The sequence below is a fragment of the Micropterus salmoides genome, unplaced genomic scaffold (genome assembly GCF_014851395.1).
Source record: "Micropterus salmoides isolate LMB-PRFRI ecotype aquatic unplaced genomic scaffold, ASM1485139v1 Ms_hic_scaffold_16, whole genome shotgun sequence".
Lineage (NCBI taxonomy): Eukaryota > Metazoa > Chordata > Actinopteri > Centrarchiformes > Centrarchidae > Micropterus > Micropterus salmoides.
The window spans coordinates 28,322,009-28,589,825 of record NW_024040707.1 but is presented as its reverse complement, the minus strand read 5'-3'; the positions used below and the strand labels follow the sequence as shown (position 1 = coordinate 28,589,825).

Below are 267,817 nucleotides of genomic sequence, written 5' to 3'. Positions count from 1 at the left end.
TACATTCAATAATTATATAATGCCCTGCGATGGACTGGTGACCTTTTCAGGGTGTACCCCGCCTTGCGCCCGATGTCAGCTGGGATTGGCTCCAGCCCCCCCCCCCCCCCCCCCCCGCAACCCTGTACGCAGGATAAGCGGTTGAAGATGGATATTGATATAATTATTGGAAGTAAAATGTCCATTTCTGATGGGATTTTGTTTGGATCATTAACATCATGTCGTCATTTTTATACATGGAATTTAAATTCATCTTAAAGTTTGTGACATCTACTCTAATTAATATTTGCTGTCTTGATAAAACAAATGTTGCAAACATGTATCAGCAGAGTCAACTAAATATTGAAGAGAAAAAGTATCAAATTTTGTCTGCACAATGTCAGTTTGTTCAAGCTGGAAACAGGTACACAAGGGATTGACCCAATTGCAGACACCGGGGTAAATTCAACACTCTTTAATGATGAAATCAAAATGTACACAGGCTTACAGCAAAGCGAGGCAGGCAAGGGTCCAAACCAGGAAAGCAGTTGACACAGGCAAACAAATCCAGAAGGGAGCAAGCAAGAATCAAAAACCAGAAGACATATCTAGAATTAAATAACTAAAAACTAAATAAATAAAATCCAAAACCATGGCACATATATCTAAGTACTACTATGATATTATGTCTGGTTGGGCCCCCTTTTGCCTTCAGAACTGCCTTAATTCTTCATGGCATATTTTCAACAAGGTGAGACTTTGGTCCATATTGACACGATAGCGTCACGCAATTGCTCCAGATATGTTCGGCTGCACATGCATGATGCAAATCTCCCGTTCCACCACATCCCAAAGGTGCTCTATTGAATTGAGATCTGGTAACTGAAGGCCACTGGAGTACAGTGAACTCATTGTCATATTCAAGAAACCAGTTTGAGATGTTGCATTATCTAGCTGGAAGTAGCCATCAGAAGATGGGTACACTGTGGTCATAAAGCGATGGACATGGTCAGCAACAATGCTCAGGTAGGCTTTTGTGTTTAAACAATGCTCAGTTGGTACTAAGGGGCCCAAAGTGTGCCAAGAAAACATCCCCCACACCATTACACCACCACCAGCTGCCTGGACCTTTGATACAAGGCAGGATGGATCCATGCTTTCATGTTGTTTAAGCCAAATTCTGACCCTTCCATCTGAATGTTGCAGCTGAAATCGAGACTCATCAGACCAGGCAACGTTTTTCCAATCTTCTATTGTCCAATTTTGGTGAGCCTGTGTGGATTGTAGCCTCAGTTTCCTGTTCTTAGCTGACAGGAGCGGCACCTGGTGTGGTGTTCTGCTGCTGTAGCCCACCTGCTTCAAGGTTCGATGTGTTGTGCGTTCAGAGATGGTATTCTGCATACTTTGGTTAACGAGTGGTTATTTGAGTTACTGTTGCCTTTCTGCCATCTTGAAACAGTCTGCATATTGTCCTCTGACCTCTGACATGCCGCTCACTGGATATTTTCTCTTTCTGTAAACCCTAGAGATTGTTGTGCGTGAAAATCCCAGTAGATAAGCAGTTTCTGAAATACTCAGACCAGCCGGTCTGGCACCAACAACCATGCCATGTTCAAAGTTATTTACATGCCCTTTCTTCCCCATTCTGAAGCTTGCTTTAAACTTAAGTAAGTTGTCTTGACCACGTCTACATGCCTAGATGCATTGAGTTGCTGCCATGTGATTGGCTGATTAGCTTTTTGTGTTAACAAGCAATTGAACAGGTGTACCTAATAACATAGCCAGTGAGTGTATAATTCTTTATCAGACCAACCACCACTGTAGAAAGCACTTCAAAGAGAGTGGCATCAATATGCTGCAATCATTTGCTTTGGGATCCGTCATTTTTCTTTTCTTACTTGAAGAATCCACTGTTGCAGGAGACTGGGCATCAAAAGTCCTGCAAATCAGTCTGATGTGAGTCTCTGAATCCTGGATGGCTACTTTTCTTCCTGCTGCAAGAGCGACATTATATTCATTAGACTTGTGATTTGCTTTCCCACCTTGTGATATTAACACATGAAACAGAATTGTCTACGAATTGGTAACTGTGTTATATCCTTTCGGTAAGGCAGACTTATTCCTCTGTAATGATACAGCAGAAGTGTGTTCCACTCTGTCAGATACTGTATGCTACCGGGCAGAATATATAATAAATATAAGCACCACCTTCAGTGTACTTATAAATGCATAAATAATTCTAATTCATTACTATACATTATCAGCCAGTGGGCCCATCTGCATAATCAGTACTTTTTTTTGTTTGTTTGTTTTTACTTAGCGTATTTCTACACTGTGGTATTGCTACATATAATTGAGTAAAAGATCTAAGTATTTCTTCTACCACCACCACACAACCTCAAAGTAGACCCAAGTATTTCATGTGTTTGAGTATTAATGTATGACATACAGCATATCTTTAAGCTAAAACTCAGTTTGGTCACCCGTTGACATAACTGGCTATAATGGTCATAACGATATGTTCTATATTTGGTTATTTAAATACCCATTGTCTACTACTATGGTCTGCTGCATTTTGAGCAGCTGTAACCACCATGGCTGAACAAAGACATTTTTTTAAAAGTATCCCATGATTTTAACACACAGACCGACCAGACAGACTTATCTTTAATCCAAAGAACCAGTCTGTTTCTAACAGAGGAATAGGTAAAGCTAGATGTCTTGTTAAGAAAGTTGCTCTTCCAGAACTGCCACGTCAGAGAAGACTGAACTTTACTGGTTACCTAAAGACAGCAGTCAGTTAGAAGGACTCAACTGTCAATACATTCTCGGAAGTGAGGTCAGTGAATAAATATCTTCTGGTGTGTGGTGCTGTTGAAGCGGTGAAGACTTTCAGCCATCTGCAATCAGTGTTACTACATATGGAAGAATGGGTTTGGCTTGTTACCAAGGGTGATTGGTAGCTCTTGCTTTAGTAACATATTAAGATTTTTGTTACAATTTAATATTTTTTCACATATCAAATGACATTGGTGTCAGCAGTAAAAGTTAAAACTGTTCCTTTGTCACAACCATCAAAACTTTGAATTTGTCACATAACAATGGAAGCGAACATTATCTCTGGTTGCAAATGTGCACAAGAAATCAGACCATGGTCCATTTTATTCCATTGGAACTCACCCAAAACATTTACATTGCATCCCTGTCCAATAATAGACACCATGCACAGAACTGTGGTGGCTCAGTGGGACATTATGGTGGGAGAAAACACTGTCCATCAAATGGAGCAAGATGACCTAAATTGTGGCTTTCCTGTGGAAAGACAACCTCTCTAGGGGAGCATTAGCAAAACAATTTCCCCACAAAGAGAAACAGATATTGAATATTTGTTGCTGTGAAAATTCAACTCCGCTAAGAGTTAAACTGATAGCAGTGGTTTTTAGAACCTGCTGATTGATATTTTGTTGATTGTTATACTGGTCTATTCCATTTCCTCTGGAAACTGTCATGGTACTCCATGACTACTACATTTCAATCATCATTTTACACAAAAGATCTGCTTTGAAAGCCATAAAAGAGAGTACATGACAATAAAATAAAAAACATTCATTCATATTTGTATAGCATGCTATCAAAAAACAGACAGCGGACAGTCCGCAGCAGATTTGATTCTTAATGAAATGTCAGCCCAGTGTCAGTCCAAACCTTAACACTAAATGCAGGATAATGTTCACACCTCATATACACAATCCACATCTCTTTCTTGATGATCCCATGTGTTTAAAAACTGATGGCTCTTTCTGACTCTTCCAGCTCTGATAGGCTGTGTTCTAAACAACGCCCATGATTTGACGCCAATCGTCACAGATTGGCTCATACAGCAGTACCATTCCCTTCTTACTGCAGAGCGAGGGCCTACGTTTTCTGGGCTCTCTCTTCCACGTAGAGCTGCATCTGTTTCAGACAGAGACAATCAGTATTAGCAAGTGTTAACCTAAACAACACAGTGAAACCTTGATTTTGGTGCCTATGTTTTTGTCTTTGAACAGATAAAGTTATCTATCAGTGAGGGGGATGTTTCTGCTCACTTTTACTATGTCAGATGTCATGGTCTTCAGTGGGATGAGTCTAGGCTCCTGCATATGGACCTCCTGCTCATCAGCAACTATCCATGGAAAATCCTGAAGAGGGAAATGCAGAAATGTGACAACACATGTATATAATTATTCAGTGTTTACATATTGTTATATAACTATGTGCTCCTGCTTGCTTTTATTGTTTTTGTGCTTTTGCTTGTGTACTCTGTAAAGCATCATGGGTTGCCTTTGGGTATGAAACATTCTATATAAACCCATTTGCCTTGCCTCATTTTGCCCATTACTGCTGATTACAATACTAGCAAGAAATAAACAGGCTGCTCTGTTAGTATTAGCAGCCATACATCATGAATTAATATATAGGTTTGCAGTGTTTTAAAACCTCACCTTGATGACTTGAACCTTCTCCATGTTGCGTGTAGCAGCATCTCTGGTATGTACTAGTACTGTAAATGAACACCCTGTGACAAAAAATAAATAAATATAAAAACAACTAAATGTGTATGCTTTGTACCTCTTCCAGCATATTATTTACATGTCATATCATCTCCTTAAAGTCATTTTCTCTACAAGCGTGATTCTCTTCTAAATCTCTACTCCCTGGACTTTCAACTCAGATAAGTAACTGACCTCCTTGTTTGCTTGTTCAATAACACTTTGTTGTATTTTCAGTACAGAGTTGTCTCAGGGACTTAAATTTTATACCCTGAATTACATCTCATAGGCTTACTGCTCCTCAGGTTGCACACAAATCCTGCCTCCTTTCCTAGGACTGGCAGACATTAATTACAATCACTGCCCTAACCAAAGCCATCTTAAAACCTGGCAGCATTTGATTAATAGGCTTGTTGGGCCACTACAGTCTGATGGCTTTAGTATTTTGGAAAAAAGTGCTTTATCCATTGTTTAGGAGGTGATCAATTCTGTTAATACTGGAATTCCTACGTATTACACATGAGGATTAATTAAGTGAAAGTTCATAAATAAAATGTAACTAATAAGATTATCAATTGCGGCACTGTTTTGCATTTAATGACTGGAACAAAGCCATTGTTCATGTTATTAATTCCAACTTTACTTTTTAGCAACAATGACAAGTCAAAAATGTCTGCTGTGAAAAAGGTCTGTCAATCAAAATGATCTGAGAGTGATAAAGAAACAAGAACTGACAGTAGCAAGTCATTTCAATTTAAAAATGTTTGGGAAAAATGTGTTAAATATCAAAGAGGCATAATAATCGGTGAGGTTACCTGGTGGGTTATTATTTAAAACAGCATCACACACACTGATCTTCAGGATGAATGCCCTCAGCAGCTGCTCCACATGTGATAGTAATGTGTCTGAGCTGTAACAACAAAACCACAGGCAGTTAGTGGCCACAATCAACCTGAAAATATATCAGAAAATAAGCATGTTGTTTATACTCATTACTGAGCTTAAAAAAACAACCTGATGGACAGCAGCGGAGGTTGGGAAATCTCAAACACAAATCTCTCTACTGGATGATGCTCTTTGTCCATGATGACCACTGCCACCTTCTCTGCATCATTCTGGGAGGTAAGTGGAAGACTTAAGCAGCATATGGATGATAGACATTTCCTAAATTGACCTCAGCATCAGGTGGTAATCTTACCTTCTCAATGAGTGGCTTCACACAGTGAAGTGTATCTTGGATATACTGATTCAGCTCTGGGTGACATGACATCTGGAAAAATCCAGTATGAGAGATGCAAATAAGTACGCCTTTCTAAAAACTGTGAGCATATAATTACAGGTATATGCATCTGTACCTGCACAGGCACGTTGTATTTCTTTCTCTTCTGAAATATTCCAGAGGGATACACTTCACGAACATACAGGATGAGATGAATAGCGACCTCCAGGAACTCGCACAGGATGTCAGCAACCACTGTAAGAGAGGAATCTACTGGATAATAAGATCTCTTACGCATTCTATGACAAAAGTACCACCAAACTCAATGCAAATAGCCGGCAATTTAGTGTTGCCGTAAGTTAATAGCCCACAACTAACTAAACGACAAGCAACACAGGGCGACAGCAACTAAGGGGTGAAAACGCTAACTTGTATTAGGTTATGCTGAACAGATCAGCATATATCTATGATTCCGCGTGTATGTTAATGGAATATCTAACGTTACTCCTAAGCGAGGTCAAACTTAATTGCCAAATATATCAACTGGATTTTGGAGGCATTCGTTACAAACTAGGGGCTATGAACCTAGCTCATGCTACTGGTTAGTTTGGTTCTTACCTTGTCCAAAATTTAGGTCTTGCCTTGTTAGAGTTGTCATATTTCTTTCCCAAAATAAATAGCTAAATGTCAAGCTAGCTAACGCTACGTTAGTAAAGCGGCAGTCTGTCAAGCGTCCATTAGCTGGCTGGCTTTGGTTGTTAGATATCCTTCTTTTGTTGCTGCCTGGCTTTAAGATGTCAACCAGTGCGAATGAAAAGTAAAATTTCAGTTTATACAAATATATACGGAAGACTAAATGGAAATGGAGGCAGGTTTTAAAGAAACTGAAAATGTGACCCGAAACGCGGCTTTTCCTCCGTTCCCAAGCTTCGTCGCACATTACATACGACGTCACTCGTTGTTTACAAACTGAGTGTCCACTACTGATGACGTTGCTTGGCCAAAATTTTTTGAGATTCTGTGGGTTAATTGAAATTGCTACGAACACAAAATACCACTGGCTATGGAAAATGTTGCATATAGCTAGAAACCAGGGGCGAGTTCAGCGCCAACTAAACGTAACAAAACCCTTTGAGATTGAACTCGCCCCAGCTGCACGTGACATGATGTCGCAGGGATCGTCTCAAAAGTGCAAAAGAGATCCTACAGAAATGTTAAATAACGGTCACACAGTGTAGCGTCCTCTCCTGTTAGTTACTACAACTCTTAGTTTGAAGGCGCTGTGAGATAACTGTTGTTGTGATTTGGCGCTATATAAATAAAATTGAATTGAATTGAAATTGAATTGAATTGAAGGAGGGGTGAATGCTTTGGCATTGTTTGGGGAGACAAATATTCAGAAGGTTCACTGTTGGTTATACTTACTTAGACAGTATTTTTTACAACTCTTTGAATTAGAAAAATACTGTAAATTGGTGTGCACTGAGCTGCATCCCAGTTTCACATCCTGCTGGTCACAGAGAAACAAAACGACATGTAACTTTACTGTTTTACGACAAAATGCAACTTTCTTGACTTGCAAAATTCTATTTTAAATTGACCAACATCATTTGTGTAATTCAGGGTTCAATTCTAATGGGATAAAAAAAAAGTTGTCTCTTGACTACCGTACATAATGTTTCCAAAATAAGGTCCCATGAGCCGGAAGCGGAAGTGAGTGACTTAGGTTCTCTATAGAGAGCTCACTCACATTATTTAAACAACACTTTCGGACACTACTCCGATGTTATTTCAGCGCCGTTAATTACGTCATTGCCATCGGACAATCAGTTTTTTCTGTCAACGCAATGCATGATGGTATACGGCTTGGTTAGTGACCAGTGGTTGTACACTACTTTTCAAAATGCATTCTGGGATACATTGAGTGGACTATATAGGGTATAATATTTATCACAATGCATTCAGACAGCACTACAAAATGGTAGTGGGTGATTTCGGACACAGCCTATTTGTCAATAAAAAAAATAAGCGACAGGAAATAAGGTGCTGTGTGGGGTGGGCAGACTTTAAGGCCACCCCATTGGCTCCGCTATTGCACTCATCTGGGGCGAGTTCAATCTCAAAACGTTTAGCACTGGTTTGCAACATTTTTGGATTGAACGACATGTTTCCTTGCAACGGCTTCGAGGTATGTTTTTTCCCGTTTGGTGGGCGTGTCTCGGGTGTTACCCAATGAGCTTTGACAAGTGTGTAAACACAGCGATGTTAAGAAGGCAGGGAAATGCAGTGAACTTGCGTACACAACAGGGTGTTCAGGGAACCACCGTTCCGTTGAAAAAAACATTTTGTCTGCGCTGAACTCGCCAATGATTTTCAAGGAACTACACACACATAGCAAAAAAAATGACAAGCAGTGTGTTTAAGACATAAATTTAAAAAAATTTGTGATACAGTAAAATTATATTAAAATTGAAAAATAGATAGGCCTATGGTAAAACACACACTTCTTGAATAGCTACACTACCTCTTGTTGTATTTCTGCTGGTGACATAGTCACCCTATGCATCCTTCATTTGATTTGTTTAAAGGCCATGGGCAGCCATGAGATGCTTAGTGACCAGTGAAAAGCCGCCTTTTCCCAAAGTGTTATAGCATAGTATAACCAAGAGGAGATCTCTGATGTGTTAAGTGATTTTGGTGACGCTGTAGGCTATTGTATAAGAGTGAAGGTATTTAATGTATAGTAGGCCTGTCTCTTACAGGCGTTGCACTTTTTAGACGGTCCCTGCGCGCTCGTCTCACAGCCGGTATAACAGGTGTTCTGTCGATTTATGCAACATATCGAGATGTGCTACTTAGGGGTTCTGCGCATGCGTATAAACCACAAACGTGGTTCCTTTCCACGCCCATACATCTGTGCAACCTTGCTGTTGGGAATGCCGTCGAGAAAGTAGCTGATAACATAAAAATAAAGATGGCATAATATAGTATTTCAACATGCTCCCCATCTCCGTACAGTACACATGGAGTGAGTAGTGGTGCAATATAAAATGATTCTGTGGTGGGAGCATTATTTGATAGGGGATAGATCAGAATACACTACCCCTGAAATGATGTTATAATATAATCAAAAAACAGATTATGTCATAATACTGTGAGAGTTATAACTTTATTTTTGATAGGGCAGAGCGACTCGACAGACTCTGCTGTCGATTTGCGCTACGGTAGCATTTTTCGACAAGGCAGCATAGATCGTCAGAACACCGGCTGCACAGACCAATTGTAAAGCTAGGAGGACGGCTCGTTTGGATGAAAATTACGTTATATATATATTATATATAGGCTATATACTGTGTGTGTGTATATATATATATATATTATTTTTTTTTTACAGTCTATGGTTGTTGCTCGTTGTCTGCCTTACTATGATAGGAAAGAAGCGTCGTTTTTTGTGTTTTAACAAAGTTTTGCTTCAGGAAGTTCGAATGAGTGAAAAGCCTATAGACTTTTCCCCCACCGGAAAAAGGTTCGGTTTACATTGAGCTGAGATGGACGATACAATGAGGTGATTCTCACGAAAGGTAGGCAAGGTGGTCTAACAAACAAAAAAAGCATGATGTAGCCCAACGTTTTCTTTTTTTTTTTACACGGGAATGCTTTGTTTTAAACTGATATTGGACAGGCTAACTTTAAACACGGAGGTAAAGTCAAATGAATAGTTGTGGGAAATGCACGAAAACTGTCCTTATGTATATGATGTTATGCCCTATACAAGAGCCGTGGTACAATTGCAAATTCCATTCAGTTTTACATTGTTATTACAGCTTAACAGGATTTTTCCACCGTGGACATTCATTGATTTGTTCAACAAATGCCTTATCAAAACTTCTCAGCCATAGGCCTATACAGGGTAGAGCACAGACATTTTGGTGGGCAGGGGCTCAAATCTAAAACAAGACAAATATATTAATTCAACAACATTTTTACTTTTCTACAAAATATTCAGTTCACACAGAGACCACGGTCTTTAGTATTCATTAGGTTTATCACAGGAGCAGGCGACAGCAAAGCAAACTATGCCACAATGTGCATGTTTTCTATGCTACTGGTTTCAAGTATATATTTATGACTTAGTTTCATTAATAATTTGTTTATTTTTCACAAGGCAATAAATTGTTTCAATTCTTTTGGTGTTATTGCAATACATAACACTTCACATAAATCTTCACACTAAACTGTGGCATTGGTCTGCAGGCATAATTAAAATAAATGTTATTTAAATACTTTTACTTTTTGTTTCACAAGCAAGATGCCAAATGAGTAAAGATAACCTCCAGCTTCACACAGCCAAGCAACAGAATACTGAATTGCCTTAATACATTAATGTATTGATCAAATACTTTATTATTGTTGCTATTATATTACATTTACCATGCACATGCGCACGCACACACACACACACACACAATTACTGATGGTGACATGGACTTAGTTTCACATTTGAGGGAGGGCTGTCTGTAACAAACTAATAGAATGGAGAGTTATTAGATGAGGAGCCGACCATCAAAACTATGAAGTTACTCTTTAAGGCACTTTTTCATGGAGTGGTCAATTTTGAGACTTTGGTCTATTTTGCTTCCATGTCTTCTTTTACTCTAATGGAAATAAAACTTCAAGAACACACATTTAGATGGTGTCTGTTTTAAGCCTAATAACCTCCGTCTGTTTGCATCTGGGGCGGCTGTGGCTCAGGAGGTAGAGCGGGTTGGCCGTTAATCGGAAGGTCGGCGGTTCAATCCCTGGCTCCCCCTGGTTGCGTGTCGAAGTTTCCTTGATACTGAACCCCGAATTGCCCCTGGCGGCTATTCCGCCAGTGTATGAATGAGTGTGAATGTTAGTTTCCGTTTGAGCACTTAGGCTCAGTGTGTGACTGGTGAAAAGACTAGAAAGGCGCTATACAAGTACAGAGCGTTTACATCTGTAGATTTATTCTATATTAACCAAAACAAGCTAATTTCAGAGGAAAATGCTCTTGATGCAAGTCATTAACTGGGGAAGTTCTTTGGTATGTGGTATGTGTGCAAATAGGCGCATTTTAATTTAATTTGCATATGTATATTTGCAATGTGGCGATTGTGATGACGTTATTAGACACGAATGTTACTGTGTTCACCTGTAGTGTCTCCATCAGTATATTAGGTTATATGGCCATTAGATATTGCCTTAGCTAAACTTCAGCTAACTTATTACATTAGCTCAGCTCATGAGTCATGCGTTAGTTATGTGTTTAATTAGCGGTAAACTCGAGGCACTGGTAGTTTAGTCTTTTGTTTATCACCACTCACCTCCACACAAGCCAAGAAAAACACACTGCTGGGAGAGAAGCTGGAGAGAGAGAGAGAGAGAGAGAGAGAAGGCATCGGAACTCCAAAGTCTCATCCTCTGAGCTGATAGCCTGTTTTTAGATTTTTCCCAATAAATATATTTGTTTGACAGGGAATCTGTTGGAAACAGGAATAAATATACTGTATATTCATTTATAAAAAAATCAGTGATGATGTGTGCACGTGCCTGGGCCTATATGTTAACTATCCTCGCCTGTCAGATCATCAGTTAGGTTGAAAATTCAACTTTACAGCTGCTATAAAGCTGAATTTTCAACCTATCTTTATAACAGGTCAAACACTTTGGTCTACTTTGCAGGTTGTGGAATTGTGCAAGTCATGCCTTTTTTGGAATTCATAGCTGGGAGTATTTCAGGTATAAAAAAAAACAAACAGTGATGAAACAGAGAAGTTGATTAAATACAGTATAGTATTGTATACATTAGGAGAAATAACACTTTCTTGCTGGTTATTTTAGGTGCAGTGGGACTGGCAGTTGGACATCCACTGGACACCATAAAGGTTGCCTGTCACAATGAAACACAAAAACACGATTAACACAAACTTTTTCTAACACCTCGTGTTTCATTTGTAGGTTCGCCTGCAGGCCCAGTCTGTGTATAAAGGGATATTTCACTGTATGGCAAAAACATACTCTCATGAAGGGGTAGGTGTCATCTCCTCTGCAAATAGCTCCTCAGCCTCTACCAGAAAACATATGACAAAGTATTGGTGCATGCTTATCTGTTTATTTTGCCTTTATTATATCAGCTCCATGGATTCTTCAAGGGCATGGCATTTCCAGTGCTGACCACGGGCATGACCAACTCCATAGTCTTTGGCTCTTACAGCTGTGCTTTAGATTACCTCACTCAATCTCAGCGCATTGACCGTAGTCAAGGCAAACCGGCTTCTGCTGCACAAGTCTTCACTGCCGGCTGCTTCTCGGGCCTGGTGCAGGTAAGCCTGCACCACCTGAACTTCACCTGAAGTTCGCTGGTTGGATAATCCAAAGCACGTTGCAGGACCATAGCTGCATGTACTAGTATAATGACTGTTGCGGCTCCAAATAATAGGTCAACGTGCTAAACTGACCATTCTCAGGTTGTGTAAACTGTCAATTCACAGAGGTAACAGCAAATTATTTGAAGTTTCATGTAGCATGTGTGTTCACAAGCTATGAGGAGGAAGAGGAGGAGCTCTAAGGGGAATTCAGATGTTGTATGAAAATAAGACTTGTTCCTTACATGCCGTAAAACAAAAGGGTCTGTTTAGAACAGGGTTAAGAATGTGTTTGGTTTGAACTTTGGTGTGGCCAGCCGCCAGCTATAACCCCTGGCTGCAGCACGTGAAATGGAGTAGAGTCAGATATATGGATCCTAATGATACAAACACCACCATCTGCTGGACAACTGCAAGAAGTACAAATACAAATCTGGACGCACACAAATATAATGATCTTACATTTAAAATGAATGATTAATTAAATGCATAAATATATTTTAAATTTACCTTTTAATACCACCTCTGCATTGTGGCAGTACTATGCACATACATCATCAACTGTACATATGTCACGATCTGGCTCATGGACCGTGACAAAATATGGAGACACACCGCAGGCCTACTAAAAGTTTAACAAAAAGTAATTTATTTTTAACAAAGAGTAAACAATAAATTACTTTACAGAGTGGCGCTGGCAGATGTGACACGACTTAATATATTTGGAAACCTCGCGCTTCAATTTTGGCCAAAAAAAAAAAAAAAAAACACCGCAGGACACGGTCATACGTTTTTCTCACCCCTAGATGTCCTGACTCATCATGAGCAATTTTCAACACCAGATTACGAAAATCCTCAGGCACAACGATCTGAAACACCGGCTCACCGACAACATCTCCGTGGCATGGCACCCATTTCCGCACAAGCAATCCGTCCTGCAAAAAATAACCATGAGCGACATTTTTAATCTCACTCTCAGGGAGGACACCACTCAATAAACTGAGCAAAGACTGATCAGTCTGCTGGCTTTTCACCCAGTCATCCCGAGAAACAGACGGAGGAAGAGTAGGAAAAGTAATCCCACACTCTACGTCAACACTTGGCTCAGGCGCGCCTGGAGCGGCCACCCGGCTCTGTGCACGCGTTACGGCACAGGCTGGAAACACCTCCGGAAAACTCCGACCACTTTCTCCATAATCATCCGATGTCAGCGGTTTAAAAACCACCACAGGAGACGGCGGCCCATCTGCCCACACTGCACCACCAGCCAGATCGTTCCCCAAAATCATCGCTACACCATCGATAGGCAGTGCAGGACGCACGCCAACAGCAACAACACCGGTCCCCAAATCGCACTCTAACATCATCTTATGCCGCGGTACAGGTATCAGGCCCATCTCCATCCCCTGCATCAAAATGAAATCCGTTTCTGTAGCAGATGAAAAAGACAATACAGACTGTACAATAAATGAATGTTTAGCGCCTGTATCACGCAAAATCTTTATTGGCACAAGCTCCTCCTTACCAACCAAAGACACCACTGCATCAGCAATAAACGGTTCAAAGCCATTACCAGAACCCAGGTCAACACATATGGGCTTTAGTTTTGAAACACTGGAGCAGGCCAGAGCAGGAGCAGATGATTGCGCAAAAGATTTACGTCTACTTCTAGACCTTAAAACAGGGCAGTGATCTTTCCAGTGGCCAGAATCTTGACAGTAATGGCACACCTTGCTGCTCTCATCTGTACTGCGCAAAGGTTTGGGCACATGTGAGGGACCAGCCATCAACGGAGCGCTATGACGAGAATTGCCATACTTCTACGTCTTAAGTCACCCCCAAAACTCACATCCCCAAAACATCCCTTATGTGTTAAGAAAAAAAAAAATCATCTGCTAACTCAGCCGCTTTAAGTACCGTAGTTGCCTTCTGCTCACTCACATACGTGGCCACACGCTGAGGAATGGAATTCTTAAACTGCTCCAACACAATTAATTCACACAGACCCTCAAATGTGTGAACTTTAGCAGCGGCGCACCAACGATTAAAGTGAGACAACAGGTCACGAGCATATTCCACATTAGTCTGTCTATCGCCCTTTTCCCAGTTTCTAAATTTCTGACGATAAGCCTCAGGGACCAATTCATACGCTTTTAGGACAGCCGATTTTACAGTTTCATAATTTAAACTACTACTACCACTTAATGCTGAATAGGCTTCCTGGGCCCTTCCAGTCAGGACGCACTGCAGCAGTAAAATCCTGTCCGCATCCGGCCAATTTTTCGCATCAGCCACTCGCTCAAAAAAGGTTAAAGAATGTGTCCGGATCCTTTTCATTAAATTTTGGCACCAGACGCAAACTAGCCCCAACATTCACAGAACACTGGGCAACTTCCGAAGAAAATGACTGTTCATTACCCGACACATCAGATGAAATCCTACCATCTCTAATCAACTTTAATTTATACTCCTGCAGCTCCAATTTCTTTACCTCCGTTTGCTGCCTTACTTTTTCCAACGTAACCTGGCGCTCTGTTTCTTCCTTCAGCTGAAGCATCAGTAACTCCTTTCGCTGCTCAAACGTCAACCCCGACATCAACACGGACTCTGACATTGCCACGTCCGACAAACACTCTTCTTTCCGCAAGACCCCCGTCTTCCATAAAGCGGATAAGACAGCACTTTTTACTTCATCTTTAAGTTTCTTATCAGATACAGCAATACTATAATGCTCAGCTATCTGCAACATATCTGTTCCTTCGTACAGTATTTAATAAACGTGTCTGACGGCGACTCAAAAAAATTCCAAAACGGAAGCCATACTTTACCAACTGGATCCAACAGAATGCACAGTGTAACAACCCGAACGCATGCGTGAGGCCCGACCAGCCTCAGGAATATTCCCCCCTAACTGCCTAGCCAAATCTTACAAAAACTCACCCCTAGTCTTCATGCGGCTTGCGGCGGGTATTTACGCACTGGAAACCAGCGGATTTGTAAAGCGACCTGTTACCAGGCAACTTCACAAAATCACGCGGACGTGCTCCCGAGACAGCTGTCCAAAGAACAGCTGACACTAACCACGTTGCCACAACATTAAACAAACAAAAAAAAAAAACTGACGCAACCCCAAGGGGAAACGCCATTAATCCTACCAGGGGAAACTCCAAAACCCAGCGCATCAGGGAAGCACACTTACCTTCTCTTTGGACCATGACCAAACGACTCCCGTGAAAAACGAGGCAACACACCCACCTCAAGAGTGTGGTGCGTCTCCAAAACCAAACAACCTACCCACACGCGCACCGGTGACTAATCGTCCGGCCAACCACGTGTCAACCAAACTTTCTAATAAATTAATCTAAACAACTAAATAGTCTACAACTTACCCAAATGGACGAGCCCCCATTTGTCACGATCTGGCTCATGGACCGTTACAAAATATGGAGACACACCGCAGGCCTACTAAAAGTTTAACAAAAGTAATTTATTTTTAACAAAGAGTAAACAATAAATTTTACTATAACATAAACCAAAATATGTCATGTGAAAATCAGTCCAGTCAGTAGTGTTAGGTGTAGGTGAAGGTGTTGAAATGTAGAAATAAAACAACAAGAACTCAAAATGACCGACGGCACATCCTTGACGGGGGACGCCTCTGCCGACGAAGAAAAGAGAAGAGTGAGGGGGAAGAGCGCGCACCGAAACTGCACTAGTGCCGGCTTAAATAATCTGCACACCCTGGGGCCCTCAGGTGTTCACGATTACCTAATAAGAAGCACAGAGAGAGTTATACAAGATAGCCCTACAGGGGTCGTCACAATAATGTAGAATTAAAGCTGATATATTGTTTGTCCCCATGTCACATGCATATTTCTTATAGTGTATTCTAGTGTATATAAGTTTGTTATTAAATAATATTCATTTATTTTAATAATTTATTATGATTTATATGTATTATAAATAAATATTATAATAATACGTACTGTATCATTATCATTCATTACTATGCCTATCTAGTTCATATATTTTAAATACACTGCCTTTCATAGAAGGAGGGAAAAGTATGCACAGTATGACAGTTGAAAGGGAACGACCGAACGTGAGCTAAATATATGTATCATGGACTGAATATAATACATACCTTTATCTCACCTTCAGTAGGCTGACAAAAGGACAAAAATGGCGGTCAGAATGTTTTTTCTCCTTCTTTTGGTTTTATTGGAGGTTGGCAAACAGCTTTTGTGTCCTTAACGCCTCCCACTGTGGAGAATGGTTTTAGGGTAGGGAAGAGCAATCCAGTCAGACCGGCTCGGACATCCAATCATCCGCCACTTATCGGCCCCGTTCTGTGTTCCGAGGTGAGGACCCTCCAGTAAAAGCTGTAAGCTTTAAGTAGTTGTCAACATACCTTGTCACTGACTGTAAGGCACGGAGGAATTTTAACCTGAGTGTGAAACTACATAAAAAATTCAAGGGACGCCAAAATCATTCAAATTCATTCTGCGAGAACCACAAATACCATACTTTAGGACAGCTTATGGGGAATCTGGAATCATGTCACGGACTGAAGTGTTCGGGAAGAATGAATTCTGACCTGATGGAGCTGGAGGAAGTATTTGAGTGGAATGTCTTCCAAGAAGTGGAAGTGTTGTTTGAACTAGGCCCTACTGTCTCCCATACAGGGCCACAGAAAGAAGTCAACAACATAAAGAGTTGCCTGAAAGTAATGAATGAGTGGGGAGGATTTGTCTGTCATTACCGGGATGAAGTGTAGCCTACCTACAATTTGACGACAAGTGCGCAGGATTGAGTGGTGCACAGTATGCTTTGAACAGGGATATCTTTGCTCCATCCGTACAAGTCTACAGAAAGTTAAAGTAGCATATAACGATGCAGTGAGAATATCAATCAAGAGACCAAGATGGTGTTGTGGAAGCAAAATGTTTTGGCTGCAGTAGCAAAGACCTTTCATGCTGTCATAAAAAAAACTCATTTATAATTTCATGTGCCGGCTTAATGATTCAGAAAATCAGATAATTCTGGGCTTGACAAACATACGGCTAAATACTACGTTACCAATTCTGTATGTGGAAACATTGTAACAATTGTCTCATGGTAGGGCACTCATTTTTCTTTTAGCTGTTTAAACCATGTATTATGGTGTTTTCTGTATGTATGTACAATATGCACATGTGTATGTGAGTAAGTATTTGTGTATTTCTGTGGGTGAGACCTGGACCATTTGTCTGTAATAAAGTTTTGAATGATTGATTATCTGACCACCAGGAAGCCTCCAAGAAGTTCCTAACCAAGAATGACCTATACTGACCATATTTATCTACATTTTGCAGAAGGTCTGCTCTCTGCTCCGGTTTGTAATGTTGGTTAAAATATTGTAGCGATGGTCTATATTTTTAAGCATTAGAGAGGTGGCTGTTTATTTCTTGGCACCAGCTATATTTTGTTCCAGTTCTGTACACTATTTGGCCTACCCTCTTTTGAAATGAATCCAGTACAATTGGAGAGAGCTCTTGAACAAAGAGAAAGGGAGCACCTGAATCTTCTGTTGTGAATGTTTTTGTGTTCCATGAGCAAGGTTTACTGTGTGCACAGTGATTGTTCGACAGAAGTCTGCTCTATGTTGGTGAATTCCTTCTTAAAATACAAAAGCAGGAGGAACTAATACTGTTGCATAAAATATCGTGTTTGTCTGAAACAACATTTTCTGACATAACATGGATGAATAATTAAATGAGCCACACTCTGCAGGGACAGACAGTATTGTATAATGTATGGAGCTTGATGGCACTGAGGAATGAAATATATCAGGCTACACAGGCAGGACGAGTTAGTTTTAGTATTTTCATGGGATTTGTTGGAATCTAGAATATCAATAGGCATATTCTTTAAAGTGATGTATTTTTATGTATTAACTAAAATAACAGTTTAGCACTAAAACTAAATTCTCATGGCTTGAAATAATTTGGGATAATTTGGGTGGACTCACTGTTTAACTTGATCTGCTTTCAGGTGTTTTTTTCTGCACCTATTGACCTGGTGAAGGTGCGCCTGCAGGGTCAAATAACTGCTGACCGATACCGTGGACCTCTTCACTGTGTTGCCGTCATCCTGAAGGAGGAAGGACCCAGGGGTCTGTTCAGAGGGGGGCTGGCCCTGGCCCTGAGGGACATACCCTGCTATGGGATCTACTTCTTGCCTTACGAAGTCATTCGAAAGGCTCTGACTAAGAGCGGCAAACAGCCAGGTCAATTTCAGAGTCAACAGTTCAGTTGAGGTCATTTCTGTCAGGAAAAAATAATGGATGAAATGTTGGAATTAAAATAAAAAATACTCATGGTAAATCGATGTAATGATTTGGTAAAGTGATGAGAAGCTTAGCCAAAATTGGAACTTTTTAAGTTCAAATCTGAAATTATGAGATACTACCAGAAAAGATACAGATAATAAAGTCTTGATGTTAACTTAGTATCTAAAGTTTCGCACACTTTTTCTCAGAATTTACCATGAATTTTGTTCTTTTTTTCTTGGGCTTCCATATAAAAGCAATAGATGTAGCATCACTGAGTGCAGTTTTTGTTAACTTCTGTCAAGTTTGGTTATAGTTTTCAGCACTTCGAAATGTGCAGGTTTCATTTAATCTACAGCCATTCTTCAATGCAAGCGTGACTTCAAAGATTTACATTATTCACTAAATGTTTCTGTCCTCAGGTACGTTTGCAATATTGATGGCAGGTGGCGTGGCGGGCGTGGTGACCTGGGCCTTTGCCACGCCCATGGACGTAGTGAAAGCCCGGCTCCAGATGTCGGGGGCCGGCGGCCGAGAGTACAGCGGGGTCCTCCACTGCATGAGAGTGAGCGTCAGAGAGGAGGGACTAAGGGTCTTTTTCAAAGGACTACTACTGAACAGCATGAGGGCCTTCCCCGTCAATGCCGTCACCTTCCTCACCTACGAGAGTCTGATGCAGATTTTCTGTCCACCAGCAAGATGACCTCACTCTTGACAGCAAATGGATAAATCAAATCAGTTTTACTTGACAAAATGTGATTTTTTATTTCAAACCATTTCAATTGCATCAACTCGACAAACAATGAAGGAGCCCCTATTAAATAAACAATACAAAAAAAGGAGTGTATTTCAGTATTGGTGACTGGTCTAACCCTCCTAGAAATTGTTTGAAGGCCACACGTTAACAAACTGTATCAGAAAAGGTGGAACATTACCATGTGTGACAGTCACTGGCATTAAAACGAGTAAAGGTCAGGAAGTCCCCAAATGTTAGGACTCAAATCATTGTAAATGAACAGACTTTGTGCCATTTGAATACGCTGCTACTTCTGTCTACTCTATACACATGGCCCTTACTGCATGTCTGTCCATCCTGGAAATTAGACCCCTCATCTGTTGCTCTAAGGTCGAAGCTGTAACCAGTTTTGGTTCTCTGTTCACAGACAGCAGATGTTTATGTTTCCGGGGTTGGTTCAGTCTCTAGTCAATGTCAAACATCACTCCAGTTTTTCTGTCCAAGGTCGAGTCCTGTTCTGTATCAGCAGAGATCTTAAGGTGTTGAATGGTTTGTGGTAACTCCTGCCTGCTCCTCATCGTTTTGATTTTACGACTGTTTAGGATGTCAGTGTAAGAGAAGACAGATATTTAGCTCAAGAGTCAGTAGAGGCTAAAAACAGAGCCAGAAGGAAAGTGAATATTCGTCTGGTCAGAAATGTAACTCCAAATTAATCCTAATCCCGCTCCATGTTTGCTAATACTTTTGCCATATACACATTGTAAAGATGATAATATTTCCGTGTTGTGTTTACAGTTTGTGTTGCCTGCAAGTTTACACAATGTGCTGCAGAGAAAACATTTTTTATTTTCCACCAAATGTCATTACATACTCACTGAGATACATAAGTCAATAATTTGTCCATCTGATTTGCACATTCCCAAACATACAGCTCATAACTGATCTTCTACCTCAACACTCCACTTCTGAACTGCATGTTGGAACTTGCCTCTTGAAGCAGCCTTTCAAAGACTTAATATGGAAGATCAGTGTAAAAAGATATATTCATAGGATCTCAATATTAAATCTAAACCCACGCCTGCTTTTTACTTTACAGAGAAACAAATTCTCAAAACAGAAATTACCACGTAGAATCACAAGTCAGACAAACCTTATGGTCGAATTCAAGAGAGAAAAAAACTGCTTCTTGAGGCACAAAAACTGCAGCAAAAGTAGAGCTTTACTAAAATGCTTACCAAAAAAGCAAACTGAGTGTCAGACTGACGATGACAGGTCCTTGCACTGATTGAAGCAGTCTGGTAAGAATAAGATTCATTTACATGTGAGATTAAGGGCACCATGCAGCTGTTTTTGGCACTAATTTGTTCCTCTAGAGGAAAGACATCTGTGGAAGAAACTTTGCATTCACTATAGACGCTGAAATACAAGGACGGAAATGAAACTTATTGAATTTAAACTGCAATGTGGTCATAGCTCTTATGAACGTATTCATAAACAGCTGATGTAGGTTTAAAAGCAGCAACAAACACAAGATGGCTCACAGGCATAGCTTTTACATTTAATCCTACAAGTATAAATGAACAAGGGTTTGATGCATGTGGTATAAAGCTTTTTTGTTTAAAGGAAAACTTCACCTGAGATCTTGGAACATGGCGACACTGATAAAAAAAATCCAACGGGGCAAGAAACAAAAGCAACAAGCAGACCGCTATGCCACATACATTCCCATAAGAACCATGAGTGAGCTCATGTGTAATGTTGCTAATAATTCCTCATTGTGCAAGAAAACAACATGCGAACAACTATGATAAGAATTGTAGGTGAAAGATGAACCAGGAAGTGTTGTAAACTGTTGGATGTTTACCACAGGTTGTGTATTCATTCTACAGTTTGCCTTCTTATTTTATGTTTACTTTGTTTGGTGTGTTTAAAGCCTGTTTGATCATCTGACAGATGGGTTGAGCTACGAAAATAAAACCTAACTTTCAAAAAGTCATTTTTCTTATTAGATTACAAACGTGTAATATACAAAAGCTCATCGATCCATTCATTCTCTAAGGCCCTTTGCCTGAATGCATTGGGGGGGAATCAATTACCAAAGTAAATCAATAAGAAAATGCACAAACATAAACCCCTACATACACTTGCAGCTCATGATAGAGGATGAGCATTCCTAGAATGCAGTATGTGGCTTCCACACATTGTTTAAAAATGTGCCTCCAAAGGGCTCCCGTCTCAGGCACCGGTGCCCTATTCACATCTTATATTCAGATGCAATCAAGATAAAATTTACATTGTATGATACAGTGAACACTGTCACAAAATAAAACAATCTTACAGCTTTCATGCTTTACAGATATTCACAATAGCGTACATTCAGCAGCTGCTGCACCACAGATGACAGATAAACCAGCACACTCTGGAATGCTACTGCAAAAGCTTACAGAAGTCACTTCCTTCAAAAAGCTGAAGGACGCCCTGAGCTTGCATTTTTATTGACAGATATAAGACAAATAAAAGGATCATGGATGTTTAAAGAATGTAAGGTTAGGGCCATACTTTATATACCGTTCCACAGGACTAGTGACGGCTGAGTCAAACAGACACAGACATTTACCAAGCCAGTCACCAAAGTTTACTTTAAGCTTTAAGACACGACAGTGACACTAAATGGAACATGGAAAAACATGCGTCCTGTTTAACTGGAATGTGGGCAAGGTGAAGAACAAATATCAAGTCATCCAGTCTGTACAGTCAAAGTAAGACAAACTGAATATTGTTAATACCTTAATCCCATTTTCAGGCAGCATGTTAGTCTTAAAGGCTGGGTCCTCACTGAGACTGTGAGGCTTGGAAGTTCTGGTCCTGCAATAGAGGTTTGTGATTCTGCTCAGCAGCCGTGGCTTGTAAAGTTTGCCTCTGGATCTGCCTGGACTTGTTGTACAAGAAGACCCCGATGAACACAAGGACAGTACCAGTGGCACTGAGGACAGTGATCTGGTTACTGAACACAATGATGCTCAGCCAAACAGACAGGGCGTGTTTGACAGTACTGGCAACACTGAGGAAGAGAGAAATGATGAGGGTCGTTACTGTTGGCATTACCATCAAATTAATCAAATTCATGGCCGGGAAGAGACCATTATCTGTTATGGGAAACATGGTTTTTCTATGATATCTAAGCAGATATAAGATTTGACTGAGTTACGGCTCCAAGAAGCAGTACGATTTTTAGCATAAAGCGCAGCTGACGCCTCACCTCTCTCCACTTGGGAAGGCACACGTCACAGTTTGAAAACCTCCGCATTAAAATGAGCAAGGTGTGCACTCCAAGTGACCCCGAACACAGAAAACAATTGGGATTTTCGTGTCAAGAGTTTACAAAGAATGGTGTGATTAAAAAGGGGAATCAGGGCGAGGCGGGTCTGTATGCAAAAACACTGCATGTCAATGTAGAGAGTTGATTGGATAAAAACAGCACAGATTATTGGTAGCAGTGGAATGGTGTTGGCACTGATTTCTCGGCACACATTAGGCTAATTGAGTATTATTTAAATGTCACAACATTGTTGGGCCACAGGCTCTGCATGTTCAGCAGGTAAATGTGACACCATGGACTCATCATTTCAAGATGGTGACAGTTATTTCGGTTTAGTGCGGTGTCCTGAAGCCACAAAAGGCTTTTACAGATTTAGAGCCATGTTATGAATGTTTTTTTTTTTTTGTGCCTGTCTCTTACCTGAAGGTAACTGGGGAAATCCGTCCCATGAGAGCATAGGCAGTGACACTCTGCAGGTGGAACAGGGTGCCGTCGAAAATCAGCAACAAGATAATGTCTTGACTCCAGATGAAGCTCCGCCCACTCTTCCCAATCAATGGGATGTCCTGGAAAGATGGAGACGGAGCGCCGCAACTATTAACATCAACATCACAACTGGTGCCTCAACCGTCAATCCTGACACAGCCTCTATTGTGAATGAATAAACCATCACCAAATCTGTTGTACAGTTTGCCTGTTTTCTTCTTTTTTCTACTTTGTCTTTGACTTTTATCCAATATCTGAAAGCAATTGGCAGCGTAATACGTGAAAATATGTAATTCTAAACATTACTGCAGATTTTAGGTAAATAACATAACATACTGTAATAACACTTGCCCAACTGTAACAACAATTCAATAAAACAATAATTGTAATCATTGTATAATTGTGTGTTGACCTACCAAGAGGAACACCCAGGCAGGTATAAGCATGATGACTGCTGCTGCACTGGTATAGAACTGCAGTTCTGGAGGGCTGGAATATGTTGACAGAGTTTTTATAACAAGTGTTTGACAGCATAAAATTATGTAATTTTACAGTCAAAAATAGGAGGATTCTGAGTCTTTTACCTGAACCTGTATGTGTCTCCACTTAGCAGTTTTTTGGAGAACACGTTCTGCAAACTGAGATCAGAGTCAAAGGGTTAAATATAGCATCATACTGTTGCGGGAAAGCTGTGTCGAGCACTGCAGTACCAGTCCATGATGTTGGTGGAGAGAGCGGCGGAGAAGCCGAGCATGTTGAAGCTGATCTCCGTGGCTGTGCAGAGAGCCAAGCCGGCCATGACAGGGAACAGGGACAGGTTCACCCACAGGCCTGCAAATTAGATAACAAACAGCATCCACCATTAACATCACAAAACCCATAACCCGATTTTCCTGTGGCAGTCCTGACTCACCACATTTCATGCATTACTGCAAGAAAATAGTTAAGTGACTGATTTATATTTGTGAAAAAGAAGCCCAGCAGGTCTGCTTTGAGAGATTTGCTGTTTTACACGCAACAGACCTTGTATAGAGATAGGCGTTAGACAGGTGTCAATTTTATTTTACCAGTAGATGCCTGCAACGAGCCCCAGAAGCAGAGATTTATGTGTTTCAATTAACCCATGACAATTCTTTCAGTGGATCTTGGACCCCTACATGCTGTTCCAGTATCGTCACATTTACATTAAAGAATATGGCTGGTGTTATTCTATAATGTCATATTGTCAACAAATCCTGAGAGAAGACAAAACCCAACAATGCGTTCAACTTTCCATTAGAGGTGACAGACATTCCCCTAAACCCTGCTATCCTGACATAGACTGTACTGTCTCCTTTACCTGTGTACTCCCCAAGGATCAGCCTGGACATGATGACAGTGAAGATGGGTGCTGAGCTCTTCACTGTCTCTGCAAAAGACACCGCCACATTCTTCAGGCTCACCAAGCCCAGAACCACTGTGGTGAACCTGACAAATGGGGACAAAGATGATGTCAACACTGGACTTTTAGAAAAACACGAAATCAAGATTTGCTTCAGTATTTGTAAATGCAGTAATAGGTCTGTACTACTTTCTTAGAAGCTACTAGTTAGTTACGAACTGTTTTTCTAAAGGCTGTCTTGGCTAATCTCAGTACTTGTTATTTATGCATGCAAATATTTAAAAAAAAGGTATGTAAGAAATCGTGCTGTTTATCGAGAGAGGGGACCTACCTCATGAGTCCAACAAACAGCATGATCATGATGAAGTTGGGGGGGTACTCGGTTCTAGACTTGTGCTGGTACAGGCAACAGGGCACAAACATCTTTAGGAAGCCTATGACGGTGGTGGAGAGCATCTGAACAGCACCTGGGGAGCAAATGGTGGACAACAAAATTCATGAGCTGCAACTGTACCCTAACATTTATTATTATTTATTTACACAGCTAGACTAATAAAAAGGTTGAAGCTCTGCTGAACAAATGTATCCCAGCCATTGGTTTCCGTTAATTTCAGTGATTAACAAAAATCAGCTTGCAGTGACATAAAAGTTATACAATAATATTAATATTAGTAGCAGCAGAAGTATATTATTCCTTCTCTTTACCCAGCATGCTGGGCTCCCCCTCCAGCAGTGACAGGATGTACTTGTTGAGGAACAACGTGCAGAAGCTGAAGAAGTACCAGAGGCTCAGGTAGGTCATGGAGCGCCAATTCCACACCCCTGACTCCGCCTCGATCACTGTAGTCTCTGTGACTGTGATCTTTAGCACCTGCTCTCCTGGCAGGCTCTCGCTGCGAGCCAGCACCACTCGCTCCTGGCGGGTGCTGAAAGGTGACACGAAGCGCCATAGTGGGCCGCCTGGCATCGCGCCTGCTGTCTGACAGCCCCCAAAGGCCCAACAGGTGGGGGATAAGGGGTCGGGGGGAGGGGGCAGGGGAGGGGAGGGGGGTCGATGAGAGTGTTGATGGTTAGTCCATCTTGTGATTGGTCCAGCAACTGATTAATCTCTCAGTCTTGCTGTGAATGCTGGGAGTGTCCCCTGTCCTCTGCTGCAGAAGCTGGAAAGAACAAAAATCCTCCTCAGTTCAGGTGAGAGACACATGGCGAAAAGAAGGGGGGAAAATCCATCCCCCTTTTACAATGCACCAGTACCACATGCTGGAAATGCATGTTTTTTGTTTCATACTGTGTCACATACTCATGCAGTAACATGTGCATCCATTTGTTACAGCTTTTTAAATATTGCAATATTCTTACTCTGACATTATATGTACAATAACAACCGCAAAATGCATATTTTTTATCAATCCATATTACTTCACATTCATACTTTGTTCAATCAAATGCAATTATTTATAATAATAATTTAATTCAATTAAACTGTTTGTTGTGTTACTAAGTATTAGTAACACAAGCAGAGCTCCTCCTCGTGTTGCTGAAAGGAGACTGGGGACAACTGGTGAACCAGACGTGAACCTCAAGCACTTTTCACACAAATCTGTTCTATTTGCTTTGCCAACATGACACTGCAGAGTTCAAGAGCGATTGAGTGTTTAGAAAATGCCCCGAGCTTTGTTCTCAAGTGCCAGGCAAACAATGTAAAGTTAAACAGAGACGATTTTAAGTTAGGTGTAGCTAACGTTAGCCTCTTGTTGCAAGAAGTAAAGGTGTCAGAATTAAATGCATAACTCAAAATATAAAGAAGACAAACTCTTACTTCTCATTGAATCGGATGCTTCTATTACTGCAAACCCAGCAGCAAAACGAGTCAGCAACGACTGCTTTGGAAAGAGGAAGTAGCGCTCTAACATTAGCTAGCTGATAGCGGTTTTTCCGGCTGCGATCTGTTTCACCTCAAGCCGCGCCCACCTTAAGCCCCGCCCCTTGTTTTACAGTCTGTTATGATTGGCTGTGGGTCTTGTTTTATGGATCTGTCAGTACCCAATCAGAGCGACTGCCCAATCCTACTGTATAGCTCTGTCCAATCCGTGCCGGCTGGCGAATTTAACCCGCCTTACTAAGCTTCTGATTGGTTTAGTCTGACGATGACGCTTCTCACTTGACATTTACAGACAGAAGGGTCTGCTGTTCTAGTTAGTCTAGTTACAGCAAATTAACTCGAAATTGGGAAACCGTAATAATTTCTTCTAAATGCAGTTAATTTGTAAACAGTATATAGGTAGAAACGTAGCTGCAGGGGATGAGAAGAAACGTTAACGTTACTTTTTTGCAGCCAGCAATCCAATCACAGTGCGGTAATTTAATGCCATGTTTTGAATAGAGTAAACACAGTGTTTGAAATAGCAGCAAGCCACGAAGCCTAACAATAACAACAGATCTATATTCAGAGGGAAGGAAAGGGACGGTTCAAATTGCAGATTAGACACATTTCACTTCTTTTATTCCTGGTGGTTTCAGCAATCCATGTATACTGGGGGCATATATGTAATCTTAATGACTTAATGACTAATTTTCAGATAGGACAGAAGGAAGGGCCGACTATCAATGATTGTCAGCTGACACAACAATGGGTCAAAGGACTAGCAGCGGTAGCAGCATGATGATGTGAAGTGTCTTGTCTGAGGAAACATCTTGCAAATAGGGCCTAGGTGGATTTAAATTAATCTGTTTACAATGCACCCCTGCACTTATTAATATATACATGGACACAATGCACATGTTGTCCACATTGTGCATGCAAAAATCAGAAAGTGCTCTTTTTATTTGTTATTAAAAAGGACATATTAAAACGCAACAGTACTGTGCCAAAGTTTTAGGCAAGTGTTGAAAAAATAAGAAAGCTTAATGTCGTGGAAATTATATTCCCGGTGAGGGGTTGAGCAAAGAATTGAGTTACAACCAACCATTGTCTTTGAAGAATTTATTTAACAAAAGAGAATAAACAGAGAAGTACTAAAACACACAGCTTCGGGCCCGAGCAAAGGGATACATCATCATTTACACAGTCTAGGTTTCTATGTTTTGGGGAACAGAGATCCTGTCCCAGCCTTGAATGAACATTCCAGGCGAGGAGAGGAACAACAAGAGAGGGGAAAACACCAAAACTATCTCACAGCTCTGACCTAAACCCTAGTAAATTTGGTCAGACTAACATAAGAGTATAGGAGAGGAAAGGTTAGGATAAGAACACAGTACATAAATATCTATAAGCCATAACGAGAACAGTAATAATAATAATATTAACATCATACATAAAAGATTAAATGTAAGAGGACAATATTTTCTGCCATAATACTTAACATGTCTATTTTTAAAAGCATTCATACTTGAGATAGCACCACTGATGACTCTGCAGAGTGAGGTAGGCTAAATCAAACTCCTATTGCCTACAGTGATCCAAGGGAGGTTAACAGCTAGACTTGGTTTAAGGTACTTAGATACGTTTCACCAGTTATTTATGAATCATGACATGTTTGTGGAATTCAAATCTATTTGTGGATTGTGTTTTATATTTGTGGCTCATGAAGAGTTCGTGGATTTCAAATCGTGTTTTGTGTTTACAAATTGTAATACATATTTGTGACCATTTACCCCCATATTGATGCAACATCGCCTACACTTCTTGAAAATGATGTGTGTGGTAACATTTTACTTCTGACTGTAACCAGTAACGTTACAAAGAAGGATTTGCTTCTGAAGTTGAAGCTCAGGGATAGATTGATCCGACTTCAAACTAGTACATTTTGCTGTTTTTATTTTGTTTTACTGTTCCTTTTATGTTAAATGGCAAAACAAACACTCAAGTTCAAACTACTTTTATCGTAATGATTGCTCTGGACAGTTTAGATATGTATTTTGGACTTTAAGTGAAACTACATTTTGGTAGAGGAAAAGAAAAGGTTTTACTTTACAGAGACTCATTTCAACTTGATGCAAGTACTATGATGAAACGAAATACATAGTGTGCAAAAGCAGTGCTTTCAACATAACCGTGGGTCAAATCGTTTGTGGTAACATTAATAAAATTTTAAAAAGCTAATTTCGATATGATTTTAAAATCAAATGCAAATCAAAAAACTCATACTCAGAAATAATAATAGCCTAATAATACACTTTATTTCTACAGCACTTTCGAAACCAGAGTTACAAGGTGCAGACCATCTGCAGAGAATGTGTTTGACTGCAGTCTTCCATCCCTCCAGAACCTGCACACCTTCAGGACTCCGAGGCGAGCAGGAAAGATTGTGGCCAACCCCTCCCATCCCGGACACAAACTGTTCCAGTCACTCCCCTCTGGCAGGAGGCTGCTGTCCATCAGGACCAAAAGCTCACGCCACAAGAACAGTTTCTTCCCATCTGTAGTTGGCCTCATCAACAAAGCCCGGGACGTCCACTATTCCTGACTCTCACGCACCCCCAAACCTCCCCCACCCCTTTTTTACTGTACATACTGTCAATGTGTGCACAAACAAATCTGAAATTTATATTTTGTATATCTTGTCAATTTCATATTTTTATATTTATATGTTTTGTTTATTGTTAAACACCAAGTCACCCAAGCGAATTCCTTGTACGTGAAAATCTATATGGCAATAAAGCTGTTTCTTATTTCTGATAGCGTACAATCAAATCATATAAATAAAACAAAACATTTAAAAGAACAACAGCCTGGGCTCTGTATGAAATCTGTGTGTTTTCATTTATACTTTCACCAACAACTGTTGTTAAAGCAGCATTTCAGTAATAATTTAAAAATCTCCAAATCCAATCTCTTATTTGGGGGATAATCATCCCCAAAGGGGTATTTTCTCAGAAAGGATCCCTGCAGAGATAGACCTTTTTGTGAGTAAAACAACTCACTGACTCAGGTTCCTGCAACAACACACATGATTACAAAGTGAGACTTCTCCTTCTCTGTTTCTGGTTAAACAAAAATGATTTTACTCTTTAACAAAAATGTCTATCTCTGTGAGGATCCTTTACATAATGTTGACTTACTTGGTTGACATACTTTTGATGGGCACAATTGCAGCCTGCTTCACCACTGCTGGTTGAGGCAATCTACTGGACCAATTCCAAAACTTTATGTTCCCATTTGTTCCCAAAAATGAGTCCACAATTTAATAAGGTTAGACAGAAGCACTCTTTTGTACACAAGTCAATCCTAAAAGTAAATATGGAGCTTAGTCCCAGATGAAATATACCTTGAAGGGCCTTGATTATTGTCTTCTGTGATTGTAACGTTGTGTTAAATGTGTCTCTTCTGTCTTTTCAGAAGCTGCTGTGATGCAGAAACAATTTCAGACTTGATTTGACAATAAAATATCGTCTTCGTCATCATTAACATCAGTTTGCTAAATAAATACACAAAATCAATGTCAGAGTTGTTATAAAGAATTAAGGCACACTTAAGTGACTAGCTGCATTCATGAAAACCTCTCTGTGGTCCTCCGGGGGCGGCAGCACTTCCGAGAAACCGAAGTAAAGAGGAAGAAGACCTGCAAGCAGCAGAAGAAGAACTTTTGCCACAGCAGGCTCTTGTTCCTGTTTATATCTTCAGATGTGAAACTGAAGTTCTCTCAGCTGGAGGCAGACAGACACAAAAAGGTTGTTGGAATGTAAGCTGCGGGTCTCCAGACGTGTCCGCAAGGAAATGGACGAGATACGGTCAGTAGCGAAGTTTGAGGACTTTTTGTTACAGTTTGGCTTTTATTCTATTCCGTCGTTTGCGCTGACACGAGAAAACGAACGCACATTAGGCTAATAACGTAAGAATAAACTTGAATGAATGGTTCATCTGTTGAATCTCTTCACATGTTGGCACGGACTATTTTTTTCTTTTACAAGGGCGCCCTGATGACAGTAGGCTACATATTAAACAATTAAAGCACATGAAAGTTACAGTATAAGAAACAGGCCAATGACATCAGCACAAGGACCAGCATCCATTCAGAGAAAGAACAATGCAGTCTGACTACTCTGGAATATTTAAGAGCAGTTTGCCAATCTCAGTACTAACAAGATCCAAAAAGTCTTGGTGCAGTGAGAAGATGCTCTAGTTAAAAAGACATGAGATACTATTATAACTGATATGCCTGAATTAAATGGAGAAATAAGCAAAATAAATTAATACAAAATACTAGTGATATACAGATTTATCGATCGGCCGATTAATTGGGCCAATATCTGTCATTTTGAGATTATCGGCATCGTCTGATACCTGCACTCATGAGGCTGATTAAATGTCTGTGGACACATCTGCAGGCAGCTTTGTCAGTGCGGCTGCTGTGGATCGATGTTAGTGCTCCCCCTTTGAGTTTTGGGAAGGTGGTGAAAAAGGAAGTTTCAAGCCCTAAATGTCTTCAGTCACCATCCTCTTTTCTAAATGTTAACACGTTTCTCCCATCCAAATTTAATCTAAAACCATTACTAGCTAGTGTGAACTACATATTGTTGGATAACTGTGGATAATAATGCAGTTGAATAATGTCCCTTCTGACAAATTGTACCCCACTCCTCCTTAAACACCAGTCATGTTCTGACATCTACAGCATAACCACGTGTATTTTTATAGTTAGTAACAGTTCCACCTAAAACAACGCATTACTGGCTAAGATAACCAGGTATATTACACGGTACTCTGCATGGGATAAAGGAATTACACATGACTTTTGTTTGTTTTGATATTGGCATTATATATTGGCCATCTGCCACACAGCTCTGTAAATATTGGCACTGGCATCTGCCATACAAAAATCCACATCAGTTGTCCGCTACTAAATACACAAAACATAAAATGCACAAAGAGGCTGAGAAACACATTTACATTCATTTAGCCTTTTAATTACACCTCAGTATATTTTCTTCATTGTCACAAGCTGATTTATCTTGTAACCCAAGGTTCATGATTAGCCATCTAAAGTTTCTTAATTGCTAATGCTTAAAGGATAGTGTTGCCAGATTTTTCAGTTTTTTTAACTGATTGAGCTGCTTTATATCGTGGAAAAGTCTGAAGAAAAAAAAAAAAACATTGTGCAGGTACCTTAAACAAGTTAGTAAAAATGATTACAATATCAAAGATCCCTATTAAAGAGCCTATATTGACCTTGGATCAGGCATTTCAGGCACGATAAGTAGTGCCTGAATTGATCTTTTGTGTGTTGTGTTGGTTTGTTTAATGTATTTTCTTACTTTATAAGAAAGTCTGTATGATTCTGTTTTGAGTCTTTAAACATCTGGCTGTCAGATGTCAAACATGTTTTAGGACTCAAACGCAAGACACTGGAGAGGGCTGGTACAGTTTTCAGGTTTTATTAAACTGGCATTAAAACTCACACTTTCAAAGTAGGTAACAAATACTCAGGCAAACGAGCGGGGCGGCAGAGCAAACAGGGAGAACACATGAGGCAATCAAGACAGGGAGCACATGTAAGCACAGGCAGGCAGGGAGACGCACAGGTTACACAGATCAGACAAATTAGACAGACAGGACACAGGGCTCAAACTAACGCCAGACAAGTCTAAACTAAACAGAACAGGACACAGGGAGACCAGCATCTAAACAAGAAACAAACAGGAACTGGAATCCAAAATACAGAAGAGGAGACTAAATAAATGACACAGAACAGACCAAATACCCAAGCACCGGAGAACAGACTACTATTACTTACTTTTGTTGTTATTATTATTATCATTATTATTTGCCCACCGCTTTTCCCCGGAAGACATTTTGACTTGTCACAGTAGGAAAAGCAAAGGTGTAAAAGTTGTTGCTTTGTTCCTTCATACATTTTCATTGTGTATTTTAATATCTCAGTTTATAGATCTACAAATTGTTTATTGAACAATGGCCGTTGGCCTCAACAAAAAACCCACAAAAAAAATAAATCAATAAAAAGTTACCCTACAAGTATTTATGTTTGCTGACACTCAACACAACATTAAATCACCCACATTCTCAATCTGGCTTGGCCCAGTAATCTGTCCCAATCTGTTTATCAGGGCTACAGAAGATGAATTACTGACCTAAATGAATATTTTAAACTACTGTATCTCTCGGTCCTGTACACACTGAAACTGCACCTGTATATAAATTTATATATTTATTTTTACATTGCAGTCCTTTGTTGGGCAGCCAGATTTCTGGGCAACCACAGGAGGGCCAAGACCTTCTCTCTCCAAACCTGAGGCCCAGACACCAGCAACTGATCCCAACACCATGTGGACCGGTGAGCTGCTGCAGCAGAAACCAAACTAAGACATTAGTAGTTGTGAAAGTAAAGGGTCAAGTTCTGTTTTTAGTTTTTTTTGCACTGTGTAATAAAATAAGAGGAAGCCTGAAACCTATTTTGTGGGTGTGATGACAGTACTATAATATAACTATTCACCAAACTTATTAATCAGTAAATTAATTAAACACATTGAAAAACAGTCAAGAAAGAAAGTCCAAGAAATCCCAGTCCCTCAGCTCTACTGTTACACACTTGCATTGGTTTCAATGAAAATTTTGTCCTTATCACAATCGTTATCCTTATCTCCACCCCGCTGCAGATAAAGCCCTGGTCGGAGCTATCATGTCTGCTCAGGCTCTACTTCTGCTTCACCATAGTGTCTCTGTTGGCGTGCTCGGCCTCACCCTGTCCAGCATCTACAAGCAGCGCATGGACACGGATGCGTCTGATGAGGACAACTTCACTGTATCTCTCATCCAGTTTGTTGGAATACGTGAGTACCATCACTCCATCAGCAGGAAGAAAGTCATTTATTGTCGGTGTCCTCGGGAAGACGATTTTACGCCACCCTCGTTTAACAGCCAGCCACACTGTTGGCAAAAAGCAGAAGTTTTCCTGATGAAATCATGTGATGGAAACTGTGGAGGTGATGAATGCAGTGGCTTTAACGGTGCAGTTCCCGCAGAGGGCTTTACTGACTCTTTTTCTACATACAGAAAATGACCGTCTGCTTAAGCTTTATCACAGTTGTGTGTCTTGGTTGATTTTCATTGGTGTCTTTCAGTAATGTTAAACTAAAAGTTTCATAGGAACCAAACACTGAGATACAGAAGAACAAAACTCTCTACTTCTCTAGTACAAAGTAGTTTATTCTTCAGATTGCAGAAAGTACAGTACAAACCTGGAATATGAAGGGTCTAGATTCAGTGCAGAACAATAACAATTCTTCTCGCATCAATTTTTAAAGCTCCTCCTTAATGGATGTTTCTGGTTGGTCAATCATTCCATCAATCGGACGTGGCACTTTCTGATTGTTATCATTTAGAGACATGGATCGTGTGTCATACAACTGCTGCTAAGCGAAACACCTGCCTGAACTTTATCTGAAATTTCACGGCCTCTCCCTCGAGATAACAATGCTAGTTAGGCCAAAAAAGACCTCCCCTCCCTCTGTGTTCCTTCCCATTCACATCATATTTTCTTTAAATTAAAATAAACACATCTAGATGATAAACTGATCTAGCAGCTGTCAGACATTTGACCAATACACACTGTTCAACATCTGCATACTACAAATTTAGCTAATTTATTTCACATCTCATCCCCTCATTAATACTATTCTGGTGAGTAGGACAGGTGCAGTTAAAAGTCCCCTGCACCTTTTAGTACGTATCTACACATATGCAGTATCCCGTTTATAATCAGGTTTAAGTGAATACTGGTTATGTACCAACAAAATAAAGGTAATTCCCTCCTGACAGACCAGTTAAGCCTTCTGGAGAAGGGTCTACCTGCAGTCTCGCACGCTGCAGCTGTTTAGAGGGCGTGTCATGTAGTACTTTGGACCTGCAGATACCTACTTGAGCAGTGTCCAACTGCAGTCCCTCCTGAGGCCCTTAGTTTTATGGAGCAATTTGTTTTTGGTTTTTAGCCAGGCCAATTTCTGGAAATGTTTTCTGCTGTGTCGTAACGGATATTGTAAAATGGCAAATACTCCTGAAGAGACGGAAGTGTAAGCTCTGTCACTAGAATGGGTTTCTCAATAATTGTGAATCACTGCAACTGCATGTGACATTAGCTGCGGACAGACACGCACACAAGACCAAATACATGATACAGGCTTCACCTGGTAGAGATAAATATGAATGAACACTGCATTATAAGGGCTTTACAGTCAGACATACAGAGATGATGGAGTGGATAAGATTAGAAAATAAACCACAATATGTATGCTTATGGAGGCATTAAAGAAATAAAAAAAATATATGTAAATGTAAAAGAGCTAATATGAAAGAGTAATTATATAAAGAACACATTGTATGTGAGCATTGTATGGGCTTGTCTCCTGCAGTGTTCTGCATCTACTACATCAGCCGGGGAGTACTGCAGGAGAACAGACAGGAGCTGGTGGTGTTTGTGCTCAGCGTGTTGGGGGTGATGGTTCGATCTGTGGTCAACTTCTCTGTGCTGGGGTCAAAGAGCAAGCAGGAGCTGCTGGTAGGTCGCCCTCTACTGGACATTCTTAGACAACACTGCAGGAAGAGGTCTTTCAAGTGCTGACATTAAAGGTTCAGATTTTTTTATGACATAGTTTCTTATTCCGTTAAATTATTTGTTATTTATAGATTTCCAAAACAAACAAGAATCTAAGAGATAACACGTTAAGGTGAGATCAGTATAGACAAATTTAAAAATTCCAATTAGTGGTCTAATTATTCTGAACTCTTTAAACTCTACTTCTTCTGAAAGATAAATTAAATCAATATAGATCAATTCTAATATATATATGTACTGAATTCTTGAAATTTGAAGCTCTACAAAAATCTAAATTATGTGTAAAACATCATATTAATGACCATTAATGACCAGACCTGTCCCTCTGGATTTGGACAACTTGAAATATAATGGGAGGATGCTAGGGGACAGTATAAATAAGGGTGTTGTTATTTAGTAGCAACGATAACCAGTCAACAACACTATAGGCCTCAATGTAAAGCCTCAGATCCTGAACAGTCCTGATCTTTGACCGACAAAAAGTTTATGCTATTTCTGCTTTTATATACATTTACATCGATCTAGCAAATTGGTCGTTTGAGAGAGACCTGATATGTTATGTTGTTCAGTTTGGTCTTTTACTTATTATTTATAGTATAAAAAATATATGGTCTCTACCTCCTGAGGCACAGCTGTTCTTATTAATATTAACCACAAATAAAAACATAATTTAAATGTGTTTTCCCAAAAAAAACTTGTAAGGAAGGTGGAATAACTTTTTTTCAGCCATGAATAATGTTTGCTGTCTAATGATTAAGGAGGACTCAGATTAACTTATTCACATTTCTCTCGACAGTAAGTTAGATTTTTAGAGAGTAAATCTGACTGAATCTGTAAAAAAGAAAAATTGATGATAAGATTAGATTATAAATTTTAGAACTGCTAAGAATCTCACTTTATTAAAGGCAGGTGTGAGGTTGGGGACCTCGGTTGACACTGATTTGAAAAGGGGAAATAACAGTAGATCCTGTCTTTCATCCTGCTGAGGGGAGCCTTGGCTCCACCACTTGATGTCACTATTGTTGTATGTATCAGTCACGTCTAGTTGTGAATATAGAGGTGACTGTGGAGAGTTGTGCTAAGTAGCAATGCTAACAAACTGAGATGGTGACATAAAATAGTACTGACATGTTAGCATTGTCATTGTGAGAATGTTAGCATTGTTACAGTGTGTTAGACTTTTGTTCAAAGCGCTGCTCTTAGTCTCAGTGCAGGCATGAAACTTTGGCATCAAACTGGCAAACTTCATATTGTCCAAGTGCAGTGTAAAACAAGAGCTTGGACTTAGGAAAACTATGGATGCCTACTTTAGTTACTTAAGCAAGTTAATCTTAAAGCATCACCGTTTTGTCAATTTCAGAGTAACATCATGCATCAGGATTGTATAAAGTATAAAGGATGTCATAACCCGAGGGGCTGTAGAATTAAACACTGAACATTTTATTGTCAGCTGTGATCTGTTTTTGTCACAGGTACGTTTTGTGTGCATCATGTGTCTGGGCATTATCCACGTCTTCTGCACCACACTGCTCATAAAGAGGCCCAACATGATGGCGTTCCGTGTGGGCGGGGCCCTGGAGACCCTCCAGGAGCAATATTTCCTGCTTAACCTCTGCTTCTCCATGGTGACCTTTGACCTTCAGGCTCAGGTAGATGTGCATTGAAACAAAGGTGGAAAGTTTGTGATCAGAGTAGCTGGTCATGACCCTGTGGTGTTCATACGAGCGTTTACTTTGGTATTTTTAGTTCCTTCCTTGTGTTCCATGTGTCCTATAAAGACACTGAACTGCATCCAGAGAACATGTCAGAACACGTGCTGGTATGATCTGATTTGATATGAATGTGGTGCGAGTATGAGAACAGCAAGAGAGCAGGTTTGTCTGGTTGAGTCAGATGTCATGTCCTATATTGAGAACACAACATGCATTATGGTTGCGTTCATTTCACCTGGTCTGTGGGTCTCTTCTGCAACACATTGCTCCTCAAGTGTTTGTTAAAGTGTGTGATTTCAATACATAGTGCATTACGTCGGCTTTTTGGGTTGTGCAGTATCTCATTTGTGCAATGTTGGCTATATGGGGGCTGCGCAACATTAATTGTGTGCAATGCAGGCTGCATGGGTCGTGGCATCAAATGTGGCCATTGTGAGCAGGTGTGAACGTGTATTTTTATTAGGTTCCTGTCTTATGTATGCATGTTTTGTGTTGTTGTGTTGTGAGAGTATGTGTTGAGAGATGTCTATGTAGGAAGCTGCTGGAGCCCTATTGGTCTTCTTCTTCTCCTTCTTCTTTCTTCTTTCTTCTCCTTCTTCTTTCTTCTTTCTTCTTCTTCTCCTTCTCCTTCTTCTTCTTTCTTCCTTCTTCTTCTTTCTTCTTCTTCTCCTTCTTCTTCTTTCTTTCTTCTTCTTCTCCTTCTTCTTCTTTCTTTCTTCTTCTTCTCCTTCTTCTTTCTTCTTTCTTCTTTCTTCTTCTTCTCCTTCTTCTTTCTTCTTTCTTCTTCTTCTCCTTCTCCTTCTTCTTTCTTCTTTCTTCTTCTTCTCCTTCTTCTTCTTTCTTTCTTCTTTCTCCTTCTCCTCCTTCTTCTTCTCCTTCTTTCTTCTTTCTTCTTCTTCTATTATCAAAAGAATTTTGATATGTCATTCTGTTTTTTTTTTTTCATAGATTTTTACTTCTGTGTTTTTACGTGCAATTTTACATAAATGCCTGTTCTTCAAAATTGGTTTAGGCCAAACTTGACACGTCTGTTCAGATGCTCGGCCCGAGCTTCGCTGAACAGTCCTGGGATATTCTTCCACTAGGGGCCGCTACACTTGCAAAAAGTTTATACCTCGTTATTTGCTGGATGGATTCGTACGAAATTCGGTTTTTAAGATCTCGGGTCACTACAAAATTTGGTATTGATTGCGCAAAGTGGAAGGGGCTTATTTCAAGAAATGTATTTTTCTAGACATTTCTCTTCAAAAAATCTAAGAAAATCACCCGTCCCTCCTACAGAGCTGAAATCTTTTCAGCACATCCACTGATTTGTGACTAGCGTTTGCTTCACTGCAACCTATGGTCAATTCAGAAGTCAGTCACTCTATATTTTTCAGAATATACTAATTCCAATAACATCTATATCTCCAAAAGTCACCCAAAACCAGCAGAATGATGTGTGAATGAATGAATTTTCAAAATTTTCTCACCAACTACCTCAACTTGTGAGAAGGTGTATGTGAACACCCTCACACCAGTAGCTCAGTAGCAGGATTCAAGTCTGACGTGCTGACAATGGGGGTGTTCAGATCATAGTGAATCTGTGGTCTTTTACTTTATTTGGATTCCTAGCAGTTTCTTCTTATTTTTCTCTGCTAAAAAGTGTTTGTACGGCTTAAACTTTAAATCTTGGAAACACAAAATGTCGCAGGTGGGGTGAACATTTCACCCAGTAGTCAGGTACATATAATGACGCTGTCTGATCTCAAAATCCAGTATGCGTTTCCCCAATTATCTCAAAGTCCAAATTCTTTCATCACTCTAATCTCTGAAGTCGTCTGCGTCGGTTCTTCTCCTCTTGGATCTCGATCATTGCCGCTCGCGGCTATATTTTATTGTTATTTTTGTGTTGTGTTGCGAAGAAGCAGAACGGACAGAGACATCAAAACAAATTTCCCTTCGGGGACAATAAATTATATCTTATCTTATAATATCTTAAAACAAGAGGACAGAAACTAACTGAAATACAAGCATCTCTTTAAGTGAGCTACTGACTTCATTAATATTGTGTTGTTGATGTGTTTCAGTTGTGTCTGTGTATCCTGATCACAACATCGGACTCGGCCATGTCTGCTGCCCACAGCATCATCCTGGGAATCGGAGTGGTGTGGGCCTGCGTGACGGCTGCTGTCGGGGCTGTTGCGGTGAGTCCTCTTTGTCCATCGTCTCCATGGGGAATTATCATACTGTATACAATCTAAACAGTCGAGTGCACACGTGAAAATTCAAAAGCAATCAGTGTTTGTAACTACTTGTTGTTTTACAGGTTTTAAAGGAAGCCAAGGTCCTAGTTTGGGTCTTTATGGTGCAGAACCTTCCTCAACTAGCCTTCTTTGTTTATCTGATGTACACGGTGAGCTGACAGTGGGTTCAAATATTTCAGTATCTCTGTGTACAGGATGCTTTAGTAACATTTGCTAGAAACTACAGAGCTCAGCAAACAGGAGTAAATAGAGCATTTGTTGGGAACTATTTTCAGCCAAGGATACACATTTGAAATAGCTTCCTAATAAAGTCCATCTTATTTGTGGCTGTACCGTGCAGACATGGGAGTGGGAGAAGTACTGTGAGCTTAGTGTAATCAACAAAATAACTAAAGTAACTAAATATAGTGGAGTAGAAGTATAAAGTGCCATTAGAAATACAACAGTAAAGTACAAGTACCTCAAAATTGTACTTAAGTACAGTACTTGAATTCATGTACTTTGTTCCTTTTCACCAAAACAGGCAACGTGAGCAGCATGTTAGTGTTTTCATAGTTGAAATACTTGCTCTAAACTAAAGCACTACTGATTCAAGCATTGATCTCTGTTATAGAAGTATGACATTGCATGCGTTTACACATTTTGACCAGTGCATTCAGATGATGGATTCCTGCAGGAAAACAGCGGTTTGCTTTAATTGTAGGTGGTAGAGAAATGGCCCCAGGACAGCACGTACACCTTTGAGGCAGCTGCTGTCACTGGAGCTTCAATTTCACTGGTGATCAAAGTGGTTTTAATCTTGGGCCTCATCAGACTTGTGCACAACTTCGGCCAAGGCCTGAGGGAGAGGAGTGAGTATAGTGTCTTATGTCACTGTTTAAGTATGTTTATGTTGGCTAAGTGTCAGAATACCAATTTGTTGCCGTTAACCTTACATTTTTTTCCTGCAGTGTTCGCACCCAGCAAGTGATAAAACATCCGATGGTTGTGGACCAAGGACACAGCTGCGTGCTGAGGGCCAACATGAAGAAGCACAGTGGTGCTGACCATGGAGCTCATATTTCCATTAAACATCAACTCCACCAAAATGATCAGTTAGCTGAGAACGTTTCTTGACTGATGTTGTGTTTACTGTATAGATTTTATTTTACACTTTTTTGTCAGTGTGCCTATCTACATGATGTAAAACTCCACAAATCTACTGCACTCAAACATTTTTGAATGAAATTACTTCAAATGCCTTTTTAAGATTGGCTTTCTCATGTTTTTGCATTTTCATTTTTACTGTCATATTCATTGTAATATCTAAATCCTTTGGTGTTTGTAGGCTCTGTGTGTACGTGCCAAATATATATATTTTTTAAAGCCAACATCTTTTAGGAGCTTTTATCTTAAACGTTTTTTTTGTTTGTTTGTTTCCTGTACATGACATTGACTGAGTTTCGTTTGCTTTTATAAATAATAATTGTCTAACTTACTGTAAATGTTGTGCTCTGTATTGTCTAGACTTGTCTTTGGACAACACTGGAATATTTTTATTTAACTTTCTCCTACACTATAATGCACTTACTTACTCAAGTGTTTTTTCATTCAAGGTTCTTAATAAAATATTTTACACAATACACGATTGATGTTTTGTCCTGCGATGGATTGGTGACCTGTCCGGATTGGCTCCAGCCCACCGCGACCCTGTACGCAGGATAAGCGGTTGACGATGGATGAATGGATGGATGAATGGATGGATGATTGATATTTTGATTTGTTGCTCAATAAGAAGAATGAAAAGGAAGTTATTAGGATGTGACTCAAGTTCTTTGTTTCCCTATGCACACACTAATAGAACAGGAGTTACATCCTGGTAACTTCTATGTTATATATTGTAACTTTTTCCTCAACTTAGCAGATATTGCTAACAAACTGCATGGTTTCCACCACATTCCCCAGATTTAAAGCAAACATCAACCTAAGGACTGGTTTTAGGAGTGAAGCACTTGAAATTCAGCCCGGGACTTTGAGATGGAGAGGCCTTTTATGCGAGCACAAACCTTTAGTAAATCAGACAAGAGCATACTCGCATCCTGGTTAAACTTTCTCACTGTTTATTAAAGTTCTCTGGAAAACAAAATAGCAGGATTGGTATTTGAAACATTAACAAACTTACCGATACAAAAGTCAGAGTTAGAGGCTCTGAGTTACAAAAGAGAAAATCTATTTTAAGACAAGAGTTGACAATTGTTCATAGAAGATAGAAGTCAAAGCCCAGGCTTTTTGTAGAACTGGGGTTTACTGGGAGTGGGACCAACATTTAAAACAAACTATCAGTTGACAGTAACACACGGATTAAATTACTTCACCTGAAATTTAGACTACTCAAGTTGTCCTGGAATGCATTTGAATATGTTTTGGCTCTGTTTGAACGTACAAGTACTTCCACTATACTACAAGTACTTGTGACTAAAACTGTTTAAAACAGACTTTAATTTTAGATTTTATAAATAATTAACAACTGAAAAACTTATTAATGTAAAAAAGTACCAAATAGATTTATTTTCAGCAATGATACATTGTAAACCGGTTAATAGACAAATAGACTTTACAAAATACATCCTATTCAAGCATCACATATATATATATTTACACATACTCTGTTTAAGGAATGATTGCCTTACAGAGCTCAGTTGGCCCATTTGAGAGTTACAACATGTGACACCACTGTTTCTTCCTTTCACCCAGACACAGTTTGTTGAGCAAATTCACAATGTATACATTAACATGTAGACATGACATGTAAGGTAGGCCACCTTAAAGTACTCAGCCAAGACAGCACAGTTACAGACTTGTAGCAAACTGTTAAAGTATGCACCAAAATCATCATCAAATAATTAAATTCTTCAACATACTCACACAGACCATTGAATCACACAGGCCACAGACATTGGTCTTTAAAACCTACACAGAGTTCAGCTATGGCTTAGCTTAGAGGACATTATAAAAAACAGATGTTAAAAAGATGCCGAACTGTCGTCTCTTTGCCTGGAATGAATTTCACCTCCTCATATTCTTGACATATCATCCAACACACCGACTACAGAACAGAGACTTTATAGGACATACTACGTTAAATTAGTCAATCATGTGTCACGCGCTGCAGACAGCAAAGACAACTGTCAACGTGCGGGTACATTGAAAATGCACAAATCACAGATCTGTGCAAGTGTGTGATTAAAAAGATCCATGATGTAAACCTTTAAAAATACTATTTCTTTACATTAATGATACCAGTGTTTAAGGCACAGTCTGTACAGTTGGGCCACTGTTGCCAAATATATGTACTGTAAATCTGCACTTCTCGAGGGTGCACCTAAAAATAGATAGTATAAAGCATGTTTCACTCACTGATGAAAGTTTTTCTTTTTAGAATTTTCCAGAGAAATTTAACTCAGCCTTCACCTAACTTGATGAGAACTTGATGTTTATAAAGTAGCAGATGTGTCTCTGCCATCTGTCTTAGGGATTAAAAAGTGCTAGAACAGACCTGATAACACCCATCAAGAGTATTGCACTGCAACTGCCATCCACAACTGACAGCGTGTTTTAGTCTAAGGTCATCCTAAATTGTGCATTTCCTTTTAAGAACTAGTGAAATCATAATCAACAAACTGTATTTTGACTTCAAAAGGCCAGATTTCACAGCATACAGAAAGAAAGCACAGCCAAAATTCTGGACTAATAGTGGGGCCAAACTCCATTTAAAAATCTACAATTTTAACATGCTTCCACTGTAGAACATGACAAAATATATTTTGGGGAATTGTACAGAGTCGTCATTAATGCTGCATACTTCTAACATACAAACCTAGGTAGGTTATTTGTGTGTTTCTGTTCTCGGAGTAGCATGTGTGAGTTTGATTAGGCTCAACAATCAGATTTGCTTTCTATGGAGCCCCAAAGTTTCATTACAGGCAGATTTATTTAAAAACGCCCTTTTTCCATTTCATATTTGCATTTTTCTTAATGACACTTCACTTTTCAGGAGTGGAGCTGTCACCAGTCTCCGCCTCCTCACCTTTCAGCCAATTCCATGCCTCCAGCCTCTCAGCAGACTCCACAACTGCCTATGTTTACTACAATATAGAGCCCCTAAGGGACATAGGCCAAAAAGTATCTTGTGTGCACCAGATAGAATCTCGTGAAGATCCAAGATACAAGTATCTTGTGCTCACCAGAAGGTATCCCATGGGATACTCTTGTGCACCCCACATACCTTCTGGTGGGCATGAGAAACAAGGTTTTGGGGTTTTGTTTTGCCCATGTCCCCTTAGGGGCTCCCTATTATAAAAACAAGAAAGATTATATTACTAATAATACTAAAAATAATTATTATTTGAGTTTCAATCATTTATGGATTTATTTTATAAAGTATTTGTTTATATATTTTACTAATTGCCTTTATGATTACACTTAACACTTTGGGGTTTCATAATTTGCCTCTTATTCCCTCACATTTATTACATTATTAAACCAGAATAAAACATGGAGGACCAAAGCAAGAGTGTTGTTTGGTCTAAAATTTGTTAATTTACCACAGGATTCTATGGAATAATTTTAATACACATGAAAGACAACATTATGACACACTTTTCTGAATGGAGTTTGGTGGGACCTCCCATTCAAAACTAAACGGCACAGAGCCGTTAAGTTAAACCCAAGACTTAGGAGTCCTAGAGACCTTCGAGAAGACCTTGAAGATCACGGAAATGGCCTCAGAACTCCTCGTCTTCTGAGCTGAGGTAGTTCTGCTTCTTCCTCACGTTCCAGTGTAAACACTGAGCCAGGCTCTCAAACCAGTCGTTGACCGGGTCACGGAAACAGATGGAGGGAACGGGGAAGCAGGAAGTGGTGATGGTGATACTGAAACAAGGGGGGAGAAAAAACAATTTCAGAAAAGGTTTTGTGTCACAAAGGCTGAAAACCGAATGTGGAAAGAAAAGTCCAGGAATTTGCAATCACAAGAGTGCTGTCATCAGATGGAGCAATGTGACTTCCTTCTGAAGCAACACTGGACATTCGTTTTTATGCTTCAGACACTCAAAATGACTGCCAGCTCATGTATCAGGAACCAGGAAGTTGATATGCTCTGTATAAGTTACATTAAGGAAGAAGCTGGATCTGACACATGAGACAAGCCTGTTCCTTAAGGAGGTTGATAAGGTTACATAACAAAGCCCGTAAGTGTTGAGGCAGCTGCTGGGGAGTTAAAGGTATTATCCATAACTGAAGCTGCGGACTGTTTTGCTTCATTTACTGAGCTTCACTCTTACTGTCTCTGTGGCTGAGGTGTAATGACCAGCTCGGTATGTGGACTTACCTGTCTCCGTGGCAGATCTCTTGTCTCTTTCTTCCATCAAATGACACCCAGGCTGTGTTTCTGGCATCACGCGACAGCATTATCTGGAAAACGACAAGCAAACAATGCAGAAAAGTCACAAAAAGAACAGTGTTCTTTTAAGGTTCAACATAAATTTATTTGTCATTCTACACAGTTGTTAATTGAAATGAGGTTTACTTATTCTTAAATCCAATGTCAGGTTCATTTAATTCTCTCACTTGGGGTTTTAGTCTGTAAAACTCTTTGGACAAACATACTCAAAATAATTAAAATAATATTTGACTTAAACCAAACACAACTTAAGAGCTCGTTAATAGCTACAGTTGTTGTAGTAGCTCTTGCATGTGACAAATGAATGAAGGAAGACAGCATGCTTAAGAGAAACATGTTTGTGAACTCATCTGCACCAGATTTAGCGAAGGCCTTGACTTCTGATGTCGGTGCAAACCAAACCACTTTGTTGAAAGACTAACGGTCAGTGTTATTACCTTGAGCTCCACCCCGGCAGGCACCACGATGGGTCTGAAGGAGAGCGAGTGTGGGCAGATGGGGGTGATCATGATGGCTGGGACGTTGGGATGGATCATGGACGCTCCTGCTGCCACTGCATACGCTGTGCTTCCTGTAGGTGTAGATACTATCACGCCTGAGGAGACATGGAGACACAGTGAAGTACAAGGCAGCACAAATACTGTGCCTCGTTAGGTGACAGAGTAACTTTCTCCTACAGCCACTTGAGGAATTCCTGTAAGTCTTCCTTCACAATAAAAGCATCATTTCCACAAATTTCAATTTACTTAAAAACAGGGTGAGAAACCTTTGGAGAATATTTAGACTAGGGCTGCATCTAAAAAATGTTTTCATTATCATTTCAATTAATACTGATTGCTTTGTGTGAGAAAAGCAGCAAATCCTCACATTAGAGAAGCCGGAAACAGAAAATAGCAAAAAAGCAATGCTATGATAGGACTATTATACCCCATTTAAAAAAAATAAATTAATGTAACACTAATTCCCTGGTGTTGAGCTTACACCTTTACTATTTTTATCAGAATCTGGCCTTGGGTGACAGGGGTGTGCAGGACCATTAAATCTTTTGTATATATGTACTTTTAAGTAGGTCAGTAAGTTAACACACCATGAGCCTGATTTACTAAAGGTTTGCCTGAGTAAAAACGTGTGCAAACTTGATATCACCAGCAAATTAGCACGTAAGCTGATCTTATTGAACGGCGTGCATGCAGAATGACGTCTGTCAAAAGTGCAAGACAGCACCTGTTGTTCATTTACTACTTTTGCCTGAATGAATATGCAATTTGGGGCGTTTCAATTTTATTGTGCCAAGTAATGGGAGGGTAACATGCAAATACATTTATTTACTACACGCAACGTGATCTAAACAAGCCTGCAAGCAATTTCATGTGAGTGCAGCAGCATCTGGATTTAATATGTTTGAAAGGAAGGTGCAGAGTGTTGCAGAGATTAGAGTTTAGAAAGTTGTGTGGCGCTGCGGAGAGCCCCCAGCTGCAGTAGTGCATGGATCACGCGTAAAATTCCTCCAGCCAGAGGGAACGATCACCAACTGTTCACAGCGCGCCGTTCGTAATAGCCCGTTGTAGGTATCGGAGAGGGTGTGTGCAGGGCCAGGGACGGAGCGACCGGGCACGGTGTGGACGGTCGGTGATCGTTCCCTCTGGCTGGATGAAGCACAATCTGCTGGCATTTCCTCGCGTCTGGGTCATTCCAGCATGCTGTAGCTGTTTCTGCTGGGGTTTCCCAAAGTAGTTTGTCAGGTGTGCTGTTCCAAGTACTTTGTGCAATCTCAGCCAGGATGGGCAGCGGAAACCATTAAAACACGCAAAACCCTCATTTAAATACTGCCACCTCCGTTGTGTTTGCTCCTGTTGTCATCTACGCAATAATTCTTAGTAAATCACCCATAACAGGTACTAACATTGCAAGTGCAATATTTTCGAATGCACACACAATTTCAGGCCCCATGTGAGTTAATTTGTTACATGCCGTTTTGATTGTTTTGGCAATGTTTGGTGCAACTGTTAAGCTACATGAACCTCATGCATCCTGCAGTTTCTCTGAGCCGGCCAAAGACACTCAAGGGACATGACAGGATATGTTTGACTCATATTTAAAAATGCTGTGATATTTCTGGATATATATATATTGTATTTTGAATGAACGCCCTCTCTAACACAATGGAAATGTTTGCTGAAGGCCAGCCAGCAGGTGCAGCGACTAAACTTTGCCCTATCCACAGGCCGCCTTGTTTGGGCTGTCTGACAGATTTCCCTCAGAGTGGAGGAATACCACTCAGCCCTGCAAGTGAAAGTGCATGCTTGGCTGCCTTATCAACACTGATGTTATCCATGTGTCAGCACTCCGGACTTGTTGAATGGAGGTTGTACCGTGCAAACTAGACTGATCCCATGCAAGCATTTACACTTTCCCAGCCCACTGAACATCAAGGCAGATTATCTGCCCACTCACCATCTCCCTGCACTGTGGTAATGAGGTGTCCATCCAGGAAGAGGTCAACATTGGAGATATAGGACGAGGGTCCTCTGTCCACCACCACCTCGTTCAGTACCTGAAACACACAGAGGCAAAACACATTCACACGTTTTTGCAGGTTGCCACCTGTATCGACACTACTTCACATGATAACACTGGTCGACACTAGACAAGACACATCGCCCATCATGGGAGTTGTGACTGTGGAAATACTTGTCAGAGACCCTTAACCTCATATGTGCAGTCAGAGCTACTGTACATTTCTTCATTTGGAGCAGATGACTGTTTGCTCATGTGGACCGCTGAGTCATTATGATGACACCACGTGGGTGAGTCGATTTGATCTATTTACAGTGTGGCCTGAAGCTGCAGCGGAACTGTGTCCTGCAGCTAATTAATAAAAAATGTTATATTGTTTCCCTAAAAGAATTGGCTGTTTTTATTGCATTTGGTATCCTTTTGGAGAAACAGAGCCAATCATTTAGCTAAACTTCAAGCCTGCCTCAAGGACATGAAAACCTGGATGACCTGCAACTTTCTGATGTCAAACTCAGACAAAACTGAAGATATTGTACTTGGCCCCAAACTCCTGCGAGACACAGTATCTAAAGATATTTACTCTAGATGGCACTGCCCTGACCTCCAGCACCACGTACTTCGGAGTATCTTTGTTAAGGACATGTCCTTTAACTCCTACATAAAACAAACTTCAAGGACTGCCTTTCTTCACCTATGTAACATGGCAAAAATCCGGCACATCCTGTCTCAAAAACTAGTCCATGCATTTGCTACTTCTAGGCTGAATTATTGCAATTCCTTATCATCAGGTTGTCCAAACAAGTCCCTTAAGTCTTAAGTCTTAAGCAGCACGTGTAATCCTAAATTAGCTTCTCTGCACCGGCTCCCTGCAGTGGCTCAGTCCGTAAGGATTAGGCTAGGAACCGGAGGGTCGCAGTTCGAGTCCAGCTCGGAGTTGTGGAGCGTGGACTGGTAGCTGGAGAGGTGCCAGTTCACCTCCTGGGCCGAAGGAGGCCTTGAGCAAGCCCCTGCACCCCCAACTGCTCGGGGCTCCGCACTGAGTGGCAGCCCCCTCACTCTGACATCTCTCCATGTGTTGTTGTGTGTGTAATAATAATAATTTAATAAAATAGGTCTTCTTATAGTTATGGCTGGCTCTGGTGAGCCCCGAACATCCCCTTTGTTATGTAATAAGCCTGTGGTGTCTAAACAACCCAACATGAACTGATCACCAGAACAATCACTCACATTCAGGGAAAGAAACATCGAGTTGTACTATTTACATCTCAGCAAGGAGAGTGTGAACAGTAATGCTGACAAAAGCGCAAATGTTTTTCTCACTACCAAGAGATAGAAAAGTACTAGTTGAAGGTGCAGATAGTACCTGATACTGCGTGGCTTTCCGGCTACTTTCGATGTCCCCATTAGTCAGGATGATGCCCTTTTCGTCCACTCTGGCCTTCTTCTCCCTGTTCTCTTTTAGCACCCGGACTTTCAAGCGACTTCGCAGGACGATGGCAGCATTACCTACATGCAATAGATAAATAGAAATATATGACATTTCTCTCGTCAATAAAAACTGGAGCACAACATAAGCTTTGCAAACAGAACAGGAATTTGTTTTGCTGTAAAAAAGAAAAGAAAAAAAAGACCAAGGCTGACAGACAGGGAACATTCAGTACCTTCAATAATTTGGGTGACCTGAGACTGGTAGGTGTCAAATTTAAAAGGCGTCAAGAAGCCCAGGGAGCCCAGGTGGAAGGCCATAACCGGTGGAACGCTCTCCTACAAATAAGGAGAAGGATTGTCATACCAGAACATCCGAAGGCTGTTTTTGAAGTAACTGTGGGAACAGCTGGCTGAATACCTGGAAGAGCGAAGATGCATACAGCAAAGTCCCGTCTCCACCAAGACAAATGATGAAGTCTACGCGATTGGAGATGTCATCGAGATCTGAGAAATATAATGACAATAAACCTTTTAAATCTCTTATCCAAGATCCTAACTGATGTTTTATATATAGTGTCAATACAATCACAGCAAAAATGAATTGGAAAACCTAAAAGATCAAGTTGGGGTATTTTGGGGTTTTCTGTTGTAAACGGAAAAAACGGAAAAAAATTGATTTTGATATTTAATGTGTCCGATTTGAGTTCCACTTGATAAACCTGCAGCAGAGACACTTGGTCGGTGCCTGATTAAATGTAATTGAGATGAGCTTGAACATCAACATAAGTGGGTTTTTAGTTAATAAAACAGGAGGCTCACCGTTCAGTTTGTAACTCACTAGCAACTGGGACGGGAAGATTTTCTTCAGTATCAGATTAATAGTTGTCAGTACATCCAATGGTACACAGCAAACATCGACTGTTATTAGTTAGTTCAGCGAGCTGTATATTACTGAATCATACACGGTTTAAAATATTCGGGTAATTTTCGTTCAGCCTCTCTACACTGTTTCCACCTGACCTTTATTTTGTTCTGAGATGGAAGAATGTAGAAAGTTGCAGAGAGCCTCCAGCTGCAGTAACACATGGATTAGGTTATGCGTAAAGTCAGGAGCGTCAGACGTCATCCAGCCAGAGGGAACGACCACTGACCGTCCAGTGCGCCGGTTCCACTGGCAACACAACCCATAGTGGGTCAACCGGAGAGGGAGCGGTGATCATTCCCTCTGGCTGGATGTCCGACGCTTCAGATTTACGCATGTTCCATGATGATACAGAAAAATAGAAATGAATGGCAAAAATAGCAGAGGGCAACTGTCAATAGTTTAGAGACCCCCCCCAAAATATCACAAACCATATTTTCAGGGGAGCTTATGTCTTATTTAGAGGAGCTTAAGCTCCCCTGGCTCCCCCGTAGTTCGCACCCTGGCCGTAGCCTCGAGGAAAAACCCTTTATAAACATATTCGGGTATTTAATTAGATCACTCTTCAGGTAACCAGCTGCTTTAGATGCGCACAAAACAAAATTCTTAATCTTAATTCTTAAACTTAATCTAGAAATTGAAGATTTTTGAGTGTTTGAGTGACTCCCAGGCAAAGCGATGCGCGATTTTGCAAAACACCTACATTTTCTTTAATTTCTTTTTTCGTATGTGGCTGTAATATAGTGCTCACTTCTACAATCATATTCGCCACAGTTGACATGAGTTGTGATGCAACTTGAAAAGAAAGCCTTATATAAAATGAAATATAAAAATAAGTAATATTGACTTTTTGTTTCACATGGGACACGAACACGAGTCTTTCCGATTCAAAGTCTGAGTCTTAGCCCTCCTTTCACCCCAACCACGTCCTTTCTGTTAAATATCATATACCTGCCGTCACAAACTGACGCTACAGGGCTTCCCCCACTGCGCTGACCTATGACGCTATATGGATCCCCAGTGCGTTACAAAACGACGCAGATGGGCGTTGACTATGCGTCCATATATGAAGAGTCGTGGAGTGAGAACAGCTTTTAGGGATACATACACAGGTCAAATATAGAACAAAATGTAGTTCCTTTGTTTTTCTGTTTTGGTTTTAAAACACACACACACACACACACAAAAAAAAAACAGATTTGGTTTTGAAACGGAATAATCAAAGAACAAACCATACATGGATTTGGTTAGTTTACCTTCTCTGAAAGTGCAGAATTTCTTGGTAATGGTCCCAAAGTTTTCATCGCCTGATATGGCTGTGTCCTCCAGAACTTTGTTTTCTACATAAACTATCATGTTTTTTACCTACAACAAACAAACAAAACACCAATTAGCAACAGCCACGACATAATATAAAATAAAAGCATATCTATGCTAACAAGAGGGCCGTTATTTTCACAGATTACATTGTCCAGGTAGATATAATAATTAAGAATAATTACATAAGAGTAGGCAAAGTGTACCCTCATGGTGGCAGCAAAGAAAATACTGTTTTACTATGAATGTCTCATTTAATAATTAAAAATTTGGAATTTGTATTATGACACTAATGGAAAGGTCACAAGTTCATCAAAATCAACATGTTTCTTACTGTTCTGTTTTATTTGACAGCGAGGACTTGAAAGACGACAACACATAAAGTGGTTTTGCACCGATCCCTCACCAGCTTCCCGCCCACAAACACTCAATTATGTTCATCGTTAAAAGGCCGGCCCAACACACTTTGTGGCGTCAGCGAACATGTGGTCATACCTCAGTGAGGAATATGCATAGCTCCTTGAAAGGCTCAAGCAGACTGGCATCTCGTATCTTCTTGATGACAAGGACACTTTTTGGTGGCTTGTTCCATGTCAGTCTCTGGCTGGCGGGGTCCTGGATGTGCCTGAACACACAAACGCAACTTTCACCTCAGGAGACTCCTCAGTCACTTGATAAGGATTCTCACTTACATCATCACAGACCTGAGCCCCGAGCTTTAGGTCCTGGCTGATGTAAGATCTCTAACTATCTGTCATAAGCATCCTAATGTTCATCATAACCAGAGCTGCTTACTACCTATCCAATTAACACCAACCCGCATTCTGAGATGGCAGAAGGAGAGCCACAAGATGTGAGGACACAAAAACACCAACTAATGACTAAACTAACAGGAGGCGTGAACCTCTGAACTCCCCGGGGCTGAAACAAATCCAAATCATATGGAAAATGGGTACAAGTTAAAACTGGAAATAGCCAAGGGGTCCACGTCTAGGATTATTTAACAAAACCAAAGTCTGTTGGCGTCTCTCCTCACAGCTCTGTCATCCAGATTAGGCAATTACTGATTGTACAACAGGCTGAGTCTAGTTCTTGAACAAGAATTTCTTTTTGAGATTACAGCTTTGAAGCAACCATTTAATGAATGCTTAATAAGACCTGAGCATGCATGAATACTTCAGCTCTATTTTAGCCCAATAACAGGTAGTACTGCTGCATGTATGTCACATTAACAGTGTTTGATGAATCATTAGCCTAGATTTGAAGAAATAAGTCATCATTACATAAGTAGTGGACTTTCAAATCCTTTGTTGACAGTGGCAGCTATGTTATAAAACCTCCTACTGTACCACATGTCATTATTTCGTCTATTAAATTTCAGGAAATGGCTCATGATTGAACTGAACACATTTAGGATATGTAAAATCTATTCAAAGGTAAACCGCCCAATTGGAGTCATGCGATCAAACACATTTAAAATTGATTGAAATGGTTAGTTCTAGCAGGCTAAACACTTTCAATACTGTACTTCACAACTATCATGGCTGTTTCAAAACGGCTTGTAAATTAGCATCAGTATCACAGGATGACATTTACGGCAATCAAATGTGGAGAATGGCAGTTTCAAGCCTAGTTACAACCAGTCAGTGGACGTGACTGAGACCAAATGAGGACATTTGCATCTGCTCAAAGGAACAAACAATGTCACTTAATTTAATTATATCACTAAAATTGAATAATTGTGTTTCAGTTAAGTTGTGTGAACAGTTCATTAAGAAATGTTGGAAAGCAGGAGGGTTATATTCAATAGATGAGAACTGAGAACATGTACAATTATCTCGTGACAGCAGAATAACACTGGAGACTTCATCAGTCAAATATATTTGGGGCTCTGATATCTTTACTCGGCCTAACAGACTGCAGCAGAAGCAGCGTGTCAACCCCCGCCACACATGTGGTCTACTATCTAACACGGTTTCAGTCAAAAATAAATATCAAACTAAACAGACACGTTCTCAGAATAACAATCAACTCTGTTCACGAACAAGCAGCAATCAGAGTTACCCCCCCCCCCCCCACACACACACACCACACCCACACCCACACCCACAAAACTCTTCAGTCCTAACAAATAACATAATAAAGCGGTATTATTATAACATATCCTGTTCCTGTTTCAGTCCACTCAAAAACACCAAACAATATGATGCGATTAAATACAAAAACACAACAAACTAAAGCTTTAAAATTGCCACAGAATATTTACAGAGGAAGTAATTACTAGTATCAGATAGCGTTGTACTGTACAGGTTCTTGTGTCTATCTAAACCACAGTTAAAGAGACAAACATCTCAAGATCACCTAAATAACATGAACCTGATGAAACCAACCATGGACGAGTACAAATATGAAACTGAACCTGAAGCAGGCCTGGTTTCAAATGAGAGTACTGGGCACAGAGCAAAAAATTCATTAGCATTTCAAGTGGAGAGGAGCTGTGATCTATTCATGAACAGTTTCTGCTCTGATCACCTCAAAGCATCCGCACCCTGGTCTTCCCCTTTCAATTCAGCAACCCCGCTCTGTCCACAACACACTGCTACTTCCAAAGTGTTACAACTTCGACATGACATGGTATGACTAAAAGTACTACAACTATACCAAATATACACCCCCACCCCCTCTCACCATTTCCACACTTTGTTCTCCTTGTCAGGGACGTCCTGCAGTGTGCGCTGTTTGAACTTCATGGCTGTACACATCTAACAAGGATGCTGCTTCAGGCTGACTCAGCTGGAGAACGGGACTCGGTCGTCCCGCTGGCCTGCGCCGGCAAATCAACTCATTACAACCTCTAACAACTTCTTCGAATGCTCCACATTGTACAGCAGGTGGAGCGACTGAGTCAGGTCACTTCTTGCGGGCGAGCTGTGAGTCAGCCACCGGCTCTCTGAGAGGCTGAGCGAGGCTCTCCATGTGCTGTGGTCGGGCTGTAGGATCAGCTAACAACCCCCCGAGCTAGATTCACTGAGGCTATATTTGGCCCACTGAGGACTTAACACTAAACCTTCCTGGTTCATTCTGCAGCTGAACTAAAGCGCTCACTCATCTTAAAAGGTTGACTTCATCTCAGCCCCCACCCACTCTGCTGTGCTGAACACGCCCATTTCAGGGAAGGGCTTTTCCTTGTTGAACAGGTGTGATTTACTGAAACAGAACAATGAGACTATTCCTAAAACTAATATATCTACTGTTCACAATCATCCTTCTTTATTTAAAGAATTCATTTTCAACCACTTGCATTATTTAAAATAAGAATAGATGCTACATGAAAAAAAAAAACACACCTTATGACATTACTTTAAAAAAAAGCTTGATATCCTCCAGTTAATTAAAAGGAAACAAAGTCAAAACCGCACCTTTTATGAATAAGTAAACTGATTACCTAACCAGAAGAGTGACCTTTTGAGTTTATGACCCCTTTTCAAGAAGAGACCGTGTGGCCTGGTGACATGCAGCAAGGGGAAGTCCAGGGTGAAATTCAGTGACAGGGATATGTGGGTAAATTACACAATCATGCATTATGTGAAGACAATGTCCCCCACAGTCTCCATAAGAACTTCAACATAACAAAGCTCTGTTACTGTATATGAGCAAATGTTTCAGACCACAAAAACAAAGAAACCTCTACAAATGCTTCCTGATTTGGGAAAAGTGTACATCAGGGTTGACATCATCTTTTTCATGGTAACATTTTGATAACGGTGACAAAGCAAGAGCTTTATTAACTAAACAGATCATATTTAATGAGGTGGAAGGCTAGACTCAACATTTTACAGGATGATAAACATGCACACATACATCAGTGTTCTGTGTACATTCAGTGGTAAACCACAGCACACTGCTACACGTGTGCCTCTGGCTTGTCAGAAGAGTAATAGAACACAGTGTACTGACAAGGCTGGCTCTAAAACAACCCCTTGGGTCATATTGTTGCATTTCGTTTCAGGGTGTGTTTAGAGCTTCAGGGGAGCATTGTGAGAGCTCTAACAATTAATGCAAAAACAACAAAAAACAACAAGCTGGCTGTGGCTGCCTACCTTGAGTATCACATCCACGCCTTTGCATAGAGATCGCATGAAGTAGTCATTTTCCAATTTCACTGTTTAACTGTGACTACTTTAGTTGGATCACTGGGGCCAAATCACCTTTTGTGCGGCTTCATATTTTCAGGTACATTCCTTAAAGTATAACAGCTTCACCTTTGTTTTGGAATACAGATGGTTGAATTCCTGGTTTTGCTACTTTAAACCTGTCTAACAGCTTTGAGCAAGCTAATTCAATTACTGCTGCCTAAAACAAACAGTGCTGGGAGCCACTTATGTGACTGAGGGAGTCAAGAGGCCAAGACTCTGACCAGGCTTTGAAGGGAAAACATCAAGAGTCTCTCATTTGTCCGCTTACCGACTCATTAAGTAGATCTATTCAACAGTGTTGGCTCTGTGCTACCTTTGTAAACTCAGCTTCTGTTGATATTTCATAATGATGCTGATATGGTTTTGTAGTGAATTTGTCCTGGCACACTGATTTGCATAATATATTGAAACACGATGTGTTGTATTGCTAGGTGTATTGCGTTTTATCTCCAGACTTACAAATGTACTAAATCAACACCTCTCGTACACAGTCTCAGTGAGTCCTTGCTGCAGCGGCCCGGGTACAAATCCAGCCTGTGGCCCTTTGCTGCATGTCGTCCCCTATCTCTCTTCTCTCACTCTGCACTGTCCTGTCAAATAATATCTTTTTTTTCGTTTGTTTTTTTAACTGAGTGTCAGGAGTTTTATGAAGGTAGTGTTGATTGCAGGGCTATTGTACTGGATTACTTTATATTAGGGCTGAAAAGACGAGTCAAATAATTGATTGACAGCAAAGGAATCAGCGTTCTCCTATTTTCTTATTCCAGCATCTCAAATTTCTCTCTTTTATTTGTCTTACACGATAGTACAAATTGGATTTAAAATGACTCTGAGGTTAAAAGTGCCAGCTTTCAACTGTAATGTGAGGCTGTTTACATGCATATCAGATCAACAGTGTAGTAATTGTACACCTTTTTATATATAGTTGTCCAATTTTAGCGGTCAAATAAGTAATTGGACAAGTTATCATCAGCTCAAACAAAGCTATCGTGTTTTATTTCTGGTGCAGATCCTTTGCAGTCTGACAGGCTGAAGTCTCCAACACACAGCAGACGCTTGGCATCTACCCAGATGATGCTCTGTCAGGCTTACTGCAGACAGCTTTACTTCTTGTTTGTTTCTAGCGCTGGGTATCTTTAGAAAAATGTCAAAACAATACCCGAGTTTTCGTATCAATACCAAAACTATCATATTTTTTTTTACCTTACTTTCAGACACAAACAAAACAAGGTTTCTCATTTAAAAAAAGAAGCCCGTGTTGCTTGTGAGTTCATGTACACGCAGCTTTACATGACCTAATAAATATGTAAAATAAAAATAAATAAATAATGAATCAGTCTAAAATTGGCAAAATGATCATCAAGTCAGTTTGAATAAGTAAACAAGATTATGAATCATGCAAAGCAAGTTTTTAGTTCTCTGTGCAAGAGACACATTTCAGTTGGTACCAAAAAAGTATGTTCTGCGGCTCTACTGGTTTCATGCGCTTTTTGCTTTCAGTCCGGTCCAAACATCTTCAGTTAGGTTAAGGTCAGGTGACTGCCTTGACTAGTCAAGGACATTCCCGTTTGCCCTTATAAATTCCTGGGTTGCCTTGTCTGAATGTTCAGCATTATTGTCCTGCTGCACTCCGTACCTCAGTCATTATTGGCTTATAAAATCCAACGCTGGAGTAGAGCCAAAACGATGAAAACATGTCACTGCCTTTTAATTTCACACATCACAGTAAAAAGGTGTGTTTGACAGATGCATGTTTGTAAACAGACATGCTGTTTAAAATGAAGTGTGTGCATGCTTGAACACATCTTCTCTATTAGTATGTCGCCGTTGGCAGGTGCAGAATTACAACCTACCGAGCGCTGTGCAAACCCATAGAACCCAAGGTTGGGAAAGATACCAAATCTATGATGCTGAATTAACGGAGAATGTCAGTACAACAATGAAATGTATGAGCGCAGCCACACACAACCTTGGCTTTAATATTTCACCTCAAGCAATGTGAAACAGTCCTTTTTTTTTTTTTTTCTTTTTTTTTTTTAAAGAGGTTACACCAGAGGATATTAGGAAATTTAAGGGGAAGACTGGACTCATGAGGTTAAAAGCTTCTCATAAACAAACAGTTTAGGAGAAGTATACCAAATAGGTATGCTGTATATTCCAGGTGCAGGTAGAATTTACTCTCACGTGGTGTTGTATCAAAACTGCCAGTTCGCATTTGTTTAACTTACTTGTTGATAGTTGTTTATATGCAGCAACAATCCCATTGGCTTTCAACAGGCAGGAAGCTTCTTGTTATCATTGACTATTACTGACAGGCAGCCATTTGCTTTTCAAGGCCGGACCTTTTTAACATGACATGTTAGAATATTAAACATGTGTACAGCTGAAACATTTTTATATTCTGCCAAATTTCAACATGTCTGGAAGCTCCGTTTTTTTATATAGTATGAGGAAAGTGCTGTTAAGGCTTAAACAATGTCAACAACATCAATGCTGGTCCAAAGAAAGTTTAATACTAACGGTGTTAAAACTGACCCCATTACTGGCCCAACAAGATCTCCAAGCAACAGCAAGTGGCTTTCATGATTTTTGGTGTTGCTCAGACTAAACTGACATTACTGACTCAAACACTCCTTATGATGGAAAACCCATTTGCTCTGTCCGACTTACATTACTGCGTGTGGATTCTGGAGCATGCATGCCTTTGGGCCGAATGTGGTCACAGGACTTGGTCCATGAAGTGACTGAGGCCTCCTGAAAGAGAGGACGAAAAAGACAAAAAACATTCAGGTTACAACAAAGGCCGCTACTAGGCAGGTATGCAAATAAATGCCTATACAGTTTGTTAAGGAAAAACGCAACGGCTTTCAAGTATTTTTAACCAGTAAAAAAAGAGAACGGTAAAGTTTTCTTTGGAGGATTTTGTTACATTTCCATAATTTACAGGATTTACTCTGCAATGCTGTACCTTTGTTGTTGATACATTTCCAAAAAAACACCTTTTTGTAAAATTACAGATCAAATACACTTTCACTTTCATTTCTCTGTTTTACAGAAAAGAGAGAAGAAGAGTCACAATAATTAAAACATTTAGAGATAGAGCCTGAGCCTTAGGATACTCATCAACTGATGTTTAATCATTTCATACACTGTGGGTCATTTTTGTGCTGGCCCAGCTCTGAAAAACCACCAGTCTTCAAGCGGTCTGGTATCAATACTGTGTCAAGACTTTCCACAATTCTCGGCATATGGTAATAATGCATTCTGAAATGTTTAAAAAACAAACACTTATACCTATACTACTGGCAAAATAAATGCCATCTCAGTAAATGATGAAATAAATCCCAAACGTTTTAATAACCATTAACACATCAGATGTCTTTGTTTACTCACGGGCTGCTCTCTGATCAGTAGAAAAATCCTAGCACACCCTGTCCTTCTAGACTATGTTAAAGGTTCCACATTAGGCTACTGACCCTCTGACCGTAGACTGTATATAAAGACGGACAACACAACAAGTAAAGCTATCTGTCCGTTAATCACAATGACTTGAGCCAGTGCAGTTGGGACACATCAGAGCACCTAGACCTGATTTATAATCCCAAAATACATGAACATGTCACTTTCTACAAAATGGGACCTTTAAAAAAATATGATGTTTTTTGGTGTGAAAGGTCAGTGACACTGAGGCTACATCCACACTACTACGTTTTCATTTTAAAACGGAGACCTTTTACCTCGTTTGCACCTCCTGTCCAGATGAAAATGGCAAATCTAAAACAAAGAAGTTTGAAAACGCAGCTGACTCGTTTTAGTGCTAACGGGCAAAAACAGAGGACTTTAAAAACGATGACGCACACACTCACATTTGGCTTCCTGTCTTATCAGTCACGCAAAGCAAAAACACAATGCTACAGACAGTGTTTTTGTTTTGGTATTGTTATTAAAATATTTTGCACTGTGCAAATAATACCTATAAACTTGTTCTGTGCATGTCGCCGTGTTTTCTTTGCGATGACTCCCAGTCTGTTCTCCTCTGCCACATTCTCTTTGTACTCCCGTGTTAGTTTCAATAAGAGTTCCACCTCGTTGTTGGTCCATGCAAAAAAACCTCTGTTGTGGTTCCTCGTCTGTAGTAGTACTTTATTCTTTCACTAAATCTTCTGCAACTGCAGAGACCATCGGCTTGATGTTTACATCGGCACGCGAATGCCCGGTGTGCGTGAATGGTCACTATATGTGCGTTTTCAGTCGTTTTAAAGAGGTCATTTTATGCTTTTTGGCCTTTTCACTCTTCTTTATTGAGTTATATATCTTTCGTGCATGTAACAGGTTTGCAAGTGAAAAACCACCCCAAAGGGAGTTCCCATCTCCCACAGAAAACTCTGAACCGCCTGAAAACAGCTCGAAGTGCAGCCTTTTTTTCCCCGTTACGTCACATGGTAAAATCATAATGCTCAAAAACACTGGTGGAAAAACACTCTGTGCTGCAGCACACAGCAACAAGACATCCGCCTGCCGCCTCTCCTCTCCCTTCCAAACACTAGCTACCCTCCAGGCAGTCAGTGGACATAAAGTTGTTCCTGTGATGTAGAGGCAGAGCTCAGTTAAAACTTTATGGATGAAAGATACTTTTGTTACAGATTAATAACTCACCACTATGAAACTCCCCTACTCTGCTTTTGATTGGCTAGTAGTCCTTAACTAGGAACTGCATGTTCAACTCCCAACAAAGATCATTTAGAGACAAGATGTATCACTCCACAGCTAAAACGAAGCCTTCAACACAGGGTGAAAAGAGGAGCTGCAGCAATGTGCAGTATGACAAAAAATATGGTGTTTTTTTTTTTAAATAAACCATGTAAACCTGTTCTGGTACAATCCCTAAATAGGATTTTGAACCTGAAAATGAGCATAATACCACCTCTTTAATATAGACGGAGATCAACTCTAAACGCTTGTGTGGTTTTAAAACTCAGTTTTTAAACAATACACGTAGTGGTGTGGATGTAGTTTGAGCTGCGATGGAGCAATACTAGATGACTACCTCAAACTACAGAAGCCTTTGTGCTGCATCACATCACCCAGCCAACAAATCCTATTAGCAGTCTGCTTCTGTGAATTCACCATCTGCTGTTAACAGGTCCTTAAAGCTGCATGAATCAATATTTTCATATTAATGTTAAACCATATGAATGTGTGTAATGTGACAGGTGTTACACGTAGTGACCAACACAAAGAATTATCATCAGTTCGGTAGCTTATTGTTTTGGAATTAGTAGGGGGTTTAGAAACACGACTCCACTTGTCAGCTTGTTTTGGAGATCTTGCGCCCACTAGTGGACAAAATGTTTTTTAATGGTGCTTTAAAATTTACACATTCACCAACTCAGCAACAGCGGCACAAAAATGCAACCTTTGAAACTCTTGACACTGCAACACATGAAAGAAGGCGAAGAAAGAACCGCAAGCAGTTTTACAATTTTTCTTTGAAAAAATGATTGAAATGATCAAAATAATAGCACATTATTATTCTGTTGATGGAGTTCACGGTTAATTGTTTCCACTCTAGTGAAGAAAAAAAGTAATCTAACGATATTTTGCTCTGGGCTGGGATAAACAATGCACCAGAATATAAAGAACCTTAAATGCAATTACAAAGGCAGCTATATGGGCCAGTCATATTTCTGAATGTTTCTGAAGTCTACCCCAAATGCTATCCTGAGAAAATCATTCTGGAGGGACTGTTATTTGTCCTTTTGCTTTTTGATGAAAGATATCTGAGAGAAGAGAAAGCCTGCATAATATATCAAGAGGATAACAATATTTCAGTCCAAAATTAGATCTTAATCATTTTTTAAAAATGTTTTGTGTTGTAGCAGTGTCTTACAATCCTATGTGGGATGTTTGGCATGACTAAAATCTACTATCTATAACTCCTTCTCTCTTTTGACATGTTCCATTACATGACAGTCAACAGTCATATTATGTTATGTTGGTAAAAAGCTTGTGGTAGGCTCCTTTTTACAAAAAGAAATTAAATTCCTCCAATCCATCACCAGCACTCAAAGATTACACAGCCATGTTAAACGTTAAACTAACAATGTTAAACTCTAATCAGCTTGTCTTTACCTCTGACTTTACTCCAGGTTTTAACTCACAGTCAGATTCTAAGCACTTTTCAGCCAAAGGAAGCCACTTCACTCATGTCTGTTTTTTATGAGTCACGCCCCTATTGTTTACCAAAATTAAATCACTTTTCTGTCAAATGAGAAGTGCATCCTGTAAACTCTGAGTGACTGTTCATTTCCTCATCAATAATGGCACAGTCCTGATCGGTACCTTAAGGACATACTAAGATTTCACTTCTCCTAGTAAAGGAGATGTATGTTTCATCGCCGTTGCTAAACCATATCAACAATGCCCTTGCAAAAGTAACTTCTGTGGTGTCTGAAGGGACTGTACACACACATGCACATTTCACAAATGTCTGAGGTGGGGCAACGCGGATCATGTCACAAGGCTGTTTCAAAAATGCTTCTCATGCTACCTAGAACAACAGCAGCTGTTCAACACCACATAGCAGTAACTAAGTCAGGTTATTGTGTTGTCGGACCGGGCGCACCTAGACGTGTTCTTTCAGGTTAAACAGTTGAACATATGTTGCTCTCCTTTAGGGGCCTGGTTTCAGGCTTCTGAGTTGCTGCTGTTGCCTTGTCAAGTTAGGTGTAATGAAATAATTTTAATCCTTAAGGCAACACACTATGTAGAACAGACATGACAAACTAGATAAGACCTTAACCAAACATTACTGAAAAATAAATGCAGCAAATCTTGTCATGTTTGCTCAAAGATTAGTTCACACAAGTGTGATACATCTGATAAGTAAATACTGAAAACAAGCTGGTTTAATGCCTGGTCTAGGCAGGGATGGCAATAATAGCATGTACAAATCTAGTAATACGATTTGTGTGACCTATAGCTGCAAACAGAACAGGCGTGTAAAGTGTTGGCCACTGTACAACACCAACCTGTATTCAGAGGAGCTGCTGGCTGAGGAGGTGCTCAGGCTGCGGGCCTTCCTGTTGCGTCGAGCCAGGCTGCGGCCGGCAACCTCCCCTCCATCACAGGTGGAGCAGCAGTATGGGGCAGCTTCCACTCGCACCTCCTCTGCACCGTCCATCTCAGACAGCCAGGCTGCAAGTAAACTGACAGGGCACATTTCAATCAAAAGTAGACAGTTACACAATCTTTAGTCAGTTTAGTTACACAGATGTACAGCTCTGTGCCAATCGGCCTTTGTATCTGCTCCAAACTCCATTTAAAAAAAAAGAGCTTTTTCATTGATGCTCCATAAAAACACAAACACATTACAGAGCATTATTTTAAACACATTATAGGTGAATAAAAGTCATTCATTTATACAATCCAGCAGGCAGAACATATTTCTGCATATTAAGTTTTAATATCGGTTTAATAACGTGCCGAAATTACACAAAATACAATAGTGTTCGGTTGAAACTCTTTCCAAGTTCAGTCTGTATCAATTTGAAAGAAAGTGCAGTCAGTATTCATGTTACATACTGAGAAACTCAAGTTAAGTGTAAGCAACTGTCTCGCCTTGTGACAAACGCTTCTCATGTTTTTGTGATGAAGCAACAGCAAAGTTTAGTCTACTAAAGTACAACATTTGCGAACTTTATGTCAGATGAGTTACATTAACGTTGTTACGAGTTCCATCATGTGAGGTGGCTAGAGAGCAGGGTAAAAGCTACCTGTGCAGTACAGTTTAATAATCATCTTACGGCTAAGGCTAACAGTCTCGTTGTCACTTAAACTAGCTAGCTTTGTAAACGATCAGTTTCCCTAATCTAATGATTGATCAGCGTTGGCTACAACAAAACATCGACATACACATGACTGCTAAGCATAACGGACCCGGACAGTAGAACATCCAGAGTGAGAGAACTCAGACAATGTTTCGCCAGTTAGCGAGCTAAGCTAGCAGTTCAACACAAAGCTTAACGTTAATATCATCCACTTCTGTGGCCAACACTACCTTTTAACCACAACGGTACAAGGGATGACACAAATGTGGAGCGCAGCACACTGCCGTAGGATCAGAGCCTCGGCATTATCCCATCAGACATGTTACACCATCTTACTTTACAAGAGATGTCAACAGTCAGCTCATCGCTTCCTGATACTGAACGACCAATCACGAGCTCTCTCCTGGCCGACGTCATGTTGGACGACCCCACCAACCGCCGAACCGGAGAGTCAGGAGAGACCACCTTCCGGTTGGTGGTTATTTATATTTTATTTATTAAAAGTTCTACATGTGAAGTTATCACAGAGAGGCAATTAGAGCTTTTGCCAGTTTGTTGAATAATGACTGCTCTGCAGGGCCACAATAACTTGCTTGGGGTCAAAGATGAGGTTTTTGTCCCGGGTGTCTGACCTGAGGCCTTGGGCCAGTTGCCCACTTTGTTTGGTTTGTCATGCAACTTTGGCCACATGACAAACTTCGGGTTGTCATCCAAACATGCAGTCCATCCGGCCGTACAGCAATAAGACCTTATTGCCCAAACATTAAACTAGTAGAGTGTGATAGCGCCACCGTCTGGCTCAGTGCAACACAAACGTGTGTCTTCGTGGTTGTTCGTTTTGCTATTCATGCCAAAAGGTTGAATTTAATTAACTACTTGGCGTTTAGTGTGTCGTGCACATGCGCAGTAAACTATGGTTAATAACAATCTATCAGGTAATAAGAATGATAATAATAATAATCTTTATTTATAGAGCACTTTTCAAAACAATGTTACAAAGTGCTTTCACAAGAGAAAAGACAATCAAACACATCAAACAAACAAGATACACAGTAAAAGGAAGAAACTTAAGAAATTAAAATACAGTTAAAAGAAAAATATATTAACTAAATAAATAATTAAAATCGACTAAAATCAGGAAAGGCTCTCCTATAAAAGTATGTTTCAAGAAGGGACTTAAAAGAGTTCACTGACTCAGCCGCACTGATTTCATCGGGCTGTTCCAGAGCCTCGGGGCCCCGACTGCAAACGCTTTGTCTCCTTTTCAGTTTCAGTTTTCAGTCGAGACTCTGGAACAGACAAAAGACCTCTGCCTGAGGATCTCAAGGTACGTGCTGGTGTGTATGGGACTAAAAGGTCAGAGATCAGTATTGAACGTGTAGCAAGGAGTTTTCACCTCCTAAAATAATGTTACATACCAGCCGTCCATCAATGGATGTTACAAATAGACACATCTTGCTGAGGCTGATTAAAATTTGAGCACATCAGAATTGTCCAAAGTGACCAATAGGTTTGTCATGGAGAGACTTTCCATTACAGTGAACAGTGTTGAGTTTTAAAAAGTTACAACAAACTTAATGTATTCCAGTGTTTCAGTGTTTTCCTTCAAATGTAAACCTGCTGGGTTTTAGGCCAAATGATTGCATTAGAATGTTGATTAAACCATTGTTTGTATCCTCTTTGTAATGTAAAGAAAACGGACACCTCTTTGTTTAGTGCCAGGACAGTTTTTTGACTGTTTCATTGACACTTAAGATAGGGTGTCAACCATTTTGGAGACAAGCCCTGTTGTTCTCCATGATTAGTTTAGAGCAAAAGACTGTTTATTCCTGTAGACTGAAAGGGGTTTCACGTCTGGGAATTGGTGCCCTTTTGTTCGACCAAAAGTAACAGAGCAGTAAGGTACACCCTTCCTAATTGGGTGACGAAGAAGTAACCAAACGACCAATGGCTATGGTCCTGAGCCATTTGGAGGAAAAGACCCGCCCACATACCTGGAGGATATTAACAATTCATTTTGTGAGAATCAGGACTGTAAGCTGTAAATCTGAAAAGAGGAACAACTTTACAGTCCACTGCAGTGTTTTTGTTTCATGTTTGTTCTGTAATGCCATCTCTTATTCACCTATTTTTTTATTAAATTTTCTTGTTAATTTTCATCGGATCCAGCCTCTCCTTTCTCAAAATCTGAACCCCCCCCCCCCGCAACAACAGACACTGCTGAGACTGACTATATCATTTAAGAACAGTATTTTAATTTTTCTGTCACAAATTATTAATCTGTAGTTTTCTTTAGTGAGTACCGTATGACGAGATACATTACATTAAATCAATATGAAGCATGCAGTGATTGTATGCATTTTCATATTTTCTACTACTCTCCAGTAGAGGTCAACACAGACCAGGTAGTATTTTTAAGCGTATATGAGTAAAAACACAAATTCAAAAACCTGGAGTTCAACAGAGACAGGGGCCGCTCAGTATCTGAGCGAAATGCCCTTTAAAGGTGTACACAGTAGCTCTGCAGCTGTGAGCATGTAACTTCCATTCAAGTTTGAGTTTACTGATGTGAGTTTGAACAGACACATCAAAGGTTGACAACACTCAGACTACAGTTTTGGTCCTCACAATAACTACAAACAGGACCATAATGTGTCCCTTCATAAATGCTGCTGAACAAACTGCATAGCTACCTTCATATAAAAAGAAAGCTACAGCCATTCCCTGCATGTCTGTCACATAATGCACTACTTCTCCCGGAAAATTATCGCAATTACAAATGCTTTGGTATTCTCATGTGTATTTGTCTTATTTGAAAAAGCCTAATCTCAGACATTTCACACAGAACTCCAAAAATGGACTGGACAAAATTATTGGCACTTTTCAAAATATTCAGAAATGATTGTATTTCAAACATGGGATTCTCCTTTAATTTGTAATTAAATTCAGCTGTAGCAATTCATAGGTGCTGGCAATATAGAAATCAAACTTGGGGCTGACCTGTAGACACAGGGTACAACAGTCAGCTCGCAGTATCCGTCGCTATCTGAATGGAAAGGGAGGAACACAGAGCTGACACAAATACAAATACCCAGACTGGGGTTTGCCTGAACTTACCTGAGGAAGTCAAAATCCTTCTGGGAGAATGTCCTGTGGACAGATGAGACTAAAATAGAGCTTTTTGGTAAATAACATTATTCTCTTCTTTCCAGAAAACAAAATGAGGCCTTCAAAAGGAAAGAACAACGTCCCTACAGTCAAACATGATCGAGGTCTACTGATGTTTTGGGGTTATTTTGCTGCTCAGGCACTTGATGTCTTGACTGTGTGCATGGTAATATGAAATCTGAACACTACCAAAGACATCTGGGGCACAATGTAGGGCCCAGTGTCTGAAGGCTGGGTCCCCATCAGAGGTCACGGGTCTTACAGCAAAAAGCACCCAAAAATGGTTCAAGACAAAGCACTTAAGAGTTCTGTGGCCAGTTGGGAGAAGGAACCCATAAAATCTTAAAGACCTGGAGCAGTTGGCAAAAGACGACTAAATTCCAGTACAGAGGCATGAGAAACCTTTTTAGCCCCCAAAAGGTTTGCCACCAAACATTAAGTGCACCAATCCATTTATGGAGATGTGTGTAGGTCTCAGATTTGGCTGATATTGGGTGCCCATATTTATATATTTTTTTCATGACTGTATGTAGACAATGACTGTACAGAGAAGCCAGGCTGATTCAACAGTGGATAAGAAATTGTTTATTTGACTTTAACATAATTACAAGGAAACCAAACATTCTGCAACATTCTAGCTTCAGTGGTAACCGCTCTAAGTGAATCACACTCAACACAGTAGGTCATCTCAAACTGCTTTTTATTACGTCTTAAATAACAGTACATTTTAATATAGTTTCTATCTTGCATCCAGCTTTCGGTTGTACACTGACTGACTTTAAAATTAAATACAAAAGGTGAAAAGGGGAGAGGTGAACAGTGGGGGTGCAGAGCTCTACAGTTATTCGATGGAGAAAGAGAGAAAAGGAAAGGGAATTTAATTCATTTTTAATATGTTTTATTTCATTTTATCTTTTGCCAACTCCAGGCCTAACGCACAATTACAGCACAGTTTTTGTACAGAATGTCGCAGAGAAAAAACAGAATGGAAAAAATGTCACTACTGCTAAAGAAAGAGCGTCTGTTTACAAGGAGTAGGGAACAACAGAAAATTCTGCCATTCAGATGCTGCAAGATTTTTTTTTAATTTTTTTTTTATTAAAGGACAGAAAAAAACCTGTTATAAAATGTTTTTCATTGTAAGTGGAATTTTGTTTGCTACAGAAGGAATGAAAATTTATTTGTTCCATTTGAGACTGTGTATGTTTAGGTGAATGAATGTACTTATGCATGTGTGTACAATTTAAACATTTAAGTTACTTCTTAATTTGTGGAATCCCTCCCAAGTATGGACCAAGTAACCGTTTATGTTGCAGGGTTTGCTTCTCAAGTGCATAGCTTTGACATTTTAGTTGAATCATGTATGCACGGAGTAGCCAAAAACAAAAAGAGGAAAAAAAGAAAAGAAAAATATAAATACCATTGTACTGATATATTCAACAGGTTATTTTCTTAAAGAAAAACATCAAAGGACTTAATTCCATATGCACCTTTTTAAGCAATTCTACAGCATGCGATTCTAAGAGATAACCCACCCATGGCAGACAACCAAAATCTTTTTTTTTTTCGTTTTTAACTTAAAAAGTTTCAATATCATTATTTTCAAACATTGATTTATACAACATGTCATTCACAGAGTAGTAACTGCATTTCCAAGCACGGAATGGGCACCTCTGTTAAAAGAGAAACGTCCGGGCTATTGCAACCGGGCTAAAGTGGAGGTACTCCCTACCCGACCAAATCACATCACCGGTCCAAACCACGGGCAACAGAAACCAGGGAAAACAAAACTAAATTAAAGGAGAACAAAATGAATAAAAAAGGGGGCAGGGTGGATTATGATCCGATGGGTTAATCCTCATTTAATTATTCTACACTGTCGCCAGACGAAAAGGTGTAAGAATGGTTAAAATGGTTTGTTTTTTTTGTTGTTTTTCGTTTTAAAAACGAGCATTCATTATCATAAACAGCATGTGCTTGGTTAGTTAACCTTTTTTTTCTTTAGACATTATTCTATATATGCAAAGTTTAATTTTTGTGCAAACAAAGATTTGTGTACTACACTGGAAAAAAGGAAACAGTAAAAGTATCATGGGGCTAAATATACAGAAGGGCCAGAAGTGGCTTGAGGACTCCCTGTTGAAGCTCAATTCTCTCACTTTGTTCTCCAGTAGGATAAAGCTGGATTTTAAATGACATGGAGGTTATTTTAGTTGTGAACTTAAAAACATTCTTTAAAATGTGTAAAGACTAGAAAATAAAACAAAGCTTTGATCCTCATTTTAAACATTACCTGACAGTTCACCGATCTACTTCTCTTAAACAAAAAATAATAATGAAAACAATAAAGAAAACAAAAAATAAACATGGCCAAAAAGCTATTAAGAGTTAAATCACTGTCATGTAATAACCTTCACTCAGACCTGTATATAATGAGGACGCAGGACATGTTTGCTTGTGGTGGCGGCAGCTGTGGTGGGGTGTTTGTATTTTCACTTACTACAATACCAGACCATGGTCATGTGAGGAATGCACAATTTTCCCCTCCGTTCCATTTGGAAACCACTTAATTCCTCAAGCTTTTTTTTTTGTTCCTTTTTTTTTTTAGCTGAATGAGTGACAGACAATTGTGCTCTTTTAAATGAGAAGGAGAAAGAGAGAATTTTTGCCCTTGATAGTTTTTTGGGGTGTTTGGAGTCAGTATCATGGTGTTTTTGAAAAGATTGGATATGCAATAAAATTGAACATTGTGATGTTGGAATGGTCTTCCACTCAACTTTGGAGTCCATACGCCATCTGGAAACAAACAAACAAACGAAAATACATTTTTAGATTACAATTGTTCAGCAAAATCACTCATTGGTCAAATGAAAATTTAAAAAAAATTTAATCAAAAGGTTGATAGTGTGAATATCTGTTTCTCTCAGTTTTATTAACAATTACAAATATTCACAAACTGCAGACAAAAACTGCTCACTCATTTATGCACGTATTTGTGCTCCAAACTCAATACTACATCACTTTAAGATTTGACAAGAAATTTCTGAAGCTATAAGAACAAGTAAAGGCAGCTCAGGCAGGACCGTTACAGGATGGTAAAACAACTGGAAAAAAAACATTTTACATCCAGTGGAATTTAACACAGGAGGCCTCAAGTAAGACAATTCCATTGTGTGTGGCTGATATTATGTTTGATGTGTTGCACCTTCATTCCCAACCCCCAGATGGCAGTAACTGCAAACTCTAGATGAGGTTCCATGTAGCTTCCATGGCGACATTACTAAACCAGTACTGTGATGGCCGTGCACTGTTGCACATCAGACCTCTCAATTCATCATTTACCTTCAGACTAGTTCCAGATCTTGAGGAAGCTGTCCCAGGACCCTGTTGCCACTGCCATGCCGTCGTCGGTCACACCCAAGCAGCTCACCCGGTTATCATGACCAGCCAGGACACCTGCAGAGACACCAGAGGCTGAGACACAGCAACACGCTCGCTCTGTCTGATGGATACCGCATTCTAGGTAAGACTTGGATATAAAGACTGAATTATTGGTCATCAGAAAGTACTGAAGGTGACTAAACAGGCAATTGAGAATTTCTATATTAATGACCCTTCTGTGGAAATCTTGTATGATTCCTAAAAAAGGTGAAACATGGGGAATAAGGTGAAAAAAGGAGGAGGTGAAGCTGGTTCCAGATGCCACTATCTGAGCTTTTAGATGATTATTAAAGGCTAATACTGACTCAATACAATAGTAATCAACATTCCACCCACAACTGAGTCAAATAAGTGTGCATTTGAAATAGCCTGCTCACATGTGGGCCTCCTCTGATCCCTATCCAACTATTCAGTCATAGCTGTAAAGTATTCATGCCTCTACAGGGGCTCTTCACTGCTGATGCTTGCTGCTCTCCCAGATGTATATTAATGTCTTTTAGACTGTGGAAATGACAATGGATCTTCTCCTGTTTTGGCTCATACAGACATTTAACATGTCAAAGTACTACTTCACACTAACAAGCAAAAATGCATATATAATACTACAACATGGTGTTTGTATGGTCATGTGTGGCACAATGTGAAGCCCAAGGTCAACTGTATTTTCACATTTCAAGTAGAGGCACTGCATGGACATACTCCTAAAACAGCAACCACCAATGAAGAAGTTACTTCCGTTGCAAATAAATGTTCATCTTAGATTTTTGACCAATTTAAAAGGAGGGTTACCATCTGAAATTTTGTCCAAAACCTGCTCTTTTATACCCAATGGCTTTTCCCTGAATATACACTTTAAACAGAAAAGGCCATTTAATGTGCCGATAAAAAGTATTCACAAACCCAACAAAAGCAAATATCTACAATTTTTTTGTACAAATTCACATGTTAAAAAAGTATTTGGTCCATTCAAGTCAATACCAAGTAGAAAAACAGCTGGCAGCAATAATGGTCTTCATTGTGTTTAGACAGGCCTGTATAGGAATTTTCAAGTCCTACCACATATTGTGGATTGGTTGAGGTCTCCGATTTGGCCGCGCTAGGCCACTCCAGATGCAGCTTTGGCTTCATGTTTAGGGCTGTTGGCTTTTGTTGATGCATTCATGTAACACTCTACCTTCATAAGCCTTGCCAATGTGTTTCTACTGATGTGTTTGACTTGCACCATTTAGCGAGATGGCTAAAAAGCTAACTTTTGTCTAATCATATACAAATAATCCCCCCCCCCCCCCCCCCCCCCCAGAGTTGCCTTCTGGCAAACATTAGTCCAGGTGTCATTTGAGTTTTTTTTAAGAAGCATAAAACTTGTGAAGCAGCCAGGAAAAGAGTTCTATGACAATGTCTCCCATTGCAGCCATGGAGCCATCCTTCAGAGTGTCAACCCATCTCTTGGTGGCCAGCTGAATTTGGTGCCTTAAAATTTTTCTTGTATCCTTTTCCTGATGGCCTGGCCTGGCATGGCCAGGTGCAATATCCAAACACAGGAGCTGCAATTTATTTTATGAAGGTAAAAATGTGTCACATACCATTATAAATGAAGCACTGTGGTGCTATAGAGATGCCCTGGCCTGAAAATTTGGGTTGATGGTGTAATGTGGCTGGTGGTCACCCAATTAGGGCTGCTCAATTATGGCAAAAATCATAATTCCGATTATATTGGTCATAACTGAAATCAAGATTATTAACACGATTACTGATGGACTACTCAACTTTTAAAATTTGAAATGCATTATTTTTTTAAATGATTATGTATCAACCCAAATAGCCCATGAACTTAGAAATTGTAATGGAATATAACTAACTTTAAACAGCATCTTAAAACGGATGACAGCAAATCAGTGTTTCACCAGGGTGACGGGCTTCGGTGTGTGTGTTTACACAGAATGAAGCAGAGCAAGTGCAGGTGAACTACTGAGTTGACGACAACTCGTTACGTTACATAATGCTGAAATTCAACAGTGGTGCCGCTGTTAACAAAAGGGTGCGTTGGTTTTATAACAAAAGACAAAAACAGTGTCAATAATCTTTCTTCGATTAACTTGCTTTTATCGTTGGAAGCCAAAATCTAAATAGTGATTACAATTTGATTAATTGCACAGCCCTACACCCCATGTGTCTAGTTTTCCAAAAACTAATAAAGTGACAGCCACGCCCACTTTCTGTAGTAACTGGCCAGGTGCCCAGATGTGTGAAAAAAAAGCATTTTGTCCTCCACATTTCACGTTTTTCTTCCTCCACTGCCTGCGCTCACTGTTGAATTGCACCACTTGGCTTTACTTTAAAGGCTGTAGTGGAAGGTGACTAAAACCTGGATCAAGTTCTAAACAATGGTCGGGACAGATACACTCCGTTTCTCCCCACACCTCTGCTCCACATTTTTGACTGGGGCTCACACTGAACTGGATATTTACTGCTGGTTATTCAGACAGCTGAATAACCAGCAGTACCACTGTGATGAAGCAGACCTGAAAATATTGACTTCATAACATATTTGGCCAATTCCAAAAAACAACAAAAATAAAAAAACTTGGGAGGTGAAAAACAACATCAATTGCTTGTTTAGAAAAGGATTATTGTTGAAAGATTCTTAGCCGAAGAGCTGCTAACTCACCTAAAATATGGGCCGTGTCTATTGGACATATATTTTGGTACAGAAAAGTACACCAGCACAATACCTTCATCTAGCCCTGCTGTTTTGGGCTGGATGGTTGCTTACCTGCACGGTCAGCCTTCAAAGTGTCCCAGACATTGCAGTTAAAATCGTCGTAACCAGCCAGCAGTAGGCGTCCACTCTTAGAGAATGCCACGGAGGTGATACCGCAGATGATGTTGTCATGCGAGTAAACCATCAGCTCCTGGTCAGCGCGCAGGTCAAACAGCCGGCAGGTAGCGTCGTCTGAGCCCGTGGCAAAGGCGTTGCCATTGGGAAAGAACTGCAACAATGTTCAAGGGGAATTTTTCAGTCTTTTCAGTGCATTCATCCTACTTTAGAGTGATTGTGACAAATTGTAGTATGCAAAACAAAGAAATCATGGTGTTTCTTCTTGTAGCACAGATTTTGCAGGATGAAGTTCCATTCAAATGCATTGCAAGGACTTTGTCTCAGCTATAAAACACAATTAATACAGCTTTGACAGGAAAACATTGAAGTGCTAGGTCATTGTAATGGTCAGCATATGCAGACCTTCATGATTTACATCTTGACTTGCAATTTGCTTATAAAACTGAATGTGACTGTATCTCAATGACCTGAGACTTGCTCAGACAGACGTGACATGCTTTGAATGACTTGAGACTTAACACCCTTACATGATTAATATATCAGATGTAAGAGAATGTGTGTCTGGCCTTACGCAGATAGCATTGATGTCTGACTCGTGGCCAGTGAAGGTCTGTCGGCACATTCCTTCTCTGATGTCCCAGAGCTTGGCCGAGGCATCGCAAGCTCCAGACACAAACAGCCTGGTGTCGGGCGCCAGAGAGAGACTCATGACATCACCGGTGTGACCGGCGAATGTAGTTGTTTGCTGGCCAGTCTCAATGTCCCACAAAGCACTGCAAGAAAGCAGAAACACCAATGTCAAATTACAGGTGCAAAATGCTGCACAACATCTAGAGCACTTTGAAATTTGTGTCATTGCTGTGATGCAGGTGGCTGTATGAAGTGTGTCTAGCCTACGCGGACTCAGCCCTTGGGGCTTAAGGTTGACATGGCTTGCAACAGTAGCTCACTGGGAATGGTAAACAGTGCAGATTAAAAATCTCAATATTGACCTGGGATACTAACATGGCTATATTGTTTCCAGAAATGTCACTGACAAGCAGAAAAACCTACAGAGGGTAGACAAAATGTAGAAACACCTTACAATATAATTTAAATAAATACAAAAGCCTCGCAATTAATACTATAATTGAAGTTTGTATTGCTCAATCTTTGATTAAATTGTGTTGGACAGGTGACAACTGTGATTTTGGAGGCTGTACTTTGTGGTGATGCTGAATTTGACAGTAATGGGGTACAGTATCACAACTCACCAGGTGGTGTCTCCAGAGCTGGTGACAATCTGGTTGTCATCCAGGAAGCGACAGCAGGACAGGTAACCTGACAGGAATCAAACACATTGACTGAATAAACCATTTAGGATGGACTATCTTTTCGATTGTGCTACAGCGTAGATGCTTCCTTTCCTTACTGTCTGCACAGAGGAAAACATTCAATTCCAAATCATCATCACACCCTCAGAGAATACTGTGTGCGCTGGATATGTGGGAGATGAATTGACTAATTCACTACCAGAAACAGAGAACCAGCTTTAGGGTATCTCCTGGTTCATGCCTTACTTCCATAATTCATCCTTCACTAGCTGGCAGAGCGTACGTACCCCTCCCTCTAGCAGGGGAACTAGAACTAAAATGCTGACACACTTCCTGCATCATGTGACACTGATCAGATGAATGCTCCTTGCCTAAGAGCTCAACACTTTCATGAGTTTGAGCTGGGATACGGCTCGACCAGCTACTGTTTTTATAAAGACAGACACACCATGTGACAGGCTTGTCTTGGATGTGAAGATAATTATGCTTACACCGAACATGAGGCTGACAGAGAAAAAACAACAACAACATACTGTATATCAGCAAATAATAGAATGACTTATAGACTATATGATTTAAAAAATATAAGATTTTAAAAAAAAATAGAAAAAAAGAAAATACACTCACTCGAAGTGTCATCCTCACTACCTGATAAAGCTGCGTTTCAACCAGTTTTTCAAATTAATTGGGTGTTGGGTATAATCTCCTCTTCAACCAAAGGAAGAGAGAAATTGAAACTTGAGTGTGTATAATTAGTAAATATCAGCAGGCACAACTGAATGTTAATGACTGACCAATCTAGAGAATTCAGTATTCAGTCGAGGCTGCGTTTTTATTGTTGCTGATTGAGGGCCCCTCCTCTCTAGGCCTGTGATGCCTGAAACCTCACTGGGTTAACTGATGTTTTGTAGTTAGCCACAACCCAAGTTAGATCATCATGCTTGATGCTAAATGCCTTCTTAAAAACTTTCCACCAGTGTCATTATACACTACATGGGTGGTAGAGAGGGACAGCTTTAAGGGAACTAAGCTGTATGTCTATATATGACAGGTCAGCACTGAGGCATTAATTACATAAAGCTATGCGAGTCTGGGTTCCTAAGACAACTTTATTGTCCAATAATGTACAGAATCTTTTCAAACTACGAAACACTTAATAGTATGTTTTGAGTACAAGTACAGATATGAACTATTGGTAGATTGATCTGTGCCCAGCCTACCTGTGTGTCCGGCCAGCTCACGGCTGACACGCACATTTCCCTCACGGGTCTTGAGGTTGTAGATGGAACAGATGTTGTCCAGGCCTCCACAGGCAACATAGTTCCCAGAAGGGGCATAGGCGCACGTCATCACCCAGGAGGAGCGCAATGGGATAGCGTGGACCTGGAAGAGAGGAGGAAGATTTAATATTAGATTGTATGCAGTGACAGATGGGAGCTAGAGGGGAGGGCATGTGACAAAGTCTGTCCGTAATATTAACTTAACCTTTCAAGGGCACAATACCCACTATAAATAGAATTACTTTGTGAACTGCTATATAATGAACTCGGCACTTTGTCAATCTAAATGAAACTAGCTGCCAGAAATGATGGAGTGATGATTATTTGATAGGGACTTTGATGAACAGGTAAATCAAACAATTCTCCTCACAACCATTTTCTAAACGAAGCCTTTGTTAAGATTTGGAAGTCTGATGAAAGTCAACCATACACATGTTGTCATGTTTATACTACCTCATTCTGGAATCAATTAAGTCTTTTGTATATCCAGGTTGTTTAAATGTTTTTATATCTTGGATTTGCACTGGTGCAAAGAGACATTTGACATTCCGACTGGTTAGCAATAAGACTGAAGATTAAAGCATGATGAGGTCTGAGTTTATCCAACATAGTATCACAGGAATTTTAACCTCAGAAGCCAAAGGTTGTTTTTGGCTTGTTTGTTCTACATCGTGCTGCCTTTGGATAACCTGACCAACTGATATTCTATGATGTCATCTTATCAACTAGTTTTACTACTAGGGCGCTATTCAATTTGATGCTGACATTTGTTTTCATTGCTCCGTAGCCATAACACTATAGCTTGGAATTATTTGAGTCAAACTCATATGTTTGTGCACAGAATGATTAAAGCTAAACAAACTGCATGCAACTTTTTCTTCAAAAGTAAGAATGAAAGAAAAAACAAGATTACAGGCCGTTGACATTGTTTCAGTTCTTTGGAATATCGTGTTTTTACCTTGTTTGTGGTATAGCTGTCCCAAATAATGAGTTTACCGTCCTGGGAGGCGCTGACCAACAGCCTGATGAAAAGAAAGAAAAGACAGCTTAAACTACAGAACAATTTAAACTGACCATTCCCTTAAAACATGAGGAAAATTTGAACACGCAGAAATCAGTGTTTCCCATACAGTGATTTATTTGTGGCAACACAATATGAACGCCACATATTGATTTTCCAATTTTTTTATTTTATTTTTTTTACTAGGCCTATTTAAAATTGTATTTGATTGCAGAGTTGCGTGCAGTGCATATATTTGCTTAGCACCCCCTCTCGCTCCCTCTCTCAGCAGTGACTAAAAGAACTTGGATTTGCTAATAAACAAGTGTCATGCCGAATGGAGTTTAAGAAGCCAAATGAACGCTTTAAATTCAGTACCTGTACACCAGAAATGTGCCACAGCATTATTTTAAAGTTGCTGCTCAATATCCCAATTCCACAAATGGTCAGTGCTGATCCTAAAATGCATACTGATTAATTAGGGGTTAGGGTTAACAGCTTAGCAAGGTGCATCCATAATTCACAGTAACTGATGTTAATTGGAATGCTAATTTTGGCTAATGAAAAAAAAGAGGCTTTAAACCAAAATATACTTTCATGTCATTTAGTACAACCAAACAAGACACTGAACAACGCTGAGCAAGATATTTTTAGGCGAAGAAAATGTTACAATAAACTTTCATGATCTAAAAACACAGTGAAAGTTTTAGGACGAAAACACAGACAGCAAAAACAAATTCACGGCTATTTAAAAGTACACCGTGCCATGGATAAGGATTGCTATACCTCTATCCTCTTGACGGGTGGCTGTGGTAGTGACTTCTCAATCATAAAGGTAGCCACGCCGTAAAGCATACCCTGCTCTATAGTCTATTTTACTCGAAATGGGACCACAATTTACAACATTAACGTCATGCTGTATTGAAGACACTTTATTGACTTTAATGCTGACTCCTCACTGTTCTTAACTTGCCGGGAGGAATGTTAGTTACATCAGTTAAGTTACATACTCACACACTGGGCTGGGCAATAAAACAATAATGATAATTATCACAATATAGTTTTCCCTCAACAACATAACAGATGTTCAATATATAGTCAATAAATATTTGATTTCATTAATTAGAATCACGATCGAATTAGCACAACATTTTTCTATTAAGATGTTTATTTTGTTGAGGCAAAGGGACATAAATAATTACTAATCATATTTTTAAATTTTTTTTTTAATCATAATTGTTTTGAATGTTCTACCTCAGATTTGGCATCAAATGTTTGTCACGTTCTGACCATAAAGTATAGTTTAAAAACACACAATTAACCATCTGGCCCTTCAATTTTCATTCAGGGCAAAAATTTGCCTTTACACTTGAAAGAACGTTAAGAACACAAGTTATGTATGTGACTCAATCTGCCTCTGCACAACATAAGTCAGTAGAGAGTAAATGGAGTGAAATGACACAAAAAAGTTTTTGACATTGGCATGTTATTCATTCGCTATTTGGCGATACATGGCCTGGCGGAGATCTTCGCTCTTCTAGTTCTAATAAGAGTCAAACCCTGTTTTTACATTCTAGAGACAGCTCTCAGGTACCTCTGAGGTTATGTTCTCTTAACTGGATGAATTCAACAAGAGTAACCACAGTAAAGGTCCCAATGCACATAGGAACAAGAAAAGGAGTGAGCACACCAAGGCCTGCTGGGACTATGCAAATCTTAACTACCAGGCTGGCGGGAACGCGCTCACATGTGCACACTCCAGCAGATAATGAGCCACGGACAGAATGGCCTGTGTTGGGAATTTTAGACTAAAAGGAATGGAAGTATAAGCTTTCCGGCCTTAACATGAACACATTAATCTCAAATAATCAAAAGCCGTGGATGATGTCAAAAGAAGCAAAATGTACCAACTTCAGATTAGCTTAACTTCCAGTGTATTGTGAGGGAGCAAGCAAGAGAGGGTGTGTGTATGCGTCAGCTGGGAGAGGATGAACCAATGAGGTGAGATGTTCACTTTCTAGTCAGAACACAGCTCTGTCATCCACAGGTTTGGAACAGACAACCGATTTTGATAGATGAACCGATTAAACAACATCCACGTATTTATTGCTGTTATTTCTGAAAAATCATTTTTAAAATTGTACAAAAACCTGATTTGAAATCACAATCAATTTAGGACGCTCATCACTCAACAGGTCTGTTTGAGTTACTGTGATGTTGTCAAACACAAGGAGAAGAGACACACTCTTGAGCTGAACAAAATCATAGCCAAAGTAAATAGCAGCAAATGAACAAAGGAAAGCAAAAGATGTAGCCATACACTCAATTTCTTCTAATTTCTGCCATTCTTGTTATGAACTTCAGCTAATGTAAACAGCTTCCAAACTAAACCAAAGGCATCATGTTGTGTGATGAGTTCAAGCGTACAACTTTGGAGGCTGGAGTCCATGATGAGTCAAAGCTTATGCGAGAAAATAATTAATGACCTAAATCTAAATCTAAAACAAGGAAACTGTAACTTCTATCAGTAGAGCCGCTAAAAACAACAACCACCACCAAACAACTGTTTGGTCAACTATGGTTATGAAGAAATATTTTCATGTGGGATATGAGTCATGACTCACTGATTTCATGAGGATTGGGGTTATCTAGTTCTACATTCAAGCTCCCTCTGTTGACATTACAAAGTAGTATTATACCAAATGTTAAAAATAAAAAATTTCTACCAGAAAACACTGTTTTGTGGATAATACCATGTTAGATTTCTCACATCTATTGAAACAAAACTGGAAAGAACAAAGCAGCTCTTCCCTCGATGGAGCAGGGCAGTGACCTGGCTACAGTTAAGTTGGCCACAGAGTAAAGTTGCGCACTGAATAATTGTATGCAAACTTGTCTCATGTCATTTTTTTGTAACTATAAACATTGGTGTGGTTGTTTGGTCCACAGAGTGTTACACATAGAACATTTAACTAGATATATTATTTGCTAATGAGGGAAGTGGGACTAAATGATGGGTTTCTTTCTGTAACTGTTGGAAATCCACCCCATACTGAATTACAGTAGTGTCTCCATGGGGCTAAAAATAGCAGCCTTAGCCTAGACTCTGGGTCAAAACATATTCATGTGACCCTCTTTCTGGGTGGCTGAATCTCAGCAGGTACTCTAAATACCCCAACTCCTCTAGGAGGTGAAACATTAATGGATGAAACAGAAACAGGAAGAGCGGACGGTGGGTAAATACTGTGGAAGACTTTTTCTAAGGTATATGACTGGAGGATGATGAGGTGACAAAGCAGTTTGCAATGGTCTCTCTGTGGACTGACGCACACCAGCACCAAAGTGATTAACATGTTGGTTGCTGAGGTGAGGTGCTCTAGGGAAAAGGCTTTATGTGAACTGAGGAGTGTTGTTTCATCTGCCTGGGCTATCAACACAGCTCTAACAAAGCCTGACTCCATTTTGAGTATTTTCCCTACCCACATACCCCACCCCCAAAGCACACAAACACAGTAGACACTAAAAGATAGGGTGACTGGTGCATGCTCAATGTGCATTCAACAAAATATGCATCACCTATTGTGAATGAGCACAAATATTGTACTTTTGAATTGTTAAAACACTGAATATATGTTAATCTGATAGATCGCTTCGGACAAATAGAAAAATACCTGTTTTTGGATGCAAGAGTTAACTATTGTGGAACATCATGATTTGACGAGGAGCCTCAGGAGAAGCAACTAGCACAAAGACACTCAAGCTTGCTTTTATATCCTTTTCCTGCATTTAGGCAAGGGGGGCTGGGAATGAAATATTTTTAGTGTTGAATGAGATTACCTCGAGTCAGTGCCCCAGTGCATGGCATAGATTTTAGCCAGATGCCCCCTCAGTGTCCGTCTAGTGCGCATCTGAATTCGACCAACAGGGTCGATGTTAGCTGTGATCTAAATGAGATTGAGATGATCAGAAAATGTCACTTTGAGACTGCTATCCATTTATCTGCTGTTAGCACTCAAACTTCAAATAGTATAGCATATAACGGGTAACATTTCAAACATCAAACTATATTTTATCATAGTTAAATAGTAAATAATGGTGAGAGAAGATTATGGCACAAACATATTTCTTACCTGAGACAGGGTAGCATCCGCACACGCTTTCCTGGCATCCTGAAATACAACAACCCAGTCAAATCTGTTTAGCCAACTAACTCGTCACAATTAGTTTAACATCAATGAATCAATAGGTCTGTGTCGCAAACCTGAATACTGTTTGAGAACCAACCAATAGACTAAATAGTGTTCGTAGCACAAACTGTTCAAAAAATATCTATAGTTTGGATAATACAGTTCATATATTATATTGCTTATATGTTTTCAAAAATACTTGACCAATGTACTTGTACAATGTACAACTGTCTCTGTCATAAACATTCATCATATTGTAGTTCAAAAGGGTTTTGTATTACAGTTTGATGACAGTTTCAAGTGCTGAGTCAAAGTGAAATGAATATTTAATTGTCTGAACTCAGTTTAACTTATTATTAAGTTATTATTTAATAATGAAATATTTAACTATTTAACATTGTGCAGGCTTTAGCATTAACTTAATGTTAGAGCATTCATCTGTGAAATGTAGTACAATGGCTCATAATGGAATATTGTCATCCAACTGCTGTCTTTGGTTGCTGATTTATAGCACTGTAGATGAGGGTATCAGTGAATTTCACCATTTGATCAATGACAATATTTATTAAAATAATGTCACTGGCTATAAAACATGTAAAAGCTTTTTAATCTCCAAACACTAAACCAAGACAGACCTGTGTTTTTAAATACAAAAAACATCTTTATCCACGCCACACGCCAACTCTGAAAGAAATGGCTTCATTTGTGCTATATCTTTATAATGTCAATAATAATGTAGAAGCATCAAAATAGGAAGCTTCTCAGAGACAAGTCTGCTTTCATCAACACCACTTTGAAATATCAGTCTCTAGAGCATAAAACCTCAACCTGGATTTGCAAACTTATGAAAACAAATAATACCAAAACAGGCAGACTTGAGGACATTGAGGGACTTACTCTGATCTGGTTCTTGAGCTGCTCAGCCTCCTGGCGTAGCTGATCCAGTTCACTCATTTTCCTCTGCTAATGGTGTGCTTCGCTCCGCCGCCTAGACTCTTGCTGATCTGGAGGAGACAAGAATTGAGAGGCTCAACATATATAGCACATATTGCTCATTTCATGCTTGTAGTAATACACAAAATGTTTCACATAAAAAATGTTTTTACTCTGAATGCTAGTGCGCTGAATTACATGTAAAACTTTGGCCAAAGTGTAAAAACATTATGTGCTTTGTCTTCTATAATGGATTTATGGACATGGTCAAGGCAGCTGAGGGTCACAGACTATCTCTTAAATTCAATCTGTAAGGCCCAGACAAAGTCGCAGGGAATCACAACAGCCCAACGCCTTCTAGACAGCTCAAGACTTGTCCTTACCAACTTGAAACGGTTACCTAGCAACAGGCACTCTGCAGCTACTTTAAGCTTAAGATAACAAATTTGAGGATGATGTTGAATTTGTTCTCTTTTCCCCCCAAACAATGGCAAACCCTTTTGGCAGACATTTGGCCACACTTTGCAGCTGATAAGCATTCCTTAACAGCCAAGGCAAAAATAAATAACGATCATTCTTTTGGTTTTCTTTGAAATCCACCCAGCCATAAGGGGCCAAAATGTACACCCTATTGACTGTAAAAACGAAGCAAGGATTAAGACTCCAGATATCAAGAAAGTAGAGAGGCAGACCAAGAGACCAGCTTGGGATGCGTTGCACGACTGGAACCCCAAAGTGCTCAGAAGCTGGGCAGGGTTTGACGATACCGTCAATGCTCTGGCCTCTGGACTCTAAACTCTCCTCCAATGTCATCCCTGTAATCCTGGGACACAGTTGATTCAGCTCCTCCAGCCAAATCCGGTTAAGACAAAACCTGCTGATGATCCTAAAAGCAGTGGCTATCCCATTGACCCCAATCCTCTGGTTGACGCTCTTAGCAATGACACTTTCACTCTCCATAGAAAGAAGAAAAAGTCTTCTAAAACAAAGAATATTATTGTAACAATTATGATCTCTGGCTTACAGGCTTGTAGGCACACTGATGGAAGACATAAGTGGTACAACCATTACTGCTAAAGTGCCTGTATAAGTAACAGGAAGTCAGCAGACAAATCGTTCCAAAACAGTTGTCCAATAAAACTGGAAACTGCAGGATGATTTATATTTTCAGTGATCACATCGGCTGAAGTAAATTAACCATCTTCCTTTGATGCTCTCTTCTCTCACCCATTTCAACGACCAGTTAATCTCACAATTTTATAAAACTACATTTCCAAAATACTCCAAGTGACACCACAGCCTATCTGTCAAATACAAGCTAACTGCACCACCATTCGTACTGCAAACACACCTTACCTCCCTGTTTCTGTGGACTTCGATATAGGTCCTTTGTCTTGGGGAGTGTCGAGACCTTCTGAATGAACACCTTATCCTTCAAGAGCCTGACATCTCAGTAGCTACCTGCCACCTGATTGGCCAGCGCTGCTAAATGGGTCTGCATCTAAGCAAGGCGCTTTAAACCCTAATCTTGGTGATAAAAACGCCTCATGGTAATATCACTGGCTAATTCTAAGACATAATGTAACTCCTCGTGGCCTTTACGACAACAGCCATCACCATGTCAACAGATTTTGGAACCTGAAAACATACCAAACTGTAAAACCTGAACATTTGTAAAAGAAGAATTAGACCAAGGATATGTTCCATCAGTTTATTAACTAAGTTAAGGTGATTCATACAATGCAGTGTATGAATAACTCAACGACTACACTTCTACTGCTGACAATTTTGTCCTTCATGTCCAAATTATTACAAACCTTATAGCAAAGTAACCTTTCTGAATCTTTGTCTTCGCCTTATTTTAACCGTTTATTCAAATTTCGCTGAAATGCATAACTGCATGCTTCTGCCGCCATAGCAATGGTGAACTATGGGGGTGAATTGTTTGCCTTTTTGTCTAAACATTCAGGCATTACCTAATACATATCTAATACTTTCAGTCCTAAAGCTTTCTTTGTAAACACTCGCTCTACTCTGCAGACGAAAAATGCAAATGGCCACTGATCCTGCTCCCAAAAACGTACTTCCTCCTGAGATAGTGCTTTCCAGTGGCACAGGAACTATGGTGGTGGAGTCCACAAGGTTCCAAATTAGAACCGAATCCAAAATGACAAGAACCGTGGGGCTGTTAAAAAATTTGAATTTCAGTTCTGCTTATCAGTTTCTAAACACAATAACCTTTTATTATTGCAAACAACAGTTTAGTCAGTCATTTTTGTAAGGTTTTTTTGGACAGTTCAGCATAGGGCTGAACGATTAATCATGTTCAAGCAAAAATTGCGATTTGAAAGAACGCGATTAGCTAATTGTGAAGACGCCGATTAAAATGTACGTGAAATATACAGTGCATCTGACCCGATTTAAAACAGTCATGCAGTTACAGATTCATTCCGTTGTCATTGTGTGACAGATCTGCTTGCCAATCACAAGCTCCATGTGCCTCCTAATATGGTCCTACTCACCAATCAGGCGTGCGTTTCCCAAAAGCATCGTTGCTAACTACGGTAGCAACTTCCTTGGTTGGAACTATGCAGTTGCGACGCAACCGTTTCCCAAAACCCTAGTTTGAACTATCGAAGTAACCAAGTTGGTAACTTACATGGTACGAACCATCGCTAAGCGTAGGTCTGTAACGTGGGTGTTCCTTGAAACCATAGTTCCGAAGAACGTTTGTGACCACTGTCGTTAAGTTGCATAGTTTTGACAGTGCATAGTTTCACAGTCACTACATCACAGATAGCAGAAAATGCAGTGTTAGGAGATGGATTTAATGTGTTTTAAGCAGGGAATGTTAGATAGATTTTTTAAATGTAGTTGTAAAAGTACTTTTAAACATATTTGTCGGATCATGGGTAGGGTTGCATTATTTCAGTACTAAGTAGCCTATCTGTAGACCATCTATGAACAACAGGTGTTTTTCTCAGATTACCCATCTGTTCACAATAACTTAAATTTAATATTAGTCAACCAGTATAAAGGTTAAAGGACAAAACGGAGAATGTAAAGACTTTTAATATTACCTTCATTTATACATTTTATACATCCAGGCCTCTGAGGAAGATGGGCGTTCTCTAGTTTTCATTACAAACATAAATATAAAAAGGGACAGCATAAAATTCATACAAGTACTGTCATGAATAAATCCCTGAGAGCTTTCATTGCCATTATAACAAAGATAAATAGAGAACTGACAGGATTTCAGCCCGTGTCTGTCTCAATAGAGAACATTCTCAAGCTCAGCCACTTATGGCACTGAGCTATTCTCAAGACCTTGATATCATTTGCGAGGGATTGGTAATAGTGTTAAAGTGTTGACACAAAGATATTTGCAGATTAGACCGATTTTACTAAACGTCTTGTAATCGCTAGTAGTTCTTCATTATAAGTTATAGCCTATATTTAGGCTAAATAAAATTATTTGGTTATATATTATTTATTTCATTAATACTATTGTTGATTTTCTTGTTATTGCCGGTACGACTATAATATAAAAAGCCTAAATAATAAGTTAATATCGGTCACAACTGACATATTTAGGAAGAATATGGCAACGCTTTGTGAGTTTCGTACTTGGAAAGTCAGACAAACACACCTGGAAACATAGTTAGTTCGAACTACGTTAGTTCAAACCACGGTAGTACCAACAAGGTACGCCAATTTTGGGAAACGGTCGTACTTCAGAAGTTTGTTAGTTTAATGATGCATCGTACCAAGATAGTTCAACACTGCCTTCCGTGGTTGTACAGGAAACGCACCCAAAAGTGGGCACAGGGCATGTACATTTTACAACAAACAAACAAAACTAGAGGAAAATGTGGGAAATGGCACCAGCCGAACTGACACAGGCAGCGGCTGTGCCGTGGTTTTGTCCGGCGTCAACTCACACAGACGTGTTTAAGCAGCAGCGCATTCAGCCTACAAATTAACGTGTTGTTAATTTGTGTGCTACAACTATGGATAACGGCTCTCTGTGAGCCCGTTTTGTTCCGCTCTCTGCAGGCTATTGTTTCATATCCACATGGAGCATTTCAGAATAAGAGCGTTTTTGTCTGGTTCAGTTGTCCTTGATTGTTGTGCTTCTACTTTTGTTAAGTAGGCTACATAGTTAAATTGTTTATTTATGTCTGTTTTAACTGTGTTTATTGTTGATGTATGATTGGGAGTCTGCAAAGGGTGTTTTATTTTGAAAATCGACCGGACTCTCAATGCCGTTCTGTGTCCGACTTCCTGCCTGGTTCATCTTCTCTGTGCTGCTTGACGCAGCTTCTGTCAAAAATAGACTGTCAGTGAATATTGAACTTCAGCAAAACTTCAATAAAAAAAAATGGAATCATAATCGCAATATCTGGAAGAAAAATCACAATTACATTTTTCCCCCAAATCGTTCAGCTCTAGTTCAGCATAGTGGAAGTGAAAACAAGGGTTTATGGTCAACAGGCTGGTATTCCAATTTTTTTTCTTTTTTTACAAAACCTTTTTAAAATCAAAAACTAAAATCCAGTTACATGAGCACAGGCTTGATCTTTCCTTGTGATGTTCTGCTGTGCCTGTACTGCAGCCATCTCTACCCTCTTTCTTGTTTTAGGGGCTTTTTGTCTTCACTTTAGGTTTAAACAAGTGAAACTTGTCCAACACATGCCCAGTTGGGCTGAGGTCAGGTGATCAATGCAGCCTATCAGCAACATTCCACGGTTTGCTCCTGAATAAATTGTCCTAAAATTGTGTCTATGTCAGACTGCTTTGTATTATTGAATTACATCTTTGTTTTATTCACTGGCCTCTGTGCTCAAAAATAACCTGGTCTTTAAAATGCTAAAATTCAAAGCTGCAGTTAATTTGAAATTGATGAAATGTTAAAGACCTTCTACTTACAAACTCCTAGAACAAGATAGTACTCGACTGGCAATTAGTATTAGAGGTGTGATTTAGAGGTGTGATTTAGATGACTATTTTTCCCTTGTGCTGGTGGTGGGAGTGTTGAAACCACTGGCAGCCCAACAGATAGAGCCTCTTTGCTGCCTTCTCTTTCTGCCAGCTATTTTTAGAGGTGGTGGGGGAGGAGGAGGAGAAAGAGGAGGGAAGCAGACTTCACATTTTCCAGCCACTCCTATCAGCTCCGACATCTCAAGCACAACACAGTGACAAGGAGAGAGGAAGTGTAATTTGACTCCACACACACACAAACACACACATTTCTCCTTCCCATATGGCAATGACCATGCATGCGCCATTCATTTTCACACCATACAGACTTACAGGTGGGCTAGGTGAGCCTCCTAATTACAGAACATTTCTGCTGATGTTTCTTTATGCAGGGCACCGGATGAAAAAAAAAAAAAAAATGTGAAGGGACTTCTTTTCTACAAGAATTCAAATAAAGAAAACATAAATGTCAACTGCCTTTGTGGATTTGAGAAGGCAAATTTTAAGATTGATTTAAAAAAGCAAATCTTTTAAATACTAACTTGTATTGAATTTAAAATATTTAAGAATGTAATTTACAAAACGACAAACAAAACTGTCTCACCACCTTTGAACAAATGTTCTGAAAACAAATGTGTAGTGTTACGGAAAGGGACAAAAAAAACCTTATCAATCGAATATTTGTCCAATTACAGCACCCAAAATAATATACACAGTAACCTTAATTGCACAAATAATGAAAAGTGGACTTCCCTGATATTTCAATAATATTTATTTTTTAAACAATAAAATTTATTAAAAGACTTGCGGACAATTTAATGAAAAACAAAAATAAATAAAGGCTAAATGAACGCAGTAGGGAAGCCGGTGTAAAGGGAAATCAATCATAGGATGGTTTAGTTGGGTTTGGCAGTAGATTCTTAGGGTAGACGAAAGGCTCCACCCCGATGACATAAGGAGTGCGATAGGCAGTGAGATGTTCTGGTGCACAAGAGGATAGAGGCAAGAGAGGCAAGCTGGAGGACAGAGCCAGATTAAACTAATGAGAGTGAACAAGCAGAGGACAATTGGGAGGGGAGCTGGTAATTAACCCCTTGGTGAAGGGGAGCAGGGCTTGGTAAGCTTCCCAGCATTAAAGACTGAGCAGAGGAAGCCTACGCTTACATCGCCCTGAATTTCTTGGCCTTCCCAAAATATAGCTTTTCTCATCTTCTCTACAGCCAAATGTGCTTATGCAGTACAAAGCACTGTACATACTGTAGAGGGGTTCAGAACAGAAAAGGCTACACAACATAATGGAATCCAGTATAAGCTTCCAATAAATGCCTATGTGAAAAGTTTTGTTAATTTTTTGTTGAAATGTAAGTAAGTGAGATTATGTTGTTGTTACATTGTTAGGTGTCCTTGTCATTCTCATTCTGTATGCATGTATAATTGCACCACAATATTTTACTGATCATCAAAATGGTGTCAATGGGATCAGTGGGCACAGCACACACAATCAGATAACACAAGTTACTGTACTGTATTTTTAGATTAGACCATGTCCAGACTAATCACTCTAAATCTGACAATAGTTTTTTCTTTGTTTAGGCCGCTTGCAAAAACAAAACTTGGTCCTCATTGGATTGAAAGTCTGATTTTCAGTGAGATAAGTGTAACCACATCAGATCGCGTGTCCACTAAAAGTAAACGGACAAATTGCCAAAGAGCATGTAGTGTACATAGCAGAATACAAAACAGCACTCCCCCAGAAAACAAACAAATCACAACAGACTATGAACAGATTCACTTTGACTGAGCATTGTTTTAAGAAACAATTGTCTTTGAGTGTGTGTTCTCTGTTTGGTTTGTTGGGTCAGTGTCAAAGACAAAAAATGTGATATGGACTGGGGAAATCTTTGACCAGTGTTTAAGTAGAGTTTCTGCATGTGAAGGGACTGCAACAATTTTCAGTCTTCCAATCATCGTGATTATTATTAGTTTTTACATACTGCCCAGCTGTGAGACAGACACAAGGTGGGGTAGAGATTAATATTTAATATTTTATGCCCCCCTGGTTGGATACCAGCTGCCCCATCTCTTGCCTGCATGAAGGAAGCATCCTGTTGCCCCATCTTATTGTTCCTACTAACTCGCTCTTTTGCAGGATCTTAAATTCTATTACTTTAGACTGCCATTTAGTTTGTGGTTGTAGGTTTATTTGCTACTGCTACAAACATACAGTATGTTGTATAGTAGGTTATGAATGGGACTGGATTTTGTTGCAAGTCAGTCAGCAGCTGGCTGTGGCTACTGATCATCTTAGCATGCTGCCTCCACTTTAATACAAACGCATAGCCTCCCTAAGCAGGCGTTTCCTTTTTAAGGGTGTTTCCCTAGCTGTTCTCGTCTCTCTTCCCTTTGTCAAAACATTCAGCGGATGTGGCGACAGCGCACACACACTTTACAAATATACTTGCTCTGTGGCTTCTACTACTACCATTGCACTTGCCAGTGTCCATCCAAGCTTTGAACCAGGCTATGCAATCAGAGGCATTACAATAACATGAAGGGACAAAATCAGAGAGGAGGATCAGCAGCAGGCGCTGTGTGTGGTGCTGCATCACCAGAAGACAGGCCGGCACTTCATTATAAATTAGGTCAGTCTGACTTAGATTAGGCCTAGCCCATGCTGGTAAACAAATAATCAAGACTGACTGAATGCAAGGAGCTGAGTTTACTGAGTAAGGATGCCATGAGATGAGTCACTTTGTTGAGCTTCTAGGAGTACATTACTGAATGAAAGAGGGAACCAATAGGTATGCAACATAAACCACAACTAACTTGACACGAGAGCCATTATGATTACTATGTTTTGTACAGAACTGTTGATTCTGTTAGGTGAATGAGTGAATACTTTACTTTGAACATACTTATTCATGCTAAATGTAGGGCTGGTCAATATGGCCAAAAATGTTATCACGATAAAATAAATAAATCATATAATGCGATATTGATAATTATCACAATAAATATCAAATTTCTTGCAAGTTTAAAGGCTGATTTTTGCTCCTGAGTGAAAGTTGAAGAAACCAGATGGTTAATTGTGGTTGATGGTAATTCAACACGTCTGACGCAATCAACAAAAATGTTGACTTACACATTCATCACATTTGTGCATTTGGCGTTTTTAAACCAGCCAAGTTCATACTTCGACGGATTCCATATAAACAAGTAGGGCTGCAACTAATAATTAATCTGTTGATTATTTTAATACTTAAATCATTAAGTCTATACAATTTCACAATTTCCCAGAACACAAAGTGACATCTTCTAATCGCTTCTTTTGTCCAACCAACAGCCCAAACCCCAAACACTCTTCATCTACTATCACAAATACACAAAAGGAACAAATCCTCAGTTTAACAGCCTGTGGGCTCTTCAATCTGATGTTATGTTAGCTGGGGATTAAATAGTTAGACCTACGACTTTCACATTAAATCCAGGCCATCACTTTTAAAGAAGTATTTGCCAACAAGTAGTTGGGTATTTGCTGTGGTTTTGCCCCATCTGTGTTCTTGCAGTGAAGGATGTAAGGAAAATAATGTATTTGTTTTACAATAGAATTTTGCCACAATATCAATTCAGCAATGACTTTATGCTACACTATACGCAAACAGACTGAGGTGTGTGCAATGCATGAACACGCACAACTTCACGCATATAACTTATTGACAGTGAGCAACTCTGCATCAGTGTATGTGTGCCTGGTTTCATTTAGAGATAAACATCGCATGTGGTTTGAAGATGCAGGCTGTGTGAACATGCAGGGCCGTAGTTCTGGTAGAAGATGTGTGTGAAACAAATGCAAATCTGAAAGTTAAAGAAATCTCATCTCTGAAACATCCACCATGTGAATATGCACTTGATAAGAAACCTCAAAAGCAAACAAGGTAAATGGATCCCATTCTGACTCAATCATGTGTCATGTTTTATTATGTCAACTTTTATTTAAATGGTCACACATTGTACCTAGGTTGAAGCCAGAATGGTGCAATAGCAGATGACTCTCTAACAACTATTCCTAGCTTACAATGGGACTGCACTTTCAGGTCTTGATGCAACTGGAATGGCTTTTAGAAAAGCACTTTGTCTGGAGAGAAGCCACCTCATTTCTTCTGCTTCTCTCCATCCATCCATCGAGAGGAAGAAAACTCTGCAATATTTAAAAGCCGTCTCCAACCCCTGTGTACTCTTCACTTTGAGTTAGGCAAATCTCCTACTGCACTCCGGAACTCCAGTCTAACCAGGAGTGACAGCTTAACCACTGACTAGCTCCAACTACTAAACAGGCAAGATTATGATCAGTGAAGGTTATGTCAAATAGAACAGCTGGCGGTTAGTAACAGTACACTAGCCTGATCCAAATGCCCAGGAATTTTGATGGATCACGTTGGCTTAATAATGGTTGATCTATTTCCAACTTTTCTTGTGGACCACAACTCTAAATGTTTGGTTTCAAAAATGCATTAGAATTTAATTCTGGCGAGTGAGAGATGATGTGAAAATCTTGTCCAAACCTTACTGCCACATGATATTGCTTTACTAATTTTACTATAGCCCTACTTTAGGCTAAATGTGCACTAGGCTAAAGCTGGGAGATGTAGAAGAGCTGGAAGAGTACATCAATCAGATCATATATGGTTTTGGCAGTTACTCAATATGAAAGGACTTTGATTGCAATCTGAGGTAATAAACATGACCAGAACATTCCTATAAAAATGATTACCTTTTGTCCGGTTAATTCCCATCTAATTTTGACAATGCTGCTTAAACACATGGTAATACGTGGGTCTGACTGAGGCTACTCTCACGTGGACAATGCTCCTCCTTGTTAAAGCTTTTTCATAATATCTGACTCCGCCTGTGTAGCCACAGCGTCTTCAACTAGCTCATGTCTTGGATCTGCTGATGTGGTAGCACTTTTGAGCTCTTGCTAGCGCACCGACTGTAAAGGATATGACGCCATGTGTGTACAAGGTGCTGAGCCCACCCTTGCTGAAACACAGCTAACATTTTGGTAAAATTGCATCCACATTTTGGCAATTTTGACAGATTCCACAATATTCCACATTTTACAGTGGATTACATTTTTAGTTTTTTAGAAGTTCAGCGATTCTGTCTGTGTGTTCTGCATCACGGAAATCATAGGTTCCAAAGTAAGTGCATGTGTTTTTTTTGTTTGGCTGGAGGGTGAGGGTCCATCTAAGTGCTCTGGGGAAGTGATGCATGGTAAATATATACGAAACACAACCAGGTCACAAAAAAGGCAGGAACAAGGGGGGTGCTGATGCAGTACGAGAAGACAGAAGGGGATTGCTCTAGGACATTTCTTAAAAGCCCCATCCAATCTCCCTCACATTGTCATTTTCTCCAATGCACACACTGCGTTTTTCTACCAAACAGAAGGAGACTACAGCACTGTGGAGGAGAAGGTGAATCCCTACTCTCCCCGTCTGGCTAGCTTCAGTATACCAGAGTTTCAATACCAACTCAAAAAAAACATTTGACAGTGTACTTGCAGTGTTTACCCTAGGATGGAGTTGTAGCAGCAAATTTTTTGTCTGAATATAAAATCCCGACACAACAGGTCTCAGCAGCATTGCGATGCACATTAGAATAGCTTAAAATGTCAGTGTTTTCAGATCGTTTAATGTGAGCTTTAGATTAATGCTTTGGTGTAGGGCATGACGGTCGGTGGGGTTTGGGGGGTCCTCCCAAGAAAACGTTAAGTTTTCCAATGAAGAATATGTAATTTGACATCATATTGGGCCATTATTTTCACCATATCTCTGAACAAAAAGTTGGAAAAGTGAGAGTAGATAATAAATAACCAACACCCAAAGATCAGTCTACTGGGGAGGAACTACAACCTTTAGATTTGTGGAAAGTAATTTGGTTGGTTCTGATGCTCTCCTCAGAATCATTATAGAGACAATTGTTAATTTTTGCCTTTTGTGTCTTCATTTTACAGCCTTTGACATTTATCTGTCTAGACATTAATATAAAAAACAGGCAACATGAGAAACCTCCTCCCTTCTGAGGTGCACATTAAAATCCAAAAAGAAACGTCTCCTCATTAGCTTAAAAAGGACAAGCAACCAACCTCAGCTCCTCCAGTTACCTCCGTCCTTTCTTTTGCCAACAACCACTTTTTCAGACTCATCTGAAAACTGCAAAATAATTGAATCAGTCTGTACAGGACAGAGCTGCAGGCTACAACAGTTTACTCTCAGTTTGTACCTGATGTTCTCAACATTGGACAAGTAGGTAGTAATAAATATACAGCTACCAGTTAATTTCTATAAATTGAGCTAATGTTCAGTTACGCAGCAGCCAAAAGACGCAGCCTAGGCTACAGTATAAGCTTCTCTTCTCTGCGCAGTCTGAAGAGGTGATGTTTACTAGCGCTAACAGGCTTCTTGAGAAGCAGACACACTGGCCCTCATTTATCATTCTTGTGTAGAAACGCGCGTATATGTTGGCGTAAGATTATGCTTACACTCCTCTCTCACCACGTGATTTATGAAGCTGTGCGTACCTTTGAAATCCAGGTATACGCAATACCTGCTCTTGATAAATGCCGTGGCTGAAAACGTTATTAGAATAACACGCCCCTATATATTCAAGTTTCCGCTTCCCCCACGCCCTCATTTTACGCAATGGACACACGGAAGACTGCAAAGAAGAGGAACTTCTCCGACGTGGAGATCGAGACTATCACCAGGGAAGTGGAAATAAATAAAATTGTTTTATTTGGGAGTTTAAAGAGTGGGATTAAAGGCACCCACAAAAACAAAATATGGACCCAAATTACAACTTATGTTAATGGTGTGAGGGTTAAGAAGCGCACTCCAGCAGAGGTAAGAATGTTTTATTGCTTAATATAGACCAATATTTATCAAGTTAAGCATGCGTTTTCTTGTTCTTTATTGTAGGTGAAAAAAAGTGGTCCAATACAAAGATCACCACAAAGAGGCGCGTCTCGGCTCTGAAGAGGAGCCAGAGTCAGATGAAATTAGACAATACCGTTTATACCGATATAGTTTGATGTTGAGGTGATTAATTTGTTTCGTAAAGTCCTGCCAGCGTTTGCTCCTCTCTCTCCCTCACTGCGCAGCCCCGCCCCTCCCTCTGCGTCTGCACTCAGCCGTCCACTCACAAACTCTCAACAAGACGGATTGAGACACAGTGCTGGTCGACACTGTTACAGACCTGGCTTGTAAGAAGAAAAGCACGGTTCAGTCAGTGTTTCGCACACATACACTTCCGCGGGCCGCCCAGGTTAGACGACACACTGTTGCATTTATCAGAGAAACACGGTGATTACGTTTCAAGTCGCGACACTGGACACACCAGTCAGATGTTATTTGTTAGCTACCACGTTAGTTTTGTTTTGATAGGCTACGTCGTCAACACACCTCCGCAACATGCAGCTGCGAAGGGAATCACCGGAGGAAAAGTCCAGAAGACAAGTTCTGTTTCTTTTCGGTGACTTTATACAGCCTAGCCTACTACTGATTGAGAAAGTCACCGAAGCGGACAAACGGGGAGAGAGAAACGTAAAGCACCTTTTCCACTGCAAGGTACCACCTCGCCTCTACTTGCCTTCTTTTGGTTTTCCTTTGTGTAAAAGTTGTACTTGTACCTGCTACCAGGTACTTTTTTCGTATCACCTCCGTCTTATCTGTCTTTAGATTCTGAGTAATGTTGAAACATTTTAACTTAAATCAAGAGACAGCTGTGTGTGCGTCCCTGGTTTGTGTGTCGCATTAATATTGCGTTGCGACAGTTGTGTGTGGCGTCTCTATGACGACCAGCTAGATTGAGGGGTGCCATCTCTGGCCTGGGTACTATCTGCAATGGAAAACGGAGGACGGCCAAAACCGTCAGGGATGATGCTTACATTTTGTTTAATGCAAGATATTAGTCAAATGCTGAGCAAGAAAAACAGACAAACCAATCTCGTGTTGTTTTAGAAACATTTTACTATTCTCTTCAAAATGTCGAGAAAAGCAAAACACTGCGAAAAAAAAATTAAAAATAACCTTCGATGGCATTTGGGTGCTGACTTGTGGCTGGTTCTGTGAATCTGCAACGTGCATTTTTCCGTTTTTAGGCAATAATATCTTCAGATTGACCTGCTACTTTTAATTGTGTCACAGCTTATTTTTGTTTGGATATACACTGAAATAAAAGCAACCCCAAATAAACTACAAATGAAGGAATACATATGCCTACAAATCAAATGCTTTGGTAAAGTCACACAAATTAAACATTCAAGTCAATGTTGCACAAAAATAAACACTGAATTACTATGTTTTTTTAACAGTGGGTCATAACATATCTTTCAGTTTGTCAGTGCGTTTGTGTTGTTAGGAATTGTTTTTCTGCGCATTTCCGCACTAACTCAAAACTTGCGTATATGTACACCACCTCCTGAGCTGCCGTAGGATTTTAGTGTGCCGTACGCCAACGTCCATATTGATAAATCTCAAAGTCACTGTGGTTTTGGGTGTACGCTGGAAATTTGGTGTACGCGCTTTTCATAAATGAGGGCCACTGTAACCGACATAGTACATTCAGGCTACTACCAGAATATTTTCCACCGCTCGCGTTCACTTTCTGCCACTCAGACAAACGCTCGCTACGCACCTCCCAATTCCTTACAGGAGTTACGCTGCTCTTATAACACCATCTGTCACGTTATGTTTTGAATAGAACGAGTGAGAGAGAGTGTTGCCGTGCTTGCACAGTGTGTGAGTGAAAACATTTGTAGCTCACAGTTTAATGATCGTGGGAAATTTTAATAGCGGCGGTCATGATTCAGCAGCAGCGCACCGCCGCTCCTCAATGCATATAGGGGAAACACTGGTACTTGGCTTAATATGAAAATGGTTTCTATAAAAATATTGTTCATGTCTTTATTTACTGTAGTATGCCAAACTACTAAAAATGCAACACTGTTCATGGACAGTGATTTCTGAAAATGATCCAGCCATGGTTTACTTGGCTGGGCAAGAATATATTATATGAATAATTATACGAACAGGGTACTATTAGTGTTGGTCTCAATTTATATCAGTTTTAAAATGTTTTTTGCTGAGATCTGATGGAAACAAAGTTGATCTAAAAGTGACTAGTGAAATTGTGGGTCATAGAATACAATTCAGCATTAACACACTAATCTATACTTAAACGTGACACTACTTTTCAGTATTGTGCAGCAATACTGTGTAGCCTTAATAATTTATTATTTTTAAGCTGGTCGTTGTTTCTGGTAAAACATGTTTATGCATTCTCTATAATACAAAATTTACTTTAAAGAAGTTAAACGGCAATATTCACAAAAACAGTCACAACTGTACGTCACAGCATAAATATGGTGGAATGTTTGAGGTTGAACACAAACACTCCCTCTCTAAAACACATTAGCAGAGGCAAGGGGTATGTATCCAACTACTATATAGTTACTGTGTTTTCTAACAAGTTAGGTTGGCACACCCACAGCCTAACTCCGCTGTGTTACCAGCTGAGCCTCTCCTGTAAGGAGGGTGGACTTGTGGGTAACCTGTGTGTGTGACGCAGACCATAAGTTTCAACGTAGGAAGTGAGGTCTATCCCGGTGTGTGACAGAAATACCGGCACGTTGCCAGTCACAGAAAAGTGTAGCTATAAGGGGCAGTAAAGTTACATCAGTCAGCAGTAACGTGGCTATTTAAGCCTAATAGTTACTGAAAGTGTTGTGCTCACTGTCACAGAAGACAAATAAATATTCCATGTTCATATTACCACAGCGTCCTCTTGCAGTCCTCCCATCAGAGTTGTGTCCACTTGATTTCTGGAAGTTGTCAATGGATTTAGAAGATTAGTCTGTTTAACTTCATCACCATAAAGGCAATATGAGATGTCTGAGTTGCTGCCCTGGCAATGCAGCGTGATGATGAGCACTGTACAATGTACTGGCCTCTCCTCCTATTAAGCAGGCAATGAGAAAAGGTTGACAAAGTGGATTGTGCGCCTTTAATCACTGTCTGAGGAGTAGGTGGATTTCAAACCCTTATGGGTCTCTAGAAGAATGGCTGAACTGAAAATGAATAGCCTCAGGCCCTATAACCCATTTTGCTGCGTTGAAAGTAGAGCAAAATCCTGGGGCTACAAATGAGTATGCATAAGCTGACACAGTTCTGATTCATGATGTTCCACTCAGTTTAGGTTCACAATTCATCTGACAGGAAAAGTGAAACGGTTCAGAGCAGAAATTTTACCTTCCATGTACCTGTACCTTCCTTTCTCATGTAAACTCTGAGAGGATTCCTACCAGAAATATGGTTACATTATTCGGTTTTTCAGTTCATATGCTTTCAATTTATGCGATATCTTTTAAGTCCATTGAAGCCTTATAGATCAGAAGGGGTTAAGGGCTGGCTTTTGAAAAAGCATTGAATCTGTATGCGTGTTACAAAAAGCCTTTCCACAACAGCGGACATGGAGCCAGGGGCAGTAAATGTATGTTGAAACCCTTGCATTTCCTGAACAGCCAGACTACACAAAAGCTTAAGAAAAATAATGTACAGTCAATGACAACACACATTTACCTTGCTTCTGTTACTAAAAGTATGCTAATCAATACAATATTAAACTCTGTATGATTTATGGAATTTTTAATTGGCTCAAGGTTAGGTGTATTGGTGACTAACTCACCCACAAAGTGAATGTTATTGTGTGTGTATAAATGGTTTTATATATGCGTTAGCCACGTGACAGACTGATGATGAGTCTTGTGTGTATTGCGTATTGCCCAATGTGAGCTGGGATAGGCTCCAGACCCGGCACAGGTCAAGCGGATACAGAAACTGGATGGATGAAGTGTTTCTATGGCCTGAATTGACTGGATTTTAATCTTGCTGTCTTTTTTGTCTTGCAAAAGTTTTGTCTCGTCTCCAAGTAGAATATTGCCATTATATTTAGCAATTATTCAAAAAAAAATCTCTTTATATGTATTTTTTGTGAATAAACACTTAGGTTAAACAATTTAAAAAGTACAAGCACTCTTCTTAGATCCCACAACCCACAGTTTTTAAAAGGCAGAGGTGCCAAAAGAAAACTGAATTCATAGTGGTACTGCCCACTCCCTTCCTCATATTTTTCTGTTAACTAAATGTGCCAAAGAAGTGACAAAACAAATGTTTTACAGCAGAGCTTTGTACTTTAATTGTTTTTTAAACCCTACCTGATACTAGTGCAGGGTAGTGACCCTCTATTTAGAGGCAAACTAACCACATTTTTTGAAACCCCAATGCAGGTCCTGTTGAATTGCTTGCTGACGCACACTGACACACAGTAATTGAAACAGCTGCCAGAGTGCACTTTGAAGTTCAATTGTACACCACATTGAGTGTCAGCAGACATTCAACTATAGCGATAATAGTCCTTTATAAACAGAAATGGTTAGGGCTTTATAAAGGTAACTTGGATCAGCTCATTTCTGATCGTGCTTATCAGTTCAGGACATCCCTAATCGACTACTTGATTGATAAATTGTTATCATCCTGTATTGATCATATATGTGATTAATCTACAAATTTTTCTGCACTAATTAGCCTTCTTTATTCTTTCTTTAAGATTTTAGATAATTTAATGCCAACTCCAATTAGGGCTGGGCAGTATATTGGTATAATCAGGTATTCCGATATATTTCAAAATAGATATAAAATTAGATGATAGCGTTTATACCGATATAGTTTTATGTTGAGTTAATTAATGTTTCCATAAAGTCCTGCCAGCGTTTGCTCCTCTCTTCCCCTTACCACGCATATACTATGTCGTCAACACGCCTCCTCAACAATACGGCTCAGCTGCTGCTGGAAACACAATCGTGGTAACTTTACACAACATAGCCTATTACTGATAGAGAAAGTCACCGGAGCAGACTAGGGCTGTCGCAGTGAAGTAATTTCCACCGCAGCAATATGTTGGGGCTCAGTATTATCGCATTTTTCATCAATGAAGTAATTTGGTGCCAGTGTGGAGCAGAACAGCTGTCCACAACTAACCACTGCGCTGTAGTAACGTTATAACTAAATTTCCAAAGAAAGCAACATGAAAAACAGCTGAAGGTTTCCGACACACTACGTTCCTTAGTTAGTGAGATTCAAATGAGGCTCACTGTCCACAGTTTCTCTGGACTGTCCCTCAGGATCATAACTTTAGTCCAACATCGCAGAGCCTGCTAGCCACATTAGCCGCGCAATATGCTAACAGCAAGTTAGCTAACCTTTAAAATAAACAGTAAAAAACGGCAACACTTACAGCTTCAGAGTTTGTAGCCGGTCACGTACAGCCCATGGCGACCCATCCTTGAACTAGAGCAGACATACAGTGAGAGAGACGGAAACAAGCGCGGCACACTAAGGTGTTTGCCTCAGAGGTACATTAGGTCTGTGAGTGTGAAGATAACTGAAGGAGGAAGATTCAATAAGTGAGTGACACTTAAGATGGAGAATGAAGAATAATTAAAACAGTGAAATAAGAAACAAGCCAAGTTACTACAAATAGTCAAAACATACTTGCTAAAACAGTTGACAAAACAGCATGTTAGCTGGTCCAGTATGACTTTCAGCAGTGGTTCCCAACATTTTTGGTGTAAGGTACCCCCACAGCCCTGTCAATTAAACTTGCATTCCCCTTCATCAATCACACCTATCATCTACACTATTTATTATATAAAAGAGGATATTGTTTTGTTTTTTTCATACAATTTAAGTGTCAGTGTTAAGGTTGGTTTGGTCGGCTCAACTACTTAACTATTACTTTTGGCTAATCATTTGTAGTGCTGCAATAAATGATTTTTATTGTCGATTATTTTCTTGATTAACAAATTAGTCATTGGTCTGTAAAATGGTGGCAAATGTCGATGCTTGTTTCCTGAAGTCCACAATGACGTCCTCAAATGTCTTGTTTTGTTGACAGCCCAAAGATATTTGGAATTTTACTATCATAGGAGTAAAGAAACCACAAATATACATTGGTGTTCAGGTGTTACAGCTGCCTTAATGTGTGTATATTATTTTCATAAAATAATAAATTGTTTTTTCAAATGAGTGAACTGTCTCTTTAACAAGGCACAATTTACTGTGTGCTCTCCTTCAATGTGGCTGCCTGCTGTGGGTAATGTCTGATGATAGGGGACATAACGTCAATGGGCCTGACAGTGAAGTTTAATTGATTGATTAGTGAAACATTCCATGATGCGGTGTGCTCTTACTTGGCAGGGTGCATTGTTGGTAGAAATGGCAGGCATTGGCTATTGTAGAATAATTCACTACCAACACAAAAAAACTAAATAAAAACAACAAATATCTGACACTATAATTCTTATTATAATAATTATAAGCTGGTCTGCAATACAATCATCGGACCATCACAACACAAAAAAAGAAAAAGCAACTTTGAACACAAGGCTCAAGCCAAACAAATTCCACAGGCTTATGTTGCTTGAACGCCATGGAATGAAAAATATCCATGTTGAATAGAAAAAAAAAAAAGACATACATTAACAAAGGTATGTTTTGTGCTTGGGACAGCTGCACAACCAGCTTTTCATACAAGGAAATGACTGAGTTAGATTTAAAAAAGGAAAGAAGAAAAAAAGGAAAGGAAGGTCAGGCTAGCCCAAAGCCAAAAGCATGACTTTATTTAAAACATAAAATACACTCCTTTGATTGCATTAATAATCATACCCCTCCCCCCGTGCTCTCTCTCCATGCTTCTAAGAGAGGAACAAGTGTGTGTGAAGAGTCACATGACAGCTAGCCCAGTCTTTTGCTCAAGTGACTATGGCCTTTCTTGGTTTAAAGAGGAAGAAAACTCACCAACACTGGCTGGCTTTTCCCGTCATCTTGGGATTCAGGTTTGGTCACATTTTCCCCGTGGCAGTCAAATGTAAGGGCAAGAATGTAAACAGACAGAGAGACGGTCTCTATTCAAAGCAGAGAAAGGTTTGAGGTGCACATGCAAAGCACTGCTGTGGTGATGGGCTTTCGCCAGGGTTATACGGTGTCTGAGTGGTGACAGGCATGTGTGTGCGGGTCACCAAGCGGTCATGGTGCCAGCTACTTTGACTATTCAAAACAGTAGCCAGGACCTTAAAGGGCTCGAAAAGTCCACTAGCTGCTAGGCTAATTCATGTGAAAAATCCTGTGGGCTAATAATGTTGACTAACAAGTTATAGCAGTTACACCCCGGTCATCTTAGCTTGAGCTGAACTAAACATGCCACATGGCTGAGAGGGAGTTTGGGCTTTTAGGGAGGAGTGGAAGCCACCGCTGGCACGGGTGCGCTGGATTTATAACAGAACAAAACATCACTGTGAAACAGAATGCAAAGCTAAACTCGTTTTATCTCAATACACTTGTTTTCATAATCGTTGGCAGCCAAAATCATAATTAAATCAAATAATTGCAAAGCCCTACCACAAACACTTATTTCTGTTTCACTCAATCTGTTATTTAACAGACTTTAGTCAGTATCATTCAGTTAATACCCTTTTGTCATATCTGAAGTGACAATTACGTCCATTATGTTACATCTCTCACATTACAACCAATTAGGTAACTAGACGACAACCTGTAAAGAGGATCACATTAGCACAAAAGTTGACCTGAGTCACACCCTCCTTCAGCCCTAGTTGGAAGGACTATTGTGGAGACTATTTGCGTTGACCCATTCAGATACATCCAAAATATTTAAGTATGCCTGCTGGCTAAGGGTAATGTGTAATAATACTACCCAACGTCCTTAACGCCTTCATTGTGCCCACGGTTCTGGAGTCAAGGTAAAGAAACTTATTGTCTGTGCTTTGCCTTACAACCTTTGACATGGGATCTGAAGGTACACACATGTGGCTGGTCACATGTGGTCTCAGCTAAAAATAATGTGTTGAAGATGCATTTTATTAATCGATGCCCTACTTCAGTTACACAATGGTGTCAGGCCTCCAGTCAGAACTTTCACAGTCATTAAACTAACCCCTATGCACAATTGCAATTGGTTAGCATGTGTGCATGTTTCCGAGTAACCTGCTGATTTTTCTGTTACTTTAAAGTTGGGTAGAGGTGGACCAAGTGTAATAACTGACAAGATGATTCAATGCCAGACGAGTTGGGAAGAAATACTTCCTCAGAATCAGCTCCCTGAATGACAAATATGTTGTTTGTTGTTGCCGTTTCCCACATTGTGCGGCTTCAATTTCATTCACAAGGCCCAGCAGTTTTCAGTATTGATTAAACTCTCTGCAGATCCCATTCAGCAGCACCTGTGTGTCTTTCAGGTAAATAGGAAGTACAATTATCTAGGGCTGAAACGATTCAGCGATTAAATCGATAAAGTCGATTCATAAAATGCTTCGACAAATTCTTTGCATCGATGCTTCGTTTAATCCATGTAACTATACAGCACAGTGTTTCGCAGGGACATTTATTACTGTCGCACATCGCATTTACGCTGTGAACACGACGTGATTATGATGGAGCTGTTTGCAAAGTGGGGGAAGAGAGAGAAAACAGCAAGAGACAAAACAGAAAGTATCCAAAGTATGGGATTATTTCAAGCTAAAGAAAACAACAACTCTGTAATGTTACCGTCTGTCCACCGTAAAACAAAACTTTTGTCGCCTCAGCAATAGCACGACATCGCCTTATCAGAAAGAAGCCGGTGTTCTGCCAGCGGACCACAGACAGACTAACAGTAACTTTAGCATTTAACTGAAATCATGATTGATTGTTGAGTTGAAGGTTAGCCAAAGTAAGCCGCAGACCTCAGCTTTAAATGTGCACACGTGCATTTGTTGTTCTCCTTTTTGGGCCGTGAGTTGTAACCTCACAGTCAAGAGTTAACTGGGTGTTAGCTGCACCTTTTAACTCCCCTGCAGCTCTCTGTAGCTCAGACAATCCCTGCTACCTGTGTGTACTAATCCATCCTTTCAACCATATTCTTTGTCTTTATAATCGCCATCTTTATAATAAACAACAGCTGTTTCGTGTGCAGGATCAATCATTTCCCGTTTCACATTTCATGCGTTTTCTCTTGATAAAAGTGGTTTGGCCGGCAAGCAAAAGTACTCCATAAACGACGCATCGATGAATCGTTGAAATAATCTATAGAAGCTTCAAATACTAAAATCATCTCATTGTTAGCTGCAGCCCTACAACTATCATATGTATAAATCAGATTAATCATGGCCGTACCCCACATGCACAGATTATTTAAAGAATAATAAATAAAAAGCACCCAGTCAGTAGCTGTACTTGATAGTAGTGCAGAACAGTAAAGTAACCAGCAGGTACATAAACCTGCTCATATCCTCTGATTCATGGCGCAGACATAAAGTACAGAATACAACACTAATAATGTCTGAATACCTTCCTTGTGGAATAAAATAAATTATATCTAGTTAATTTTGTAACTGAATAAGTTACGTTTGCTACTTGTTCAGTCTTTTTCTTTATCACAGTCTTTTGTCATTAGTCACTAAGTCATGACTTAGTGACTAACTTTTAATGTTAATTAACACTACAAGAAAGTTCCACTTGTTTTCCTAATATTGATACAACTGTCGACCAGCGCTTGCCTCCTGTGTCAATAAATGCTGTACACAAGTTGTAGTGTTGTTGTGTTTGACCAATCTGTGACACTCAGTAGAGCAAAGTCCAAACATATTAGTCCCTGGGTACTACCTCTGGAGCAGGGGCTTTTTGTGGGGCAGAAACAGTGGCTCCGATACTAAATATGACCTAAAGTCCTCCACTTGAGTCACCAAGCTCAAAAATGTTCCTTCTCCTGTACTAACTAAATGCAGTCAAAGCTAGTGATGTCTTTGTTTTTGATTACAGCGTTGGGATTATTTCTAGAATTATCCCCTTCAACCCTAAGACTCCACCTTGTTCTGGTGTAGAGACAGACCTCTTGTTGTTGTGATTGTACTAGTATTTGCACCCTCAAACATATTCGAAAGCCTTTGAGAATATGCCAAATTAGAATTTTGAAAAATAATATATTGGAGTCCTAAGCCATCCATTGGCACTTAAGGTTCAAAATAACATGCCTAAAACCTAAATTTTTTAAAAGAAGTGACCTAGCAACAGAGAGCTACAATTACACAATTTTTAGCCCTACATTTGCCTATGGATGTGCAAACCAAATCCTGATGAAACCATTTCAGTTGTGCTCTGTAGGAAGCTTAGTGAGTGAAGAGGAAAAACAATTTAGATTGCTAAACCACAATACAACAGAACTAAGAGTAAAGTAATGGAAGACATAATGCAGATGACACCACTAATGGCCCAATTAAACTAAGATGCAAGAAGATAGTTGATAAAGACATCATTGCGGATGAAGAGTAGGGCTGAAACATACTTCTTAAACAATGCATCGATGAAATCTGTAGAAACTTCTTCGAGTGCTAAAATCATTTTTAGCCGCAGCCCCAATGAAGACATCTATGCCTTTAAGAGCACAGAACAATGGATAACCAAGGCCATGTATAAGCAGACATGCTGTCAATTTATAGTGTAACTCCTTGTGAAAGTCCAGGTTTAATACGCACTGAAGTTGTGGGTTCACAGTTCGTTATAGGTCTAGCACAGCAAGAACAACAAAGTAAGCAAGGCATAAGGCAAGAATTGATTTCATTTCTTTGTAGACTACACAGCGGCTTATGGGACGTAATCCTTGTTATTAAAAATGAGAGCATATTTTTAGCTACTATTTAGTCACAAAAAAGCAATATGTTGTTCTTAATAACAAAACTACATGCATGTGAAAAACATTACTGTGCCAGACACTTTCATTACATCATACTTACACCCTATGTTCTCTGAAACTTAATATAGTAGTATATCTGCAGTCATACTTGCACACCAGTGCCTGTGATAATAGACATACAGGGGGCTATTGCAGATGTGTTAGCATGTACGATAAAGCTACAATATTTCCAGACATTATATTACTCAACTTGGGTTGAACAATGCTGACAGTTTTTTTCTGATATATAATTTTTTGTCCAGTGTTGCCAATAGGCTGGGCATTTTTACATTATAACCACTGATCACTGTAGCAACATTTCCTTGATAAGAAAATTACAACATGTGATATACTGTTGATAAGAGACATTGGTGGACAATCTACTTACAACTGATCACATCACACAGAAGTTATTTCTAATCAATCATATGGGGGTCTTTCAAGGACGGACAGCCCACTTCCCTAAAAAAGGCACAGCGAGGTTGATTGAGTTAGCTAAACACTCCAAGTTTTAGTAATAAAAGTTGGATAGAAAGACGGGAGTGCTTCCTATGAGGAAACATCAAGTGGCAGTACCTAAAATGACAACCTTAATTGTAAAGAGCTTTTGTGGATCAACTAGACAACAAGATTTCAGTGATGTGGCGATATGTGGCTACTTACAGCCACACAGTCAATAAGACCACCCTAAACAGGATTTGGGCACATGAAGTGCAACACAAAACAGGCAGGTGAAAAAAACAAAAAAACAAATCAAAACGGTCAGTTAAGACAGGAAGGTTTATCAACTGAAACAGCACCTTCCAATAAAGGCACACAGAGTTACAACATTTAAAGTCTTAAACACCAACACTTAGACGCATCGGTTGGAACAAGTAGCGAGGCACTCAGAGAAATCTATCTGCTTTTCTAACGATAATAGACAGATCACACATGCTGTTGCTTTTTTTTTTTTTTAATGGCAAAGCCAAGGCGCTGATACGCACAGTTGACAGTATGTGATTTTAACTAATGAATGTGACCGACTACAGACATGAGAGCCCTGGATGTAGATAGCTGGATATATGGATTCATATTGACAAGATTGAACATTTTTCTTTATTTTTGAATAATAGTTATATTATAGTTTATCTAAAGCTAAATTAATAAATTGCATGGACTGGCTATCTCTGGAAAACCTACAGTTTGGTACCAACATTCTACAGTCAGATCGTTGAAGAACCAAAGAGGTGGCTGTCAGTTGCCTGGGCTAATGTGAACACTGTTCACCACTGTTTGAGTACTGTTATGAAACACCAATGCCACCATGCTGTAAAAATGACCAGGCATAGACGTAGATAAAAATATGTGCCGGTTGTGGATTCTGGATAACAAGAACGTCTTTATGAACTTTTACCACTGATAAATGGAAAGAGAGATATTAGGGCAGCTAAAAATACCTTACTACGCCTATAGAGTATCGAACACTGTACAAGATAAACTGTAGTTTCAAAAGTTGGGTATACATGTACTTTAAACACCTGTATTCTTTATGTGAATGTTTTTTCGGGCTATACATTTCTCTGCAGTAGCATAGAGTTGGCTACTCAACCTGAAACACTGGATACTTAGTGCCTGTAGATGCTTTTTCCAGGTGCCGGTTCGTAAAATTTCTGCATTTTAAAGAAGCCTACTGTAAATACAGTTAAAAGCAGGATCGTATCAGAGGTGAAGAAAAATCAGCACTATCACTGACCAAAGCCACATAATCCCACAGAGTGAAATCCACAGACTAAGATTTTAATCCCATTCATATCCTGTACTTGCAGATTAAAAAAGGAAAAAATAAACATCAGTGGGATGAACATTTTAAAACACATGGTCATTATCTTGTGGTGAGACTCATCCTGCGGAGAAGCTCTTTTGTGTACAAACTCAGGTACAAATGTCCTTCAGACACACATTTGCTGTGAAAGCTTTCAGACAAGTTTGTCATACACCACTTGTATCCTCCCAACACATTTTTCAGTAAAGCACGCAGAACATGCCATAACTGTCCCCCAGGGCCACTGGACAGAATGTTAAAATCTGGGTCTCATAGGGTGGGTCACATCCAGGTCAGAAAATCTGATAGATATTCAACGGAATTATGCTTAGTTTGATAGCCGAGTGCTCTTGGATGTGCAAACAGGTCTCAAATCAAAACTTATTGATAAAAAAAGTTAACAAATGCTCCATCTTTTATCTGAAGTGGATTACAAGGTGAGAGCAGTTAGGCTAAAAGCCTTAAGCGCTCCATCAGTTCATTCACAAATAAATAATCTAATAAATCACAGGAAAATCTTAAAATCCAGAGAAGATGAGAGATAGCAGTGAGACAGCAATGGTGGTACCATCCTCTGATTGATTACAAGGACATTGCAAACCCAACCAAAGTGATGAGATACATAGCCAAAATACAAAGTAAAAATGACATAATTATATATTTTAGTTAACATTAACTGGTAACGGTTTTGAAATAAAGTAGAATAAATGTCACAATTATTCAATATATTCTGACAAAAGGGAAGAAAAAAAAAATCACTGCACTTAAACTGAACTTTTTTTTTTACATTTAGAGATCTGCTTTTTGATGTATTTAGTTACATTTAACAGTGATTTCTAGGTAGGATTAAGAATATATGTATGTTCTAATTTCCCTGAGGTGTGGTTACAGATGATTAAAATAAGACATTCAAATTATTTCAAATATATGTAAATCAAATGCTTTCTTGTAAATCATACAAATATTTATCACAGTTATCATGTTCCCTGGTATTTGGGTTCACAGTCAAGATGTACAAAACACCGCTTCCCCACCATGTTGTCCTGTTTCTGAGGTGCACATACTGGATTCATATGACCAGATATACCATCAGCTTTAAAGCGTTTTTAATACAAACAGATTATGTACATTTTTATGATGGGAAAATAAAAGAAAACTAGTCTGCCAAGCCTGAACCCATCTGATGCTCGGCAGCTGTCTCTCTCACTCTGAGAAAAAGCGGTGATGAAAAAGGCTTTGAACGCCATCTTGTTCATTGCAGCTGCTTGGGCCCTGAATACAGGAACCCATTCATTCGAGGAGGCGGAGGGAGGGGGCACACTGGCAAAATGAATTCATCTGTGTGAACCACTACATACAAATAGCTCTTTTAGCAAACACCACAAATGTACTGAAACGACAAGAAATCGGCTATTTTCAATAATGGATTCTTTAGATACAATATCATAACACTGCTGGTCAATAACTTCGTCAAAGCGCTTGGCTACATATATCTTACCTCGGTGCTGGCGGAGGCGCTCAGCTCGGCTTCCTGCGCCAGCACGTCCGACTCGTTGCTAAACCATATTTCGAAAAATGTACCACTACATAATCTCCGAACTCCTCTCTTCTACTTTAAACACCATATACCGGTGTCCTGACAAGGGTTTGAAGCTTCATCGTGGATAAAGCGTGCCCGTTTTCCGGGCTACAGCTTGAAATACTATGGAGCAGCGCGGCCCGGCGGGGCATGGTTAATGTTACTGTAGCTGCTAACAACTTAACCTGCAACAGAGACGTGATCGAGATAAACAGATTGTCAAAATCCCATTAGTCCCATCTCGTTTTTACATCATTAAAAGAAGTTCAAATGAAGGCTGAACTGTGTTGTCGCAAACTGACGCTGGTTTCACACTCATGAAACTAAAATGGCTATTGCCACTATCAGGAACACAGCGGAGCTTATTATCATTTTCCATGCGATCTTACAGCTGTGTTACCACTAGGCAATATACACACACTTCTATCGTTTAAAGCATAGTGTAGAATCGCGCTAACGAATAAGCCATTTCCTTTTCAGCAGTGGTTGACTGGATGGCTGACTCTGCAGACTAGACATGGGAATGTTAACATATAGCTATGACATACAGTAGACATAATCCATGATGGTTTGGTTTCGATTCACTGAATTAAACGCTGTTAGTTCAACTAGTCCGTTTAAACATAGCGTGTTCACTACATGTCCACAGCTTGGAAATTCGGCATTATGTAAATCATTTTAGCAAGGCAAATATTTACGCTTCAATGGGCGAGTTTTACATAAAAGCGGCTCTCAACAACAACACCGTTCGTATTCAGAAAATTGTTTCCTTCTGCCATGTTCGGGATATACACTCCCATATCTGCTGTACCAGGTTGTAAACGTAGGCTGTAGCCACTGCTGGCTAACTTGGACTGGCTACGGAATAGTGGGGGTGGTGGTGGTGATTCTGTTGCTGAAGTGGCCATTTTTAGACTCCCTTCGTTGTCAATTGCATGATGCTACAAATGTTAAGCTTGAGTGGAAGTAAATCAAACTTTGTTCATGTATGTTTGAGTCATGCAAGTGTAAGAAGTCGCAACTATGTAATGATCATCTTAAACAGCTCGCTTAAGGTGAGTCAACAATAAACAGAAAGTAGCGAATGTGCGACCAATTAGCCTGCCAGGTAATCACAGGCTATCTATAACGTTAGAGCAAAGATGTGGACAAATGTGGGCCGACACACACATCCAAAATGTTGGTGACAAGTGGGAACAATATTGAGTCCTGAGTGAAGCTCAAACTGAAATACTGCTTGGGTAAATGGGCTACTAAATCTAAGCTGATACAGTTTAATCTAAACAGTTTATTTCTCAAGAGGGGGAGAAATTTACCCGGACGTTGGAGAGGGGTGCTGGCTAACCTAATACCGAGCTATCACCAACTAACCTAATTAACATTAGCATTGGTCATTAACTACGAGCTTTTCGGACAGAACAATTACAGATAAAAAATGTCCAATATTGCTCCGGTCATTTGACACCTGGGTTAACGCATTGCGTTAAGTTTCTCTAACAGTGACCCCCACCCACTCTCTTGGCAGCAACGACTAGCTAGCAGCAGCTAACTCTAACGGAGGAGCCACTCAACCCAGCGTAACCCCTTTCGTTCATCTTCCCTGCTCGACAGGCTAGCCAACTGCACAGACACTTATTGCATTTCCTGAAGCGCAATTTCAAATATCAATACAACCTTACCCGCTTTCAGTCGAGGGTATCCGTTGTTTATTTCACATTGACTGGAAACAGCTAAATCTTGTCTCTCCTTTCTCCACCCAGGCGCTCAGATTTAGCTCTTTTAGCTTCCGAGGTGCGGCACTCCCCGAACCCAGTTTTTGACCCGCCGAGGGGGGAGACACACCGGCACAGAGGCGCAGATACAAGGCGGTATTCACTCAGATATGCGTGTCAGAGTCCCGTTTAAGCGTTCTTCCGTTTCAACGCAAATCCCAACTCAAAACAAAAATCCCTTCTTGTCTTTCCCACCGTCGTCGTCCCTCTTTTTTCTTCCTTCACGCCAGGATCTCACTCGCTTCTTCCTCCGGCCATCAAACAGCAGAGATGGGCGCGGTAACCCTGCACTCAGGTCTGGGAAACCCCACGTTACGGCAGCGTCACAACGCACGGCGAAGGGTCGGCGACCACTTCAACAGATCAGGAAATACTGCCATTTTTGGTAACACCAACACACCTAGATAGCGTTTACCCTCCAAAACACTGCTTTTAATTCAAGAACTTTATCCATTTTAAGTATTATAATCAATTGTGACACGAGAATGAGTATTTTCCATGCCACATAAGGTTAGAACAAAGCCTTTCTACACACCTGCCCCTGTTTATGCCAGTGGTTTTGAAACTGGGCTAAACAGCTCTACAGGTTCTTAGGCATACGTTCACTATAATAAAACAGGAATGACTGATTTAAATGTCAGGAATCACTATTTTATATTCATGTGTTTTACATAATCTCTCCATACACAGTGTATAGTCCTACCCTAAATCCCAAATAAATGTGGCTACATGCGACCCTGGGATCTTACTCAAGTGGATACATGGCCAAAACTGTCTTACTGTGAGTCTGTGATATAAACATGTTTGAGTAGAACTAGGAAAATGTGACTTTCATGTCTGAACAACAGCCGCTACTTCAGGCCAAGAACTTATTTGCAAACCAAAACAGACTGCACCACATATTTAACTATAGAGGTGCATGTACCAAAACACAACATTACTACATGTACATTCAATAGAATATACATTTTGCGAGTCAAAATTTGATCTTGTAGTTTTATTATGAAGGGGGGGAAAAAATCAAGAAATTATTGCCAGAAATTAATTTGCCGGACATTAAAAAAATCCTATCAGTAGAACATTCAGGACCATTTTTTCTTACACTGATAGTTTGATGATTTATATCAAATTTGAATTTAAACTGTATTTGTACATTTAAACTAATCCATTAGTAATACATTGTCATACAGTAATTAGTTTTTGTCACTGTGTCCAGATATATATACATATACAATATACAATATAAATGGTCAATGGAAGTTTTTGTTGACAAGTGATATTTGCTTTGCTGAATTTTATGGTTTATGAACTGATGTCCCTTAGCTGTGTTCAAGCTAAGAAATCAGTGGGGATTTACTTCTGGTGCTGAGTGTTTGTGGGTGCACCATTGCTTGATGACTTGATCATTATCGCCAGTAGTCCAGGTAGAGTGCTCAGAGGAGGGGTTAATGCCCAGCGGGTTAAGGCGTTACTTGGAGACACGGAACAATTTGTCATCCTTCGGGACGACAAAGTGTGCATGGGCTTGGTCCAGTGGGGGAAGACGAAAGCATAATCAGCTACAGTTTGGATGAAGAACACTCCTGAGAGAGTGCTGCTCTGTCTACTGGAGCTCAGCATTTAGGGATGCACTGTTTGTGCCAGATCTGGTTTGATGTTGTCTCTTTACATTCACACTTGCCATTGTTGTGGCTTTATTTAAATGAACTGTGAAATGTGTAAAAGCCAGCATGTATACTACTGAATTTGAAATATAATAATAAAATATAATATAAAAAACAATTGATTATTGAACTCTGAAAAAGCATGTGTCAGTTGAAATTAATCATCAGTATATCAATCTGTCCGATTTAAACTTCGCTAGTCCTAGTACTAGTAGTACTAGTACTGCTAGTACTGCTAGTACTTTGTAAACCTCAAACCTGTAAGAGGAAACTTGCCTGCTATCCTGTATAAACAGTCCTCTGCAGTGGGATGGTGAGCTCTGTAACCACACATTAGTGCACATACCTTTCCCAAATTAACTGTACTGTACTGTACTGTATGGAGTGTAACGGAGTGGAGTGGAGTATGTAATGTGCAAACACAAAAAACTCATTCACTCACATTTTTATGTGTACATTAAGGAAATAGTTGATATTGGTGATGGGTTAGTTTATAATGGTCTTGTATTAGACACTAATTTAGATTTCTTTTTATGTTTTCACTGGTTATTGGCTCTAACTTAAAAGAAATGGCGAAAGATCCACACAACAGAAGTTGAAAACACCTACCCTATGTATGTGCTTGTGTATCAGGCAGGGTTCTGTGTGTGGATTTCCAGCAGGACTCATCTGCCCAGGTTAATGCTGGTGAGATTTAGTTGCCCCTGGATACCCCCCTGCCTGTCTGCATACATATGTTGTGAAGCTTCTTTAGCAGAGCTTCAGACCACCCGGGGGAGGAAGCTTATTGTCTACATTCAGCCTTTTGATGACAACAACGGAAAGAGAACAATCCACACCTTGATGTGCTTTCTGTGTCAAGCTGTCTAACTATCACAAACATGATGATAAGTACGATGATCTGATATGTTTTAATGTAGTAACTGTACATAAATGGAATACTTTACATGGACATGGCCTCCGGGCAAGTTGACTTTTATGAGCATTTTCACTCTCTGGGTTGTATTCACTCACATACAGGCAGATAGACAAGCACACAGAGACCTCCCAGCAGCAGAACAGGGACTGTAAGTAGCACTATCTCACAGTATTAGCGAGAGATCAGAGGAGAAATCAGATTAGAAAAAGAGGCAAAATGGCAACACAAACATTGCCTAATATGATCTCATACATTTCATAAAACGAGTGACATTACACGAGGCTAAGCTCATAATGACCTTGCTTTTTATAGGCAGGTTGGGGTACAGTAATCTGATTTAGCATAATCTCCTGCAATCTCTGATAAATGCTTACAGCATGCATCTCTGAGAGAGGTCAGATCCTATTGGTCCGTTTTGAGGTATTACTGACATCTGCTGTTCACATTCACAGGCCTAGAGTTGGCAACCATTAGGACTCTATCACATATAGTAGTGTGTGTGCATTGTGATGGTTTCACTACACAATTATGTATGTGGAGCAATCACCTGATTTGAGTCTAATGTGTAAATAGACACCAAAGACTATTTTCGTTTGTACCATGAACTCTTCATTTTGGATTAAATGTATATGAAAGAGTGTGTATTTTATATCCATCTTTTAATAATTACTTACTTAAAATTCCTGTTTTATGAGAACAAATGTTATTCAGTGAACTGTATAGAAATGGCTTCAAGACTAGTTTCTTAATATTAAGATTTAAGAGATTTTTATAGATTGTGTGTTGAATAATTTGTAATTTGTAAAAAATAATAAGCTATTTTGTATTTAAAAATGGAGATTGTTGGTTGTTATGTTTAATGTTTTCTTGTAAACCTTGCTATCCAGTAAGAGTAATAATTGTTTTTAATAGTTGAAAACTTTATATTTTTGCAATCTAAGAAGAATTTGGAATGATATAGCAGTGTGCAGGTATTTTCTCATCTTTTTGTGCAGATCACTGTTACCTAGCGATGATTTAATGGATTTGTGTGTGTTAGAAACAAGGCGGATGTAACTAGTTAGAAAACAAGTTATTCTTCAGTCCTATTAAAGTCACCTTGCCATAATACACTCCACTTTAAATTCCATGACATTCCAGGAATTTCATAACCACTGGAGGGCCAGTGGAGACATTAAGGGCTCCTAGTGGCAGGTAATTGTAAGTGCAACAATACCAGGGCCCATACCACAGGCCTTCTGAATAGAAGTGATCTCCATAATGTTCAAAATCAGGTCAAATTTATTTTGATCTTCATTGACAATCAGCTTACCAGCTACTGAGTTTTGTCCACAAGATGAAAGACAAGGATTTTATTCAGCAGCGTTTGTAAAACTCTTTGGTGGCGCTGCTAATCTACCTATTTAAATGGACATATTTAATGTTCTATGATGGTCTAAATGCTCTTTCCACCTTTTGCACCTTGTGTGAAAGAATGCTGGGGTGCTATGCTGAATACTTTATTTTTTATAATTATCTCTTTGGTTTTGGAGTATGAAATGATCAAACTCAGAATTGTAAAATGCTTACACATAACTGCATGCTGGATTACCTAGTCACAATCAGCATGTTCAAAGATAAATAGGCAATTTACACAGAGCCTTGACATCCATTCAAGTCTAACTTTATCCTAACCTATGGGTTTTTGAAAAGTGACACTGGCACTAACATTTTCAAATCATATCAAAGCTGCCAAGAGCTGATATAGCTTATAGAAAATAATAATAATTATCAGTCTATGACTAAGATTACTACCGCTGTTATTGATACGACCACTATTACTCGGTCGTCCCAGCCTTTCTGCTTAGTTATATACAAAACTACCAGCATTGTGCATCATTCATCTATATTAATCTCTGCCTATTCTGTGTCGCAGTGTGAACTCCTTTCACTTAATGGGTACAGTACCAACAGTGCCACAGTATGTCCTACTGTATACTGCTGGCTTACATCAGCTGACACACCCATAACCATGATATAACACAGCTGCTTACTTGGCATTACATTCATCCCCTGCTGGTGGAATTAGGTTCTACAGTCAGGTGCATGAATAAATGGGCTGTAGGACCGTGTTAGCAGTGAAAACCCATTTAGAACTACTTTTAATATGAGGACTTTTGTTGTTACTCTTCCTCTGCGTTGAAAGCAACACTCTCACGTCTATTTGGAAAGGAATTCCTGTTGTTCAAGGCATCACAAACCATCAAAGTTTGGTCCTCAAGTATGGGGTCATGGTTGGTAGCCAGGGCTTTATAGCCTTGTCATAATTTTAAGTATAACATAGGAACAGTAATACAGATTTTTTACAATTGCTTTGGCTCACTTTTCACTATGAAAAATTTGAATTCAAAGAGCTAAACTGACTCGATAAATTCTTACTTTTAAAGGCAAAATACTGTGCTACTAAATCACATGCTTAGTCCTCAGAATACAGCCACCTCATTTGAGTACAAGCTCAAAAGCATATTCCTTAACATACAGGTCACTAAATCACCAACATATGTCTGTTAAACTTTCTGTTTTTGTATACAATATTATGCAGGCGATCACTACTGCGATGCCTTGTTTCCTTAATGTTTCCTGTCGAAATGTTGTAATGTGATGCGATTCTGTTGCAGTGGTATCAACTGATTTACTGTTTTATGCTTTCCAGCATTGCTGTATTAGCATTCTGCCCTTTAAGTACAAACTGTGATCGAAATGTTTAATGTTTGGTTTCCTGAATAAAACCACAAACTGAACAGAAACAGCACAATCATTCATTCATTATTTCTCCTTGTATGTATGTAGGATTTACTGTAAAGTCAGACTCTTGACTACATTATCTATATTTACATAGATTATATTTTGTAAATAAATAAATACCCCTATGGTAGCTGCACTCTTTTCTCAGTGCTATTTATATTATATTATATTAAATGATGACTACATATTGTATTCTGTTGCATTACAGCTGTGCATTAATTAATAATGAATTTAAAATGCATTAATGGTTAAAATGAATTGATGAACAAACGATACAAATACAATGATGAGATGCTTGATTCGTTATCTAATTTGTTAGACTTGTTTTTATTTTGCCTGCTATATGAGATTTTGAGCCCACGATTAGGAGAATAGTGTTTGTGTCTGACTTGCAGAGGATACCTGCTGTCTCGTCAAAGTATGAAAAAAAAAACCCTCATTGATATAATAATCTGTAGCCTTATTTAAACATTTTTGGTGAAATACTTAGTGAATTCTTTAATAATTAGATTATAGTCATAAATCATCAGTTAATTTGTTAATGTTGGCCACATGAATGTGTGTGTGAGCAGATTTCCCGCTGGCCGGCATCAGTCAGCAGTTGTGGAGACCAAAGCCATCAGGGTGACTCTGTAAGCATTCGTCTCATCCCCCTTCAAGATAAGAGTTACACATGTCTGCACCACCTCATAGGGCTGAAACACACACACAAACACACACACAAACACAATCAGAGTGGAAAATGCTAAGAAAAGGTGAAACATATACGTAAAGATGATTAGACCTTTTGATGGCCTCATCAACTAATTTTCAAGTTTGTGACAATGGCCAGCAGATTAATAGAAGAACACTGCATTTGCTATAAACTGCATATTTTGTAAACAAAACCCCCATATACTCTTGTTTGAGTTGTTACTGATTTATGCAAACACACACATTCTTCTGTGAAGGTTCTTTTACCAAATCAATGATAGTGAAAAAATAATCTCTTCCTCACCTTGTATCCACTTTGAGGAGTCCATGTGACAGTGATGGTGCGTTTGTGGCCTGCCTCCACAGTGCCTTTGCTGGGCTCCACACTGAAGCCCTGCTGCTGCAGGGACCCCACGTTATCCCAGTGAAACTCAACACTCTGGAAAAAACAGAGAAAAGATGATTAGTCCAAACAGACAGATAGTTGATAGCTGTCGATATATCTACTTTTTTAACCAATTCTTTACTTTAAAAAATGGTTTGGAGCATATGCTGCCCTCAGAACTTTTGATTTTATAATTGAGAAATAATTGTGTTTTGTCTGTCTGATTTTGCCAATTACTCATGTTGAAAAACAAAATATTTTGAAATGTTTTATAAGAGAATTAGTTTTTTTATTGATACTACTGTAACTACTACTGTATTAATAATGTATTAATTGGTTTTTAGAGGCCCTAAAAATGCAGATATAGAGGAGTCAGATCATCATATTGACAGTGTAATATAGTCCCACAAAATGGGTTAAAATACTTCACAGGGTAGCTGTAATTAATATACCCTTTCTTAAATAACTCTTATGATGCATCTCAGTGTACTTGATGGAACATGTGGTAGCAGTCAGTTGCACATCTGAGTAAACCTACTCCCTGTGTTGTTCAATATATATAAGCTATCACTATCTGATGACGTCACAGTACCTTCTTACTGGGCTGTGTGGAGTGGATACAGCCCACTTGCAGCTCCCTCACTGCAGGTGTGATGGCTCCTGTGCTGCATCTGGCTCGCAGCGTCACCAGCACAGGCATAATAGGCTTTTCTATCACCTCCGACTCTGCTAGACAGAGAGGACCAAATGAGCAGTGTTGCAGGTTTTTAGCCCATTTACTACAAATCATACATGCTTTCACTTCACTTTAATGCCTGCCAGACCTGAGTCAATGGAATTTGCTGGCATAGTTCATTTGTATCCCAGCTTAGCATTTTGCAAACAATTGAGTGATTTAGAAATTTATTGAATTTTAGCAATGGTAGTGGCATGGCTCTGGGGATGGAAATGTCTGGTCCAACACCTTGGTCCAGACAGAAATATCTGTTATTGGATGAAAATTGAATGAAATTCTGTACAGATTTTAATGGTCCACACAGGATTCATCATATTGACTTTGGTGATCCCTTGATTTTTCCTCCAGCGCCATGAGTTTCACATTTGTGGTTTTTGTAAAATGTCTCAGCAACTACTAGATGGATTGTCATGAAATTTGGTACAGACATGCCCTTTATTTCATTCATTAGTTCCTAAAATCCAACTATAAATCATGTGTACCATTTGCTGACTGTTTTCAAATGCATGCTACACATTTTTCAATCAATCTGCATTTTAAAATGGGTACGGATAGCGGATGTGCACATGGTTCTGTTTAGACTACATTGGGTGTTTGCATACACACACATGTTCACACGTTTCTTGGCACATTAGGTTTGCGTGGACATAAATCTTGGGCTACACACGGACTGTTGCGGAGATGGGCAGATGGCAAAGTTTGCATCATACGAACTCTTGCAGCCATGCCAATGCCGAAACTATAAATTGTACTTAACATGATACCACACAACAGTAATGTGACAGTTACATCCGACCCTGGGACGTCCTCTTCAGCACTCTTTCCCGTCCTTCCGCTCATCTTGTGTCTGTGTGCTGTGTAAGTGATTGTCTGCAGGTGTGCCGAAGTCAGGGCGAAGATTTGATGGCTTCCATAAACAGTGTCCTGATATTCTCCTTAATGTACTTTCAAAAAGTTTCATATCTAATGTTGATTTTTGGTAGACAGATCAAAGAAAACACAGAAATGATCTGATACAACAACATCAAACAGAATGACATTTGAGATGAACACCCTTAGAAAACTAGATCTAGAGTGTGTCTTTCAGATTCAACCTAAGATCTCATTTTCCTACAGGAGTCCTTCCTTTGAAACAATTATAGCAAAGCTCAGGCTCTTATCCATCTGCTGACATTATTTTAATGCACCAACACAACTTTTTGATTTAGCCACATGTACAGTAACTGTGTCTAGGAGGTGTGTCTGTTTTCAACCATGGATTTTGTGGTGGAACATGATCTGAATGCTGGTGACAAGAACATTGGCTGTCAGCATGCTATGATTAGCATACATTACTGCATCCCATACCCTGTCTATGCTCACATAAACTAAGGAATGTGTCTGGAAGTTATTCCTTATCTTTATTTTCTCTTGTTTATCTTCCCTGTCTTCAGTATTGTAGATAATATGTTTGAACTTGTATCTTTTTCCATTGATAATTTCCATACATATCCAGTGTCGTGTTCATCTGTTGTATTCCCGTGTTCCATTAAACTACATGTCCATCATACCAGAGGTAGATGATCCTGCAGAAGAGATAAAAACAGAGGCTTTGATACCTGTGAGCTGAGGTTGACTGGTTATCAGCGGAGGGAGGAGAGATTCAACGGGCACTGTCAACAGGTCTCCTCCATATAGATACATGTTATTTGAAGAAGCTGCACCCTTCAGATCCATCATACACACTTTACTCTGAGAGACAGAAATGGCACAGGGTTATATAATGAAGACCAAAGTGAATAGAGGGCACACATGCAATAAGTACATTTGGATAATAAGAGCACATTAGGAGGACAGCATTTTGCCTGAACCCTGTGATGACTTTTAAACCAGTGATTAAGGCCAAGGTCAGGTTGAGTGAAGAAATGTTCAAATCATGAGTGGCATAATGCTGACCTTATTCGTGAGTTCTATGGTTAGTATGTCAGAATAGTTGACAGATGGGTGGTCAGGCTGAAAGGTTACAGTGATGTCCTGGCTCTGTCCTGGAGCAATGCTGCCCTCTATTGGCACCACACTGAACACACTCAGCCCGCTGTAGTTCTGGGTTCCTGTGCAGGATACAAAAGGCATGCCATGCTGCTACTACAGGTGCTGGTCATATAATTAGAATATCATCAAAAAGTTGATTTATTTCAGTAATTCCATTCAAAAAATGAAACTTGTATAATGTATACATTAATTCCACACAGACTGATATATTTCAAGTGTTCATTCCTTTTAATTTTGATGATTATAACTGACAACTAAAGAAAACCCCAAAATCTCAGAAATCTAGAGAAAATTAGAATTAGAATTAGAAAATTAGAATATGGTGGAAAAGGTTCACTCTAATCAGCTAATTAACTCAAAACACCTGCAAAGGCCTTTAAATGGTCTCTCAGTCTAGTTCTGTTGGCTACACAATCATGGGGAAGACTGCTGACTTGACAGCTGTCCAAAAGACGACCATTGACACCTTGCACAAGGAGGGCAAGACACAAAAGGTCATTGCTAAAGAGGCTGGCTGTTCACAGAGCTCTGTGTCCAAGCACATTAATAGAGAGGCGAAGGGAAGGAAAAAGATGTGGTAGAAAAAAGTGTACAAGCAATAGGGATAACCGCACCCTGGAGAGGATTGTGAAACAAATCCCAAGGACTGGGCTGCTGCTGAGTGGTCCAAAGTTATGTTCTCTGATGAAAGTAAATTTTGCATTTCCTTTGGAAATCAAGGTCCCAGAGTCTGGAGGAAGAGAGGAGAGGCACAGAATCCACGTTGCTTGAAGTCCAGTGTAAAGTTTCCACAGTCAGTGATGGTTTGGGGTGCCATGTCATCTGCTGGTGTTGGTCCACTCTGTTTTCTGAGGTCCAAGGTCAACGCAGCCGTCTACCAGGAAGTTTTAGAGCACTTCATGCTTCCTGCTGCTGACCAACTTTATGGAGATGCAGATTTCATTTTCCAACAGGACTTGGCACCTGCACACAGTGCCAAAGCTACCAGTACCTGGTTTAAGGACCATGGTATCCCTGTTCTTAATTGGCCAGCAAACTCGCCTGACCTTAACCCTATAGAAAATCTATGGGGTATTGTGAAGAGGAAGATGCGATACGCCAGACCCAACAATGCAGAAGAGCTGAAGGCCACTATCAGAGCAACCTGGGCTCTCATAACACCTGAGCAGTGCCACAGACTGATGGACTCCATGCCACGCCGCATTGCTGCAAAAGGAGCCCCAACTAAGTATTGAGTGCTGTACATGCTCATACTTTTCATGTTCATACTTTTCAGTTGGCCAACATTTCTAAAAATCCTTTTTTTGTATTGGTCCTAAGTAATATTCTAATTTTCGGAGATACTGAATTTGGGATTTTCATTAGTTGTCAGTTTTAATCATCACAATTAAATGAAATAAATATTTGAAATATCAGTCTGTGTGTAATGAATGAATATAATATAAGTTTCACTTTTTGAATGGAATTACTGAAATAAATCAACTTTTTGATGATATTCTAATTATATGACCAGCACCTGTATGTCTCCTGCTGTAACTTATACTACTAGTACTGCTGTTAAGAATTAATTTTATTTTTTACATAGCTTGTAATAAATGTGAAAGTAGTGTCCATGTAACTTCAATGGGTTTGATGTCAGATTCCACAGTTGTGGTCCAAATGTTGCTTATTCGGATCAGTGTTATTTATGAGGCAGCTATCATATTATACATACCTATGCTATATTCATGATAGTCCATAAGGAATTTTGGTGAAAAAAACCTGTCTTGTCTTTCCATAACAGCTGTGATGCTTTTGTTGTAATAGTAGTAATCAGCAGTTGCTCAACTCAGAGCAAAAAGATGGAAAATTACACCTCCACACTGATTAGAGTTACAAAATATTTACTGTAGCCCAATTAATAGTGGATTGTTAAAAGAAATCTGATGACAAAACGATATAGGTATCAAGAAACATTTTTTTTTTTACATAAACACCTAATGTACACAAACATTATTCATTTTTGTATTGTCACTAAGATGCATACAGTTGAAAAATCATCTTACCAGTGCTCTCTGGTGGACACAGTTTGTAATGGTGACACTGTTTCTAAATTACCTTAAACCTACTTTTGCATATCTGTACTATTTCTTTTTACTTATGAGCTGACATATACACCAATAATTATATATCTAAGCTGATATCAATGTACTGTATCTTTCCAGAAATATATATATATACAACTGTTTATGTATTGTGATGAATTGAAGGAAAAAACAACATAGAGCCTCTTAAAAAAACGTGGGGCCACGATGAGGATCTAGAACAGCTTCAGTGCTCATTGTCATAGATTCTCCAAGACTGTGGGACCTACTGTAAAGATAAATGTCATTCTTGTGTGTCTTTCTTGGATTCAGAACTGGTGACTATGAAGGCCATTCAAGTCCTTTTCATACTCATCAACCCATTCAGTGAGCCCTTGTGTCCTGGAAGTTTTTGCATTTGTTGTTGTAGATATTCTCTGAGATTAAAGTGGAGAATATACGAGATAAAACTCACAAATTTACAGAAAAAAAACAAAGACATATTTAAGAGATAAAACACATAAATTTAGGAGAACGAAACTCTGATATTCTCTGAGATTATAAAATCAGAAATTTGCAAGAAACAAACTCAGAAATGTTCTGTGATTAAGCCCAGCTGTATAAACCAGATAGGTACATGGATAAAGCGGTTTTACAAAGTTTATTTATACAAGGTGGAGGTGTGGGGAGGCAGGCGGTCCAAAATAAAGCTATATTAATCCAGAATTGTACACGTAAAAATCCATAAATCCAAACAGGTAGAACTCCAAAAACACAGGGAAACACAGGTTGGACAATTACTGATTAATAAGTGGCCTGGGTGATATATCGGTATAATGAGGTATGCCGATATAATTTCAAAAGAGATATAAAATCAGACTGTTTATACCAATTTAATTTGATGTTGAGTTAATTAATATCTTATCTCCTTAAAGTCCTGCCAGCGTTTGCGACTCTCTCCCCCACCACACAGCCCCACACTTCCCCTCCCTCTGCGTCACAGACTCTCTAACAACATGGTGTGGCTCAGTGATGGTTTACATTGCTGAAAACCTAGCTTTTAAAAAGAAACCTTTCGCCCAGGTTTATTTGGCAACGCACTGTAGCATTTATCAGAGAAACACAGAGTTATTACATTATAAGTCACGACACGGTGGATATTTTACAAGCGTGGACCAGGTAAAGCGACGGTGAACACACCAGTCAGATATCATTCGTTAGCTACCACGTTGGTTTCGTTTTGATATACTATGTCGTCAACACGCCACCTCAACATGCGTCTCAGCTGCTGCTGTGAACAGAATTGCGGGTGGAAAAGTCCAGAAGTTGTTGTTTTTTTGGCGACTTTATACAACGTAGCCTACTACTGATAGAGAAAGTCACCGGAGCAGACATACATTCACATACAGGGAGAGAGAGAGACGGAAAGAAGCGGGGCACGCTGACATGTTTGCAGCAGAGGTACGTTAGGTCTGTGAGTGTGAAGAGAACTGAATGGAAAGATTTAGTAAGTGAGTGACACTTAAATAAGGTGGAGAATGAAGTAAAATGACTTTCTGGTCAATATTGCCCAGCCCTTTGAAGTGACAAAGGTAAAGATAACGAGACACAGATGAAACACATTAGGGCAAGTGCAACAATCTGTCTGTCACTCATGTCTGTCTTCTTGATGCCTTAGTTCCCAGTTCAGTGTCTTACATATCTTCAGTTTGTGTTCCTTGTTGGTGTTAGTTTAGTGGGGATGTGTCTGCTTGTGTCTTGATTCGTTTATATTTATTCGTCTCGATCTGTTATGTGTTCAGTAACCTGTGTCATGTCTGTTCCCTCAAGTATCACTCTGCCTGGCTGTCTCTCTGTTCTCCCCTCTCTTCTTTCCCTGCCTGCCTGTGTCTCGTTAGTCTCATGTCTGTCACCTGTGTTGCTCCCACCCTGCTCGTTAGTCCCTGTGTATATATACCTGGTGTTTCTGTTTAGCCTTTGTCTGGTCATTACAGTGTGCTGTTTGCTCGTCTGCTCAGTCTCGTTCTGCTTATCCCCCGTCAGTCTTTTGGATTTTGACCTGTTTCTGGATTTTTCTGTTGGATTACCCTGTTTGTGTTGGATTGTGTAATTTTGGATTTCCTGAACTCAGCCTGCTCCGCTCTGTGTCCTGCGTTTGGGTCCTACAACCTGCTTCACCACACACAAATCCCTGACAGACAGTTGACTTCATCAACAAAAACAACACATTTTAGCATTGAGTTTGGACATTGATGTGTTAATGGTTTTACTGTTCGTTGACACTGAATGTAATATACTGGAGGCCACCCCCACCCCCAACTTCCCTGTCCCTAATTTCACCTATTCCCATCTGGTCACCCTACTTGTATGACTATTTAACCTTATTCTTTCAGCTCAGTGTGAAGAAACGAAAAATCATTCAGGGTATAAAAAGTGCTCAAATAGTGGTCAAAAGACTGTAACTCAAAATTTACCTGCACTCAAATAGCAAAAGGATGGTGTTACATGACCAGTCTTTATAATGTGAAAATAAATGCAACCTAAAGTTACAGTATAATAAACAAATTCATATTAAACTTAATTTGAATAATAAAATATATGCTCATAATATTTAGCCTAACATAAAAAGAAAAATTAAACCATTTCTTGCCTCAGACTGTCTTGGAACTGACTTGGGAGCAATTAAAAAATAAAAATAAAAATATTTTAAAGCGGTATAAGTACAAGGCTTTAATGCTTCAGTCTCTTTTGTAGGATGATATCGGTATTCAAAAGCAGCCCCGCAACACACACAGCAGGATATAAAACAGTCAGCTGGATCTTCTACGAATAGTGATGCCATTTTCCAAGTGAATTGATTGGTCAGTAGGCAGTACTCTTATAGCGTTGATCTCTTATCTTGAACATAAACTAAAGTTACCTTGCTAACATTAAATCCTGCTGGTTCGGAAGGTCAAGGGGATAGAAAAAGTCATGGAACACATCAAAAATCCACAGTGCCTGAAGCACTTTGTACAAGAACAAAGCTGTTACTACACTAAACAATACTGTCATCACAAACAAAAATTATTTATTTACATTTACCAAGCAGACTAAGAAACCGAACTAAGGGACGTGTGTTGGCTTTTTATCTATCCTCAAATATGTGAGATTTATCTTGTAAATGAACCACTTTAATCTTTGAGAATATCCAAGGATTTTTTTCTTGTAAATTTGTGAGTTTTAGTCATGGTTTTAGCCTGTAAATTTACCACTTTAATCTCAGAAATTTTGAGTTTTCTCTTGGAATAAAAAAAACACTACAATGGCCCCAATACGCCGTTTTAGGTTTGTCCTACCGACCTGTATGTTGCAATAGTTTCAGGGTATAGTTCCAGCGGTGAAAACACAGCTAATGTTCTAAATGCTGTTGAAATGGTGTTGAAAGGACATGTAGTGCTCTGTCTTTTTTCGTTTAAGAGCTTGAAGCAGTTGAAGTTGTCAGGTGAAGCACTGCAGTGTTAATCACATCTTACCAACAGTAGGCTGGACTTGAGAGTTGATGTAACTGGCCAGCAGGACGGCCACCTTGTCAGCTCCACCCTGAGGCTTGGAGGGAGAGAGACTGGCCAGCAGCACCCTGAAACCCACAGCCACAGCTGAGCGGTTCTGCAGCTGCAGGCAAAACAAGGCTTAATGTCAGGTCCAAGTTCCTCAAAAGCATCAAGGTAATCAGTCAATATCAACAGTCAACACACTTGTTAAGGTCTGGATTCGAGTGTTTTAAGAACTGCCCTTAAATTTGACATTGAAACACGGAAAATGTCTTCAAAACCACCCATCCATTGTCAACCGCTTATCCTGCGTACAGGGTCGTGGGGGGCTGACATCGGGCGAAAGGCGGGGTACACCCTGGGACAGGTCGCCAGTCCAGGGTGTACCCCAGGGCCACACACAGACAAACAACCGCTCACACTCACGCCAAAGGACAATTTAGGGTCACCAATTAACCTAGTCCGCATGTCGTTGTACGGTGGGAGGAAGCCGGAGCACCCAGAGAGAACCCACGCGGAGAACATGCAAACTCCACACAGAAAGGCCGGGGCAACCGGGGTTTGAACCCGCGACCTCCTTGCTGTGAGGAGACAGTGTTGTAACTTCTTTCTGATTCTTCTTGTCCGTTTTCACAATGTTGACTAACCTTCAGGACCTGTGAGGTGCTTTCCTTCTCCAACACGTAGCCAAAGTCAAGGAGACCTCCAGGGTGGGAGGAGGTGACAGCAGGGACCACACCTTCCCCGCACAGAGTCATCTCCAGGGTCATCTTCTGGCTGTGCACCTCCAGAGTCTCACAGTACTGCAGAAGAGCAGAGGGTGGGTGGGTAAGGTATTACTCAATATTCATACTTTTACAAAATCTTTTATGTGATTTGATGAAGACAAATCAATAGACTGATATGGAATGACAATTTTGGATACTTCAACTTCATGGCATGCTCATAAGTTCTAGAAAAAAAGACTCCAAAGTGCTCAATGGCAAATTCTACACTGTTAACCCACCTTTTTCCCCAGAGATGGGCTAAAGGCCAGTGCCAGAGTGTGTTTTTCTCCAGGTCTTATGCATCTGAGAGCATTCAGAAGGGAAAAAGGGCCATGTATATCCAGCACAGATGACCTCAACTTGGAAATGGTCAAAGAAAAGCAGTGGTGTTGAAGTTGATTATTATTATTTGTAGTAGTATTATCCGTCATAATAAATAATGGTAGTGTACTAGGAAGTGTCCTTGACACTCTGTATATCTACAGTACACTCTGTGAAGTATTTTTTAAAGAAACACTTTCAGCACAAGTCCATATAAAAACAGTTAACAGGGGGGCCCCCAGTTGCTGATTGGGTGATGGTGATGGCCATAAACTGCAACTTCCCCAGTTTGACTCTGGAGAACTTGTTGCATGTCATTACCGATCGCCCCTCATTTCATGTCATCTCTCTACTGTCTGCTCTCAAATGGCACAAATATGCCTCCTTCATTCTCATTTTCCCCACTCATATTTCATTGCTGTGAACACCACATACTAAATTCCATTGACTTCAACTGTATTGTATGTATGGAGGCAGAAATCACAGAAATTGATACCTCAAAACCTGGGCAAATAAAACCTAAACTATCTGTTGGTGCTAAATGAGAAAAAAACATTTCTGAACTGACCCTTTAATACACACATATTAAAGAGGGACTGCAGACCTCACACTATAGGGCATCGCAAGACTTTTACATGCTAATTATATTCATTCATGAATAGAATGCAACTACTCAAAGTATTGAAAGTAAAATGGACATGCAGCACAATTATCTGTCTTTCTAGTACTTGCATTTAAGATTAAGTCTGTATGTGCAAATGTTGTACATTTTTCATATAGCATGTTTAACATTTGTACAGGTATCATGAAGTGTGTATTGAACACAGACACCATCAAGAGTGATAGTAAGTGGTATAGAAAACCTATTTGCATTAGCAGTTTGAAACATGAGTTCTATAGTTTTACATTTTGTTTTAAGAGTTAAACTTTACTTAGACAAGCTGATCAATATTTGCTGGAGAAAGGATACATCCAAAGATTCCTTTGAAATGTTCTGAACTACAAACCGCTTGATAACTTTTTCTCCTGAAAATAGAAGACACAAATACAACAGAAAAATAAATACAGAATACACAAGTGAACACTTACAGTATGTGAAGAACCATCAAGCAAAATCACTCACCCACTGCCACCTGATGGAAGTCTATGATATTGAGTCCATTGTTGGATATTACCACTAGAGGAGGCTGTACAGCAGGACACTGCAGCTTCAAATAAAGGGTATTGAAGGGACTGTGGAGATATTGTACATGACAAGCGATTAAACAATCAGCATGGGTAACAGCTCACACTCTTTACAGCACTGTAAATCAGAAAAATTAAATTAGAAAATTAAATTAAAAAAGTATGTTAATTCAGACTCAATTCTAAAAAAAAAAACTTGTGTTCAGTGATAAAAATTTATCAAATGCAATTCAAGCCTAAACCAGCCTAAAGCAGGGGTCACAATAATAACTGCTGCATCCAGACAAAACAAAACCTAATTTTAAAAGAGAATGAAATTTGGACTGCAAAGTATTTTTTTGTCACGACCAGTCTGGTTTCTGTATCCTTGAGGATAAAATAGTCCTTTCCCATTTGGTCAGCCTGTGTTGATTTGAGCTGAGTTTATTTTATTGGTATTACAACAGAAGTTGTTAGGAAAATAATTTGGTGAGCTATAGTACAAACAAGACAGGCAGCAGTCAACAGCTTAATGGACATATAAAAAAACCCATAAAATTCAAACAAATAAAAGCAGTGAGGACAATATACTAAAATAACTATTGATATAAAAATAGCAGGCACCTTAAAATACCAAAGGTTTATCGTTTATTCAAGCTGAACACATATTTATGTATTGTGGATATTGTGTTGGACCATAACTTTCCATGAAATGTTTTGATCTCAAAAATGTCTCATTATGATGAGCAGAGATTATAGTAAGACTAAAGAAGACATATCCCAACTTGTTTCCCAGCAATTTTAAGTGGTGTATGGAATGTTCCATCACCATCCATTCCATACACACTATTGAAGACTATGATCATCTCTTTTGTTTCCCCAATGCTGAATTGAAGATTATTCCAAAAGTTACACCAGCTCGCAAGATTAGACAACTCCCCCCTATATGCTGATTTTTCAGCTGCAGTTATAAACCAATCAAAGAGGTCATAGATAGGTTATAAAGAGAGGTCACGGGACTGTTTCTTTATGTTGGATCACCTGTGAGAAGCCATGGGTAAAATACTGTTTTTATCATGTGGTAATCCGTGAGTTCTTTACGTTCTCTTCAGACATGTTGGCTATTACCACTAAAGCTAAATACCCTGTTCTTCTATTGACGGGATATACAGCGAGGTTAATAATAATCTTTATTTGTAGAGCACTTTTCAAAAACAAGTTACAAAGTGCTTTAACAAGTGTAAAGACAATAATACCCCCAAATCAATAATACAGAAACAATACAAGATAAAAGCATGAAAACATTGAAAAGACTAAAATACACGTTTAAGATAAATATAAAATTAGTAAAATAGAATAAAATAAAAGGGATAAAATAAAGTCAAATAAGATTGGGAAAGGCTCTCCTGTAAAAGTATGTTTTAAGAAGGGACTTAAAAGAGTTCACTGACTCAGCCGACCTGATTTCCTCAGGCAGGCTGTTCCAGAGTCTCGGGGCCCTGACAGCAAACGCTCTGTCCCCTTTAGTTTTCAGTCGAGACTCTGGAACAGACAACAGACCTCTGCCCGAGGATCTCAAGGTACGTGTTGGTGTGTATGGGACTAAAATTTCAGAAATATAACAAGGCGAGAGGCCATGAAGAGCTTTAAAAGTAATCAATACAATTTTAAAGTCAATTCTAAAACATACTGGGAGCCAATGAAGCTAAAATAGGAGTAATGTGGTCATATTTCTTTGTTCTGGTTAAAAGCCTGGCAGCTGAGCTCTGTGATCACTACTCTGTTCCATACATAGAGTGTAAAAGTGATGATATTTTTTGCCATAGCAGAAATCTTGGGTTTTCATTAAAGTAAGATTACAATTAACAAGATTATCTCCACATATCAGCATGCTATTTAAAGGGGCTATTTGTAGTTCTTCAATGAAATTACTTATTAATAAATGTAAATTTTCACTGCCTTATAGTCAATAGGCTGTAGCTTCACTTAGAAATGAAGCATTCGCCTGTTTTCGCTGTTGCTTGGAACAGCCACTATTCTGCATCGGTATTTGTCAAAGTTGATTTTAGCCTGAAAGGAAATGATTTAACAGTCAGAGGTGGAAAATAACGGGTAAATACGTGTAAAAGTGCAAACACTTCGTTAATGTACTTAAGTAGTTTTTTTCCGTATCTGTACTTTACTTGAGTATTTTAGTTGTTGCAACTTTTTAATTTCACTTCCCTACATTTCTAAGCCGAAAAAGAACTTTTTACTCCTTACATTCAGCACGAGAGCTCGTTACATTGTTATTAGCATGATAAGAAAGAAAAGCCTGCAGCGAACCTGAGTGGAGCAGCAGTGAAAAACAAATGTAAAACTGATAAAGCCGACTCGGTGCGAATCAATAGTAATCAAGTCACTCTCGTGCAGAGCCGGGCGGGCCCGCCTCACTCTCATGTCAAAGGTGAAAGCGAGTGTTAATGACTATCCTTCTGGGCACGAGAAGAGAAAAAACTCTATGAGAGTGAACTGTGGGAACAGCAGTCAGGTAAACTTGTGTTCTCCTCTCAAAGTCTGATGTCAGCAGATAATGTTAATGTGCAGCTGCAGTGAATCTATTCTGTCTGTCCTGCTAACCAAGCTGAGAAGGGCATCCCTTATCTGTCTGTGTCTTGGTTGCTTTCCAGCTTTTGTGTATGACCAATGTTAGAGTGAAATACAACTATTTATTACGTTTGATAAACGCAGACAGGTCACGGTGTTTATAAACTGCAGCTCAGAAAAGATAACCGCGTTACGCATGAAAATGCGTATATTCACATGTGAGAAATGAAACTTGTGCATTTCAGCAAGAAACATCTGTGCAGACCAGTCCAAACAATACACGATGTGATGCCAATCCGCATGGGCACACATCATTTGAAAACAATACTGTGAATATCTGTCTCTGAGTCAAGGTTTAGTTACAACTCTTGACTAATGCAAGATGGAATACAGTGGATTCACATTGACTATTAAAATGTTGATTAGGGGCAGACTGGGAAATAAGGATGCACATCTCAGTAAATAATAAGCATCACATTTTCAGCCAAGTCATTTTATAAATAGTATTTTATATTTGAAAAGGTATTGAAAGAAACCTGGGGGAGCCAGTTTGAATGGGCCTGATGGAGCTGATAACATTAATATATAGAAAATATCTATAATTTAGTAGAGTAGATGCTGGATCATCAGTCTGTACAAGAACTCCAGCCTCAGCCAGTACGAGCACAGCCAGCATTAGACACAAGCAGCTCATACCCTAATGGGTGCTGGGTCATTTGCTGCTCCACCAAATGTCCCAGCAGATTGGCCCCCAGTCTTAACAGACTTTATGAGGACTGCGTTAGTGCGCAGAGGTCCATTTGAAGCCAACACTGGATTTTTCTAGAAGATGTTTCCATTTAGGCTTATTACAGAGGGAGGATTGTGGTGTCAGTTTTGACTGTGCAGCACTGTGAGTCGTAGCCAGTTTGTGACAGAGAGTAAACGTAACTGGTAGAGTTTTGCAATATAAACATCTAAAAATTGAAGCCAGCCTGTTGTGTTTGGGACTGTGAGCTGCACTTTATCAGTGGTGCTGAAGTTACCGTGTGTGGATTTGTGTTGAGATTTCTGCCTGATCATAAGTGTTTTCAGTTAGTTTTGGTTTCCACCTCCTTGTCTCATCTTGCTGCGTTGTATGAAAGGTACAGAGCCAGTGCTGATCTGCCTCTGAGCCGGAAGCGTTGAAGTAACCGAGCCTGAAACCGAGCATGAAAGCGGTTGTGTCTCGGATTAAGCTCAGCAGGAGACACGCCACTCAATCACATCCTCAACATAACTCTATGGGTTATGGGCTATCCCGCCCCTCCTGATAGAAAGCCAATGGTCTGCTTTTAACAGCCAAAGCGGGAAACATATTTTAGCCAATCGTGTGGTTCCACTGACGTAAGGGTCTGATGGCTGCCAAGTGGCATAACTTGCCTATAAGGACTTTCTTAAAAATAAGGGCTATCTTAAAACCGCACCGCTAGTGGCCGCTAAAAACTACAAAATGCCCTTTAAGAGTTAGTAACCACACATATACTAACTGTACTATAAGAAGAAAGCTAAAGCTGCTAAATGCTATGCAGCTCCAGAATTCATAGTTGATATCAAGACTGCATTACATGTAACCCCAGATCATCAGGAACCCCGGCCAGATTTACTGCATATCCATGTATTTTGTAGTAAAATAATTAACTGAATATTTGTTTTCCAGATTTTGGAATATGCAGTATTAAAACACCAACATCTACTGACATGCTAAGGGCTTTAATGGAATAGTTTGACATTTTGAAAAAAATACTTTTTATTTACTTTTACTTTTAATTTGCAAGAGGTGTATTCTTTAATAATATCTTCTTCTTTTTTTTTACAACACAAATTGATACACAGCAAGCCAGGGGTGCCTATTACTATTTTTACTGGTTCTGTGGATTAAATATAATGTTGCCATTTATGCTCTGCAATTAGCACTTAATGGTACATACACAATGTATGAAAAGAAGGGGGTCAACAGGGGTCCCAACATCTTATTTTTGCCATAGGACCCATAGGACCCTATGGTATAAGATAAGATATGTTACTACCGTAAAACGTTGATTAATAGCCCAGGCTTTTATTTGCTAAAATCACTGAATTGACCCTGCCTTAGGGCTGGACGACATGACCAAAAATGTTATCACGATAAAGATTTTCATATTTTTCGATATCGATAATTATCACGATAAGTATCAAATCGTTATTTCTTTTTTAAAGGCTGATTTTTGCTCTTGAGTGGAAGTTGAAGAAACCTGATGGTTAATTGTGGTTTAAACTCTAAATTATGGTCAACACAAGATGCTAAACAGTGAATCACTTCACAAATCTGAGGTAGAACATAATTATGATAAAATCTTTGTCAAGAAATATGCACGAGTCAAATTAAGTAAAAGTTTTTTTTGGTCCCTTTTCCCCCACAAAATAAAAAAAATAATTTGTGTATGATTCAAGTGAATAAAGTCAAACATTTATTGAATATTTATTGAACATTTGTTATATTGTTATTGAAAAAAATGATATTGCGATGATTATTGTTATTGTTTTATTGTCCAGCCCTACCCTGCCTATATTTGGAACAGGCTTTCATGGGGCCATGGTTTAAAACAACCGGCTCATATTAAGGTTTTAGGACTGCATTTATATGAAAATATTGCAAAGGGACTTTGGGAATTCCGGGGAAAGTCCCAAAGATTAAAGACACAACATGACAGAAATCTGACATGACAGGGTGTACAGTGTGTTGTACAGAGCTGTATACAGGCTGACTCTGTGCTACCTCCATGTTGGCTGTTGGTCTTCCTCTGGAGGCGCTCCGTCTGACACAAAGCAGGGAACGGTGTATTCACTGTGGCGTTGGGTGAAGGAGTACAGCAGAGAGACCCTGGCCTCTTCATACTGCTGTGACCTTGACAAGAAAAGACTCAATTAAACACATCAATAAATTCTCCCCACACTTGCACAATGAAGCCCCTTTCATCAAAGTTTTCAAGCTCTACTGAGATCATACTATATATGGTGTGATAACTTCAAATGAAAAGAAATGGGAATGTTGATAAAATCACTTAAGTACTGGAAGAAGAGGGAATGTACAAGCATGCTCTGTGTGTAACTTTTTTCAGTGTTGTTGGATCTCAGAACTCCAATTTATTAATTGGTTTTAGAGAGACACAGAGAGCTTTCAGGGAGAATGTAAAAAATTTTTCCTAAATTTTTAATGGATTCTCTTTTTGCAGTACTACTGTCTGATATTTGGTTATATAATATTAATTGATGAAAATTACAGTCCAGCAAATTAGATATTATATTTGATACAAAGCAAGCAATTAGATTGATGACAGTAAGGAAAACAATCATGTATTTTTAAAAATGAAAACATCCTACCCTGGCTGTATGTCGGCAGGATTTGGTGATTCGGATAGTTGGTCTGTCTTTGGGCCGTCTGGAACCTTGCTGATCTTTGGACTCACAGATGCCTTCTTTCCTTTAGTAGTACCCACTGGGAACACCTTTTTATTCTCACACACACACACACACACACACACACACACACGACTAATGGTTCATTCTAATGTTAGCCTTTACATTCTGTATAAACATCAGTATGTTTACGAGAGTGATAAAATCAATAAGCTGAAGATGTGCTCAGATTTAAAACCTTTGTGGCAGCACAGACTCCCTCACACTAGCAATAGGTGACGGAAGTTGGTGTATGTATAGTCATACCTCATGTTCAGCATATCTGTTCCTCTCCAAATCCTTCTCACAGAGCAACCTGGCTCGGTGGAGGAGACGCAGTACCTCTTCTTTGATCTCCTGGTCTAACAGTCTGGGTCTGAACGTAACCTGGACCATACATCTCTAGGTCAGACGAGAGATGGTAACATGTCAGGAATTACTCAGATTTATATGATTTAGCAGTCACACTGGTTATTATTGTGGATTTTATTTACACATTTCAAGAAACTTTTAAATCGGATTCAGATTTCAGTGTTTTTTCTCACTGGTGATTTTTTTTATTTAAAACTCCATTTCATACTATGAAATGGAGTTTTAAATTAGTTTTAGGCAGTCTGCTGTTCTGGGGTTTCTCTAGCGTGGAACAATTCAAATGGACTGAGGATGATAATCCCTCTGTTTTCCAATTGCAGACTATTTACTGAATTTCTCCCACTGGGCCTCTGTTACGCAGTTGAAAAAATGAATGCAATGGATAAATTGTTTCACAACTGACAGAAACAATAGGAATTCAACTTAACTGTCACATCCATAACAATGAATCGCAATGACTTTCAAAATATCTATACTTTGAAATTGAGCTATGTCCAGTCTGAAATGATATAAAATGAACACTAAATTCATGGTTTTGCAGGATAGAATGCAAAATAAAAAGCATTTGTTCACTTCTATCACATATCCAGTAGAGTGCATCATTACACTATAAAGGCATCTGTTGTGAGCCAATGGCAGCTATGATGGCTGTTTGTTTCACTGTAATTATGTATAACTGAATTGAGTTAAACAGAGACATCATTATGTCTTTGTTGCAAATTGTCATAATGAGGAAAAAATTTACTTCTTGGTCCCAGGTTTGGTTTCCTACATAGTAAAATTAAAGGCTATGTTTACAAGCTCAACTCAAACTATTTTGATTAAGTTTAGAGTTACAAATAATTAGAGTTTGATTAGGATCATATTATGTAGGCACAGCCTTAAACTTTAATTATGGTTTTGCAACAATGTTAGGATGAGATTTTGGCCAGACATAAAATGAGAACCACAACCTCAGGAGATCAGGCGCCAAAGGAACAGCGGGTGGTGAGGAGGGGGTCCAATTAATATTAGGGCCAAAATATTCAGCTGCCCCATGACTGTGCTAAAAACATGCTGAACAGGGTCTTGCAATCCACAGTACAGGGGCACTCCTGCAATTTAGTACATTACATTTACTCATTTAGCTGACGCTTTTATCCAAAGCGACTTACAATGGCTATATACGTCAGAGGTCGCACGCATCTGGAGCAACAAGGGCTTAAATGTCTTGCTCAGGGACACATAGGAGGATGTGTCACAGTGCGGGATTGAACCCCGTTCTCGCGCACCAAAGGCTTGTGTCTATCCACTGCTCCATCACCACCCCTAGTAAGGCACTTCCATTAATTGGGGGGAATTTTTTTCAAATGGTCAAATTCATTGCAGACCCTTGTATGGGTCATTTCCCATCCTACATTTCCCTGAATACAACCAAAGGCACGAGCATTAAGGTTTATTCTTGAAAATAATAATCTGATAAAAAAATCTTAACTGATGGTCCACATTTTTTCCCGGAACTTTCAACTGCATTTCATGACCATGAGATGCAATTAAAAGCAATCAAGCAATCCCATAGCATCTTTTTATTAGACTTTACCTGCCTGGTAAATGCCTTATACCACACATCAAAATTAAAACAAAAGCCGTCTGTTAGACATTTTTAGTCTTCAAAATACAGTTTCTCTGACTCTTCAAGACTAGTAATTTGACCCTTAGGTGGTAAATATGTGCCGTGCCCCTTTACAGTCAGAACGAAGATACTTTAAAAGGTACTGCACCTGTCCAGGAAGCAGGCTGCCCGCGGAAGGAGTGATGCTGATGTCTGAATTCTTAGGTGGGGTGAAGGAGAACAGCCTGGGTGCTACAGGGGCCATGGTGTCATTGACCACTGGAGGGATTGGTTGTTTGATCTTAGGGTTGGTTTGACAGTTGATCAGGTAAAGTATGGCAGTGGAACGGTCACCTACTGCTGTGGCCCCAAACTGGACCAGAGAATGGGAGAGCTCCAATGGAGGGCGGACACCCACTGCTCGGCAAGACAGAAGGAAATCTCTGATGACAAGAAAGAAGAAGTTCAGTTGTATATTAATAAATATGGAATATAATAAACTGAATCATATTCATCACATCAGACATGATGATACTGACTGAACCCAGATCATTCTGGATATATTGGTCCTATATATCAACAAAACCACACATATCACATTTAACTTACACACAGTATTAAAACTTAACCTGTTAATTCCAGATTTGCAGCTGAGTTGGAAAATGTACTCTTTGGCCTTGTTGGCACTGAAAATTAGATCAATCTCCAGGGTCTCTTGTGGAAGCAGAGTGCCAAAGCCATCATTGGGCTGGACCTCAATAAACTGCAGTGTCAGAGAACACAAAAAACATATTCATCATCTGTTTTTTTTGTAATAGTGAATCAATTTATTTACATTCAGTCCTCATCTCTCTATTGACCTTATGCATTTCAACAAATTTGAGCAAATCTGAACAGTCAATAATAACATAATAATAACATACAGCGATAAAAACTGCCAGAGCTGGAAAAAAATGAGAGACTTTCTTCTATAGCAGTCTGACAAACACCAACTGCTATATGCATAGCTGTGCTAATTAAATTCGTTCTCTACCCACACACCACCGGAGATCAGCTGGTCATTTTCCATGTCTATAATATATAAGCTGTATAAGAAGTTGTCAAAGTGGCTGGTCAAAAAGGTGTGCTAAAACAATATTTATCACAGTAGACACTCATCTAGTTAGTTACACTATTACACACAGTCCAGTTTTTCATGTCAGGGGCTTATTGTGTAACAAGCTAATTATTCCAATTATATTATCAATAAAATATATGTTGTCTTACAGAGTTGGGTAAAAATATGTATTTTAATTAATCTTGATAAATCCGATTCCAGACCAACAAATTGATAAATAGTAATGTTAATAACTTACACCATCATACTGATAAATTAGCATCAGTGAAATTGTCAACTTAGAAACAGCTACTACAACACACTACAAAGTAAGCTAGTTGAGCTAATTGTAAGATAGACACAGAACGTAACTTTGTGCCAAAGATCGAAAGGACGCCAAAGATATCTGTGGTGTCAGGCCATATGACCTCAAACAAGGCTTGCATGTAATCCAACGTAATTTTACCTTAGTGATAACAGCCACACTGTTCAGTCGCTCACCACATCAGAGCTGTATTAAGTTATTGCGAATGCAAACTGGACATCCTGACGCTGCTGCCTCCCATTAAAAACGGTCAACTGATGAAGCTCTTTTTCATTGCATTTAGCATTTTGGTCAGTTTTTATCAGGAGATTGGCTTCGCAGAAGGGAGTAATGTAACAAGAAGAAACAGCCATGGCGAACTGTTGAAGATGAAGAGCTGAACATGATAGGCGGCACATCTCAAATTTCTCAGCAAAGCAACAAACTTTTTTAACCCCTGCTGTTGTGTGGAAAACAACTTTTGCCATGCACACCACCAATTATCATTGAATGACTTCTTAAATAAAACACAGCAAGTTTGTTTGGCTGCACTGTAAACTGATATACCAGTTTCTCTTATGTTGTATTTCAGCTCCTCAATGAGTTTGCTGAAGTGCTGAACTGAATTAGCCAAGGTAACCACGGGTGACATCCAGGACTGAAATCTTAAGGATTACAACTTTAAGGGTTGAGAGCAAATCTCAAAAATGGGAAACCTGTGACAGGAATTTCCAAAAATTAAGGTAGTGTCTTGAGTATGTGAGTCTCCTACACACCTAATATCATTAGAAATACAGCTCTGATAAACATTTCAGTGACTAATAGTATCTGCAACAAAAGATGAGGTATCCGAGACATTGTAAACTTAAATTATAGAAGTTCTCTGAGTACCTCTGGAACACCCAAGAAGCCAAAATCCTGAGGCAGCAGGGACAGGTTGGTAAGGCGGACGCTGCTCTTGACAGACTGGTAAATGGAACAGTAGCCAAAGTCCACATCAGTCCGGTCAAACTGCAAGTCTGAGGAGGTCACAACTGCGTGGACTGTGAAATGGACAGGCTTCACCTGAATGTACAAACATGAAGCATCTTTACAGATCTTTGGACAGTTTTCCTTGAGTGGAACATTTTCCCACCAATGAAGAAAAATCAGTTTCCTTTAAACATATTTGCTTTTTCCCCCCTTTAATGCCACAGCATTGCAGTTAATCTAGATAAAATTTATTTCATTCTAATATAATGTTTCCATGTCTATAAAAAATCAGGATGGTTTGATTTATGTAATACAAATGGTTCCGGTGGCTGTTCTGAAAACTGCTCTGCACTGGAATCAAATCTTAATTATACATATTATTATTCATATTGAGATTGAATTAAAAAAAAAACGTGAGGAGAACTCAAGTAAAGACTGCAAAGACATGACCATGGGACTAGCATGGACTGATGTTTTTTTCTATTTGAAAAATAAGCCTTCTTAAGGCTGTGATTTCAAAATTTGAATATATCCAGCTGAAACGCAGCAATGCTTTTATGCATATAGTCCTCCTTCATCACTGAGCAGCTGAGATGCAAGACATGTGTGTGTGTGCGTGTGCGTGTGCGTGTGCACCCCATAACAGAGTATAGGCTCAAAGTTTTTGGTTGGTAGGATGAATATATTGTTGGTTGTGGTCTTTATAAGGGATTTATTGGCAATAATAAAAAAAGGAGTATCAACAGCCTTATCCTTTAACACTCCTTTCGGTATGTATCTAAAGTATAGAAAACTAAGTTATCTTATGATCTGGTAAGAGGTGTTTTTCTTCTCAAGATAATGTCTTCTTGAATCATGTCAGTGTTCAGCAGATGACCTTGTTTATCGGTCTCTGCACCATTGCTTTCCTGGCTGCTGTTGTGTCTGGTGACCATACAACAGTGTGTGTGTGTGTGTTTGCGAGCAAGGTTTAATGCCAGGTACTGAGGGCCAGGGACTGGGAGCAACAGCTTTGGTGCTCCACAGGAGCATCCTGGCCCATGCTTTGGCTCTTCGTCAGAGCTGTGCTCCCCCCACAATCCTCTCCTCTCCATGCCCTGGTAGAGACAAGGAATAGGGGGGTGATGGGGAGGGAGAAGAAGGTGACGATTTGGCAAGAAGACTGACCAGATTTAGTGAGAAAGAGGACTGGCATCAATGCAACACGAATGTCTAAGCAGCTGCTCTGTGTTTTTTTTTAAAAGTCTGCAGCTTACGAACCGAAGGAATTTAGTTGGTGTAAGCACTTTATTTTCCACTTCAAATGCTTCTGAGTTGACTGTTTTCAAATATTTCAAAATGCAAGTTGGACTTTGAGAAGAGGATATTTAGATGTGTGCCTCTCGAGAGGAGAGGATTTTTGTATGAATTACAAATAGTCTCCTTATAAATGTTTGTTGCAATAGACACTAGAGCTACAGTATACCAACAATCTATGATGTGGACCTATCTTGTCTACACACACACACACACATTTATATGCATTGTCATGATGTAGTGATGGTATGATAACCAACATTAACATCTTGGTAAAACACAAAGTAAGTGTAATAAAGTTTTATTATAAGATCATGATCACATCAAGACAAAACACACAAATAATTTGGCTATCAATTGTCAATATAATATTGTACCATGGTTATATTTGTCAAAATATTGTAAGTCCCGCTGATAATATAAGAAATGCTTGTTGTCCTTATTTGTTTTTAAGAAACCCCATTTAAAACACTGGGACAACAGACATGGAAAGCTTTGTTCAAATATTATTTATGTTTGAAAGTTACAAAAATGATCAAATTCGGTTATGTGCGTTTTAGAAAAATAATAGTTCTCACTTTCAGATTCGAGGTCAATTTTAGTGTTTTATTCCTAACTACAAAAAGTAAAGCGTTATTTTTTTTTCCTGAGCCGGAGAGGGGGGCAGAAATGGGGGGTGGGGGGCACAAACATCACACAAACAGACACCACAGAGAAAGAGAGTGGGGACAACAGGAAACAACAGAGGACAACACCAATTGCAGAAAGTGAAGACCACACATGAGAACGGGGAGGGGGCCTTGGGGAGGAAGAAAAAGGGGGGGTTGGGGGGGACAACAAGCCGAAAAATCAAAAAACAACAGAGGGAGAATGAAGAGGAGAAACAGTCAAGCAAAATAAATAAACAACACAGCACAGCCATGAGAAGGGAAATATTGGTTAATTTAAATAAATAACTTATTTATATGCATAAAGAATAACACGCTACAAGTTGACAACCTAAATTTGTCTGTGTGTGTCTGTGTGCATGGAATGTAGTTAGTCTCGCTATGTTGCTATAAAAAAAACAAGACTAAATTAAATAAATCAGAAGAACCTCAATGAACTGAACTACAAACAAAGAAATAAAACTAACATAAAGTTGCAGATCAATATTTACAGATTCTTTCCAGCTTCCTCTCTAAAAACTGAAAAGTTGGATTAAACCTCCTGAACGGTTAGCAACGTTAGTGAGAGTGGGACACTGCAACAGCGCTGCATAGACGAGCGGCATGCAGGCAAAAACCCAAGCAGCCAGGGGCACCCCTTAACCCCCCCAGAGCGCAAATTTAGCTGCGCAGGGGAGCCCCGCAGCCAGGGAGCGAGACTGCAGGAGAACCAGGGCCGACAGGCCCCCAGCCCAGCGCAATCCATGGTTGATTTAAAGTGTTGGGGTAATCAGAAAACATGTTAATCTTTTTTAAAAATGTAATCTGATTTGTTTAAGTTTTAATGGTGTGAAGTTATGCATGTATGTAAAAAATCTAATTTGATTTTGGTTAACGGCATGACACAGGAAGTTGTTGTAACTTTACTGTACAAGCTCAGATCTGTACCAAATTTTACACGTTTAATAAGTGTCCCACCCTGAAAACATGTAAATGCCAACATTGAGCCATAGTCATAGCGCCACCTGCTGGCAACAGGAAGTGACCTTTAACGAAGCAGCCCCCGTGGCAAATTTCACCTACATGTATGAAATTTCTGTGGCACATGTATCATGTCCAGACACAGGTTGGCCATATCAATGTCAAAACTGTCCCAGAAAATCCTTAACACATTGATGCCATGTTATAAAACTTAACAGCGCGGCAGTGGCGGTGGAGTGGCGGCAAAGTTAAACGCTTTGCCATGACACAGGAAGTTGTTGCTACTTGACTGTACATGCTCAAATCTGTACCAAACTTTATGTGCTTGATAACTGTCCTGCTCCGAACACATCTACATATCAAAATAGTCAAAGCACCAAGTGCTCAGTAGCGCCACAAAGGGGAACTAAAAAGTGACTTTTTAACAAACAAATTCACAGCCGCACCGGTATAAAGTATTAAGTCTTAATTGCTCCAACTATCTAAATTCTCTTTGAAAATGACTCAGACTTTTATTAACCTGACATATAGTATCCCTTCCGCAACTCTGTGTATGTACATTTATGTCTTAAGTCTGTGAGTGTATCCATGTTTTATGTGTTATATTCTGTTATACATGATATATATAATGACACTGTATGTTTTTATATATGTTGTATATAACCCCTTTTTGGAAGGCATAACATTTTATAAAAATAAATACATGCATGAATAAAACGGAGGGTTAGCACATAATACGTAATCCATGGAATATGAAAAGAACACATGGATTTCTGTTTTCCCATTTTCAGCTTCTGAAAACATTTTCAGTGAAACAATATGGAATAACCTTTATGCTTTGCTTATTAGCATCCATGGAGTAACAGGGCCTTGGGGGTGGGAGATAATTTTAGCTTGTTATCAGCAAAATAGGTTACAACCTTCAGTGGTGCTGCTTCTGTTAGGGACAAAGTAGGACACAAGCCCTGTATTGCATGATAAGTACACTGTTTTTAGGAGCACAGGGAGGATTACTGCAAAATGGATTGTATGTATTCAGTGTATGATATAATACAAACCTGGCTTGCCACTTGCACTGTCACTGGAACCTCTAGGACTCCTGTATCTATGTCAAAGAACCTCTTGGCATCTTTAGATAAGGAGCATCTATGAGAGTAAAAAAAGACAGGTACAGTAATAACACACACTATTATGCAAAGTGGCACCTTCTCATAAATATGTTTTGGTTTTTTATGATGTTCATGAACAAAGTGGAAGAAATACACCAATTAGGAGCTGATAATAAACACATGACTGCAACACATTTTTTTCAGTACATCAGATAACAACAGTCAGAAGCCATGAGCAGCTGCCGAGCTTTTCAAAGAAAGATACAGATTCAGACCCTGAAGACCTATTACTTTACTTTAACCCACGACTGTAGGATCGGCTCACCGGGGAAAGCAGGAGAGGGATGTAGAGCGCGCCTCCACACTACTGTAGGTTGTAGCCATGGTGATGGGAGACGTAAGTATGATTCAAAGAGGCCGAGTAGTCATGTACAGGCTTATGTAAAAGTCCAGTCTGTCAATATAACATCTATACACTGTTTATATGTATGTATAGTTCATTATCATGTAAATAGTGGTCAAATTTCAAATGCTGTTTGTGGCTCAGACCCACCCCCCACCTCTTGCTTTCTCCTTCTCCCAACATCCTTCTCTTTTTCCCTGTTTTAGCTCCCTCTGGTTCTCTCCTATCAGCTGTCTTCTCTGTCTTTCCCTCTTTACGCGCTCTTAATGCTGGTTGAAGGCTTGAGAGCTAATGCTGTAAGTGTCAGTGGTTTTAAGGCTCTCCAGATGTCAGTGTGTTTTTTTTTAAACGCTAAAACCAAGCCTCGCCTTCAACAAATCTGTCAGCTTCAGGTTCGAGAATAGGTTTGTATTTCATATTTCCCAGGCCTCACAACAACACCCTTGACTCAGAGATAAAAACGTCACTTCCTTCCACATCAAAAATTAAATCTCAGCATTTACAAACGGGAGTAATGAAAAAAAAAAAGTTATTTTCTTCTCTCCTTAGCTTGACCAATGAGAGCAGAGAGTGTATTTAAGGAAGCACTCTTGTTCTGCCTGCAAATAGAATCACTGCTGGAGAGTCACTCTTGAATTAGCTTGGCAGGGCAGAGTGGAAAAGCGTGGTGGGACATCGCCAGGCCCATATGCTCGGGAGAATATTGTGGATGCATGCGGTTTCAGATTTGTCAGTGTCCTGCACAGATTTACTTATATGCGTTTGTTCTCTGTAGCCAGATTATCCACAGCTTTAATGATACTTCTGACATTAGTAGAGGACATTGTAAAACTGAAAGAGTTGTTCTAACTTTATGGGACTGCTAAGAGAGCTGCAGTGCATATCTCTAAAGGACTTCGCCTAGAACTACTGAAATGAGTGGGCAAAATGTCCATCCCCTCGTGAGGATCACTGAAAATCCATGACATATTTATTGGGACACTTTAAGAGCTTATGATTTTAGGAAGGTGGCTGCTTTAGTGCTTCATTTTACCTGATAGGAGCAAATATAATATCTTCAATATGTACTCCTGCTTGGATTTAACTTCACCATTAAAAAAAAGTGATTATGAAAAGGATTACAAAACAGATTAAGAGGCTTAGGGATTTTTCACTATGGGGAAATGGAGGGGCAAAAACTACAGTAAATTACGTCAAATCATGTTAACCAATGAGTTTATTTTGTTTGTTTGTTATCTTGCAACTCATAGCATCATTAATGTTTTTGATATTGGTGTGAGCAATGAACTAGAAGTGAAAGTACTGGTTGAGCTGTTTGGTGTAATCTGTAGTAAATCATCCTTGTAATCTCCCTTTTATCAGCTGGAACTGGCGGGGTAGGACATACTCCCTCCCTCTTCAGAGATTACATTTGAACAGTTCATTCAAGCCACCCCATTCTAATGATGTTGTTATCGGGTTTCGGTTTTCTTCCGGTCTTTTCAAAATGTGTACATGCAGAATGTTTTACTTGACCCTGGAAGCTGAATTATTGTTTTTATTTTTTGTCTTACTCAACACCTTGGAAAAGGTTACTCACTAAAAATTTCAGTCCCAAGTTAGCCAGGTCACATGACTAAGCAATGTAGCTCACATGCTAATTTTCACATGTCAGTTAAGGTTCCACTCTAAAACACAAACGTGGTGTTGTGAAACACCTCTTATTTGATCAGCAATTTAAATAAGGCTACTTCGTTGCCTGTTAGCCCAAGACAGATAAAAAACTGACCAATCAAAGCTCTGTAGATGATATTAAGAGTGTCATCCAGGTCATAGTTATCCAAGGAAGGTTAAAATTTTAACCGACTTACAGAAATAACAACTCTAAATTAGTATCTTTCTTTGATTATTACCAAAAACACTAACAGCTTCAAGTAACCACTGTCGGAGCTTCTGTGTTGAATGAAAATGATAAAATAAAAAATAACTCTGCTCTCCCAAACAGAAATTGCCTAACATGAACGCAGTGTCAGGGTAAATGAATGAAGTTAAACGAAACAGCAATTCACTCTGTCACTGCCCATCGGAATTCATATCTGCAAGAGTCCTCTTAGCTGAACAAGATCACAAACAAATGAACCATTGACCTTGATAATGTAGAGAGGGGATTATGTGGTGTATGGAATAATGCTCTGGATATGTGAGAGAAATGTGGGATGGATGGTGAAAAATAAAAGTGGAGGAAGACAGGCAGAGAGGGATGAAGCAAAGGAAAGATGGTGAAGGATGTGGGCAGGCTGAGCGCAATCCTTCAGAGCAGGAAGCAAGAATGTGCTCACCCTCTCCCAAAAGCCTGAGGAGGGATGGCAAGAAGCAAACACCTGTGTAAAGAATGAAAGCTATGAGTCATTTTAGAATCCAGATTTAACAGTGTATGAGTGTGTGTGTGTGGATGGGTCTGTGAGTGAAAGCTGCACTGCTAATGAGGATTTGGAAATCCAATCACAGGCTCTGGCTAGGAAGACTTGGCAGTGCCATTTTAAATGACACACCGCCACTGCATAAAACAAAAGCAAACCTACCAAAAATCCACAGATAAGAAGGTGAGATTCAACCATGACACAGATGAGACATACAGGAACACAGCTTTCTGATGTGCTGGAATCATCCTTATTTTCCATTCACAGAATGATTTGAGTGAATTTCCAGTGTGACACTCATGTGGGCCTTAGGGCATCCTGAAGGATAATTCCGGTCTTATTTTTGTAGCTTTGGCCATTCTTTCTATTGGGTTTGATAACACTCACCTAGCCCCAGCTTGTGCCTTTCAGCATAATCATTACATTTAAGTCATAGAGCAAAGCATTAGTTTTTCTAAAATTCCTCACAATTGTTCAAGAACACTCGCTGCTAAAGTCTAAACTGCAAAGACTCTTCTAACCATCTGGACAAAGAAATATTCCATCCCCATGATCAAAGTGATTCTTAAGCCATTTCCCAAGTTGTGATTCATTCCCTAATCCATATTTGTCTCTATTAATTACTTATTAATAACTTTAACAGTGCCGCTCATATTTTTTTCTCCCAAATGGTTAGAGTCTTTCAGGATTCTGGAAATACTGTCAGGATAAGTGCTGGTTTGAGATTTTCAAAGATACTCCAATAGATAGTCCAATGGGGAAAGAACCACGAGTAAGATACATCGTGGTTGGGTTGATAATGCCAAAGAAGAATCATTAATCACAGCAATAATTTCGACTGACAAGGTATTTACATGTTTATTAAATGAGACAAATGATAGACACCTACCTACAATGCAATTTCACAACACCGCCAGTTCACATGTAAAAAAGTACCATTGAAGTAATTTGCCGCTTACATCAAGCAGGTATGGAAAATTTATAAAGGGAACAAGTGTCATTACTTTGTAAAGCCTGTCTTAGATAGAGGTAAAAAATGCTAATTGTATGCTGTATACAAATCACTGAACATTTTATTTTATTGTCCAATATATCTGATAAAATAAGGATTCCTTTAGTAGTCCACAAAAAAACAACAACTAGTTCCTATGTTAAAGGTTTGGAAGCTGTGTTTGTGTCAATTCCCTTAAAGCCATATCCCTATGTTTGAACCAGATATTAGGCAACAGAAAAACTGACACAAAATGGCAACAAGCGTGGATGAGATTGATGCAGCTGTACTTTTAAACTGGCATATTTCTTCAACTGTCATAAAAAATGCGAAGGTAACTGCTTCAAGCAGGAAAGCACATTTTTAGCACAAAATGACATCCCCTCCCAAACAAAATACCGCTAATACAAAAACACTGTCAGGTGAAGTGGAATGGATTGGCAATTTAGTTCATCAGGCTACTGCCGGATTTATTTTTAGCAATGTCAATCTATTCCCAGATCCCTGCAATCAACTTGGTGAGTTCAATGTTATCATAATCAATAGAACTGATTGCCAAACCTACAAAATAGGATCCAAGATATAATACATTTGAATTATCCTTGACGAACAACAGTGTTGTCAGTGGGAGCACAGGGAACTAGGTCTGGTGTATAAGGTTATGTAAGCAGAATCAGGGCCAGCACATAAACAGTGGTGGATGGTGGATGCATAGAGTGATAAGAGGAGTTGGAGAATAAGAGAGAGATGCAGAATAGATGTAGAGTTAGACGGGAAGTAAAGAGATAGAGGACTGTAGAGATTGAGTAAACCAAAAAGAAAGAAGTATAGTTAAGCACAGAGGTGAGAGGCCAATAAAAAGAGAAGTATGTGTGAGAGAGTGGGAGAAGACAGCACACAAGTGAAAGAGACGGAGAGAAAAAGTGTGATACAGAGGGAGTAGGGAGGGGGTGGTAGCTGTAGTTGTGTTAGTACTTGTGAACACAGCACCATCTCAGCAGCAGCACGAGTAATGCTGTACTCTAATCCTCGCATTAAAACCTCTGCTGATTCACTAAAGCAGATTAGTGACATTTTCCGACTTTCTCCTTCTGCCCCCAGCTAAATGATGACCAGTGCATACACCTAACTTTTGTCATGTGGTATGATGTTTTTTCCATCAATATCCTCACAATCATCAATACACAAAGCTGTTAAACTGTGGAGGGAATACAGGAGGATGGGCAGGAGAATGCAACTGCCCACGCTGAGTTTTTGCATACAGCACGCCTCTCATATTTGCCCTGGGGGTCTCCTGTCCGCTCTCCTGGCAGTTCAACTTTTGCCTCTCCATCTAAATATAGAGCCTGTATTGTTGTAGAAAGAATTACAATGTCCTTCAAAGTCATTAGAAACCGTTACCATTGCACTCAGAGTACAGGTATGTAGAATCAACTCTCGCTGGGAGTTGACTGGCTATGGATTGTTGCCATTTGTATCTCTGTAAAACTCCACAGCTTGCTCATAACAAAAAGTGAAGCTATCATATATGCTTTGTAGTATACTAGATATAACAGATTCTGACAGATTTATCCAGCCAATACTGTCTTTCTCTCAAAAATTGGATAGTTAGTAGAAGAGGTGAATGAGATTTTATGCATTTTTTTGGCTAGCTAGCAAGCTACCTCTTTAGCTAATAAGACTGTTCTTGCTACCTCAAAGGTTGTTTTATGACATGTGCCTTATTTTTGTATCTGTGGCCACGATTTTTATCGGTTATGATGACAGTGTATTCACCAAAGTAACTGCAGAAATGTGAGAACACATCGACATCTGGCAACATAACAACAACAGTCAAATGGGGCACAAAATTGTCAGAAAATTGCCAGATTATTTGGGATAATTTTCCCTATCTTTATGGCTTTCAATTCGGGAGCGTGATTTATTGATTTCACGTTCAGATTTTGTAATGCTTTCACTCAAAACCCTGCTATTGCACTGAAATAGCACCTATTTGTGTTTAGATGAGCTATGCTTCTGCTCAAACTGTGTGTTTGAATTCAGATATATTGTTGCCTGGACACATATCCTGCTCTCCTGTTTTAGTGTTTCTACTCACACTCAGGCTGCTTCTGTGCACTCGTGAAACATTAATAACCCTGACAAATCTCCCAACCAAGAGAATGCCAGGTGTTGTGTTTACCAATGAAATGACCTCATTACAGGTGCCTTCGTTTTACTTCTTAGAACGGCCCGCACGAGCGGTTGCTCTTTGCGTTTTTATTCTTGTGTTGTAAATATGACTAATAACTTACTACGAACTTACTTGAGGTCCCTGATTTGGCGGTGACTGAGTCACAAAGGTGATGTAGTTTTCTCCTTTAGCACACTGATGGGAGGCGGTGTACTATACAGCTACTATTATACAGAGAAATGAGCAGAGCAGAAATCTGAGAGCAAATGTTTCATGCACGCGCACAGAAGCAGCCTGGTGCGCAGGAAATAATGTATCTCCAAGCAACAATATATCTGAGTTCAAGCACACAGTTCAGGCAGAAGCAGAGCAAATCTAAGCACAAGCAGGTTCTATCTGAGTGAACATGAAATCAATAACTCATGCTCTCAAATTGAAAAACCACACTCTTGAATAAAGATAAGAAAATAATTCCATAGATTATCCACTTTATTTAAGAGCAAAACAGCAAGGGAGGACACATAGTTGGTAATCTCATCCTATTACTGCTCGTGTTTCTTTCCCTGTCAGACTTCTTTCCTAGCAATGCTGCAGTGTCTCCAGATTACATCAGTTAACAAGCTGAGTAAAATGTCACTGCCACTGATAGAAACAATGGCCAAAACTGATAACATAATAGTTTTAACTAACCACATTATCCTTTAAAATTGTTGCTGGTGTAATGTATTGGTTTATTGTGTACTACTACAATTCTTTCTACTTCCAGTAGCCCTTAAAGCAGATTTTTCTATATACAGTGTGTAATGTGACAGTTTTTGTTCGACAGGAAAACTGTAGGTTTCTCCTTTGTTGAAGAAGCAGCAGCTAGGAAGTAACAAAACTGCAAGCCTGGCTCAAACATATGACAGTTTGCACTTTCATAGAAGGTTGATAGAATCTTAACAAGCTTACAGTCTAAAATAAGATTATGAATGCTCCATTGATTCCATTATCATTGCATCCTGTGTGTGTCCTTCCTTACCTCGGCAGAAACTTGAGTTGGGCATTAAGAGTTGATTGAGCCTGGATGAAGCTTGTTTTTGGTAGGATCTCCATGTGTTTCCTCATTTCTGGGCACACCTCAAAGGTCAGCTTCAAGGCTGTGCTGGCTCTGTCAGGCAGAAGATATGGTTTCATTAGCATAATGCTAAGACGCCAAGTGCATTCCTCTAATAATGGCAGTTGGCCAGGATTATCTATACTGGTACTGAAAAATGATGCAGAGGCAGTAACGCACTGGAAAACTGTAAAGGAAAATATGCCTTTACAGGTGAAGATTGCAATTCTACTTGACCTGGAGATCACCAAATGTATGCCATGGCCAGTTGCTAAAGACTACAATACTGTTGTATAAAAAAAGATTTATTGCTATAATATTTGCACATGGAAACTACAGCAGGGTTAAGGTTATGAAAATATCATGGTTATGGCAAATAAACAATGGTTAAGATATGGTTAGGTTTAGTTAAGGTTAGAGTCCATATTCCTAACCTTAAATAAGAAATAGACACGTAATATTTATCAATAAAAAAAATGCCTGAGTGAACAGAAGAAAAATCTAAATCAAATCCATATTTGGTGTGACCTCCCTTTGCCTTTAAAACAGCATAATTTCTGCTTACACATAGTTTTTCAATGAATTCATCATGTAGGTTGGCCCAAACATCTTGGAGAACTACGCACAGTTCTGTGGATTTAAGCATCCTCATTTGCTTCTCTCTCTGACCATGTAATCCCAGACAGACTCGATCAGACTTCTCCGAACAGTAGATGGGTCTACCAGGGTCCCGCTGTTTTCTGCCAGTTCTGAGCTAACGGTGCTGCCGGACATCTTCCGATTGCGAAGGGATGTAAGCATGGCGTGTCTATCATCAGTTTCATCTGCTTTCTTTGGCTGACCACTACGTCTATGGTCCTCAACGCTGCCCGCTGAACAGCAAAACTGGAAACCCCTGAATGCCTTGAAATGTTTGCCTGGGAGAGACCTTGTTGATGCAGTGTAACTACCTTGTGTCTTGTTGCTGTGCTCAGTCTTGCCATGGTGTATGACTTTTGACACTACATATTCCTGGTGCTGTGCCCAGTGGACGTCACAGGTCAAGCCTCTTACCCATCAGGGACTCAGCAACAGCAGGAAAAATATTTTTGTTTGTTGTCTTTGAGTGACACATTTGAAAACTGCCTTGTATGGAGTGATGTACCCCAAGTCCATATCATTTAAGTGACCCAATTTCCAGCTCCAACAGATGGTTGCGCCTGTGGCTACAAGCCTAGCTGAGTATGGTGATATAAATGGCTCTTCACCTTGGGAATTCTCCAACACATCCAACCACAGCCCAAACCTTTATAAAACGATGACAAACATGCTAAAAAAAACTCTCTGTTTGCTGTAGGTGATTCAGCGACAACATTTTGTTATGTCTGTTTTCATCTTCAGAAATACAAAGGTGAGTGATGAGAGAGCTGTGGCCAAATAGACTGAGGGACCCCTCACTTTGCAATTTCCCTCTCAAATGAAATGACCCACTTTAAACAGTGAGGTCAACCAGATGGTTTCCCCAAGGCAAGGACTCTCAGGGACACTTTGGGGATATTAAGTTGCTATCTTTATTCCAGCCAAGTGATAACCTTCAAATCACGCTCATAGGAATATTCATGGATACATAATCATTTAGGGTAATTATGCATTTTAATTAACAGGGGCATTTAGCTGATCATGTCTTTTGCTGACCAATTTATTTCTGAAGAAATGTTTAATGATTTAAAGGTGAGTTTACAGCAGTTCCGTTAATTTCCTTGGGGTAAAGAACACTGTGATACTAAGTACCATTAACATTATACTAACATTTTTGTTTCATTTGGTCATAGATTTACATGTTAAAACAAATGCTGATTTCTGTAATTCATGTAAACAATTTTGTTATTAGTATTAGTATTATTAGTTATAGATGAGATTCCAAAATGGATCCCTAAGAAAACTTCCTTGGAGTTCATACATTGTCTTTCTAAGCTTGCATTATAATAATGCACTATAGGCCAAGAGAACTGTATGTGGACCCCATACTTTTGGTCTGGGCTGCTTTTCATGGTTTGGCCCTTGGTTCCAATTCTGGGAAATGTTAATGCTACAGCATACAACAAGGTGGTTAGGAAAGGCCCTTAACTGTTCCAACATGACAATGACTCCTTGCACAAATCCTGTGCTCCCAAGAATGACAGCGTCATTCATTTTAGGATGTCCCAAAATGAAATGTTTACATTCAGGTGGCAAAGCCCTGTAGTGATCATGACAAGTGAGATAACGTTATTATAGTGCATTATTATAATCCACATAGGGAGGAGGTAGAGGTGGATGGATGAGTCAACTAAACTGGAATTTAACATGGACTGCTGTTTGTTTCTCATTTAAACCGAAAGCCATGTATTTTTTTAACGGTGGCTACTACTGTTAAATCCTAAGTGCGTGTTTATTACTGTAACCATGATGGCAAAGTAGATACAGTGTAGTTATTTTAACTCATATCGATGTTTTGAAATGAATACTGGAAAGCCCTCCCCAAAGAGTAGAGGCTGTTATAGCAGCAGATTAACAATCATGGTTTTGAAATGGGATGTTCAACAGATACTTAGAGGTGTAGTATATACAATAACTATCTCTGGAAGTTAAGCTTGACATGATTCTCTTCGTGAAATAGTTTTAGGCAGTTTTCAGTGACAGACATTAATCTAGACTTTGCTGCATGTCATACCCCTATCTCTCCCCATGTTTTCTGTCTATCTCTACACTGACAGCAGCCAAATGGGCAAAATACATTAAAACATCTTGAAAAATAAAATGTATGGGTATCTACTGAACTGTAGAAGAAATAATGCTGCAACTTCTTCTGAAGTTTGGCAAACAATCCAAAGAGCTCACTATCCTGAATAACGTAACAAATAGAGGCAGCATAAATAACATTTACTGCCCCTGTAATGCTCCATAAAAGCTAATAAAGACACTCATAATAATCATTGATGTTTATTGACAATCATGTCAGGTCATGTAGCAGAGAAACTGCTCATGTTGAGTCTACATGCAGAGCTCCACAACTGAGTTCCTGGACTCTAAGTGCCCATTGCTACAGCAGTGCCTCGGCCCTTTCTTGAAAGGGCCAGGTGGCTGCACTTGCTTACTCCACATGTACTCTAAGCCTCATGGGAAACCAAGTCTTCACAGCAGGGGTTCTAGGCAAGCGTCCCTAAAATGCAGCACTGTCTGCTTTATACCATGAAGTAGCTTTCAAAATAACCAGCTGGAAGAACAGTTTGTTCATTAGCAACGACACTCATATTTCCCCCCGAAAATAAGATAATCCATCAACAACCCGCTCACATTCACAGGACACAGGACTAAGACTAGCTACAGTAGGCATATTAGGAATACAGTAAACAAACAGAAATTGAGGACAGAAGGCTTTATGCAGAGGGTAAAAAGCAGGTTGTTTTTTGTGGCCTGAGTTTGGGCAGGTATGCTCAACTCCCCAGCAGGTGCCTGTAGAGGAGTGTTTGAAATAAAAAAACACACTGTTCCCAAAAGGCAAACTCTGCCAACTCTCTGCAGAATCGTCCAATCATTGGCTCATAAGCAAAAGTCAAACACTACACATTTTAAAGCCTGTTAAAAATTCTTTCAATTAGTAGGAGTAATATTCCAAACACTGGCTTACAAACAAAAGAGACATATTCAATTGTGCTCTGTGTGGTTTTCTTAAAGAAACACAAACTAAGGAGGAGGACTTGTGGGATATCTACTCATCTACTCAAAGGAAAAAGTGACACATTGTATGATGAAAGCAGCAGCTCTCTTATTGTTTCCCCAAAAGCCTGCCAAGCTATTTTCTGTCAAATTACTGTCTTGATGACAGAGTGACATATTGCATGGTTTGCTGGTGCAAGCATTAATATATTTTTTTACTTTAAAAGCTGCCGTTCACACTGATGCTGTCATCGTCATGTTGTCACATGTGCTGGTGTGCTAGCGCACCAGATGGCAGTTGTCACAAATCCCCCACCCCCACACATGCACTCCCTCCCCCACTTGATGTGACACAATGACTGGCTAGGTGGTGGACCACACGCCTGCAAATGTTACTGCCCCTGGTGTATTCTTAACCTCTCGTGTGCATTGTAATATATCATATTCATAATCATAAAGGATTTACTTTTGTTCTGTGCTATTGTGTGGACCAAATAGGTTTATGGAGATGTATAGCTTATTGCTTGGTCCCTTAAATCATCCTTTATTTAGGAACATTTATCAGCAAATACATCTCTTCCATTATGTCCACACATTAGTTGAATATATCTAAATGGCACTTAGCTCTGAGCATAGTAAGGCAGAGAGTTTTTTATTGGGCCAGCTGAAAAGTAAGCTGGCCCTGTCAATTTTAAGGGATTTCCATGAGCTGTTTTTCTGTTAAAATGCCCATTTTGGTAGTGGAGTATTGCATTCAGCAGATAAGCCGGCATGCTACATCAGCAGTCCATACCACTTTCCAAACTCTATTCCAAGGATGTTTCGGAACATGATAACAAGTAAAATGTAAATACGACATGCAGCACTCACTTCTGCAGTCATCTCAGTGGGCTGAGGGGTTTCATACAGCCTCTTAAATAATATAATTCTAATATGTAGTTCATTATAGTAACCCTATCAATAAATATTGATTCAATGTAAAGATTCAGTAACTTCTATCTTGAGGATTTTTTGGTTTTCTAAGGATCCTGACATGCATTGCTTGTCAGTCATTGACAGTGCATTTATGTCCGATAGTTTTTGATTTGACTCCTTTTTTTGGTTGTTACAGCTTTTGGCTTGAGCATAAAGATGTTATTGGTTCATATTGTGAGTTGAATGCCTGACAATCGTCTATGACCGAAACAATGCTTTTTTTCAGTAAACTTAAAAGTAAAAGTGCTGATAGTGTGTGGGGGTTCACTATCTTCTTATGCGTGACTTGACTCTCCAATGCACTTTTCTACCAGGTGTGCATTAGACAACATTCACAATGACTTTATAATAGACTGTTTAATATGCACTCTGTGGTAATGACATACTGCATAATTGACTATGAAATAGGTTCATACTGTAAGTTGCACAGAATGAGACTGTGTTGAACGCATTGGCCATTCCTGTGCAGACTGCAGACAGGCCGATTCTGACACACTTTTATTATTATTTGCTCACAGGGTTTTGACTTATTGGTCTGTGAAAATTGGGCAGTAGAGTTTTCAACATTCCAAGACTTAATGTTAAAGCATTTCCTAAACGATTTATTGCACTCACTGTTTCAGCAAGTCTATACCTACATTATTTTGAAGTTTTTTAGTTTAGGGATGGAAGGATTGCCATTTTCTAAAATATACAATTATATATGACTATAAAGTATTGAATGGCCCGACTATCCTTTGCCTTTGAACAATGTAGGTATTGTTACTGTCGGATATCCAGAACTGTGTGAATAGAAGATGAGACATTTGCCTCATGTTGCTTTGACAAACCATTTATAAATATTGTCATAATGATGATGTTAGCTGGCATGCAAACAAGCACAAAATTCCAATTTAGCTGGATAGATGTCATATAGACATCTTTGTTGTAGCATTTGTTTTCCCTTATAGTATACAATATATGGCATACTATGCACCAGCTGACTGTATCCAAAGGATTAATTTTACCTGGAGACAGACTACCTTCATCTGAATTTGTCGTATCAGTTATTCTTACAGACTATGGGCACCTGCAGTAGCAAACCTTTTGGTCTCATTTAAGTAAATTGCCCAGTAAGCTCTAAAACTAGTCCTGTACAATGAACTGCTAGTGAATACTGTGCTGTTTCCTTTGGGAAAGGACTGTGTGTGTGTGGGTGTGCACGTTATGGTTGTGGACCATCTGCTCAAACTGTACATGAAAACACAATTGACCCTGAATCAATATCAGTGCCAAAATTTCCATTTTGTACCGTGACATTTTGCATCGTCACATTGTTGCAATGCAAGTTAACATGGCTCATCTCCATCATTATCACAACTCATAACAATATTGATTACAAAGACAGCACTTTAATTTATTTGCACATGCGTTTCTAAATAATTTAACAGACATTTTTACTAATTCCATCAAACAGTGCACTTCTGTTATGCGACTACGATATCATTCCATGGTTCGTTGTCACAAACTCAAATAAATTAGGCACTAACTACAATTAATTTACATACTCTGTCCAAGAAACATCCTAAAAAGTAACAAAGACATTTTGATAAATTTTAGTAAACTATTAGGGATCCGTAAAATAAAAGGGTAAGCTGAGGTCTCATGTTCTGAGTGGATAGTCTTTTAACAAATGCCTAGCATTTTTAATTGTAACATGCCTCACATTAATGAAGTTCAAATAAGGCTCCACACAGTTTCCTGGCATTCTATTTTCATCCTTGAACCAATGTTGTCTCTAACTGTTACAGATAAGTACTTAAAGCGACACTAATATGTTATTAAATTACATCTCACATCCATTAATTTGATTGTGGCCTGTTCAAACAAAGTAGTTGGACAAGACACACTGTATGTGTAAACGGCTCACTCTAAAGTGTAAACCAATTGGACATCAGCAAGGGATAGAAAACTATTTTTATTCAATTATAGAGGCAGAGGGACTATTCTCATGCTTTATTTGTTGTTGGTAGCAAGTGAAATTATCATTTGCTTGTGTCTTTTGCATCGTAATTTACTTCTAGCTTTAAGGCCTAAACAATTCATGGTTTGTTTAGTGTGTACTATGTGTATTTCTTGTTTTAATTTACAATTCATTGACACAATCAGTGTGTTGAGTGGATTTACTAAGACTCCTTACGTCCCTCTCATATTCACTCTGGATTTTTTAATTGCGAGCCAAGCATAACACATAAATACATTTTTATGCGCCGTTGTGCAGGTGCTCAAGAGCATTTCTGTATCAAGAGAGTGTTTATACATATGAAAAAGCTGTCAAGCATCTCTGGCTCAGGGACCCACCTGCTTTGGACAATGATACTCTCTTGATAGAGGCGGTCAAACATGCAGATCTTCAGGTCAATGCTGGGCTGAACCACACATATAGGGAAGCTGACCGCCACACCTCTCACCTGGATGCGTATCTGTTTGTACCAACATGCCATCAATCACAAATGGTTTACATAAAATAACACTGATGTGAATACAATCAACCAATATCTATGGCTACTACAATCCTTATTTTGTTTTCTACCTATGGCATTCAAAAGGCTTTAAACATGGTGTGTCTTACTGGTTTGCTGGTTAAGTCTGAGAATTTGATGTGGAAGTCCAGTTTGGACTCTCCTGGAATGGATGGAGTGAATACAACCTCGAGTTTGATGCTTTCAAAAGGTCCAATCTTCCCATCTCTATCCTGAAGGAGAGTACATGGCAAAGGGCAAGCAAACATTTGATTTTTTGATCTTAACAAAAACAATACTACAAATGAATTTGTAAAATTACCATTTAGCAATGAACATTAGAAGCTCACACTAAAAGCTAAATCCAACTATGACCTCTACATATTTTCACTGAGCTTCATGAGCCTTCTCTGTTTGACTTTTAAATTTGATTTAGTGTACACAGGATCCAGTTTAACATTTTTACTTCATCACACAAAACCATGTAGGGGTACGTAAAAATCTCTCAAATGTGCAACTCCAAATGGCTTGCAGTCAAACTACAGTGAAGCTGTGGGGATTGTCTGCTCCACTTCAAAGCATCAAGGTTATGAGAGCAATAATAAAAAACAAAAGAGAGGAGTGAGCCATTCATACAGCAACCAACTCAATATTGTGGGACCATGATAGCTTGATGGATAATCTGCCATTTAAAACAGCAGCCTTCAACCACACAATGTGAAAGTATCAGTCAAAATGACAATGATAGAGCCACAGGCATACGCAATACACACAGCCATTACAGGCGCAGAGTGAGAGACGATGCACCATTAGCCCCCCACCAGAGAGACGTAATGAACCCTGAACAACTCCAGAACTTCACATGGGCCACAAGGCACAAACAGCATCAGTGCTAAAAACAAGATGTCTTCTACAGATGGATATAATGGGTGTTATACGGATATGGTGGGATATTAATGTTTTTTGGTCAGATATATTAAAAACAATTCATTGTGTCAATATTTTCAAATATGAAAAAGCTGCTTTTCAGTCACCTAGAAACAAGGAAACATACAGCACCACCAGAGCAGGACTGACCAAAACCAAAGAGCTGATCATTGATTTTTAGAAAAAAAGAGATAAAGACACACACTCCTGTCTATCAGTGGAGCTGAGGTGGAGCAGGTGAACAGTTTTAGGTTCCTGGGAATCAGCATCACAGACAAAATGACGTGGTCGTCTCACATCTCCACGCTGGTGAAGAAAGCTCAGAAACAACTGGATTTCTTAAGGAAACTTAAGAAGGCAAAAATCCCACGCCAAGTTCTTATTAACTTTTATATCCTAACTGGAAACATCACAAACTGGCACAGGAGGTGCACGGCCCAAGACAGGAGGGCTCTGCAGGGGTGATTTAAACCACTCAGAAGATAATTGTTACCCATCTACCGAGCATCAGTAAGTTGAGGTGCCTGTGCAGAGCCCAAACGATACTAAAAGACAGTACCTCCAGAGGTAGAGCGGGTCGTCCACTAATCGGAAGGTGGGTGGTTCAGTCCCTGGCTCCAAGTGTCCTTGCCAAGATACTGAACCCCGAATTGCTCCTGAAGCTTGTGTCATCAGTGTACGAATGTGTGAATGGGGTGACTGTGATATGTAATGTAAATCTTCTGTTGTACCACCAGACTTCAGAGCAGCGTCTTTCCTAAGACTGTGGGACTCCTCAATTCATCCTCAGCACTCCACCATGTAAAATGTTATTATTTCTATGACTTGTTATTTATCCATCCATCTAGAGTATAGAATTTTTGCTTTTTGTTAGTGGCATAAAAGGGAACTACAACCATTATATTACCATTTTCATATTTCACATTTTCAAAGGGGTGGTATTGTTGTTTAATCTGTCGTTGATCAACAACTTGATCATGAGCAAGATCTCTCCAAAACTACCAGATAGATAGATATGAAATTTGCTGTGGATATTTATGATTACTAATTGATTCCTAAATGATTTTGGTCATCCCTGACAAATTCACAAACACTATAATTCATATATATATATATATATATAGCTCTGTTAGGCTGCACCGTGGAGCTTTGAGCTGAATGCTAACGTTAGCATGCTAACATACTCATAATGACAATGCTAACATGCTGATTTTAAGCAGGTATTATGTTTACCATGATCACATCTTACCTTAGTATAGCATGTAAACAACTGCTAACTAGCACTAAACACAAACTACATCTGAGGATGAAGGGAATGTCATTAGTTTTGCATTTTTGGTTTGTTTTTGTATAATAATTTTGAACTGATGCTGACAGTAGATGAAATGTCAGGGGTGTTACTGCAAGACATAACTGAGTATCTGCAATAGAACCTGATACTTACATTTCCTAGACTTATGTCACAGAAGTCTGATTGGCTCTGGTCCATCTGGGCATCCACATTGGTGCTCACACAATTCTCAGGAATAGCTTCTGGACCTGTTGCTGAAGCCTCTGACACTACCACACACACACACACACACACACACACACACACACACACACACACACAAAAGGCAAAACCTGATTGAAGCTCATTTTTACGTGGTTTAAGTGGTTGAGTGGTCAACCTGGCCTGAGTAGCTACCAACCCACCAATTACAACACAAAGAAAACAGTGTGAACCCAGTAGAAATTTGGCCTTATGGTGGCACAAAGGGAAAGCTCATGAGGGTCACTAAAATCAATGGTTTCCTTCCTACTAACAGTATGGATGTGCACTTCAAATAGTGTGTAAATATGAGTTAATAAATAATAAATTTTATGCCAATCTATAACTTGGCCATCAGTTCAAGAGATGTATGTGATATAAAAAAATATATGCAGGCACAAATAACTACTGTAGCCTAAAGTTTCGGCTATGATCAGACAGCCTTTCCCAACAATGGTGACAAAAAAAAACTCAGTCTCAAAAAGACTCAGTCTTTTCCAAAGCCAGCAAAGCAGATGCAAAAGACTGAACAGCTTATCAAAGAATCAGTGGAGGAAAGTGCTGAGTGCAGCGATGAAGACTTCCAATCTCAGAGAACATTAAAGAGGAGATGCCTCTGTGTCCCCAGCTGTGAGAGCAAGGTGAACCATTTGCTTTCTGTCTGTGTCTGTTTGTTTTTTATTTTTGTTCTTACAAGGACCAAATGTGAATAAAAAGATGACAGAAATCATCCACAATGACGAGATGTTGTCAGTGAGGTGATGTTAACGTGGCTAAAAATATTATTACAGGTGGGGTATTTGATTCTAATCTAATACATGTCTTTTCGTCAAATTCAGTGAAGCCCACAGCCTAGCTAATGTTAGTTACAGTACTAGCTGTGTAGTTGTTTGCTCTACATCATGGTATTGGATTTCTCCAGAATCGCATACACCACCTTTAATTAAATATATTCTGTGGTATAAGAATGTCATTTTTCCTACATTTAAACAGAACACTGCCAGAGAATATAATGCCATTGACAATTATTACTCCAGAATGCATGTGCCAAACCAAATGAGTTTTCTATAAACATATTTGGTAAGCAACAAGATTTGGGATGGGTACTTGGGCCGTTCACACTGCCAATTGCCAATTGTCTATGTCCATGCTTGTCATGTGTTGCAAGCAGGTATACAATTCCCAGTGGGAAAAGGCAAGTACAGGTTCAGGTATCAGTTTTAGATCTATGCAGTACTCTAGTTCAAAATTGGCAATTCAATTTTGTTTGTGTTTGCATATGTATAATAGCTTTACCTGGTTGCTCTTCCTGCAATGTCTCAGAGAGCTCCTGACTCTCTTGCTTTGGTTGTAGTTCTCCAGTGCCCTTGGATACAGAGCTCCTCTGATTGTCAGATGTTGTGTTTTGACTGCTTGTCTCCTATCAGTCAAAAACAACACACATTTAATACTGTAAATTCAATTTTTTTTCTCCAATTTTCATTTTCATTTGAAAATTCAGGACATAAAGGAACAGCAACTCTTGAGGTCCAGATCGACAGTCTGACCTGGCATGTGTTGGCAGAGACCTGGGATGGCAATGGCACACGGCTAGTTTCTGGAGTGAGACATGTGGAGGTGTCCAGGCTGAAGAGGGTGGCCAGTGCACCCTTGTTGGTCAAGGTGAGAGTCCGTGAAATAGTCTGGCCCACCACATGCGAACCAAAGTCAACAATCTGGCTGTCAACCTCCAGCTAGAGAGAGGATACATTCACATGCAGCAATGAGCATCAGCAGTGACGAGCTACCAGCTTGAACCCATAGATTTACATACATTAATACATGCAGGAATTGATCAAATAAGATAGACAGCATAATTATATATATATATATATATATATATATATATATATATATATATTATATATATATATATTGGTATAGACAGCCAGTGTTGTTCTTCTTAATTATATTTAATCAATCATTACTGTTGTGTCCAACAATTTTCTCAAGGTTGGCTATAGCACACTACTTACATCACATTTCTTTATGGTGCATCTGATGGGCACAGAGAAAGAACCCACTGCTGATGCAAACTGGACCTCGCCTTCCAGGTCCTCATTGAGCTGCAGGGATCAGATAATGGCAAAATGTGTCGCTTCATAACAAACTGCAGGACATTTAATTCAGAATAAAGGTTTGCTGTTAGATCAAACTGCAGACATTTGATGCCAAAACAAGACTGGAATGACAGAGAGAGAATGAGTGGTGACTTGGCTAATGAGATACAGTAAGTAGAAAGCTGTATGCACAAACTATTATTCCTGCATTTCTGAGATGTGCACACATGTATGTATCATCTTATATCTTACTTGTTAACTAAGCTCGGGCTGCTCCAGAATATATCTCAGGCCTCCTGTTGCCTTGCACAGTTCATTATGGCAACAGTCAGACTATATGATATACTAAGGCACAGAATTAAGTAGATATTCCATTGTGTAATTCTGACACTGTTCATCTTATATGGATGTGAACACCCTCAAATTACAGCTGAAGTCAGCACCATAACCTTGTAGGCATTATTTGATTTAAAATCCAATGTGCAAGAGTATGGAACCAACGTCAATTTATGTTGACAGTTGCACTTACAGGTCTGTACCCCTCTTCATTCCAATTTGACAAAAAAATATGTTTTACCTGGTTTATTCAGCAGACTCAAAAAGGGTTTAAACCACTAGACAACAAGTCTGAATATACAGCCTATTAACTGTAACATGCACTGCGGATGGGGGTGATGTTACTAACCATAGGTTGAAAAACAGCCTGCATGTCACAGGACATCCCAGTAGATAAAGAACCAGGAGGCTCAAAGCTGAAACACACATCACAGTTAGAATTAGAAAATGGGCATTTTATATTCAGTTTAAAATGTAACGGATTACCACATAGACAGAACAGAATGCTGTGCTTATGGTTATTAAAATGGATATTACACAGTTAAGAAGGTAACATTGCTCTGATTCACAACACAATGTATAAGTAGTGTTTATTTCTGTGTCAGTATAAGTATGAGTCTTTCACACAAAAATGAAATATGCTGTATTCAACAAAAGATCAGCAGCGTTAGCTGAAATGCTGAAGTATGATGAATCTCTTGAGTAGATAAGTAGATAAGCGAAAGACAGCAGAGGTCAAAAGTCAACCTGATGCTTAGTTTGCACGGCGCAGAAAACAAAGAAATGAAAAGGCTATTGTTCCACATGAAAACTCTGCATTGTGGAATGTAATGGTTTGGAATTATTTCACTCAAATCTTCTTATATTGCACTGTAAGCCATAGCAGAAACAACACGTTTATTTCCAGATGAGAAAAGAAACATGAGGACTGTGAGCTATTTTAAAGTAACATGTGTATCACACAGCACGTTTACAGTAGACCAACCTTAAACTGCCCTGAGGAGCTTGGTAACTTGCCGCCCTTCCAGAGACACAAGAAGAGGGCCGATCGATAAGAATACAGCAGGCAGTCAGCCAGAGAAGCAGGGAGGATTCTCAAAAATGCAAGTTGCAAACATGTAACTATGAGCATAATTAGGAAGCAGCTACAGTTACAGAATTTAATGGATACTTAACCACCTTGTTGTTAGATAAAGCTACAACTATTTAAATCTGAGTGCACTCCTGCACTTGCTGGTTTTCATGTAGACATAGATATATTTTGTGGTAAGGTAAAAATTTTCATGAAGCACATGGCTGAAAACCCAAGGCGATATTCAGTCCTACATCCCTTCAACAGACTTAATGTTGTCTAAAGCACAAAGAATTGTTCAAAATTAAAATTTGCCTCTTTTCAAAAAACTGTTTTAGCAGTAGACCCTTTCAAATTGTATTGATTAACTCAAAAGATAATTTATGCTTGTTGGATAGCTAGAGACACTTATTATATAATACCAAAGCTCAACATTTGCAAATACTTGAAAATGAAATCTTTACATAGAAAATTACTTGACAAACAATTAAGCTAGAAAATAATTAGCAATCTGTGCATACGACTAATAACACCAGTGGGCAATGGACTGATTAAGCCAGTCGTTTGAGGTTGTTGGTCCAGCTGTCAGGTGAAGAACTTGGAGCAGGCTGGCTGAAGCTGCCATCCAGCTCACCACTGTGACCTGGAAGTGTATGATTCCACCTGGTTGGCTTAATCTGGTGGTAATTATAAATGTCACATTGAATTTCAGAATGTCTTTTTTTATGCGGCTAATTTAGTTTCTTATTGGTACCATTCTTCTTACCTAGCTTCATGACAGGTGTTATGAAAAGACACGTGAAGAAAAAATAGAACAGTTCACTTGGGATTAAATGCTGAGTGAGGCAGTGTTTGAAAACACTTGCTAGAGTCCTATATAAAGTGCTGCAAATGAGGCCATATTGTTCAGTTTATCCATTGCTGTAGACTGAAGTGATGAAGCTGAGACTGTGGTTGTACTGTATTTCTGACTATGCCGTGTGTTGTATTATACATTCTAGCTGCTCCCCACTGGCTTTTCCTACAGTAAATCAATAAGCACTCTAAGTTCATTATTCAGCTCAACAGAGCTAAAACACCCTAACACTCATAACCAGTGACATGCACATTACTTGCTGTTGTACTTATTTCACAGAAGTGAAATCTTGTTCTCTTTAAATCTGGTGGGTACAACATAATGCATATTTCTGCACTGTAGTTTTAGGGAGTAAATAAAAGCCAGAACAAGAGTTTCTAAGAGAAGCATTTTGGGTTAATTTATCTAAATCTTAGAGATTGTTTTACTTCCGGTGGTTCTTTAGGAAGGTGAGAATGATGGTGTTCATGTTAATGAGGAAACTGCTTGAAAATGTGTTAAAGTGGTCTGAGTTAGGGTTAGGTATCGAGATCCGATTCCAGGTTGGAACAGTTACAGAACCGTGAATCAAATTTGTTAAGACAGGAACCTTGGACCACAGCAAATGCTCAAAAATGTAACTAAAAAATATAACGACACACCTGCAGTAAGGATATTCGTGCAAGGGAGGAAGCCCCTTCACGGCGTCAATCTGAAGGAATGCACCGTGTTCAATGTCTCAGATGCCCCAGATACAGCCAGTGCTAACAACACCTCACCCTCAGGTACACAGATGAGCTGACATTCACCTTTTATATCGAAAGTAAGCGAATGATGTCTACAAATTCTTACATTTATATTTTTTTAGATACCAGTCCCTGGAGACACCCCTCTCGTACAGGAACTCCTTTCATTTTAGCCATGAATAGGAACATGAGCGAGGAGAAAGTGGATGAATGTCACTGAGAGGTGACAAGATTTGTAGTGAAGCGGTCGGAATCTTAACGAAGATTCGATAAGAACCAAATTCGATAAGTAGAATTGGAATCGATAAAATTGAAATGATACCCAACCGTAGTCTGAGGTGTGGATAATTTCTAGTCGGGAAGAAGAAAATGGCTCTGTTTTAGAATATAATGCCCAACTGCAGTTTTGCATATTGAATTATTTATTTGTGGACTACCAGAGAAGATAAATAAAACAACAAGCGCAGTTATGTGCATCATGGGTTTCTGATGTTAGTCATTGGAATACACTTTCCTTTGACATATTACAAGCACTTTAGATAAAAAAAGGCACTGACCGACTTTTTCCTAGCTAACATGTTTGAACAGGACACAACCATAATATACATGTCAAGATTATATTTATTTCACTATGTCACAAAGTGTTTAAGACAAATCAAAAGGATGAAACTTCACTTAAATGGCGTTTGCATGCAAGATACACGCCAAATCTGAGATCACGCGGTTTTGAATATAGCAAGAAAAGAAAGGTCTACACTCGCTCAATTCTAGAGACTTATTTCCTGGTGGATGGGATGAAAACAATTATTATGCTTTTTTTAATTACAGCTCAGCCAGACACAATGTAAATGTGGTTTACACTGGTGCACTTCCACTGATAACTGTTGCTTTCAAGCCAAGAACAGACAGCATCTTGTTAGGGGTGGTACTGAAAATAAGGATTCGCATCTAATCTGACTAATGTGGACATTTGCAAGTTGTCAAGCTGTTCAGTGTGTTACAGTTGACTAGCTAATTAGATATCTAGCCTGTCAAATTACTGTGTGTTAGAAGTGCACTGCTCGCTGGTGGGTTGTTTGATAGCTCATTCAGCAGTCCAAGGTGCAACACAAGACTCGACCCCTTGCCATGAAATTTGTTCATGTTCCCCAGGAGATTACCTGACTTTTCATCTAGTATTATGATTAGGTCGAAATGTTTCTGTCCAATATAGTTTATGACTAAAATACCTAAACAACTAATGACATTTCCATCAGCCGCACTTTTTGTTTAGTGCTAATTAACAAATGTTAGCATGCTAACAAGCCCAAATAAGATGATAAACATAGCTAATATTACCTGCTAAACATCAGCATGTTAACCATGTAATTTTGAGCATATTAGCATGCAGATGTTTTGCTCAAAAGTAAGTACTAAGTAAATGCCTAAGAGAACCTTAATCTTTTTCTGTTGTGTCTCCGGGTTGCATGTAGGCATTCATGCATGGGAGTATCTTGGATAAATTCTTGTTGCTGTTCTTGTATACTATAAAAACGTTTACAGGAATTTTCAGAGTAGCATAATTCAGGCTTCAGGCTGCTGTCTGGCTGTCAGTGTCACTGTTAGCCAATTATAGTATAGTTTACAAAACCAGAAAATATTTAAAACCTGAAAAAATAACGAAATCTAAATTTCTCCCTTTGGGATACTTATCCCTTTCGAAAGAGAACACAACACATGTAATTTACAAAGCAGATCTGTATTGAAAGGTAGGTCATCTTGGTTCCTAGTAACCAAGAACCAACACAAGAACAAAATTATATTAAATCTGGTCCGGGAAGGGTCTCATTATATTGTCACAGGTCACAGGTCTTGGGTCTGGGTGTCAAAATAACACCTAAGTGGACTCGCTATTATCTCTGATAGTGTGCTGCTGCATCATAATCACCACGAGAATTTTAATTTTTTTAAAGTGAGATGGAGAGTATGACCCATGAAAACTGGCATGTGTTGCTACTCTATTTGACATGCTCGTTAATCAGTGGTGCATCATGCTGCTGCTAGTGTTAGTGTTCTCGCTCTATTTGGATTTGTTTCCTATTTTGGTTGCTGCATTTTGGATTGGTTCTAATTATAGCTGGGTCCCTTTTTTAAAATTATTTCATGCAAATTTAGGTTTTACACAGGTCAGTTTTGTTTCTTTTGAATTTGTATGCTCCTTAAACAGTTTTGTCATTAATGAATTTCTACAGACTAGATGCAAAACAAAGCCTCATCCTAGCATGAATTGGACCAAATTAAACAAATTGTAGGTGTGATCGCACCTTCAGATTTCACCGAGTACCACTACTTCTGCTACAGTTATTTCACAACTCAGCTCAGGATCATGCAGACCACCGAGGAGTGTCTTCCTCTCAGCCACAATTTACAATAGATGCTGGGAAGTGACACTAATTGCAAAAGCACAGCCTCTATACAATGGCTTTTCACCAAGTCTGGCAAGCCTGGGCTGGGGCGCTTTTGTCCCTGTAGTGAAAAGATACAGCGGAGTCCATTCTGGTACAAATGCACAATGCACATACACGTACGGGGGTGTAGGGGGAGGGGCGGCCATTTTTAGAAATTCAGGGGGCGTACAGGGATCCATGTTCTGGTGTGAAAAAGCCCAGTGTGTTTCTGGTTCACTTTTTGTCTCTCCTGCTGTGCTAATGTGTTCAACTGGGTGAACCATGAAGGCTTTGCAGTTGTCACGACTAATCTCAGTATTGTAGGTTTTAATGTGTGAATAACCAACCTGTTTTACACACAGCAGACACTGAATAGTATGAGGGTGTATGGCAGGTGAATTTGTCTGAGTTCCTGACTTCAAACTATGTTATTCCTATACTATTATGTCCATTATCCTGTTGCACTTATGGTGGTGGTTTCAGTTACAATAGTTGGAGATGTATAGTTTACAGTAGCATTCTCTATACATGATAAAACATCTATTGTATTCTTATGTTTTGTATCTTTCTAAATAAATCAAAGGCAATTGTTAAGTGGTAGGAATGCAAGGAAACAAACTAAAAATCACTGGGTTAAAAACTGACCCACCATGTAGAACCAATGCAATAATGGGTTCCCCTTCGAGGGAACTCGAACTGCGTCGGTTACGACACTATGGGAACGCCTCTAGGCGAAGCAGGTCTGAACGTGAATGAAATCACTCCAATCCTATTGGCTTGTTGCTAGAACGGTAAGGTGTGACGGAATAACCGGAGGAGTATAAAGCACACCTGTACACACTCATCAGCAGCTTTTTTCTATTCAGCAGGCGCTCTGTATGTTGTTTGAAGAAAGCTCCAGTCCTACAAGCAGTGTGTCTTACCTGAAGAAGAAGTCTACCAGCATGTCCGGCAACCAGATGTACAGAAGGTGTGTTTTTTCTTGCCCTCGGTACATCACGGATGGAGATTCTCATGAGATGTGTGTCTCATGTTTGGGGATGGAGCACGCCCGGGCAGCTCTCGAGGGGGCTGCCTGCGCCCGCTGCGAAGCCCTTTCCGTGCGGGTACTGAGGTACAGCATGGCTCTCTTTTCCGAGGATGGCCGGATGTGTTTTCCCCGTGGCGCGGGCCCTGTGGCCGCTGAGGCGGCCTGGCGGCTTCACTCAGCGCAGTGGACGATGACTTCCGGGTGTCGGGGCGGCGTCATCTGGCGGCGCCCGACTATGACGTGCTGCTGGAGGTGGTGACTAGAGCCGTGGCTAAGCTCAACATCAACTGGCCACAGGAGGAGCAGACACCACAGGCTAGTGGTAAGCTTGATGAAAGGTTTCTTAAGCATCACGTGCCACCTCCACGCCGGTCTCTGCCATTCTTTCCTGATTTACATGATGAACTGAGTAATCATGGGGCAGACCCTTCTCTACATGGCTTTCCACACCCCTATCACTGAATTACAGTAATGTGATGGGGGTTAGGGACCGTGGTTATGGGAGGATGCCTCGGGGGGAGGATGCGCTTGCGAGCTATCTCTCCCCTCGACTTGCGTCCTCCCTGGAGAAGCCGGCGTTACCATCCAAACCATGTCGCACCACATCCACGCTCGTGGGGAAGGCGTACATGGCAGCGGGCCAGGCAGGTGCGAGTTTGTATACCATGGCGGTGCTTCAAGCCTACCAAGCCGACCTGCTACAGGAGATGGTTCAGAGGGGGGGTCCCTCTGGGGAAGATCTGGCGGAGCTTCGCAGAACCACGGAGCGTTAGACGCAGGGCGAAGCGTTCCGCCAGTACCTCCCTCGCCGGTCTGGACCCAAGGCAGCTGAGGCTGCCAGGCGTAGGTCCCTTCCCTCTACGAGCTCCTACGGAGAGGAGAGGAAGCAGAGTGTCGCTTCTCGGGGGCCCCCCCAGCTGGGGCAGCGGGACGGCGCTCTCACCCTCAGCCGTCTGAGAGACGCGATCTGAGGACCGTCATCCAGTCCTGACGGAGCTCAGGGAAGACCGGGGTAGGGGAGTCTTTCTCCCCTCCCGCACCCCCCCCCCCCCGGAGGCCGACTGAGGTCCCCTCTGCCGTGGCAACAGGTGATGTTATCCCGCCGTTTACACGTTCAGGACGCACCTGCCTCCATCGAGTCCACGCCGTACTGCCTTCACTGCAGGGGTCCACCAGAAGATCACACGAGACACCGACCACCAGCCCCGAGGGGCTGGTTCCGTTGGCAGACTTTGCAGAGGCTTGGCGGAGCCTGATGAACATTTCTCCATGGGTCCTGCGCACTGCCATAGATGGGTATCGACTACAGTTCAAAACCCGCCCTCCAAAATTCAGCGGGGTGGTTTGGACTGGACAGGATGGACAGGAAGTTCGTACTCTGCTGAGGAAAGGGGCCGTGGAACGTGTCTCCCCCCCAGACAGAGACGCCGGCTTCTACAGCCGGTACTTCATAGTCCCCAAGAAGGACGGAGGGCTGCGCCCTATTTTGGATCTGCGGGTTCTAAACCGGTCTCTGAGGAGATTCAGGTTCAAGATGCTCACCATCCCCGCCATCGTGTCGCACATCCAATCCGAGGATTGGTTCGTCTTGATAGATCTACAGGACGCCAATTTCCACGTCTCCATCCGTCCTTCTCACAGGAAGTTCCTGAGGTTCGCCTTCGGGGGTGTGGCTTACCAGTATCGGGTTCTTCCATTCATCCTGGCACTTTCCCCTCGCACATTCACCAAGTGTATGGATGCAGCACTGGCCCCGCTGAGGCTCCAGGGCATCCGGATTCTCAACTACATCGACGACTGGCTCATCCTAGCCCAGTCTCGAGAGTTGGCGGTTCGACATCGAGATATCGTTCTGGCTCATCTGCGGCGTTTAGGGCTGAGGCTCAACGCAAAGAAGAGCGTGCTGGCGCCCACTCAACGGACTACGTTCCTAGGGGTTGTATGGGATTCGACAACGATGCAGGCACAATTGTCTCCGGCACGTGTCGACACCATATTGGCTGCCGTGAAAGGGGTGAAGTTAGGCCACGCAATCACTATGAAACACTTTCAACGAGTGTTGGGTCTCCTGGCGGCTGCGTCCAGCGTAATACCATCTGGACTGCTGCACATGAGACCCCTGCAGTGGTGGCTAAGGAACAAGGGTTTTTCCCCGAGGGGAAATCCTCTCCGTCTGATTTGGGTTACGTGCAAGTGTCTTCGTTCCCTATCAGTTTGGAAGGAAACTTGGTTCCTGTCCCAGGGGCCCGTGCTGGGAGGGTCTTGTCACCGGCTGGTTATTTCGACAGACACCTCCCTCACGGGCTGGGGCGCGGTCATGGACGGCCGCTTTGCAAGGGGATCCTGGCAGGTGCATCAATCCGAGTGGCATATCAACTGTCTCGAGATGTTGGCGGTGTTCCAGGCTCTAAGGAGTTTCCTGCCCGATCTCCAAGGCCACCACGTCCTGGTTCGTTCCGAAGAGAGCAACACAGCGGTGGTGGCCTATCTGAATCACCAGGGCGGTCTGCGCTCGCGCCCTCTGGACAGACTGGCGCGTCAGATCCTCCTGTGGTCCCAGCAGAGGTTACTATCGCTCAGGGCGATGTATCTCCCGGGGACGCAGAATCAGGGAGCAGACCTGCTGTCGAGGCAGGGGCTGAGGCTCGGGGAATGGAGACTTCACCCCGAAGTGGTGGAGCTCTTGTGCGAAGAGTTCGGCCCCATAGACGTGGATCTGTTTGCGTCTCAAGAGACTACGCACTGCCCGCTATGGTTTTCTCTCGTTCCTCCAGCCCCGTTGTGTCTGGACGCCATGGTACATTCGTGGCCGAGGCTACGTCTGTACGCTTTTCCCCCAGTCGCTTTGCTCCCGGGGGTTCTGGAGCGGGTCTGCCAGGACAATGTCAGGCTACTGCTCGTAGCCCCCTTCTGGCCAACCCGGGTGTGGTTCTCGGACATCATGATCGCTCCTGGACGGCCCGCCGTGGCGGGTCCCTCTGAGGAGAAACCTGCTGTCCCAGGCGCAGGGCCGGGTTCTTCACCCTTGCCCCGCCATATGGCGACTGTGGGTCTGGCCCCTGAGGGGGCACAGTACCTAGAGGCGGGTCTAACAGCCGGAGCAGTCGAGACCCTCCTCAGCTCCAGGGCCCTGTCCACACGGAGGATGTACGGCCTGAAGTGGAGTGTTTTCTCCACTTGGTGTAGGGAGCGGTCGGTGGACCCTGTTACCTGCCCGGTGGTTCAGGTACTTGAGTTCCTCCAGGACCGGTTCTCTGCTGGTCTTTCCCCTTCCACCCTCAAGGTGTACGTGGCAGCTAAATCATCTTCCACACCCCTCTGAGGGAGGGGTCTTTGGGGAAACTTCCCTTGGTTGTACGTTTCCTCCGTGGTGCCCGGAGGATGAGACCTGCGACTCGGTCCAAGGTTCCCACTTGGGATCTGGCGGTGGTTCTTGGGACCTTGGCTGAGGCCCCCTTCGAACCCCTGGAGTCAGCTGAGGCTAAGCACTTGACCCTCAAGATGGCCTTACTCCTTGCTATCACCTCTCTGAGGAGGTTGGGGGATCTCCAAGCGCTTTCGGTTTCCCCGCAAGCCTGGAGTTTGCCCCGGGGAATATTAGGGCTATCCTGCACCCTCGTCCAGGATACATCCCTAAAGTGCCTTCTTGTGCAGCAGGGCTGCAGGCATTTCATCCTCCACCTCATGTGATGGTGGAGGACGGTAGACTTCATCTGCTCTGCCCTGTCGGGAGGTCCTGCCGTTGGAGGAAGGCTGACCAGCTGTTAGTGTGTTTTGGGTCCCCCAGGGCTGGGCTCACTGCATCCAAACATACTATTAGCAACTGGATTGTTCAGACTATTTCCCTGGCCTATCAGGTGCGCGGTTTGCCTTCACCTGTGGCTATGAGGGCTCATTCTACCAGAGGCATGGCGGCCTCTCGAGCCCTCCTTTCCGGGGCCTCTTTGCAGGATGTTTGTTTAGTGGCTGGCTGGGCCACTCCGCACACCTTCATTCGGTTTTACAGTCTTGACCTTCCTTCGGCACCTGGCACTCGTGCTCTTAGTCGTGCCATTTTATTGCACACTGGGGCAGGCAGGGTTTTCGGCACGGTTTAGTGGGTATCTCGTTCCCATAGTGTCGTAACCGACGCAGTTTGAGTTACCTCGAAGGGGAACGTCTCGGGTTACGTATGTAACCCTGGTTCCCCTCGAAGGGGAACGAGACACTGCGTCGGCCCGCCGCACCTCTCTCCCCGCCTGAAGCGCCTGCTTCATAGTTTAAGCTAATGATGAGTGTGTAAAGGTGTGCTTTATACTCCTCCGGGTATTCCGTCACACCTTACCGTTCTAGCAACAAGCCAATAGGATTGGAGTGATTTCATTCACGTTCAGACCTGCTACGCCTAGAGGCATTCCCATAGTGTCATAACCGACGCAGTATCTCGTTCCCCTTCTTGGGGAACCAGGGTTACATACGTAACCCGAGACGTTCATTTTACATCATTTTGTTTTGATCCAGTAACCCAACAGAAATATAAAATTACACACAGGGTCAAAAAGACCCATTAATACTGTTTAAAGTTAACCCAGTATTGTGTTGGTGATATACTGACCCATCCTGTGTCAACCCAGTGAAGACGGGTTGTTCAAGACAAGAAAAGTCTTTGTTGTTTTCAGCTGGATGAGTCATGAAAAAAGTTCCACTATTTTGTTAATAATCAGGGGATGTGCAGTGCTTTGCCATGTGGTGAACTTGCTAAAGAACAGAATGGTTTTGTTAAAAGTTTAAAAGTTTCAATACTAAAGTCCCGCTGCAAAATGGACCATTTCCAATGTTTAACTACTCAGACTCAGTGCACAAACGTTTAGAGAAGTGTACGCTAAATTTCTCTTGTGTTTTTAAAATTGGTCATTAACTTAAACTGTAAATGGGTAAAATACACATGTAAATATGATCTTTTTTTGTAGACTACAAAATCATATAATATATAGCTAGCCCAGCAATAAAAAGTATTTTGTTATATTCTTACTCTACAGGTGAAGTAGCCAAAATTAGAGCACAGTACATCATTCATATGATCGGGTTGGACTACTTCATTCAAGTTATTTATTGTTTCAGTACAATAAATAGAATATATTGTGTATGTTTTTTCCCATGTCAAGTTTGGACTACTCATCATGAATTTAATGACACAAAAATATTTGATGCTCATGTCAGACAGTCAAATGATGTTTGATGCCTTTTTAACAAACAAATTAACATGAGTCAGGAAGGAACAAGGAACTTATCGAGGAAGCTTTTTGCAGCGACCTGAGCCTCTATGGAAACAGGGATGTGTGATGACCGGTCAATGACAGTGAACAACAGAGTTTAAAAGTAACTGAAGAAAACAGTATACTGTATATGTTTTATGCTCTTATGTGGTATTGACTTAATACAACAAATTGATTTTGAAATTAGTTTTATTAATTAATATGACGTTAATCAACAAACATGCTGTGTCAGTTTGAATTTGGTCTATAAAATTAGGGCTGCCTGACAGCAAATTACCGGGATAGTTTTTTTGCCAGTTCGCCCCTGCTAGACTGTATGAAGGACCAAATGTATTGGCAACAGACCCCGTCTTTCTGATTACTGGAAAAGGAATACATTTAAAGTTGGACTATATAACACGTATCATGGTACTACAGATGAAGAACCAAACCAGATTTTATTTTGCATGGACCAATAACGAGCTGGGACTGTTACTGAATGTAACACGGGAGTTAAAAGCGGCTGTGGCAGCAGAAAACAGACTGGGAGTCGTTGCAAAGTAAACGGCGACATACACAGTACAAGTGTAGGCTATACGCGTAAAAGATTTTAATAAAAATACCAAGTCAGTAGCATCCTATTTCTGCTTTGCATGACTTATTATACCCAATCAGAGAGCCAAACATGAGTGTCTGCGTCATCATTTCTAAAGTCCGCCGTTTTTGGTCATCCGCACTAAAACGCTCTCCGGAGTTTTAAAATGAAAAATGTAGTAGTGTGGATGGGGCCTCAGTGGCTTATAAAATGTATCACTGGATGGCATTCATTCTAACTGACTTTTAGGCTTAGACTTTTAACATCAGAGCTCAACAATAACAGTGGCCCAATGGCCCGGGCCCGTAAAAAGTTGCGTCGGGAATGTGAACAAGCAACTAATCCGGCCAGTGCAAAAAATTTGTATTAAAAAACGAAAACAAGTAAATCGCATTAGAAACTCAACATCCTGCAGTATATTTGCAGCTCCTGGCACACACGGTTGTCCAATCCAGAGTTGTAGTGACGTGACGAGTGGTTGTCAAATGTTATTTCTCTAATGTTAATCAAGCGGCAACCTCTGTGTCTGATAATTGAAACCTACAGACCCAGTAACATGCAGTAAGTTAAACCTGCATTCTGCATTCTCTCTAACGTCCGCTGGTTGCAAAAAGAAGTCCGGTTTCATTAGAAATAATGGTAAAATGTTGATACTTCTCAGCTGATTTATTAACTCAGTAAACACCTTCCTAATGAGTTCATGGTCTCAGTCGCTAGTTTCACGTCTACTTCAAAACAGCATGATGTTCATTTAGTAAATGATGGTCCCATTTAGGGGGAAATAGACCAGAAAGCAGCGTATGCTTTAGGGCGGGACTACCTTCTGATTGATACTGATTGTTTTAATTGTTTTTCTATTTTTTATTAATTCATTCATTTTAAATTTTTTGTCTATTAATATACACACACCCACACGTTTACAGTTTTATTTATTTATTTAAATATTTAATATATTATTATAATAACACACACACGTTACTGTTTCATTTATTCAGTTTATTTTAATTTTTAATATATTAATACACACACACGCTTACTGTTTTATTTATTTACTTTTATTTTTAAGATTTATTTTTACGGAATTTTTATATTTTCTATATTTTTTATTATTATTATTTTATTTTTTATTAACACACACAAACACAACTTTTACAGTTTTATTTACTTATTTAATGAAATGTATGAAATTAATTGTTGTTATGTAATTTATATGTAGCTTTGGCAATATTGTTGTTGTACATCTACTCTGTGGACAGTAACATCAAGTTCAGATGAGAACATGTCAACAACAACAGTTTAGCCTTCCTGGACTGTGCACACTGAAGAGGACAGGAGCCTACACGTTGGGGTATACAGGAAATCCCCACACCCAGACCAATACCTACTTTTCGATTCTCACCACCCACTGGAGCACAAGCTAGGGGTCATCAGAACCCTGCACTCCCAAACTCACAACATACCAACAAGTGCCCAAGCCAGAGACAAGGAACAGAACCACCTGAACCACCTTTAACTTTACATGATATGTAGTGACTTTAATTGACACCTGACACCTACATTCTTCCTGCAACAAATTTTATGAGCCACAGAGTAACTAAAATGTCTGGAGTGAGCATGATACGTAGTAGCCAGCATAAGGTACTGTTCATAGCAGACTGTTAAGGGTGTGTCAGCAATTTGAACTGATTGGATTGGATTGAGTAAGGGTGTGCTTTATTATTAATTAATATTATTAAGATCATTAAGATTTGTTGCTAGTATGTTTATTAATTTGATTCATTTGCTTTTGAATTGTTTCAGAAAAAAATGTATACCTTCAAAATATAAATAATCATGAAAACTCTAAAGACAGATGGAGCGTACTGTTGTGTTTCACTAACATCAAAGGGAGAAAGCTACACTATACAGTGTGCAGTCACCCTTTTGGTATGAAAGTGCATGTTTGCTACATGCGAGTTAAGATCACATGTAGAGGAGTAGAAGGTGATACGTTCAGGCAAGTGGTCCAGTATGAAGGCTCAAGAACAGCATCAGCTGTAGCCTGGGAGCCTCTTCACTCACTCGGGCAGAAATAAGAGAGACAAAGAAACCACATCAAGTCGTGGGGGGGCTGATGGGAAAGTGATACACAGTAAGTGACCTGGAGAACAATGCATCTCTGCTCGGCCTGTGGGTTGCTGGCAGGCTGAGAGAGAGGAGATAGCAGAGACGTAGACTGACTCACTGAGCTGAGTCTCATAACAGGACCTGTGAGCGTGGTGATCCATATGTGGGAGGACAGGCTTTGCTTTCATGTCCACTCCATCGTCTTTTAAAATGACAAGAAGTGGTTGTATTAAATTCCTAAGTTGTGATACATGAGCAGATGTTTCCATGTGATAACTGAAGCTGTTCACAACATATAGAGAGTTCATAGGAGATATAACATTTGTTGTTGTAAACACCTCTAGCGCTAGCATTGTCACAAAACCCAAATTCTGTTTTTATACCCAAATTTTAAATTTGAAAATCAAACTACAGTATACTAACCTAAGAGAAAAAACATGCAATGCCACTAGACAACAACTGTGCTTGATTTTGCATCTTATTATTCTTAGCTCTTCTTTATGTATTTGCCGTCAAAGAGATTGATGTGTCCCACTGTGGTCCATAGTGCCAAACTTGAGTTGTTCAATATGTAGAATCAGCCTCAATATTTTATTTTCAGAGATGCGGAGCTCTCTTAGAGTGGTAGATTGTCATTTAAAACCTCTAGTCATACTATTTGGGCATTACACATTTTTGTGTTTTTTACTCGGAGGAAAAAAATATCAACATAAATTTGAACCCTGTGCTTCCCTGTGAGAATTAGGTTCAGGTCATGTGCCGCCTAGTTTAGCACAAAGACTGGAGGCAGGTGGAAACAGCATGCCTCACTTATTTATTTTTATCATGTCCTAGTGATTTTTTTAGCAATAGAAGAATTCCCCTTTCTTTTTAGGGGGAGCCTATTAAAGCAGAACTCCACCGGTTTAATAACTCAGAGTCTATTTACCCATAGTAGCCTACTACTGCACACGTGAATAAAGTTATATAAAGCCGTTTGTGGCTTCAGAGGGAGCTACGTGAAATCTGATCAGTTGCTTCAAGTGATTCAAGCATTGGCTGGGGCTGAAGACTACAAGTTTAAAAATGGAAGTAATCATCTTTGCTTAAGGCTCAAAGCTATGTTAAGTCAATTGTGAGTCCAACAGTGTTATGGGAGTGCAATGCTAAATTGGTGGATCGCTCTATTAAGCTTTTTCAACTTGGCGAATAAGTGGTTTCACAGTATGACATGGTATACTGTGTATATACTGTCCTACCTATATTAAAATATAGTACTCGTATTAAGCATTCTTGCTATTATACACATTCATTCGGAGCTCTCAATCATCTTCCTCAATCAAGTTTGTTTAGTTGCGACTACTGAATTTTGTGTTTTGTGTTTGCCTTAATTGTTTCTTTCTAGGATTAAGAAAGAACTTTAAATCTCAATACTACATAAATATTATATTTGTGTGTATATCTGCACTATGGTATGCTGTTGTAAAATCTTACATGATAGAGATAAAATCCTTCAGATGAGCGGAGACTCCGAGAAGCTTGCAGTGGTTGGTGATGTAGCTGACATTTGTCAGGATGACTTTCTTCTTATACATTTTCCCCACTTCAAAGTCCTAAAACAGACCATTTACTGTAATGTTAGTCTGTTGCTATTAGAATCAACAAAAGCTGAATAATCAACGGTAAATTAGACTAGAGTTTTATACAAGAAAAATGCACATGCAAGTTCATTGGTATTTGTTGTGCTAAAAGACACAAATTCATAGATAATTAATTAACAGAACCATTGGTGGGGTACCTTGAAGAGGATGTCCTCTGGTTTACTGATGAATGGAGGCCCTTTCAGCTCTTTTCCGTGAACCTTTTTAAGAGGAGGGATGTTGAGCTTTCCACTGGCCATTGCAGGTTCTTCAGTCTTCACTTCTGTCTGCACCAATGTAGTGTTCTCATTCAGGAGCTTCTGTAACCACACAGGAAAGTGTGGAAAACAGCTGGTAAAGGCATTATGACTTTTCACAATAATAATATTAATTAAAAATAACATTTTAACACCGTAACATAAAAAAGAAAATTAAAGATATGTTTTTGGATGATTAAGAAAAAGTATTTCCAGTACATAGTTTGTTCACCAGAGAGCACAGAGAAGTTTGTTTTTCAACAGATAAATGCCACACTCAGGACATACTGTGATCACAGTTCTTTAGCAAAACTGTTTATGTGGCGTCTTCATTTTATTTGTTGTTTTCTGAATATCTGCCAATAAATAATTATTGGATTTTGAAAATTCTCAAATATTAATATTACTATCAACCAAAAAAGTCAGTATTGATTGGGCTATATTACTTTTACCAAAACTATATTTTCTTCTTTACCATACAAAGCCTGTTTTTCTACAAAACCTATTTTTAATTTAACATAAATAGCCAAAGTTCTCAATTGTTAAATGTGGTCTAAACAAGAACTGTATCATCACACAATATAATATAAAACGTGATAATACTAATAATATGTTATGTGTGTGTTAAGAGGTTTAAAAGTGTTAAATGTGTCTCCATGTGAAAGTGTGTGGCCCTGTTTTTGGTTTTGCTATTTGATTCCTGCTCTAGTTTTCTGTATTGTAAAGCACTTGTGAATACTGACATTTCATCATTATTCTCCTCCTCATGAATCATCTTATTAGCTTTGTTACATTGCTCGCACTATCCATTACTGTGTTGAGAAGTAGCCTTTTGATGAGGGCACGAGTCTGATCTGTATTTTAGGAGGAGAGATCACTTCCACTCGACTGGGTACTTGTTCTGGGCTCTGAGCTGGAGCACCGCACTCACTCTGAGGTCTCAAAGGCACCCGCACAATGAAAAGTGATGCCTGTCGCCCCACATTTCAAATGTGTGGGGGGCTGAATGAGACAACGAGCCAACTCACCTCCATGGCAGCAAGCTAGAGACACTCTTTTGACAAATTCATTCATCGTTAAGTCAATAAAATGCAAAAAAAATAAATTTTCTTTCCAAAACCAAAAGATATCCATTTTTACAAAGATATAAAATTGTCAAAAGTAGCAAATGATCAAAAGCGAGATGCTGGACTTTTAAACAGATTACAAAAATAATTTTCTGTTGATTGATTAATCAGTGAAACAGTGTTGGCAAACAGAAAAGGGCTTGTGAAACTTGAGCTACCTCTCTGACACATGGTGTCTCTTTTCATTATGAGCTTCATAGCGAGGATGTGGACCCCCACCCTCAATAAACTTGCCCCTATAAACTAGTACTGTAGGTGTCTGCAGGATCAAGACCCTGATCCCTCACTGGTCTCCCAGACACTGATAGTTGTCTTTATTGGAAAAAACTGACAAGTCAGAGGTACAGCTACTGGGAACTGAATCTATTTTTTGTACCTCTCCCTACCCATGCAACCTCAACCTCCAATTTTCAACGCACCTGATTAAACCAGTGTGTGTCTGCAGTGAATGGGACATGATTTATGAGTGTTTAATTTTAGCAACTTTCCGGATTTGCTTTTCGTTGACAGTAACTGTTGTTTTAGTGCACCTTGTAGTTCTGGTCCCAAAGCCCAGAGAACTCAGGCTCAGCCAGGCTTTCAGCTAGGCTCTGGTGGTCCACTTCCTGGTGCATGGTTTCCTCCAAGTCCTCAACATCAGAGGAAGATGACGATGAGCTGCTGATGTCACTAAACTCTCTTAACTGCTGGACAAATGCACACACATATTCAGTCATAATTGTTCAAAATGCACTCTACCCTGTTACACAGTCATTTTTCAAATGTCATCTCAGATGCTATGAGCCACTCACAATTGTTGCTCTCGCCTCAGTGGCTGATGGGGGGCTGGGATCCAGGTAGTACAGGAGCTTCTCTCTTGCCCTCCTCAGAGATGTGAACTTGTCAGTGGCTGAGGGTTTAAGCAGCAGGGCCTGGTGCCTCTGTCTGCTCTTTACCAGCTGCTCCTCCTGAAGGATTTTTGACACAATCTCCACTCTCTTTGACTTCTGCCTCTCCTCGAATTCCCTGAGAAGGGCAAATCAACAACATTTCATTATACTGAAATGCGGTCATGTATTCCTCAGCACACAGCGAGAGAAAGCACCCACACACTGCTGCATGGAGTGGGAGTGAAGGACATATATGTGGGAGAGGAGAGGAGAGGACAGGATAGGGGAGGGGAGGGGAGGAGAGGACGTACTCTTGTTTACGCTTTATCTCCTCTAGTTGTTTCTGTTGGTAAATGTGCTTGATACTGTTGATGCCTTGGGCCTGCAGGGATTCTCGCAGTTGTCTCTGTTGCTGCTCTTTCTTCTTGGCGTTTTCTTTGGCTCTGCTTTGTTGGACCCGTAAGCTCTCCTAAAGAAATAAAACCAGACTTAATAAAGCTATATTTCACCGCATGAAGCCTTATGAAGAGCTGATGGTAATGGTATGTGTTTTTTTGTAGGATGATTTCCTTGTTGTTGCAAGGCAAGGTTCACAAGATCCCAGACATTGCAACTTCAACAAATCATGCTACAACTTCCAACATTCTTAGGGCCCGTGTCTACCAAAGCGTTTTTTACCAGCTGAAAACACCACCTGCTCTTCTGAAAACGCCTAGCTGGGAGCGCTAGAGTGCATTTTGAAGACGCAGTGTTTTTTTTTCAAGAAGCTGTGGTTGCTATGATACATAATTTCCTTGGAGGCGATGTGTTGCAAGTAGGGTAGCCTACTTAATTTTAGTGAATGTAAAAATGTCACCACAAAGTACGTAGGCCTACTGGCTCTGGCCTTTGCTCTGCATGAAGAGAAAGTTGAAACATGAGAGCACAGACTGTCCGTACATGGGTTCATGAGATTTTGCTGGCAAGGACAAATCTCAGCGAGTAGGCACATAGTTTCATTCAAGATCGGATGTGCTCGGTGTAGTGTTTGTTTTCCAGGTTGTTGAGGCAACTGGGGGGCTAAGGGGGAGCATCCACAGTTCCCAGCACAACTCTTATTCTGCATTAACTGCTTCATATTAACATTGTTAAGCGTTCACATTATATCTATACTATACTATTTGCAGTGAGCGTTTTGCATGCTGTTTATGTGCTCTGAGAGCACTAAGTTGAAAAAATTCAACTCTGAGCAGAAAAGCGCCCGACGTCATTTGCGTTTTTCCATTGTCAAATCAAATGAATGGAGAGATGGGCCCTCAGTTGTGGTGACGGAAGTTTACAGTTGCTTGGATTGAACCAACTATCATTAAGTGGAAGCTCCTGGACCAGCTGGTGGTGCTACCAGCAGTGTCTCCTGTACCCACACGGATCTATGTTTACCTGTCTGTATGTCTCTCACCCTCAAACAATGCCAGAACAGGCACCCTCTGTTTGTATATTTTTTTAAAGCAGATGTTTTTAGCAACAAAAGACACAGACGTGTGAGCTGTGATCAAGTTTCCGCTAATATGACAGTTATTACTTAGCAGCAAACCAGAGCTGGTACAATAATCTTTGATTAGACTGCCAGGACAGCTGATTCAGTGGTTTCCTAGCAACATATAAAAAAACACCAGTGCACTGCTCTTTTCTAAATTAAACCAAAAAAGGCACTGTGCGCCTCACGTTTTCAAACCTGCAAGCGCTTCCTGTCTGATTGGAGCCTAATGCTGTCAAAAATAAACACTTAAAGTTGTCAGGCCGTGGGCAGAGACGGAGCCACCTTTATGCATAGCACTGGGTCTGGAACCAAACTCCTGGAGATGGGCTGGACTCTCTCCTTTTCTACAGTTACCCAGGCTGAGAGGGAGCCGTGCTGACTGTTTTTTGTGCTTATGCACCAAACAGCAGTTAATTAGTCAATTTTAATAAGTGTTCACAATGACTGCGTTTACATGCAGCCAATAACCCGTTCAAAACCGGGATATTAGCAATAACCCGGTCGCGAACGGTCATGTAAACACCGGCAAAAACCCGAATATGCTCATATCCCGGATTTTAAAAACCGGGATATTATACCTGGGGTACCCCTTTTCTAACCCGAATTTTTGGTCATGTAAACGCGTATCGGCATATCCCCATAGTGATTTGTGTTCTGCGCATGTTCCATTCACACGGAATCTTGGTCTTTTGAGTAGAGGAACTTCTTGTATGCGCCAAACCCGCGTAGCACAGCACCGTACTTCTGGAGCGAGGAGGAAACCAATTTTTTTATTCATGTTGTCAAAAACATGAATATAATGTCTTTTGTTGACGGTAGAAAGTACAGAGATACTGACATTTACAAGAAGGTGACCGAAAAGTTGAAGAAGAATCGGAAATGACGCATATTGCGTATTAAGGTTGTCCGTACGTCCAGATGTTAACCGTGCGTCGCCGTTTACATCGGGGTAGTGCCAATTGATTACAAATTCCATGTATACAGGAGTAACTCCCTCTGCTCACGCATGTAAACGGGTTATCCCGAATGTTTCAGAAACCCGAATAATGACCTTAACCCGAACATAACCCGAATATTGACAGCATGTAAACGTAGTCAACTACAAGTAGTAACTTCTACTGGTAGTACTTTGCCTGCAATGCATTATGACACAATTATGACACTAGACTGCAAGCAGGTATAATCAAATAAATAAATGTAATGTAAATTCAGTTTTATGCATGCGTGTAATTATACAGTTACATGTGTTTATTGCCATTTTAGCAAAAACCAAATTAGGAAAAAATTAATCACTATGTCTTTAAAGCTTTATAAGTATACAATGCATCAGTAAATATGGTTTGTGCTTAGGTTGTTCATTTGAATGATCTTTTGTTTCACTACAGATATGATGTGCGTTAAAACAACAACCATGACGCTACAGTCTCAGTATGGGAGGTTGCTTACTTGGGTGGCTGCTATGTTAGATTTCAGTGACTTGACAGCCTGTATCCTCTTTTCCAGTAACTCCCTGTTCTTCTGCTCCTTCTCAGCCTCTTGCTGATGCATCCTGAATGAAACAGCAATAATCACAAAGCATGTGAATGCTCGTATGCAGTACAGAGAGAAAAACACATGTGCCATTACTGCTTTGGAATTGAAACTTCAAGGAAATAAACACTGAGGGTTAATTATCATAACTTAGAGAAATGCTTTTTCTCTATAACCATAACCCTCTGAGCTGTCACATGGTACGTATTACAGAAAAAGTAACATTCATTGGTAAATACTAATAGAAATTACTGTTAGGGTCAGGTTCCAGATTGTAAGAACTGAATGGGAAATGGGATTGGTGAGGAAACAGGTTTTCCCCATTAACGCTGATTGCGAGTGTGGCTTTAAGATAACATTTGGCTCTGACGTAGCATTCTCTCCACTGTTATATTAATACATATAAATTCATATTTATTCATCCTCTACCGGTCATTGTATTTAACTGAACAGATACAAATCTTACTAGAACACAGATTTTAACACTATGTCCTTTTTTAGGGAAACAAATTGTATGTATGTAATTGCAAGCTGATTAAATAATCAGACAGAGAAGGAACTAAACAAAATAGAAGAGAGTAAATATAAAAACATAGAGAAATCAACATTAGTGTTTAAACCCTATGTGGCTTTCTTCTGTTTAAAGGTCTGTCATTCTCTGAAAAGCTTATAGTTTAGACTGTTATTAGACAAATCATTCTTTCACTACGTGGCGCAGAAAAATACTGTTAATGGCCATGTTATGAATAATTACATTTTGTTTGTTGTAAGTATGATTATCCACTTAAAGCAGTCTGGTTATTGAAAAATACAAATGCTGCAAGGGAGTTTCTAGTTACCATGTTGTGCTTGATTTTTTTTTACTTTGACTTCCTTAGCCTAACTGTGGCACTCAGTCCCAAGCCTAGTTCCTACTGGAGGTGTAAAAAATAGCGGATTAATTGCAGCCTACTTTCAGCTGCAGATTAATACACATTAATACGTCAGAGGAAAATGAAAGACGTGTGAATACGGTGAATCAAGGAACATGAATCATTTCACCAGTGTGGCTCGTTGATCTGTTCTTAATGGTTTTTGGACAACAATGGCTTTCCAAAAACAGAGGAATAAACTACAGTACACCAGGCTTTGGCTACTCAGGAAATACTTATTAGTAGGATCAGTTCATTGTCCGTTTTGGTCTTTTAATGGAATTTAAATGAGATTAAAGAAATATATAATATTGCCAGCCTCATCCTTTTAAGTTCGGAGGTGGAACTGTGATGATTACATTGAATTTACAAATCTCTGCTTCAGTTATCAACAAGGACACTAGTCACCGTAGACTAGTACAGACCAGAACAAAACCTACATTTCATGTAGAGAGAGTGTTTTCTATAGTTAGAATTTTAGAGAAATATCTTTCACTTTCAGCTACAACTTTTTTGTTTAAATCTGAACTACTTCAAGCAACTTCTCTGGCCTGCTTGTAATAATTTGTCAGTATAAGTGATAATCAATACAATGTGTCAACTCTCCAACGAGTCATCTGAGATACATCATATTCTCATTCAAGTCTAAGCCCTGTTTATTGGCTTAAAAGATGATTACCTTTTAATGGTCTCTTTCAAGTACTTGGCAGCTATCTTGCGGCTCGCTTGGCCCTCTTCAATTTTCTTCTGACATTCAGCCTCCTCTTTTTTCAGCATGGTTGCCTGTTTACTATTAGAACACAATCACAGAAGTGTACATACAAAGTCTGGATATACAATATTCATAACTGATTCCCCAAATGTAAAAAATCATAGGGGATTGATACTTTGAATAATATAATATACTGCATTTAATAATGCAAAATTAATAATGTATAATATTTTACCATGAGCCTATAGGTGGTATTTCACATATATTAGATGTATATTAGATAAGATTAGATCTTCTACTTACTTGTCTATATAATGAGATCAATGAGATTAATTCTCTATTATGTATGCATAAAAGAGCGGTACTTGTCACACACCAAAAAATGCAGTGTGAATGGAAAATATGGCCGTTTCCCCTACTCCCTGAGATGCTGGATCTTGAGCTGCAGATTCTGGCTGGCTTTCCTCTCCTGCTGCAGCCTTGTAGCTGCCTTCTGGGCCTTAAGGACCTGGAAGACCCGCTCTTCCTCTTGCACCTCCTCCCGGAGTGATGAGAACTTGCCAAGCTCCACCTCCACCTCACTCAGTTCCAGTCTGAGGAGTAACAATGTAGAATGAGATGGATGTAGATAGAACATGAAGCAAAAGATGCTGACTGGTGGTGTATATTATCTACCAAGTCACTCACTGTAGCAGAGGCTAGAAGCTAGAACTATATGGGGGTTAGAAGCACAATGCAGATTTAATTTTGCGCTCTAGTTCAACTGAATCAATTGGTCTAAGAGGCAAACATTAACAGTAAAGGGTGATTGTTGGGAAAGCCTATTAAACAGCAATAAGACAATTATAAGACACATTTGTCCTTCAGAAAGACTGGCAGTTCAGGCAGGATATCTTAAAGGTTTTAGAAAATATGCAAAAATGCTCCACACCACACCGCGCTGAAATTATAAAGTCCAGCATAACAAAGGCAAAGTCTTTTACAACATTTATTACCGTGATGCAGCTGCAGAAAGTCTGACTAGCTAGGTTTTCTGACTGAAAAGAGCACTGTTTTAGAAAAAACACAATTGGCTACATTGCTGTGGGTGTGTTGTTTCAAGTACCGAGATGCTGAAATACAATCGAGGGAGTCTAGTTTGAGAAATAGATCCATGAGTTTGAAACGTTTATCAGGCGCCTTCACACTGCACTGTGGTTTGTAATACTTTTAGACAGGCAGGAACTCTAATTGTAATAATTGTAACCTCTGTTTTGACAATTTCCAGGCAAACTGTAGAAATATGACGTTCATGTTAGAAAGTTATCTACCAGGAATGTGCTTTTAGGAGCATGATTAGCAAATACAGTGCTTTGTTGCCAGATGATGTCAGATTTCACTGTGGCAAAAGTTTAGACAAGTTAAAGTTTTTTGCTGGATTACAATGCTTTTTCCCATGAGCCTTTGTGTTTGCTGTGTCAATGCGGTGGTCCCATTCACATAATTGAGGGGGCTGAGTTTTTCATGCAGTACTAATGCCTGTCAGAACAAGACCCTACTGTCAAACTATTTTACTCTCAGACTCACTCTTGTTGCTTCAGGTCAGTGTTGATGTGGCCTTCCAGCTCTTCCTCACTCTGCAGCTTTTGACACAGATGCTTATGCTGGACTCGCAAACGAAATACTGCCACACTACAGAATTAAATAAACAATGACACAGGGGTGGGACAAAACAGAAACATAGCATATATGTATATAAAGTACAGACCAGTCACTGTTAATACATTTTGAACCAACCTGTTGTCTGCTGCTTTCTGTCGTTCTATTTCTTTCTCCAAGTTGTCCCTCTGCCCCACTAAACTTTCAATGTTCTGTCGACAGAGTTTTAGCTCTTCTCTGGAAAAAAGAAACAGAGATTTCAGAGACAAGTTCAAGTGTTGACCCAGAGACACATCCCAGATTTAAGCCAATTTAGAAGAAACACTTTCAGGGCTGTTAAAGTGCAATGTGTTCAGAGCATTAGGCTAATGGATATCCTTGTAGCCATTGCAACAAAAGAAAGGTCATTCTGATAGCTAACAAGGTGATCTAATGAAGATATTGAAAAGCTAAGAGTGGACACACACCAAAAGCCTTGATTTAGGAGTAAAGACTGTGATAATAATGTAAAAACTACAGATTGGTTAAAAGACAAGTGTGCTTACGTTCCACTGAACTCGTGTTTGATCAGAGTGCAGTACAGCTCTACAATGACCCTTGATGGTTTGTGCTAAAGGAAAATGACAGCCATTTTTGCTGGGGACTGCATCATAGTTCATCGGGTGCTTAATGGCTCGTGTTGCAGACAAATAAAAAGAGGGAAGAAAAGACATTATGGGAAATGTTCTCTCTTCAGCTGAAATGATTTCCTGCAAATTGCTGAATCAATTGGTCCAGTAATGGTTGGCCCAGTGTGAAGAGGGCAATAGGGGAAAGACCTGGGAAAGTGGAATAACAATGAAAAAAGATCCTTCTAGAAACTGAAAAGATTGAGCAATGTAACAACGTGTGACAAAAAGATGCAGGTGATTTTTTGGTATTCTTACTAAAAAACTTCCATTGCATGCACAGGTTTAGTCTGGAAAAGCACTCAATCTAGGTAAAGGAGCTACTGTGGCTCTAGAGGTCTGTTGGTTGCCAGGTCCAGACCTGGCTTTTATCACGTCATGCTCCTTCTGTCGGTGAAAGCAGTCCAGCTGGTCCAGGTTTCGTCTCAGCTTGAACATCCGTGCTGTCTCGGCATAACTCCTCCTCTTACCACTGTCGGCCACAACCGCAAGGTCACCATCACCGTTGTCCTCTCTTCGGGCAGATGCAAAATGACATTTAGGAAAGGTTGCATGTTTAATGCAAAATCTGACTATGCATTATGTAGATACATAAAATTATACCATTATTAAACCTGACGGTGTTCGTACTAATTTATTTATTAAAAAAACATAATTCATCAATTTTGGAAAACTTGTAGCTGTATTATTTTCTGTTGACTTATCATACTGAAAGTCACATCGAGTCACAGTAACTTCACGTTCTAAATACTGAAAGGGAGGTAACGGGATTAAGGATTAATAAGGAGACATTTGTATTTCAGTGCATTAATATAATACTATTCACAGAGAAGCATGAAACACCCACTCATACAACTCTTCTAACCACTCCAAATCAGGAGAAAGGGGTGGCTCTTCATCTTTTAAGGTCTCCTGGTTTGGATCATCCTCTGAAACAGGCAGTAAATCTTCATTAGTGAGGATATCCCAGTCTCTTAAGGTAAAATAGATACAGCATATGTATATGTGTAATTGTGAATTAATGAGAAGAAGGTATCTTAGTGACTACAAGTAGAGACTACACATTGCATTTTGCAAAAAAAGGCAACAACAGGAGCTGCCACTCACCTCCACTGCCCTCATGAGTGCTGAGCTGGACACCCAGCAGTCCACACCTGTCTGACGCCACATCAAGTGGACTTTCCCTGTCTTCGACATCCATTTCACCTTATTTATGAATAACACAGGCGCATATTATCATACTTAGTTTAGCTTATAGCGGGTTATATCTTTACAATGTCCCCTATAACAGGCTGAAGGCTAACAAACCTCCTCAGTAATCCCGTAATTCAACGTGGTTTTGCTCAGTGATTCGTTGGAAGCCACTTATTTCATGCAGACATAATTTAACGTTAGCGTTAATTCATATTCTTAGTGAAATGCAGAAGATGTTAAGTTGTATTTCTGAGGCGTGTGACATAACCAAAAAGTAAAGCAACATTCAACAACCAAATTTCTGGTTAAAATTGAGTGTGTCGTTTAACGTTACTCGTTTTACGGTGCTAGCTAACGGTAGGTCTGAAGAGATAACGTTGCACAATTAATGTTGAATTTACGCTGTATCGCATTCATTCAACAAACATTAAGCCCTTACCTCGCTTAGCTAAGTTTTCTTTGTCTTGGCAAGATATATCTTCTCAAAATTACTTCTTCTGACAGTGAAAAAGTTAATCCGCCATGTTTGTTAGTGTTTCCAAGGAGACATGACGCAACGGGCGTTGCCTTGATGCCCCTAGAGAGACGTCAATCAACTGAACTTCCAACAGAGACCACCTGGTAATGAATATATGTCGTTGTGACCCATGAAAACTGTCGAAATTACACAATAAGGCGTTAAAATAAGAGCAAAATGAATACAATATGTCATGTGGCGATAGTGCACTGTGACATAACTTAGTTGCTCCTGGCATAACGTTAGGCCGATAGGCTAACAATTGTAAGTCGCTTTGTGTAAATGTAAATTAATTACATTGCGCACAGCGAATGTCAAAGTAATAAACTTGAATTCCATCTTAAAGTAAGAATCGTGTGTGTGTGTGTGTGTGTGTGTGTAGGCTAAAATGTTGTAGGCTAGGCAGGCAATTTTTATACCCAAATAGAAGTGATCCTTTGTGATATTGTCATGTCTGTTGTCACCTTTCAGTAGCCCTATTTCCTTAACCAACACTGGTTTATTTCTTTTGACTGATATCAGTCAAGCCACACACAGCGGAAAACATCTCAGCTCCTTCAGAAAGAATTATAAATCTGTGAGTTATGCAAAATCTCAAGCTTGCAAGATAGGCTACTGTATGGCCCTATCTGATTTACACTAGAAAACGACATTAAGTTGTAGTTGATCTATATGCACTGGCACAATGGGCTTTTTACTGGAAAGATTCCTTTATTTGACATAATAAAAGCTTTGTATCACCAAGGGAGACTGAATAAATAAGTGTGCATGTGTGTGCAATGTGTGTGATGTAGGATAGAAAGGTTTTGTTAGAGAGATAAAGGCAGAGCAAAATAACTATGAGGGAAACAAAGAATCCAGAATGGATCAACAGGAGGAAAACAGAGTGAGCAGAGAGAGGAATAAAAGAAATGCAATACCAATCAGTGCGTTTTAGCGTGTACTGTACTGTAGCCTGGTATCTTCATATCGAAAGAACATGCAGTGCAAATTCAAGTGGAAGGTCTGGAGGGAGGGAGAGACAGTGGTTTGAATCCACAGCCACTGACTCCAGGCCTGTCTCTGCTCCCCAGGGTGAAGTAGCAGAAACCAGGGCAGGTGCACTGCTGCAATGCACTGAACTACTCTCCCCACAGCACATAAAAGAGGTTACTTTTATTGAGGAGAAAATAAAAGCTTGTCAAGTTTGGCAGAATGGAGACAACATTTCGTGTTTTAAGTTATAAATACTATATTTGATTGTTTAATCACTGCTGAGTGGAGATTAAAGTTGCAAAAGTGAATGCAACTATAGTCATCTGACAATCAACACTTTGAAATGTGAGTTTTTTAACAGAAATCACCTGAGCCCAAGCTGCAGGTGCATAATTTAGATTTGATACATCAAGGGAGAATATGATGAAAATCTTAACATAAATACAGATGACAACACTGACGTATTAGCAAGTTGAAAAAGGCGCATATCCATCCACGGCTGAGTAATTGGCATTTAGTTGTTTGCATATGATTACCTCACATACTCTTTAATTTAGTTATGGCTTCTACTCAATGTATCCCCTAAATTATCACTATAGGTATTTGTCAGTGTGGGGATTAGTGCATCAATTCTGATTATTCTTTTTCAAATGTGTTTCTCCCCACACTTGTGCAAGTGAAAGTGCAAGGCTGAACTTTAATGGTCTATATAATATTGATTTGGTGTGGTATCTATAGTTCTTTTTTAGGCCTGCTGTAAATTGCCAATTTTTAATATGCCTGTAATAGCCTACATGAGTTTATTGTGTCTGTGGTGTTCATTACAGATTTTCTGCATAATGGTTTATGTTCCATTGGTGTATGCTGGCATTTTTATGCCTTTATTCAATGGTTGGAAGAAGAGAGATGTCAGGAAAGGAGGGGAGCGAGAGATTTTGAACGACAGAGCAGTTTATGTTGGGCACCTAAACCCCTTAGGCCGCCAGAGTCCATAGAATATTTTCTTGAATATCACTTTTGTGTCAGTAGTGATCTATTTAATCTTCACGTAGTTTCTAGAGATTAAACCTCCTCAAATTGTGGTCTTCACCCCTGACACGAAAATGTATGATAACCTCTATGCTACAGGACCGTGATATGAGAATCCTTCTGATCTACATGTGCATGAGAACAGACTTACATAACAGTCTGGAATGGGATCAATCTGGATGTGTTGAGCTCACAGAGAAACCTCAGAACTACCCTACAAGCATGCTCCTCTTTTAGATGAACCTTATGGACTTCTGGGTGCCCATAAACCCTCTTCGGGCCCCTCATAATAGCCTCTGGTGTTTGTCCTTTTTTATTTTTAGGTTAAACCACAACTTTTTTTGACTCAATAATTACCTAATGGAGATGATTCACACGTGTCAAACATTACATAATATATCCTACTGAAGTCCTATGTTCGTGACATGCCTTCCTGCCGCCCCCCACCCCCGCCTTCCGTGGCCAGATTGAATCTGACGTTTAGAGGCCAAGCAATGGAGGGATCGACAGATTAGTGACTCTCTCTCTCTCTCTTTCACTCTCCTCATCCCCCCCCCCCCTCTCTCTCTCACTCTCTCTCTCACTCTCTCTCTCTCTCTCTCTCTCTCTCTCTCTCGCTGGAGGACAGGCGGCAGCGTTGGATCGGCTCGTTGTTGCGGTCGGACTTTTCCTTTCCCTCGGTGTGCTCTCTTCTTGCGGGCTCCTGGACGCGGACGAATTTGGGAGCTGATCATGGGGTCTTCATCAACATCTTCTTCAGCATCTTCGGCAGCATCAGCACCACACTTTACTTTCTTCTCGGAGGCGCCGGATCACGAGGAGAGCGCACTAAAATAAAACTCCGGCTTTGTCGTCGATATCCATTCCGGGAAACTTCTTTTTCTCTTAATCATTTATCATAAAGCGTGTGGAATGGAAATCCAAACTTTCCTGCTGTCGACTCTCGCCCTGCTCTTCGTGGGAGATATTTTCACCAGGTGAGATCAACCTTTTACTTCTTGCAGGTGTCTTGTTAGGCCACTACGATCGGAAAAATTCAATAGGTGAATAAAAAGTTGAATAAACCACAAACTTAAAGTCTGATCAGAGCGGGCGATTAACCCCTAAAAATAAGAATTAGGTTACATTGTGAGGACAGCGTTCCAAGTCACGATCCAATCAGCAACCAAAAATCAATTAGGCTATACTTTATAAGGAAGAATTAATTAGCCTATAAAAGATCGCTGTGTCTGGTTTCCCATGACTGTACCTTATTAATAGCCTATTGTGCAGTACGCTTAACGAAGTAGGTCTATGTATGTGCATGGCTCTACATCCTTACATAAAAATACTTCTCCACACCCACAACCCAGTCTGCTTTCTCCTCTGCTTTACCACCGGGGACATGGACTTGATGACACTATTTGCATAATGCATATGCATAGAAAGACGTGATTGTTTTTTATGGAGATGAATGCCAGGTGAGATGAGCTGGTGCGATTTTGGGCAGCAGGTAGTGTCACAGGGGTCAAATATCAGATGGTGCCATGATGCACATGGATTAGAACAGGCCTCTTTGTTAAGCCATTTACAGGACTAACACAGTAGGCCTACAGTTAAACTGAGCAGCCCCTCATATAATCAATAGCCTATAGATGCCCAGTTTGGAGAGTTTTAAAAAAGCAAGGGAATGCAAGATGGAAAGCTCCATCAAAAATGTGCCACTAAATTCGATTTTCAAGACCTCATTTGGTGCCTATTTTTTGCTCAAATGTATCTAAAATTTGAGATTTGCAGGTAATGAAAAGACCGATCCTCCTGAGCTCAGAAAACCTTAAGTTCACTGCCATTTTAAGTGATTTTACACAGTTGCCACATTTTTTATTTTAATAATTGAATCCAATAATAACCACTGACTGACATTATTGTGCAGGATTATAAATTACCCTCTTACACAGATTTCTTGAATACAAAAGAGTATGCTTTTGTCAGCTGGTTAAACCAGGTGCATCTAAACAAGATGGCAAACTTTAGTGTGTTTATATTTATGCTTTCAATAGAGGCCTATGTACAGTCGAAATGCACTCATCCTCTTGTACATAAGCTTTCACAAGCACCCAGTTCTTAGGATAACCAGCATCTACTACTGAGCCCCAAAACTCATATGCTGGCAAACACCTCTTCTGAAAAGGGCAAAGGGTGAAGCTACTTAGCTTTGGGTGAAATATGGGCAAATCACTTCCATTGTCCCTCTTGGCTGTTCACCAGTAGAGGGAGTAATAGCTATTGTAATTGGATTTTCCTGCTTCTAGTCACTGCTGTTATTATTTTGTTCTCAGAACAATGCAGAGTGTAGGCTTTTTTTTGCACCTCATTATGTGTCAGCGCTCTCTCTCTCTCTCTTACAAGCACAAAATCATGCACCCACACACACGTTGCTATTTTGCCTTTGGTGGCTGAAAGTTGCAAACTGCTTCATTTCCTCACTCCCCCTGCTGAACAGAATTACTCTGGTTCTCTTTTTAGCTCCTCGCTTATCCATTTCACAAAAGTTTCTTAGTGAAATTCCTGTCATTTTCACAGCTTTCTTTCCAGCTGAAGTGCCACATACCCAGCCTTCACTTCACTAAACATAGTCTGTATCTAATTGATAGTCTAATATCTGTAATAGAGGTAACAACAACAACAACAGAACCTCAAACAGAACAAGTGTTAAGAATATAGAACACCAACAAATTGTACACAGATTGTATTGGTGTTGGTTACAGATGTTTCCAAAAACAACAAATCTCCTTGCTTGTTTTAACACAATAGATGAGAGTGAGGGTATTTTGTATGATTATGTTTTTGGTGGCAGAACTGTAACTGTGAGCCTGATGGAGTCAGAACATGTCCTCAATAAAGAGATTATAGTCGAGAGTTGAAGTTTATTGGACCATATGAAGACCACAGTGGAAATAACTTATTCTTAAACTTTAATGTGTAAAGTGTTCAATGAATATGTAGTTGTCATATGTAAATCAGTCAAATATTAAAATAATAATTGAAGGAACACAAAGTTTTTGTGGCTCATTGGTCAATTTGGCCTTGATAAAATCATACAGTAGATACTTAGTGGTAAGGCTGGTGATATTCAAAATGTTTAAAATCCACAATGAATCAATCTTTCAAGTCTTGCCTGTGTAGCTAAAGGCTGATACTGTATAGCAGAGCAACTTTTAGAGCAATGATGCTGGGCAACGTTGCCGTCAATGATAATGAGTAAAGATTACTACCGTAATCCCCTTCCCCCACCATTCCGCCATCTGCCCCGCACCACCGCAATCCGTTCGGACTTGCCACTAGCAACACTGCCCAGCATCATTGCTCAAAAAGTTGCCCCGTGTATCATCAGCTTTAGGATGTGAAGTGGAAGTGAATGGATGCTGATTGGAGGCAACAAAGAGTATCTCAAAAGTCATCTCTAAAACCCTGTGTCGCAATATGAGACTAAAACAGTCCGGATGAAATCTGACTAAACTATGTCCAAAACAACAAATAACACACACACTGATTATTTCAGGTATATACAACTACAGCTCCCATCCCAACCGTATACCCACTATCAACAAAATCTTGATTACCAACTGCCGTGGAGCCCCAGACAGTAAGGATTTAATTAGTTTACTGTAATTTGATTGATTGACAAATTTGTTTGTGAATATGCAGAGGGGTCCTGTTTTAAAAATTCTAAACCACATTTCAATATATTTATTGTTTCGGGTGATATTATGTTCATATGGTGCATATTTCTTGACATATTTATATTTAATCAAATTATCACACAACTGACACAAAAAAGAGAGAGAAGGGCTTGTAACCCACAACAGAAGAACTGGTTGGTTTCTGGGCCTATGAAAAAATAATAAAATAACGAAATAAAACTAATCTAACGTGTGTCTCCTGTGGATTAGGAGCCAATTGCAACCCACTGCTCATTTGTGCCCTGGTGCCCCATGTTGATCTGGCTCTGCATGGGAGCTGGAGTTGTTGAATGCTAACAATTTCATCATATTTTACTGTCCAGAAAAGCTCAGTAGTATGTTTCAGCTATTCATAAAGACAGGTAGAGAAGGTGGGACGGAAGACATTCTGCTTTTATGTATACACATAAAATATGTCCAAACGTGGACAAATTATAGTTTAGCAAGATGTGATGCAGTAGGACTTAATCCCAACATTTCATGATCTGTATGGTCTGTCACACTTGTCCTTAAACCTGCACTCAAGTGACAGAGTGCACCTAACTAATATGTCAGGGACTGAGTCAGCAGATGATTCCCCCGTGCTGTCCAGATAGGACATTTCCCAATAACACATTGACTTCATCATGTTCCTTTGGCTGCATGAACTAGCTCTAAAGCCGTACTCTGCTCTGACAGCAGGGTGAGGTGGTACAGGGACACTTCAGTGCTTCCACTAAAAGCCTCCTTCTCAAAATAAGGTGACGGACCATATGTACACAACAAAAAGAAACAGTTTATTCCAATAATTCTGTAATCTAATACGCTCAAATTCTGATTACCAAATACATTAATTAATTAATACTAATTCATTTGTGTAGGATTTTTTTTGATGCTCTCAAAATATCATCAATTATAACATAAAATCTGACAACCCTATCTTATCTTTTTTGGGAGGCATATTTAAGGAGATTTAGCAAAACCTTGAAAGATTTTTTTAGATACTGACTCCACGATTAAATGTGTAATTTAACCACATGTTTTTAAAAACTGACAAATGTTAGCCCAACTATAAATAAATTAAAGATGCAGTATAAATACAATTTTAAATTTGACATTTTAGTTTGTACAATTTTTGTTATATTGTCAATTTAAGTAATTTCTTGCTTAGTAAATAAAAAAAAAAAGAAGAGAACTCATCACATGCCCAGAGTCAAAAGTTATATCTTCAAATGGCTTATTTTGTCTGACCAACAGTCACCAAACCTCAAATGTGTTCCTTTTACAATATAGTATAAAACAGAAATGCAGCATATGGTCACATTGAGAAGTTGGAACCAGCAATTGTTCATTATTTTTTATAGATAAATATTCTGTATATTGATTCATTTGATGGATGCAACCAAAATCACAGTTTTCACCAGCGATGTATGACCTTAAATTATTCAGTAACATATTGTAGCCTATTATTATTATCAGTTATTCCCTTAAAAGTAGAGCTCCTCCAAATTAACCAAAAATAACTGAAACAACAGCTACAGGATCTTTCATATTCTCTGGTACTAAATAAGAACAAATTCATTCTGTAATATATCAACTCCAAATAGGAGTTTTTCAAGTGCTGTGAACACTAGTACATGAAAATGTTTTGCATGCTTTGCAGTTCATCCCATAATCAGAATACTGAAAGTATAGTTAGTTTAGTCCAGGAGTTAGTTTATAGGAGCAGTGTGTGGCAACATGACGCACATGCTGTACATCCAATAATGAAAGCTATAAAGCAAGTAAAAATGTCCCTTTATTCAAATTTGCAGAAGCTCTGATTTTTCTGGCTCTCTGAAATAACAGAGGAGACCCACTGACCTGAACATTAGCCCTGCAGCATTTTGAGAAATGTTAAGGAATTTTTAATTATATTTCAAATTTAGAACATTAATAATATTCTAATGAAAATTCTGATAAAGTTTAGAAAAATTGGAGTATTTTGTTTGATTTTGACCTGAAGCAGACTGAGTGACTTTTGGAAATCAACTCTTTAATGCAAGCTAGACTAACTGCATTTGCCTGTGCATCAACTAAACTATATATTTGAATACCAGAGCATACTAGAGCAAAAAGATCAAATAAGTATAAATACATACAGATACACTGATACATTCCTTATAACAAAATATATCCAAGATATCCTTACTTCTAGTCCGTCAAGCTCCAAAAATGTTGGATTCCATAATGTAACCATCAGCATCTTTTCGTTAATCCCTGGTTGCCTGCCTGGTCAATGTCCACGTCATTCAAACTCTATTTCTCTGGTTTGTAAAATCGCCTTTCTAGTTAGTAATTAGTAGTATACGAATCAAAACTCAATAACCCTGATGACATCATCAGTGTTCTTTTGTTAGGCTTTGGGAAACTCTTCCTGAGCCACAGAAGACAAAAACGTCCCTTTTAGGTGTTTTATTAAACTAAATTTATCGTGGGACTCTGTCAAGGTTCTGTGCTTTGTACACCCACCACCCACCCCCATAATCACCCTATGACCACTGTGTGGTACAAGTATCACTTCCTCCACTGGAAAAAAAACATTGTCAGTTGACATTGTCCATGCTGCAATTATAGTCAAAACATATTTAGCAAAACAATTTAGCAGTATACAAATGTAAGTTGACAGGGTGTTAATGTAAGAGACAGGGTTGTCGTGACACACTTTTACTTAGAGGCGAGTCATTCTGACAGTCTCAGCATCAGTCCTTGGTGGAGTTTACTTAGCATATTTAATTGAAACTACCTTTAAGAGAAAGAAGTTTGGACAAATAGAAGCAGAGGAGACCACAAACTGAAACGCAAGCCAGTCTGTTGTTCTGTAAGTGTTGAGAGTGTTGACCTCTTCATTTGCCGGCAATATAAGACTTGTGCTGCTCGAAGTATATGCAGAGGGTCATTGCCCCCCCACTTTAATTAAGGTGATCTCAGACCTCAATGACAATGACAAAGCCCCAATGAAGTGTGACTTGTATAGGCCTAGTCTAAATGTAGTCTATTGTAAAAACAAAATACTCTCCAAAGCTTTAGTTCTGCACCTGGAGACTGTTTTGCACAAAATCATACATCCGGATCAAACAAGATTTAAAAAAGGTAGACAGACCTTCGGTGACTAGTTTACTCAAATTCAAGCATTAACCCAGAGATCTCTTTATATGCACAGAAAGTCTTTGATCACATTTAATTCGACTACCTATTTACAGCTCTTTGAATATTTGGCTTCAGCCCTGGCTTACCTCGATTCTGCCCCTCTTGTTTGACCAACCATAGAACCTTTAACTGTTGCTCTTAGTGACCTGGCCACTTTTACAGGTTTTGAGCAGGGAGACCATGCACCTAAACTGTCTCTGTATGCAGATGATCTCTTACCATACTGCTCTGATCGGCTTAGGTCATTTCCAACTGCACTTATATGATATAATCACATCCTTTAGCATTGAATCCGCACATAAAATTAATCCAGCCAAGATTATACTTTTCACCATTAATGCGAATGCATCCAAACTCTCGTTCACTGGACTCCCCTTTAAAGTGGTACCTCACTCTTACTTACCTTGGAGACTATGTGACAGCCAGCGTTAGCCATCATTGCTCATTTCAACGGCAGGCAGGATTAACTGCTTTAAAATGGTAATTATGCCAAAAACGTAAAATAATTTTAATACTTCCTGTTTTCTACCAAAATCTTTCTTTGAAGAGTTCAATAAACACATTTCCACATTCTTCTGGGACAAATTCTTCAGCTTTGTAAGGCATTTTTAGCAAAGAGCAAGATAGATGGGGGTCTTGCACTTCTCAACTTCCTGCATTACTACTGGGCTGCTAATATTCAGAAAGTGACATTCTGGATGCCTAATTTTTGGCATGGAGATTAACCTGTTTGGGACAACTCTGTGAGCCTCTAGCCCCCAGTTTCCTGTTATGTGCTCCTCTGCTACCCAAACCACTTGAATCTCTGATATGATCACAGTTTAGGATACATTTTGGATTAAAACAGTTCAAATAGAGTTTTGACCTCTTCAAGTTTGGACAAATACACATAAAAAAACAACAACATTGTATTCCATTAGCACACTTTCAATCATTCATCTATTTCCTAATAACCTCAAAACTTCTTACAATATTTCTCATTTTTTTGTTGCCTATATGATAACGAGAAGGAAAGAGAAAGAACGGAAAGAACTAAATTATTTGCACTACATCACATTCATATGGCAAATGCTTTAGTCCAAAGTGACTTACAGTACAATAAGTGCATTCAAACCATGTAGGAGCAAGAGCTACACATCATACAAAACTGTAAATTGCAAGTGAATCCCTTCTAAACAAATAGCTAAAAGCATGCTCAGTGTAAGTGCTTAGCAATGTTTTTGAAACAATACATAAACAAGTGCTAGCAAGGGTTGTTGAGATGTAGCCTGTAGACTGTAGTCCTGACTTCAGTGGGGAGTTCATTTGAAAATTAGAGAACCAGTAAAGGATAAAGTAAAATTAAAATTCATTTTCAATGTATTTTATCAAGCAACTGGATATAAAGGAAGAAATTTACAATTAATTTAGGTAGTATTCAGTTTAAATAGTCATGTGTAAGTATTTGTGTATGACACTTCTGTATATTTTATAATATTTAAGTGTCCAATGTGTGAAACATTAGTAGAGTACCAATGCTGAATGAAAAGCAAACGATTGTTACTGTCCATTAATGCAGTACACACACACATACAGTACAAACACAAACACACACACACACACACACACACACACATTATAAATGGCAGCTGTCTGTTAATATGTACGACTCGCTTATGTGTGTATTATGATTTTTCCAAATGGATTTTGATGCTTTTGCAATGCTGTTCATCACACATCATTGCCAATAAAACTAATGAAACAGCAAAGCGTCACAGATTGACGATCAAGGCACTGGCACTCGTCTCTTGTTCAGGTAACTAGCAGTGTCAGTATATAAAACTAATAAGGCTTGTTAATGTGTGCTGCACATTTCACAAAAAGACGCCATAAATTTGAGAGAGGCTGCTGCTCTTTGTCTTTCCTCTCTTCCATCTCCGCTCCCCATCTGTTTAATGTTAGCTCATAAACAGACGGGTGCAAATCCAGGCCTCGGGAGAAACATTTAATAAAAGTGAAATACGGAAGGAAGAAGAGCGTCTGGAAATACACTCTCTCAGCTGTTTGTCATGGATGGAGGAGCGAGAAAATAAAGAGGTGCAAATGTTTAGTAAATCTCCATAGAGAGCAATTAAATGTTCAACCCCGTGCATGTCTATTAACAGCATACAGTAACATTTCTATTCCTTGGAGAACTGCATGTGAGCGTTTCTGTTTGGGTTTTTGTGGTCATAAAATGCTAAGTCAGGTCAGGAAATCAAGAAGTAAGCACTTTCACATTTTTCTCAAACAACATTAATTTACAGAGTCAGAGAAAATCTGATCTGCTCTTTATAGAGTAGCAACAGTGGTATCTGTGACATTTCAAATGAATGTCCGTTTTGCTGGTTTGTAGATATTGATTAAAATCAGTGATACACGATTTGGTCTGTCGATAAAAGCTTTCACATTTAAGCGTCAGACCGCATGTGCTAGGTCCTTTGGATTAAAAATCTTCTGGTGCACAGGAAGTGAAATATTGTGTGTTTAGAATAAATAGAAGAAGAGCTGTGTATGAGCAGCAATAAGGACCCAACAGATAAACAGAAGCTCATAGTAGAATAATTTGTGACAATTGTGGGAAACTGCAGGCATTTTAAATGTAAAGTAAGACAGACAAAAATACTGTAATACCTCAGTAAACCGATTAGTCTGATCACAGCAATAGTTTAGTTAATAAATCGATTAATACAGTAGGATTTGTCCATAGCAGCCACACACTTCTACGCATTCTCGTCCCTCCATTCAAGGAGGCCTGTTTGACCTTGGTATATTAACAGATTCCTTGAAGGAAAAATAATTTATTTCCACTTTTAGAAACTTCCAATTAGAGAAGAAATCCAGGAGTCACATAGTGATTAATTAATTCACTCAGTGTTCCCATTTAATTCAGACATGACAGTGATTGCCAGGCTAAAAATAAATCTGCCACTACAAAATGGATTCCCTAAGGAAATGTTAAAGACATGGCAGAAATACTGTTTATATAGACATGCAGTTATTTTTTGTTACACATTGTTTTGCTGCGGAGGTCAATTTTCCATGTAGCTGTGGGTGTAATGTTTTTGCTCTCTAGGAAGTCGCCTTTCTTCAAATGTCAGCCTTATTTCAAAGGTCACTGAATGTCTTTTCATTGTTGGTCAATAATAACACCTTCGATCCAGGCTTTGTGGCCTTGAATGTCAGTGAAACCTTTCTTTCTGAAACCTTTAATTTACTCTATTTATCGAACATCAGCCAGCTCTTTCAACTCTGGGTGACAGTATTTCCCCTAAAATTCGATTCTGTACCACAGTGTACGTATGAAAATATTAATGGATAATACCTCTAGCTGTATTGAATGACCATAGTGTTGAAACATTGTCTCTCATGATAGGGTGTAACTGACTTGACTTAACTTGAAATACATAAAGGTCCACACTGTACTATGCAGTATATGTGCATGGTATCTGTATGTATGCATGGTATTTGTTTACAGACTTGCTGTTTTGGTATACAAAACTGCCACCTGGTGGTATCTGAGCTGTGCTGCTCTTGTTAAACCCTACACTGAGGCAGTGGTTGTCAGCATGGGCTCCGGGTGGCCCCTGTAGTCCTCAGGGAAGTCCATTTATACCAGCAAATAGTTTAAATTTTTCTATTATTCCCCTCCTGAGAGAGTTAGAGGAATGGATACATAAGGATTGCTTAAATTGAGGTGTCACTAACTAGAAACAGAAATGTAGAAGTCCAAACTTGTTCCAAATTAAAGTCTTATTAAATAGTAACATAAAGTCTCACAAGAACATATTTTCATTCATTAAAAATGTTTGGAGGCTTATGTCCTGCATGTCACAGCATGATGTTCCGTCTGAGCTGTGTGTAATCTGCAGCTACACTGGTAGATTTGGATCTGCCTCCTTGTGGACAAAAAAAAGAAACACTACTTAAGAAAAATATGCCTGCCAGGCTTTAACCAATGTGGTTTTCATATGATTATACAAGTACAGCTACTTGCTCACATTCAGACGACATGCTGCTAATGATAACACATAATCATTCAAGTTATAGATAAAAATACAGTGCTATTATTTAACAGAGAATACAATCAAACATTTTATGAAGCAATTATACGAACACATTTCACACATATAAAACACAAAAGATGTGAGAGATTTATGACATTTGGATATTGAGTATAAAATCTACCAAAATAAATTTGAGTTGTGTTTTGTATTTTTGCAGTACTATATAACATAACCTGCCAGGGCTGGACTTGGACAAAAAAATCGGCCTGGGCATTTTTGGTCCAGGCAGCCCACCACAGTTGGTCAGACACTCCTCACTAATACACCATCCTTGAAGTCCCCTTAAATATGTGTACCTACTGTTATATTCCCCAAAACCACTATAAAGCTGCATAGTAAAGTGCTGTGAATAAGTGAACCAGTGTACTCATTCGCATTTTACTGACTCCCTGGTGAAAAGAGGTGGAGTACACAAATTATACTCAAGTAGAAGTACAAGTAATCAAAGAAAAACACCCTGCTAGAACAGTTACAGTATCATTTCAAGTCATTATTAAGTCCAGAATTCCCTGCAAAGCGGTACAGTTTCAACAAAAACACAGTGGGGAAAAAACAAATAGCTGTTTATTCAATTATGGAGAGGAAGAAAATAAACAAAGGACAACATTGTTGCCTGTAAATGAAAATGTTTTTCTTAATACATACATAAGTGTTCGTTAATTTTAACACAGTATGCTACAGGTGTTGTGTAATTAGGCCACATTACACATTTGTAGCCTCTATCAAGGTAACCCTTAGCCTAATAATCTTAATAATTTTATCACGATACATATAGACCTAGGTCACTCACAGCAGTATGGGCTTAGCTAACGCGATGCTCATGAAATATCATCACCTAGTCAGCCATTAGAATAGTTAGCCAAAGTTGCGTCTGCGTTAGGGAACTGTGCTAGCTACCAAAACTATGCCAAATAGCTTATGCTGTGCTATTTGACACTGACTAAGTGATTACCAGCAGTAGGTGATGGTCTCACTTCGTCATCATCATCATCAGCCTCCCTGCAAGTCCCTGTTAAGCTACTCCATGCTTACAGCTTCACCTACACTCTCCTCCTGCTCACTGTGTATCCCTCGGTCCTGTCATGGTCACTCTGTCCCTCTGCTACGCTGTCACATGCCTCCTCCTCTGCCAGGCAATGGCCATAGCTATCCATAGCTCCTTCAAGTGCCTATGCCTGCACATTATCAGGTACTGCAGCATATCTTGAAGCTACTGCAGCTCCGGTAAGAAACATATCGGTTATTTTGGCACATTTTTTGGCATCAAGATTTCTTTTTGAGCTTCTCCTCCTTCACCTCACTTGTACTTTGTTTCCATTCTGACACCTTGAACCGTCCACAGATTTTTGGCTCTGAACCACGCTTCTGACACAGGGAACAGAGGGGTAGAGATGGAGGGAGTGCGTTGTCCCACCATGCAAATGCCCAATATGCCAGATTAACAGTCCAGCCCTATAACCCACATTATCATAATAATCCTCCAGTTTGTTCAAGAATGATAATGTGTATGAACAATCATTTTCAAAGCATTTTGTTGTGTCACGTGTGTGTTGAAGATAAATCTACAAATAAAAACCTCATTAAAAAAGGTTTGTCATGTTTTGTTAAACCCCTCCATGTTTTAAAAAACAGAATATGAATTATACCATATAGTTAAAATTTATTTGTGTGTTGTAAAAGGGGTTGCTTGTGGTGATGAACTCACAGAGAATTAATACCAACTTTACAGTTCCTTTCAGCTCATTGCAGCATTTTAGCCTCTTATCTCCTTGTTTTGGTTTCAACCTATTTTCCAGCAGTAGCAGGCAACGGTTTTCAGAGAATAGGCTGTGATAAATCCACTGTAAGCTATCAGTTAGCTACTTGCTGGTGAAGCATTTGCAGCTAAAGAGACAGACATTTTTCTCAGGGGTTTGTGGAGACCAAAACAGAGCTGAAAGGAGAGTTGGACATTGGACATTTTGCAAGAAAACAAAAACATAACTCCACATAAATGCTAATGCTGCTCTGAGTCTGCTGGATGTGTAAATAGGTATCTTATTGCTAACATGTTTTCATGTAACAACTTTATAAGAGGATAATATGTCATTGTTGTGTTTAGAGCTGGTTCTTCTCCCCTGACCAAAAGCTAATATTGTCCCACATTTAGAGTCTTGTTTTTATCTGTGTATGTTCTGGTCTCTATCTGAGTCTATACCAGACTTTCCTGTGTACTCATGGTGTGACTGGATGACCACTGAAGGCTGCTGTTTTTGCTATTTGTCTCATTTAGGGCCATGCTGAGTGACATTGGAGACTATGTAGGTACAGACATTCAAATATCCTGGTTACCTAATCTGGATGAATTAATGAAGGGCTATGCCAGAAATTTTCGCCCTGGGATAGGAGGTGAGTATGAGATCTACTGCTCGTGGCGTTGGGTTGCATTTCACCCCCTCACATTTACAGCCATCCTTAGCATCACAAAAATCAAGTTACTGCAAGATGGATGTTCACATTTCATTTCCCAATTCCATTATCTTTAGAGGTCTCTTTGTTTTTTGTTTGTTTTTGCACGACATTAGAACAAAACTGTATTTACCTTGTAAATACTTGCTTTGACTCCTCCATAAGGTGAATCATCAAAGGACACATTTAGGTGAAGAGAAGCTTTGCTGAAGGGATTATTAATGCATTTGCCCTTCAAGGGCAAGAGGGATATGGGTGGTGCAAACAATAAGCACCACTCTAGAGACTTTGCTAAGAATGGCTGCAAAATGTGAAACATCCAATGACCACAGCGATAGATTTCTCAATCTCACAGCTTAACTCAGCTGAGCAAAGGTGAAAATGTGGAGCAGGAGCACCACTATCACCACACACACTGCCCTGTGCACTGCACGCCTACACAGACCATCATAACACAGCATCATGTGGTGGCTGCATTCCTTGATGTACCATTACAATGACCACTGAGGAATCATGTCTGTTATTTAGAGCAATTCCCCTCATTCAACTCACATCCCATAGCCTTTTAGTGTAAAGTTTGTTAAACAGCAAATACATATGTACAATAACATTAATTAAAAAAAGGATTCATAACAATGTTTTGCATCTCGGAAACAACTTCTTAGAGGCACAAATGTAACTTTTCGCTCACAAAAAATTGTTGAATTGTTGTCATTGTTAAATTTTTTATTTTTTCCACAATCCAAGATAATCAGCGTGAGCAAGGGGATGTACAAAAACATAGTTGGAAATTAAAATACAAGCAATTTAATTTATTGGGAGACATGCATAAGAAACATGTTATATGGACCTATTTTACCAACCTTGCTGTAGGGAACATAAAATCAAAAATCCAAAAATGCACACAATTTCCAAACAAATCATTTGTTTGGAAATTGCATTTTGGAAAAGATTTTTACATTACATTAATTTACATTACATTCACTTTGCTGTTGCTTTTGTCCAAAGCAACTTGCACCGTTAAATTCCATGCCTACCAAACAACTATGACTCTGTTACGTGAGACAGTCCCTAGAGGTTTTGCAAAAATTTCGAAACATTAATTTGAAAATAAGGTATCTATTACAAATGTATTATTAATCTGTACACTTCCACTGGAGGATTTTTAGTAAAAAATGCTTGTTATTGCATCACCTTTAAACGGTCTCCTGCTGACCTTGGTGTATAATAAACACCCTTCACACTAATTGTTAATAAAAATGTGAATATGATTATCTAGAAGTTGTTGTGGGAAGGTGTTGAATTGTGGGGAATGGTAATGTATGATTCCTTAATGTTCAGTATAAATAGCCTTTCTGTTCTGCATCAGTGAGCTCCCCCTTAGTTTCTGCCCTCTAGCATCTGATCACAGAGGCACACTCCATGCTAATCATATGGCAAACTGTTGAGTGAAAATGCTACAGTGTGTGTGTGTGTGTGTGTGCGTGTGTGTGTGTGTGTGTGTGTGTGTGTGTGTGTGTGTGTGCATGTTGGCAGAAGCTCACTCTGTGCGAGTCCATGAAAGCCCACTGCTGTTTATGAATGCCCACAGTGCGATGTGCCACTTAGCATGGTTAAACTGGATAATTCTTAATCTCTATGCACTGTTGGAGTGTTTGAGACGTGGGAGGATGTTAGGTGGGAGGGAAACAGATGGGTGTCGGAGTGAGGAGTGAGAGGCACTGATGGAGTCAGAATGAGCAGAGAAGGTGTGTGGGTGTGTTTGAATTGGGGAGGGGGCAGGTTTGCTTTCTTTTCTCACTTCTCCCCTTGCAGGTCCACCAGTGAATGTGGCCATGGCTATTGAAGTGGCCAGCATTGACCACATCTCTGAAGCTAACATGGTAAAGTACACAGCCACTTTCTCCTTCCTTCTACAGTGAGATTCTCCATCATCCCGCAATTTAGCTATTGCGGCAAAGATCAAAGATTTGCTATTTGCATAATCCTGATTTATCCCACTTGAGGGTTTGAAAGTACTCAGTGTGAACATGTGTGACACATTGGCTGAGTTGTTAGATAATGTGATGTTTTCACGGATTTTGTAAAGTAGGAACAAAATCTAATGAAAATATTCTCATTATGTATGTGGCCCTGATTCTTTTCCAAACAAATAAATTTTTCCTTCTGTGTTGAACAGTTGAAAAACCACCTACAATAAGAATTCCAAAAAAGGCTTGTCCAAAGCTGAAAAACAAGGGTCACAAATAGTTTGGGCACAAATACACAGTAGAATTTTAATTCACACCAAACATGCTTCCATATTGGTGTCAAATACTATGAACTGGAACCGCTTTAGAAGTTACAACTTTTTGATATACAGTATGGTTTAAAATGTGTGTTTTTGTGCGATTAGGCGCCTCTTCTGTTTCAGAGTATAATTAACTGCTATCATAAATAAGGACAGGCATACCAATGTGATATCACGGAATGGTGTATAAATAGCACGCCACTTTTAACATTTCGGTGTGCCATGTCAGGTTTTTGTGTGTCATTTCACGCTGTTCAGTCCCTATAGACCTAAGCAAAACTAAGAAGGTTAACCCTAACTGCGCAGCAGAAGGGTTAAACCGGTCGACATGCATATATAATTAATGATGGTTAGGTTAGCAGTAATGTACATCGGTGGGGATGTCAATGCTAGCATCGTTAGCTTGCTAAATAGCTAGCTACTTAAACTTTAACGTAGCTAACGTTGTCTAGCTAATGGTAGCATGGTAACTTACGTAACGTAACCATGAATGTAACGTAACGTAGTAGCTAACGCTAACGCTATGTAGCTAAAGTAGCTAACGTTACCACGATGTAGAATGGTAACTTAGGTAACGTAATGTAAATAAAAACAAAAAACTACTGTTGTGTAATTATTGTTTCACTTGGGAACCGAACACTGGTCTCCTGGTTTTAGGACCAACTGACTATCCAACAAATTGGCATGTTATTCATATGCCTTTTTATGATTACATTAGGCTACTTACGACCAAAAACTAGCAAGTCGCTTACTTTGCTTACACAGCTAAACATCAAGCAAGTGCCAAAATACATAGCAATATTACTCAGTAGTCCAACTGTGTACACAGAAACAATATCAGTTCGGCGTCTGCCTTGCAGGTATTTCTTTCACAAACCTCTTGCCAACATCTGGAAGCCTCTTGCTTAGTGTCTCTCTTTTTCTCTACTTAGCATCCTATGTCAACTGCTAGACAGCAGCCGATGCAAGAGCACTTACAGTAATATTATGGAGGTGTAAGTGTGTTATCTAGCATGTTTGCTAACATCAACTCAAGATTTATAGCAAGTCGCTAAACCTCTGTCTGTCAAACCTCTGGCTGATTTTGCTCAAGTCGACAACTTTGCTAACAGAGTCAAACATAAGCAAGCACAGCAACACAAAACATAGCAAGTCAGCCAAAAAGTTATAAGTCTTTTATTCTTGCATCCTTTCAGCTCTTTTAGCTCATGCCATGAGTAAAAGCCAGTCTGATATTCTCTTTTTCTCATCCTCGCTTCCTCCAACATCTTCTTTGGTCTCTTTGCAGCCTCTGCCATGATGTCCATACTAAGAATACCGAGCTAGCTTCTTCCAAAGAACTTATATTGTACTTTATATACTTTTTGCTGCTGAAGAGTCATGTTGGTGCATTATGCAAAAAAAAGCATTATGCTGTTGTCGTGAAAGGTTTCATGCACATGATTTCAATGTTAAATAGAGACAGAGATGCCATCAAAATTATTTTGAAGCTGTAAATCAAGATAAAATTACTTCATAATGTTGCTTTAAGCTGTGAAACAATATCAGAGTAAAATAACAAAAAAATATTAAAATAAAAGAAATACACAATTGGAAAAAAAATATGGTGAAGATTTTACACAGTTCAGATAATTAACTTTAAATCATGTATTTATGAGATCTCCTGTTGAGAACTAAAATAAACTGATTCCAATTTGTGCTCCCAAGTGATATCGTGACTTTCTGTGGGTCAAGCCCCAAAAACACTGAAGACATTATTTCTAATGGTTTCACAGGCAAAGCAGTATATTCCTCATAACTAAGCTGATTTTCATGTGTAATTGCGGACTTCAGTCTATCTGATATTGAACCACACAACCTATGTCTGTGTCTGTGTGTTTGCATGTGTGTTATTCCTGGCAGGAATACACCATGACCGTATTCCTGCGGCAGAGCTGGCACGATGACCGCCTGTCCTACAATCACACCAATAAGACACTGGGGTTGGACAGTCGATTCGTGGACAAGCTATGGCTTCCCGACACCTTCATCGTCAATGCCAAATCTGCTTGGTTCCACGATGTCACCGTGGAGAACAAGTTGATCCGCCTGCAGCCCAATGGAGTCATTCTGTACAGCAGCCGGTATGAGAAAACTAATTGTTGTCTTCACTAATCAGACTCATACAGTCAGAAAACGCAGCTGGGTGTTGAACCGTTTCTTCGACATGACAAAGTTCTTACTAGTTTCAGATTTTCTATGATTTTTTAAACTCATGCCGCCAGAAACATCAGACATTTGAGGGCACAGACATCTGTTATTTGAAAATCCTACCATGAGAGTAAACAGTTTTCTCTGTGGTAACTTCATAAGCTTAAAAAATCTTTGATATGGTCTGACATGCTTGTACATAGCTGATGTAAAAAGATAGGGGAGATAGGGGAATATGGAAAGTTGAAGGTAGAGGTAAAGTGGATCGAGGTGAATAATCAAAAGCGCTAAATTGGGATTTACTGTCAGTATGTCTGCAGTCTATGTAGACACACACGCGCACACACACACACACACACACACACACACACACACCACTATGATGGTGTACATTGAGTTTTGATCAACTGGGCTGTTTTGTTCCCAGAATAACTTCGACAGTGGCGTGTGATATGGACCTGACCAAGTATCCCATGGATGAACAGGAGTGTATGCTGGACCTGGAAAGCTGTAAGTTGCGATTCACATAACATAATTTTCCTCCTTCACACATGCTAAGGAAAATTTTGCTTTTTCGATTTCTCTAGATGTGTGTTCATGCCAAAGTAAAGTGACATCTAGGAAAAGTTGCAATGTTATAAGCTTCCTCCATTCCTCAGTGCTAAGATAAAAATGCGAGAAACCCTTACATGCAAGTTGGACTGATAAAATGTTTTTTTCATTCTAGACGGTTACTCCTCAGAGGACATTGTGTATCACTGGTCAGACAGTCAGAAACACATCCATGGCCTTGACAAACTGGAGCTCTCCCAGTTCACAATCACAGACTATCGGTTTGTAACTGAGATGATGAACTTCAAATCTGGTGAGTATCCATCTTGTTTTCATCTGTTTTTTCTGTTAATGTTAGTGCCAGCACAGCCAGTTTAAAGATCCCTTGCATGGTCCTTGAGTGTTTTATGTATTATGTACTATTTTGAGTTTTTCGACTTGTTTTGCCTCTTGTGTTGGAAAACTCTGCACATTCTTTTTGAAGCAAGATTTTGTTTTTACTGTAGGCACTGCAGTGGTTATATTCTATGCATAGAAGGAATGGATCAAGTCAGGCTTGCTACCATCACACTACAGAGCCAGGCATGAGGTTTAGGAGATGATACGAGTTGCTGCTGGGAAAATGCAGTTTGAAATACTACTTTATGATTTACATCTTGAAGCTTTGTCACCAGGGGCACATGTGAGCAGACAGACACAATGTCTGTGAAGAACAATTGGATATTTTCTTTAGTATAATTAGCTTCTTCAGTAAAGCAATTAAACACGGTGTCTGCTTTCTGCTTTCCAGCGGGACGATTTCCAAGGCTCAGTCTTCGCTTCGAGCTGAGACGAAATCGAGGTGTCTATATCATCCAGTCATACATGCCATCGATATTACTGGTTGCCATGTCCTGGGTGTCCTTTTGGATCAGCCAATCAGCAGTCCCTGCTCGTGTATCCTTAGGTTGGTATTAGTTTGATGGAGTCTGTTTGTCTTCTAAAATTACATTCTAAAAGGGGAAACTTGAATCAAAGTTGGTGTTCATTCATCTGCAGAAAGGTTGAACCATGTTGCTAAAGCAGATATTGACCTTTCAGTAAAAAGACCACTAGACTAACAAATCTAAAGTCCTGAGTAGATGAATGAACTGAATCATACCAAACCATACAGACAATTTTGCTATTCTTAGGGCCTCACCAGTATTGGGGCTACATAAGTAAAGCTCTTCCTGGTGGTGCCACTAGTGGAAAGACAAAATGGTTTATTCTTTTGGTATTTTTAGTAAACAGTTGTAGTTTGGCAATTTGGCAGTTAGATAATAATAGATCTTGTAGAAAGTAGACATTTTGTCCCGAGGGTGCTGCTGGAGAAAGTATCATTAAATGTCCAAAATGGAAAAAGTTCATCCTCTGCAGAGCATGAAATCCTCAGTAAATGTTATGTCAATATGCCCTTTAGACACTGATATTTAATGTGTAGGAGTGGAAATCTGGGCTCTACGTCAGGCCAGATCTATTGAAATTTAGTGTCACCAAGGCTACTAGCAGAAAAAGCCATTAGCCAGCCAGCCAATTCATGGCTTCAGACGTTAATATTAACTTCTGCTAAAAATTACAATAAATGTTTAATTAATACTGGGTTGCTAAAGACAACATATAGGCTATCATTTCACAGTCTGTGTGGTCTGGTTTACTAGAGTCTGCAGCCATGCTAGCTGTACTTAGGCACAGTGGTGCTTTCAGCAAACACCAGTATGCTAACATACAAACAATGAGAATGCCAAAATGCTATTTTGCAGATATAAACTTTACCATTTTCAACCATCTTAGTCTATCATGTTAGCATGCTACAAATTGTTAAAGGGCCTATATGTAGTCTTCAGCCTTAATGCTCATTTTGATTTTTATTCCCAGATCCCATTTTTTTTGTTTGACAGTTCACATTATTGCTTAAATGTGGCCCATATCAGACTCCAGTACGAACTGTCGGCGGCCTGAAAGTGAGCTGCATTTGCAGAAGAAGGGAGGGTTAGCAGGCGAGCTAATGTTATCTAACATGAGCAAACTAAAGCACAAAATCACAATATATTTGTTGTGTATGTTAGTTGACTGATAAGTCAAAATGCAATAAATAAACACTAAACACAGTACAACAAGTACAACTGATGCTGATGGGAATGGTAGTTTTGCAAGTCCTTAGTTATAAACCAAAGTATTTGACAAATTAACTTTTGGCGCTATATGAAAAGTCGATCCACAAACAATACTGAGAGACATGAATGTCTATACAAAATTTAATGGGTTTCCGTCCAACAGTTGCCCTCAAAAGCACGAATGTCAGGAATCACTTAAGTCATTAGGGTTCATCCTCTGGGAACCATGAATATTTGCATATCCACATGGCCATGCTGCAATCATGGGTAAAAACCCACAGAACACTAATCTGTACTTTGTGCCTGTGTTCTTTCCACAGGGATCACAACTGTTCTCACCATGACCACACTAATGGTAAGCGCCCGCTCCTCCCTGCCTCGAGCATCAGCCATCAAGGCGTTAGACGTCTACTTCTGGATCTGTTACGTGTTTGTGTTTGCGGCACTCATTGAGTACGCCTTCGCTCACTACAACGCTGACTACCGACTCAAAGAGAAGGCCAAAGTGAAGGCCAACAAGCTCAGCTCTGAGGTGAGGAAATCATTCCCATCATGTACTCTCATCAGTAGACAACAATGTAGAGCTTCAGGGGAGTGTTGTGAGTAATGAGCATGCCTTTCAAACACAGACCTGGGCCAGGCTTCAAACCCCAGTGTTGACAAGCATCCATCCCACTGACCTTCAGCAAGACAATGAATCTCCATAGAGCATAATTGGAAAATAGCAAACTCCCCTTCAGGGAGTAATAGCAGTTCTCATCATACTGTCTCTTTCCTTTGCTGTTGATATACATTTTACTGAGGTGTACCTTCAGAATTTAACATATACACAAAATTAAAACAATAAACACAATATCAAGCAAAAACTGGCAATATGCTGACAACACAAGAAAACTAAGGACATGAAAAGATGGTTAAGGTCAGTAAAAATACAATGACTATAAAAACTTACCAATGTCGAAGCAACATCACAAGATATAATAAACCATAGTTTCCTTTATAATCAAGACTCTGCTTTGCTAGGAGTAGTTCTAAGCAGTTCTGGATTCATCATCAAAATTTCTAATGTTTTTTAAAAATATGCCAAAGTTCCCAGGGCTGAATATTTTTATTGCAAAAACACAGAAAGTTGAAAATGCCATGTCTTTATATATATATATAAAAGCACAAATAAAAAGTACTCTCTGGTAAATTAAAATGAGTGAAAAGTGTGTCACTGGTATATAGTAAATTAATAATAAAGGAGTGGAGGATGTCATAATAGATCATTGTTAGAGATATATCACATGCCCTATTTAGCGTGTACGAGCTATTACCATCAGGTAGATGGTACAGGATGCCAACCAGGCACGCAGATCATTTGTGCCTACCAGTATTGCATTGTCTAACAAACATTGTCTAACATAACTTAACCTCTGGGTATGAGGATTCTGCACCTTATTATAATATGTAGAGCACTCTGGTGATGTTTTGTGCTGGTATCGTAGTTGTCTGTTTGTTTGCTGTATGGCACATGATACATTTTTGAAATGACAAATAAATAAATATCTAAGTATCTAGCACTGCCACACATGCAATTTGTTTGAAATAATTGCCCCTCTTTTTTTGTCTTTTAATATTTAGCAGAGTTCTCTGGGTGGCAGAGGGTCTAACTGTCACTGTTGCCTGATTTGTCAAATATTGTTGATGCTGACTGACTTAAAACTGTACTCTACAGTTAAGCCTCAGAAAATGCTTAAATGCCTGTCTCTGTGTTTTCCCTACAGTCCATTGTAAAGAATGGCAAACAGGCAATGGTTCTGTTTTCACTGTCGGTCACCGGCATGAACCAGGGAGTGATGATTTCCAACCGGCAGGGGCGGACCCAGCGCTCCAGCAGCGAAATCCCCGGAGAGGGTGGAAGCCAGGAGGCCGAGCCAAGGAGGAGAAGGTCCAAGCAAGCGGAGGAGAGCAAGGAGGAAAAGAAATGCTGTTCCAAGTGCGTCTGCAAGCCCATTGATGCAGACACCATCGACATCTATGCCAGGGCTGTGTTCCCATTCACTTTCGCTGTGGTGAATGTGATTTACTGGGTGGCGTACACCATGTGAGGAGGAGGCAACAGTTCTATTTGAATGGCTACCATCCAGCGCTGTACATAAGAAACTGCTGGAGCTGTGCCACTTCAATGCTGGCAGACTGGTGCAGCTGACATATACAGAGGCCTCAGTAAAAAAAACTTGAAAAAATGAAGTTATGGCCTATGAATATGGAAATATGGTTAATTAATGGAAGTAGTTATGAGTTTAAAAAGTGTTAACAGGACTTAATATATTTAAATACAAATACAGAAATGGATTTTATAACGGTGAAGGACTGTGTTGCCTGTTGGAGGTTCACATACACAGTGAACGCAGTTTAACCAACAATCTAGATTTCCTGTTAACACTGTTTCCTGTTATGAACTCAACTAAGGACACTACAACAAATGATCCTGCTTGAATACCTGCAGTACTGACGCAAATTACCATAGTTAGCTTAACTAACTCAAAGCCACAATCTGGAGTGAACCGCCTGTTATCTCAAAAAGCAAAAGCGCTTCCCAAACTAGAGGATAACAAGATGAGGTGTACTACTATTCTGCATGGCTGATAACTCTCTCGCCCTCTTCCCCTGCCATCCCCACCCCCTCTCTTCCTCTCTCTCCTTTGGTCCTCCACCCAGTTTTTTTCAATTCATTTTTTTGTTCAGGACACAGCCTGGATTGTCTTATCACCTTCTGCCAGTTTCCTCACAATTAAAGGACTTCCTGCACTACCTGTGTGTGTGTGTGTGTCTCTCTCCTGTCTTCAAATGGTCACTTGAACCTAAAATCCAAATGGTTGTTGGTTGTGATTAAAAGAGTAAAAAGAAAATGCTGAAATCCCTTCTGACAGATGCTTTGTCACTGCAGGATCTCTTTAAAAAATTGACGCAGGGAATATTATTTCAACAAAAAGGCTAAAAAAAGAGGCTTTAATTTGAGGGATTATGAATTATTGACTTACTGTGCTCTATTAATAATTTCAGACTCTTGACTGTCCTTTCTTTGAACTTGGGAATTGATTATAGGAATTATAGGGATAAGAGCACCACTGCTTCCTAGTCCAAGAATTAAATTTTTTCTGTGTTAGATTCAACAACACTGCATTGCCTTTATCATTGCATTATTATGTGTGTTGTTATTACCACAATCTAATTTCTTCTTTTAAGTTCATCCAAATATTGGTGGAAATTAAATCAGAAAATGTTGTATACTGCATCTAAAGCTCTAGAGGAAAGTTCACGGGGTCACCAAAACATTAGAATTCCTTCACTTAATATCCACAATAAACCTTATTGAGACCTGGTTAGCTCAGGATAGCTTGTCAGGGATCAAATTGATGGTCAAAGGAAAATCCTGACCTGAAAGTGGGATATATATATATAGTGAACGCCAGGGACTCAGCACAGTATTAGGATTTATCCACTGTGGACAATGAATGTCCCAATGAGTGCCTGATCAACCTTAATAAGAGGTCCTTATTAAAAATGTTTGTGTTACTTATGTAAAACAATTAATATATGCAAATATATTGTTAAAAGATTGTTTTTTACTCTCAAATGTCAAAATTCCACTATTGATCAGGGTTTATTCCATACATTGTAGTCAGGCATTGCTGACATTGGATAATTCAGCAAAATGCAGAAATAATTTTAATGATAACTTTTTTGAATGTTTTTAAATTATTATTTTTTACGCAAAGATGGTTGGTTACTGTTGTACTGTTTTGTGCGATACCCAAAGAGTTCACTACTTTGTGCACTGAAGTTAACTGCTATAGAATCATCCAATATAATTCTTGAAGATATTGGACTAAATATTCATACAGAAAATGAATAGAAATCTGGCCTGCTGCTGATATCTCTGTCTCTTCACTAAGCTGTCGGATAGACAACCAGCCAAACGACTGACAGACAGAAAGTTAGTTCAGACTAGTTGTGAAGTGAATTTCTCCTAACATTTTCATTATTTGTGTGAATTTGACTGTGTTTCAGTCTCAAGAAAAATGATGAAGTTTATGCTCAAATTCACATATTTTCAGCTCTCACTGACAATTACCTGTCTGTTTATGTCCAGTTACATCTTATCATTGACTTTATATTCAATCATGTTGTCTCTAAAACATACCTCTAATTCAGTCACACCTTAAGGCTGCTATAAGCAATATTTTTTATATTAAAGGATCAAATGAGTATCATCAAAAGTGTCGCTCATAGTGACAAATCCATAGAGAAATATACCCCTGACACTGCTGTCCCTCTTTGCTCCATGGAGCTTAATACTGTAGCGCCTTTCAGCTCATTGTTTTGGTTTTACTGCTCACAAGGTTAGTTTGTGGTTCACTCTCGCTCCTGTCGTCAACCTTGTTACTAGACACAACAGGCAGCTGTTAAACACCAAAAACACTACACTACCTGCCAAGCACCAAAGGGCAGACAGACATTTAGTGACTAGCTAGTGAACATATGCCCTAGCTCCATTTAGCAGCAAAAGAGACATATCTTACGAACGAGCTGCATGGTGCGGAATAAAACAGAGCTAAAAGCAGAGTGAATATTACACTTTCATTTATCAGCTGTAGAGAAATACAGCTCCAAATACATGCTCATTGTTTTCTGCGTAAATTGCTCCATTGCTTACAGTTCGTTTCCACTGCCCCCAAGTGGCCAAATAATAATTCGGTAATGCAGGTTTATGGCCTCATTGGTAGAGAGGCAAAATTACCACCAAATATCTACCCATTGTTTAGAATTTACATAATGATCAAATAAATTTAAACATCAGTCAACTGCCTTTGTTCCACTTTAACGGTTTAGTGGATTAACATTCCTGGACAGCATCAACCCACGCAGCATCCTCAATCCAATGCAATAGTTGTAATATACCCATACACTCATGTAGTAAATGCTCAGGGGGCCATCAGCATCTCCATTCCCTCTTGCTGCTCCATACTTTCGTGTGTGCGCAGGCCAGGGAACGAGGCTGTTATCAGGGCAAGCAGTGCAGAGGCAGAGCAGGCATGGGTGGGAGTAGGGCAGGGCTGGGTGCTCCCTGAACAGGGAGAGCGGCAGGCTGGCTTCTCCCAGAGAGATAACTTTGTTCTGGGCAATGAGAGATGACATCATGACGGATGGCGATGAAGATGTGGGCGCAGGGGGCAGGAAACGTTATCTCCTACAATGGCACCGAGGGGACGGAGACACTCACACATACACATGTGGAGCGCACTATCATTCACTGATACTCTACTCCAGTTGAACAGTCCCCATTGAAAACATATACACACAGGAACACAAACGCACACACACATACACATCTCTGACATGCCTGATCATCCAGTGGGTCTAGGTGGTGGCTGTCATTTAAAAGACAAAGCCAGACAGCTACAGACTCGGTCACTGTGTGTCACTGTTCTTGTATTATCATTTGCTACTGCACAGCGTCTGAGAAAACGTTTGGGACATAAACTAAAGAAACTGATCTCAATCAATCTCAGCGAGGATTCCAGCTTTTACAGGAGGTTTGTACTGCATGGAACTGCACCCCGCATATTGCATGACTCCTGTTCAAGGCATATTACAGTAGTATTCACAATAACAGAACACAACACTCGGACCATTCTTGACACAGAAGATAACAGTTATTAAGCGACCGGAGTTGGATTAATGTCTAATTTAATTCAATGTCACAAACACTCATAGAAAACTTATTTGCATCAGCAGGTACATGATTAAGACTAAGGCTTTCATGTTGGACTGACTAGCTGTGACTAATAGATTAATTTATGGTAATATAGCTTTTACTAATGCTCTCAGACCCCTCAAATGCGCTGCCAGACCACTTACCATTTACAACTACAGACCAGATGGATTCTTGGGAAAAAAAACACTTGTTGATGACTTACTAACTTTTGTTGTTGGTTTATTTGAAAGTGAGAGTCCTGTGAGTCTTTATTAGTGACTTACTGACATTTCAGCTCTATATTTAGTGAATGCTCTGTTGTGGGTTGAAAACCTGTCTCCCAGTTATTACGTTTATTACATTTGCAATAGTAAATATATTTTGAAGGAAACGTAATGCTGACCGGATTACCTTCTCCAGTGACATGATGAGTAAATGTTGTTAATTAATATATGTATTTGGCAAAAAGGTTCATCCTGAATGTATCCGTGTTCAATAACAACGCATTTCATTTCTTTTCCTCCCAAAATATCCAGTCTCACAACATCTGCTACAGCATAATTAAACTTTTTTTCATTGTGGAAAGTCACTGGTGGTATTTGCTTATGGAAAGATTTTGGTCTGATTTATTACAGAAAATGTTTGCAGTGACTTGAAGCACATTGTGTGTTTATTAACAGTGAACAGAAACAGTCTTTCCCTAACAGTAACACCAAAGGGGCTTTGTTAACCACAGATAGGACTCATGATGCAAACCATGGTCTCTCGTGCACTTCAGTACATAGAAGCTTATAAAGCCACCAATCATAAACCCTTCATATACGTTGACAGGGTAGAACCAAGCAGGAAACATGGGGAATGAGAGAGGGATATGACTTGCAAAAAAAGTCCCTACCTTCTATATGGTATGCAACCTGGATGCCTCCAATTCGGCATCACTTTCAAGTCATCAAGTCATTGCAATAATCCACAGAGATCCAGAGATCAGATTTAAGCAAACCTCCTAGAGTCCTTTAATATAGCTGCAGACCAGTTTCTCTAACTTTTGCTTACTAATCACTTCTTGCTATGAATTCCCACAAAGCTCAGAAGCTTTTATCCTGCTCACTAATTGCCAGCGAGGACGTTTGAGCTCTGACTTCATGCAATAGTTATTGATAATGAAAGCTGAACTGGGGGTATGATGTGTAATGATGCATACACTGAGTTTTCACAAATGTTTCATGGTTGGTATGTTTTTTTGCAGTCTGACGGTGACTATTCTGTGTGAGTTTCTTCCTTAAATTTATTGCAAAATGCAAACAAATTGAAGGGGCCATTGGCACTTGCCCATTTTTTACTGAGCAAAAGCCTTTACTGTTGGATATTAAGTTTGTTGCAGTAATGAAATAGCAAAACTAGGTTCAAAATACCATAAAGGGCTTTATTGTTGCAACTTTTGAGACATTGTAAACACAAGTTTGAAGTATAAAGGAGTTCTCACTTAAATGCGCTTTATCTCTCTCTCTCTTGTGAATTATATACTTGGTGTTTCATTTTTAAAATTCTTGTCACACAATTTTATACTTATTGACAGATCTTCTTTGGCCATTCCTTTGTATAATTTTTGAACGTTTTGCCGAAATACCAAACCAGCTTTCATCAACCTTGCAAGAATGACCTGTTGAAAAGCAAATATGGCACACAAATTCGGTTTTAATCATTTAATATTTTGTCCAACTACATGATATTAAATCAGTAGACATCAGTTGTTCAGTCAATATCAAGACTTAACAAGGCCTAGCGATCTAGTAAAGAGTTTTACACAGTAAATTAAAGAAATAGGAACATCTAGCTATGTACTGGTAGGTAAACCCACCTAAACTTAGTTTGCAACCTTATTTTAATTTTAAAAACAAATTCCCATCAATTATAGCAAGTTACAGTGAGTCTCATAAAACCTAATAATACAAAACTATCTCCTGTACAGGTTTCCGTGAGGCACAATGTGTCGGCTCCTGAACGTCCTGCTGGCTTCGCTGAGTCGTTTCCTGTTTGCAGTCCACGGGGTGGTGACAGTGTGGTGTGTGGTGACCGTTAAAGAGGAGCCACTCTATTGGTTGCTGCTGACGGGCGTGGCTCTGCTGGGTGTGGAAATGGCTGTCACGCTGAAGTGCACCCAAAACGCGGAGTGGAAATGGTAACATTTAGGCCACACACAAACATTTTCTCATTTTATCTGACATTTTTATCCAAAGCATCTTAAATTTGCTTTACATGTCAGAGGTCGCACGCTCTGGAGCAACTAGGGATTACGGGTCTCAGGGAGACATTGGTGACGTCACTTGAGAGATTATGATAGCATGATTTGTGTATAACTCAGGGTAACCACTAGTATTGTGTTTTCTTATATTGATCTCTGATGTATTTTATAGGTAGAAGTTTATATGTTGGTTTATCATTTATTAAACTACTTTTTGGAGAGGTGCAGAAACAGGGGGTCTCTGCATGATCAGATAAGGACACCCCTCACAGTGGGTGAGGGGTAGTTTGGAATGTGGTACTGTGGTCTCTTCTCCAAGATATCTTATTTCAGGAACTACACCTGTAATCTGCCCAGCAACAGCACAACACACTGTGGGAATCAAACCCAGGTGTCCTACACAAAAGGCAGATGTCTTATCCACTGCCCCATCGCCACCCTGGTTCAATAAACCATTTAACATTAGCTTGTGAAAACAAGAACAAATTGTGAGGCTTTGATTTTAATTTTCTTTATGCCAATTCTTTGACTCCCTGTTATTGTGTATTTGTATAATACTGTGTTGTTAATAAAGTTTTTTAAAAGAATTGCTGGCTTCTGTCAACCACCCATGTGTGGTTCAAATCATGCAGGAATCATGTGCATGTGTACCCTGCTGATGCCAACATTTGAAACAAGTTGGAGTACTGACTTTTTTCCACTTCAAGCACTGACTAAGGCTACAGAGCAACTGTACTGAAGTGTGGTACTCCAGCAGTTTAGTATTGCACTTCTATAACGTTGGGGGACTCACATAAGACAAATAAAAAATGGTTAAAATTGAGCTGGTAATTGTATCTCTTTGTTAGATCAGCCTGGTAAACCACATCTGTCAAACTCTCCAATTTGGAAGCCATGTTAACCCTGATGACATCATTATAGGTCAATTTCTTTCATTCTGTCAAAACTCTTGCAAAGACACAGAAGACAGACTGAAGGCTGAGTAGTAAAGGAGCAACATACCTCGATGTGTTAAATTGTTGGAGTGCACTTTCAATCGTTAAACAACAACAAATAGCTAATGAATTTAATAGGCGGGAAAGTTTCCCTTTTCTGCTTCAGCTACGATAAACAAAAATGTTTTATGTGGGCTAAATTAGCATGTACAAACCATCTGCTTGCCTACTGCTTTTGCACTTTTTAAAGGAGTGACAGACTTTGTAAACCTGTTTTGTATGGGGAGTAAATAACTTCTGAACTTGTAGCTGTGTGAACAGTTTACAACCCATCTGCCCAAGGCAGTGAGAGGCAAGTTGTGTGGGGCCTGTAAAATTCTCTGCCACTAAATTCTCTGTTATCCTCTGCAGTTCTTTCTCTCTTTCACTGTCCATCAAACACAAATCTATTCCTCAGCTGTGATATTGCTCTGTCTTTCTCTGAGCTGATGTTCTGAGCCTGCTATCACATCTCTGTCACTTCAGACGAGACATGGAGAAAATGTCTGCTGCTGGCTCAATTCATTTCTGACCAGCTAGCTTTTAAAAAAAAAACATTTGGCTTGAGCCGACATCAACCTTTTTTAGTCTCCAAGAATATGAGCATTTAGTGTCAGACCTCATTCAACACCATGCTGCGTCTCATTGAAAAGCTGTAGTTCTCTGGCACATTTGCAGTGAACATCCTCAGACTCAAGCTTTCTTCAGGCCTCTCTCTTTCTCACTGAGTCTTACTTTGAAGTTCTCTACTCATGGAGAAGGCTTTGCACTGTCAAGTGGGATTTGCATATATGATGAGAATAATTGCCTGTCTGAAATTCGATGCTTCTTTTGGAAAAAAAGGGGACTTTCTTCTTTAGTGGGTGGCAAAAAAAACCCTAAAAACTAAAAATAACCTCCCCCCACCTTTCTCCCCTACCCCTTTTCTCCTTTGGTGGTCCTCTTTTAGGTTCTCCCCCATGGTTTTCCTCTACCTCAGTACTGTCATCCCGTCCATTTGGTTTCTGGAGCTAAGCCTGCTGCAGTCCAAGCTGCCTGTCAACAATTCCTCAGGCCCTGAGCTTCATTTGCTGGCTCACATCCCGATCACAGCGGTAGGCGTCCCGCCACAAAACTGCCCTCCGCGCCTCACCCTCCACACAGCCACATTAAAGCAACACCTGATATCAGATAAGATTTGAATCTAGCAAGGGGGTGGATAAACTCTTAGTTGCAGGAAATGTGTAATAGACACATTGAGATGAAGTCCAGATAGTATCCTGCTTGAAAAACTCTCAGATCTCTCCCCTTCTGGGGTGGTTTTAGTGCAGTTACTTTCATGTAGAATTTGGGAGGTTTTTTGCCCCTTGGCTGTGCTCGAGGCTGGGTGGCAGCTTTTGAAATTTGGAAACAAAGTGTTTCAGGAACAATGTGAAGTGTTGAGGGGTGCTGTCAGGACAAACTCAATGAACCCTCACACAATGAGGAGCTGACGCACAAGCCATCAAAATTATATCGAGAATAGAGAGGAGATGCCGTGTTGAATGGATGAATTCCAATGTGTTTCATTCATTGCATTTCAAAATGATATTGTATCATTAATAATATATTGCATTGTAATATATTTATGGTGCAAATGACTGAAAAAATTTAAATATCAGGGAAAGCCAATGGAAAACCAAAAGAAAATTCGATGCTCTGTAATCTGTAAAAATGAATTGTCTAAATGGATGAATGCTTTTGACATAACCAGAGGGTGCTGTTACCTTCACCCAGGGCATCGTGGAGCTGGACCCAGAGAACTGGGTCGCTGGACTGGAGCAGACCATGCTCATAGTGTTGGTTTTGGGTCGATGGCTGATGCCCAAGGGGGACATGTCCCGCGATCAGCTCTCTCAGCTCCTCATGGTGTACGTGGGACTGGGCGCTGACATCCTGGACATCTTTGACACCTTCAAGGAACCTGAGGTCAAAACCAACCAAGCAGTTGTCATCATCGGCCTGGCCCTCTTCTCTTGGGCGCTCATGCAGTTTCCTCTGGTGCTTACCCAGACACAACCCCCAAAGGGCGAGTCTCCACAGACAGGTTTGAGTGGTCTCTCCTGCTGCCCCAGTGCTCCTTTAGCATTCTCCTCCTGCTGCTCCAGTGAAGTGTGGAGCTTGCTGCTCACGGTGGGACTCCAAGATGGGCCCTTCCTGATTTACCGGCTCTACCTCATGTTCAAAGAGCAGGTACTCAACCAGCTGATGATCTTTTTCACCTGTAAGAACATCCTCATTGTCCTCTTGGAGCTTTACCGAATCTTTGTGGTGCAGTGCGAGCAGCCGGTAGAGCAGTTGGGGTTGGACAGGTGTGCCGCTTTGGTACTCCAGTGTCGCACCAAGAGTTGTGGGGAAGAGGAGGGGGTGGAGGAGGAAGAAGGTAGAGAGGAGCGTAGTGGAGAACAGAGTTGTAATACAGACACAGAAAGTGGGATTGAGAGACTTGAGAGAGGTATAGAAAGGCTCAAAATGCCATGAGGCTTGACTTTGGCCTTTGGGGGGGTGGGTGGCTTTCACACACCAGCAGTAATGTCGAACTTACCTGCCATCTCTTGCACCTCAGCCTTGTTCAGAGACAGCCTCAGCTCTCTGGAGGTTCAGTGACTAGAAATAGACCACAACAGAAGAGACAAAGTCCCCACTGAAAAGATCAGAGATGAATTTATGCAACTCCCTTTGATAAAATCAGTTCAACTAGTTTAAAAGAACTGTCACTCTCTTTAATATATGGCACTATTAACATATTACCAAGGTTACTGAGACCAAATCAGTTTAGCTTTGTGCTTTCCAGTACAACAAATTTGTTTTAATCAGCAACAGCATGGAACAAAATGGTTTCATTCTCTTGTGCAGATGCATTTTAATAAAATGATGGCAATGATAATGGCTTTGACAGCAGACAGTATTATATGAATTTAATTAATATGGTAGAGAAAGATGGCGATAATATGTCTTGCTTAATTAATAAACCTTTTCAAATAAAGATGCTTCTGAAAAACTTCTTTTTACTCTGATCACCATGAGATGGCAGTGTTGCCAAGTCTACCAAGCACCACACCAACATACAGTGTTTACTTGACTGGAACATGCATGCCAGTTACATAGACATAAAAAAAACAACAGTGAGACAGCAGCACAGTAGCACAGCTGCTGTGTTGAACTTCAGCATGTGTTGTTTTTTGGTGTGAAAATCTCCTATATGTGTCTGCCTTGTAAGACAGGACGAGACAGTAAGGAAGAAGTAAAGCATGTGATAAATTCATTTAAAAGATTTAGTCACCTTCAGGCAGCAGCTATCTAATAAATAGTCTGATGTAGTTAATCTAGAGACACCTCAAAGTATAACAAGTAGGAGGAGAGTGAAGAGGTCTGCTTCATTTTCAAAGTTCATTTTCCTCTTGAGCATAATCAGTCCATGGAAGCCTGTTTGAGAGCTCAGTGCATTTTTATTATGTCTGAAAAAGCACAATCGTGATTATGTGGGAGTTGTTCAAGTTCAACATGATTTGCTCTCAGTTTCTCTCTTTTCAGAGATGGAAGGTGCTTTTGAGATTTTCCTCCACAGCCCGTAAAAAGCAAGAGACTCTCTGAGAGCTCAGGGTCGCGAGGTTTTGAGCCACTTCACTGTGGTAACAAACAGCTGCAGCACCCCCCCTCCCCCCAGGTCCAGACAATACCTCTCCTGTAAAACAAGGGCAAGGTTGCAGCCCTCCTGCATTTATGGATGACCCCCTCACTCTGTGTCACTTGTGACACTGTGTTTGGCATGCTGGGAACGAATAGCAGCAATGCTAGCGAGTGGCAATTCAGTCAGAGGCCTTTCTTGCGCTGTCCTGTGTCCATCAAAATTGCGGCACTTCACCTGGCCTGCAAGATGACGATAGCAGCCGAGGCTCTGAACGAGGGGGGACTCTGTGTTTTTAATGAGCTCTCAATGCAGAGAAAAGAGAAAAATATCATTTTTGTTTTCTTCCCTCTGTTCTATGTGCTTGATTAAAAAAAAAGCATAGAATATAAGCAAGACTTTCTAAATCATCAGCTGTAGCCGACCTCCCAAGGATTTGCTGGAGAGCACTTCTTTATTTCCTCTTTTTCATCTTTGTGTCGGCACTTGGGTCTAAATTATTGATGATGGAGCCAACTTTTAAAAGAAAGAACAGAAAAATTGATGGAGTCCCCATTGAGATGTTAATTCTTCCAACAACATAATGTTGTCTATGCTCTACGGAGCTGGATAATGCCCAATTTACCAAGTCACTCCGAGGCAAATGACATAACGCAGAGCTAATACGAGGGCACAGCTTCTTCTAAGCACCTGAGTTTTGGGAGAATCCAATATTTGTGTGACAACGTGATGTGGGCAATACAATGGGGTGATGAAAGAGCCGCTTGCTTGTAAAGAGAGTCCTTTCCCTCTTCAGATTAACTGCATGCTTTAACAAGATTGTGTGGGCATGTGGGAGGATGGGGATGTCAGCTGATCCACGGGCTGCCCTACATAGATAGAGAGAAAGGAAGAGAGCGTGGAAACTCAAAGCCTGCAACTCCAGTGCACATTGATATACCCTCACAAGCCCTCGACTGAAAAATATCTGTTCACACGGAAAAGAGTGATTCTGCCTTCAGGTGCTGCTTAAATGCTCCTACATTCACATCTCTGATTAGATCAATTCATTAAGCCTTGTGGAACGCAAAGTCTTTGCATGTGATATATATCATGTTTCTAAGTACAATGACTGATCACACACAACATATCATTTGGTTGGAGTGATAAGAGCGTTAGTCATGCTGAAGGTACCCAACTAACAGGTCTTACATTTTTTGTTACAGCGTGGTGCTCAGACAGATTTTGCTTGATTGCTGTTCTCGATTTAATAAAAATATGAGATCAAAAATGTGGAAATAATACAGATTATAATACAGACAACTGGTGTTGTCTGTATTATGTTTACATGTTTTCATTACATGTTTTCTTTGGAAATACAGTAAAATACTAATTGTACCCACTTATTTTATTTTTTTTTGCAGTGGCAGGTATGGGTTAAACCACTAGGGGCCCCCAGGGCAAAACTGAGCTGTGAGCCCCAGAGGAGACCGAGGTCTCAAAGTTCAAGAATAAATGTTCATTCTGAAATGAAAAATTAATCAAATTACCACAAACTAATGCCACCACAGTGAACTTGGTTCCTTTGGGGGGTGTAGGGGTAAATGACTGATTTCACTCCAGCCTTGTGTGGCGGCAGCTATTTTTGTTTAAAAACAGTAACTGGCACAGAAAACTGCAGAAGCCGAATGAAGGGGATCAAGCATGTAATTGATCTTGTAATGTATTCAGAAATGTGACGAATTTAATAAAAAAAACTCAGCATGATCAAGAGGTTCAAGGCCTGAGTATTCCCTGTATATTTACTAGCAAGTCATATCTTAAAGAAAAATAACTTACACTGTTTATGTAATAATAACAAAAAGTTATGCTTCAAGTTTCAAATTAGCAGTCTAACAGAATAATAAAAAATGATTGCTTGCCAAATTTAGACATAATTACCACTTAATTCTTTATTATGTTTTTCAAGTGTGGTAAACATGATATTGATATTTCCAACAGAACATGAAGGCTGCAGAAGACACATACGAGAAAGAGAGAGAGAGAGAGCCAGAGAAAATTCACTCAACCTGAGCAGGTGCATTTCCCATGACAGTGTGGAGGGTTTTCACCACATGCCAAATTTTCCCTATTTTGTGTCAACTAATCACGAAGTCCAAACACTCAAAGGAGCGCCTCATCAGCTCCCAATCCTACAGATGAACCCGTCAACATGCCACTGATATTTTACAGCAAGAGGGGAAGAATGAAAACAAAAGCAAACTTCAAATGAGCTCCACAGTTTTCTGACAGGCGGCTGAGGATCCAGCTCACACCTAATGAAACACCAAGGATGTCAAAATAACAAGCTTTACTTGGTTGTGGAACAGGGATGCTATATGGATTTCTTATTCTCACATAGTATAAGCTTTTGAGATAGACTCATCACATAGAGGTGACATTAAAGCGTAGGTCAATAATGAGCTTTCATTCTTAACTTTTAGCAATATTTAAAGGAGAGCATTTATTTAAAATTGGCAACATGGTTAGGGTTAGCAATTCAGGGCATCACCTCATGCTCTGAATTAGTTTGCTCAGTTTAACTTCCAGCTAATTCCTGATCCAAAGACAAACCAAAGGTGGAAAAGACTACAACTCCTCAGGTGTCTGATAACTTCAAATTGTTGTCTCTCAGCCTTATTTATATTCATTTAATTTTTCTCCAGTGTTAATTGCTTCTGTAACCAATTTTATGCAGAATGCAAACGTGAGCAATGAATATGCAATCCATTTCTAAACAGACCATTCTGAATTCTTACCCACATGGCCGTTTTGGAGATAACTGCTCTGACAGCTAGCAGTTTAGTCAGTCAATCTCAGGCCACAGAGGATGCATTGTTGAAATATTAATCGGCTCCTTCCTTTGCCATTCCCGAGTTCCTCTGAGCTGGGAGAGCTGCCACTTTAGCCTTTTCCGATTTACAATATGGCCTCTGGTCATGGAGGCCAAGGCCACGTCGGGACACCACTTCTGATGAGGAAATACAGTTGAATGTCTGACTGGACGACATATTTAGGACAGCACTCGATGAACAAACACATTTTTGAATTTAGCTCAAGTGTTGTTTGAGCCATATGCCTTGTAATATCCCCACAGTGTAATGCTGATGTCCTAATTCTGTCCTCCACAAAAGGGGACTACTCACTACTCATTTGCACTACATTTTACCAATGTAGTCCAGAAGTTTTTGTTGGTAAAAGACTAGTACATTTATTTAAAACTCACTGTGGGTGGCAAATGCAAAGTGCATAATATGAAGCAGTTGTTCTAAGTTGAAAAAAAACCATTTTAATAATGGAAATGGAGAATGTACAGTATATGAATGTGTCACAATCCTGGCCTGAGTCTGTCAGTGATTGTAATTATTTTGGTGTGTGTCTGAAAGTTTTGTCCGTTGTCTACCTGTTTCTGTGTTAAGGCTGAGAATTGTCTGCATCTGGATGTCAACGTGTCTGTACTACTACTACTTTGAAGTTATCCATATCTGCTTGTCATGTCTGGCTTTGTTTCCTCTCTTCGCCTGTCCCTGTCTTGATTACCTGATGTGTCAAACCTGGTGTCTCTCCTTCCCCGCTCGTTTGTTTCACTATATATGGCCTGTGATCAGTTCTATCTTTGTTGGATTATTGTCGTGTCGTGTTGCGTGGTCCTGTGCCTTGCCTCTGTTTCCTACCTATGCTGGTTGGGTTGTTTCTGTCTGGTTTTTGGATTATGCATTTGTTTGAACTCTCTCCTCTGTTATTTGTGCGTAAGCCTGTATTCCTCTGTTCACTTTAGTTTTGAATAAATTTCACAAACTGCATCAGCGTTTCCCTGCGTCTTGGGTTTGGGCCCAAAACTCTGTGTAAATGTATTCTAATCTAATTCACAATTACTATAATTATTCAGCTCTTTAGTGTAAACACTTACAGCATTCAAAAGTATACATTAAAGCTCCTATGTGTACAATTATTTTGTGATTATTAGGTAAACTAATGATTCATATGAAAATTGTGATTTGTATATTGTATACAACTATGAATCAATTCCCACACCTAATGATTGTCATGGTTTGGGGTTTGGTGATTCCTGTTTTATTTTGAAGTTTTCTGCCTCTTGTCTTGTCTGAACTTTGCTTCCAGTCTGTGTTGATTGTCTGAGTGTTTCCACCTGCGCCTTCCTTGTTTATCTGCACCCCCTCTTGTGTTTGTAAGTCTGCCTCCCCATTGTAGGTGTCACATTGTGTTTCATCTTTCGTCTAGCATGCCTGTCGGTTCTTTGTGTTTCCCGGTATTGGATACACTCTGCCTGTTTTTGGATTTCTGTTGGATTGATTGCATTTTGATTTACTCAGACTTGATTTCTGCCTGGCTCTTTCTTTGTATTTGTTTGCCTTGAGTTTTGGACTGCTCTCCTGTTTTTTCCTTGCCTGCCTGCTTCATAGTTAGTGTAAGTTTGTTCACCTTGTTTTGAGTACCAATAAATTACATTTTACTGAGCCCTTCACCCTAGAAGTGTGCATATGGGTCTTATCCCTTTTTATCCTGTTGCCACATCTGACAACACCTGACAGACGATGGCATCTTTCTAGCCTGCCAATGTGTTTCTGGTTGGAATACTGCCCAATGTCAATAAGTCAACGTGGAAGCAAAGAAATTATGCTGAATTTAGAGTTATTTCTTTAAGTCGATTTACAGCATCCTGTACAGCTGCCTTGGACTCATCAACACCTGTCACTTTTTAAAAATAATTAAAATAATTACAAGGAGTTTTTAACTGGTTATGAAACTGTCTCTATATGACCAAACAAGCTCATCAACAAATGATTGGCTATAGGTTTTCTAAATACTTGTCACCGATGTTCGAATTTACTGCATGCAGACTCAACATGTCCTCATACCTACATGCCAAAATATGCTGATTGTCAAGTGTCCCAAAATGACATATATGTACGTCCTACAAGACCATTTCCAAATACAACATGTAAGAGCTTTGGCAAGTAAAGCCTAGTTCAGTGGTTCTCAAAGTTGGGTCCGGGGACCCCCAGGGGTCCTTGAGGAGGTTCGAGGGGGTCCCCAGCAAAAAGGGAATCATTTATTTTCTCTATAATTCCATCCATAAGTAACATAGTGACTGAATGTATGACTTTTTTGGTCATGGATTTCATACACTTTCTGGAATAAAACATCTAAAAGCCAAAATCCTATCAGATGGGCGGTCCTGGGACATCTAGCCATTGAGAGCAGGCAGCTACTTTTCACCGCAAAACACTTTTTTCTCACCTCCAGCTCTCTCTGTTGCTCAGACGACCCCTGCTACCTGCGTGTGCTAATCCTTTCTTTCACCCATATTCTTTGTCTTTATAATTGCTATCTTTATAATAAACTTTATAACTTTACTGTTTCATGTGTAGGTTCGCGCCATTTCCCGTTTCACATTTCAACGTGTGTTTTCTTAACAAAACGTGGTTTGGAGACCAGCATTGGGTGACAGAGTGGTTGTCAGCTTGTGTAGTGTGTGACCCCCTAGCACCGATCAGTCACGTAGTGTGAACGCCACAATGACTTCAATTTTTCTGTCACAAGACGGCAAGTTGTGTAGTCTGAACAGCACGGTGATCGGCCGACGCTGAGAGTCGTATAGTCTGCATGAGCCTTAACAGTCCAGCGACAGGTGTACAGGACCTTAAGTACTTGATGTAAGTCATTTGACCTAAGTCGTGGTAAAAGTTGCGAAACAGTGATAGATTGGTCAGGTTAAGGCAACAAAACTACTTGGCTATGTTTAGGAAAAGATCGTCATTTTGGCTGAAATTACTACATAGGTCACATGATGTGAGTCATCAACAAAACGTTATTTGATTTATGATTCACATTAGCTGTGACATTTAGTTACTGAGAAGCAGGGAATTTTCTTTGTCACTTCAATTCAGTCAGTTTTCTTAATATCAGCTTTGCGAGGGCATTACACAGGGGAAGTGTGGAGAATACGTCTTGGGACTGACTAAACATTCTAAAATGGTGGTTCTAAAAAATAGTCTGGACTTGGAAGACTTGGAAGGGCTTGGTATAAAGCATACAGAACAGGATATACAGTACATTATTTTGGATCCCTTCCTCACTCACATAAAAGCGTAGACATCTACCAAAAAAGGAGTTCCATGGCGTGTCTCTAAAGGAGGTGAAACTCTGACACGATCTGTTATGTGAACATGTAATGCATCAAAAAAGAGGGCTCAATAGTGAGAAAATGCTTTCACTTCACTTTATGTGCATCTTCATTGACCTGACAGGTTTAGCTGAGGAGAGCCCCTGGCTTTAATGGCACCAATAGGCTATGATGTTGGGGTTCTAGGTGTGTGTGCATGTTTGTGTGTATAACCTTGTATTATAACCAAAACAAGAGAGAAGACAAATGAGTGCTGTACTCTTTTGCAGATTGAATCCAGCTGTAATGGCACAAGTAGTCCCCAAGTGAGTCAGTTTAATCAATGGAAGCATCACAGATGTGAGAGAGGAAAGGCTGTTCTTTTTAATGGCTGGACCAATGAGCTGTGTTACATTCATGCTGTAATATAGATAAGACATGCAAAGCTGTTCTTCCTCACTAAACCACTATCCTGTCTTTGATTTTAAAATGAGTATTCTATGAAACATGTTTGTGACAACTGTACAGCTTGGTCTGCAATATACTGAATGTCAGTGGGATACATGTGAAGGCTCTGAGTATGTGCGTGTGTGTGTGTATATGAGGGAGAATATTATGGCAGTGGTCCATTGCCTGCCACAGAATGATGCGCAAGGCTTTCAAGGGGCATTTCATAAAGATTGACACACCAAATGGTTTTGTTGAACGGACAGAAAATAGCCGTTGTCCTTTTGGTCTCGAGAAAGCAATCTGCTGTCAGAGAAGATGCAGCCTCTTGCACATTCCTCTTGGTATTCCTCTAGGTGCAATGTTTAAGATAATGTGTAACTAACATCATCAACAGAATGTGAAGAAATAACAGTTCTTACATTATTTCAAAGACATCCAGGAATTTTGTTGCAGAGATATCTACTGAAATGATCATGCTAACCTGCTAGCACCGGCCCATCTTTGTGCCTTGAGAGGCGGTAGGGAGTCACTTGGGCAGCTGTGGCTTAGAGGTAAAGAGGGTCGCCAAATAATTGGAAGATTGGGCAGTTCGATCTCCTGCTTTCCCCAGCCCACATGATAAAGTGACATTGTTGTGTGAGTATGTGTGTATGTATGAAGCTCTTGAAAACTCATCTCTTCCGAGAACACTTCCTCTTATAACACCTCTAACATGCACTTCCTGTGCTCTTCTTCTTCTATCCCCTACAATGATCTTGTATTGATTGCACTTTTTGTTAACTCTTTCTTCCTTCCCCATTGATGTAATATGTACTATGAGCTCTATTTATTGCTGCTCTTACTAGTATGTATTGTCAGTTGTAGATCTGTATTTGATGCTCTGTTGATGCTTGTATGTTGTTCCTTAAATGTAAGTAACAAATGAGTAAATGTAAATGTAGTTTTTCTTTCACCTTGCATGGTAGCCTCTACAATGAGCGTGTGAATGGGGTGGATGTGACATGTAGTTTAAAGCGCTTTAAGTGGTTGAAAGACTAGAAAGGTGCTAAACAAGTACGGTACATTTACATTTACTGTAGCTATAAGTCTGCCCTCAGCCCAAAATGAGAGGACAAACAATTAGACTTCCTTGCTCATAGTTGGCAACAGAAGCCTCGCGCTCCTCAACCTCTCGTTCCTCATGTATTGAACCAGCCAGTGTTATTTTGATTATTTTATAACAAAAAGGATTAATCCAGAGTCTCTCTTTGTATCTCCCTGAGAGAAGGGGGGGGATTGAGATATCAACCCCCAACAGACAGCTGAAGTTGCATAAAGGAGAGGGTGAAAGGTTTGCTGCTTGGGTAGTTTCAGCCATAAACCTACCGCCTCCGGTGAAGTTGAGTTAACAGACTCTATGCATGACATTAACCTTGTCCAGAGACTAACCTCAACCTGAACCAGGCTGTGAGGACCTCAGTAGCCATAAACTAAACAACCTCTAAACACTCCCAAGACCAAGAGGACAGGGTAACCATGGTAACGAAGTTCCTCTTTCAGATTACCTCAGACATCAAAGACCCCCTTCTTCAGTCTTGATTCCCTACCCCACCAAAGAGCCATTCATTTGACTCTCTCCCTTTTCACACCCAGTTGTGAAACTGTTCGGACACTGGTCCGAATTCCTTTGTGTGGACAAATGAATATTGTTTCCTTATAAACTTGTCTCATTACTCTGTTTAGCTAAATAATCTTTAAAAGTTACTTAGTAGTTCCTGCCACTTCAATTTAAGTAGTTCTACTCCCATGTTCTTATTTAGAAACAATGTTGGAAAGAAAGAATCCATAAATAAGATCATTTTGCAGTGCTTTTAATCTTCATCAATGCTCGCCAACATTTCTGCGTTTAATTTATGTTGTAACAAATGCTTTGTTCCCAGCGCCTTTATACACTCTTAGAAATGATATGATACAGAAATATTATCATTTGTTAAATAACCAGTTTTCCTAGCTCCTGAACAAAGAATTGATTATAAGGAAACTATAAGGAAATAATCAGTGGACCCTTTGTCCCCTCATGGAACCAGGGCCCCGCCCCCCCTAGAGAACAAAATAAGGATTATATGTCATTGTTTTAATGCCTCTCCTTGTGCTTTTTATGTATCACTCTGTATTTTATTGCTCATAATCTGATGCCATGTTTGTATAACTTGCTTATATATTCTTTAAGTAAGAAAATTTAACAGCCAATATTATCCAGGAAGTATTTAGTCAAGATGCTCTTTCATCTGCTGTGATCCCTACGAAATGTTTTAACTATTATGTTTAACGATTGACAATAACTTCAAACTAAGAACGGTATAACTGTTTATGACATAAGGTTTGATTGTGGAAGGTATTTGATTAAAAACACGCAAAAAGAACATATTAAAGCAATGGAGCGTGCTCCATGTCCAAGCAACGCCAAGGTGAGGTTTACATCAATGATGCTCGGTGCTCAAACGCAGTCAAGATGGACACAGTTTCCGAAATGTCACACTTCTTTATGTGAAAATGAAAGAGCTAGAGCTAGAGTCCAAGTCAAGTCTCAAGTCTCTGAGCTGGAGTCCAAGTCAGGTCTCAAGTCACTTATTGTTATAATGAATGTTGCATCACCTGCTGCATTCAATCCAGGCTGCTTATAACACAGCATAGCTATAAGGAATTCTGTAACTGTAACCTGTTTCCCATTTACAGAGCACAAATGTAAAGTGCAGTGCAATTAATGACAGCTTATTAACTAGCCTACTGTAAGTGAACACACCCTCTCAAACCCAGTGTAATGGTAACTAATGTTAAATAAAACTAACATTACATGATCAACAATAAACATGTAACCTGTTTTTCACAGTGCACAACCATGTTACAGAATCAGAAGGAGCTTTATTGCCAAGTTGTGTTTTACACATACGAGAAATTTGCTTTGGTGATAGACGTAGGCAAACATACAGTTGACATAAATAAATGTAGAAATATAGAAATATAGAATAGACAATGCAAGTTATATAAGAATGATACAAAGAATCGAGAAAAATAATACAACTATTTGCAGAGAAAGAACGTCGCGGATATTTACATGTGCATTATTCCGGGTTTGTGATTTGCAGACGTACTGCAACGGAAGAGAGTGTGACAATATGAAAATATACAACAACAAAGATTAACAATTAACAACAAATATGTGCAACGTGCCAGGTTTGTGCATGATAAGAAAAGAAATAGAAGATAGAAGCTGTTTTTGTGGCAAGAAGTTTTGGTCCTGAGTGACCGCAGCCTCTTGCCAGAGGGGAGAGTCTGAACAGTTTGTGTCCAGGGGTGGGAGGGGTCAGCTGCAATCTTTCCTGCTCGCCTCCGAGTCCTGGAGGCATACAGGTCCTGAAGTGATGGAAGATTGCAGCCAATCACCTTCTCTGCAGAGCGAATGATGCGCTGCAGCCTGCCCTTGTCCCTGGCAGTGGCAGCAGCGTACCAGATGGTGATGGAGGAGGTGAGGATGGACTCAATGATGGCGGTGTAGAAGTGCACCATCATTGTCTTTGGCAGGCTGAACTTCTTCAGCTGCCACAGGAAGTACATCCTCTGCTGGGCCTTCTTGGTGAGGGAGGTAATGTTCAGCTCCCACTTGAGGTCCTGGGAGATGATGGTGCCCAGGAAGCGGAAGGAGTCCACAGTGGTGACTAGGGAGTCACACAGGATGATGGGGAGGGTGGGGCTGGGCTCTTACTGAAGTCCACGACCATCTCCACTGTCTTCAGAGCGTTGAGCTCCAAATGGTTGTGGCTGCACCAGGTCACCAGATGGTCGATCTCCCACCTGTAGGCGGACTCATCCCCACCAGAGATGAGCCCAATGAGGGTGGTGTCATCCGCAAACTTCAGGAGCTTGACGGACTGGTGACTGGAGGTGCAGCTGTTAGTGTACAGGGAGAAGAGCAGAGGGGAAAGAACACAGCCTTGAGGGGAACTGGTGCTGATGGTCCTGGAATGAGAGACATGTTTTCCCATCTTCACGTGCGCATGTAGCCTAATGTACAATGCGTCTACAACTAATGACACTAACTCATGTGTGGCCGCGTGCAGCTGATGCGTAGTAGGCCTATATTTTACGTAGGTAAGTTAGAGATAACACAGGGAGGGGAATAACAGCCAGCTCATCAGACATTTCCTAAAAATAAACATTGTTCACGAGTCCCGCACCTCGAGTGTGAAGTCTTTCGAGGAGGAGTCTCAAGTTGAGTCTGAAGTCACTGTGTGTGCGACTTAAGTTGTGCTCTAGTCCGAGTCTCAAACTCGAGTTCCCATGTCTGAATGAAACCGTGCTATCATCTTGTTGCTGCTATTTACATTCACCCCAGACACAAATTCAAAAACTTCCCTGCGAAATGTTCGGGGTGTATACGTGTATGTATCTATTTATATAAATAACTATATTTATTGTTGTATTTTATTTTATATGTTTCAATATTGTAACTAATGTAATTACACGTGTGTGTGGCATGAAGGGACTTCAAACTTTCTTCTCGTTATACAACCTTGTGTTGTATAATGACAAATAAACTACCTTGTATAATAACAACACCCTCTTGCTGACTACAGTCCAGAAGACACTTGTATTTTCAGTATAAAACAGCACCAGCATATTCACCCATAACTGTGTAATATGCTTGCGTGCATTTATGTGCATTTGTAGCTCTGTCAATGATGATATACCATTGATTGCGTGGCAGATTGTGTGGTGTGTGGGTTCTATCTCTTGGTTTGGTTTACATAATTACATTATGTAGGACATGGGCAGCCAGAAGCGCTTTTTCTCTTTGGAACACTTCAGAGAATGAATGGAGCAGATCTATTTCAGGAAGTGGGTTAGTGGTGAGGGGATGAGGCTTGATTCAGCGAATAAACACATATTTTACAAATTAGGATATTTGTTATTGCACCATGCAGCCCCTGGTGTCCCTGAGTCTGTAGATAGTGAGATAAACCATATCAGGCACATCTAAGGCTGGATAAGAGTTCACTGTATGTTAACTGATATAATGTAAATGTCATCAAACATTGTATTCAGACCCATGTGGATGACGGTTTAACAGCATGCAGTGATGCAATTTTCTGATTAACAACTTGTTACCACTATTACTAGTTTTGGATTCAATTAAATAACAACAGCATTAAGACCCGTAGAGAAGCTTCTCATTTACACACTTGCGGAGATTCATATCTGGAGGCTAGACATGATAAACCTAGCTTAGCTTAAAGTTTGCAATCCTGGCTCAGTCCAACGTGACAAAATATACCTTCTAGCACATCGAAAGCTCACTAATTAATAGTTTGTATCTCATCTGTATGGTGAGTAACATCATATATTACATTTCTAGTTTGTTAATTCTGATGTATTACTGCATAAGTAGCATTTTACTGTTGTACTTTGATGAGGGGAAGCTATTTTTAACTACTTTACACACAGTTAAGAGTAGTTAAGTACAATGGTTCCCAACCTAGAGCTTTGGCCCCTAAGGGGTTAAATTTAGCGTGTCAGGTGATTTATGGGGTAGGCAAAAAGAAAAAGCAGTTCTGCAACACAAACACACTGTATTAATTTATTGCAGTATTCTCTAATCTTAATCTAATCTAATCTTCTTTGTGAAATATTGGATAAATTTACTCCTGGCATCGAACAACTATTTAAATGAAACCATCTGAGGAATTATAATTATAATATATCTCTTTCAACCCTCCTAGAAATATAATTTATATACAACTAATTTGCAACAGCGAATATGTTTTAGAAAAACACATAATGACGATTTCTTTTGAATGGAATGAGGAAATAATGAAGAAACAATGACACTTAACGTATCTGGCAAGTCGCAAAATATTAAATAAACTTGTGTTTTTACATAGCTTTTCTGGTCTAAACACTTCTCAACAATTGTCACAGTCACCCAGTCATAAACTGATGGCAGAGGCTGCCATGCAAGTTGCCAACTGCTCATCAGGAGTGATACACTGCTTCCTATCCAGCTCACAATGATACGAAGCTCACCCATACTCACACACTCCCACACCGACGGCACATTGCGAGCAATTTGGGGTTCAGAAGGACACTTCAACTGGACTGGGGGAGCAGGGAATCAGCCTAGATCAGCCCACACAACATATTTATTAACATTTTATTAAAACCACAATCTTAACTATCCTTAACCAAAGTGCTTTTGTTGCCTAAACTTAACCACAGACTGACCTCTGGTTGTGATGATTGGTATACCGAGGTCATGGGCTTTGTACACCTACCATCTGGTGTGGTACATAAATGTACAGCTTCATCACTCCATAAAACATCGCCTCTAAACATAATCCAGGCCACGGTTGTGTTTATCACCACCATGTAATTGAGTGAAGTAGAAGAATAAAGGATCCTAGCAATAATATCATAAAATGCAAATAATAATAAAACTCAGAGTACCAAGTTCAAGTTCTCAAGTACCTAAAGTTGTATTCAAGTAATAATTCAGTAAATACACCACCACTGTGTAAAGCCCATAGTTTGCGGTTTTATGGAGGATTATGTGCTGGAGAGTTTTCTTAGCGAACAACTGCTCGACAAGTGCATCAAGCCCTGCAGTCACAGTAAGGTTGCCCTGTTTGGAGTCACTGTGCCTGTAAAGAGACCAACCATATCTGGCAACCTGTCCTATAGCCAGAGATGCTGCAATAAAATTCTGGGTGAATGGAAAAATTCATCTTTGTCAAGAAATAGATAAAACAGGTAAGCTACCTATGAAATCACAAGCTGTCTTTTATTAATTTATGTTGATACACCACATACCAACATATCCATCCATCCATCCATCCATCCATCGTCAACCGCTTATCCTGCATACAGGGTCGTGGGGGGCTGGAGCCAATCCCAGCTGACATCGGGCGAAAGGCGGGGTACACCCTGGACAGGTCGCCAGTCCATCGCAGGGCCACACATAGACAAACAACCAGTCACACTTACATTCACACCTATAATAAACATATGTTATATTTAAAGTTTTAAAACTTTGAAGTAAATCTGGATAACTATTTCCCCCTGCTTCCAGTATTTATGCTAAGCTAGGCTAAACCTATCCAGACTCTCTTAACTCTATCTGGACAAGAAGGAAATATGCTCCTAAAAAGGTTATTTCCTAAACTTTGTACAACTCCTTATATTTAAGTCAAACAGACTTAGCAGTATAAATATGTGGAGATTGAAGTAGCCTGTCTGCATGAATTCAGTCCTGGCATTCTTAATGAGCCGCTGAAGTATTATTGGACTTGTCCTTGAAACCCACTTACTGTGAATTAATAAAGCATATTCTTTTTTATGCCCCACTCAAAGAGCCTCCCATGCAATTGTACTGTGGGCTTAGACCTGATTTCCATTTCCATTGCATGATAACAGCCTCACTTCTACCGGGGCGACAGACAAAGATAAAAGCAAAATCAAAGCCAGTCAAAAACAATTTGACAAGCGAATGGATTTGAGGGGCCAGATTTCTTTAACGTGACATCACATGCAGCTGTACACATATCCCACAGTAAACCATTTGGGTTGTGGTGTAATGTTCTACACTGGTTAAACCATATAAATATATGTTACTTGAATAATAATTGATAGACTCACTTTGATGTACTTGAGAGCAGGTACATGCTAAAAAAAAAAAAAAAACTTTCTCTAACATCCCCCCGGTGTGCTTGGCAGGAACGGAGAGCAGAAACACAGGAAGGGAGTGGTAGCTACAGTGCACTCAGTAATGTTGCTCACCTCCCATCTATCCCTGCTGCAGCTCTGACTCTCCTCATATGTCACTGCCAGTACTGGCCCACATGAATCCAATATATACAGCAACGAGAGACTTTGTTCAAACGGATTATTTGGCAATGGATAACAAGCACATGTGTATCTGAGGGTGCAACTGTTCTTCTATACAGGGAATAAACGTGCACATCCCAGTGTATTCAGAAGAATATACAACCTGTATGAACTATAAGCAGGACAACAGCATCCAAGATTTACTTACAAAGTGAATTGTTTCCATATAGGACATATTTGCCCCACAGCCAACTAAAAAATGACTTAATCCAGAACAGAATCCTTTTTGCTGATCCTTTGTTTTTAAACAAATAATTGTATTCGCCCACCCAACACCTCAGGGATGGAGGGAAGAAATAAAGATGGAGAAGAGGAGGAGCCACATAAATATAATTGGGACTAGCAAAAGCAAAGTCCTGGTAAGATAGATCAGTAGCAGACACTTATAAGAAACCCTACTGGAACTCAGGAAACATGACACTCAACTCCAAACTAAAATCTAAATCTACAGTACAGTCTGTAAGTATGCAGTATGTTGCTTATTTACACATCATAAAAGGGACTTGAGTACACTGACTGATTTGCAGCCTTTAATTGTTCAACATTATCATTCATTCAGAGTTGTGTTTCTGGCCACCTGGGGAATGTCCAACAGTCATTCATTTTTAGCTCTGTTTTTGGTCTCCAACTCCTGAGGGAAATATCTGGCTCTTCAGCTGGTAAATGCTCCACACTGCTCACCAGCTAGACACTAATTGTGTCTGTCTGCTGTTTGGTGATGTGCAGGTACTGTACGGTGGGTTTTAGAGCTTTTTTGCTGAAAGCAGTGAACCAAAAAAGTAAAGTCTCTTGGATGAGGGACAAAACGTCTTCTAGTGTCTTCAAGTCCAGTTGCCATTTGACCTTCCTTGGACTACAAGTTAGCCCTTTCACATTGTCTTTACATTGTGTTTTGATTCATTTTTACTATATACATTTTAATTATAGCTTCTTTTGCGGAGCAGAAACATCATCATATGTGGGTAATAGCGGACAAGCTCTTTTAGTTTGTCTTCAAAGCTTTCAAACATCGTTGTTGTTGTTTGTTCAGAGTCAGCTGCTGAATTCAGCACCAGTGCTCCAAACAACGCAGGATATGCAACCATTGCCACCACCCAGCCCAAAGTTGGACAGGATGGAAGACCACAAAAGAGTTAAAATAGGTGTATTTTACTTAAAGAGAACAAAGACGAACCAAATTCTACAAAACCAAAAGGGTGTGAAGCTAGAGAAGAGAAAGATTAGCCGACTGCCACAAGCTTATATAGAGTAATCAAACGGTCAGTCCAGCCCCCCCCCACACACACAGATATATACTATGACGATTTTGAGTCATGGATCAGTAAAATTCTCACAGTTTAAAATGAAAATACCAATTAAACTCCTACAGTTTCAGTGCACAATGGACAGTTAATAATAACCTCAGTAGCATGACATTTAGAGGCAATAAGGATTTTCATAGCAGGGTTCGACGACAGAGGTTTTGTTTTTGTCAAGCTGGAGTACATCAAAGTTTGCTGAGAGATTTGTTTCTGATGCACTTCTCACAGCTCCCAGTTTCGTGTTGCTCCAGTGCACATGGTGGAGCTCCCGCACTAGATGATCTAGTGTAACGCTTAAAAGTCACCCAACTGCTTTTATAACCCCATTAATCATCGTTGCTCTCATACACTCTGAGAGCACCCTCTGCCACTTGAGGAAGGGAAGAGCTCAGCAGGGCTTTTCATGAATTAAGTCCCAAGCAGACCAGAGGCCAGTCGATAGCACATCCCACTGCCCCGTGTGATTTTCCCTCTGTCACCTTGCTATAAAGTTTTCTCTTGCAGTCTGACATGAGATTATCCTACCATTCCTCATATTAAGCGCACAGGGTACTTACGTTATTATTGTACTTCCTGAAATTAGTACAATAATTTTATTTACCCCAACCCCCCGCTGCTGCCTACGTCTGTAAAGCAACAGTAAATAACCTCTACACAGTAACTCTATCAACTGTCTCATTTTCTATTGCTACCTTGTTATGCCATTTGTTAAACCGAACTTTATACCTACTTTACTTATAAATCATTGAGCTAATTCTTAATTATTAAATATCATAGGCCATAATTACATCCTTCCATCCATCATCAACCGCCCCCCACATGGTCACGCGGGGGCTGAAGTCAATCCCAGCTGACATTGGGTGAAAGCCATATAAATACATTTATCACGATTTTTATTGCTACTGATAATATTTAACATTGATTACATTAATAAGGGGGGTAAAGGGGTCCTCACCTTGAAAGATTTGGGCTTTAAAGCATTTCGGTGAATTTTTCTGCACCAGTTTATTGAGGAAATGTCTTTATTTATATAAAAGCAAACAATTCAGCAGCAGTGCCCCTCTAACACAGACCTGGGACCCCCCTATGGCCCCCCTTTGAATGAAAAGTCTACAATAATCATAGTAGCCTAATATATCTTCCTTGCGACGATCTGGCGCTGATGTGAAAGGCGGAACAAATATGTCTCAACTAGTCAGATCCTTTAGGACGTTACACCGCCGGTGTCGTGCCAAGGTAGTTATCCCTGATAGAAAGTGTTCCCCCTGCCGCGGGAGCCCGCGTGCATTCACCAGTGAAGACGGACTTTCAACTTCACGAAAGTAAATGAAAAATATACAATTTGGATTGTTTCATCTATTGTTTTATCAACGAGGTTTTTGCAGAGCAAGCCAGCACACGGTTTATAAGAACGCTTTTATAGTTATTGAACTACGTGTTATTCATTGCACTGAATTGAGAATGTCTAAACAAAACGAGCATATAGTTTCCCTTGTAAAGCAAACATTTATATTGCGATAGTCTGATGATGTTATAACTGACCACGTAGTTGATCACTTAGCTCACTCAGCATCACTAATCAGTTTAACACATTGCTCGCCTCAACGTTGCATATACGTGACTCAAAATATACATTAAACTGAATGCAACATTGTAGACAATATTTTGGCCTTGTAATCCATGTATCCACATTGCATGGATTGCCTATGGATATTGATGGAAATTGTTCTCAGTCTCCCTCCTTAAAGGGTAAATTATTATCCATATCCAATACAATTTAATAATGCATTGCATTTAAACAGCACTTTTCATACACAAAAAGCAATAACAGCAGCCTACTGGTCCTACCAGGCTGGACATGCAGTCTGCCAAAATATGTATCCCCGTCCATAATGCACAGATGATGGCCTACTATCAAGTATTTTGTTTTAGGTATATTTCGCATCATGACTAACAACAGGGGTCAATATGGAGTTGTTTGTTGTTTCCTGGCAAAAGCTATAGTGGGATACAAAATACAGATACTAGAGCTTCTACTGTTCATTAAGTCTGACAAAGAAGTGTTGCATCAAAGAATGTACTGTCACTGGAGCTAAAGTTAACAGGAATGTTTTTTGTATAATGTAATTTAATAAAACTCTCACTAAGTTACTGAAAAGATCCTCTTACTGAAATAACTAACTGTAAGTTAGTGAAACATACTAAAACATTATATACTAAACAAGAGATTTTGAAAGCTTGAACATTGTCTTTGTCTCATTTGTCCCAGATTGAATGTGCCCCTCTGACAAAACAACTGGCCCCAGTCTGGACCCCTCAATAAAATTGGTCTAGAACAGCCACTGCCCTGAATCTGTGAGAAATGCTAACGGTGGGAGGGTCACGTTACGTGAACCTCAAACTAAATGTAACAATATTATTGCGAGTAGCCTCCGCTCTTTGAAGACCTGCAAGACAGGCTGCGTCATGAGGATTATAGCATATTAATGGAAAACATTTTTGTTGCTGAGTTACATTCGGGGCTACAGTCAAAACATCCGGGGCTAAAACCCCGTCAAAGTGTGAGGCGGGCCTCCCCAGGAGGGCTCCAAACAGTTTCAGGGGAGGCTCAGTGAACGGAAGTGAAACAATATTACTTAGTGTATTAGTTATCAAAAGGAGATCACATAGAATAGCCTACATTTGTGAGAGTTCTGAGATCCAGTAGTTTTAGGGAACTGTCCCCCCCCCCCCGTTAGACTAATATATACCATAGGACAGACCTTTTTTATAGATGTGGTGCAGTTATGTGCAAGTTATGTGACAACATTATTAGGCTATCTTGGCTCAAATTTTGAGTTGTCAATCGGGATCCCAGAGGCATCCAGGAATTGAGTGAAACTTACCAAGTAAAGATGTGGTGGTGGGGGAGCATTTTCCAAGCTTTGTCTGAGGGGAGGCGTCAGTGTCAGACTTTGAAAACGCCTGACTTAAGGTTTTCTTGGTTGTTTTGGCTATACTATGCCTGAATTGCATTATCCAAAACAGTCTTGAACAGTGAATGTGTCTTGTGTGAATGGGTCTTGCATATGTTTGTCAAAATAGCTACCGCTATCAATATGTGTAAATCTACTATCGCGCTATTACGCAAATTACAGACTGTTACACACATGGGTAGGCTATTTGTCATTTTAAAAGTAGTTATGTCAACGGTGGCTAGCGTTAGCTCCTGAAGTTTTATGGATGGAATACATGTATATACACTACTCAAAAAAAATAAAGGGAACACTTAAACAACACAATGTAACTCCAAGTCAATCACACTCCTGTGAAATCAACCAAATCAAACTGGCCACTTAGGAAGCAACACTGATTGACAATCAACTTCACATGCTGTTTTGCAAATGGAATAGACAACAGATGGAAATTATAGGCAATTAGCAAGACCCCCCCAATAAAGGAGTGGTTCTGCAGGTGGTGACCACCGACCACTTCTCAGTTCCTATGCTTCCTGGTTGATGTTTTGATCACTTTTGAATGCTGGCGGTGCTTTCACTCTAGTGGTAGCATGAGACGGAGTCTACAACCCACACAAGTGGCTCAGGTAGTACAGCTCATCCAGGATGGCACATCAATGCGAGCTGTGGCAAGAAGTTTGCTGCGTCTGTCAGCGTAGTGTCCAGAGCATGGAGGCGCTACCAGGAGACAGGCCAGTACATCAGGAGACGTGGAGGAGGCCGTAGGAGGGCAACAACCCAGCAGCAGGACCGCTACCTCTGCCTTTGTGCAAGGAGGAGCAGGAGGAGCACTGCCAGAGCCCTGCAAAATGACCTCCAGCAGGCCACAAATGTGCATGTGTCTGCTCAAACGGTCAGAAACAGACTCCATGAGGGTGGTATGAGGGCCCGACGTCCACAGGTGGGGGTTGTGCTTACAGCCCAACACCGTGCAGGATGTTTGGCATTTACCAGAGAACACCAAGATTGGCAAATTCGCAACTGGCGCCCTGTGCTCTTCACAGATGAAAGCAGGTTCACAATGAGCACATGTGACAGACGTGACAGAGTCTGGAGACGCCGTGGAGAACGTTCTGCTGCCTGCAACATCCTCCAGCATGACCGGTTTGGCGGTGGGTCAGTAATGGTGTGGGGTGGCATTTCTTTGGGGGGCCGCACAGCCCTCACTGTGCTCGCCAGAGGTAGCCTGACTGCCATTAGGTACCGAGATGAGATCCTCAGACCCCTTGTGAGACCATATGCTGGTGCGGTTGGCCCTGGGTTCCTCCTAATGCAAGACAATGCTAGACCTCATGTGGCTGGAGTGTGTCAGCAGTTCCTGCAAGAGGAAGGCATTGATGCTATAGACCGGCCCGCCCGTTCCCCAGACCTGAATCCAGTGGAGCACACCTGGGACATCATGTCTCGCTCCATCCACCAACGCCACGTTGATGCTTTAGTCCAGGTCTAAGAGGCGATCCCTCAGGAGACCATCCGCCACCTCATGAGGAGTATGCCCAGGCATTGTAGGGAGGTCATACAGGCACGTGGAGGCCACACACACTACTGAGCCTCATTTTAACTTGTTTTAAGGACATTACATCAAAGTTGGATCGGCCTGTAGTGTGGTTTTCCACTTTGATTTTGAGTGCGACTCCAAATCCAGACCTCCATGGGTTGATAAATTTGATTTCCATTGATCATTTTTGTGTGATTTTGTTGTCAGCACATTCAACTATGTAAAGAAAGGAGTATTTAATGAGATTATTTCATTCATTCAGATCTAGGATGTGTTATTTTAGTGTTCCCTTTATTTATTTGCGCAGTGTATAATAACACAAGATCAGATCCACCCAGGGCTGAGACTGAACAGTACTGGAAGAACATATGGGAGAAAGAGGCATCCCACAACACCAATGCTCAGTGGCTAGTGGATCTAACACCACAGCAATCTCCCAGAACAAGATCCAGTAACCATTACAATGGCAGACATCCAAGAAAGAGTGGCAGGTATGAAGAGCTGGACAGCACCAGGCCCTGACATGATCCACACCTACTGGCTACAGAAACTAACTGCACTCCATGAACGCCTGGCAGCACAAATGAACCAACCAACCATCCCCAAGGTATTTGTAGCTGTCCTGAACATCTGCAATGTGGCCTTCTGGTAGTTCAATCCCGTCAGTTCTGATCATTTTCCCTCTTTTTGATACAATGCATCCACACTTGTCCAGTCTGAACGACATTCCAGTGTCGTTGCTGTAGATCCTGGTAGTGTGGATCAGTCAGTCGATGTCTCGCTCATTTCTGGTATACAGCTTGATGTCATCCATGTAGAGGAGGTGACTGATGGTTGTTCCACTTCGGAACTGGTATCCGTAGCCAGTCTTTGTGATGATCTGGCTGAGGGGGTTCAGGCCTATATGTATGTATGTATATATATATATATATATATATATATACACACACACACTCATGTTCCACCAGTGTGGCAAGAAAGGAATATAGGAAGGCCCTCCGTACTGCCAGAGCAGCCTATTACTCATCATTAGAAGAGGAAAATAAGAACAACCCCGGGTTTCTTTTCAGCACTATAGCCAGGCTGACAGAATGTCACAGCTCTATTGAGTCATTGATTCCTTTAGTCCCAGGGGTAACAACTTCATGAGCTTCTTTAAAGATAAAATTCAAATTATTAGAGATAAGATTCATCACCTACTGTCCCCAGCTGGACTCTTGAAACAGCTGTAAAACTTGAACTTGTGTTCCATCTAACTAACTTCAGTGACTTCTTTATCTAATCCATCAACTTGCCTCTCAGACCCCATCTCAACTAGGCTGCTTAAAGCAGCTTTACCCTTAGTCAGTACTTCCTTACTAGATATGATCAATCTGGCTTTATTAACAGGCTATGTACCACAGAACTTTAAAGTAGCTGCAATTAAACCTCTTCTTAAAAAGCCCACTCTTGATCCAGGGGTTTTAGCCAACTATAGACCTATTTCAAACCTCCCCTTTTTCTCTTAGATCCTTGAGAAAGCAGTCTCCAATCAGTTTTGTAACTTTCTAACAATAGTTTAATTGAGGAATTTTCATCAGGATTTAGAGTGCATCATAGCACAGAGACAGCACTGGTGAAAATTACAAATGACCTTTTAATTGCACCAGACAAAGAACTTGTCTCTGTAGTTGTCTTGTTAGATCTTAGTGCTGCATTAGATACCATTGACCATAACATCTACAGATTAACTACTCTAAGCTGGTTTAAATCCTATTTATTGGATCGATCTCTGTTTGTACATGTTAAAGATGAATCCTTTATGCACTCCAAAGTTACTCATAGAGTCAAGGTTCTGTGCTTGGACCAATCCTAAGCTCCAAGCAAGCCTTAAGGATGTAAAAACTTGGATGACCTGAAATTTTCTGATTGTCAAGTTATTGTAGTTGTCCCCAAACACTTCCTAGATGCATTATCTAAAGACATAGTTACTCTAGATGACATTGCCCTGGGTCAAGCACCACTGTAAGGAATCTTTGAGTTATCTTTGATCAGGATGTGTTACATACACCAGTATGTGTTCTCAGCCAAAGTGGAGTTCCTAGATGCACTGAAGAAAAACTGGCAGAGGCTGCACAGCTGTACGGAAAGCTTTGGGTTAGAGAAACGAGTGAGAGTCTGTACAGACATGATGGAATCTATATTGAAGCCATTAAAGTTTGTATGGTTGTCTGACAGAAGGTAAAGCACTGAAAAATTAAAACTAAACTAAAACTAAATATAGTGTACACTCTAATTAAAATTGTTTTCTTTTTTAGTGGGCCTTTTTTAGGTGGCTTAAATACGTCTACAGCAGCGCATTGCTTAGCTTCCGTTCCAAACTGGGGACACGCTGACCACCAAAAGTACCTCAAACAGCCCCAGTTACAAAATCACGAACTTTCTCTTTAAATTCAACTGAATGCAGTAAAATGCTGTAGTACCTATTTAAACCAAGTTGTTATCTGAACGAAGGAATAATTTATTGTATAATATTTTTGAATTTATTGACATGTGTACAATGAATATGAAAAATGTGAGTAGTTTTGGGCGGTTTGACCCCATTGCGACATCATGGAACTTAAAGGAGGCGGTGAAGGCGTTAAGTGGTATAGAAAACCCCCAGTGGAGTCCAGACACTGGAGGTGGTGGTAATCGGATGAAGAGGACGCTGAAGAGCTGGATGTGATAAGGAGTGGAGAGTAGGAGGAGAGAGACTTCTGATGAGCTCGACCTGGGCCTGGAACGGGGTAGAGAAGGACTGCAGTGATTTTGCACTGAAATTACGGCTGACAGCAGCAAAGAGGGGAACAGATTCAAAGTTTGACAGTGACTTGGCAGACAGAGATTGTGGCAAAATTGGGTTAGTTTAACTAAAGAGTGAATCCCCATAGACAGCTGATTAGAGAAGCGGGAATATAGATAGACTATATGTTCTGAGTTTATGTTCTATTTTGACAGTAGGGCATGTAAATAAGATACTATTACTAGTAGAATAATTGAATCAAAATATATTGCTACTCTGGCACAGATACCCCAGGCAAAATCTATATTTATGCTACATTTAAAGAATGAACAGTTTTCAAAGTACAATGTTGAATAATACATTTAATTTCAACAAAATTGCTTCTACCAGAAGTGTTAACATTATTTTATTTTCTGTATTTTTTTTTGCGTGCATTTCCTGTTCTGACAGTGGAGCTGCCCCGAGGAGACCTGCAGGCAGACTGTCTTGGTGTTTCCTTGGCTGAGGTGGAACAGTTGGTTTAACACTAAAAACAAAATGCAACAAAGTGCAATGGTAACAGAATTAGCAGCAGCGGACAAAAACATCACACTGTCAAATTGTACAAACATAAATGCCATATTTCCATCACATTTGTACTTTGTTGAGGTTAAAATGGCACTCTTTCAATTACATCATCTTGTTGCGCTCTCTTCTACTGCAACGGTTCACTGGCACATGACTGAAGAATCAGGGCCGCCAACTGTGCCCTACTCCTAATATTTGCATAATGGTAGTGGATTGAAAAACATCACTTCACACTTTCTTTTGCCATTTTTTTTTATATTTAGTTACAATATTTTGTAGCTGTTTAATTGTCATTTACGATCACTGTCATCCTAAGGCTCTGATAAACAAACCATTTTGTTGTTTAGACTGGAAGACTTTGTGTGCCGTGACGAAATCAAACTGAGGGGTTAAGGGCTACAATCATTTGCCAAGTATCTGAAAAGAACCACAGAAACCCAAATCCCTGCCTGCAACAGTGTCTGTTTGTTGCCCCCGCAAAGTGTGAAGTGAGTTCCCCTGCCTGCCTCCAACAAGATTTCACCATAACCAGATAGCAGACAGAGGCACTTACTGTGCGCTGTGTGGAGTCAAAACCTCACCCGCCTGATTGGCACCTCATTTATTCAGCCTAATGGAAGGAGGTGGGCCCTTGGGTGAAGGGAACCATGTAAATGCACTGACGGAGTGACAGGCCTGCTACATTGTTAGAAAAAGTCCCCTGGCCTTGACTTTGTTGTACACCAGCCGCCTGCTCAAACAAAGAGGAATTAAAAGGAATCAGAAGTAACAACTGCTTATGTGGGTTGAGTTGCTTTATTTGAGGTGTCATGTTGCCGTTTTTTTGTTGTCAGCACTAAACTCTTTCAAATTGGGAATAGATTAAATAAGTCAAATCTACTGGGAGCTGTTAAAGATATTAGCTAAAAAACACCAAGATTGCGAAGGCCAAAATGTCAATGGGTGACGTTACAGTGGTTACATCCACTTCTTTTTTAAAGTCTATATGTCCCACTCGTATCATGAGCCATGAGTGCACTTACAGGATCATTCTGGATTCACATCATACTAGCTAAGCCAATTTCTTCTTTTTAGCTTTTTTATGAATACCCAAGCTATGAAAATACCCAAGCTGTAATAAACCAGAATTTTCCTTCACCTCAAAAACAAATGCTTTACAGAATCATTATGCCTACTTCACATTTACTACCATTAAAATATCTCATTATCCTTGCTGTTTGTGCTGAATTTGCTAGTGCAAATTACTTTAATTGTAGTGAACAAACAATGGTCACAAGCCAAGCAGCAACACCAATTTAGTTTTTTTGATGTTGCCAATTAAGAGACTATATAGTCTTCAACACAGAATCCCCCCTTAAAAAAATATTTTTTTTGTCAAGCTGGCAATGTTGGCCTGTCGGTCCACCACTTTAGCCTAGACTGAAATATCGGATGGATTGTCATGAAACTTGTATACACATTGATGGTGTGGATTTTCCAACACCACCAGCAGGTCAAATCACTTATCCTTTGAAATGTTTCAGGAGTTTGAGTTTCTGGCGTCTTTTACTTTTCAAACATTGTGGCTGTTGAATTATGTCGCAACTTAAATCAGGGAAAGGGAAACTCACAATGATACCGAGTTGCTAAACAGATATTTTCCTTCCTTTTCTGAGATCATTGTTTGAAATCAAACTGAAAAACACATAATAAATGCATTTATACAGAATAATAAACCTTTCCCTGCCTCATTTAGATTATCTTCATACTTTACCATGCTTGATTTATGAGTGTATGGAAATTCAAAGGGAAAGTCATTACAGTGCAATTTGTTTCCTTTCGGAAAGAAAAAAAATTACACAGGAAATTTTGACCCGAGCTCTTGAGAGAACAGACTGCCTTCTACAACAAAGTTGAACTGCGACCAATTAGTGGGAAAGTTGCCATGAGGAAGCAAACACAGAGCTGCTGTTGAGCTAAATGACTGTAACAAAACGCATCAATGCACACAGACTGACACACACATGGCTGTGTATATCCAAACGCACACACACACACACACACACACACAAAGCTGTTTTCTAGTTGGAAGTGTGAAGCACAAGCCCTGGTTGCCTTGATCTTTGTCAGTATTCAGCAGGAGTCTAAGTGTAAGCGTAGGTTCAGCTCTTTTTGGGGAGCTGTTTCATCTCTCAAAACTACTGCTCCCTCGGTATAAATGCAATATAAACATATCAGTCTGAGGTGCAGAATGCCTGTCCTTTACACTACTGACATTGAACATATTTATTTACAGCTTGGTGGTGGTACAAAAGGTTTATTTTGATTCAAAGCTCTAAAAATCCCTAAAATATTACACGTTGAACTCTGAAACTGGCTCTGTATTAAAAAAAAAACCAAACATTGCCTTGTTGCCTCTGAATCAATCACGTTTACATACTGCTACTGAAGTGAATAATCTTGAACGCTATAGTGAATACTCTTAATATGGGAGATAACATGCTATCAAATGTAATGTTGGGAAGTCAAAGCAAACCACCACACTGAAGAGTCTGTTTGTGGTAACGAATTGCTGGATCTGTCATTTCCCAAATGCTCTGCCTAAACTGCACTGTTGAAGAGTTAAAAACCTCTCCTGACAGTTCACGCTTTATGTTAAAATTACCTCTTGCTTTCATTCCCCTGTGTAATTTCAATTCTGTGGCTTCCTTGCTGGCGTGCTGTGCAAACACACACACACACACAATTTATGTATTTATTCATGTCCTCCCCAGCTTGTTCAAAGGGATGTACACATCACCTTCTCTTGACGTGTAAAGCGCTGGTTTTTAATTATTCATTCGGCAATATCTAAAGCAGATATATTCCAATGCTTTTCTGCTGACAGTCTGGGCTTAAACAGTAAAACGGAGGACAATTTGAGTGAGAAAATAACTCCTACAGGGTTTATCAGTTCAGTAGCCTGGTTTCTTCACTCATCATCATGATTTTGAGCTCATTTTGACATGGTGGAACAAGTCATTTTGCTACGAGATATAGTCACGTTGACACACAGAACATCCCAAATGCAGCGATTTTTTGCGAGTTTGTCTGGATGAGTTTGTTTTACACAAGACAAAAAGTAAAGATAACGCCTCCACAGCCCTGTGCATTTTGAAAAACACTTTAATGTCTTAATGGGAACGTGTACAGCACACTGCATTGTAGCAGAACTTAAGAACTGAGGTCAAAGTCTCCCCAGGCTGAGTTGCATATAGGCTACTGTGTGGTAACACTTAAATGCCACTTTGGTCACTAATGGTCTGGAGCCTTTTTGTTCACAGCAATTACTTTGTATCAGCCCAGAATGATAACAACAAGAGCTGCTAAAAGCTAAAAAGAGAGGTTTGGAGATGTTTTAGCACATTATGTGAGACACACAAGCAAACTTAATGACAATTGCCCGGAGCTCACAAACAGACCCTGTGAAAATGTAATGCAGACAACCAGTTTACTATTAGTAAGGGTGAATTCAGGAAAACAATGCTGTACTTGACTAAGCTTCTTCTAACACTGACACAACCGGGGCAGATAAAAGAACAAGACACAACACCTTGTGCCCTTAGAAGTTGCAATATTCATTACACCTTATAATATTAGGGTATTGTACAGAATATAACATGTAACATATTCACAATTTAGATTTTTAAAGCTGCTTTAATTGATTTTTGAACAGGCTGTAAACTCCATAGACATCACTTTATAAAGCAGACATGGTGAACTTGTTGACGAACAGTTGCCTAATTACAAACCCAGCAGGCACAGGGCAACACCAGCATTCATTTGGAATCATGTGTCTGGCCATCTGAAGTCTAGTATGCACTCATTTTTGGGTCTCCACCAACTCCTGAGAAAAATATCTATTCACCAGCAAGTCGCTTACTTTATCCATCTGCTGGTGCTGCACAGGTAGTTGAAAATTGATTTACCAGAACATTTATCTGAAAACATCTGCCTGCTGCTGTTGAGCATGAACCAAAACAGCATGTTATGGATCCCTTAAACCACAACAATGAGCTTAATCAAGAGCCATAAATGCTCCGTAGATTTAAAGGGAACTGCAAAGTCGGGTGATAATTATCTGTGGTTTTGTCAGTATGAGTGCACTTCAGATTAATAACTATTTGATTCATTGTTAATATATGTAAATATTAGAGCAGCTTTAAAATCAGAAGAAGTCTAAAATCCCTTGGGAGCATGCATGCTATCAATTTAATGACAATCTGCCTGGCAGATAATGAGAGATCTTGTCTTCAAAGCAGACATTTTGGTCTAGAGGACAGCTCATGGGGTGTCCAAAAGTGTTTATCCTCTGGAAAGCATGAATGTCCTCAGTAAATATAAAGGCATTGTGGAGAGTGTTGATCAAATGGAAGATCCAAATCATAGCACAAAATCTTCCAGGACAGTAAATATTCATACCATAGTTCATATCAGTCCAGCCAGTAGATGTTGATATAGCTGCTTTGGACTGGAGTTTGACAGACCAATCAACATAGCGACTGAAAGATCAGCAGACTGCATGGCCACCTGGGGTAAAAATATGGTGGAAATCAAGAAGCAAACTGGTAAATTCCTACAAATCTTTTTTCCCCCCTCTACAGTAAAAGGGCTGATAAAGAGCAACCTGCTGCTGGAACAAGACGTGTTGTTAGTGCAGCAACATTAGCGTTGTTGATGATGATGATAATGATGATGGCAACTCCTCTTTCCCCTGTGGTGATTGTGATGAAAAGAAAATGCACTTACTCTAATTCAGTCAGCATTTCCAGTCAGGAATGCCGAAGATAAACGAGATAAACACTTGCATCAATTTCAGTCAATGACAGGAGACTATGCCTTTATTCTGTTGTCTTCACTGTGAATATATTTCTTTTCTTACAGAACCATTGCAGGATGGCAGAGCTTGATGAAAATGTGTTATCAAAGTAAGTGTGATAGGTAAAGTGAAGGGTGACAACAGAGGGTAAGGAGAGCCTTGTATATATTTGCCACAGGCCCCATAAACACTGTCTTTGCCCCTGGCTGTGCTGCATCTTGCATTTCTCTGCTTTAGGCACCTTGCATTTTTGGAAGAGTGCCTTGAGCATCCCGAGTTGAGACAAATTCAGCTCATTGTTTTTGTTTTTGTTTTCTCTGTTCACCAGTTGTATTAATGCAGAGATGGGGCTTCTGGGGGAACAACAGCGGCTTGGAAGCAAATAAGAGCTGTTTTGTAACCATTCTCCTATTTTATATAATACTTGTGTAGCCAAATCACACCGACCCAGCACAATAAACAACAGCTGGCCGCGCGAATGACAGTCAGCTATTCTTTAGTCTCTTAGCAACAGAGAAACAAAAACACAGCATGATGCCTGGTTTTGTATGTTGTTCCTTCCGCAGATATAAAATAGTAATCTGTTTTATTTCTGTGCTTTTAACACAAAGACAGTGTAGCTCACTGTGTGTTGTTCAACCTTCAGTTTGTGTCTGGGTCTCCTAGTAGCTTATCTGTGAGCTCCTGCACTGTTTACATTGTGACTGTCACTGTGAGAGGTGGCTACATCACGGGCAATTAATTACAATGGAATTCACCAGACCCTCCTGATGGCTTTTAATGGTAATGAGGTTTAATCACTCTAATACCATCATTATTAAATTATGATGAGTGTCCTTATTAGTTAAACATGAATACATTACATGTTATTATTAATTTAATCTGCTGTACAATACTCTATTGTTATTTGTTTAATTCATTAATGTGTTCTTACGCCCGCTTAGAGCCATATCCAATGTGATTGCATTAATTATCTCATTTGAGTAGTCATTCAAACCAATGTTATTCTATCATATATCTTGTTGACATGAGGTGCACTAATTGGAAGAAGACAGTCTTTGCTACAATGTATATGGTCGTACTCTAGTTGCTGTGTGAATCAGTTTAGCCAGAATTGTGCCTGAGGGGTTCATTTTAGCCATTTTCTCATGATAAGTTCTCTTAATAATTGCATTCATTTCACATCATTTTGGGCAATTATTTTTAACAAATAGTTGGAAAAGCTAGAGCAGATACTAAATAAACAACACCCCAAAAAGCTTAAGGACTAAACCAGTAGCTAAAGAAGTCTACTGGGAAAGAACTACAACCATTAGATTTGGGAAAAATAATTTAGTTCGTTGTGATGCTCTCCACAATGATTTTACATTCATGGCAGAGCACCAAAGCAGTTTTGGGCATCATCACCTAAGCCTTAAAACAGCAGGAAACCCCCATTAATAAGGCCTCAGTCATTATAGATAAGCTATAATTTTTCATGTTTGCCTGTTGTGTCTTAATTTACAGCTTTTCTTAAAATAAAAAATATTACCAACTATATAATTTGCACATTAAATCCTAAAGACATGTCTCCTTTATTAAGCTTCTTTTAAAGCTAAGGGACTAGTTTGCATCCCTAATTTGCTTCACTAACCTCAGCTCCTCCATGGTCACCACCACTCTTTTCATAATAACCAGGTTTTCAGACTCATCTGAAAACTGAAAAATAATTTAACTCCTTTGATGTATAGTATAACATGATGAGAAGATGAGAAGCGAACCACAGAGATCTAGTAAGCTTACTTCTTTCTAGCTCCACACCCCCAGAATTGTTTGATTTTCAAAGTTTTAAAAATGTTCAATTTAACTTTCTCCAGCAATACAAAATAAAGCATGAATACAGTGTCCCTGTTTCACCCATAGGTGATTTGAATGTCCTGCAAAGTCAACACACAACTCTGCACATCACCAGCGACACACACACACACACGCTACACCACACATGGCTCTGACTCCCTCTACCTCACAGGTTAGGCTTACAATTTTGGATTTATTCATGTACTTAAAAATATTAAGTATATATATATATATATAAGTTTTTCTTTTTCACGTGTTTATTCACAGTATAATATGTTGATATTTATATTATAATATGCTGTAGATTAACTTATTGGGAGAAAACTGGTAGTAAAATCAAACATTGAGCACCCCCCTATAGCTAAAATGGTATGATCCTTGTTTCATAAAAGGCTCTGCTGAGATTTGACTTTGAGATTGGGAGTCGAATCAGGCTCTGCCTATGGAATCAGCAAACCTTTCGATTGTCCGGTCACCTCTACTGTCATCAAAAACGACAAAGTAAATATTTAAAGACTGTCATCTATATTTTGAGGTTTTCTAATAAAAAACATTAATAAATAAAGGCTTTAGGACCATGCAGACACAGCTGATTACACCATCGCAACTCTCATTTCAAATTGAAAAACTGTTTCCCCCATTAGTGTCCAGACCTGGGGAAACATAAAGCACATGAAAAACATTATGTACGCAACAACTCACCACTGTTTGCAGGCAGAGTTTTGGGTGATAAATACGTTTAGCAAATTTCCAGATGGGTGACATAGGGTGAAGCATCTCCCCATGAAGAGAGACGCTGTGAACATTTACGCACGAGCTACAGCAGCATAACTTCATATTTAAATCTCCCAACAACCCAAGAGCATCAGGATCTAATGGAAAGAGGTTTGCACTTTATACCTGATCATAACTTGTGTGTCTGTATCTCTAATTCTATGCAATTTAAGTGAGCCAAGCAGTGGAGAGAAAACTCATGTCTGCAGTGTGATCTTCGATCAAACAGTGCTTCACTGCAGGGTTTAAGCCTTCACTGCGCGTGCACACGCGCAAAATTCAGCTTACATAAAAGGTATTTTTGGTCAACAGGGCCCTTTTGCATGTATTTCACTGTGGTGTATAACTTTATTTGTGTTGCATGTGTAATTTTGGTATGTATTACTATAAAAAGGCTTTATTAGAAAAAAAAAATTAAAATCTGGACCTTACTAATTTCTAAACCCTGGTTAGAGCCATGGTCACAGTGTGGATCACGTGTATGACTTGTTGCCCAGAGAGCTGCAGAGACCTAGGAAGCATCTTCAGTGTTCTGAACGTCTGTATACGTTGGTGTGGACTGACGCGGAAAGGCCTTTTCCCCTTCTGTTTACTTTTACGTTTAGTTTTAAATACTTTCCATATGTCTGTTTTATGCTCATTTAAAAATTATATGATTTATGGTTCGCACTGCAATAAATTCTATTTGAACTCATTTTGTCTTTTACTACTGACTGAAAATGTTAGATTTCACATTCCGTCCGAAGCTAATCATACAACACAGATAAACCATCAAACATTAAAGCCTAACTCTTGCTAGGGAAGATAAGTCTAGTATAAGTTGAAAAGTGAAAATACTCCCAAAAAATGTTTCATGTTTCTCCAGAAACGTAATAATGCAGTGCAATTCTGTGTGTAGAGGAGTATTTTCACTTTCTACCTAATACGTAAAGATAAATAAGGAGCCATACACCCAGTACCAGAGCCTGATGTTTTTGAAGAGTGCCTTCTGTGCTGCTCTATAAGTCTAGTTTAAACACAGAAGAATGTGCGCACATCCTAACAAAACTGTGCTAAAACAAAAGAATGGCCTGCACACTGAGTAGTTATTAATCCCACTAGGTGGTATCATTATTGTGGCGTGTAAGCCACATGTGTATGTATGTGTAAAACCCACAAGACCTCAAGACGTCGCAATAAATGAAACTTCCTACAGGCCTTCAAAACTATTCAGTTTGCAGTTAATTCTTTCTTTGTAGAGTGTAACTTCAAAGTGAATGTCAACCAGCATATATTTCATATTTTACTTTCTACTAACATATACAAAATGTAACCTATAAATCTTAATATTTTCATTTACAGCTGTTTACGTTAAGTTTAGATCACACTGTCAAATTAACATAGAAAACTGATTAATGAAGAATGTGATTTTATTGTAAGTATATTTAGTCTGATTCATTTTATAACAAAAATGATTCCTAACCAATTGGGAAGCTTCTGATGGGAACATGGAAGTCCGGGAACATTGCATTATATTGAACAGCCATCAGGGGGCGACTCCTGGTTGAAGTCCAGTTCCATTAGAAATAATGGTAAAATAAACCTACTTCTCAGCCCCCAAAAAAACATTTGCTGGGGACTGCTGGGGACTCATCGGTTTTGGTACCCCCGCAAAAATTGCAGCCTTATCACTGGAAACAAAATTGCACTGGCCCTCATCATGCTAACATGTTAACAAGTATTTGTTCATAAAGCGTGGCTGCTGTTACTGCAGACACTGGGCTTTTGCGAGCCAACCTCTTGACAAGGTAAGAGTTGTCGGCTGGAAATGTCAGTCTGCGTTCATGTTAAACAGGTAGGAATACAATGGAACTTGATCAATTTTTTCACAGCTCTTGACCGTCGAACAATCTGGCAGGGTTTCCGAAAGCAATGTGCTCATGTTTTTTCCTCCCTTTTTCTGCAGAATCCGGACCGAAGGTGCCCCATTCGGTTTCCAGACCTGCCAAAAAGTTGCGTTTTTGTTTGTGTTTCTTTGCTCCTTTCTCTGTGCTGGAGTTTTAAGAACTTGATGGCTTTATCCAGTTTATTAAATTTGTTACTAACTTGATTCATGTGTCCCTGTGTTATACTCACAAACTAGCTATTTTTAGTGATCAAGCATCTTGTTTTTCATTATATTCCCATCAAATCTGATGTTTAGATATACATTTTGCTCATGGATAGAGACGTTACTGTCTGAATGATCTGACCTAAATCAATAAAGGTTGTAGCAGAGGCGGTAGAGTGGCCAGGCTTTGACCTTCGTCTGGAGGGCATTTTTGACCAAATGCAAAATGCTATAAAGCAAACACTCTGCATACAATGTCTTGGGATGCAACTTTAAATATCTGCAAGATGTTCACGCTACCTGGGTACTTATTCTTCTAGACAAACATTATGTAAAAGGTGATTAATTTGACCCCATTTTCATTTCCATGTTACATTCCTGTGTCACATTGAGCTTCTAAGACTTCTCATTTTTAAAAGTTCCACACCCCAGTGATCCCCCCCAAGCGATTTCATATTGTTTTGCAGCACAAGGAACAGATGTGGAAAAATTATGGAACTACTGTGATTGCTCTGAGGATGAACAAAACAAATGGTGCTAGGTGAAGTCAGCATTTATCCAGCATATTGTGCCCTGGAGCAAAAGAAATGAACATCACAGAAGACTGTACATTGTATCCATTATTTTTTAGGACACATTAGGAAGTATGTACTGAGTCATTCAACACTGAGAGGATTATGTTGTCCCTCGGTTCCATCGGCTGAGCAACAGTGAGCCCTGCAGCAATCAGTTCAGGATGCTTTAGAGTCCACCTTTCCAAAACTCAAGATATCCTGGACTTTTTTGCTGGTCTCACACAGTATATATTGGACCCGCTTGTGGTGTGATGGTAACAGTGTTGGGCAGTAACGCATTACTGTAATAATATTGCTTTTCCCAGTAACTAATAGTGTAACAGACTATTTCCAAAACAGTAATTTTATTTAGTTACTAAACCAACTAATGCTGCGTTACTGGACGCACCATCCTTGATGTGCTGAATGTGCAACTGTGCTGCAGGTCAGCGGCACCGGACCGTATGTTGTTCAAGTCAGCTGTTAGCCAAGAAGCTAAGGGAAGAATGTAGAACGAGGAAGAGAGGCATTCTTTCAACAGCTGTAAGTAGCTACTGCCATTATTGTGTAACAGTCTAAGACTCAAAGAACATTGTCGTCCGTTGTAAACGACCAGCAATAAGCTTTCAACTGTGAACAATTCTATATCTCATTTATTGAAGCATCTGCTAAAGCAGTGGTGAGAAACCTGTAGAAAGACTCCGGCCGCTACTGCCAGTTTTTTATTTATTTTTTTATTTCTGCCGCTGGCGTTAAGAAATTTTATGTTTTGTAAAAACCATTTGTAAAAACCATGGCCTACTCCTTCCTGCTGTTCTGAATATGATATTAGCTAAAAAGTCGGGAGTCAGGAAAGACTGTTTTGTTTGGGGGGAGGGGAGTGGTAATGAAAATAATACATTACATAATATTACTTCACTTATTACTGGATGATAAAACTAACTACGGTACTCGTTACATTACCAGTTACTTTTATCACCCAGTAATAAGTACTTTTTTAAAGAGTAATAAGTAATTAGTAACTTTTCTGCGTAACTTGCCCAACACTGGATGGTAATACTTAGTGACTTTACAGTAGATGTGTTACACCAGCTTCCTGTAGCTTTATCCAGTGTCTGAGATCGGCACAGACCGTCTTTACTGAAGAAATTATGGTATTGGTCATTTGGTAATGTGACCCATGTTTACATTTTCCTGACAAGGACCTCCTGTAACTGTGCAAAAAAGAGCTGTTGTCTCAGAAATGTGGCAGTAAAACACTGTTGGTACAGCACCACAAACCCTCTCAAGGCCTGGTCACAACAGTAAATAACAAATTAATCTGTGCGTCTTCACAAACAATTTGATTCTAGAGACAGGGCTAGTTGGTAAAACATTAGCCAGAAACATGCTAGCAAGGCAGGACTTTGGGTCTGAAAAGTGAAGCCATGTGGAAGTAACTTAAACCTTCATTCTTTCTAATGGCCAGCAGGGGGAGACTCCTCTGGTTGCAAAAAGAAGTCCAGTTCCATTAGAAATAATTGTAAAATAAACCTACTTCTCAGCTGATTTATTAACTCACTAAACTCTATCCTAATGTGTTTATGGTCTCAGTCGTTAGTTTCAAGTCTTCTTCAATACAGCATGATGTTCATTTAGTAAATTAGTCTTATTTAGGGGAAAATAGATGATAAAGCAGTGTATGCTTTGAGACCTTGTGATTGACAAGTCGCTAACATGGCAACCTGTCAGTCAGGATAGAGGCGACTCCTATCCGCTGCACTGTGTAAAGTTAACCAGCACTGATAAAATATCTTATTAGGAGTCAGCTGTTCATTTTTCCCCCGGTAAGTACGTTTAGTTTTAAGCCTGTTTAGCTTTAGCTAGCAAAAATTAGCATCCTGGGTCAAATCGCAGTTAACATGAATTACAGATGCATTACCTAGCTGTCCTAAACGTCCGTTTCTGGTTGCAGGCAGCCAAACTGCTAAACGCAAGGCTTCAAAATGGCAGTCCACAAACCAATGGACAACATCACGGTGACTATGTCCACTTATTTTATACAGTCTATAGCTAACACTAGTCAGTCACATAACTTCTATTTTCTCTGTACTTTGCTCATAAATTTAGTTCACTGACTGTATCATTTAGATATTTTACTGAGGAGATGAAAAATTCTATATGCTCACAAGCTTCCTAAGAAAGTTCACATGCAAATTATGTATTTGTACAATCAAATCCTGTCTCAGAATGGTCTGTAAACCAGCAATTTAGGTTAAATGGATGGTGCAACACAGCTAATAAGCTACGACATCTTCCTCCATTTTGGATTCTTTGCCTCTCTGCTTCCTCTAAGCAGAATACTGTCAAGTCAACAGATAAAATTCCCAAAAATTCCATTGGTATTAACAGATTTCACCACAACTGTTATTTTAAATGCTGGTGCAGGCCTTTAGGAAAAAGGCTAGTGAGTCCAAGACCACTTACCTTCTTTAAGATCCGATACCCAAGCTGGTACTGCCGTTACTTTTACGCATTTTATTTCTTGTTTAAAGTCTAGTTTAATGTGACCTCCCCAATTCTGTATTGATGAGGGAGACAGAAAGTAGGCTGTAGACTTACCAATACCAAATTATAGCTACTTAAAGACAAGACATCAAACTACTGTCATATTCTTTAATTATAATGAAAATCTCCTCAGAGGAGGAGGCACTTTATAACATCATACTCAGTGTATGACATAATCTCAGATGTTTAGCGAGGTTTGTGGTGTTGTCACACTATTTCACAGTCTTTGCAGGCACATCAGTGTCATTATTACCTTCACAGCTAAAATACAGCCAGACATAACTCCTTTTACGTAAGCCATAGTTAGTATTGAGTCTTTGCGGGAAATGTAAAGAGTTGCAGTGGCTTACTACAAAAAAGCTCTGTCACAGAGCCATAGTGAACACATGACTTTGACAGGCGGAAGGAGAAGTTGTCTCTTTCAACAGGCTATAATTAGACCATCTTGGTGACAGCAAGTTACTTATGATGGAATACACACTCACTCCAAATTACTGAGTTTAGATATGAATCCTTTTGAGAATTGATCCTAGAGCAAGAAACATTGGGATATTGATACTTTAGTATTGATCCCCACATCACTAGAAGAGGCTATGGTAGATAGTTGGTGTACAGAGTCAGATTTTGACAGGTGAGACTGCTTTTCCTGTGTCCTAACAGCCAGTGGGATTTCTTTTAACTATGATCACAATATTTTTCTTACATCCTCAACTAATTTTAGTCACCTAAACTTAACCCAACTTTGATCATAGAGGTGGCAGATCAGGAAACATTGTTGTCTTTGAGGTCACAACAGTTTCAGTAGGTAGTAGCCAAATTGAGTAGTCCGGTGTGCGTTTATTGGCGTTTTATCTCTGCAATATTATATATACACACACAGGCTTGGGTAAACCCCTCCCTTACTATAATGTATAATAACCCTATATTAATTAAAAACTGCACTTACTGAAGACTATATTCAGGTGATATGTTGTATTCATGCTATTGGCCTCCACTAATCTAGGACATGAATTTATGTGCAACATGAGAACTTCATTAATGAGGCAAATGCAAAAAACTGTTTACAAACCATTTACAAAAACATATCAAATGCTTGGCTGGGGGACTAAATGTCTGTCCACCTCTGAGTCATGTGGTGGTGGCTGTCAGAACACGATCCATTCTACAGACACCTGTGATGCAGTGCTTTGTACTTTGGATTAGCCTCCAGCCTCGTCTGCAGCGTGCAACAGAGGTCGGTGTCGCCCTAGCAGCAAGATCTGGTTGACTGTACCAGATGTTCCTGCCCTTGCAAACAATTTTACAGAAGCTAAAAACCAGCGTTATGCAAAACCAGAGTCATCAACTCACTCATTCCAGTGCGCAGCCTGCGCTCCAACACACGGAACTCACATATGTCTCTCCTCTAAATTAAACAGAAAAAAACCCCAAAACAATTGTCCTTTAAATGGTTCAAATCAAATCAGCAGAAATACAACTTAGAGAGCTATTAGAAAAATAAAACTATATCAAACATTAGACAAGCAAATAAATTGAATTTCATATATTCATATGAATTTGTTATTTAAAAATAGAAATTCAGTTCAGTTATTATATTTAGATGCACTAAAATCATTAGAACACATCTATTATTCCATTTAGCAACCACAGCTAAATATAGCAGCTCATCCAACAGCATACACTGAACCGACAACATTTAAACATCTCCATAGCTTTAGTTTTTACAGAAACACCTAGCCTGCTAGCGTTAGCCTTCTATCTGAAGGCAAAACTGATTAAAAACTTCAGTTAGCAAACTCTAATCACAGCAGGACAAGTAGGATATTACATAGAACAGAAAACAGCAGTTTGGTCACATTCAAGTTACAATTAACAACTTTTAAATTGACAGAGCGCAGCTCAACAGCATCTTACCCATTGTAAATGACCAGACCGGAAAATATGTGTTTGACTTCATACGGGGCTGCACAGCGCTGACTTAATGTGATGCACGCTGGACTTAAAGCAGGGCTCTCAAGTCTAATGCATTCACGTGAGACACACATTTCAGCCAGTTTACACACTCACACGCCACACCTTGTATTTCTCACGCTGTAAGTTATGAGATAACGCCCTCAAAGTTGTCTCGCTACAATCAATTAATGAAAGATAATTATCTAATGGACGTCTAAACAGACTAATAGACTGTCCAGACATCTAGGCTAAACAGGGCTGAATTTGGGCTGTCAGTGAAAGTTTGGTAGTGTTACGGTGGGTGGCTGAGTTGAGCAGGTTGGAGGACCCAAATGCAGGACACAAGGCAGAGGAGGTGCAGTGAAACAAGGTGATTTATTTGAACAAACAGAAGGCAAGCACACTTACTGATTGAGTGGCTGATACAGAGTCCAAAACAAAGGTAGTTCAAACAGAAACCCAAATCAAAGAAGTGCAGAGAACAGGGAGACACGACAAGAAAGGCTGGCAACCAGACAACACACAGCAACACTGGGAAACATCATACGACAAAGACTGTTGAGGAACACCAAACATATATACACACACCAGGGACTAACGAGCAGGGCGGGAGTGACACAGGTGACAGACATGAGGCTAACGTGACAAGCAGAGGCAGAAGGAGGGAGAGAGACAGTGAGCAGAGGGAAACAGAGAGACTGACATGCAGGCAGAGTGACAACCGGGGGAACAGACGGAACACAGGTCACTGAACACAAAACAGACCAGAGTGAACACTTAACATGAACTAAGGTACAGGACTGGGAACAAGGACAAAGAACTAAAACGCAGGAACAAGAGTTAAGGCAGTGACTAAGAAACAATATAACAACTAGACTACCAAACTTCAAACCAAAACAATATCAAATCAACACAGGACTACGAGCTAGAACACCAGACAAGACATAAACACTAAGGACAAGGAAACGAGAAGAACAGGTAAACAGAAGGACACCAGAAACAAATGGCAAAACTCAAACTCACAGGGAAAACCTACAACTCATGACAGGTAGACGTCTAACCATAGCCCAAAAATAGTCTAGTCATCAGACCACTATTGAACGACTACATATAGACATCTAATAGACGTTGAAAATGGATCTAGGCTAAAACAAGGTTGAATTTGGGCTGTCAGTTAAAAGTTAATAGACGTCTAACCACAGCCCAAGAATAGACCAAATACACAGCTTTTAAATGACTACATATCTAATAGACAACAGAATTGTGTCTGAAGGATTGTTTTTACTTCTCACAAACGGTACTCCGTCCAAACAAATTAAATATAAAGATTTTATAAAGAAAAAGGATTACAACGTAGACAACTTAAGATAACAGTTAACTTTCAAGTCTCGTGTTGCCAGTAGTCATGTGTCAGTAGGGCTACAGCTGTCATCTAGCAGTTGAAAATAGCATTTTGTTTGAAATTAAAATGAAATTAATGTAGTTAACGTTGCATGATATGATATTACGCACCTCAACCGCTGCATGGGTGATGTAACCTATTTGGTCTGAAACAGGACTACGGCCAAGCCGTTGATATTAGACCACTAATTGCCTCTATTTCGCCGGGTGGGCTAAAAGCAGACTACATGTAGCCTGTCCAAATAAGAGCTAAATCGTGGCTACAGATAGACCATGTCAATTTAACGACACTTAATATCTTGTTGATATTATTGACATTGCAAAAATAATATGATATCAACCATCTCACGTGCTGCCAGGGCAAAAACCCCACTGTTAATCATTTTTGACTTTTTTGACTAAAAGTGGGCTACAAATAGCTGGTCTGTGTACAAGCTAAATCGTGTCTACGCACAGGCTGCGCATAAATCATGTGTAAGAAATGAAACAAAAAACTTTGTAATCACCGTAGACCCCGCTTACATGATGGAATATCATACACATTGCAAGTTATTTTGGCAAAAACAACATGTGTAACAACATGTGAAGTAGAAGTGGGTCGTAGCCGGACTAAATCAGGTCTATAGTAAACCTAGACGCTGAAAATACGGCTATTGCTTGCTGGGTGCAAGCATGTTCGTTACTGAATGTGGCATGACGAGGGTGACCAGGCAATCCCACAGGGGGAGAGAGAGAAAGAGGGAGGTATACCCAAAGCCGAGACACAAGGCAGACGCACCAAGCCGCCGTTCAAACCCCTGCCGAGGCAGCAGTGCAGCAGATCACTAGAGGGAGGGGGGATTTAGCACCATTATATTATATAATATTTCACATGGTATATATTCAATTAAATGGGATACAATACAAGAGACATGCATACATACCCCCACGGTTCCACAGCGCACACACATAATCAGCCCACAGGAAAGAGCGAGACAGCCCACACAGCAAACGATTCGCTCTAAAACAATCAAGAAAGCATTGTGTTTAACCATGACAGCATGCGCATCAGCACACCACAACGCCGGACCACTGTCGCCAACAGTCGAGACGCCCAACCCAGGTAAGAGAGAGACCGACACAGGTGCATCATCACCTGTATTTATAGGCCACGGCATCGGCATCCGGTTGTCAGGGCACCAGTGCAGTGCCATATAGTGGCGGGATGGAGAAAAACCCTCAACCTGCCACATAAGCTACATGGATGCACGTGTGCACACACGGAGTGGAAGGGCAAGACCCGATGAATGCGGTAACTGTAGGTGCTGAATCTATTTTTTTCCTGGACGAAATCACTGGCCTGTGATCAAATATAGTGGGAGCAGCTGATGTTGGGAGTACAGCCAACTTGAAAAAAGTATGTAAGTAGGCTTTAAGCTGGAAAATGTAGAAGTAACCAATTAAAAATAAAAGCAGCCAATTAAAAGTAGCCTACTTAAAGCAGAAAGAAAAATTTCCCATATGACTGTAACTATTATATATAGTATTTCATTAGATTATTATTTCTCATGCATTAATGTAGTTGGTTGAGGTACTTTATTATATTTTGTATCAAACTGCAATTAATGATTTTATTTTTATTATGCATTAATCAGCTGATTATTTGCTTCATTAATACAGGGCTCTACAGTGCAACCATTGTGCTTGCATATGCCCCTAAAAATTGTTATGATCGAACCGGAAAGATGATCTACGAGCACAATGTGCAAGTAACTACAACCCACCGTAGTCCCCCCCCCACCCTGCCCGCCGCTTAATCAAAATACCCCCGCCCCGTCAATTTCACTTTTCGTCAACTGACCAATCACAGCCTGGATGAGGTGGGACGTAAAAAAAAGTTTTAAAGTCTTAAACTTCAAATGTAGAACTGCTCCTGCATGAATGATTAAAATTAATTATTTAACTTAATTATGTTTGTCTGTTTCAATATTATAATAATAATATAACAAATTTTAAGGTCAATGCCGAGTGTACAGATACCTTCACTTCCATAGTCCTCCAATGGTTTCACATCATAGTTGAACACAAGGAGAAGGAGCACACACGTAATATGAATATGTATATTATAAATAGTTTGTTAAACTTTGTGTTACTTGAACATTTTTCACTCTGCTCCTAAATTTCTTTGAGTGCTCTTAAATTTTTTTTTTCTTGTGCTCCTTGGGGAAAAAGGTTAGCGTAGAGCCCTGTTATTATATTGTAATAAATTCTGAAAATAGTGTCACAGTTACACAGTTTTAAGTTGGAGCCCCCTACCCCTGCCTGTCATTAAGGCATTAAAATGTGCAACAAAACACCATTCATAAGTTGAAATGCCTACTCACACACACAGCTTGGCATACATGCGTAGTGCAAGTTCTGCCATCCTGCTGTAGGCCTATGTGTACAATATACATTGAGCACTGCTTGGGGCCAAATTTCTTTTTATTTTTGATATATTTTAGAAATACAAGTATGTATATTTAAATAGTCTTTTATCAGATATACTTATTATTATAATTTCTATTTGTTCGGGTCAATTTCGAACTATAGGTAAAATTTAACTGCTAGTAAAAACTTGACAGAATGGGCTGGGGCAATTCATCTAGAACGTACCTATTGTAAAGGACTTACGTTCTCAGGCTGACCACTTCGACCCACCCCCCTACAACTTAATTCACCTTCATTTCCAAATAATTTGAATTTAGAAAAACCAAAAAAAGCATTTAAACGTTTTAAAGCTTGTTGGATTGAGGAAGGGTAAAACAAATCTTACTTTTTTTAGTCTGGAACTCTATTTTTCTTCTTCTTCTGGAATATTATTAGCGATTGGCAAACAACAAATTGGTGCATTAGCACCACCAACTGGTACGGAGTGTGGATGAAAGGATTAGTCCTTATTTTATTTATACATAAATAAATAAATAATATAAACTCGTACACTCTCAACCATACCGTTCAGTCTAAGACACTGAAAAACAATTCAAGTCATTAATTAATTAATTATTACAAAGTGTACTTTTATCATTCTGAGGTTTTGAACCAACTGTCTTCTTTCTTTCTTGTTTGCCTATTTTGAATTCAGTACTGTTTAGTCCAGTGTGTCCAAATCTAAGTCTTGATACGATTGTTTGGTCTCTGCTGTTCCATCCTGCACATCTCATTTCTCCAACTACCTTACATTTACATTTACTCATTTGTCAGACGTTTCACCACACAAGCTGGAAGACCTGCTAGAAGGGCATTGGAATAATCGAGGTGAGAGATAACCAAGGCCTGTCCCAGAAGCAGGGTGGCATACTGAGTGAGGTAGGGCCTTATGTTGTATAGAGCAAAGTGGCACGACCGAGAGACAGCAGCAACATGGTCTGAGGACTGTTGGTCATCAGCTTTGGATAGAAATGGTAGTTCTCAACTTGAGTAACGTTGAGGGAGTGCTTTTTGAGCAAGGTTTTAACCTGAGCCCTTTTGACAGGGGTTGGGAATGTTCCGAAGCCAGAGAAGTATTTATCAGGTGAGTGATTGCCGGGACCACGATAAGAGGTAGGCATGTAGTGGGGCGGCTATGGGTCAGGATATCTGATACTTCGCTCTCCGTGAAAGGAGTAAACGTGGAGAGTGAAGTGCCGTTGATCTGGGAAGACAGAGGAACAGGTGTAGTAGGAATGCTACATGTTAGCCTTGGTGTTGAGCCATTTGGGCCATTTCCTGAGGGAGATGGAGGGAGACATGTATAAGGACCGCTGCATGGCAGGTTTTCTTGTGCCATGCTCACATAGTGGGAGCTGACCATAGCGGGAATAGACCAGTTGATTTTGAGTGATTTAGAGAATTGGCTAGTTATAGCCGCCACTTTGCCTGTGAAGAAAGCAGCAAAGGTATCAGCAGACAAGTTTGTGGGTGGTGGAGGTGGAGGAGGATTTAGTTGCGCTTTAAAAGTGGAAAATTATTTTCTTGAGTCAGTGGCACTGCTAATTCTGTCATTATAGAATGCAGTTTTGGCAGCACTGATGCTGGTTGAGAAGGAGGATAGGAGCATTTGGTAGCCCTCAAGGTCGGCAGAGTCTTTGGATTATTGCCATTTTCTTTCAGCAGCTCTGAGATCAGAACAGAGCCCACAGATGGTATCAGCTAGCCACAGGTGGGACTGGTTCTGGCGAGCAGGTTTGGTGGATAGAGGACACAGGATATCCAGGCATGAGCTCAGTGTAGACCACAGAGACAGCTGCATTAACGTGTGAATAGTCTGCACATGTGACAGCTCTGTGACTGTGTTTGTAACTTGTGTGAAAATAGCATTGTAACACTTGAATATAATGTGAAACTAATTTCTGTTGTAATCACACTTTTAATTACAAACAAAATTACCTTTTAAGACTTCATGAATACGACTGTAACTGATGACTGCTCCAGTTACCAGCATGCCTTTACTTTCAATGGGAAATAATACCTTGACAGGAACATTGGTTGTGAAGCTGTGGTAGAGCTGAAGCAAAATTACTGACCACTAAGTTGCTGTCATTATGGCCATATTTTTAAGTTAATCAAGAGAATATTATATATGGTTCCATATAAAAACAGATGGGTTTGCGGACAAAAGAGAAAACAACAGGAAGAAAAATAAAATAGACTTACAATACCTCGAGTATGGCAGAGCACTCTTTTACTGTTCACATTACCCTTTTCACATCGTCCATGTTGGTTTATGGTGCGTGAACTGTGCAAAAGCAGAGGCCAACTTGATCAGTAAATTGTAAGGACATACAATAAATTAAACTATCAACAGTGGTGGAGTAAGTATTCATATACCTAAGAAATAATATAATATTATAATAATAAATACTCCATTATACATAAAATCATGCATACAAAATCCTGCTTAAAGCAACTACAAGGAAGAACTTTAGTTTGTGGATGTCAAGTATCGCCTTTGCCCTGTTGCTTTCCCAAACCTGGAGAGCTCATTGTTGTCCAGTTCCTTTCAACTGGGCAACCTGCTTCTGAAGCTAGTCCTCCTGTTCTTTCCTCTTCTGTGCCATCCTTAGCATCCTTGGATATACTTGAGGTCACATAATTTCCATCTTGTGATTATGAAAGACACTGCAAATACTTTAAAGGTCCAGTGTGTAATATTTCTAAGGATTTATTGACAGAAATGCAATATAAGGTCCATAACTATGTTAGTGGTGTATAAAGACTTTACATAATGAACTGTTATGTTTTCATTACCTTAAAATGAGCCATTTCTATCTACATAACAGCAGGTCCTCCCTTCCATGGAGGTGTGTGTCGCCATGTTCCTACAGTAGCTGACAACGGACAAACAGCGCTACAGAGCGCATTTTGTCATCACGGTGTTCTTCTTCTGCTTGTATAATTCCAGCGGTGTAGACACCTGTCACTACATTGAATGTGTACAAAGAAGAAGAGGAAATCATAATAATAATAATAAACAGTCTCTGAGTAGTGTTTTGGTTTATTAGAAGTAAGAAGAGAAGTGACATTTGGACAAATGAAGGAGCACGAGCCGACAGATGACGGCAGAAATCACGGATATAATCGTTGTGGATTTTCCCAGATGGAAGGCTCTGATGTAGGACAGATGTTTTTAAAGCGGTGCTGAAGTTGTCCGTTTTCTGCTGAGCAGGTAATTAAGTTAGTTGGACTTTAGCAATGCAGTTGACAGCACTTACAGCATGGAAGCGATCAGCCAGCTAAACTTTTACTACCCTGGCAGAAAAAATATGTAGTTGTAAATTCACGTAGGCCTAGTTATTCTCCAGCGCTGTTATGGCTTTGCTACATGGACAGAAATGTGCCGTTATCTTCGTGAAACAATCAGCCGATGAATATTAAGGACCACGCCCCCTTATTTGCATACACTCCTCAATGCTAAATCCCAAATGTTAATGCTCAAAAGCCCCATCCTAAATGCCCAAAGGCCCAATTCTAAACACTAAATGCATTTTTGATTTAGACTTTTAGTTTTAAACTTTTAGTTTTAATTCTGACCCAATAATCCCTCCATACAGATGAGCCAACCCAAAAGGTATGATTACATTACAGTAAAATAATGTATTACTATAATAAGTAAAGGCACACTGAGCCATTCATCTGGGCTGGCCAACGGGAATTGTCCCGGTGCTCCAGGTTGCAAGTCCGGGCCTAGATTTATTTGACAAAATAACGTCAAATGCTTGAACACAATTTCTGACAGCAGATCCTTTAGATCTAATAATTGAGATTCCTGCTACATTGCATTTGAGGTATGTATGCAAATTTCACTGTCTTTTATCATTTGCTGCTAGTGAGGGACCAACCTGGCAGGCATGAGGAGATTTTCAAAAAGAGGATTTGTATGCAACAAAGTTCAGGAACCATAAAAGAGGTTTACCACACAGCACTGAACTCAGGCTATGATATCTTAATCTGAGCTTATGATCTTATATGAAAGTGACCTAACACAAAGGGAACAAACTGCACTCTTTATAATTGCAAATCAAACCGTTTTAGAAAGAAAAAGGGGCAACACAAAGACAAGCACTACGAACTAAACAAAAACAGGATTATTACTTTATCAGTTTAAATATTTTATCATTTAACCAAAAGAAAAGTACCAAAAAAGTGAATACTGTAAAGAAATAAACAAAATATCTAAACTGCCAAACTCCTCAGCTTTAAGTAATGCATCTTTTGCATGTCCCTCCAACGGCAGCAACCAGAAGCGGCACCCTCAGCAATGGTAACTCAAAAGATACAGAAGCAGAAAAACACCTTAAGATAAACTTGACAAAATGTTGACTGTACAAGATGTTAAACTAAACACGTGTGGATGAGAAGCAGATGAGAGTGTGAGCAGAGACCAAACAGAGAAAAGACGTTTCTTCTGTTAGGCTGAGGAATCGGACGTCAGCTTGCTACCCTACGACCCAAGGAAACTCAAAAAGGTAATGTGAATGTTGACATCTGCTGTGATTTTGCACTGAAATGAGAGCTTACAGCAGCAGACAGGAGAACAGATTCAAGGTTGGACAGTGACTCCATGAGTGGCTGATGGAGATTGTGGCAAAATCTGGTTGGTTTAACTTAAGAGTGAAAGCCCATCGTCAGCTGATTATGGA

General features: G+C 39.9%; 9 protein-coding genes and 2 long non-coding RNA genes across 21 annotated transcripts; 5 read left to right on the top strand and 6 right to left on the bottom strand.

The window, feature by feature from the left end:
- The first annotated feature begins 1,311 nt into the window (after nt 1-1,311).
- Nucleotides 1,312-4,347, top strand: LOC119906118. The gene is made up of 2 exons (XR_005444932.1): nt 1,312-1,935; nt 4,029-4,347. It is a non-coding gene; the product is annotated as an uncharacterized LOC119906118 (long non-coding RNA).
- On the bottom strand, nt 3,099-6,790 carry mad2l2 (mitotic arrest deficient 2 like 2). Its single transcript, XM_038723642.1, has 8 exons — nt 6,349-6,790; nt 5,867-5,985; nt 5,710-5,781; nt 5,526-5,626; nt 5,327-5,421; nt 4,464-4,537; nt 4,068-4,160; nt 3,099-3,933 (listed from the first exon to the last, which is right to left on the bottom strand). Exons 1-8 carry the CDS (start codon nt 6,668-6,670, stop codon nt 3,895-3,897), a joined length of 915 nt encoding a protein of 304 aa, XP_038579570.1. The 5' UTR covers nt 6,671-6,790; the 3' UTR covers nt 3,099-3,894.
- A 2,218-nt stretch (nt 6,791-9,008) lies between these two features.
- Nucleotides 9,009-21,158, top strand: LOC119905882 (solute carrier family 25 member 45). Its single transcript, XM_038723248.1, has 7 exons — nt 9,009-9,311; nt 11,434-11,490; nt 11,593-11,636; nt 11,710-11,781; nt 11,886-12,074; nt 18,150-18,384; nt 18,849-21,158. Exons 2-7 carry the CDS (start codon nt 11,454-11,456, stop codon nt 19,127-19,129), a joined length of 858 nt encoding a protein of 285 aa, XP_038579176.1. The 5' UTR covers nt 9,009-9,311; nt 11,434-11,453; the 3' UTR covers nt 19,130-21,158.
- On the bottom strand, nt 10,294-15,305 carry LOC119905883. The gene is made up of 4 exons (XR_005444900.1): nt 15,057-15,305; nt 12,917-13,051; nt 11,770-11,818; nt 10,294-11,641 (listed from the first exon to the last, which is right to left on the bottom strand). It is a non-coding gene; the product is annotated as an uncharacterized LOC119905883 (long non-coding RNA).
- On the bottom strand, nt 20,700-26,320 carry LOC119905881 (solute carrier family 35 member E2A-like). The gene is made up of 9 exons (XM_038723247.1): nt 26,168-26,320; nt 25,054-25,508; nt 24,680-24,815; nt 24,307-24,434; nt 23,678-23,798; nt 23,552-23,605; nt 23,384-23,456; nt 22,902-23,047; nt 20,700-22,223 (listed from the first exon to the last, which is right to left on the bottom strand). The coding sequence occupies exons 2-9, from the start codon at nt 25,313-25,315 to the stop codon at nt 21,995-21,997; spliced, it is 1,149 nt and encodes a 382-aa protein (XP_038579175.1). The 5' UTR covers nt 25,316-25,508; nt 26,168-26,320; the 3' UTR covers nt 20,700-21,994.
- A 3,610-nt stretch (nt 26,321-29,930) lies between these two features.
- Nucleotides 29,931-40,496, top strand: LOC119905880. Its single transcript, XM_038723246.1, has 9 exons — nt 29,931-30,078; nt 32,531-32,639; nt 32,962-33,135; nt 34,714-34,859; nt 36,389-36,565; nt 38,698-38,814; nt 38,937-39,023; nt 39,578-39,725; nt 39,825-40,496. Exons 2-9 carry the CDS (start codon nt 32,630-32,632, stop codon nt 39,842-39,844), a joined length of 879 nt encoding a protein of 292 aa, XP_038579174.1. The 5' UTR covers nt 29,931-30,078; nt 32,531-32,629; the 3' UTR covers nt 39,845-40,496.
- A 454-nt stretch (nt 40,497-40,950) lies between these two features.
- nadka (NAD kinase a) lies at nt 40,951-62,910 on the bottom strand. 2 transcript variants are annotated; one of them, XM_038723244.1, is made up of 12 exons: nt 62,754-62,910; nt 61,726-61,902; nt 57,365-57,448; nt 50,994-51,123; nt 50,438-50,546; nt 48,678-48,763; nt 48,493-48,595; nt 48,195-48,337; nt 46,769-46,868; nt 44,752-44,909; nt 44,243-44,325; nt 40,951-43,785 (listed from the first exon to the last, which is right to left on the bottom strand). In XM_038723244.1, the coding sequence occupies exons 2-12, from the start codon at nt 61,875-61,877 to the stop codon at nt 43,638-43,640; spliced, it is 1,296 nt and encodes a 431-aa protein (XP_038579172.1). In that variant the 5' UTR covers nt 61,878-61,902; nt 62,754-62,910; the 3' UTR covers nt 40,951-43,637. The 2 variants fall into 2 exon arrangements, with proteins under 2 accessions (XP_038579172.1, XP_038579173.1); XM_038723245.1 differs by lacking the exons at nt 57,365-57,448; nt 61,726-61,902; nt 62,754-62,910 and adding an exon at nt 53,187-53,753.
- Nucleotides 62,911-66,256: 3,346 nt separating this feature from the next.
- Nucleotides 66,257-108,954, bottom strand: gnb1a (guanine nucleotide binding protein (G protein), beta polypeptide 1a). Of its 2 annotated transcripts, none has more exons than XM_038723242.1 (11): nt 108,574-108,954; nt 80,649-80,755; nt 79,695-79,733; nt 79,402-79,508; nt 75,523-75,586; nt 74,505-74,667; nt 73,225-73,291; nt 72,543-72,744; nt 71,906-72,122; nt 69,034-69,147; nt 66,257-68,487 (listed from the first exon to the last, which is right to left on the bottom strand). In XM_038723242.1, the coding sequence occupies exons 2-10, from the start codon at nt 80,703-80,705 to the stop codon at nt 69,041-69,043; spliced, it is 1,023 nt and encodes a 340-aa protein (XP_038579170.1). In that variant the 5' UTR covers nt 80,706-80,755; nt 108,574-108,954; the 3' UTR covers nt 66,257-68,487; nt 69,034-69,040. The 2 variants fall into 2 exon arrangements, with proteins under 2 accessions (XP_038579170.1, XP_038579171.1); XM_038723243.1 differs by lacking the exon at nt 108,574-108,954 and adding an exon at nt 98,022-98,042.
- Nucleotides 108,955-111,222: 2,268 nt separating this feature from the next.
- cfap74 (cilia and flagella associated protein 74) lies at nt 111,223-185,897 on the bottom strand. Of its 8 annotated transcripts, none has more exons than XM_038723234.1 (39): nt 185,773-185,897; nt 185,247-185,345; nt 184,987-185,068; nt 184,501-184,653; nt 183,610-183,708; nt 183,400-183,504; nt 182,253-182,426; nt 181,801-181,911; nt 180,127-180,229; nt 177,473-177,630; nt 177,084-177,297; nt 176,823-176,978; nt 175,067-175,228; nt 174,763-174,881; nt 159,595-159,661; nt 158,826-158,915; nt 158,358-158,543; nt 158,107-158,230; nt 156,724-156,839; nt 154,463-154,585; nt 154,192-154,313; nt 147,124-147,252; nt 140,086-140,173; nt 136,023-136,196; nt 134,361-134,494; nt 133,901-134,174; nt 132,036-132,170; nt 131,694-131,827; nt 131,089-131,217; nt 125,686-125,795; nt 125,533-125,588; nt 124,481-124,600; nt 124,122-124,277; nt 123,457-123,595; nt 117,783-117,937; nt 117,446-117,578; nt 115,704-115,840; nt 115,031-115,165; nt 111,223-114,728 (listed from the first exon to the last, which is right to left on the bottom strand). In XM_038723234.1, the coding sequence occupies exons 2-39, from the start codon at nt 185,338-185,340 to the stop codon at nt 114,624-114,626; spliced, it is 5,001 nt and encodes a 1,666-aa protein (XP_038579162.1). In that variant the 5' UTR covers nt 185,341-185,345; nt 185,773-185,897; the 3' UTR covers nt 111,223-114,623. The 8 variants fall into 8 exon arrangements, with proteins under 8 accessions (XP_038579162.1, XP_038579163.1, XP_038579166.1 ...); XM_038723235.1 differs by having other exon boundaries at nt 115,704-115,837; XM_038723238.1 differs by having other exon boundaries at nt 124,481-124,544; nt 125,570-125,588.
- A 2,557-nt stretch (nt 185,898-188,454) lies between these two features.
- Nucleotides 188,455-211,240, top strand: gabrd (gamma-aminobutyric acid type A receptor subunit delta). 2 transcript variants are annotated; one of them, XM_038723233.1, is made up of 9 exons: nt 188,455-188,831; nt 201,102-201,133; nt 203,093-203,160; nt 205,470-205,690; nt 206,185-206,267; nt 206,485-206,622; nt 207,100-207,255; nt 208,765-208,976; nt 210,211-211,240. In XM_038723233.1, the coding sequence occupies exons 1-9, from the start codon at nt 188,767-188,769 to the stop codon at nt 210,532-210,534; spliced, it is 1,299 nt and encodes a 432-aa protein (XP_038579161.1). In that variant the 5' UTR covers nt 188,455-188,766; the 3' UTR covers nt 210,535-211,240. The 2 variants fall into 2 exon arrangements, with proteins under 2 accessions (XP_038579161.1, XP_038579160.1); XM_038723232.1 differs by having other exon boundaries at nt 201,102-201,217.
- A 4,932-nt stretch (nt 211,241-216,172) lies between these two features.
- Nucleotides 216,173-220,110, top strand: LOC119904927 (transmembrane protein 26). Its single transcript, XM_038721547.1, has 3 exons — nt 216,173-216,366; nt 218,353-218,497; nt 219,159-220,110. Exons 1-3 carry the CDS (start codon nt 216,173-216,175, stop codon nt 219,900-219,902), a joined length of 1,083 nt encoding a protein of 360 aa, XP_038577475.1. The 3' UTR covers nt 219,903-220,110.
- Nucleotides 220,111-267,817: the final 47,707 nt, after the last annotated feature.

Coding starts and splice junctions, on each gene's coding strand:
- mad2l2 (XM_038723642.1), bottom strand. CDS start 6,670: ATGTGCGACGAAGCTTGGGAACGGAGGAAAAGCCGCGTTTCGGGTCAC. Junction 5,627..5,709: donor TGAAGCCACTCATTGAGAAG/GTAAGATTACCA, acceptor CTTACCTCCCAG/AATGATGCAGAGAAGGTGGC. Junction 5,422..5,525: donor CCTCCGCTGCTGTCCATCAG/GTTGTTTTTTTA, acceptor TTGTTGTTACAG/CTCAGACACATTACTATCAC.
- LOC119905882 (XM_038723248.1), top strand. CDS start 11,454: ATGCCTTTTTTGGAATTCATAGCTGGGAGTATTTCAG. Junction 11,491..11,592: donor CATAGCTGGGAGTATTTCAG/GTATAAAAAAAA, acceptor TGGTTATTTTAG/GTGCAGTGGGACTGGCAGTT. Junction 11,637..11,709: donor ATCCACTGGACACCATAAAG/GTTGCCTGTCAC, acceptor TTTCATTTGTAG/GTTCGCCTGCAGGCCCAGTC.
- LOC119905881 (XM_038723247.1), bottom strand. CDS start 25,315: ATGCCAGGCGGCCCACTATGGCGCTTCGTGTCACCTTTCAGCACCCGC. Junction 23,799..24,306: donor GATCCTTGGGGAGTACACAG/GTAAAGGAGACA, acceptor TCTAATTTGCAG/GCCTGTGGGTGAACCTGTCC. Junction 22,224..22,901: donor ATTTCCCCAGTTACCTTCAG/GTAAGAGACAGG, acceptor TCTCTTCCTCAG/TGTTGCCAGTACTGTCAAAC.
- LOC119905880 (XM_038723246.1), top strand. Junction 33,136..34,713: donor CATCCAGTTTGTTGGAATAC/GTGAGTACCATC, acceptor TGTCTCCTGCAG/TGTTCTGCATCTACTACATC. Junction 39,024..39,577: donor TTGTTTATCTGATGTACACG/GTGAGCTGACAG, acceptor CTTTAATTGTAG/GTGGTAGAGAAATGGCCCCA.
- nadka (XM_038723244.1), bottom strand. CDS start 61,877: ATGGACGGTGCAGAGGAGGTGCGAGTGGAAGCTGCCCCATACTGCTGC. Junction 48,764..50,437: donor ATTCTGCACTTTCAGAGAAG/GTAAACTAACCA, acceptor TATATTTCTCAG/ATCTCGATGACATCTCCAAT. Junction 48,338..48,492: donor GGTCACCCAAATTATTGAAG/GTACTGAATGTT, acceptor TATTGCATGTAG/GTAATGCTGCCATCGTCCTG.
- gnb1a (XM_038723242.1), bottom strand. CDS start 80,705: ATGAGTGAACTGGATCAGCTACGCCAGGAGGCTGAGCAGCTCAAGAAC. Junction 79,734..80,648: donor AGCTCAAGAACCAGATCAGA/GTAAGTCCCTCA, acceptor GTTGTATTTCAG/GATGCCAGGAAAGCGTGTGC. Junction 75,587..79,401: donor CACTGGGGCACTGACTCGAG/GTAATCTCATTC, acceptor TCTTTTCATCAG/GCTGTTGGTCAGCGCCTCCC.
- cfap74 (XM_038723234.1), bottom strand. CDS start 185,340: ATGGATGTCGAAGACAGGGAAAGTCCACTTGATGTGGCGTCAGACAGG. Junction 175,229..176,822: donor TTTGGGACCAGAACTACAAG/GTGCACTAAAAC, acceptor GTGTGGTTACAG/AAGCTCCTGAATGAGAACAC. Junction 114,729..115,030: donor CTCCTCAAAGTGGATACAAG/GTGAGGAAGAGA, acceptor TGTGTGTTTCAG/CCCTATGAGGTGGTGCAGAC.
- gabrd (XM_038723232.1), top strand. CDS start 188,767: ATGGAAATCCAAACTTTCCTGCTGTCGACTCTCGCCCTGCTCTTCGTG. Junction 188,832..201,101: donor GTGGGAGATATTTTCACCAG/GTGAGATCAACC, acceptor TGTCTCATTTAG/GGCCATGCTGAGTGACATTG. Junction 203,161..205,469: donor ACATCTCTGAAGCTAACATG/GTAAAGTACACA, acceptor TATTCCTGGCAG/GAATACACCATGACCGTATT.
- LOC119904927 (XM_038721547.1), top strand. CDS start 216,173: ATGTGTCGGCTCCTGAACGTCCTGCTGGCTTCGCTGAGTCGTTTCCTG. Junction 216,367..218,352: donor CAAAACGCGGAGTGGAAATG/GTAACATTTAGG, acceptor GTCCTCTTTTAG/GTTCTCCCCCATGGTTTTCC. Junction 218,498..219,158: donor CTCACATCCCGATCACAGCG/GTAGGCGTCCCG, acceptor ACCTTCACCCAG/GGCATCGTGGAGCTGGACCC.